Here is a 243,793-nt window from a genome sequence, read left to right on the forward strand (position 1 = left end):
GATGTCTCCAGGATTCATTAAAGTTGAATTTGTGTTTCTGTTCCCATTGTTCTTGTGGTTTAGAGGAAAGTCCTGAGAGAAAAAGTGTGAAGAATTATCTTTACTTTGCAATTTTAAATCAAAGTCAACCACTTTTTCTTCTTAAAATATTTTCCTTTCCTTGCTTCTGTGGCTCCGCAGTCCTTGGATTCTGTTCTTACTTTTTTCTTCTTTACCAGGTGTTGGATAAGACTCTTGAGAATCCCTTAGACTGCAAGGAGGTCCAACCAGTCCATCCTAAAGGAGATCAGTCCTGAGTGTTCATTGGAAGGACTGATGTTGAAGCTGAAACTCCAATACTTTGGCCACCTGATGCAAGTAGAGCTGACTCATTTGAAAAGACCCTGATGCTAGGAAAGATTGATGGCAGGAGGAGAAGGGGATGACAGAGGATGAGATGACTGGATGGCATCACCGACTCAATGGACATGGGTTTGGGTGGACTCTGGGAGTTGGTTATGGACAAGGAGGCCTGGCGTGTTGTGGTTCATGGGGTCGCAAAGAGTCAGACACGACTGAGCAACTGAACTGAACTGAACTGAACTGATACATCTAAACTGTGGAGGCCCCACACTATGGTACATGACCGTCTCTCTCTGTACTTTACCTGAGATGCTCTAATGCATTTATGAGATATTAAATCCCGCTGGATCCCAACTCCCAAATTTATATTTCTCTCCCAGATCTCTCCTTAGAATCTCAATTTTATCTATTTTTCAAGTGAATCACAAATGTAACATGTCCCAAACTCTTGACTTTCGGCCTTAAACCTGTTCCTCCACTAGCCTCTCACATCTCAGTAAACAGCAGCACTGTCAGCCAGTTGCTCAAGCCTCAAGCCTTGTTATTTCTCTCTCTTGTTGAATAAGCCCTTCCTTGCCACATTTAACCCAGTCCATTTACTCCAAAGTTCTAATTCCAAAATATAGTTGTAATTCCAAAATATAATTCCAAAATGAATCCCCTCTGCCATGATCCAAACGACTATAATTTCTCATCCGGATTCCCAACCCAGCCTCCTAACTGGTCCCCAGCTTCTACTTTGGTCTTTCTACTCCATGCTTCAGACAGCAGCCTTAGTGCATTCACAATGTCAATCGGATCATACACTTCTTTTCCTTACAGATCCTAGTAATTTATTTTAACATTTCCAAGAAAAGCCAAGCTTGTATAAGGCTGGGCATGACCTGGTTTTTACCGACCTCTTGAACTTTGTTTCCTGCAGAGTGCTGAGGGTGGAGGAGTGGCAATGACTCTGGCCTCAGGGCTTTCACATGGGCTGGGTTTTTTTTAACCTTGTTCACTCTTACACTCTTTCTTCATATAGATTGCTCATTTCCATTCTCTAAATCTCATCTTAAATGTCACTTCTCAGTGTGTGTATCAGTAAAACTGTATATTATGCAGTGTTTCACGTAGGAACATTTTAGTAAAATCTGTATTGTGACTAAAAAAGAGGTCTCTTGGATCACCCAATCTAAGGTAGGTTCTCCCAGGTTTTCTCTCATAAGACTCCTTTCTTTTTCTTTGATAATTTGTCCCAATTCATTTTGGATATTTCTTTTCTTTTTTCAAAAACAACAACTTTATTTACAGTTGAAAGCTTAAACGTGAAATCCTGGGTTCTGAATCTGTGAGGCTTCCAAGGTCTCTTGAGCAAATGGGGCAGCAGCCAGCAATGCAGCCAACAAGGGGCCAGTCCAGCTTATCCTACTGAAGAGCATCACCCCGAGCAAGGGAAGGCCTATAGTGGCAGAGGTGGAGGGTCTGATTCAGTCTCCCTCTGGTCTACATCTCCCTTCATTGTGAGATCATCACAGGCAGCTTGGGTTTACTCTTGGGGCCTTGGAGAACATTCTCAATCTTTCTCATCGCCAGAAGTCTCTCACTGATTTTTCCAAATACCACATGCTTCCCATCTAGCTAATCACATTTATAGCTGGTGATGAAAAACTGGCAGCCAATTGTACTAGGACCACTGTTTACCATGGAAAGCAGGCCTGGAGCTATGTCTAAACTGAACATTTTCATCTGCAAATTGCCCTTGGAAAATACAGGCAACTCCAGTACCATCTCCATTAACAAAATCTCCATCCTGAAATCTTTTATGACTTTGTGGAAGATGCTCCCTTTGTATCTTATTGGAACCCCATCTTTTCTGAATTCTCCATTTCCGAACTGCCTAAAATTCTCAGTCATCTTAGGTACAACATCTGCAAAGAGGTCAATCTTCATGTGGCCAACTTCCTATAGCCAGCAGGAGACAGTTAGAAGGCCCAGTCCAAGCCCATGAAGGCTTCCGTGGTGCCTCAGATGATAAAGAATCTGCCTGCAGTGCAGGAGACCTGGGTTTGATCCCTGGGTTGGAAAGATCCCCTGGAGAAGGGAATGGCTACCCACTCCAGTATTCTTACCTGGGAAATCCCATGAACAGAGGAGCCCGGAGGGCTACAGTCAGTAGGGTTGCAAAGAGCCAGACAGGACTGAGCCAGATAGGCTTTTCATTGCAAGCCAATGAAAGCCTCACCCCAGACAGGGAACCCTCCCTCCCCCATGTTGCTTGGTCCCTCCCACCTCCGCCTCTCATTTTTGATATTTACTTTCTCACCTACTTAAAGTCTGTCTTTCACACTAGAGGATGAAACTGTAAGCTAGTGCTAGTAAGTTAGGATTTTTTTTTTCTTTTCACCATTTTTCTTCCAGGGCCAAACCTGTGGAGATCTTCCACTAATGTATATATAATACATTATATATATTCCACTAATATATATATTTTCAGTTAAATGAATGGTTTCAAAAATGACTAAAGAGCAATGAAACAAAATTGAGATATGTGAAAAAATTCTGCCACATAAATTAGAGGATTACCATAGTATTTCCAAACATAGAATGAGCACACTTTAAGAAAGGCAATTAAATTTTAGGGAATATTTGCTCAGTGTTTTCAGGGTACTTAAGGAAACTGTGAATTCTTTGAATAAGCTATAAAAGATGTTATGGTGAGACAACAAGATGAAAAGAAAATGGAAATGTGAGACTGATATGTGAGGAAACAAAGAAGAGTATAAGAGAAATTATGGTGGCATAAGACACAATAAAGAGCAGAGTCAATACTGCAGAGAATTGATTCAATGAAAGACAAATAAGAAGCTCTTTAAGAACACAGGAAAAGGGCAAAGTGATTAGAGAACTAGAAGGAATATAATAGATTAAGGAGATAAATAACAATAACGTATCTTTCTACCCCAAAAGGGGTTAAATGGCAGCTGGAAGGGAGGAGGTAAGAGGGTAAATATATATATTTTGTTGTTTTACTTGCTAAGTTGTGTCTGACTCTTTGCAACTCTTTGCAACCCCATGGACTGTAGTCTGCCAGGCTCCTCCATCCATGGAATTTCCCAGGCAAAAACACTAGAGTAGATTGCCATTTCCTTCTCCAGGGGATCTTCCCCACCCAGAGATTGAACCCACATCTCCTTCATGAAGCTGGATTCTTTACCACTGAGCCACCAATATATATATATATAATATATATATATTATATATATACACACGCTGATTTCCATAACTTTTATAGGAGACACCAATGGATACCGTTCATTTGTGACCAGAGACATTTGAGAATATAGAAGAGGAGCATGGATTTAAGTAGTTTTTTAAAAAAGATAATCACTGGCAGAACTAAAATATTTCAAATTCCTAACTGGAGGAAAAATTATTAGAGCATCAGCTGAAAGTTAGAAAATGGTAATGAAATATTTAAAAACATACAAGATAACAGAAGTAGATCCAAATGTATATAACCTAAAAATAAATACAAGCGGGATAAAATCACCAATAAAGGTAAAAATTATTCAGTTCAGTTCAGTCTCTCAGTCATGTCTGACTCTTTGCGACCCCATGGACTGCAGCACCCAAGGCCTCCCTGTCCATCACCAACTCCGGGAGTTTACTCAAACTCATGTCCATTAAGTCGGTGTTGCCATCCAATCATCTCATCCTCTGTTGTCCCCTTCTCCTTCTGCCTTCAATCTTTCCCAGCATCAGGTTTTTTTCCAATGAGTCATTTCTTCCCATCAGGTGGCCAAAGTACTGGAGTTTCAGCTTCAACATCAGTCCTTCCAGTGAACATTCAGGACTGATTTCCTTTAAGATGGACTAGTTGGACCTCCTTGCAGTCCAAGGGACTCTCAAGAGTCTTCTCCAACAGCACAGTTCAAAACCGTCAGTTCTTTGGCACTCAGCTTCCTTTATAGTCCAACTCTCACGTCCATACATGACCACTGGAAAAACCATAGCCTTGACTAGACAGACCTTTGTTGGCAAAATAATGTCTCTGCTTTTTAATATGCTGTCTAGGTTGGGCATAACTTTGCTTCCAAGGAGTAAGCGTCTTTTAATTTAATGGCTGCAGTCAGTCAAAAAACAAAATCAAAATAAGATTCTGTTTACAACAGACATCTAAGATGAGGTAACAAAGGTTAATTAGCATTTATTGATTCAGTCAATCCTTGGATCAAATTACTGAATCCCTACCACATGCCAGGAGCTGTTATAAATGTTGGATTAAAAATGCAAAAACTGGCAAAAATATGCCATTCAAGAGCTTCCCAGGTGACACTAGGGTTAAAGAACCTGCCTGCCACTTCAGAAGGTTCAGGTTTGATCTGTGGCTGGGGAAGATCCCCTGGAGGAGGGCATGGCAGCCCACTCCAATATTCTTGCCTGGAGAATCCCATGGACAAGGGAGCCTGGCCGGCTACAGTCCTTAGAGTCTCAAAGAGTTGGACACGACTGAAGCAACTTTTCATGCATACCATACAAATACAAGCAAAACTAAAGCAGGACTCCCAATTTACATAGAAAGTTTTTGTATTCCTATAAAAATCAACAGATAGGACAAAGAGATTGTTTTATTGTTGACAGTTTCAAACTTCAGTAAATACTTATGCTATGCTATGCTATGCTAACTCACTTCAGTCGTGTCCGACTCTGTGTGACCCCATAGATGGCAGCCCACCAGGCTCCGCCGTCCCTGGGATTCTCCAGGCAAGAACACTGGAGTGGGTTGCCATTTCCTTCTCCAATGCATGAAAGTGAAAAGTGAAAGTGAAAGTGAAGTCGTGTCCGACTCTTAGCGATCCCATAGACTGCAGCCCACCAGGCTCCTCCATCCACGTGATTTTCCAGGCAAGAGTACTGGAGTGGGGTGCCATTGCCTTCTCCGCAGTAAATACTTAACTGCAATCAAATGATATGCATTGAAGAACACAATGACAAAATACATATTACTAAATCTACTTGTTATGTGTGAAAAAAAGGTTCAAAGCAATAGTGCAGAGAAACATTAGCATATCCCTCTGAGTCTTTACCTAACCAAATAAATAGAAGTATATATGATTATTAAAAAACTGAATAATATAAATTGATAATATACATTTAAATATGTAACAAATCTTATTTCTTACAAAACAAAACTCTTATATTTTTAATGTCCATAGAACATGAAAAGAAACTTTTTAAATTAAAACTGACTCAGGTGTATAATACAATTTTATTTTTAAAAATCTGTATATGAATATGTATATAAATATATTTAAATAGATAAAACTAAAGCAAGATGAAGACTGCTGCTGTAATAGGGTTTTTCCCTAGGTAGTGGAATTTCTACTTATTCATGTTTTCCTTTTATTTATATGTATTTTGTAGCATTTCTACAATGAGGATGTATTGCTTATTAAATGAAGTGGAGAGTGAGCTAATTAATGATAAAATGAAATACATATTATTTGAAAAGAGCTAGGCCATAATAAGAAAGAGGTCATCAATGGGAAGGAGGAAGTGTGACCAGAGGGGGAAAACTTTAGTGTGTTTTGGGAACCTTTATTAAACTACAAGAATTGAGAGAAGTCCAAGAAAAAGACATTATTATTTCACTTCATATACAGAAAAGGGAGCCAAGACAGCATAGCACTAGAATGAAAGCTCTTATCATTGGAGAACACTTTCCCAAGCAGAGTGTACCACAAAGTAAGGAACAGAGAGAGAAATAGATCCCAAAGGAGTGTAGATATTAAAATTAATGCTAATCCTGGAAGGATTGTATTACTATGCTGTTGATTTTGGAAAGTGAAGAAAATTGTAAGTCTCATGAAACGATAAGAGACACTGTGGTACAGCAAAAAGAACCATACGGAATTAGACCATTCAAATTGGAATTCAAGGTCTGCCACTCAGTTTGTTACCTGATTATTTAAAGATCTCTAACTTTGAGTTTTCTCATTAATAAAAATGGAATAATAATGTTTTCTTTGGATGATTGTTATATTGGATTGCTTAAAGAAAGGATATATACATGCATACATGTATGTATGTATGTATACAAATATACATGTGTCTGAATATATGAATATATCTACATATGCATGATACCACTCTAATGGCAGAAAGTGAAGAGGAATCAAATAGCCTCTTGATGAAGATGAAAGAAGGGAGTGAAAAAAAACTAAGATCATGGTTTCTAGTCCCATCACTTCATGGCAAATAGAAGGGGAAAAAGTGGAAGCAATGACAGATTTTATTTTCTTGGGCTCCAAAATCACTGCAGATGGTGACTGCAGCCATGAAATTAAAAGAGATTTGCTCCTGAGGGAAAATTATGACAAACATAGATAGTGTATTAAAAAGCAGAGGCATCACTTGGCCAGCAAAGTTCTGTATAGTCAAAGCTATGGTTTTTCCAGTGGTCATGTACAGATGTGAGAGTTGGACCATAAAGGACACAGGAAGAGGGGAGGAGAGGGTGAGCTGTATGGAGAGAGTAACATGGAAACTTACATTCCTATGTATAAAATAGATAGCCAGTGGGAATTTTCTGCACGTCTCAGGGAATGCAAACATGGGCTCTGTATCAACCTAGAGGGGTGGGATGGGGAAAGAGATGGGAGGGAGGTTCAAAAGGGAGGGGATATATGTACACCTATGGCTGATTCATGTTGATGTTTGACAACAAACAACAAAATTCTGTAAAGCAGTTATCCTTCAATTTAAAAATAAATAAATAAAAAGGCTGAGCACCGAAGAACTGATGCTTTCAAACTCTGGTGTTGGAGAAGATTCTTGAGAGTCCCTCAGACAGCAAGGAGATCAAGCCAGACAATCCTAAAGGAAATCAACCCTGAATATTCATTGGAAGGACTGGTGCTGAAACTGAAGCTCCAATACTTTGGCCACCTAATGTGAAGAGTTGACTCATTGGAAAAGACCCTGATGCTGGGAAAGATTGAGGGCAGGAGGAGAAGGGGTGACAGAGGATAAGATGATTAGATAGCATCACCGGCTCCGTGGACATGAATTTGCGCAAACTCCAGGAGATAATGAAGGACAGAGAAGCCTGGTGTGCTGATGTCTATGGGATTGTGAAGAGTCGGACATGATTTAGCAACTGAAGAACAACAACATATACACATATACATGTAGCATCAGGCATAAATGAAACCGGAGTTGGTTAGAAAAGCTTTCAAAAGAAATCGAGCTGAATCTAGAAGGATTAATTTGGTGTTTTTGTGTTGAGTACTAACTACATACCAGGCACACGGAGGGAAACGATAGCAACGTCCTTTCTTTCCTCAAGAAGCTTATATACCAGCCACGACTAAGTCTTCTAAGCAAAGACGGTGAATTTTAGAATAGTGGAACTTAGGTCACACTGTATGTATCAAATACTGTACAAATAATTATAAAAACCTTCTTCCAAATCTGAATTACTCACTAAAACTTTTTACAGAGACAGTTTTAACTAGGACAGCCATTTATATCCAGGGAAAATGTATTCCTTCAACAAATGCTTAATGAAAATCTATAAACCCAATACTCTTGATAGACCCTGTGAAGATAACATAGTAAGAGCACGTGTATTCTTTTCTTAAGGATCTTGCAGTGAAGTAGGGGAGTTAAGACTATAAATAATGTCTATAAATGCAGTACTAGATATTAGAACAGGGACTGCATTGGGAACAGAAAGATAATGCTGGGCAGGATAGCATCATGGAAATCTCATAGAGGAGATGTTGGCATTTGGGAATGTTACATCAAAGCTAAAATCTGCATATACTAACCTATGGATAGGAGGAAGTATGATAAAGCACACTCCTGGGGTACAAAAAAAGGGTGAAAAAAGGCCAGAGAGAAAAGATAACAACAGTGAGTATTCTGATGTGATTAGATCAACAATGATTGCAGCATGATATATTTTTTTTTTATCTGGACAGTTTCAAAGATTATTGTTTGGGACAACAATGCAGGCATATAGAACCAAATAGGTGATGATGGGAAGTTGCTAAAAATCAAATTCTCAAGTATTTACTTCTATGTGCTTGCCTCTGATGAGTATTTCTCAAGATGAATGAAGCATTAGTACCCACATGCTGAGTAAGATGTTCAAGAGAATGTCAGAGAGCTTGTTTGTCGACCTTAATTGGCAACTTATGTTTAGAAGACAATAATGTAATTTTCATGATTTACTGGGAATATGTAGCTATTTAATGCCAGAGGAGGAGGAATTAATACATGCAAAAGCCCATAGAAATGAGAAATATGGACAAAATAATCCCCTTTTTGTTTCAGGAAAATGTAAAGCAGTGTGCCCCAGGGACTGTTGGCAAATATTATCATCTCTGACAGCCACTACTTAACATAAATTCTGGGAAACCAGAGGCTTCTGGGTAGTATGAGTCAGAAGGAAAGAATGCCCCATGGTGTGGTTGAAACTTTTTAATGGAATACTGGTTGACCTTAGTGAAAAAGGCCAGGGGTCAGTGTCAGTTTGGAAAAATTTTTGTCCGTTCCTGTGTAGTGTGTGGTTGTGTGGTTTAGTTGCTAAGTTGCGCCCAACTCTTTGTGAATCCATGGACTGCAGCCCACCAGGCTATCTAATGTATTTGTCTATTTAATGTGTGTGTGTGTGTGTGTGTGTGTGTGTGTGTGTGTGTGTTGGCTGTACTTCTACAAGCTGGTGGAATTTGAAAAGGAGAAAGTTAAAACTGCCTCAGTGGTTGCCACCCTATCACTGATAGGAAGAGAACGGGTAGCACACCCACAGCTTCCCATTGGCTGGCTCACTACCTAGAGGAGAGACAGGTCCTGTAAGCACAGAATAGGGGTCACTACAAGGCGCTGAAGTGCTGAAGGCGAAGCCAGCCTCTTATTTTGCCTGGCGTGGAAGTGGAGGTGGGGAGCTGTTGAAGGCTTCCAAGAGGAAATGGCTCTTGAATTGAGGGTTGAGGGATGAGAGGGAGTCTCGTGGATGGAAAAGGGAGAAGAAACGTGTACATAACATATGTGAGAACGTGGCTAATTTGGGCAATGGCAAATGGTCCAATCTGGCTGAATACAAGCACGAGAAGGGGTGAATGATGTGAAATGAGGCTGGAAGGATACCAGAAGCAGAGAAGTATGGGCCTTGATGCAGTGGTCAGTGACAGTTTTTACCCTGCGATGGATGGAGAGCTGTTGGAGAATTTTGAGGAGAATCTTTATAGCTTCTTAATAGCTTCTTGCTTACTCACAGCCTCACTCACCCACTCAGCAAATATTACCTAGCTTTCATGTTGGAACACTCTGGTGGCAATGTGAAGGATGAATAAGTAAAAGGTATTTGGCAAAGAAGATCAGCTGTTTTCCAAAATGGGCTTCTTTGGCCCAGATACACAGCTGGACCACATTTCTCAGTCTCTGTGTGGCTGTGTGTCCTTACTCTGTGAAATGTGTGTGGAAGTGAATTGTGCTACGTGTTGGTCAGGTCCACTAAAGGCTGACTTCTCTTGGGTTTTATGGTTTTCTTCTTCCTGACTGACTGGGTTGAGACTTTGGAAACCAAGTCATGAAGATTTTGGTGCTGCCATCATTACAGGCCTCCCTAGGATCTTAAAATACACTCTTGGGCTGTCCTGTGAGCCAGAAATAAGCTTTTATGATGCTGAGTCATTGTGTCTTTGGCTCTATTACCATAACTTGGTCTATGCTAATAATACAGAGTGAGATAAAAAAAACTTGGTGTGAGAAGATGAAATTCTCAACTAAGAACACGGCATAGAAGAGGGGAAGGGGTGATATTATATAGAGATTTAGGACATGGAGCAAACTGGACTTGGCAAGTGATTGACTTAGTGGACGAGAGTAGAGACAAGGTCAGGCACAACTCCTGGGTTTGTGGCAATGGCGACATTCATGAAGATAAAGCATGCTGTAAGACGAGCAGAGTTTGGGAGAAGATACATTTGCTTTTCAAAAAAGAGATCTTTGAATTTAATCTAAAAAAAATGGTACCGATGAACCTATTTACAGGGAAAGAATAGAGGTGCAGACGCGGAAAACAGACTTGTGAACACGGAGGGGCGATGAGAGGAAGGGATAGATTGAGAGAGTACCACTGACATATGTACACTACCATGTATAAAATAGACAGCTGGCGGGAAGCTGCTGTATAGCACAGTGAGTTCAGCTGGGTGCTCTGTGATGCCCTAGAGGGATGGAATAGGGGCTGGTTCACGCTATTGTACAGCAGAAACTAACACAACACTGTAAAGCAATTATATTTCAATAAAAAAAGATATTTGACTTGTCATGAGCATTAGGAATATGAAACTGGCTTATTGTAGCAGTATGAGATTTAGATAAATATTTGGGAGACTAAGGTTATAAAGCTGTGAAATGATTCATTTACATGTAAAAATACAGTGTAGAGAAGAGGGTAGATAACTGATTTCTATGAAACACTTGCAAGTCCTGTTTGCTCCACTTCCTAAATCTCTATTATCACCCCTTTCTCCCTTTCACTAGGTCACTCAGCAAACTTGTCGGTTCATAAACCCTCTTTCTCTTATGAATCCTTAAATGTTGATGTCTCTATGAGAAATACAGAGAGCAAAAAGACATGTAAATAACACTGCAGTGATCAAAAAGCAGCCCGTGGAACAAAACAATAACCTATTTTCCTCAACAATTAAATGCAATCCTTAATTAAAAAAAAATTGAAACAGAAGAGTGAACCCACACATTGAGACTTAATTGTTGTATCAACTAATTGTAATATATATATCTTAGTAAGATCATGACTCAAATAAACAAATTATAAAATAAGTAAACATATATGTATATTACCATTTGAGTATACAAAACAGGCAAGAGAATCTGTGTGCTGATTAGATCCTGGACTCTATTAAGAACATATTGTTAACATTTTAGGTGTGAAAATGCTGAGTCCTTATTATTATTATTTTTAGAGAGCTTATTTAACTTATATGCAGAGAACATCATGAGAAACACTGGGCTGGAGGAAGCATAAGCTGGAATCAAGATTGTTGGGAGAAATATCAATAACCTCAGATGTGCAGATGACAACACCCTTATGCCAGAAAGTGAAGAAGAACTAAAGAGCCTCTTGATGAAAGTGAAAGAGGAGAGTGAAAAAGTTGGCCTAAAACTCAGCATTCAGAAAACTAAGATCATGGCATCTGGTCCCATCACTTCATGGCAAATAGATGGGGAAACAGTGGAAACAATGGCTGACTTTATTTTTCTGGGCTCCTAAATCACTGCAGATGGTGACTGCAGCCATGAAATTAAAAGACGCTTACTCCTTGGAAGAAAAGTTATGACCAACCTAGACAGCATATTAAAAAGCAGAGACATTACTCTGCCAACAAAGGTCCATCTAGTCAAGGCTACGGTTTTTCCAGTGGCCATGTATGGATGTGAGAATTGGACGATAAAGAAAGCTGAGTGCCGAAGAATTGATGCTTTTGAATTGTGGTGTTGGAGAAGACTCTTGAGAGTCCCTTGGACTGCAAGGAGATCCAATCAGTCCATCTTAAAGGAGATCAGTCCTGGGTGTTCATTGGAAGGGCTGATGTTGAAGCTGAAACTCCAATACTTCAGCCACCTGATGGAGAAGAGCTGACTCTTTTGAAAAGACCCTGATGCCAGGAGAGATTGAGGGCAGGAGGAAAAGGGGACGACAGAGGATGAGATGGTTGGATGGCATCACATCACGGACTCAATGGACATGGGTTTAGGTGGACTCTGGAAGTTGGTGATGGACAGGGAGGCCTGGCATGCTGCGGTTCATAGGGTTGCAAGAGTTGGACATGACTGAGTGACTGAACTGAACTGAACTGATTGAAATATTTCTTAATAAAATGATAAAATGTTGAAGATTTGTTTCAAAACACTCCAGGCAGAGGGAAATGGGATTAGGGTATCAGAGAAAGAGGGTTTATAAATAGACAATTTTCCTGAGTCATCTAGTGTTAAGATCAGTATTTGACCAAAACTAATGTGCTATCACCGGAGAAGGCAATGGCACCCCACTCCAGTACTCTTGCCTGGAAAATCCCATGGACGGAGGAGCCTGGCAGGCTGCAGTCCATGGGGTCACGAAGAGTCGGACACGACTGAGCAACTTCACTTTGACTTTTCACTTTCATGCATTGGAGAAGGAAATGGCAACCCACTCCAGTATTCTTGCCTGGAGAATCCCAGGGACAGGGGATCCTGGTGGGCTGCCATCTATATGGTTGCACAAAGTCGGACACGACTGAAGTGACTTAGCAGCAGCAGCAGCAAAGCACTATCACAGAATAGAATTCTGGCATATAAGAATAAATTTGGATTCTTATTTTTAAGGGTAACTGTTATTCCTATTTTTTTATTTAAAAATTGAGTAGTCAAATTTGAAAACTTCGACATCCCGGGATAGAAACCATCATTCCTTAGTGCTGTCTCTACCTGGACTTCTTTGGTCAAATATCTGTACATTCCCAGTAGTCAATCATTATTTTCTTTCAGTTGAGGTCAGTGGAGGAGCAAGATATTCGGGGTACCCCATTGTTCTGTAACATGTTTTTCTTTTCTTTATATCCTTTATATCCTTTCTTATGTTTGCTCCAAATGTAGTTACTGTTGTGTCCAGATTTTGGAGACCATCCTACTCATGAAACTTGTAGGTGACAAAGGTGATATTTTTCTTTTTATTTAGCCTCTCAAGGTATGAAAGGTTTTCCAAATAGGACTTTTCCTGGAAAGGCTCATGGCCTAATTCAATTAAATATTTGAATGTTAAATAAAGTTCTTGAAAGTGATTTTATTTTATTAATTTTCATGAATGTTACAAACCAAGAAATTCAACAAAGACTAAAAATTATGATATCTTATCTTTATTAGTTTACTTATATTATTATCAGATCAGATCAGATCAATTGCTCATTCGTGTCCAACTCTTTGTGACCCCATGAATCGCAGCATGCCAGGCCTCCCTGTCCAACACCAACTCCCGGAGTTCACCCAGACTCACATCCATCGAGTCAATGATGCCATCCAGCCATCTCATCCTGTCGTCCCCTTCTCCTCTTGCCCCCAATCCCTCCCAGCATCAGAGTCTTTTCCAATGAGTCAACTCTTCACATGAGGTGGCCAAAGTCCTGGAGTTTCAGCTTTAGCATCATTCCTTCCAAAGCAATCCCAGGGCTGATCTCCTTCAGAATGGACTGGTTGGATCTCCTTGCAGTCCAAGGGACTCTCAAGAGTCTTCTCCAACACCACAGTTCAAAAGCATCAATTCTTGGGCGCTCAGTCTTCTTCACAGTGCAACTCTCACATCCATACATGACCACAGGAAAAACCATAGCCTTGACTAGACGAACCTTTGTTGGCAAAGTAATGTCTCTGCTTGTGAATATGCTATCTAGGTTGGTCATAACTTTCCCTCCAAGGAGTAAGCGTCTTTTGATTTCATGGCTGCAGTCACCATCTGCAGTGATTTTGGAGCCCAGAAAATAAAGTCTGACACTGTTTCCACTGTTTCCCCATCTATTTGCCATGAAGTGATGGGACCGAATGCCATGATCTTCGTTTTCTGAATGTTGAGGTTTAAGCCAACTTTTTCACTCTCCACTTTCACTTTCATCAAGAGGCTCTTTAGTTCCTCTTCACTTTCTGCCATAAGGGTGGTGTCATCTGCATATCTGAGGTTATTGATATTTCTCCTGGCAATCTTGATTCCAGCTTGTGTTTCTTCCAGTCCAGCGTTTCTCATGATGTACTCTGCATATAAGTTAAATAAACAGGGTGACAATATACAGCCTTGACGAACTCCTTTTCTTATTTGGAACCAGTCTGTTGTTCCATGTCCAGTTCTAACTGTTGCTTCCTGACCTGCATACAAATTTCTCAAGAGGCAGATCAGGTGGTCTGGTATTCCCATCTCTTTCAGAATTTTCCACAGTTTATTGTGATCCACACAGTCAAAGGCTTTGGCATAGTCAATAAAGCAGAAATAGATGCTTTTCTGGAACTCTCTTGCTTTTTCCATGATCCAGCAGATGTTGGCAATTTGATCTCTGGTTCCTCTGCCTTTTCTAAAACCAGCTTGAACATCTGGAAGTTCACGGTTCACATATCGCTGAAGCCTGGCTTGGAGAATTTTGAGCATTACTTTACTAGCGTGTGAGATGAGTGCAGTTGTGCGGTAGTTTGAGCATTCTTTGGCATTGCCTTTCTTTGGGATTGGAATGCAAACTGCCCTTTTCCAGTCCTGTGGCCACTGCTGAGTTTTCCAAATTTGCTGGCATATTGAGTGCAGCACTTTCACAGCATCATCTTTCAGGATTTGGAATAGCTCAACTGGAATTCCTTGTGTTGTATTATTACATGTTTACTTGTATTTAAAATTTTGTGAACATTTTTCATTCAAAGTATGTCATATTCTTGTTTAAAGTTACTTAGGTAGCATTCTGTCTACAAATGTTTATATTAACTGGTATATTTCCTTATTGAACTATTTGAAAGGTTTTAATAATTGTTTTTGTACATGAAATAGTTTTCACAAATTATTCTAGCACTTTACTCTTAGTGATATTTATTTTTCAAGGTACTGATACTGTTTCTAGATACACAACACTTAAGGTTTTCACTGCAAGTTACATCTAGAATATTTACTCATATTTTTAAAATTTATTTTTTGTTGAAGAATAATTGCTTTACAGAATTTTGTTGTTTTCTGTCATACTTCAACATGAATCAGCCATAGGTCTACATATGTCCCCTCCCTTTTGAACCTACCTCCCATCTCCCGCCACATCCCACCCTTCTAGATTGATACAGAGCCCTTGTTTGAGTTTCCTGAGCCATATAGCAAATTCCTATTGGCTAGCTATTTTACATATGGTAATGTAAGTTTCCATGTTACTCTTTCCATACATCTCAACATTCTCCCCTCTCCCCATGTCCATAAGCCTGTTCTCTATTTCTGCTTCTCCATTGATGCCCTGTAAATAAATTCTTCAGTACCATTTTTCTAGATTCTGTATATATATAATGTGTGTTAGAATATGATATTTATTTTTCTCTTTCTGACTCACTTCACTCTGTATAATAGGTTCTAGGTTCATCCACATCATCAGAACTGACCCAAATGCATTCCTTTTTATGGCTGAGTAATATTCTTGGACTGTGAAGAAGGCTGAGCGCCGAAGAATTGATGCTTTTGAACTGTGGTGTTGGAGAAGACTCTTGAGAGTCCCTTGGACTGCAAGGAGATCCAACCAGTCCATTCTGAAGGAGATCAGCCCTGGGATTGCTTTGGAAGGAATGATGCTAAAGCTGAAACTCCAGGACTTTGGCCACCTCATGTGAAGAGTTGACTCATTGGAAAAGACTCTGATGCTGGGAGGGATTGGGGGCAGGAGGAGAAGGGGACGCCAGAGAGGATGAGATGGCTGGATGGCATCACTGACTCGATGGACGTGAGTCTCAGTGAACTCCGGGAGTTGGTGTTGGACAGGGAGGCCTGGCGTGCTGCGATTCATGGGGTCGCAAAGAGTCGGACACGACTGAGCGCCTGATCTGATCTGAATATTCCATTGTGTATATGTACCACAACGTTATCCATTTATCTGTTGATGGACATCTAGGTTGCTTCCATGTTCTAGCTATTGTTAATAGTGCTGCAATGAACAATGGAATACATGTGTCCTTTTCAATTTTGGTTTCCTCAGGGTATATACCTAGGAGTGGGATTGCTGGGTCTTATGGTAGTTTTATTCCTAGCTTTCTAAGGAATCTCCATACTGTCTTCCATAGTGGCTGTATCAATTTACATTCCCACCAACAGTGCAAGAGTGTTCCCTTTTCTCCACCCTCTCCAGCATTTATTGTTTGTAGACTTTTTGATGATGGCCATTCTGACTGGTGTGAGGTGATATTTCATTATAGTTTTCATTTGCATTTCTCTAATAATGAGTGATGTTGGGCATCTTTTCATGTGTTCATTAGCCATTTGTATGTCTTCTTTGGAGAAATGCCTGTTTAAGTCTCTTTCCCATCTTTTGACTGGGCTGTTTGTTTTTCTGGCATTGACTTGTATGAGCTCCTTGTATGTTTTGGAAACTAATCCTTTGTCAGTTGTTTCATTTGCTATTATTTTCTCCCATCCTGAGGGTTGTCTTTTCATCTTGCTTATAGTTTCCTTTGCTGTGCAAAAGCTTTTAAGTTTAATCAGGTCCCACTTGTTTACTTTTGTTTTTATTTCCGTTACTCTAGGAGGTGGGTCATAGAGGATCTTGCTTTAATTTATGTTGTTGTGTGTTCTGCCTATGTTTTCCTCTAAGAGTTTTATAGTTTCTGGTCTTATATTCAGGTCTTTAATCCATTTTGAGTTTATCTTTGTGTGTGGTGTTATAAAGTGTTCTAATTTCTTTCTTTTACATGTAGCTGTCCAGCTTTCACAGCACCATTTATTGAAGAGGTTGTCTTTGCCCCATTGTATATTCTTGCCTCCTTTGTCAAAAATAAGGTACCCATAGGTGGATGGGTTTATTTCTGGGCTTTCTATCTTGTTCCATTGGTCTATAGTTCTGTTTTTGTGCCAGTACCATACTGTCTTGATGACTGTAGCTTTGTAGTATAATCTGAAGTCAGGAAGATTGATTCCTCCAGCTCTACTTTTCTTTCTCAAGACTGCTTTGGCTATTCGGGGTCTTTTGTGTTTCCATTTGAATTGTGAAATTTTTTGTCCTAGTTCTGTGAAAAATGCCATTGGTAATTTGATACAGATCACATTAAATCTGTAGATGGGTTTTGCTAGTATAGTCATTTTCACAATATTGATTCTTCCTACCCAGGAACATACAATGCAATAGTGAATCGGATTGATTCCTTAATTTCTCTTTCTGATTTTTCATTGTTGGTATATAGAAATGCAAGTGATTTCTGTGTATTAATTTTGTATCCTACAAGTTTGCTAAATTCACTAATTAGCTCTAGTAATTTTCTGATACTGTCTTTAGGGTTTTCTATGTACAGTATCATGTCATCTGCAAACAGTGAGAGCTTCACTTCTTCTTTCCCGATATGGATTCCTATTTCTTTTTCTTCTCTGATTGCTGTAGCTAGGACTTTCAAAACTATGTTGAATAATAGTGGTGAAAGTGGACACCCTTGTATTGTTCCTGATCTTAGGGGAATGCTTTCAGTTTTTCACCATTAAGAATGTTTGCTGTAGGCTTATCATATGTAGCCTTTACTATGTTCAGGTAGGTTCCTTCTATGCCCATTTTTTGAAGAGTTTTAATCATAAATGGGTGCTGAGTTTTCTCAAAGGCTTTCTCCACATCTATTGAGATGATCATATGGTTTTTATCTTTCAATTTGTTAATATGGTGTATCACACTGATTGATTTGCATATATTGAAGTATCCTTGCATTCCTGGAATAAACCCACCTTGATCATAGTGTATGAGCTTTTTGATGTGTTGCTGAATTCTGTTTGCTAAAATTTTGTTGAGAATTTTTGCCTCTATGTTCATCAGTGATATTGGCCTGTAGTTTTCTTTTTTTGTGTGTTGTCTTTGTCTGGTTTTGGTGTCAGGGTGATGGTGGCTTCATAGAATGAGTTTGGAAGTGTTCCTTCCTCTGCAATTTTTTGAAAGAGTTTCAGAAGGATAGGCATTATCTCTTCTCTAAATGTTTGATAGAATTCTCCTGTGAAGGCATCTGGTCCTGAGCTTTTGTTTTTTGGGAGATTTTTGGTCACAGCTTCAATTTCAGTGCTTGTAATTGGGTTGTTCATAATTTCTATTTCTTCCTGGTTCAGTCTTGGAAGATTGAACTTTTCTAAGAATCTGTCCATTTGTTCCAGGTTATCCATTTTTTGCCATATAGTTATTCATAATAGTCTCTTATAATCCTTTGTATTTCTGCATTGTCTGTTGTAACCTCTCCTTTTTCATTTCTAATTTTGTTGATTTGATTCTTCTTTTTTTCTGGATGAGTCTAGCTAAAGGCTTGCCAGTTTTGTTTATCTTCCCAAAGAACCAGCTTTTAGTTTTATTAATCTTTACTGTTGTTTCTTTCATTTCTTTTTCATTTACTTCTGCTCAGATCTTTATGATTTCTTTTCTTCTATTAATTTTGTTTGGGTTGTTGTTCTGTTTCCACTTGTTTTATGTATAAAGTTAGGTTCTCTATTCGATGTTTTTCTTGTATCTTGAGGTAGGATTGTATTGCTATAAACTTCCTTTTTAGAACTGCTTTTGTTGCATCCCAAAGGTTTTGAGTGTCGTGTTTTCATTGTCATTTGTTTCTAGAAATTTTTTGATTTCCCTTTTGATTTCTTCAGTAACCTGTTGATTATTTAGAAATGTATTGTTTAATCTCCATATGTTTGTGTTTCTTACAGTTTATTTTCTTGTAATTGATATCTAGTCTCATAGCTTTGTGGTTGGAGAAGATACTTGATATGATTTCAATTTTCTTAAATTTACTGAGATTTGATCTCTGACCCAAGAAGTGGTCTATCTTGGAGAGTATTCCATGTGCACTTGAGAAGAAGGTGTATTCTTCTGCATTTGGATGGAATGTCCTGAGGATATCAACGAGATCCATCTCATCTAATGTATCATTTAAGACTTGTGTTTCCTTATTAATTTTCTGTTTTGATAATCTGTCCTTTGGTGTGAGTGGGGTGTTAAAGTCTCCTACTATTATTGTGTTACTGTCAATTTCTCCTTTTATGTCTGTTAGTGTTTGTCTTATGTATTGAGATGCTCCTATGTTGGGTGCATAGATATTTATGATTGTTATGTCTTCCTCTTGGATTGATCCCTTGATCATTATGTAGTGTCCTTCGTTATCTCTTGTAATCTTCTTTATTTTAAGGTCTATTTCGTCTGATATGAGGATTGCTACTCCAACATTCTTTTGCTTCCCATTTGCATGGAATATATTTTTCCATCCTCTCACTTTCAGTCTATATGTGTCTTTAGGTCTGAAGTGGGTTTTTTGTAGATAGTGTATATATGGGTCTTGCTTTTGTATCCATTCAGCCAGTCTCTGTCTTTTGGTTGGAGCATTTAATCCATTTATATTTAAAGTAATTATTGATATATATGTTCCTATTTTCTTAATTGTTTGGGGCTGATTTTGTAGATCTGTTTTCTTTTCTTGTATTTCTTGACTGTATCAGTTCAGTTCAGTCACTCAGTTGTGTCCAACTCTTTGCGACCCCATGAACCGCAGCACACCAGGCCTCCCTGTCCATCACCAACTCCCAGAGTCCACCCAAACCTATGTCCATTGAGTCGGTGATGCCATCCAGCCATCTCATTGTCCCTTTAAAGTTTGTTGTAAAGTTGGTTTGGTGGTACTGAATTCTCTTAACTTTTGCTTGTCTGAAAAGCTTTTTATTTCTCCATCAATTTTGAATGAGATCCTTGCCAGGGACAGTAATCTTGGTTGTAGATTTTTCCCTTTAAATATATCCTGCCATTCCCTTCTGGCCTGCAGAGTTTCTGCTGAAAGATCAGTTGTTAAGCATATGGGGTTTCCCTTGTATGTTTCTTGTTGCTTCTCCCTTGCTGCTTTTAATATTCTTTCTTTGTGTTTAGTCTTTGTTAGTTTGATTAGTATGTTTCTCCTTGGGTTTATTCTGTATGGGACTCTTTGTGCTTCTTGGGCTTGATTGACTATTTCCTTTTCCATGTTGGGGAAATTTTCAACTACAGTCTCTTCAAAATTTTTCTCATACCCTTTCTTTTTCTCTTCTTCTTCTGGGAGCCCTATAATTCAAATGTTGGTAGGTTTGATATTGTCCCAGAGGTCTCTGAGACTATCCTCAGTTCTTTTCATATTTTTACTTTATTCTGCTCTTCAGAAATTATTTCCACCATTTTATCTTCCAGCTTATTGTTTTGTTCTTCTGTTTCAGATATTCTGTTATTGATTTTTTCTGGAGTATTTTTAATTTCAGTAATTGTGTTGTTTGTCTCTGTATGTTTATTCTTTAATTCTTCTAGGTCTTTGTTAATTGATTCTTGCATTTTCTCCATTTTGTTTTCAAGGTTTTTGATCGTCTTTACTATCATTATTGTGAATTATTTTTCAGGTAGTGTGCCTATTTCCTTTTCATTTATTTGGGCTTCTGTGTTTCTAGTTTGTTCCTTCATTTGTGTAGTATTTCTCTGCCTTTTCATGATTTTTTTTAACTTATGATGTTTGAGGTCTCCTTTTCCCAGGCTTCAAGGTTGAATTCTTTCTTCCTTTTGGTTTCTTCCCTCCTAAGTTTGGCCCAGTGGTTTCTGTGAACTTCGTATAGGGTGAGATTTGTACCGAGTTTTTGTTTGTTTGTTTTTCCTCTGATGGGCAAAGCTGAGTGGGATGGTTATCCTGTCTGCTGATGATTGGGTGTATATTTGTTTTGTTTGTTGTTTAAATGAGGCATCCTGTGCAGGGTGCTCCTGGTGTTTGGGTGATGCCCGGTCTTATATTCAAGTGGTTTCCTTTGTGTGAGTTCTCACTATTTGATACTCCCTAGAGTTAGTTCTCTGGTAGTCTAGGGTCTTGGAGTCAGTGTTCCCACTCCAAAGGCTCAGGGCTTGATCTCTGACAGGATTGCTGATTACAGAAACCCTCAGATTCTAGGCAGTTAAGAAGTTTCTTATCGGAAATACCAAATCGTAATTCATGAACATATCCTTGTGAAGACAGGGTTCATTCATGTTTGCTGTTTTTCAGGTCTCCTTCATTGAGTGATGGTGATAAAACTGAGAAGGACCCTATGAGGGCCCACCTGGGCACAAATCCTTTCCAGGTCTCCAGTTTCTACTTTGTCACATCTAGAATATTTATTCATATTTGAGATGAATATTTTGATAACTAACTATAAATCTGGGTAATGAGACTCATCATGGTGAACATTTCATAATGTATAAAAATATCAAATCATTATTTTTGTTGAACACCATTATTTAGTTGTACACTTTAAAGTAAAGACACTGTTTGTATGGAGCTTGTACATTCTCATATTATGGAATCAGGGCAACTGAGGGAAGAGCTTCAAAGATCAACAATTTGTCTAGGTCAGTTAAAAAAGAAACAAAGAAATGTCCACAGGGTTCAGCAGTTCAAGAGTTAATAGAAGGAACATACCTCAACATAATAAAAGCTATATATGACAAACCCACAGCAAACATTATCCTCAATGATGAAAAATTGAAAGCATTTCCCCTAAAGTCAGGAACAAGACAAGGGTGCCCACTCTCACCACTACTATTCAACATAGTTTTGGAAGTTTTGGCCACAGCAATCAGAGCAGAAAAAGAAATAAAAGGGATACAAATTGGAAAAGAAGAAGTAAAACTCTCACTGTTTGCAGATGACATGATCCTCGACATAGAAAACCCTGAAGTCTCCACCAGAAAATTACTAGAACTAATCAATGAATATAGTAAAGTTGCAGGATATAAAATCAACACACAGAAATCCCTTGCATTCCTATGCACTAATAATGAGAAAATAGAGAAATTAAGGAAACAGTTCCATTCACCATAGCAATGGAAAGAATAAAATACTTAGGAATATATCTACCTAACGAAACTAAAGACCTATATATAGGAAACTATAAAACACTGGTGAAAGAAATCAAAGAGGACACTAATAGATGGAGAAATATACCATGTTCATGGATTGGAAGAATCCATATAGTAAAAATGAGTATACTACCCAAAGCAATTTATAGATTCAATGCAATCCCTATCAAGCTACCAACGGTATTCTTCACAGAGCTAGAACAAATAATTTCACAATTTTTATGGAAATACAAAAAACCTCAAATAGCCAAAGCAATCTTGAGAAAGAAGAATGGAACTGGAGGAATCAACCTACCTGACTTCAGGCTCTACTACAAAGCCACAGTTATCAAGACAGTATGGTACTGGCACAAAGACAGAAATATAAATCAATGGAACAAAATAGAAAGCCCAGAGATAAATCCACGCACATATGGACACCTTATCTTTGACAAAGGAGGCAAGAATATACAATGGATTAAAGACAATCTCTTTAACAAGTGGTGCTGGGAAAACTGGTCAACCACTTGTAAAAGAATGAAACTAGACCACTTTCTAACACCATACACAAAAATAAACTCAAAATGGATTAAAGATCTCAACGTAAGACCAGGAACTATAAAACTCTTAGAGGAGAACATAGGCAAAACACTCTCTGACATACATCACAGCAGGATCCTCTATGACTCACCTCCCAGAATATTGGAAATAAAAGCAAAATTAAACAAATGGGACCTAATTAAACTTAAAAGCTTCTGCACAACAAAGGGAACTATAAGCAAGGTGAAAAGACAGCCTTCAGAATGGGAAAAAATAATAGCAAATGAAGCAACTGACAAACAACTAATCTCAAAAATATACAAGCAACTCCTACAGCTCAACTCCAGAAAAATAAATGACCCAATCAAAAAATGGGCCAAAGAACTAAATAGACATTTCTCCAAAGAAGACATACAGATGGCTAACAAACACATGAAAAGATGCTCAACATCACTCATTATCAGAGAAATGCAAATCAAAACCACTATGAGGTACCATTTCACGCCAGTCAGAATGGCTGCGATCCAAAAGTCTACAAGTAATAAATGCTGGAGAGGGTGTGGAGAAAAGGGAACCCTCTTACACTGTTGGTGGGAATGCAAACTAGCACAGCCACTATGGAGAACAGTGTGGAGATTCCTTAAAAAACTGGAAATAGAACTGCCTTATGATCCAGCAATCCCACTGCTGGGCATACACACTGAGGAAACCAGAAGGGAAAGAGACATGTGTACCCCAATGTTCATCACAGCCCTGTTTATAATAGCCAGGACATGGAAGCAACCTAGATGTCCATCAGCAGATGAATGGATAAGAAAGCTGTGGTACATAATACACAATGGAGTATTACTCAGCCATTAAAAAGAATACAGTTGAATCAGTTCTAATGAGGTGGATGAAACTGGAGCCTATTATACAGAGTGAAGTAAGCCAGAAAGAAAAACACCAATACAGTATACTAACGCATATATAGGGAATTAGAAAGATGGTAACAATAACCCCGTATACGAGATAGCAAAAGAGACACTGATGTATAGAACAGTCTTATGGACTCTGTGAGAGAGGGAGAGGGTGGGAAGTTTTGGGAGAATGGCATTGAAACATGTAAAATATCATGTATGAAACGAGTCGCCAGTCCAGGTTCGATGCACAATACTGGATGCTTAGGGCTGGTGCACTGGGACGACCCAGAGGGATGGTATGGGGAGGGAGGAGGGAGGAGGGTTCAGGATGGGGAACACGTATATACCTGTGGTGGATTCATGTTGATATATGGCAAAACCAATACAATATTGTAAAGTTAAAAAATAAAATAAAATAAAGAAAAGCAAAAAAAAAAAAAAAAGGATTTAAATCCAAAAAAAAAAAAAAGAGTTAAGCTGGTAGCCTTGGTAAGAAGAGTTCTGGAGGAATTGTTGGGTTAAAGGCTAATAGTTAATGGGAGGTAGAGACTATTGCTTAGGATTCCTTTAGGAGTTCAGCTGTCAAAGAAGGAGAAAGAACAGTAGCTGGAGGATGGGCTAAGTGGAGGAAAGGATTTTTCTTTCTTTTTTGTCATTATTATTATTATTTTTTACAAAAGTTTATTCTTAAATGTACAATAGGTTCCAGAACAACACTTCATTCTAGCTATAGGTGACAACAGATACTATGGCAGGGAATCCTGTTAAATAGGGATGAAATTAAGGGGCAAGGAACTGCTTACTTTTGCCAGATTTCTCTCTTTCTTTTTTTTTTAAATTTTGGCTTCCCCAGTGGCTCAGTGGTAAAGAACCTGCCTGCAATGCAGGAGCTTCAGGAGACATAGTTTTGATCCCTGGCTCAGGAAGATACCTGGAGGAGGGCATGGCAACCCACCCCAGTATTCTTGCTTGGAGAATCCTGTGGATAGAGCCTGACAGGCTACAGTTCATGGGATCACAAAGAGTTGGACATGACTGAAGCGACTTAACATGCACACACATAGCCACTTATGTAATAGGAAATGGCAACCCATTCTTGTAATCTTGCCTGGAAAATTCTATGGACAGAGGAGCCTAGTGGGCTAGAGTCCATGGGGTCACAAAGAGTCGGACATGACTGAGCTACTGAGCACAAAGCACATAGCCAAGTAACAATTTTGTGAGTTTCATTTAAGCTAGGGGAGGCTTGTGCACATTAGGCTGATGATAAACAGGAGTGTCAACATCTGGAAGAATAAGGACAGTTAGTAAGATGTCAGTGGTCAGGGTGAAGCAAGATAGAGATGGAGAGTTTTTTGAACACACTAGAGCTGACGGGAAGGAGAACTCCTTTGACTCTAGAGAAATAGCCTTCGCAATATGTTGTCCCTTCCCACTGATGGAAACAGTGGCACACACAGCACTTCCTTTCAAGGGCCATGGCAGGAGGTGTCCTGCAGCTCCTGAGTCCTTATTAGTGTGCCCAACCTGCTTAAACACAGGGCTTCCTCCCAAACCACAGAAAAGACAACTAGAAGTGGTGGGGCCACTTCTCAAACCTGAAGCCACCAAGAAGAAGCTGAGGCCATAGGAATGAGGAAATGGCAGAATCCCTCCTGCCTCGTTCTGGTTTTAAGAAAATCAGGAGTTTCAGATAGGAACTCGAAGTGACATGCTCAGGGTGGTAGGATAAATAGATTGTTCTCTGTTCCAGTGTACCTGAGCTAGGGAGACAATGGAGACGAAACCCTCTGTTCATCAAGGCTCATTCCCAGGGCCAGGGAATGGACAGCAACCTCAAGAAGGACATTTTCCCCCCCTAATTTACACAGACTCCATATTAGTAAAAGCAGCCCTGGAAAAATTCAAAAAGATGCTTCTAATCAAAGCTCTACCAATGGCTCAGATGAGGGGTTCCTTATCTTTAAGATGTGTAATTCCACACTCTCATATATTTGGAATATAACCTAGAAACATGATTCTGTTTCCTGAGTCCAGTAAGAACTTCTTTAGTGAGTATTTTTTAAAGCAATGTCTCTGATAACCAAGAAAGAATCCACATTTGAGTGACACAAGAGTCAATGGCAATATGAAAGAAACAGATGGGAAAAACCTCCCATCTCATTAGAAAACAAAGAAAGTAGAATAGAGAAGCCTTGAGGCAACATTTTAAACCCATAAAAAAGGAATGACTATGCCTGTGTGGGGAAGTTGGTGATGAAACTTGCATTCACAGGACAGCTGACATCATTTGAGGACAGGCCATTTGGAAAACAACAGGGCAACATGTATTGAGAGCTTTAAAGTTGTTTCTATTCTTTGCTTTCCCACATGGTTATCCCATACCTGAAAATTTATCCCGTGGAATTAATCAGGAAAAAAATGCTGCATGAAGTTGTTCATTGCACTATTATTTGTAGTGTCAGATAAACAATAGGAGATCAAGAAATAATCATGTATTGATCTAGCAGTAAATGAATATATATGTTTCTGCTACAGGAACATTCTATATATGGGTAACTCTATGATAAAGGGATATGTCCAGAAATCATATGTGCAAAATACGTACCATCATTTTATACCAGATAGCTTATACAAATGATACAGGGGTTTCTTTTGTATTCACTAGTTATCTTATGCAAATTTTTATGTATTTAATTTATTTTTTGGCTGTGCTAGGTCTTCATTGGTGCATGGGCTTTTCTCTAGTCATGGAAAAGGGAGGCTACTCTCTAACTGTGATGCGAGGGTTTCTCATTGCAGTGACTTCCTTTGTTGCAGAGCGCAGGCTGAGGGTGTGTGGGCTTCAGTAGTTGCTGCACATGGGTTCAGTATTTGTGGCTCCCAAGGTCTAGAGCAGAGGCTCAGTAGTTGTGGCACATGGGGCTTAGTTGCTCATTGGCATGTGGGGTCTTCCCGGATCAGGGATAGAACCCCTGTCTCCTGATTTGACAGGCAGATTCTTTACCACTGAGCCACCAGGGAAGCCCTTGCAAAATTTTTACAAGGAAAATAATCTGGACATTGTTCAGTACTTAATGTAGAGGAATAGTTTGGTAACTTAGGTGTACATCCGAATCACTGAAAGGACCCCATCCTCAGGGATTTTGATTAAGGTCTGGAGGAGGGCCCAAGAAAATCTGCATTTCTAACACGTTTCTAGGAGAGGTTGCTGCTGCTGGTCCCAGGGCCTCACTTTGGGAAAACCTCTGGTTTTTGAGTCACTAGCTTTTGCCCAGGGAATCATAATGATAATTAGGAATCTGGAGTAGGAAACAAAAAACAGATATAAATTCCTAGAAGTTATGCATTGTGTGTTACTCATCTATATGCCCCCCCACCCCTAGCCTCATGTGACATCTAGGTAAATGCTTGTTAAACTGAGTTGACCCACAGCCAGGGATTTCACTAGGCAGTGCAGATCTTCACTTGCCAATTTCTCACCCTCCACAGCAAATAGGACTGACAAAACCACCCACCCGGTCATCGTAGTCTTTAAGTTGAAGCCAGCAGGTTGGCACAGGTTTCTGATATGACCCCTGTAATATTCAACCTGCTACCGAGTCTGGGCGATGGGGCAGGTGGTGAGGTCAGCTCTTGCTGTTTCCTATGCTTCTTAGATCCTAGACCCTTAGCAATGGAAACTGAAAAATTGACCCCCTGGCCTGGGATGAACTCCATCCATTTTTAGCCACGAGGAACAGTAAAAAAAAGTCCTGATAAAGTCAGCTGTCTTGAGTCTATTGAATTGATGCACTATAATTTAAAAAACCCTCCAATTAATATCTCTAGTCAAGCTTCTTTGTGTTTTCACCAACTGTGGAAATACTAGTCACAAGTTTCCAAATTGCTCTGCAAAAGGATTTTGTCGTGATTTTTTAAATTTTACTTCCAATAATAAGGTTTCTTCACAGTTTGGCTGATATTGGATGTTGTTGATCTTTTAAATTCTTTCTATCTGAGGGAAATAATTATATTTTTATTGTTTTATGTTTCATTGTGTGATACCTAGTGTGGTTGAGTAAATCTTATGTGTTTGTTCTTTGTTTTACTTCTCATGTGACTGCTTATTCTAATCTTTTTCTTATTTTCAAACGACTTGTCTGTCTTTTCCTTACTTATTTGTGATTGCTTTTTCTGAATTACGAGGAGTAATTCATTGTTGGTCATGTGATCTCCAGTCTTTTGAATGCCTTTTAACATTCTATGCTATTGGTATTATACATGTTTAAATTTTTATACCGTCAAATGCCATTATTTTTGGCCTCTGGGGTTTTCTCTTATAATATTATAAAAAAGATCCTTTCTTGTTTTTAAACTTAAATTTTATTTTTCATAAAATCTACCTGAAATTTGTTTTTAGCATGGCAAGAGGTAGGAATCTAATGAATATCCATTTTTTTTTTCACAATATCATGACTATCTTTACTGCACTGATCTCAAATGCTGCCTTTATAATATTTTAAATTCCCACATACACAACATTTTTGAACATTTTAGTTCAGCGAGGCATCTCTCTATTCATTAGCTAATACTAACTTATCTTAGCTTTTTAGTTTATCCCTCATTGTTATTTTAAAAATGTCTTGGCTTCTCTCATTCATTTTCCTTTACATAAAATTTGGAACCAGTTTGTCAAGTTCCAGAAAAGTTTTTGTTGGAATTTTAATTAACTTTAAAAACTATGTATTTGCATTTAAATCAATGGTGTATTTCCATTTATTTATACTTTTTTTCATCTTATTCATACAATTCTTAAATGTTTCTTGTTAGGCTTTTTGTGTGCTTCTGTTATGAATAGTGCCCCTTTTCTTTTAACTTTCTAAACTGATTATTACAGATGATTAGAGATTCTGATGAATTTTGTGTGTTGATCTTGTGCTAGCCATATCTATTTTCATATGAGTTCTGGCCATTTAGTTAATCCCCTTGGGTTTTATGTAGACAATCATATTATCTGCAAATAATGATTATATGTTTTTTCCTTTCCCATATATATGTTCCTTTAAAAATTTCTCCTATCTTGTTTAACTTGTGCTAATGAAATATTTAATAATTACAGTGATTAATATTCTGCTGTATTCAATTTTCAGATACTTTCTTTGTAACAGTTCATAAGTGAAATTTGCCTATAAATTATTAACCACATATTGGTTGATCCAAGACCCCCTTTGCAATTGTGTTTATTTGATCTGAGTTGAGGTTTATGTGTTCTGTTCTACTCTTTATAGTGTTTTATCCTGTGTTCTATTTTCAAAGAATTACAATTTCTCTATTCACTGATGAGTTATCCCAGTGCTCATCAGGTTTATCCTTGTTATATTAAAAAAGAATTTGTGGAAGGATCAATAGTCATCAATATGGGACAAGAGAGGTCTTAAGAAGCCAAGTACCAGTTAAAATAATGAGACAGGAAATAGAGGACAATGGATGGCAAAAAGAGAGACAAAGAACAGATGTGCTGAGAAAAGCAGGGAAGTCCCAAGAAATAAACCTTGGTTTATTAGACCTTGGTTCCTAATGGTTTTCAGTTCTGCTTCTTATGAGGCACCAGGTTGTGCTGTGGAGTTTCCTGTTCTTGGGTTTCTATGAGATCCCCATGTATTCTCATGATACCCACCATTTATAGGCATTAGGTATACGATTCTTGCAATCAAAAGACCTGGCCCAGACCACTGACCATGTGGGAAGTCTGTAGGCAGGCAGTAGAACCTTTAAAACTCTTTCACCCTGAAGAGTTGCTCCTAATTTGCCCACCTTGTAGGAAACATGTAGGGTTGGAGAATAAATTTCTTGGTGCAGGCTGAGACTGTCTAGACCTTGAGGATTATGGTTTACTGCCTGGGCTGAGATCTGTCCAAAGTCCTACCCACAAGGCCTATTGTTGTTCAGTTGCCCAGTCGTGTCCAACTCTTTGTGACCCCACGGAGTGCAGCACGCCCACAAGGCCTAGTGGTCTTTTATTCTCTTAAGGAGGTAGCATCTAATGCTTTCATGTCATGAATGTATTTACAAATGGAACTGGGCAGACTGGGCACCCACCTTCAGCCCAGAACTGTCCATTGTGACAGTGCCACTCAATTCTTTGGTAAGCAGAGAACAAAAAGAACAAAAGGTGGTAATTTTATGGAGTGGGCATATGTGCTGTGCTTAGTTGCTCAGTTGTGTTCAACTCTTTGTGAACCTATGGACTGATGGTAGCCCGCCTGGCCCCTCTGTCCATGGGAATTCTCCAGGCAAGAATACTGGAGTGGGTTGCCATGCCCTCCTCCAGGGGATCTTCCCAACCCAGGGATAGAACCCAGGTCTCCCGCATTGCAGACAGATTCTTTACCGTCTGAACCACCAGGGAAGCACATGAATACTGGAGTGGGTTGCCTATCCCTTCTTCAGGGGATCTTCCTAATCCAGGAATTGAACCAGGGTCTCCTGCATTGCAGGTGGATTCTTTTTCAGCAAAATTAGCAGGGAATCCCATGGACATATTCAATTCAGTTCAGTTCAGACACTCAGTTGTGTCTGACTCTTTGCAACCCCATGAACCACAGCACGCCAGGCTTTCCTGTCCATCACCAACTCCCAGAGCTTGCTCAAACTCATGTCCATTGAGCTTCTGATGCCATCCAACCATCTCATCCTCTGTCGTCCCCTTCTGCCCTCAATCTTTCCCAGCATCAGGGTCTTTTCCAATGAGTTGGCTTTTCACATCAGGTGGCCAAAGTATTGGAGCTTCAGCTTCAGCATCAGTCCTTCCAATGAATATTCAGGACTGATTTCCTTTAGGATTGACTGGTTGGATCTCCTTGCAGTCCAAGGGACTCTCAAGAGTCTTCTCCAACACCACAGTCCAAAAGCATCAATTCTTCGGTGCTCAGCTTTCTTTATGGTCCAACTCTCACATCCATACATGACCACTGGAAAAACCATAGCTTTGACTAGACAGACCTTTGTTGTTAAAGTAATGTCTCTGCTTTTGAATATGCTGCTAGGTTTGTTGTAACTTTTCTTCCAAGGAGCAAGCATCTTTTAATTTCATGGCAGCAGTCACAATTTTCAGTGATTTTGGAGCCCAAGAAAATAAAGTCTGTTACTGTTTCTGTCGTGTCCCCATCTATTTTCCATGAAGTGATGGGACTGGATGCCATGATCTTAATTTTTTGAATGTGAGTTTTAAGCCAGCTTTTTCACTCTCCTCTTTCACTTTCATCAAGAGACTCTTTAGCTCCTCCTCGCTTTCTGTCATAAGGGTGGTGTCATTTGCATATCTGAGGTTATTGATATTTCTCCCTATGATCTTGATTCCAGCTTGTGCTTCACCCAGCCCGGCATTTCACAAGATATACTCTGTGTATAAGCTAAATAAGTAAGGTGACAATATGCCTCCTTGACATACTCCTTTCCCAATTTTGAACCAGTCTGTTGTTCCATGTCTGATTCTAACTGTTGCTTCTTCACCTGTATACATATTTCTCAGGAGGCAGGTAAGGTGGTCTGGTATTCCCATCTCTTTAAGAATTTTCACCAGGTTGTTGTGATCCACATAGTTAAAGGCTTTAATAAGAAGCTAAAGACTCTAATTTCAACTTAGCAGAGAGAAAGAAGGGTTGAACATGGTAGCAGTCAGCACCAGGAATTTTCTGAACACTCTAGGATCCCTACGGGGCCTGCAGTTATCCTTTGAGGCCCAATTCATGGTATAGCTTTTCTTGAACTGGAATTCGAAGGGTGGATAGGATTTGGACATGCAGATGAATGCCATTTTGTGGAGAAAATAGTGTGATTGAAGATGTGGAGAGGGTCCAGTATGCTCTGTATATTTGAACTAAGGACAACTTTGTTCACCTGGGTGCTAAGGGTACATGAAAGGGGAAGATGCATTTGCACCAGGAGGGTAAATTGACACTAAATCCTGCAATATGCCTAAGCAGGTACAGCTACCATTAGTTTTCATTCACAGGAGAGCCATTCATCAGCTGCTCTTAGGGATATTAACTTGGAAGCACTGTGCGACTGGCATGAAGAGAAAGTGGACGTCAGGAGATCCGGTAAAAGACAGTAAGAAAATGATGCAGTTTTAATAACATGAGAATAAGAAGTGAGTGGATGAGAAAAAAAATTAGAGACCAGTGGCTCAAATGGGGCTTGAAAAGAAGCAATCTTGCTCTTGGAAGTTGCCTCTGTTTGTGGTTGGAAGGACGATGGTGCCTTTTAGGAAAGTGGGAGATGCTAGAGCAGGGGGCATTGGGGAAGAGGAGGAAATAATGGGGAGGGAGGGACATTTGTAAATCTCTTTAAGAAGCTTCAGACTCAAGAGAAAAGTTAACATCAGATTTGAACACACCCTGTCTCAGGGAAAGACTCAGAATGACACACTTATGTCATGGCTAAATTAGACTGCTTCACGTCTGCACGGGGAAAGCCCATGTTTGTAATGTACATTTCACTAAATTCTTCGGTTCGTAATATGTATAAAAATGTCAAAAGAAGTTTGTTTTTTTTTTAAGAGAGTTAAGCTATCTTATGGTCTATAGCCTTAGATTTTTATTTTACTGTGATGATTTTCAAATTACTTAAAAGGTTCTTGTGTATTTATGACTTAAAACATGAAAAATCTAAGGCTTTCTGTCTTAGCACATGATTGTATTTCATTTTTTAAAAAATATGTTTTTGATATGGACCATTTTAAAAATCTTTATTGAATATCGATTATGTTTTATGTTTTGGTTTGGGGGCTTTGAAGCATGTGGGATTGTAGCTCCCCAACCAGGGATCAAACCCACACCCCCTGCATCAGAGGGCAAAGTCTTAACCAGTGGATTGCCGGGAAAGTCCCTGATTGCATTTCTGATAAGACATTCTTTCCACAATGACATTTGAAGGATCTCTGAAGGTGACCAATGGGACAGTAATTTTAAGTGAATTTAGAGTTTTAATTGCAAGTGGGGACTGTGAGGGGAAAAGAAGCATCAACAAAGGCAATAATTGTTCCCAAGAATTACATCTGCACTGCATTCTCTGTCAAAAACTTCTCGTTAAAAATGTGTTTCTTTAAAAGTAACTCAAAGCAGCTGATGAAACACAAAAGCATGGAAAGTTTCAAATCCCAGTGCAAATTTGGATTCATCAAGAATCATTTGCCAGAGACCTGACTCAATGGCAAAAGGGCTTCTTACCACTTCTCACATCCTTTAACCGGGTTTCATACTTAAGTTCACATGCCTCCAGTTTTATTTCCAAAGCTTAGTATTTTCCATTTAAACACTTCCTTTTCATAATACTTTTGGTGTCTCTCGAGCATCGTTACTGTTTGATTTTCCCCTTTAATCATGACTCTGATGGTTGTGTTTCTTTATTTTAAAAGAGTGGATAAAAGAGAGACTAAGCCATAGGCAGCACTCCTAAACAAGAGACAGTCCTGAAAACCATCCTGGGTGCCTGAGCCATAGTCAAAGGCCAGGGTCCAAGCTTCGGCAGTTATCAAGACTATTCCCAACATCCTGTAACTTTTTAAAAAGTATTTTAATCTGTTACTTATTCATGTCTATCCCTAATACTTTTCTGAAGAATATATATTTTTTCAATGTGGTATTTTTCTAAAAATTGGAATATAATTGCTTTAAAATCTTGTGTTAGTTTCTGCTGTATAACAAGATGAGTCAGCTATATGTTACACATACATCCCCTCCTTCTTGGGGCAGGTGGGCAGGAGGGTCTTGTAACTTTATGGATATCTCAGAGATCAGGCTTGTCTGAGAGGCCATAGGGGCAAATCTTACAAAAGAATAGGAACTTAGAAAAATATGAGCATCTCCTTGAAGCTTGCTCTGTTGATGAATAGAAAGCAGTAGATGGGCAGAGAGAAGTAAAGAGGTCAAAACTCAGATTTGGGCTCATTCTCTCTAAAAAAGGAAAAGGCTCATTTTTAAATTCAATGAATATCTGTTATGCACAGGGACATTGCCAAGGGCTGTGGGAATCCCTGTCTCAAGGGGATTGACAGGCTATTGAGGAGGCAGGGCACAGGAACCACAGTGATTTAATTATCATCTCCTCAGGCAGGGTGATCTCTCTAAATGGAGTCCCTCTTGTTCGTCCCCATCAGAACATCATGATTTCCTTGTTCATGTTTAGAGCACTTTTCTGTGTAATTAGACATTCGTTTGTTTTGCTGTATTTGTTTTGCCATTGCTGTATATCTAGTAGCTGACACTGTGCCTGCCGCATGATAGGTGCTCAATCAGTGTTTCTTGAATGAATGAGTGAATGAACAGATGACAAGACTAACTGGAGAAAGCCTCAAATGCTGGTAGAGTGCACTAAACACAGACAGCTAGAGATAAAGCTTGTTGAACAGGGAGGAGTCACGTTACTTACCAGAATTGACTCCAAACTGCAGGTGGGAGTGGGTCCCTGTGGACATCATGGAAACAATAAGGGAATCAGATGAGGATGATGGAGTCATGCTATTAAGAAATATATTTTCTTAAAATACATACATTCATTTTCGTATTTGGCAAAACTAATACAATTATGTAAAGTTTAAAAATAAAATAAAATTAAAAAAATACATACATTTATATGTGTAAAAATATGGAAATTTAAAATATATTAGCAGTTATTATATATCTGAGTTAGAATTTTGATGATGATGGCCACTTCCTCCTCCCTGAAGACCTGCTGAGAACCACTGCTCAGTGGGGCTCAGGGGAGCACTTTCTGCTCTGGCTTGATCCCGATTCCTCTTCTCCCAGCTCCTGCTGACCTCCTTCTGAGTCTGACATTGGTCCTTGACCTATGACTCCTGCTCAGAATCTGTCAGTTCCTTGTTTCAGGATCTTTATTACTATTTGCAGATTATTCTCAGTCCCTGAAAATGTGATTGCTCGAATTTCACTTTAAATACAGTCTGTATCAGTTGATATTTATAGAAGTTTTACTTCCTTCTACTATAAGCTGCAAAATCCTCCTGCCAGTTAGAATTCTATATCTGCATTCTTAGCCTCAGGTCTGACAGTGACAATATCAACAGTAATAATAGCATAGTCTCTATTTACTTAGTTCTTACTGTGTGGTATGAATTGTGTTAAGTTCTTTAAGTAACAAATTTAATCTCTGCTATGCAGGAGGGTCCTGAGGAATACATCGTATGTTAAACAGAGTGGGATAGCTACTGTAACACACAAAGCCTGATGTTCTGTTCATGTTATTTCCATGCAATTTGACAATTAAGGGTGTCTACTCCACAGTTATTCAGGGATTCAGCCTCCTTCCATATGGAGGTGCTATCTTCCTCTAGGGTGTCAGAATCCTCTCTTAGGTCCCCTGAATCTGGTGGCAATTGATAAGAGAAAGGAGAGGATGTGAAGGATTGAATAGAAAAAATTTGATGCCAGGCCTAGAAGTCATATATCACTTTTGCTCAAATTCCATTTGGTGTATCAATTACATGCCCTCATCTAAATGCAAAGGAGCTGGGTTATATGCCCAGGAAGAAGAGGAAATGATTTTAGTGATTATCTAGCAATCTCTTCCACACAGAGGTTAAGTGACTTATACAATAAATAAGAGCAGATCAGAGATTTAAATCCATGTCAGTTGAATTCCAAGGCTGAAGATGTCTATGCTTCCTTTTACTCCCTTTACCCATCAGTTTACTTGTTTGTTTGTTTTGTATACTCTACTCAGCCATACCATAAAGGGAAGGTTATAATCTGCTCTTTTAAAAAAAAATTTAAACTTTTTATTTTGTTTTGGGGTACAGCCAATTAACAATGTTGTTGTAGTTTGAGGTGAACAGTAAAGGGACTCAGTCATACATATACATGTATTCATTCTCCCCCAAACTGCCCTCCCATCTAGGCTGCCACGTAACATTGAGCAGAGCTGCATGTGCTGTATAGTAGTGTGTACAGGTAACAGTAAATTTGTTCTCTAAGTCTGTGAGTCTCTCTGTTTTGTAAGTAAGTTCATTTGTATCATTTCTTTTTAGATTCCAAGTATAAGGGATATCATACAATGTTCTCCTTCTATTTCTGACTTACTTCACTCAGTATGACAATCTCTAGGTCCATCCATGTTGCTTCAAATGGCATTATGTATTCTTTTTAACGGCCGAGTAATATTTCATTGTATATATGTACTTTATCCATTCCTCTGTCAATGGACTGTTAGATTGCTTCCATGTCTTGGCTTATAATCTGCTCTTTTTCAGGAAGACTCATGGCCTAATTAAAGGCATGGCTGCAAATGTATTATCTGAAGGGACAAAAAAATGGATGCTGTGACAAAGTGTGAAACCATAAAAACTCTCTCTCCATGCCAGTAATTCAGAGGCACAGTTCCTGCTAAACCGATTCTTGCCCGTTATCATAAGGCCACATTGTATCGAGGACTTTGGACCTTGCCCTGCGGCATGCTTGAGAATTCTTAGCTGGATGCCTTGAAACTGCAAGTATAATACCCATTGCTGTGTGGGAGGGCCTTGCATCCGTGTAATGGGCAAACCTTGATTCACAAGCGTACTTCAGTAACTCTCATATACGCTTTTCATATGTTCACAACTCTGAAATCAAAATCTTACAGTTGATAATACCTTTGAATCACTATTGGTTGTGTGACAGTGCTGACCTAATCGCTGTGGCCTGGGCATGTTCGAGCTTGCTCATAGGTATTTATATTATTATCCGTTCAGTTGAATTACATACATTGTTGGTATCACTCAAGTTGAGCTTAGCTGCTCTTTGAAATGTTTCAGAAAGATCATCCAAAGCTTCAATATTGAAATAAAAAGTTACAGTTAACATAAAGGTTTGGAAATAGAGCAGTGGGGTAAAAATACAGTATTAGTAAATCGAATAGATATTTTCAAGGAGTCATTGTAAAGCAACAGCCTCATACAGGGTAACAGACGTAGGTTACTGTGAGTTTATGAAACTCTTGATATATTTTGTTCCTTAGTTGTGTAAAAAGGTGCTGTCTGTTAGTACATGCTAAGCAAGCATGTACCCACATTAGGAAGAATGGATAAATGTATATGTATGACTGAGTGCCTTTGCTGTTCGCCTGAAACTGTCACTACATTGTTAACTGGCTATACTCCAATATCGGAGCAGGCAATGGCGCCCCACTCCAGTGCTCTTGCCTGGAAAATCCCATGGATGGAGGAGCCTGGTGGGCTGCAGTCCATGGGGTCGCGAAGAGTCGGGCACGACTGAGGGACTTCACTTTCGCTTTTCACTTTCATGCATTGGAGAAGGAAATGGCAACCCACTCCAGTGTTCTTGCCTGGAGAATCCCAGGGACGGGGGAGCCTGGTGGGCTGCCGTCTATGGGGTCGCACAGAGTCAGACACGAATGAAGCGACTTAGCAGCAGCATACACCAATATAAAGTAAAAAGTTTAAAAAAAGGAAAAAAGAGACAGAATGCACCCACATTAAACATTTTAGAATGGCTGGCAACATCTTGGAAGAAAACCTGGAGCCAGTAGTGGGGGCATTTGTAAGAAATGTTTCGTCATCAACACCAGGAAAAATATGCACATTGACTCGGGAGAGTTAGACTCTGAATGTGAAGATCATTTCATGAATTTCTTAACCAATTTATTTTCTTTTTTTATATATACACTAGCATAATGCATAGTAAAAGTATATGTCCCAACAACTCTAGAGGAGCTTTTTCAGCAAGTATAAAATAAAAATTCTAAGTGATGAGAAAGCACTCTTTCATAGATTAATTGGCATCTTTCTTTCTTTGTGATACAGAAATTAATGGTACCTTTTACAATTGATGGCTTCTTGGTGTCAGTGAAATAACGACTTTCTAATTTGAGCTCTTATTCCTTTGGGTATTGGAAATTAAATTTCATTGAGTTTAGCCGTCCCCTCCCCAAGACTACGTTGCATTTCCTGGGGGCTTTCATGTGGTCACCATCTAGATGGGGGCAGTGCATGTATTGAGCACGATTTTCCATCTGTGCTCACAGCCACCAAGCTGTCCACTCTGTCTAGTCATAGTCATCAGGCTACACAGGTCATTGCTGGGTCCTTTTCATTCTCATCTCAGGGTCCTTTAAGAGCTAGGTGGCTCTTCCTGCTGGTTCAGGAGGGCTTGGACTACACCTCCTCTTGACACACAGAAACTCTCTGAGGCTGGAGGGGCCCTGGCTCTGCAGTGGGCTCTCTGAAGCAGGAAGGCTATGCTGCCCTTCATGTCCTGCTGAGTGGTGGGATTCTGGGGAGACTTTGCTCCTCCTAAGCTTCTCTTAGACATGCAGGAATCCGCCTTCTCTTCAGTATCACTTCACAGTGAGGAAAGTCAGCAGGTGCTTTGCTTACCTGCCCAGTCACGTTATGCATCCCAGCCTTTTGCAGCTTCCCCAGCTCTACCTGGGAAAAGGACACAAACACCCTCAAGCCTGTGTAGTCTTCGTGGCCTTTCCTTACCCACTCCTGCACAACTCTGGAAGATGCCGGGGCTGCGGGACCCACTGCTGGGGAACTGCCAGTGTCTCAGCTTCCTAGCTTCCACTCCAACTGCTCTTTCGTTCTGGTCTGCGCAATGCTTTCCAGTCTTGAGGGCCAACAAGCTTCTCTCACTTCATGCCCTAGACTCTTCCTGCTCCTCAGAGGCTTTGGGCTCTAGTAAACCAAGCCTAGAACAGATGTGTGGTTTTCCCTACTTTCTGAACAAGTATCTCAGAACACACAGCTGACCGAATGGAAGAAAGGTCTAGGATGGAAACATGAGAAAATAACATCAGTTAACATTTCCAAATATCATCCTAATACTGTGTCCTTTTAGGTTCATTTCTTTTCTTTTTTAAAAATTACTTATTTATTTGGCTGTGCCAGGTCTTAGTGGTGGCACATGGGAGCTTTGATCTTCGTGTTGGCAAGTGGGATATTTCATTTCCGATATGAGGGATCTTATTTCCCGACCAGGGATCAAACCTGGGCCATCTGCATTGAGAATGCAGAGTCTTAGCTGCTGGACCACCAGGGAAGTCCCTTTAGGTTCATTTCTTACCTTGCTGATTTTCTACCCTCCATCTCATTAACCTAGTGCCTGATTTTAATGATGCCTCAGAGATATTTTCCCTAATCACTTCAGAAACCAAGATGCAGGGATAACTAAGTACTCTCCCCTACCTGGTGCCCAATGGTTAAGACTTTGTGCTTCCAATGCAGGGGCACAGGTTCAATCCCTGGTTGGGGAACGAAGATTTCACATGCTGTGCAGCATGGTCAAAAATTAAATAAAATAAAATTTGGGCTTCTCTGGTGGCTCAAACAGTAAAGAATCTGCCTGGGTTCAGTCCTTGGGTTGGCAAGATCCCCTGGAGGAGGGCATGGCAACCCACAACAGTGTTTTTGCCTGGAGAATCCCCATGGACAGAATGGCCTGGTGGGACAGAGGAACCCATTGGGGTCACAAAGAGTCAGACGTGACTGAACAACCAAGCAAACTCCCACTCCCCCTTTCTTTCCATCATTATAAAGTTGATAATTTTTGTCCCATTATAGTCAGTAACATGCAGATAAGTTAGAGAAAAGAGAAAAAATCATGTATAACCTCACTATCCTAAGACTCCACTCACAAAATGATGCCATTTTGCTGTTTCTCCTTTAAGTCAGCTTTTACTGCTTATTTTGCTTGTGTAGATTTTTCATGTAGTTTATACCACATCTGACATAAAACTATATACTTGGTTTGGTCCATACTATGGCTATTTTTCCTGATTGTTATAAAATCTTCAGAAACATTGTTAAACACAGCAGTATTTCCCTAGTATTAAGGATTTAGCTTATTCCTATGGCTCGGAGGGTAAAGCATCTGCCACAATGTGGGAGACCCTGGGTTGATCCCTGGGTCGGGAAGATCCCCTGGAGAAGGAAATGGCAACCCACTCCAGTATTCTTGCCTGGAGAATCCCGTGTATAGAGGAGCCTGGTAGGCTATAGTCCACGGGATTGCAAAGAGTCGGACACGACTGAGCGACTTTACTTTCACTTTCATTGTTATTATAAATAAATAATAGTACTGTGATAACATCTCTGTGCGTGAAGATTTTCCTATATTTCTGATTATTTTCTTGAGCTAGACCCCCAGAATTGGGATCACTAGAACGACTACCACTTAAAAAACAAGCTATATTCCTAGAATTCAAGTAAGGTCTCCTCTCTAAATATGGAAAGTCTTCTGCCTGGATAGTCTGTGTTATATTGGTCTGTACCCGATGTTCCTGGCGGGAAAAAAAAAGATCTGATTCCTACTGATGCAAGAACATTGTACATGTTCCTGAAAGTAAAACTGATGCCACAAAAAATGTAAAGCCCAAAGCTTTGCCTGTTCTTTCCCTGCCTATCAGTCATAGTAACGCTTATCTGAGAGTTGTATATTGTTATTGGGCTGGAAGTTTTCCACAAGCTGCTGTCTTTCTTTCTCTCCAGTTTCTATGGACCTTGATGGTTTTTCTGGGCCTCATTACAACAGTTTGGCATTTATCCGTAGGAGGACATATATTGTATCAACAAGTACAAAGTCTGACTCAAACGCCTACCTCTAAAGTTTTATTATTATTTTTTAAACCAAGCTGTTGATAGGCACTCTGCACTATCAGAACTACAGGATTACACTGAATCTAAAAGTGACTCTACAAGTTCTGTGGAGGATTATTACCTGAAGTTGATACATTCAAAGCATTGTGCCCTCCTAGGAGCTGCTCTCGATGGCTGAGCTCTTCTTCCAAGGATGTATTATCAAGATATTTTAAGGCCTCTTCTTTTGACTGCTATAAGAGTCTCTGGGACCTTCATTTGAATATCCTCAATGAAGGGGAAAAAATCCTTTGAAGAAGAATTGCATCTTTCAAGCTTTTCAGTGGTATTCAGAACTGTCATGCGAGCGTATGTTCCTTGGTTCTTTGTCTCGTCACAACAAAGATTTGGAGTGACGGACGTTAAAGCCCCCTCGGCATGTCACAGCTCTCAGGTCTTGGATAGACCGTGTTAGAGCTCTCAGGTCTCAGGACCATGTTATAGCTCTTAGACAAATCAGTGCTACAGCTCAGTGTTACAGCTCTATTTAATTTAGAAGAGAGCAGGAAAATCCATCTTTGAGGCGTGATGGCACGTCAATCCAAAGACACGAGGAGAAGAGCGCCCCAGCGCATGGGGGAGAGAGAGAGAGCTAGCTTTGCCTCCTCTTTTTATGCTTATCTCTCCCTGGGCCTGTCCTATGTAAGTTGGGCCAGCCAGGAGTGTTGTTTGTTTTACCTGAGGTCCTCACTCCGGTCCTCTGTCCTTGGACTTTCTTTTGTTGTATTTTTGCGGGCTTTTCCCTTCTTTGTCTTTTAGCCACCGCCATTTTGGACTCCTTTTCCCTATTCTACCTACCTAACAGAACCAAATCTGAGTTGATAGTGGGGGTGAGTGAGTGGGCAGATGGACAAGAGTAATAAAAGTAAAACACCAGTGTATAAAGCAGGCAGGCTGATTCTTCTCTGTCACCAGTAAATAGCACAATATATGAAAACAGTTCTTTAACAAAAAGGAGCTACATCTGAAGCCATAGCCCACATGGCTCAGTGGTAAAGAATCTGCCTGCCAATGCTGGAGACTCAGGTTTGATCCCTGCATTGGGAAGATTCCCAGGAGTAGGAAATAGCAACCCACTCCAGTATTCTTCGGAGAAGGCAATGGCACCCCACTCCAGTAGTCTTGCCTGGAAAATCCCATGGACAGAGGATCCTGGTGGGCTACAGTCCATGGGGTTGCAAAAGAGTCAGGCATGACAGTGACTAAAGAACAACAGCAAGCGTTCCTAGGACGTATGGGCCAACCACCTTGTTGGCCAGGCTGAGGCACTATGTACTCCAAAGTATGTGCCTATGTATTTAACCTAAACTCATTACTTACAAATGATATCTTTTAAATGAAAACACCTACATATTTTTAAAAGACAAGCCAAGTCTTGAGATAAAGAGAAAAAAATAAAATCTCTGCATTGAAATTCATGGGTTTAATTAATTAACACTCCAGGGAGGAACTTGCCTCTTTTAAAACAGTGTTTTTATTCATTTAAGAGGAGTAATATGGACTCATCATAGAGAATTTGGAAAAATCCCGTAATTTCATCACTCTGAGGTATTCCTTCATAATATTTTGATGTGAAAATATCTTACACAGGGTTCTCCGGAAACAGATTCAGAAAAAAAGCTACATAAATGTTCATTGGGCAGATGTCCTCAGGAGACACCCGTATAAGAAAGTGCGGGCTTAGCCCAGGGAATTCTCCTTAATGCACTGTGGTGACCTGAAGGGGAAGGAAATCCGAAAGGGAAGGGATATCTGTATGTGTGTGGCTGATTCATTTTGCTGTACAGTAGAAACTAACACAACATTGTAAAGCAACTAGATTCCAATAGAATTAATTAAAGAAATAAAATAAATAGGCACAGTACAAAAGAGAGAAAAAAAAAAGAATTTAAAAAAATCAGTGGATCACCATATACATGAATTGGTCTTGCAGTAAATGACTGCAAGAAGTGTAATCTAGAGTAACGATTCCTGGTCAGTTTTAGCACCATTAACACACTGAAAACTTTTAGAAAAAAGAAAAAAGAGAGGGCAAACCCTGCAGAGGCAAAATCTGAGGCCAAATGCAGGTGCCGCTGAGACCCAGCTGACTATGCAGGGGAGCTGGAAGGCCCTTTCAGGGCAGTTTCGAGTGTAGGTAAGTGGGTGGGCTTTGTAGCCTGGTATCAGCAAGTCACTGGCCCCCCGTAGGGGGCTAATTTTGGATGAGTCGATTTCCCAGGGCCAAGAACAATTACCAGCGAGGGCTGCAGCTGTGAGCTATCAGCGGGGATATTTGCTGCAGCTGGTGAGGGCTACGTGCTCCAAAGAAGGGATCTGGGTGAAGGCTGCCTTATCCATGACAACATCCCATCAAAACTGGGATCAGACCGTATGTACAACTTCACAGCCCCCTTTTCCACTCAACGTTATTCGCTGAATTTTTCCCATTTCCTTAATTTTTAGGGAGAAAGCATTTTGAATAGCTGTCTATTTTATTATACGGAGATATTTATTTAAACATTCTCTTAATGCTGAACGTTTAATTTTTGATAAATTTTCACTCTAGTAAATAATATTGTGATGAACATCTTTGTGTCTTTATAATGTACAAGGTAATAAAAAGAAGAATTTATATTTAAGTTGCATGCTTTTTACTGACCAGGAGAGGCCAACTTTTTTTTTTTTTTTGCCTTCCTTGTGGTGCTTTTATGAGGAATAAATGAGAATATATGTGTAAAGGAGGCTATAATTTATACCTCATTTAATTCTTGTAAAGACTCCATAATGCAGAGACCATTATCATCTTCATTTTGCAGATGAGGAACCCAAGGCACAGAGAAGTTCTGAAGTTCCATAAGCTCATCTAAAGTTCCATAACTGGTGAGCATTCCAACAGAGGCACTGTATATCCAGAGATTAAGCAATACATTATACTATTCACTCAGCCTGCTTTTCTGGTGATTTTCCTAAATTTATTCCCTTGGAAGGAGAATCCTGCAATTAAAAGGTCCCGGTGGCTCAGATGGTAAAGAATCTGCCTGCAGTGCAAGATACTGGGATTCAATCCCTGGGTGAGGAAGATCCCCTGGAGAAGGGAATGGCAACCCACTCCTGTATTCTTGCCTGGATAATGCCATGGACAGAGGAGCCTGGTGGGCTACAGTCCACCAGGTTGCAAAGAGTTGGACACAATTGAGCAACCAAAACTTTCACTTTCACAGCTCATGATAAGAATTGCCAGGTTACTTTCCAGAAGCAGTGAGTTACTTTCCAACAGAGCAGAGGGTTTTATTTCACCATAGTCAAAAATGCAGAACCTAAATCCTTAATCAGAACCATGGTCAATAAACAAGTAACCTATTTCCTTGTCTTCCATAAGGCACTATGAACATTGATTGCTCTTAAGCAGCAGGTTTTCCTTTTGTTTTTAAGCAGACTCAATTATTTCAAGATCATCTATGTGTTGACTAAAATGTACCACCTATGTTTCAGAGAAGGATTATTCTGTTTGTTTGTGGAATGAACGGTTGAAAGAAGGCAGAGATAAGGCAATAGACCAGCACTTTTGTGCTGCATTGAGAGCTGAATAAAGCAGTGAGTGAAAACCTTGTAGAATAAAATCCTTCAAAAACAGGGAAGGAACTTTTGATAATTGAAAGGGTTTTCAGAAATAGTTTCCTAGGGTCTTCCTTAGACTCAGTTGAATTGCCTGTTTAATAAACATGGACTACTTGTTTAGTCAGATGCTATCATGTGCTGGGAAAACTGACTTTTAATGTTGGAAGGAACTTTAGGGTCACGAGATTCCACCCCTTATTTCAAGAAGGAGGACCTGCCACTACACCTTTTGGGGTCATTTCCCTTCTGGATGGGGGGCTGCAGGAGCTGGGGTTCTGTTACCCTTCATTATTAGAGAGGCCCTTCAGAAATGTACCAGAAGTCACTTGTAGTTATCTTATTTTCACATTGACTTAGACCGTTCTTACCTTCAGATAGCTCAATAAATAATTTATTTCTGAATTCTGAAGGATTCCTTTGTAAAATCAAGATTTTCACTCAGTTTTGTCCTGTGGCACTGTATTGAACCTCTCCAAGTTCAGTACCTTGCCATCTCCTCTTCCACATAGGTCATTGTAAAGCTTAAAGGAGCCAAAGTATGCAAAATTCTTAATAAAATAGTTCCATGGACGAAGCACTCTTAGTCCATGCTTATCCTCAACTACAAGACTCTACTGTATATTCACCGCATAGGGTTTTGGTGGAGATCAAATGAGGTAGTCCTTGTAGAGTAACTGGCACGCACCCAGCACAGAGCAGGTGAGTCATTTGTAGCCGTGATTACTTTAATACCTGTTGCCACGTTTAAGTCATTGTCACATTGACTGGGCTGACTAAAGGCACGGATACGAGGCACCTCATCAGCTTTCAGTCCTGTTGAATTTAAATAAAGGGTAAACTGTATATAGAGAGATAGCAACATTTAGATTTTATGGAATAATTTCAGCCTATTTATCTTCAATGTCTATAATTTTCTCAACTCTTTTACTTCTTTCCTTTTCTCAACTTTTTTTTTTTTTTTTGATGTGGACCAGTTTTTACAGTCGTTATTGAATTTCTTACAATATTGCTGCTGGTTTTATGTTTTGTTTTTTTGGGGCCCCAAGGCATGTGAGATCTTAGCTCCCCAACCAGGGATCAAACCTAAACCCCCTTGCGTTGGAAGGTGAAGGCTTAACCACTTGATCACCAGAGAAGCCCTTTTCTCTCTTGACAATAACTGACGTGTGCTCGTCTTTGTGATTCAGTCTGAAGATAATCTGGGCCAGTGATGAGTAATTGAAGTGACTGCCACGGTCCATGTGTCCTGTTAGTTGCCGAATTGGATGGATTGGTCCTTCTGGCCTTGGGCAGCATTTAACACTGCTGACTCCTCCCTTCCCTGGACCTTAGGGACACAGCTTCCCTTGTGCTTCCTGTTTTGCTTCTTCTCAAATCCTTTAGGATCTTTTTCTTCTTTTGCCTGGCACTTGAGTTCCGAAGTTCCCCTGAATTTCATGTGCAATCACTTTTCCCCGTCACGTCCCATTCTTTTTCTGAGTGATTGTCTTTCCGCCAATGATGACTTCATCTTTATCATATTGAGTTGGACTGAAATCTGTGTCTCTGACCTAAACTGTTTAGAAGTGTCCAGTGGTTGGTTTCATACCTGTGTTTTTTTTTTTTTTTTTAATGTTACTAATTCAAAGAGGCATTTATTTCTTTGAAAAATAAATTTAAACGGATGAATGGTAAACCTCCTCTTGGCAAGTCAAGCTCAATGTGTAGAGAATAGAGTCCATCACAATTTCCCCCAGACTAGCTCCAAATCCAACCCTAACCCTTAACCACAATGCAACTACCAGTGCAAAAATGATCAGTCCAGGCAGCACAGTAGACTGAATAAATTAAGTTTTTTGCCTTTTCTGAGTAAAATCTCTCTCGCATTTTAAATGTCACCTTGTTTACGAAGACTTTGAGTCCATCCATCATTTTCTTTTCTGTACAATCTGTGCCTTATTCTAGCAGTTACTTTATCCCCTTACTATTTTCATTTATGTTTCCTTTCTTCTAGACTAGGGGTCAAGAAACTTTTTGGGTAAAAAGCCAGAAAGTAAATATTTTAGGCTTTGTGGACCATATGGTCCCTGTTATAACTACTCAACTCTGTGGTTGTAGTGTGAAATCAGCTTTAGACAAAACATCAGCGAATGAGCGTGGCTGTGTTCCAATAAAACTTTATTTACCAAGATAGGCAGCAGGCTGGATTTGACCCACGAGCTGTGGTTTGCTGCCCACCGGTCTAGACTGTAGATTCTTTTTTTTTTTCTTTTAACAATTTTTATTTTTAAGAAACATTATTTTTGGCTGCTGCAGGTCTTAGTTGTGGCATGCAGGATCTTACTTTCCAGACCAGGGTTTGAACCTGCGTCCTTTCATTGGAAGGCAGATTCTTAACCACTGAACCACCAAGGAACCCCTTGTAGATTTCTGAAGTGTTACTTTTACCTGCCAGATACTGTAAGAGGCCTGAGGATCCAAAGTCAAATAGGGTACAGTCCCTGACCTCAAAGAGACCAACTGAAAACCAAGTCCACCTGCTTTGATGGAGGTGGGGATTAGTCTCCTCAGGCTGCCATACAAAGTACCATAAATTGGGCAACTTATTGCCTCACAGTCTCGGAGGCTGGTAGTCCAAAATCAAGGCATTGGCAGGGTTGGCTCCTTTAAGAGCTGCAAGGGAGAATCTGTTCCATGCCTCTCTCCCTGCTTCTGGTGGCAATCTTCGGCTGTCCTTGGCTTCTCGACGCATCACTTTAGCCCTCTGCCTTCATGTGACATCCTCCTCCCACCCCTTTCTTCACATAATCTTCCTTCTATGCAAGTCTGTCTCTGTGTTTAAATTTCCTTTTTTTATAAGGAAACCAGTCATATTGGATTAGAGCCCACTCTAAGGATCTCCCTTCAGCTTGATTACCTCTATAAAGAGCCCTATTTCAAACAAGGTCATACATCCCGAGGCACTGAAAGTTAGGACTTTGGGGGAACACAGTTCAACCCACAACAAGGTAAATGTATTTGTGCTGTGCCTGAGGTGAGAGAGAGTTAACCTGCTGAACAGTGGGAGAGAAGGAAAAGGAAGACACACAAACCCCCCACAACATTTGACCTGGAAGGATAACTAGTATCTTGCTAGACTGAACAAAAAGGGAAGAGAAATCCAGGTTGAGCAAATGCACAGGGGGAGGATTGTAAAGCATGTAGATTGAATAATTGTCCTGGTACAGCTACAAAATGGTGAGCTTAGGGGAAGGACCTCACAATGATGCTAGAAAGATAAGCTGGGGCAAGGCCAACTGCATGCAGCCTTCAAAAGATGTTTGCATAGTGTTTGTTGAGTGAATGAATCAAGGAAGTTGACAGGAGTGGCAGTGACTCATTGGCAGCCATGAATTCATTGGTCAATGTCCAAAGTCCCCTCACTCTTCCAAGCACTCATTCGCATCTGAGTTGTTATCCTGAAGCTCTTCCTTTCACCAACACTTGCTTGGGTTCACAGTTCCCTCATAATTTTTGTGCCTCTGTGTCCACTAGAAGAGTTCAAGGACAATATAACTGGAGGTCTAACACCTAAGCAAATGTTCTCGGATGTGAATATGTCACATGCTTTCCTTTCACTAATAAAAGTGCCAACTCTTGTTGAACATCTACTCAGCATCAAGCACTTTTCCAAGTTATCTTAGAAAGAATACACAGAAGGACTGTACAAAAAAGATCTTCACGACCCAGATAATCATGATGGTGTGATCACTCACCTAGAGCCAGACATCCTGGAATGTGAAGTCAAGTGGGCCTTAGGAAGCATCACTACGAACAAAGCTAGTGGAGGTGATGGAATTCCAGTTGAGCTATTCCAAATCCTGAAAGATGACACTGTCAAAGTGCTGCACTCAATATGCCAGCAAATTTGGAAAACTCAGCAGTGGCCACAGGACTGGAAAAGGTCCGTTTTCATTCCAATGCCAAAGAAAGGCAATGCCAAAGAATGTTCAAACTACCACACAATTTCACTCATCTCGCACACTAGTAAAGTAATGCTCAAAATTCTCCAAGCCAGGCTTCAGCAATACATGAGCCATGAACTTCCATGTGTTCAAGCTGGTTTTAGAAAAGGCAGAGGAACCAGAGATCAAATTGCCAACATCTTCTGGATCATCAAAAAAGCAAGAGAGTTCCAGAAAAGCATCTATTTCTGCTTTATTGACTATGCCAATGCCTTTGACTGTGTGGATCACAATAAACTGTGGAAAATTCTGAAAGACATGGGAATCCAGACCACCTGACCTACCTCTTGAGAAATCTGTATGCAGGTCAGGAAGCAACAGTTAGAACTGGACATGAAACAACAGACTGGTTCCAAATAGGAAAAGGAGTTCGTCAAGGCTGTATATTGTCACCCTGCTTATTTAACTTATATGCAGAGTACCTCATGAGAAACACTGGGCTGGAAGAAGCATAAGCTGGAATCAAGATTGCCAGGAGAAATATCAATAACCTCAGATATGCAGATGGCACCACCCTTATGCCAGAAAGCAAAGAAGAACTAAAGAGCGTCTTGATGAAAGTGAAAGAAGAGAGTGAAAAAGTTGGCTTAAAGCTCAACATTCAGAAAACTAAGATCATTACATCTGGCCCCATCACTTCATGGCAAATAGATGGGGAAACAGTGTCAGACTTTATTTTTGGGGGCTCCAAAATCACTGCAGATGGTGATTGCAGCCATGAAATTAAAAGACGCTTACTCCTTGAAAGGAAAGTAATGAGCAACCCAGACAGCATATTAAAAAGTAGAGACATTACTTTGCCAACAAAGGTTCATCTAGTCAAGGCTATGGTTTTTCCTGTGGTCATGTATGGATGTGAGAGTTGGACTATAAAGAAAGCTGAGCACAGAAGAAGTGATGCTTTTGAACTATGGTGTTGGAGAAGACTCTTGAGAGTGCCTTGGACTGCAAGGAGATCCAACCAGTCCATTCTAAAGGAGATCAGATCCTGGGTGTTTATTGGAAGGACTGATGCTGAAGCTGAAACTCCAATACATTGGCCACCTCATGCGAAGAGCTGACTCATTGGAAAAGACCCTGATGCTGGGAAAGATTGAGGGCAGGAGGATAAGGGGACGACGGAGGATGAGATGGTTGGATGGCATCACCGACTCAATGGACATGGGTTTGGGTGAACTCCAGGGGTTGGTGATGGACAGGGAGGCCTGGCGTGCTGCAGTTAATGGGGTCGCAAAGAGTTGGACACAACTGAGCGACTGAACTGAAGTTATCTTATATATTAACTCACTTAAGTCTGCATTTTATCTCCATGAGGTGCTATCATTTAAGATATGAAGTCATTGAGGCTCAGAGGGATGAACTGGCACAATGTGGTCCAGCTGGTAAGTCACTGGCCCTAACCATGAGGCCACACTGCCTCCCTTTCCTGTTTTTTTCCCATCCTCTCTGCTGTGCTTGTCTCTCCATGGTCCATCTTGGATACATTAACCTGTTACTGTTTGTCTCCACCCACTAACAGTTAATATTTGACATCCTGATTGTTCTTTGATTCCCGATTCCTCTTCTCCTCCCATTGGTTGTGGTTGTGTTGTGTTAGTTGCTCAGTTGTGTCTGACTCTTTGCAACCCCATGGGCTGTAGCCCACCAGGCTCCTCTGTCCATGGGATTTCCTAGCCAAGAATACTGGAGCGGGTTGCCATTCCCTTCTCCACGGGGTCTTACCGACTCAGGAATCGAACCCAGGTTTCTTGTATTGTAGACTGATTCTCTACCATCTATCAGGGAAGCCCCTTCTCCTCCCGTATTTTATGCTTTTCCTCTCGCCTTGGTCTCTCTTTCACTCTTGCTACATTGGTTTACTGGCTTTCCTACTTTGGGTATCAGCCATAGATTATTATTTTAAAGGACTCTTTTTTCTCCCTCAGTGGTAACCAAATGCTTACCAGCTGTATATAAAAATGTAGCCCCTGCAGATCTGATAGCTAACCTACTCCCTGTTTAGGAGGGGCCGTAGGAGTGGCTGGAAGGATACAGCAGGTTTACATGTTCAAGTATAAAAATACGAAATGTTGTTGAAGCCATGTAAATTCCATTAAAGAGGATTATAGTGATGCTGAGGATAACAAACTTTGAGGACAGCACCGTATCTTGCGCTGGTAGCATAATTTTCTGGATTACTCTTATTCTGACATTATCCACATCTGACCCTACCAGCACATTGTTCAGTGGTGAAGCTTGAGCATGTTTTCCTAAATTTACCCTTTCTGATTCTATCCCAGGAATAACTTTAGAGAGAGCTTGCAGCTGATCCTCCAACAGTGGCTGGCTAGAATAAAGGCCGTGAACTTTGTTCTGAGGCAAGCTTTGGAATTTTAGGCAAGTCAGTCTTGAGAGGAGTTCTGGGATGACGGTGGGCGGGAGGAGGAGTGGACAATGGGGCCATTTTCAACATCATTACACTGGATGAAGTAAGACTTTTCCTATAAAGCGTCCTTGACATGCCCTAGCACTCTTTTCTGGTAACTTTCTTGGATAGAAAATAAACAGAGGACTTTTGGCTCCTGACCGCCACAGCACCTACAGAAAGCAGCTTTTTAGAACTTGCGAGCTAGCAGCTTATGTGTGTCTGAGTGTGCGTGTTTGGCAGGAATTTTCTGGAGAGGCATGAAGCCCTACTTTAATTCCCATGGATGCTGCTTGTTCCTCAGAATGGAAAATGTTCTATTTTTGGCCACAAGAATATTTTTGAGGAAAAAAAAATTAAACAAAGCATGGTAACAAGTTCATGTGTGTAGTCTTTCGAGTTTGAAGATGTTTAATGCATTTTGACGGGGGTGAGGGGTGGGGGAAGAGCCGCTTCTTGGAGGCACTGGTCTCTGAGTGATATGAGGAACTATTCAATTTGGATTCCTGAGTCCGGATGGGAGGGTTCTGGGTAGCAGACTGGCTGCACAAGTGGGTCCTGGTTGAAGCTGTGAAGGCTACGGCTTGGCCTTTGCTTTTAGGCAGGCTGGCTGGTGCGGAGAAAAATGCCTCTTGTACCTGAAAAAGGAAAATACTGAAGAAAAAAAAAAAAGGTGTTCTCCTCCCATCATAAATCTATCTTGGATCATAAGGTAACACTCCCCCCAAAATGAGGCAGTCCTGTTGGCACACCTGCCTTAGTGATACGGTTGGCCCTGAGCCTTTTGGGTAAAGGACATCCAGGGGCAGGTTTCCAGCAGGGTCTGATCTCAAGGCAAATCTGAGGGGGCCAGCTCCATGGCAAACCAAATCTTTTTTGGCCCTTCCACCAGCAGATACCTGGTGGAAAAGGAAATAGCTTTTTGCTGCCATGACCTCTTTGGCTGCTGTTTAATATCCTTGATATGAAAAGTGAGACAGCGAACCAGCACGTCATCCATTAGCACATTGTAAGGAGGCTTGAAGGCTGTGTCTTCCCAGTAGCCCAGCCAGCACAGCCTAGGGGCCAATAGAAGGATCTTGAAAGAGAAGGTGCCATTTTGCAGAAGTGGTTGGAGTGCCTGGCAAGAGTGATCACAGAATTTGTAAAATCCTGGTTTACCCTGGGAATGGATCTGTGCCTTTTGGCTCCCATTAAGAAAGACAGGCTTGTTGAGAGGGAGCTCTGTAATCTGATACCCTGAAGCAAACGTGGGGTGGGGGAGTTTTGGGAGGCAGGCTGGGATTTTCTCTCCCCATCCTGCTGTTGAAATATTCTTGAATTCCAATTGGTTCTTTCATCTGCTTTAAGCCTAGCCTTTAGGTACAGATGCAGCCGTGTTTCTGGGTAACATTTAATTCTTGGTAGGAAGTGCTGTTCCCTTCCCAAGAAGAGATTTGAAACCTACTGGAGCTAAGAAATGAAGTGCTGGTGAGAAGACGTATTATTACAAGTTCCCGAAGCAAAGCATTTCTGGGGAGTGCCGTTCATGAAAGCAGCTCTGAGTCGATGCAACCCGTTGTGAGCTTGGGAGTTTTTCTTCTTGGATACAGTCTTGAAATACGTGCTCAATATTGAGGAACTTGCATTGTGCTGGTTCAGAAATGTATGCAGGCGGTGTGGGGCAGGCACTCTTTCTTGGAGCCAGCTGGATTTCTCATGCCTTTAGGCTCGTTTATTCTGCATATAAATACTGAGCACCTAGTACCTGCCAGACACGAGGGCAAACACAAAAGACTCAGTCTCTCTGATGTAGTATGTATGCTCTGGTGGGGGAGACAGAGAAGATACATAAACATAGTCATATCCTGGGATGTGCTGTGAAAATAAAGAACAGGACATTGGGAAAGAACGATGGGAGATATACTTTAGAAAGGGTGGGCAGCGGTGACGTATCTGGAAGGGTGACATAAAGTTAACATCAAAAGAAGAAGCCAGTAATGGGGAGAAAGGAAGATGGGGATGAGATTTTCCAGCAGGAGAAATGGCAAGTGCGAAGGTCCTGGGGTGAGAAAACTAAGTATGTCTGAAGAGGCAAATAACATCTGAGATGAGTGAGCACAAAGCGAGTGAGGATGAGAAAGGCCTAAGATGAATCTGCAGGGTTAGCCATTGGATCACATAATACCTTTAGGTCAAGAAAAGGAGTGTAAAATTTATTCTGAGTGTTGGAAAGCCACTGGGAAGCATGAAGCAGGGGTATGACTGGATCTTTCTGAGTTTTTTTTTTTTTTTAATATATTTATTTATTTATTTGGATACACCTGATCTTAGTTGCAGCATGTGTGATCTAGTTTCATGACCAGGGATTGAACCTGGGCCCCCTGATCTGGAAGTGTGGAGTGTTAGCCACTGGACTGCCAGGAAAGTCACCTCTCTTATAGTTTTGAAAGAGCACCAGCTGCTGTGTGGAGACTGGATGAGGATACAGGCAAGAGTCAAAAATGGGAGTTTCCAGAAGTTTCAGGGCGTTCCTAGCAGAGCCAGGTTCTTCCACTCCCAGCTCCACTTGCACAGCCCCCTTGCAACTTGTCCTGTTGACCTTTTTGTTTTACGCTGTCAGTCTGGTTTACACCCTGGGTTCAAAAATTATTTTCAAAAAGGTAAAATTTTGACTCTTGGGAAACATAAGAGGAACATAAGTCAAAGATTGTATTTAACTCATTGATTAATGAGGGGACCAGTAAGATACTATGGCCTGCTCAAAAACTGTCCAAGAAGCAAGGATACTTACAGGTGATTTAATAAAGAAATGTTAGGAGTAGTTTATTAAGTTAGATATAAACTGGTTAATGCTCCACAAGTCATTAATCTCCTGGGATTATCCACTGGACAGAAATTATTTGCATCTCCACCAGACAAAAATCTGTAAGATAACAAGTAACTTCACAAAGTCAGGGACCTTTAGTCAACAGCAAATCTTGAGATGAACTGAGCTTATTCTCCTAGAAAAGGGGCTTGGAAAAGACGTGCCACCATCCTTTTTGGGGATCTTATTTCTATTTTTATGACACTATTTCTTGGAGCAGTGATCACTAGGCCTTTATTAAGATGTTTACAGAAAACCTGGGAGAGAGAGCAAAATGAGTAACGTATGAGTCAATTAAATGCAACCTACCTCTCCCAGAATGAGCTGGAATTTAGCCATTTGTCAGATGTATATGGAGCTCTGACCATGGGTACGTAGAACCCTGTGTGGAGCTGTGGGAACACAGAGCTTCACACAAAACAATTCCTGCCCTGTGGACCTCACAGTCTAGACAGGGGGACAGACACATAAATGGATACATTCCAATCCATTGCAATTAGAGCCAAGTAGGGACCTGGGGATTGTGTGGGCGCCAGAGAAGGGAGCAGCACCCTCACCCTGGGAGAGTCACGGGGACTTCCCAGAGAAGGTGCATTTGAGCTGTGTCTCGATGGATGGGAAAGAGTTGCCAGGTTGAGAAGTGGTGGGAACAGAGAAAGCCATTCAGGCAGGATGTCAACTATCCACTTGAGAAATGCACATAAAGAGATGCGCCACTTGGCAGACTTAAACATTTCTCCTCCATTCTCACTGCTTGTGGCAGAATTCTAAGATTCTGTGGGGTGGGGTAGAAAAGGGAAGAAGAAGTGGAGTCTCTTGGGCAATCTTGCAAAATTTTCTTTAAATATTAGGTCAATTTCTCTATAAAAACCCTATTTAAAACTTTTGGAAAGACTTTGAAGTCCCAGAGAAGCAGGAAGTTAATTAGAGTGGCTTTGATATCTTAGGGTATGTTTTAACAGCTGCTTAAGACAGTTTAAACAATAAGAACTTATGTGGTTTGGGATGCATCTCTGATAGTCAGCTCTGGCCAGAGTGAAATATCACAGCATCTGAGAGCAAGAGCAGTTGGCTTTAATTTTAGAATGAGTTCAAGCCAAAAAGTTCTCTAAAACCCAAGAGAGGAACTTCTAAAGAGGAAGACTGTTCTTAGAGAACGTGTTGGGGGTAAAGGATGAATTGACTAGGGGACAAATGATCTTAACTTGGTTCTTGGAGAAGCACAGGGATTGTCCATTCCTGAATACTTCTCTTAAGGTGGATTTAACCAAGGCTATTTGTTGGCACCTGCCATTTGTAAAGGGGTCTCAATGGGGTGGATTAGCATCTCTAAGGAACACTTGAAAAACACAAAGGGAGTCCAAGTCATTTAAATTTTCTGGGGATTGTCACTGTGCTTCAATTAACACTTCATTTGTTCCCCTGTGGACACCTTCAGACTTCTTAATTATTTCCTTTCACCCTGACCCAGATTGGATCTTCTCCATGTTGAGGAGTACTAGGACAGGCAATTGAGGAGCTGCCTGTGGATCAGATTTCCAGAGATTCTGGGAAGGCCTGCTCAGGAGGCCCTACGTGGGCAGCATGCCAACTTGCTGCTGTAGCTGCTGGTGATGATGGGGCTGGTGGTGCTGCTGCTGCTGGTGGTTGTAATGTGATATTAGCTAACATTTGGAGAATAGCACTTATATGATAGGCACCCCACTGAGCATTTTACACCCATCCTCCCATGGTAGGCATTTCACTCCCATTTTACAGATGAAGAAACTGAGTCTCAGAGGCTTCAGTAATTTGCCCATTCATCCGTCCACTCATGCTCTAAGTCTTTGGCTTTCATCAAGGTCCCCACCTCTTAGCAATTTGTTCAACAGTGTATTGCATCTCTTTCCCCATATGCAAAAATTGACCAAAAGACATAGAAGTGGTTATAGAGAGCTACTTTTGGTAATGGGCCAACAGCCGCCTGGCCGATGACTGTATCATCCCAGTCAAAAGACAAATTTATCTTCCAAAAATATTGCCTTGGACATGCTATCCCAATCTTCCAAGGGCTTCCCACTCTCCACAGAATAAATACCAAATTTTTCTGCCTGGGTGATACATGCCAGGCCACTCTGCATCTCACTCTTGGGCAGGAGGGTTTGCGTCCTCGCTTGCTACTGCGGTCGGGGATTGTCTGTGAAGAATGTTGTTTCTTTAAAAAAGTGCCCCTGCTACATCTTTTCTAAAGGAATGCTTGGATTCATTAACAAAATGAAATGAAAAGAAGATTGCAGGAGCTGGCATGTTGACAGCACATACACTCAGACTGAATGGTGTGAGAAAATATTGGCATGGATCCTCACATAGAGATAACCTGATGGGTTTTATATGTTCATTTTTGGTGTAGCATCCACGTGAAGTACTTCGAAACGGTTAGCTCTGTGAGTGAGGTGCGTTTGTAAAGGAGGAAATTTGACAAAATGTCTGTGCGCAGACAATAGCTTTCTGCAATAGTGAACTTTTCTTGATAAACTGTTTTCCTCAAACTGCTTAAATTTTTTTGCAATATGTACATATTTTCATGTCTATATGTATATATGTATACATATATATACATGCATTTTTTTACCTCTATATACAAATACACAAGTGAGTGGGTGGGCTGCCCAAATCCCCTGGAGGGAAAGGTACAAATGGTGCCTAAAGAAAGTTTAGATAGCAAACATGAAGGGAGTAGTCTCTTTTCTTAAATAACAGGTATTCTCCATGCACAGGAGAGGGCATGACAAGGGGTTGTCGTGAACACGTATACCACCAATAAGAGGGAGGTACAAAAACAAGGGAGAAGAGGAGAATATCAGCTTCTCTTTTGTCCTGTACTCATTTGATTGTTCTCCAGGAGCCTTTTGTGCTCACTATCTGTGGGATGGCCTTTGGGATCTCCACCTTTGAATTTACAGCTCCTTCTCTCCTTCTTTGTGCCATCTATTGGGATAGATTTTTCTCTAGATCAGCTGCTCAAATTTGGGTGGAAATTTTTGTCTGAGTTTCACATGTTGTCTTGGGAAAATAAAGCTTGTTCATTGCTTTGGATTTAGGTTTCTTTATTTTTTTTTTTAATCAGTTGTTGAAGTGCCACCAATAATCTGGATGAATGTTAAAGACAGTATGTCCTCACTCCATCAAAAGCAGACTGAACTCTGTGCAGAGCAGTGAGCACTATGGAGTCCACAGCTGATCCCCAGTCTCTTGCTTGAGAGCTCAAGCCAACCTGACTTGTTAGCTATCAGCTAGGGGGATGATGGGAGAAGGCAATGGCACCCCACTCCAGTACTCTTGCTGGAAAAACCCCTAGACAGAGGAGCCTGGTAGTCTGCAGTCCATGGGGTCACTAAGAGTCAGACATGACTGAATGACTTCACTTTGACTTTTCACTTTCATGCATTGGAGACGGAAATGGCAACCCACTCCAGTATTCTTGCCTAGAGAATCCCAGGGATGGGGGAGCCTGGTGGGCTGCTCTCTATGGGTTGCACAGAGTCGGACACAACTGAAGCGACTTAGCACAGCAGCAGCAGCAGTGGGATGATGTGGGTAGGGGGCTGCCTCTGCTGCTTCCAGGAGCTGAAAAGAATAGACTCCTGAGCACAAAAAAGGTTATTCCATCTTTCCCACTTCAACCATCTTGTTTAAGAATTCTAATGTTTCCGAATTTTCAATAGATATTAATCTTCAAGATTCAGGGATGAGAAACTAGAGCTCCCAGGAATTCTTAGGAATTCCCCAAATCCTAAGTTAGTCTTAAAATACTTGAACATTTTTCATATTCTTTGTTGTTTTTGTTTAGTCACTAAGTTATGTCTGACTCTTTTGCGACCCATGGACTGCAGCATGCCAGGATCCTCTGTCCGTGGAATTTCCCATGCAAGAATACTGGAGTGGGTTGCCATTCCCTTCTGCAGAGGATATTCCTGACCCAGGGGCTGAACCCACATCTCCTGCATAGCACACAGATTCTTTACCTCTGAGCCACCTGGAAGCCCTTCATATTTTTTACTTCCTATCATAGATATCTAGGAAAATGTATTTAATAAATAAGAAGCATAACGTTTAGCCATATTTTCAAGGAACTATAGCCTATAGCAAATATTCAAATGCTTGAAAGTGCTGGCAGATATTATTGGGCTCAGTTCAGTTCAATTGCTCAGTCATGTCCAACTCTTTGCAACCCCATGCATTAAAGCACATCAGGCTTCCCTGTCCAGCACTAACTCCCAGAGTTTGCTCAAACTCATGTCCATTGAGTCAGTGATACCATCCAACCATCTCATCCTGTGTCATCCCGTTCTCCATCTGCCTTTACTCTTTCCCAGCATTAGGGTCTTTTCCAATGAGTTGGTTCTCGCATCAAGTGGCCAAAGTATTGGAATTTCAGCTTCAGCATCAGTCCTTCCAATGAATATTCAGAATTGATTTCCTTTAGGATGGACTGGTTTGATCTCTGTGCTGTCCAAGGGACTCTCAAGGATCTTCTCCAACACCACGGTTCAAAAGCATCAATTCTTTGGCACTCAGGTTCCTTTATCATCCAGCTTTCACATCCATACATGACTACTGGAAAAACCATAGCTTTGACTAGATGGACCTTTGTTAGCAAAGTGATATTTCTGCTTTTTAATACTCTGTCTAGGTTGGTCATAGCTTTTCTTCCAAGGAGCAAGCATCTTTTAATTTCATGGCTGCAGTCAGAATCTGCAGTGGTTTAGAGACCAAGAAAATAAAGCAAGATGACAGAGAAGCAGGACATTCACTCACCTTTTCCTGCGAGAACTCCAGAATTGCAACTCGTTGCTGAACACCCATCAACAGGAGAATGTTGGATCCCACCAAAAAAAGATATACAATGTCTAAAAGCGAAGGAGAAGCCCCAACAAGACGGTAGGAGGGGCAAAATCATGTTTAGAATCAAACCCCGTACCCGCCAGAGATGCTCGGAGGGCTCAAACAAAACCTTGTGCGCACCAGGACCCAGAAGCCCCACAGAGGCTGAGCCAGACCTGCCTTTGAGTGTTTGAGTGTCTCCTGTGGAGGCACGCGTCAGCAGTGGCCTGCCATGGGGACAGGGCTCTGGCTGAAGCAGACCTGAGACACATAGTGTGTGGCAGAAGCCCTCTTGGAGGAGGTCATCATTAGCCACACCATAAAGCTGCCGAGCACATGACCCACAAACTGCAGAACAATTATTGGATAGTATTTGAATAATGTATGGGCTTCCCAGGTGGCCCAGTGGTAAAGAATCTGCCTGTGATGCAGGAGACACAAAAGAGTTTGATCCCTGGGTCAGGAAGATTCCCATGGAGGAGGGCATGGCAACCCCCTCCAGTGTTCTTGCCTAGAGAATCCCCTGGACAGAGGAGCCTGGCAGGCTACAGTCCATGGGGTCACCAAGAGTTGGACATGACTGAAGCGACTAAGCACGCACACATGTTTGAATAATGTCATTGGGATCTCCCAGCAAGTTTAATAATACAACAGAATTTCATGTTGAAACTGCGTATTTAAGGACTTATTTTACTTGAGAAACTTTTTATTCTTTGGCATACTAATAGAATTTTAATACCATATATATGCATATAAGTTTATTAGTATTATTGCCCACCCCTCCACCAAAGTAACTCACCATTGACAGCTAACAGGACCTTGAACACACACTTATAACAGGGCAATAGCTACAAAGAAAGACCAACTGGCTGAATTGGGACAGTCTCCCTCCAATATGAAACTGCTCCCTCCAGTTTCCTAAAATGTTAGCCCTAACCTTTGGCTGCACATGTCAGCTGTTCTGCTCAGGCTTTCCATTTGATGTCAGTGGATTCCCTCAAATCATTAATGTCTCTTAGAAAATGAACTTATGATTACCAGGGGCGAGGGTAGAGGGAAAGATATAGAGTTTGAGATGGACATGTACACACTTGTCTATCATGTACATGCTATCAATCATTGTTAGATAACTAACAATGACCTACGGATATACCTACCTGTATATTACAGAGAACTCTGCTCAATATTATGAGATGGGACGGGAGTTTGGTGGAGAACGGATACATTTGCATGTATGGCTGAGTCCCGTTGTTGTTCTGAAACTATTACAACATTGTTAATCGGCTATACTCCAAAAAAAAAAAAAAAAAAAAAAGCCAGTAAGGCCTCTTACTTCATTGCGAGGTTTTAGTTTTCTCAATCTAATTATAACATTTTCTCAATTTCTTGATCAACTTTTTTTGGGGTTTGGAATTCAGAAAAAACAGCAATTTCTAAACATATGCTGGGAAGGAATTCCTTCATGGAAACACTGAAGATTTCCAATGTTAGTTTCTCTCTTCTGTCTGCTTCCGTTTTATATGTCCAGTCTTGGAAAGGATCACTGTTTCTGGAAGTAATCTAGGACATCACCATCCTTCAAAATGGGGACCAAAGAACTGTCAGTTCTAAAAATCTCCAGGGGTTGATCTTGGATACCCACCACTGCCATTACTCAGTGGTGTTCATGGGGTCTTCCTGCAGCAAAAATGTTAAAGCTGAACCACAACAGGCAGGGGAAATTCATAACTGGAATGGGTTGGTGTATAACATCCATGTGGGTCTTTGATGCAAATGGCTGTATTCAGGCCATGTTGAAAAACCTTGATGTTGGTTAACTCATTTTCTCATGGGGTATGGAATAAAGATATGGTGAAGAGTAAGAGCGTCAGATCACCTGAGATGAAATCCTGGCGCCAACTCGTGAGAGACTGAGCAAGTTGCCTAACTTCTCTAGACTTTAGTTTCCTGTCTGTATCAACCTCACAGATCTTTGGGTGTATAAAGATTTAATGAGATAATCCTTACAGTGGGTGTAAGGATGAAATGAGACAATGCATGTTACAATGCCCTGGCACATGCTAACTATGAACTCAGAAGAACCTGTTGTTATACTTTTTTTTTTTTTTCAGAAAAGAGTACATGGGGTTACTGAGAGTGCATCTTACCAGCACTTTCATTTATTATTCAGAGGTCTAGGTGCCTGCAGCAAGGTAACAGGCAGGGCTGGTTATAGTTCAGAGCCCCATGGTCTGTCTTGGCTCTGTACATTTCTCCAACGGTGTTGCTATGCTCAGGTTGAAGTCCTCAAACCAAGTCCAAAAAAGGGTGTCAGGAAAGGATCTTATGCTTGATAACTTTTCATCTTTACACATTAGCAGGTGTCCCCAACCTCTGGGCCATGGACTGGTACCTCCTGTCAGATCAGAGGAGGCATTAGATTAGAAATAAAGTACACAATAAGTGCAATGTGCTTGAATCATCCTGAAACCATCCCCTCCTACCCCAGCCCATGGAAAAATTGTCTCTCACAAAACCGGTCCCTGGTGCTAAAATGCTTTGGGACTGCTGCAGTATAGGACTTCAGGGTGCAGTGTTGGACTTAAGCATCGTTATGAAAGCAACAGCAGGGGATGGGCTGATGAAGTAAAATCCTGGGCAACCTTGAAGCCAACTACAGAGCAGTGCAGACCCACACACTCAGGGCAGATCACTGGGGTCTTCTGCTTATGCTGTTCCTGTACATTTTAGGCTGTTGGTATGGGTTTTATAAGAGAAAGGGCCACTTGGGAAGAGTTTGTCTTTCTGAATTTATCTTAAAAGATACAGGCCTCTCAGATATGGTCACATAATCTGACATCAGAGCCCTGCGAGTAGCTTTGTTACAGGGCAGTCAGTAAACAGTTTGCACTGGAGTATAGTAGAAGGTTCTAAGTTAACAGTGTTAATATAGAGATTTAGCATTTTTCAGTTTAAAAAGCACTTCATTTACTGCCTGAGTTACTTATTATCTCTCAGGTTCTGTTTCCTTTGTAATAAAACAGGGATAATAATTGTACCCACCTCATGAGGTTATTTTGAGGATTATATAAAATACCTTAAAAGCTCTCAACACAGATCCTGGAACACAGTAAACAGTCAAGGAATATTAGCTCTTTAAAATTATTACAGTTGAGTCAAGGAGGTATATGAATGCTCCTTGATGTACTCAAATGTTGCATTCTTGAATGGAATTTTATTAAAAAAATATGGTTAAGCAGGAAGTGAGATATCCCTTGGGGACAAAGTTTTCTATTGTCCTGGCCTATGTTCATTCATACATCATGGTGTCCTGGATGTGGGCAGCAGGAGGGGAGACTGAACGAGAAGATGGGAGGATCAGAAGGACCCTCTGTGCAGGATGTAGGTGAGTGGGCCCTAGGTGGTGGGACTCCTCCCAGCAGCCCCAGAAGCTGCCAGTTGGGTGATCTTCTTTTCCCAACAGTTCTTTAACTTATTCCAACCTGTTTAACTTATTCCAGTCCTGATTTAGTTAAGGTTTTCAGAAGAGACACTTGAGTAGTTGTTTACAAGTAAGGTTTTTAAACAGACCCCAATTCATCACCTGCAGTGCCTTGTTAGCAGTTTTGCAAAGACACAGTTTATCAGCAGTTGATCAAATAAATCCCAGTGAGGAGATTTCAGGGGATGCAAACATTGACTTTCTCAAGGGCAAGATGGAGCATTCTTCTTCAAGGATGTTCTGACCAGATTCTGGAAGAGATGGAGAGTCCCTAAAGACCTCATTTTCTGATCCATTAGCTTTTAAAATGAAATAAAAAAGGATGTGACACTGGAAGCTTCCAGAGCCTTTTTCTCAGATTACATCACGGATACCGCTGAGCTGTTCCCACCACTCTTGAAGAACATGCAATCAACACTCTCTGGCTGTAAACAACTCTGAGGATGTCTTCACAGATCACAATGGACCCGCACCCCCAGAGAAAGGGGTGGATTCCCAGCACCCATGTATATGGTGTAGGGCTTTCTTGGTGGCTCAGACAGTAAAGAATCTGCCTGCAATTCAGGAGACCTGGATTTGATCCCTCAGTCAGGAAGATCCCCTGGAGAAGGGAATGGCAATCCACTCCAGTATTCTTGCCTGGAGAATCCAGTGGACAGAAGAGTCTAGTGGGCTATAGTCCGTGGAATTGCAAAGAGTTGGACACGACAAGCAACTAACACACACACACAAACCCACACATACACACATGTATATTGTGTGACCTCCCCCTTCCTGGAATGATTTCCTTTCTTTCTTTTTGGCTGTGCACGATGTGCAATCTTAGTTCCCCTACAAGGGATTGAACCCATGCTCCTGCAGTGGCAGTGTGAAGTCTTAACCACCTGACCGCCAGGAAAGCCCCTCTCGAATGATTTCTGATTTGGTGCTTGCATAATAATAGTAAAGATCACCAAAATAGTAGCTGCTATTTTGAGTGCCTTCTCTGTGTCAGGCACATCACTAGATACTTAACATTATTTCCTTTAAACCTCAAAACCAGTTAGGTCTAATATCTCTAGTTCACAGAGGAGAATAGCAGCTTGGAGAAGGTTATTCACTTGCTGCTAAAAATTGATGTAATTGAGATTGCAACCTTGGGCTGTTTGACTTCAAGGCCTTTCCTTTTAACGGCTCAACAGCGGCTTAAATGGATGTGGCCACAGCATCAACTTGTTTTCGGGAATGGGAACTACATATAGGTGTGTAGGCCAGGTGACCCCCTTCTTGACACCAGCCATGCCCTGATAGCTTATGCTGATTATAAATCTCTCTTGGTTCTCTTTCTAAGACAGATATTACGCCCTTGTTTTTGCCTCCTGTATGCAGCACTGGCAGCTCTTGCCTTGAGTTTATGATAGATGCTTTTGGTTGGCTTTATAACCTTGTCATTACTGGTTAAGAATTGACCCTAGAATCAGGTTGAAACCACTTGCCTACTACATTCTAGGTCCATGACCCTAGGAAATGGCTTAATTTCTCTCAGCTCTTGCTTCTATAACGTGGGGACAGTAATGACATCTAATTCATAAGACTATCCTGAAAATGAAATGAGACACAGTGCTTTGGAGTCCAAATGGTTCATAGACTTATGGTTGCCAAAGGAAAGAGGGGTGGGGGATAGATTGAGAGTTTGGGATTAGCAGATGCAAACTGTTATATATAGAATGCATAAACAACAAGGTCCTATTGCATAGCACAGGAAACTATATTCAATATCCCGTGACAAACAATAATGGAAAAGAATATGAAAAAGAATGTATTTATATGCATAGTTGAATCACTTTGCTATACAGCAGAAATTAACACAACATTGTAAATCAACTAGACTTTAATAAAATAAATTTAAAAACCTTTATCAAATAAAAAATGAAGAAAGCAAATGGCTCACATTAGCTACTTGGTAGAATTATTCAAACTTAGGAGCATTTACTGAGTATTAATTATAAAAAAATGCTAACAAAATGTTACAAGGTTACACATGGCCCATTACAATGTCTCATTCCCTGACTTTGGTTTGATTTTTAAATAAATATTTATTTCATGTTTACCATATGCATAGGCTGTACTGAGGGTCATGGACACAGAGAGGAATAAAAGATTGCTGCGGCTGCCTTCAGGAAATGGGTGGTGTGGTGGGGCAAGCGGACTGTAAACAGATACCTGCAACTTCATGTGCTGAGAATACAGGATTCACTAGGAGCCTAGCAGAGAGGAGTGTGTATTAACCTGGCTCTACAGAAAAACCAAGAATTAGTTACATGCAGAGAGAACATGTAAAAAGACAGAAAGGTGGGAAATGACAATATGAGTGATTTTTGCTATTAGAATAAATATTTTAGGCTAGGAAATGAGGCTAGAGACCAATGTGAAGGAATGGACTTTATATTCTGTAGGTCACGGAGAAGCCATTTAATGGGGAAATTGCAGTATGGAGGGTGGGTTTAAGAGGAATAGGAAAGAGGTCAGGGTTGGAGCAAGGGAATTAGGAGGCTATTAAGAGACAAATGGCTCAGATTAAAGCAGTAGGATGGAAGAGAAGGGAGGAATTAAAGACATATTCAGGAGGTAAGATTGCAGGACCCACAATCGGATGGTGATGGAGGGTGGGAGGGAAAAGGGTCTTGGATAATTGCTCTTCGCTGTGGTAAATCCCAAGTGAATGCACCCCCTCTGCTGGGAGTTCTCATTTTAGAGGATAATTCTTATCCCATGCTTTCAGAAGGATCAATTAGACAATTGTATATGCTTCTGATGTCTAGAAGAGAAACTACCTGAGGAATTGAAAAGCCGGTTCTAAACAATCAACTTAAAAAAGTCAGTAGAGAGATAGTAGCACTTCTGGCCTCTGCCCGTCAGTCCCTCAGTCTGTAAAAGCAGGGTTTGCTTTATTGGATTGATCTGAGGATTAAATGAGTCAAAGTTTTAATATCAGTGGCTACCATTAAGCCAGCACTCAAACTCTGAGTTGTGGTTAATATTGTTGTTGTGCAGTGATTCCTTTAATAACACAGCCTCGTGAATCTCACTACCTATGTTCAAACCCAAGTTCTGTGCAAAATTGATAAAAGAATTACTTAACGTCATTAAGTCTCAGTTTCTATTGTGGGGGCAATAATAGACAATAAAAAAGTGCCTACCTCATAGGCCTGTGTGCAAATTGAACAATGATCTGTATCCTTGATATATATAACAATGATCTGGCATATAGAAAGAAGTCAGGAAATATATGTAAGCTACTGTTATATTTCTTGGTATGTGGTAGGCATTTTTGTGTAAGTGCTATAATTTCATTTTCCATGTATCCAATACAATCGGTAGGTGACATGATCCCTATCTTATAGGTGAGGTGATTGACACATGGGGAGGTTAAATACTTTGTCCAAATTCATTTACTGCTGTAGCTGAGCTGGTATACGCTATTCCTTGAGGAAGGAAGTTCCTTGAGGCCCATAGCAAAAGGAGTTTTCAGTTGCACCCAGTTCACGCCTGTATTGATTTCTACCAGAAGGGAATTAGAATCACCATGAAAAGTTAGAGCTGGAAGTAACTTATCTAGAAAAGTGAATTGCAACCTTGTATTAGTCCCCCCTCTCTCATGTTAAAAGTAAAACAAAATAAACAATGTGTGCTTAGTCAATCAGTTGTGCCTGACTCTTTTCAACCCCACAGACTATAGCCTGCCAGGCTCCTCTGTCCATGGGGATTATCCAGGCAACAAGACTGGAGTGAGTTGCCATGCTCTCCTCCAGGGTATCTTCCCAACCCAGGGATCAAACCCAGGTCTCCCGCATTGCAAGCAGACTCTTTACCGTCTGAGCTACCAGGGAAGCCTGATACAATAGCAACAAAAATCCAATATATAAAACGTACTCCAAAATCCAAATATGAGAACTAGATAATTGTGGATTTCTGCTGCTGGAAGGAGAAGTAGAGGAGCTCAAATCTTTGTCCCCACCTTTTCTAAAGAGCTCCACAAAACTCCAAGAAACACACTTTGAAAACCACTGAGTAGCTAATGTGAGAGTCAGAAAACTTTGATTGATGAAGAAACCAAAGATATGGGATAAAGTGACTTTTCAATGTCAGGCACCAGGACTCACTGAATCCAAAGTTAGCAGTTCCTTCTGTGATTGTTTCAGCTGCAACACCCCCAGACCCAATCCAAAGTCACAGCAACAAATCTCTCAGAGAAATCAAAGACAAGAAAAGCCCACAAGCTTGGCATTACCCCACGGCTGGCATACAAATTGCCTCTTACCCTTTTAACCAACTTAATGTTTTAGAATTATTGTTTTCTGATTATGAAAGCAATACATGTTTATTATAGAAAATTTGGAAAGCACAGAAAATTATAAAAGTGAAATGAAGCATTAATATAGGCTTTCACCAACAAAAAAGTTATGAGGAGACTCTATTATGGTTCTGCAGAGTATACTGGGGGAGGGGACAGTGGCTGGGGGTGGGGCATGCAAGTTAAATATTATTTATACATTACTAAATTTTTAATAAATTACTAAATTTCTAACTGATTCAGTTTGGATGTAGGGGAAGCATGAAAGGAAAATAAAGACAATTTTAATTATTTTGTTTTCCTGAACAGCTATTTAAATGGAAAACTAGGTGAAGAATAGAATTTAATTGAGGCTGATATTCATCAGTATGTGTGTGTGAGAGAGAGAGAGAGCTGGAATCCAAGACTTCAGTTTTGATATGTTAAACTCGAGATATTGGTAAAACATCAATGTGGTTCTATTAAGCAAATAGTTGATTGTACAACCCAGTTGTTCAAAGAAGAGTCTGGGATAGAGATAGAAATCTGGCAGTTGGCAGTATAGAGATAGTACTTAAAGTCATGTAAGCGGCTGAGATTTCCCAGAGCAGGAAAGTATAAAGATGGAACAGAAAAGGCCCATAGCTAAACCCAGAGCATTTCAACATTGAGAGGCAAGGAAGGCAAGACTTGCTGTAAAACGGCTGAGAAGGCATGGTCAGTGGGAAGAACCAGGAGGGCAAAGCAGTGTCCACAAAGCGGGCTTGCAGGGCCCATCTCCCTTCTGCAAGGCACACTGGTGTCCTGTACCGCCCATCTGGCACTTTATACATGTTGCATTGGGATGCTGCTTCTCTTTGTGTGTGTAGGCTGCCTTCCTCTGTGATGAGATGAGATCTATGGTCTCCAGGGACTGAAGTCATGTCTGCCTCTGGAATTCCCCATACCAGACCTGGCTCTTGACCTTAAGGGGATGCTCCAAAATGCTGTGCCCACTGGAGTCAGGAAGAAAAATGAGGGGGTTGAGAGAAAGGAATCTAGTTTGAAAAAATGAAAATTTAGAAAGTTTGCTCAATCTTTCATTGAAAGTCTCCTTGAGCAGCAGAATGAGATTCATTATCTGACCACAGGGAAGTTTTTTAAAGAGTACCATCAGAGCACAGGCTGGTTGTCAGTCCAGGACCTTGGAAAAGCCAGACAGGTTAAAGCAAAGACAGTGTAGAATCCAAGAATTCCACTGAAGCAGGGTTCAGATGGGGCGGGTAGCTTTGACTAGAAACAACAAAGTCTTTTATTGGAAGCTGAGTGAGAAAGGACATCATGTTCTTAGAGCTGGGATGAGCTCATGGTGGATGCTGGGGTAAAACAAAGAGGAAGGAACCATGAAACGCTGGCTACACGCTGACCCACAGTGGTGGCACTGGTTGAGCTTCAAGATTTCCTACAGTGGCGTTTGGCATGAAGTACTGATGTCCTGCTTTAATAGAAGCCTAGGGTGTGGGAGGGGCTTCCCAGGTGGTACTAGTGGTAAGGAACCTGCCTGCCAATGCAGGAGACTTAAGAGACGCAAGTTTTATCCCTGGGTCAGGAAGATCCCCTGGAGGAGGGCATGGCAACCTACTCCAGTATTCTTGCTTGGAGAATCCCATGGACAGAGGAGTCTGGCGGACTATGGTCCACAGGGTTGCAAAGAGTTGTACTTGACTGAAGCAACTTAGCAGCAGCAGCAGCAGGGTGTTGGAGAGGTGTAGCCCTGAGCTAGAAGGCCATACTCCTGGTCATTCATTCATTCATTCATATTTGATATGCTATTACTATATGCCAAGTCCTAGAGGTACGGTAGTACAAAGACAAAAACATACCTAATTTCATGAAACTCATATTCCAGTGGGGATGGTTTGTGTGTTTGTGAAAACACTAGAAACAATTAACAAGATAGTTTCATATTGTGATAAGCACTATGGAGGAAATCAGGAAATCATGACATGAAGGAATCAGACACGTTGACATGCTCGAGCTACCAGTATGGTCCCTGGATTGCCAGCATGTCACCGACAACCTTATTAAAATGCAGAAGCCCAGGAAGCACCCCAGACCTACTGTATCTGAATCTGCATCTTAATAAGACCTCTCTCCTCAATCTTTCTAGGATTTCTACACATGTTAATGTTTGAGAAGCACTGTGCTAGTATGTTTGCCAATGATTCTTTAGGTTGAGTGGTTTTAGAAGACTTCTCTGTAGGGTGACATTGGACCTGAGACCTAGGTAAAGAGAATGCTCTATGGACAGAGCATTCCAGGCAGTGGGAAAGGAAAGTTCAAGGACCTCGATGGTAATCGGCTTCTTATGTTCACAAAGCAAAAAATCATGGACTTTGTCCTAGTCCTGGACTCTTCTCTTCTTACCTTACCCAGTCTAAACATTACTTCCTCTTGGAGGATTCCTTAACCTCCAAATACCTTTCCCATAGAATCCTATCCTGCCCTATCCCAATCCTGTGTGAGAGTGGCCTGGTTATTTATCTCCCCAACATCCCTGCCATCTTGGTTCTGAACAGGTGCTGTGTAATTTTGTTTACAGATTGTTAGAATGGAAACAAGAAATCCAGAAGATAGAAGAGGCAGGTTGTAAAAACTGTCAGACCACAGTTTTGCTTAGGGGCAAGGTCAGTAACTCTTGAAACCCTCTGGCGTTTGCTTGGGGAGGTGGACCCCACCTCAGAGTTTGTGCCACCAGTCCTTGTACATTTCCTTCCTCTTGACCCTCATTGCTCTGAGATCTGTGTTCGGACTCTCCCTAAATGTTTCCTTTGAGTCAGGGATCTAGGGCCCAACAGAGGGTATGAGCTATTAGAAAGGACATGCCAATGAAGAGACCACAAGGCAACGTGCTTGATGGCAATTAGATAGTTGAGAAAAAGTGACAATCGGAGTTCAGAGAGGGACTTGGCCCTAAATTCAGGAGGGATTTAGGAAGTTCCATTTGAGCTGGCTCTTAAGAGAGGAAGAAGACTTTTTTTTCAAGTTTAAAGAGGTAGTGGTCACTGGATGGTAGTGGTGGGGGAGGGGCAGTGATGGTGGTGGAGGGAGGTTGGTTTTGAATGGAAATGGTGGTGAGTGGTGGTGGGTGGTGGTGAACAAGATGTTGGTACTGGTGGTTGAGGTCACTGTGGTAATGCTAGTGGCCATGGTTAGTACAGTACATTCTAGATGGAGACCACAGCATGCCCGGGTCACGGAAGACCTCATTAAGTTTCCAAACCTGGACATGCTCACTTTGGTAGGGAGGCTGAAGGTAAAATGGATTAGCAGATGGAAGCCAGAGATAAGGGAGAGATCAAGACAGGTCCATGATGGATCCTTGTGTTAAAAGCTGAAGTAGATGATGGATTTGGTCTGTGGCAAGAGACCTGGCAGCATCCGTAGTGAGGGTAAGATCTCCTGTCATAACTGCCTCTCATTTTTATGATCATCTAAGCCAAGAGAAAAACTTCAAAGGAGGCATAGAACATGTACAAATCCACTTCTTAAGCCCAGCATCCTAGAGAAGGAAGGAATGTCCCCTTTCAAGAAGAATATTGGAATCACTTGAGAAAGTTGCTTAGGGATCTCATTCATGTATTCGTGCTTATCTACTCAATCAGTCACTAGTTCTTTACTTATTCAAAAAACTTTTATCAAGTGCCTGCAGAGTTCAATGCCTAGGATTTGATGGTCCAAAAGAACAGTAAGCTACCTCCCCAGCCCACCAGGACATTACAATCTAGTGGACACACAGGAGGTGGGGTTGTGGGGAACACACAAGTCTGAAAGTCAGAAGTCCTGTGTGCTGTCTCTGACTTTGCAGACCAGCACTTGTTCATTCACCACTTTCTTCCTGTCCAAGGTTCATAGATTGCTGATGGAGAATGCACAGATATGTGGAATAGCTCTTGCTCTAAGGAGCAAGAAGTTTACAACCCAGGGAAGAAGCTTCCCCAGACCACTTCCCTCTTCATCTGTATTATTTATGTCTGTGCATGGGTGAATGTGGAAGCGTTGACCCGATGAATTTGAAGGTCTTTACAAATTTAATATTTTATGACACAAAGACCCAAGATTTATAGAGAGCACTTGGATTATAAATAAACCCGAGGTTTATGCTAACTTTGCTAGCTGCTCTAAAAATTAATTTCAGATGCTTCCGCTCACCCCTCACATACAGAGTCAGTAATCTAGGGTCCTTGTAAAAGGCTTATGATGGATTTGTGAGGGGCTGTTGGTGGGTGTTCAAACCCAAGTGCAGGTCGTGGGACCGTCCAAAGGAATTTCGGGACCCTGGAGGGCGTGGCTGGGGACTTAGTCATCTAATGAAAGACCCAGTTGTTCTCTCTTCATGCTGGGGACTGTGGTCTGAGTGACTGTGGGAACTTAAACTTTCTGTCTTTCTGTGTAACCGAAATTTCAGCCCCCAAGTGTGTCCAAAGTGACATTCCTGACAGCACATGTAGCCTGGCTCTCTCCTAATGTCTGTTTTTCTTCCTCTCAGAAGAAGAAACGGCCTAAACGATCCTCACGGGCCAACAGTTGAAAAAAATATTTGTTTTGGTTTGCTGAGCACTTTCCCTATTAAAGCATGGACATTTTGAGGGGAAGGGAGATCCCCATTGTGTGGGCTTGATTCATTTACGCCTAACAGATCAATTGTTTTGAGGGGAGACTTTATGTCCCAGAGGCTATAGAAAGCTTTACTGCCCCTTTTCCTTTCAAACAGGAAGTTGCATTTTGCTAAAAGTAAACAAATGTGAACCCGGGAAGGTTTGTTTAGTTTCTGACGCTGACTTCAGAACCTGAGAATGGAGTCTGTGCTTGGCAAAAATGTCTTCTCTGAGATCTCTCTGGGCCAAAATGTTCTCTGCTCGGGACCTGGCCTTTGCGCTCTGATAAACATCCTCCTCTCACCAGCCCCCAGAAATTCACTGCCAAAGTCCCTTGGGAGCTTTGCTAACTTATCAGGGACATGTTAAAGCTGATGGCAACTTGGAAACCAGTTTTCAGCGGGATGTAGCTTTCTGAAGAGGGGCCACTTTCCGGAAATGGCCTGAGGTTTGGAAATCTCAAAGGATGTGAATGCAGTCAATATCCTAGGTATTTACATCATGGGCTAGCCTTTCTGGGTGAAGAAGCTTCTGGAAGAGTGACTGTTTCCACTCAGCTAACATGGCAGTGCTAGCCCCTGGATGAAAAAGTGAAAGTGTCAGTCATTCAGTCCTGTCTGACTCTTTGCGACGCCATAGACTGTAACCCGCCAGGCTCCTCTGTCCATGCAATTCTCCAGGCAAGAATACTGGAATGTGTAGCCATTCCCTTCTCTAGGGGATCTTCACCACTGAGGGATCAAACCCAGGTCTCCTGTACCGCAAGCAGACTCTTTACCGTCTGAGCCCCCAGAGAAGCCCTGTACAGGAGTGAGTTAATAAACTCTTCACATAAGCCCCAGGAGAAAGGCACTGTGATTATTTGCAGTTCACAGAAGAGAGAAGTAAGGCTTAGAAAAGGTAAGAGGAAACACAGGTAGTCAAATCAGGGAGCCCTTGGGTCTTTCTGCCTTCTGGTTTGGAGATGTTAAATAGTTTATGATCAATATCTGAACTCCAGAAAGTTACAAAAGATTTTGGGGAGAGCAATGTGATTCAGGTAAAGAGTCCTGTGAGACACTTTGCTATTGCAGGCCAAAGAGCTGAGTAAGTAGCATTTACAGTTTTTAATGAGTATGTTTGACATTGAACCTATCTTGTTCTGGGAGGGGTTTAAATCAGCTGATAAAAGCAAAGGCAATGTCAAAAATAGGGCAATAGGTTAGATAGTGAGTCTGTGATGATTCTCAGAGGAGGTGTATGGTTCACCCTCGAAGAATGAGTGGGAATTAGATAAGGAAGGAAGCTTTCAAATTTGGGGACTCAGAAGTGACTCTTTTTTAGGGGACTTAGAGTAGAAGCTACTTAATGAAAACATTTTTAGTGTACATGACGGCCTTCCTTGGGTCTTGATATTATACTCTCTGAACGCTTATATGTTTGAGAGATATTTTATCCACCTAAACATACAAAGAAACATTTGGTCTGTGAAGTGATCTGTCACTGAGAGGCAGCGGCAAAGCTAGATGACCAGAGATTCCCCCTCTCCCACCTCCACATTCCATCAGGAACCAATTCTCTTACATCCTAATAGCATCAGGTTTGTCAGGGCTCTGAAAACAGGTTATTGCTTAACTGTGTTTCTTTATGGTACTTTACAGACATCAGCATTAATGCTCACTACTGTTCTCAGATGCTAAGTCAGATTTGGCCCATTTCACACCTGAGAAAACTGAGACTGAAACAGAAAGAACTTTGCCCAAGGTCATACAAGTTTTTGATGGTGGAATCAGCTAACTGATGGAAAAAACAGGTCTGATGCCAAAAAAGCCCATGTTCTTTGCATTATACCACATAGCCATCTTAGAACAGAACGAAGACTCCCCTGGTGGTTTTTAGCTAGTATTCTGGATTTGCTTAAAATCCTTATGAGATGTTAACAGCGTTAAGTCCTGTGGTGTATGGGACACCTGAGCACTTCTGCACTTTCTTTTATTCAAGCTAATAGGGACACAGACCTCTGGCTTCCCCTGTAGAAACCCCCTTTTGAAGTATCTCTGCTTTCTTCATTCAGAAGAACAGATCAGCATCTCTCATGCAAGGCCTGGCTCCATGCCCATCTCACTTTTGCAATGAGTTTAGCAACATCTGCTTTGCCCATTAAAGTGATTTTTCTCTTCCTGGCCCTGAGCCTGTGTGCTTGCTGCAATTGATTACCAGCAATTTCCTTCCCAAACCAGAGGGTTCAGTGAACTCTAAATTGAATTGTTGCTCATGGGTCTCCTTTGGACCAATGCATAAGGCTTACGTGCAAAATGATCAAGCCACTTAGTTCCCGAATCTATAGGCTGACGATTCTGGTTTGACACGGGGGAGGACCTGATAAGTGACATTTCCCATTTTTGCACACAGTGGCCTGAGGCTGTGGTCATCTCTGGGTTTCTCAATTTCAAACCTAAGGTGGTGGAGGGGGGAGGGGGGAGGTCACCTTGCTCACAGCAAAGCTATTGCTGTGTTCACACCCTCCTTTCTTCTTGTCTAGTTGTAGCATCAATGGCCCCGGAAGTAGCTGCCTGGGATGCTCAGCCAAGAGACATCTGAGAAAAATTCTCTCTAGCTATAGCAGCAAAAATAATGACCTTAGGACAAGATGCATCATTGTATCCTTCTGAAGGCAACTGTGGGTCTCTTTATTTGATTCAAGCAGCTTTCTCCGTTAAGCAAAGCCCCGAAGGAAGTAGAGCCTGTGTATCTGCTCCACCGCTCCGTTGTGTCTTGGTTCAGTAGATTCCTGATCATCCTTTAAGATGCATTCTGACTCCCCCAACCTCATCACTTTTCATATGCTTTGGTTACCACCCATGATGTTTCATTGCATTTATCTTCGTACCTAGAGGCCTTTTACAGGGCTGGAGCCCCATTCTTCAGTCACCCTGTATTCCCAATAGCTAACACAGGGAGTTGCATATAGTAGGGCCTCGGTCGAAGGCTGAAGTGGGTGATGAATGCTGCTTGCTTTGTGAGAAGTTTTTCAATTGGTACTTTGCTCTGAGGCATTCCTGAAACGTCTCTCCTCCCCCACAGCTGTGGTGGCTTTACAGAAGGATGCTGAGAAATAGTTGGTTGTTTAGAGAAGTGGAACTCAGGAGTCTTCTCCACCTCATAGTCTTGCAAAAATCAGAAGAACCTATTCAGTTCAGTTCAGTCACTCAATCGTGTCTGACTCTTGACCCCATGGACTGCAGCATGCCAGGCCTCCCTGTCCATCACCAACTCCCGGAGTCCACCCAAACCCATGTCCGTTGAGTCGGTGATGCCATCCAACCATCTCATCCTCTGTCATCCCGTTCTCTTCCCGCCGTCAATCTTTCCCAGCATCAGGGTCTTTTCCAATGAGTAAGTTCTTTGCATCAGGTGGCCAAAGTATTGCAGTTTCAGCTTCAACATTAGTCCTTCCAGTGAATATTCAGGACTGATTTCCTTTAGGATGGACTGGTTGGATCTCCTTACTGTCCAAGGGACTCTCAGGAGTCTTCTCCCACACCATAGTTCAAAAGCATCAGTTCTTCAGTGCTCAGGTTGTTAACCCTTGCTAATCAAATTGCTGCTGTTTATTAGAGCAGTTAAAGCTAGATGTCTAAAGTAAGGAAAAGGTAACATAAATGGCTAAAGCCACTAATACCAACTGTTACTTGAAATCATTGTCATTGCGTTTTCTGTTTCTTTGAGAAAACATTCCCCATTTCTACCGCAGGAAACCCACCTGTATCATCAAGTACTTCTGAAATGATTGTTCCTATCTTATTCCTGTGGATCTCTTTCACAAATATCTTTGGCATCAAGATATTTTTGATGCCAAACTATCTAGAGGCTCTTTGTTTTTATTTCTGGAAGAGATCTCATTTATATTATCACCATAATGAGAAGTATTAGTAAGAGCATAGTTTTTCAGAAAGTAAGGCTCAGCTTGAAGCTCTGAGACCCATTCTTGGTTACCAAGGAGATTCTGAGCTGAACCTCCAAAGCTTTGAAGGAATCCAAGGGTTCTTAGCTTCTAGAAGGACCTTTGGTCTTTATTAAACCCCTGCACATTGGCAGATGGCCCTGTAGACCTACTGAGGAAATGGACTACTGAACTTCAAGGGACACTTAGCTGGGCTGCATGTGAAGACTGGTTGTTAGGGAAAGGACATTTAGCATTTTATTTCCTTTTTGTTTTTTGGCTTTGAGAATCTAACCGAGGAATGGCTGGGAAAATGTTCCAGCTGCCTCCTCTTGCTCTTTGCAATCCACTGATCAGGTGCGGTTCTACCTAGTGCCCCTCCCCGCTCAAGTCCCACAGCAGAGAGGGCGGGTCCTCGGCCCCCCATGTGGGCTGTGCTGAGTCATGCTCTTTCAGTTCTGCTGCCAGTCGCCCCACCAGCTGGGATGTAACACACGTTCTTCCCCTTTCCAGAGTTTCTGGCTCAATTTGAACAAGACTTTTCTAACAGAAACGGATCACCTTAATCCAACTACTCAAGCCCTTGCTTAGTCCAGGGTTTGAGACTGAACAAATCCTTAGGGATAGGAATGTGCTATGATTTACCCAGTGCTAACTAAACCTCCTCAACAATCGGATCACCACCTTTGCCACCCAAATGGCAGTTCATCATATGAATGCTTATCATGGGTCTAGCACTGTGTAAGCCCTTAACATGCTTGATGTGTTATCCTCATGTAGTTGCATGAAGTGGGGTTTATGCTCCCAGTTTACAAATGAGGAAATGAAGGCTCTGAGAGTTCAATTTTTTAAAGCAGTAAGTATTTGTTAAGAATATTGGGCGCTATGCTAGGTGCTGGGGATAGAGTGGTAAATGAAATAAACACAGCCCTTCCTTTAGGAAGTTCACATTTAGCTAGTAAGGGCAACATAGCGAAGGCTGGAGTCTTCATAGGCCTGATTCGAAAGCTTGCCTTAAAACCTATGTACAACTCCTCACAGTCTAAGGCATCCCTTGGGGACACTTCTGAAAACTCAGCATGGCTACTGGGAAGGTAGATCCTGAACTGAGTTTATCCTCCTAACATTGCACCACCATGAAGTGTGAGCTCACTTGGACAAGGATCATATCTGTCTTCCTGTGGGCACACAGTTGTCCTGGAATAAGTTTGTGTTGGATGAATGAGGATCAGCACTCACACTTGGGATTTTGGTTTTCTGCCTGAGGACGGCCCCCCAGGCTCAGTGAAAGCACATTAAAGCTCATGTGCTGTAACAGGTGACAGAGGAAGTCTTTGAGCCCTTTACGTGTAGTGGGTTTAATTCTTCTTTTCTGTACATTTTCACACGCCCCCACACTTCCTGCTCTTTCCTAGGCCTGGAAGCGGAAGTATTGAAATACTGAAACAAACCGTTCTTATGGTTTTTAGAGACTGGTTGAAACCAGGAAGGATGGGAAGTCAGAAGGCCGGCTCTCTCTGGGTTCTCTCTGTCCAGGAGACAAGCTGGGTCTTCGGCCCTTGACCACATTTCTATTCCTCCTGTGAGCTAGTTGGACTCAGCAAGATTAGTCAACAACTTGATCTTAGCTGCAGCTTCACTGTTCAATGACAGGTCTATTACCATTCTTTCGATTTCATTTTTTCATCCGTAAGTGAAAGGAGAGGTCTTTAGCTGGAGACAATGCTGATATTGATTTCTTGATTATAGATTTATGAACACAGTGACTTATTTATCCAACAAATGTTTACCATGTACCTCTTATACGTCTCCCATGAGGAGCCCTCATAGAGCTTACTTTCCAATGGAATGTGTTTTGTTGTAAACGAAGCAAACAAAATATGTGTTATGTGAAAAGACAAAGTGCTGTGGAGGAAACTAAAAGAGAGGAGGGGGTTGAGGAGTGTATGGTTGGGAGTCCTGCAGTGTTAAGTCGGGTTATTAGGGGAAAAAAGTAATATTTGAATGAAGATCTGAAGCAGTTGAGGGAGAAAGCCACATGGCTATGGGAAAAGCGGATTCTAGAAAGAGAAAACAAGTGCAAATGTCCTGAGGCTGGATGCTGCCTGGTGTGCCCCACAAACAGCAAGGTGGCCAGTATGACTGGAGCAAAGTTGGCAAGGAGAAGAGTAGAAAGAGAGACAGTCAGAGTGGAAATGGGGTCAGATTGTGATGAAAACTTGAAGAACAGGGCAAGTCTTTAGGATGGCTTATGAGTAAGAAGAGCCTCCAAAAGGTTTTGAACAGAGAAGGAACATGATCTGATCAAGTGATGTTGAATTAGCAATTTTTGCAGAAGCCCTGGCACTTCCTACTGTCTGGCCTGTGCATGGGTAGCAAGGGACAAAAAATTTGAGATTTGGCTGAGTCTCCTGACCCTCTGTGACAAGGTATCACCCCCATTTTAGCTGAGGCCAAGGAGACTCAGAGAGTTTGAGTGACTTCCTCACCTGTTAGCCTCCTAGTAGTGGAGGAAGCAGGCCAGGCAGGCAGCAGCATTTCTGCATGCCCTACGGCTGCATCCTTCTGGAGGCTCTAGGGTTGAACTTGTGTCCTTGCCTTTTCCAGTATCTATAGGCTGCCCAAGTTCCTCCATCTCCAAAACCAGCCACATCACATCTCCATGACCTTGTCTCTGTCCTCAGTCTCTCTCTCTCTGATCCCAGTTGGGAAAAAGAAGTGGTTTTCCTCCATGGCTCAGAGGATAAAGAATCTGCCTGCAGTGCAGGAGATGTGGGTTCTATGCCTGGGTCAGGAAGATCTCTTGGGGGAGGAAATAGCAACCCACTCCAGTATTCTTGGCTGGGAAATCCCATGGACAGAGGAGCCTGGCTGGCTACAGTCCATAGATTTGCAGAGTCAGACACAACTGAGCACTGAGCGGCAGTCCACTTTTTAGGACTCAAGTGTAAGGTTGGGCCCACGTGGCTGATCCAAGATATTCTTCCCTACTCAGAGTCTGCAACTTTAATCCTATCTGCAAAATTTGTTTCAAATATATATGTGTGTTATAATACATATATATATAAGTATTATATATATTGAAGTTGTAGGCCAAAGCAAACACCTGTAAGTGATATAACAGACAGATAAATGCCTTTGGGGACCACATTAGCATCAAGAGAGAAGGGTGTTCAGGAGAAAAGACAAGGGGTGGTGGTGAAAAGAATAGAAGACCAAGAAGATGATCCTTATTTTGGAAAAGAAAAATAGGTGGTTTGCTATCTGCACATTCACGCACGCAAATCCAAACACAGCAAAAAATCAAGATTAAACAGATGAAATGGCAATGGTTCATTATAGGTAATATATGTATTATTTATAGAACATGTTTTATATATTATAGATATATAGTCATATATTTATACATACATAATGTGTAAGATAGTATTATATAATATTAATATATTTATTATAATATAATTAGTGAATTATTAATATATATCAGAAGAATAGGAGGGGTCCAGTTACCTAGTTAGATCTTCCCTATTCAGCTCTCTACCTATAATCAATTTCCAGGCCCTAGACAGTTTTTCTGAAAAGTCATTATTTTGGCCCTCCAAACTTACATTTTATTACATGTCTACTAGTCAATCACAGTAACTAGGGCTGGGGTGACAACAGCTTCTTCTTCCAGTCCCTTTACAGGTCTAGTTTCCTCTAGTGCAGATCTGGTCATGTTTTAAACTCTCCCATTATCCCCGATACTATTTCCACTAAACAAAGTACAATGTCTGCTCTTCAAGACCTGTTTTACCCTAACCCCATCTCATCCTAAAAGATGTCCTTTTCATTATAGGGGACTGAAATGCAAAAGTAGGAAATCAAGAAATACCTGGAGTAACAGGCATATTTGGTCTTGGAGTACAAAATGAAACAGGGCAAAGTCTAACAGAGTTTTGCCAAGAGAACACACTGGTCATAGCAAACACCCTCTTCCAATAACACAAGAGAAGACTCTACACACGGACATTACCAGACAGTCAATATCAAAATCAGACTGATTATATTCTTTGCAGCCAAAGATGGAGAAGCTCTATACTGTCAGCAAAAACAAGACCGGGAGCTGATGGTGGCTCAGGTCATGAACTCCTTATTGCTAAATTCAGACTTAAATAGAAAAAAGTAGGGAAAACTATTATACCATTCAGATATGACCTAAATCAAATCCCTTACAGTAGAAGTGAGAAGTAGATTCAAGGGATTAGATCTGATAGAGTGCCTGAAGAACTATGGACGGAGGTTCGAGACATTGTACAGGAGGCAGTGATCAAGACCATCCTCAAGAAAAAGAAATGCAAAAAGGTAAAATGGTTGTCTGAGGAGGCCTTACAAATAGCTATGAAAAGAAGAGAAGCAAAAGGCAAAGGAGAAAAGGAAAGATATACCTATTTGAATGCAGAGTTCCAAAGAATAGCAAGGAGAGATAAGAAAGCCTTCCTCAGTGATCAATGCAAAGAAATAGGGGAAAACAATAGAATGGGAAAGACTAGAGATCTCATCAAGAAAATCAGAAATACCGAGGGAACTTTTCATGCAAAGATGGGCACAATAAAGGACAGAAATAGTATGGACCTAACAGAAGCAGAAGATATTAAGAAGAGGTGTCAAGAATACAGAGAAGAACTGTACAAAAAGGATCTTCACGACCCATATAATCAAGATGGTGTGATCACTCACCTAGAGCCAGACATCCTGGAATGTGAAGTCAAATGGGCCTTAGGAAGCATCACTACGAACAAAGCTAGTGGAGGTGATGGAATTCAGTGGAGCTATTTCAAATCCTGGAAGATGATGCTGTGAAAGTGCTGCATTCAATATGCCAGCAAATTTGGAAAACTCAGCAGTGACCACAGGACTGGAAAAGGTCAGTTTTCGTTCCAATCCCAAAGAAAGGCAATACCAAAGAATGCTCAAACTTAAGCACAATTGCACTCGTCTCACACACTAGTAAAGTAATGCTCAAAATTCTCCAAGTCAGGCTTCAGCAACACGTGAACTGTGAACTTCCAGATGTTCAAGCTGGATTTGGAAAAGGCAGAAGAAACAGAGATTAAATTTCCAACATCCATTGGATGTTTCAATGATCCGTCCATCATTGAAAGGCAAAAGAGTTCCGGAAAAACATCTACTTCTGCTTTATTGACTATGCCAGAGCCTTTGTGTGGATCACAATAAACTGTGGAAAATTCTGAAAGAGACCAGAATGACGTGCCTCCTGAGAAATCTGTATGCAGGTCAAGAAGCACAAGTTCAAACTGGACGTGGAACAACAGACTGGTTCCAAATCGGGAAAGAAGTACATCAAGGCCGTATATTGTCACCCTGATTACTTAACTTATATGCGTAGTACATCATGAGAAATCCTGGGCTGGATGAAGCACAAGCTGGAATCAAGATTGCTGGAAGGAATATAAATAACCTCAGATATGCAGATGATACCACCCTTATGGCAGAAAGTGAAGAGGAACTAAAAAGCCTCTTGATGAAAGTGAAAGAGGAGAGTGAAAAAGTTGGCTTAAAGCTCAGCATTCAGAAAACTAAGATCATGGCATCTGTTCTCATCACTTCATGGGAAATAGATGGGGAAACAGTAGAAACAGTGGCTGACTTTATTTTTGGTGGCTCCAAAATCACTGCAGATGGTGACTGCAGCTGTGCAATTAAAAGACGCTTGCTCCTTGGAAGAAAAGTCATGACCAACCTAGGCAGCGTAATAAAAAGCAGAGACATTACTTTGTCAACAAAGGTCCATCTAGTCAAAGCTTTTGTTTTTTCCGTAGTCGTGTATGGATGTGAGAATTGGACTATAAAGAGAGCTGAGCACCAAAGAATTGATGCTTCTGAACTATGGTGTTGGAGAAGATTCTTGAGAGTCCCTTGGACTGCAAGGAGATCCAACCAGTCCATTCTAAAGGAAATCAGTCCTGAATATTCATCTGAAGGACTGATGCTGATGCTGAAACTCCAATAGTTTTCCCACCTGATGCCAAGAACTTACTCATTGGAAAAGACCCTGATGATGGGGAAGATTAAAGGTGGGAGGAGAAGGGGATGACAGAGGATGAGATGGCTGGATGGCATCACCAACTCAATGGATATGAGTTTGAGTAAACTCTGTGAATTGGTAATGGACAGGGAAGTCTGGTGTGTTGTAGTCCCTGGGGTCTCAAAGAGTTGGACATGACTGAGCGACTGAACTGAACATCTCATCCTCTGCCTAGTTTGTATTTGACATCTCAGCTAAATAGAAGGGACTTATCATCCTGATACACTTACTAGTCTTCATACCATTGCTCAAGTGTTTCTCCTTCTCTGGAATGTCTCCCCTATCCACCACCCTCTCTTTTTTGGGTCATTGAAATCCTACCCATCTTTTCAGGCTTATCTCAAATTTCCATGAAGTTTTTCTTGACCTTGTCCAACAGGCGTGACTTATCCATCCTTTGAGTACCTCCTATGGGGACTTTGTACCTCCTCTTTGGAGCTTATCCCATTTTACAGTTATTTGTGTGCTCGTCTTTTCTTTCCTACTAAATTATACTCTTTTTAGGCCAGGGACTAGGTCTAACTCTTTGTCAGCTTCCCATGGCGTCAGCACATATGTAGTGCCTTCTGAATGATGGCTAAGCTGTCTGCAAGGGCGTATGCAGCCAGAGCAGTACTCTTTACTAGATCCTTGCTTGCTTCATTGTTGCCTGAATGCATGAGGGAGCCAGTGCTCACTGAGGGATAATTCTGACCTCTTCTATTTCTATGGGCCCCATGCATTTTAATTTTCACACACATTATCTCAGGGATTTGAAAAACTCAGTTCTTTGAATTGTTTTTTCACAATCTCTGCTTTTTCTTTGTACCACCTCCACTATGATTTGCTTAATTAAAAAAGTGATTCACTATTTTTACTTAGCCTTGCTTAAGCCATAAAATCCCTGAAAACACTGTCTCTAGTAGGGGGTGTGTGTGTGTGTGCACGCACGTGTGTGTACTCAGTTGCTAAGTTGTGTCTGACACTTTGTAACCCCATGGACTGTAGCCTGACAGGCTCCTCTGCCCATGAAATTTTCCAGGCAAGAATACGGAGCAGGTTGCCATTTCCTACTCCCGGGGATCTTTCCAACCCAAGGTTGAACCAATGTCTGCTGCATCCTGTGTACTGGCAGGCTGACTTTACCACTGTGCCACCTGGGAAGCCGGAATACAGTGGGATACTCACAGATTAGTTACAAAACAATTAAAGCAAAATATCTTCACCGCATGATACTACAAGGACTGTACTTTGGAAAATCCTACCTGAGATCCTAATAGGTGTGAAAGAGCTTGAACATGCTTGCTGAGCCATTCTGTCTCTTTCCCCTAGGCCACATTGCCTCAAAACCTTGAGTCAAGGAAGTGAGCTTAGAGAGTCCCTGACACTGTACATTCCATCAGGACGGGGGCCAAGCCTGTGGCAGGCAAGCTAGAATGATGAGTAGAAACAGTAGAAGAGGAACATGGGAGCACCTGCACACACACGAACTTGCACACTCACAGCTGAACTTCAACTTGGTGGCTGGCAGTTTATTTTATGGGGTGATGCTAGTTTCCCATCACCCCCAACCTTGGCCTCACCTGTGAACCTCTGCAAGCGGCCACTACAGTCGTCCCTGGCTAGTTGCTCCCTTGGCCACCTCCTCTGGGGCTGGTCCCCAGCAGCTCTGCCCACTCATATCTGCCACGCAGCTGTGAAGCATTTCCCAGTCCACGGGGCATGAGAAATGCTTCGTCATTCTCCCCAGACTTTCTGCTACGCACTAGGTCCAGTCACAAGAGCATCTGTCTCCCAGAACCTTTGAAGTGTCTTCACAGAAGAAAACAATTGCTCTGAAGTGATAGCCCAGGCAGGAAATGGGGCCGTAGCAGAGTCACTCTAAGGCGATAGAGCTGCTCCAAGGCCCCTTTCTCCTTTCTCTCTCTCAGCTCTTGTCTTTCCCTCAAAAGGAAAGAGAACATTGAAATTATTTAATAACTTGGTTCACCATTCAGTGTCATTTCACATTAGATCTGGACTGTGTCCAAAGCAGACACTTGTAAACTGGAGGTTGTAATGGAATTTCTTCAGCGGGGTGCTCTGTCTCTACCCTTCTTTGAAGAAGTGTGTGCTTCAGGAATTGACAGATTGTGGGAGAGGTTGCCTGGCATAAGCTTGTCTGGTGAGAGCTATCTTGACAGTGTTTGATTTCCCACCACAAGTACCAACTAGAGGCAGGAAATGGGGAGGTGGGCCAAGTGGGAGGCCACGGACACTGCTAGGAGCAACATGCAGGGCCTTCCTTCGAGGTCAGAAAGTGTGCTCTGCTTAGTTGCTCAGTCATGTCCGACTCTTTGCGACCCCGTGGACTGTAGCCCGCCAGGCTTCTCTGTCCATGGGAATTCTCCAGGCAAGAATACTGGAGTGGGTTGTCATGCCCTCCTCCACGGGATCTTCCCAACCCAGGGATCAAACACAGGTCTCCTGCATTGCAGGCAGATTCTTCACCATCTGAGTCACAGAGTAGAGTTCAAATCCCAGTCTTGCTGATGGATGTTAGCTTGTAGACTCTTTCTTAAAAAAAATATTTGTATATTTGGCTGTGCTGGGTCTTACTTGTAGCAATGGGATCTTTTATGCTATATGCAGGATTTTTAGCTGTGGCATATGGGATCTGGTTCCCTCAACAGGGATTGAACCTGGGCACCCTGCATTGGGAGCACAGAGTCATAACCACTGTATCACCAGGAGGTCCCTAGCTTGTGGAATCTTGACCAATTTACTTATAAGAGGGGAACTAATCCCTGTTTCTCAATCTTGTACTCAACATGAATCTACTGGAGACAAAAATGTCTTACCACAATGTACTACACACTAACTCTATGAGCTTCTGAGACAAAAAAGACACATATGAAGTGACTTCAAAATCTTTATGAAGCTGTGAGTCCACATGGGCTGCTTAATAGAGCTTGAAGTCTGTTGTGTTTAAAAGGGGATTCCAAGCACTGGAAGGGATGTTGAGCTTAAAGGTCTTTGGCATGCCTTTCTGTTTAGGGATTCTGTAGTTTTGTGGTCTTTGATCTCACATCAAAGATAGTGTATTCATGTAATAACTGCCCAAAGTAGGCAACTTTTGAGAGTGAAAGAGGCTGCTATTAAAAATTACAACAGGACAAGAGGTGTAAATTAGAAATGTTTCAGGCAAGTGGGGTTTATTTTTACTGTAATTAGAGTGCAAACTTTTAGCCCTAAACTTTTTGTATTATAAGCCTTCATACTGACCTAGCTGCCATGCATTTTGAATCACATCCATTCTTCCCATCTTCAGCCAAGGACTCCTGTTATGTAGGTAAAGATCTCCTGGAAGGCTAAATATGCATGACACAGTATACATGTAAATAACACATCAGATATACATAAAGGTGTTGCTAGTGGTAAAGAACTCCCTGCTAATGCACGAGACAAAAGAGATGCCAGTTCGATCCCTGAGTCAGGAAGGTCTCCGGAGAAGGAAATGGCAACCCACTACAGTATTCTTGCCTGGAGAATCCCCACTGATAGAGGAGCCTGGCAGGCTATAATCCTTGGGGTTGCAAAAGACTTGGACATGACCGAAACAACTTAGCCTGCATATACATAAAGAGACAAATGAAAGCCAGAGGGTGAGCTAATCCAGGATCCAGATAATCCTTCAGTTCTCTCACCACCCGCCCCCGCCCAACACCCGCACGGGTTGGTGGTCCCACAACCCCCATGATGACCAGCTGTGGAGGGAAGGAACAGGCTGGGGTGAGGCCAACCAGATGTGACCTCCAGAAAACCCAGGCCAAAGCTGACATCTGTTCATGGTCTCAGAGGCTGGCTCTGATGGTCCAGACACATGGGGATGAGACTTAAAGGGAGAACTTTCATTACTGCAGACTTTAGGTACCAAGTGAGTTTCTTACACGTCTCTGGAGTTAGGTTGCTGCAGGAACTAGCTTCAGCTTACAAAGAGGGCTGCTCTAGTGAGGGCCAGGGGCTTAGGAGGCGGGTGCAGAAACACAGACTGTGAACTTGAAAGGACCCTTAGGGATGCTGAAGGGTGAAAAGGAAGGCCCCCTGAGCTTCTAATCAGTGGATCTGGGTTTTCTTTTCTACTACAGAGAAACCTCAGTATCCTCACCTGGAAAACTGATGGTAATCTACCTCTTGTGTCTACTGTCTAGGGTCATTAAGGGACAGAATGAGATAATGGATGTGGAAGTAGCTTACAAACTGCAACTCCCTCCACAAATGCCAGGTGGCATTCTAATTGGAGAGCCTCAGTTCAAACTCCTGAATTTACAGATGAAAATCTGGGGTCTAGGGAGGTCAGCTGTCTGGCTCGGTGTGGGGAGTCCCTTTACAGAGCAGGATGTGGCTGGCTTGTGTGTATGTGGGTGGGTGGCAGGGAGGAGTGGGCTGAGAAGGTAACTCTAAGAAAGATAGAAAACCAGGGGCCAATTGAGGAAGCAAAAATATTTCCAAGGAACTTAAGTTTGTGCTGGATGAGATGAAAAAAATGATTCTGGGGTGATCATTTTTCTCAGGCAGCAGGATCCGTCACATCTTTTATTTCTCACCGTCATAGACACTGATGGGAGTTGATTTCATCTGCAGCTTTTCATCCGCGGCTTTGAGGCTAGAGCTGATTACGCTAGTAATCCGGCTAGGCCATTCTCTTATTAAAAATGCTTGTTGGCCTAACTGCCCTGCTCTGACACAGGCGATGGGGGCCTGGCCAGGTTGGAAAAGAATTTGAGCACCAGAGAGGATTGATCTTAAGTAGAAGGTTTAGACAGCTTAGCAGAGAAATTAAGAGCATAGACTCTGGAGCCAGGCTGCCAGGGGAAGAATCCCAGTTTTGCCACTAGTTAGCTGTGCCAGCTTAGGCGAGTTACCTAACTTTTCTGTGCTTCAGCTTTCTCATCTGTGGCATGAGAATATGAACCCACATCACAGAGTTGATGTGAGGCTTAAGTAAGTTAATACATTTAAAATGCTTTAAGTATTTGGCACACATTCAACTTGATTTACCTGTTTATTAAATAAAAATAAAATAGATAAGGGTGTAAAAGAAGGATGTAGGGGAGAGGCTGTGAGGAGTGGTGGAAAGTGGGCTTTGACATCATTTGCATTTTAATCCTAATTCCGGAACCTTTTTCTATCAATGTTTATATTTTTCTAATTATAAAAGACATGTATTTACAGTAGAAAATTTAAAAAATACAGAAATCCAGCAGGAACTAAATAAGAACCAACCTTAATTCCACCACATGGAGATGGTCATCACGCAAGCATCGTTGGCAGTGATATTTGCATTGGTTTGGTTCTGGTACCAGTGGCTTGCTGGTTTTTAATCATTTCTCCTGAGTTTGCATATTCTTCAGCAAAGCATCCAAGGGAACCGCTTGAGGGCAAGGGACCATATATGCCTAGAAAATAAAATATTTTTTGACAACGATGAGACCCTTGATATGTAACTCAGAGCCTTTAATCTATACACTTTTTACAGTTCTCGGTTCCTGATTTTTAGAAGCTCAGTTTTTCTAGTGATACAGCATGCCAAGCATTTAGATTGAAACTCATAAATTTCTTCTTCCAACTTCCCTGCTATAATTACTTGGCCGCCCACATTATTGTTGCCAATTGCCAAGTGTAGCTGGTGAGTGACAGGTAGATTATTTGTGCCTGATGTGGGTCACACTTTTGCTTGGTCTGAGCATTTTTGTTTAATGCTCCAAGAGAAGGCCGTCAATGGGGAGCAGAGCAGGAGTAATAGGAGAAGTCTACTGGGCAGTGATTTGGCAGCTCAGAGAAAGTTGTAAATTAGGCTGTCAGAAGGGAACTTTCTGGCAAAGTCAGTGAACAAACACAAGGTGTGAGGTGGCCAGCACTTGTAATAAGCTAGCTTTCTCTCTCACTGGTGGTTTCCTCTTGTTGGTCTTTCGGTGAAGTGGTTAGACGTGTTAACTATCACCCAAACAGAACCCGAACGACTCTGGGGTTGGGCATACAGTGGTAGCCAGCAGTGGTAATAGAGGAGGGGTACGAACGCACACATCTGTAATCAGAGCAGTGATTGTGGGCTTTGGAGACTGGTTAATGGCATAACCAAATCTACTCCTGGGAACTGTCCATGAGCAAAGGCATACCAACTAACTTTTCTTGTCATTTTAGTGACTTCAGTTTGACAGTCCCCCAAAATCTGCTCTGTCTGCTTTCATGGCCAGGGGAGGGGTGGGTCTGTAATATAAAATTATGACATTAATATTAAAGAAACTTTAAGGAGGTTTCCTCTTTCTACTCCAATTTAGTGAAGGGGGAAAATAAAAGCCTTGGTAGGCATGCTCAATCCAATTGTATAAATTAATTTCTTTATTGGAACCATTTTCTTTAGTCAATGTGCCAGCAATTCACCCTGATGAAAGACTTAGAAATGGGTCTGTCTTTCTCACCAAAACCTGTCAACATGGCCAGTACCTGCTTTAATTAGGGTGACCAAATAGTCGGGTTTGCCCAGGGCTGTCTTGGGGGATTATGCCTCTTGTCTCAACCAGTAAATTTTCATAGACCCCCCCATTTCCTTCTCAAAAGTGTCCCAGTTAGGACAATACATTATATGGGTTTTCCCAACATGAATGAAATCAAGGAGGAGCCGTCCAACAGACAGGTCTGCTTCCCTTTTCATAGTGTTGCTTTGCTTAGAAAAATTCCCAATGCCTCAGCCTAAAAGCCTCTTGGTCCTGGGATCACAGTTTGACTTCTTTCATTCTCCAGTAATATTCCTTCCCAAGCTTTTTTTTTCTGCAGCAGAATCTACTTTTTCAGATGAAAAGTTAGACAGAGGCTCCAGTGTTTAATACAGAAAAAGTAGGGCCTTTGCTGATTGCAGTAAGGGTAGCAAGCTCAGATACCCCCATACTTGGCCCCTCTCTCTTTCCTTCTGGCGTGGGTCTCTGATGAATCTCAAGGCTTGTGAAGCATAGATTAAATCTCCTGCCAGAGCAAAATGTTACCATCAATTTAAAGTGCTGTCCCTGCATGGATTGAATACTGTGCTCTGGTTCCCGAGTCAAGTTACATTAGCAATACTGTATGTGTTTAAAGCTTGGCACAAGTTGATGATCATCAGGCTCTTTAAAAATATTATCTTAGGGTTCAGCCTCAATTCTAGGTTAGGCTACTCCTGTGGCCTTAATTCTTCTTACCAATCAAATTTTGACTGCCAATTTTGTTGTTCTGTCATGGATCATGGCTGAGGAACGACCACACCAACCATTGATCCTGGTAATTCTCTGTCTCACCTGTCCCCTTTTGGGGCCCTTTAACTTAACTCTGGCTTTATGGCTCTTCCCCTGTAACCTCATCCTTTTTTTGTGATTTGAAATGCTATTCTAGTAGACTAATTTTCTCTTCATCCTTGCAAATCTTAAGCAGACCATCCTGGGTCTTTTCTTTGATTGAGTTCCCAGTTTATTATAAAGCTCCCTGTAGCTTAAAAAATACACAAAACCTATCAAACACATCCATGGATTAAAAACCTTCAGTCACTAACCTCATGAGTCTCTCTCAGCTTTACCAGCTTCATTATTTTAGACACCCTAGCCAAATACAGACTTTCATCAGATATATGTACTATTGCACACCTATATTTCAACCACAGTTGACTCACCAGCCTGACGACCCCCATCAATTCTCAATGATTCTGAGGAGCGGGTTATTTTTCTTGGCACGGACCCAAACATTGAGGCTAGGATTCAATATTAAGCTGGTCTCCCTAGGATGTCATTAAGAGGGTTTAGTTACTGAAACACTAAAAGATATTGTCATAATATAGTAATTTCACTCAAAATGGCCTCGTGTCCCAGCTGTTGTGACTGGAACATTTTAAAACTCTAGCGCCCTTGGAGGGTTGGGGTGAAGGGCCCAATCAGGAATGGATACTTTGCTTATTTGTTTATTCAAAAATATTTGGAATACAGTGGCATTTTCTTGACTGCTAAATTGAGGTACTACTAATTATTTCTGGATGATCAGCAATATGCAAAAGAAAGTTTTGTTCAATCAGTTATTATTTGCTCAGGACATTTATGGAAAAGAGTCATTTATACTTTGAAGAAAGTTTGCATTTATATATGGTGCACATTGTATACAAAAAGTTGGCTTGAATTTTTAAAAAGGATAATTTTTACATATTTAATATAATTTTACCATACAGTTCCTCAGACTCAAACTTATTTACTCTTATAAGGGGAAATATCAAATAATGTTAGCTTAAACCATAAAACGGAGTAGCTCAACCTTGGCACTGTTGACATATTGGTTCAGATGATTCTTTGTTGTGGGGTCGCCCTGTAATGCCGTGCGGCTTAACAGAAGCTCTGCCTTTGACCCACTAGATGCGAGTATCACCATCTCCTCCACCCAGTTGTGACAAGCCAAAATGTTTTTAGATGTTGTCAAGATGTCCTTTGTGGAGCAAAATCACCCCTTGCTGAAAACCGCTGCTGTAGAAGGATATCAAAACCAAGAGGAAGAGTTGGAAATGGAATGAATGGTCCATGGTTCTACAGTGGACTTCAGATCCTGTCCTCTCCCATGAGCAACAATGAAGATGAAGTGTTGGCTGGCTTGCTGAATAGGGCTACATGGAACTATGAGGGACTTCAGCCAACCTGGGACATCTCCCAAGTTTCTCCTTTTACAAATTGACCCTTATGGAAAGTAGGCAGCATTAAAGATATTAGGTAACTGGTATTATTTTTCCTTTAATAATTTAGAAATGTGCTCATAACAGTTGGCTTTTGTTGTTTGATTGCTCAGTCGTGTCCAATTCTTTGTGACCCCACGGACTGCAGCATGCAAGGCTTCCCTGTCCTTCACTGTCTCCTGGAACTTGCTCAAACTCATGTCCATTGAATGGATGATGCCATCCAATTATCTCATCTTCTGTTGCCCCCTTTTCCTCCTGCCCTCAATCTTTCCCAGCAGCAGGGTCTTTTCCAATGAGTCAGCTTTTTGCATCAGGTGGCTAAAGGATTGGAGCTTCAGCTTCAGTCTTTCCAATGAGTATTTAGGGTTGATTTCCTTTAGGAGTGATTGGTTTGATCTTGCAGTCTAAGGGACTCTCAAGAGTCTTCTCCAGCACCACAGTTCAAAAACATCAATTCTTCAGTGCTCAGCCTTCTTTATGGTCTAACTCCTAGTTCTGTACATTACTATTGGAAAAACCATAGCTTTGACTATATGGACCCTTGTTGACAAAGTAATGTCTCTGCCTTTTAATATGCTGTCTAGGTCTGTCATAGCTTTTCTTCCAAGGAGAAAGCGTCTTTTAATTTCATGGCTGCTGTCAGCATCTGCAGTGATTCTGGAGCCCAAGAAAATAAAGTCTCTCACTGTTTCCATTTTTTCCCATCTATTTTCCATGAACTGATGGGACCAGATGCTACTTAATAAACCAGTCTAGAGCTCAGTGGCTGAAAAGACATTTATGGCTCACAGATCAGATTGGTGGGTGTATATAGCTTTCAGCTTATGTAGGCTGGACTTGACAGACAGTTCTGCTTCTCCATGTAGGTCTGTGGATCACCTGGAGCTGCAGCAGCTGACCGAGCTGCTCCATGCCTCTCTCATTGTCTTCCTGGTGCCAGTAGGCTGCTTGGGACATGCTTATCTCGTAGTGATAGCAGAGGTACAAGGAGATTAGCAGAAACACATGAGGCCTCTGAAAGCTTCTTCTCAGCACACCATCACTTCTGATCCATTCTATGAGCCAAAGACCATCACATGGCTGAAGCCAAAGACTGTCACATGACTGAACCCAAGTCCATGGGAGGCAAGCTAGGCTTTGCCCCTTTGTGGGAAGACATGACAAAAGGCATATGGATACAGTGAGGGATGAAGAATTGGGGTTAATGACACAATCTAGCAAATCCTTATTTTTAGAATAATAGTTTTGCTTTTATATAATTTCTGAACTGAGTTCCTTTATTTTGTTGGACACTTCTGTAATGAGAGAATAGAATCACAGGACCATTTCAAAAATGGAATCATTTGGTAAGGAAGAGTGGGCCAAACAAACTATCTGAAAATTTACTTTCACTCCAGTTAACTTGATCTTGCATGAATTAAGCAACATTATATTTCTGTGGTTTTAAAAAAATGGAAAAAATTGAATTTGTCCTACATGGAGGCCAAGAGGAAAGGTATTTTCAAAGATATTTGTGAGATTAAGATGCAAAAACACTGATTTTTTTTTTCTTTTTTCAGGATTGGCAGATTGCTGATATGTTGGCCAGAGGAATGCGGAGTGAAAATCTCTGGAATGTTCTAGCAACCTTTAAAATTTATTGCTAGGAAATGGGTGCTGCTTGTCTTCTCTGCATCTTTTCAAAAGATCTCTTGTGAATCCAGTCAACTCCTGTCCAGGTAGGGAGGTTTGGAAACTGTGATAAGTGAAAAGTGTTTTCTACAGCTATGCCTCAGCCCCGCCTGACCAAACACCATTAATATGTAACCTGAATCTGACCACTTCTTTTCTGTTTACATTTGGTTGCAGTATTATTTTAAGTGGTGAAAGAGCAGTTCAAAGTCATCTTTTCTTTTTGGCACTTCTGCATAATCTCTCGAGGTTCAGTAGCAGAATGACCATAAGTTGTGTCAGTAGGATTTAAGTCTGGAGGAATTAAAAATCCCTTACCTTATTACACATGTGAATGTACTAAAGATGGATGGGTTGGTCTGTGCCAGGATAAGATACGATATCAGAAATAATTTTTAATTGTTTATGCTGAGACCATAGATTTAGAGGACGATCTTCTGCATGCTTGGCACAATCCATCAAAGATGGGTATGTGCTGCACACCTATGAGAAGGGCTGAGACAAAGCAAAATAAGACCAAAACAAAATGCTGACGGTGACAAGAGCTGGAGAGCATACAGAACCATGAGAACTCTCAAACATTGCTGTTGAGAACACCAAATGGTTCAGCCACTTTGGAAAACAGTTTTTTAATTTCTTATTTAGTTAAGCATATCCTTACCATTGGGCTTCCCAGGTGGTGCTAGTGGTGAGGAAGCCACCTGCCAATGCTGGTAGACGTAAGAAAGGCAGATTTGATCCCTGGGTCTGGAAGATCCCTTGGAGGAGGACACAGCAACTCACTCTAGTCTTTTTGCCTGGAGAATCCCATGGACAGAAGACCCTGGTCCTTAGGGTCTGCTGTCCATAGGGTCTCACAGAGTTGAACATGACTGAAGCAACTTAGCACGCATGCTTACCATAAGACCTAGAAATCCCACTCCAAGGTAGTTACCCAAAAGAAATTAAAACTATATTCACACTGACACCTCCATGTGAATGTTTATAGTGGTTTTATTTGCAATCACCAAATATTTTAATTGGTGAGTGAGTAAACAAATTGTGGGTCATCTGTACAATGGAGAGTTACTCTGCAATAGAGATGAGCTGCTGATAAACGTAACATCATGGTTAAATCTCTAATGCATTACATTGAGTGAAAGAAGCCAGACTCAAAAGGCCATAAGCTGTATGATTCTGTTTATATGATATTCTGGAAAAAGGCAGACCTAAAGGGACAGAGAACAGATTAGTGGTTGCCAGGGGCTAGAGGTAGGGGCTCTCCACAAAGGGGCGCATGGGAAATTTAAGGGTGATGGAACATTTCTATATCTTGACTGTGGTCATGATTATAAGGGTGTGTATATATGTCAAAATGCATAGAAACATGCTTTAAAAAGGGTGAATTTATACCCCGCTATTCCTGTGCCATGTGCTCAGTTGTGTCCAACTCCCGGCAACCTTATGGACTGTAGCTTGCTGGGCTCTTCTGTCCATGGAAATCTCCAGGCAAGAATACTGGAGTGGGCTGCCATTTACTTCTCCAGGGGATCTTGCTGACCCAGGGATCGAACCTCGTCTCCTGCTTGGCAGGCGGATTCTTTACTGCAGAGCCATGAGGCAACCAGCCCTAGTATGCCTGATTTTAATAAAGTGTCTGGATGACTGTCACTCTGAATCTCTTATTTATATATTTATCAACCTAACATAGGAGAAGGCAGTGGCACCCCACTCCAGTACTCTTGCCTGGAAAATCCCATGGACGGAGGAGCCTGGTAGGCTGCAGTCCATGGGGTCGCTAAGAGTCGGATACGACTGAGAGTCTTCACTTTCACTTTTCACTTTCATGCATTGGAGAAGGAAATGGCAGCCCACTCCAGTGTTCTTGCCTGGAGAATCCCAGGGATGGGGGAGCCTGGTGGGCTGCCGTCTATGGGGTCACACAGAGTCGGACATGACTGAAGTGACTTAGCAGAAGCAGCAGCAACCTAACATATATGTTGGGGTAACCACCCAACTCACATCTGCTTCTTGGGAACTGGCCTCCAGGCCCCAGTCCCTGTTGAAGGGTGGGCTTAGCCTATGCTTCTTCTAGTTGATTCCACACTCTGACCCTGCTGGATAGGACCATGAGTGGACATCTACCCCCAACTAAAACAGTAACATGCTCTTTTTTGAGACTTTGCTCTAAGAGACATGGAAACCACAGTCCAGAGAGTGTAGATTTTGGCTTGCAGATGTTTTGTTTGGCCTGCATAGTGTTTAAAGAAATTGAATTAATTGCCAACATTAAAAAATGGGAAATTTCACATAAAAATCCAGATTTCCGGCTTCTCTTTCAGAAATGGGAGGATCCGGTAAAATGGCCTCAAATTCCCGCCTGGAGACAATGGCTGGAGCCGTGGTGGCTTCAGCCCACTGTCTGGAAGGGCTTTACCCCTTCCCACCCGCTGCCTCTCCGTCCGCACAGGGCCTTCCACTCCTGGGGAAAGGGGGCAGAAGCAATGAAGCTGTGTTGGTCGGGACAGTTGGCTGGTATAGTGGTGCTCAGGGAAATATGAACTATTTCTTTTACTTTCTCTTTCTATCAAAAATGGAGAGCAAAAGGTAAGACCATGTTTTACAAAAAATGATCATGAACACATTACTTTGTGATGGTAATGATGACCCTAAGTGGTTTATAGTAAAGAAACCAAATATGTCTGAACTAGAAGAATACAAGTCAGGATTCCTTTCTGAAGACAAGCTTATTGTTACCAAAGGGGATAGCGGCAGGGCCAGGAGAAATAAATGAGGAGCTTGGGAGTAACAGATACACACTTCTTTGTATAAAATAAACAAAAAGGACCTCCTGTATAGTTCAGGGAACTATATTCAGTATCTTGTAATAACATATAATAGAAAATAATCCGAAAAAGAACATATATACATGTATAACTGAATCACTTTGCTGTACACCTGAAACTAACATAACATTGTAGATCAACTATACTTTAAAAAATGGTTAAAAAATTAAAAGTTAGATTATTTTACATTGCACACACATGCATACACACACAAGAATCCTTTCTGAAACGAACATCGCTCTTGACACTCATCCGCGTTACTCGGCTGGCCTCTGTAGGCATTCAAGTTTGCACAACCCTCCCAGTCCAATGGTTGAGGACTGGAGTGCTAAGGTTGCCCAAAGTTGAAGGCACCTTGAGTTGTACATTGATGTGCAAACAGGTGTCACTGGAGAGGAGAAACTGAGAGCCTTACAAAGGGGAAATTCTGCAGAAATGTGCTTGTGGTTGTGTGTGAGGGAGAGAGAGAGAGAGAGAGAAATAATGAGACTGAGAAAGGGACAGATGTTTAGAGAAGTGTGCAGGTGAAGTGCCTTCAATCTATTGTGCCCATGCATCTTGGCGGAGCTTGTGAAAATGCCCATTCTAGGAGTTCTGGAGTGAGGCCCGAGATTCTGCATTTCTAACAAGAGGGCAACTCTACTGATCAGTGGACCACGTTTTGAGCTGAAAGGCCCCAAATCACCCCCTCTACAAAGAAGCAGTAAAAAAATTACCTGCCTAAACTTTGTTTTCTAACATTTCTTCTCCATCGAATAAGTGCGTGATAAAATCAGTTTCTTTGTCACACATCTAAGACTATTCCTCCTTTTTAAATGAGGAAGGGGCTGTTTCAAAGGTTGTGGAGGCTGGCACTCCAGGAAGCAAGAACACTTTTTGTGACTAACTGGCTGGCCTCTCCGGAGCAGTGAGCTGGTGAGCGGCCCGGCTCAGTGACTGTGCGTCTGGCCTCCTCAGTCTTGACGACTTTGTTCTGTGGCTGTAGGCAAATCACCAAGGTCTGCTTTCTCACCAGTCATAAAAAAAAAAACAACAAGGTGAGATTTTGACCTTGTAGACTATCGTGAAAGATTTAATTAGCATTTGTGAAAGCCTGTGAGATCTATGGAGGAAATGTTCTTCAGATGAACAAAGTAATTTATAGTCACTATCATCATTTCATTACCAGTTCAGCTGATATGCCAGGCAGCTCAGTCTCAAAGAAGCTGTCTCCACAATCTACAACTCCCTCATGGTCAAAACTATTGCAGTGAGGAGCATTACAGCTCTCTGTGGAAGAGGATAAATCCTGCTGCTTTTTCACAGTGTCTGATGTAACACAGGTGTCTACCATTTCACAATTTAATATGATAATTTTTTTCACTTAAAGAAGGGAGACTCTCCTCTCAGTTGTGTCCTCCTTTCAAATATGGGCCACGGTGATTTCTGTTTAGTACTTATGGTCTCTGGTTTGAAAGGAATATGTCTTCTCATTTTTCTTTCTCTAAATCAGCAGTCTAGAGAAACAGTGTCCAAACGAAATAGAATACAGGCTGCATATGTGATTTAAACATTTCTAAACAGCCCCTTTTGGGGGTATTGTCTTTGAAATTTGGTATACGTTACACTTCACATGGGATGTTAAATTTTCATTAAGACATACCTAATCTGTTTAGACAGCCTAAAATTTACAGTTAAAAGAGTAGTTTTACCTACCCAAGTTGTTCCAAATATACTGAAATTTTTTCTAATATCAGTTTTGTATTTAAATGTCAGTTATGGTGTCCGACTCTTTGCGACCCCATGGACTGTAGCCCACCAAGCTCCTCTGTCCATGGGATTCTCCAGACAAGAATACTGGAGTGGGTTGCCATTTCCTTCTCCAATAGAATAAAATAGCACTTAAAAATCAGTTCCTTGGTCCCCTGGGCCACATTTCAAGGGCTTGCTAGTCACATATGGCCAGTGGCAGGGCTCCTCTGGTGACGGAAGCTCTTGCCCTGGGATTTTTTTGTTGTTGTTTAGTTGCTAAGTCATGTCCAATTCTTTTATGATTCCATGAGCTGTAGCCCGCCAGACTCCTTTGTCCACAGGATTTCCCAGGCCAGAATATTGGAGTGAGTTGCCATTTCCTTCTCCAGAGGATCTTCCCAACCCAGAGATCGAACTCACGTCTCCTGCATTGGCAGGTGGATTCCTTACTGCTGAGCCGCCTAGGAAGTGTGACAGAGGTCCTATTCCCACACTCACCACTGGCAGTGCATGTCTGTCCTCTGTTGATGGAGTTGCTTCATGGCTGACAAGCCCTGTGGATGTAGCGAGAAGGCCTTCCTTCCGTCAGTACACATTATTTGGCTTCCACTTTTCAGAGGATTGCTGTTTACAGCCCATCTGTCTCTCAGAATGACCCACATTCCCCAGAGGGACTTTACAGAGATCCCAACTGGGCGCCACTGGACTAAAACAGCATCTATCCACCCATGCATGACTCCACTCATCCATTCAACAAATATTTATGAAGCATGTTTCTATGACCAGCCCTGATAAGCTCTGGGGACTGCTTCAGCCATGAGAAAGGACGACAGGGTTACTGCCCTCAAGAACCTTAGTGTCTAGGCGTGGTAGACATTCAGTGGAATCCCACAAATAATGAGTTCATAGCAATATGACATCTATGAAGGAAACCAGAGGTCTCCATGAGCCCCTGAGGGAGTCTAATCTAGTCTGGAGGTTCAGGAAATCTTCCTTTTAAAAAATGACATTTCCGTTGGAACCCGAAGGGGTCAGGCCATGAAGAGATGGGAGCAAGGCCTGTTCTTGGCAGAGGAGACAAGAGAGAGGCAGAAGGTCAGGGTGGCTGGAGAGAGGTTAGCCAGGAAGGGTGGAGAGATGAAGAAGGGCCAGATCGGAAAGGCCCGGAGGTCCTGGAGAAGGACCCTAGTCTTTGTCCAAGGAGCAACTGGAAGATCGCCTGAGCATTTTAAGAAGAACGACTTGATCAGATTCAGGTCCTGCCCCCTTTTTTTTCCATGAGGCTAAATGAGTTATTTATTTATTCTACTAGAATGACTAACATTTATTACAGGTTACATAATTTTTAAAAATCTGTTTTAACACTTATTCTTATTTAAAATTAAAAAAAATTTTATATGATTTTAAAAGATGACTTTCCATTTACAGTTAATGTAGAATATCAGCTGTATCCCCATGTTGTAACAATGCCTCCTTGCAACCTGTCTTACACCCAGCAGCTTGTACCTTCCACTCCCCAACCACTACCTTGCTCCTTCCTGTTCCCCCACATAACCACTAGTTTGTTCTCTATATCCATGAGTCTCTTTGTTTTATATCATCTTTACCAGTTTGTTGTATTTTTTAGATTCCACATATAAGCATTAGGATTCCCTGTCTGATAGGCTTAGTAAAGAATTTGCTTGCCATGCAGGAGACCCAGGTTCAAACCCTGCTTGGGAGGATCCTCTGGAGAAGGAAATGACAACCCATTCTAGTATTCTTGCTTGGATAATTCTGTGAACAGAGGAGCCTGGTGGGCTACAGTCCATGAGTCTGAAAGAGTCGAACACGATTGAAGGACTAACACTTTATAAGTGATCTCAAACAGTATTTTTATCCATCTCACTTATTTCTCTTCAGGTCCTCCTTTGAGTTTTACAAGATGGCACATGGCTGAAGATCCTCCCTGGGATTTCACCTTTAATTCAGCCTCAGTCAAAAATGACCATGGAAGCCAAAGAGAAAATGTTAGTTGCTCAGTTGTGTCTGACTCTTTGCCACCCCATGGACTGTAGCCCTCCGGGTTCTTCTGTCCATGGGATTCTCCAGGCAAGAATACTGGAGTGGGTTGCCATTTCTTTCTCTGGGGGATCTTCCCAATCCAGGTATTGAACCTGGGTCTCCAGCATTGCAGGCAGATTCTTTACCATCTGAGCCACCAGGAAGTGACTTCCTAATTTCATTGTCCTGCTCACTGGCCATGGACACTTGGATTCTTTGAGGAAGAACTAGACCTTAAGTGTAGTGAGGACAAAGGCAGTCTGATAGCTCCTGAGGAATAAAATAACAAAACAAAAGGAAGCAAAACATAGCAAACAAAATCCTGGATACTCCAGGTTAAATTTAAATTGTATGTGCAAGGGCTAAGATTTATTATTAACATATCACTAGTGGTACTACTAACAATTAGGATAGACCACTGCTACTAGTTATTGAAGGGCCACCATTTGCCAGGTGTACATAAATAAATAAGTAAATATATACATAAATAATTATGTATATATAAATGTTATGTGTATGTATACAAATACGTGCATAAATAAAAAATATATATAAGTTCTAATCCACAAAAAATCCTGCCTGCAAGATAGATACATTATTCCCATTTCCTTCTGATATTCAAGGGAAGGGAGTTTCACAAAGTTTAAGCAACTTGTCCCAAGTGAGGTCATTAGCAAGTGTAGAGGCAGAGACTTCCCTGGTAGTCCAGTGGGTTAAGAATCTGCCTGCCGCTGCAGGGCACATGGGTTTGATCCCTGGTCTGGGAAGATTCCACATGCAGTGGACAACAAAGTCTGTGAGCAGCTACTGGAGCCTGTATGCGCAGAGCCTGTGCACAACGAGAGAAGCCACCGCAATGAAAAGACCTTGCACAGCAACTAGCGGGTAGCCCCCTCTTGCCACAACTAGAGAAAACCGGAATTCACTCACAAAGACCCAGAGCAACCAAAACTAAAAGGAATAAACAAAGATTGCCTTAAAAAAGGGATAGAGACCGGGTTGGAGCAAGTGTATGTCTGAACTCAGGCCCCCCACATGTCCACGTCATCACGCTGCCTCAGGTAAGTAGACCCCACGTGAGTCCTGAGTGGGAGCGTCTGAGAAACAACATGCCTGGGCTTAGATAGACACACCGCTGCTCACTTTGGTGACAAGCAGAGGACAAGTAGTGGTTTTAGGATATTTGATACTTTCTGATACTTTGGACACACCCTCAAGATGTTCTTTCTAGCAGGTGTCTTTTCTAAATGTTGTGTATACAGTGGCTTTTATTATCCTTCTCTCTTTCTAATATTTTTTAAACCATTTCTGTTTTCTTCTTGCTGCTCCACAAGCAGACTGGAGCTGGGCTTTCTTTCTGTAGTGTGTGAAACAGTTCGGCCAGCTCTGTACCTGGGCATGGCCTCTTTCCTCTGCTAGGGTGGTGGGTGCGGGCAGCAGCTCCTGACACCGTGAATTTGTGTTCCAGGCTCTGAGGCCCAACAGGCAGAGCCGACAGAGGGAAGGGCCTCCAGCACAGGAGATGTTGTGGTCATCTGTATGACACCTTCCTGACAAGTGTGCAGAAAGCTCAGGCTTTTTGAGGCATTAATCTTTTAACATTATTCACAGAGAGAGGGAAAATGTCCACCATATCTACATGAGAAGAAACTGGCTTGAATCTCCAATTAAGGAGGCAAATCAAGAGGCTTGTTCAAACTTTATTCATTCCTCAAAACATCAGTGAACACCTAGTAAGGGCCACAAATGGATCTGGATGCTGGGATACATACAGCAATGAGCTAAACTGATGAAAAAGAAGCAAGTAAATAAAAAGAGTAGATTTTAAATGTTCTTACCACAAAGAAGAAATGGTAATTATATGACAGAGTGGAGGTGTTCACTAATGCTATGCTGGTAATCGCTTGCTGTATATAAGTATCAAATCAACACCTTAAATGTATGCAATGCTTACATTTAAATATACACCTTAAATGTACAAATGTAAATGAATGTCAATTACATCTCAATAAAGCTGGGAAAAAAAGCCAATCAAGCAAATAAAGCACCACCACTATCAAAAAAACTCCATCTAAAAGGAGATTTTCTTCTTTTAAAAGGAGAGACAGACAATAAACAAGTAAGACATAAAATATGCAGTTTGTTTGATGATAGCAAAAAATAAAACAGGAAAATGAGCTGGGAGTATTCAGGACAGTCTGGGAGCGCCTTGAGGATGGAATTTGAGCAGAGACTTGAAGGAAGTGAAGGGATAGATGATGGGGAAATCTGAGGAGAGAGCATTTTAGGTGAAGGAAATAGTAAGTGCAAAGGCCCAAAGGCAGGAGAGTACCTAGAGTGTTCAGTAAAAAGCAAAGAGGCCAGTGTGGTAGGAGATGGGGTTGGAGACAGAGCCAGAGGCTCAAAGGGCTTTGCCCTCACAATTAGACCTTAGGCTTTTCCCCTGAGTAACATGAAAAGCCTTTAATGTCTTAGAGGACAAAGAGTATGGAAAACACACTGTACAAGCCCAGGGACAGAAGAACAGTCAGGAGGCCATTGGCATCATGCATGTGACTGACGATGAAGCTTAGACAAGGGGAGCAGGGGAGGTGATGGGCAGCACTTGAATACAACATGTATTTTGTGGAAAAGTCAAATGGACTTGCTAGTGGATTGGATAAATAAGGTAAATTATTTGAAGTCATTTTTTTTTCTCCCCACCTAAGAGTTATTTTAGTCATTTTCAGGCCTAGATAGAAAGTTACCTAGATCATTTATTATCCTTGATTAGATACCTATATTCTTTTAAATAATATCTTAATTTTTCAAATTATGCATATCCATTATTCTATCCTTCTTATAAAAAGTCATGTAGTGCAAAATGAATACCCACTTACCATGCCACAGTTGACCTTTTCCAAGAAAGAGATAATCTCTATTATGTTTGACTTTTTCTCTGTGTTTGTATATCAGAAATATAGTTTTATTCTTTTAACAAAAATGGGATCATAATGTTCACATTGATTTCTGCTTAATATGCCTTGAAGATCTTTCCAAATTAGTAACCTAGAGGTTCACTTCATTCTTTTAAATTTCTTAGGACTCCTCTAGAAATGTATCTGACTCATTTCTTTCCTCTCCTCTAATCACTGTCTAAATTAGGGTATCAAAACAGGCAGGCATCCACACACATGCCCTAGGCAGAGTGTCTCCTTCCAGAAAGCATCCACAGATGACATTTTAAGGTTGAAAGGATGAGCCCAGCATGCAGAGCCAAGCTGTTCGACATGTCTTGGAGGGGATCACAGTTGCCTTGAGTCACTTGAGTTTGAAAGTACTTTTGCTGGGGGAATGCTTGGGATATTTTGTGCACCTGATTTCCCAACACCTCATTCCCTAGCATTCATGGTTAGAGAAAGTTCAAGGGCCCACGGCAACGGGTTGGCCTGGCCTTACAGGGTCGGCAGACTTCCCAAACCAAAATGGAGCATCTGACTCAACAAGGGTAACTGATGTTAATGGCTGGAGATATTTCTCTATATATGTATGCTTCTTTTCCAATTAAAAAGTTGCATTTTATTATTTATTGTAATTGCATAGGTAATGCATGAACATTGTAGGAAAATTTTTAAAAAATACAGAAAAAGATTAGATAGTGATAACCAGAAAGCTTTTACCTACAGTCACTCTTTTGCTATTTACAAGAGGATTAGAAATGGGGTTGGCTGTGACATACCTGTTTTATGTGGTTGCCGCAGTACAAACCACTGACTTTGCTTGGTTCTTTTGCCCCTGTGTAAGGGTTTGTCAAGGGGCTTCCCTGGTGGCTCAGATGGTAAAGACTCTGCCTGCAATGCAGGAGACCTGGGTTTGATCCCTGGGTTGGGAAGATCCTCTGAAGAAGGAAATGGCAACTCACTCCAGTGTTCTTGCCTGGAGGATCCCATGGACAGAGGAGCCTAGTTATAGGCTGGCTGGTTACAGAGGAGGACTGGCTACAGTCCATGGGGTTGCAAAGGTACAAAGGGTTAGACACGACTGAGCAACTAACATGTGTACGTGTGCGTGCGCACGCGCGCACACACACACACACACACACACAGGGGTATGTCATGAGGAGGTGGGAGGGAGCACAGACATATCCTGTTGCTAAACCAACTCCTGCTTTCCATCACCAGATCCTATTCATAAGGAAGCGATGTTATAGTGCTAGAGGCAGTTGGACCTGTTGACCATGGTTTCCATCTGTTGGGACAATGCTTAAAATTCAGCAGCGACTGTTCATTCTTTCTGATCCTCTGTAGAGGCACCTGGAACACAATCATGCCTTCCTCTGGGCTGTGTTCACCTGTTTTAAATTAATGACTGGGACCTAGTCCTTCAGCTCTGCACTGGTGAAGAACAGCAGAGAATGGAAATGAGAAGAAGGGTTTGCCCAGCTGGGTGGGTCCTTCCAGGACAGCAGACTAAGCCAGGTGAGAAGGAGGAGCTGGGCCATAAGAGATGTTAGGATTCATCGCTTCCCAGCACAGCCAGGATGGGTGTTTGTCTCGATGCCAGGTGCCTTTCTGCTGAGTTGGGACATAAGGCTGGACACACCAGCCTGGAATAAAGAGAGAAGTACTCACATGTATTGTGCCAACAGGGCGGTTCAGTCCTTTAGCCTTTCACCTTTCATGCTTATTCTTGCTCGAGGCAGCAAAAGTTTTTTGTTTCTATTATTATGGTTAGTAATATTTATAAAACATAGGAATAGTACTATAAGATGGGGTTTTAAGAGATAATAAGGCAGAGTCTTTGCCATCCGCAAACTCTCATTATCCAGTGGTAGAAACAAAATATGAGCAAGAAATAGTATCACTGGGTAGCAAGTAATGAGTGCTACCTGAACAGAATGGAAGATAAATGTTAATGGTGATCAGAGGAGAGAGACATGGCCATGTACTAGAGTGGACATGACATAAAAGCTTCAGGAAAGGGGTGGCGTTGAGTTTGGGGCCTAAAGGACATCTAGGGGTGAGAGACATGGAGACGAGAGGTGGGTGGGGATATCAGGCAGAGGAGATGGCTCAGGTAAAGGATTAGGGCTGGAGGACAGATGTGCAAGAAGTAAAAATGGTGCATATCACAAAGGAAGAGTCAAAAAGCATGAGTGTGTGGGAACAAGGCACAGAAAAGTGAGAGATATGGTAAAGTTGTGAAGACAGATAATTGGAGGAATGATGATGTTGACCAAAGCATGGATTTCTGGAAGGATGATTGGGAGGAAAATGGTGACTTTGAGACTGGCTCAGATGAAGGATGAAAATACAGATGAAGGTGACTATCTAGCTCAAGAGTGCAATCACTTGAGCAGGAGAATGTATGTGGAAGTTAGTTTCAAGGGTCATTAAAGTGACTGGACTGTGAGGTCTCCCATATGGAGCAGCAGGAAGCCATCCTCTCAGCCTTGCTTATGCTCACATGTTGGGTGGAAGGAGGAAGTGGATGCAGTGAAAGACGCGGGGTACTGGGCCCCATGATAAGAGTGCCACTAGAAGGTTCTTGCCTGGAAAATCCCACGGACGGAGGAGCCTGGTGGGTTGCAGTCCATGAGGTCGCTAAGAGTCGGACATGGCTGAGCGACTTCACTTTCACTTTTCACTTTCATGCATTTGAGAAGGCAATGGCAACCCACTCCAGTGTTCTTGCCTGGAGAATCCCAGGGACGGGGGAGTCTGGTGGGCTGCTGTCTATGGGGTCACACAGAGTCTGAAATGACTGAAGCAACTTAGCAGCAGCAGAAGGTTCACAACAGAAAAAGGAGAAAAATATTTCAGGAAAGTGGAGCCTTGTTCCCACCTTGACTGCCACAGAAGAGCCAGGATCGAGCCCTGAAAACAGTGAGTTCCTATTACTGGATAACTGCTCAGGGCAGTTAGAAGTTAGCAGTGACTCGAGAGACCAGTTGTGATCAAGTCGGCTTGGTGGGTGTTTGGAGTGGGTGGTGATGAAATAAATACAGTGAGGATAAACCAGTGGTTTAAAAATTTGGCTGAACATCCTCATCACTTGGAGGGAACCTGAAAAATAAAATTCCTAGGCCCCACATCAGACCCTGTGAGTCATATTTGTAGGGGTTGTACCTGGGAAACTGGTACAGATAGCTCAACTGCAGCCAGTCCACAGAGCATCATTTGTGAACCACTGGTAGGTGATAAGAGTTGAGAAATTGGATGCACTTGAGAGGAGAGGAGGGCTGAGGAAGTTTTCTTGGTAGTTTTGTTTCCCTTTAATTTTATTTTTAGAATAGAGGCGATCTGAGCTCTTTTTCGAGGTCATAGGGGAGATAATCTGATTGAAGATACAAGAGAGATGGAAGATAAGAGATAGCTAAGGGTCCCCAGCTGTAGAAAATAAGCTAGGGTCCTCTGAGGCAGGTGGGTGCAGGGCAGCCTGGAGTGGGGAAGGTGGAGGAGATGGAGAGTCAAGGGAAAATTTGAGGATGTGAAAGGAAAACCCTGAATTCTGAAACTTATCCCAAATCAAGCTCTGTGTATTCTTCAAAGATGGATTCAATTCACCTAAGAATCTTGTTGAGTCCTTCCTAGCACCGTGTTGAGCAAATCACATGGGGCTTTCGTCATGCCAGTTACACCCAGGAAAGGCAGGTTATGAAAGTTTAGAATTATGAAACGAGACAAATTGTGCAGTTCAACATGAGCTTATCTTTTGAAAGTTTCTATTTCACAGCTTCTGAGGGAGGGCACTTTACATGACGTGTAATACCGAGTATTTAAGAGACCAGTGCTAAGAGGAAGAATTGACCAAGGACCTCTTACGGCCTCAGGCAGCATCTGCGAGTCTAGTTTTGGTGTCAGAAGGGGACTTTGTGGATGCTATGCCCACAGAGTCTGTTGAAAATGGGTTCTCAGTGTTGTGGCAGGAAGCATTGTGTTGTGAATCATACCTCACACCTTTCTCTTGTTGGCTGCCTAGGCTCAGTGTGAAATCTGGGTCTGTAATCTACTCTTTCTATCGTTTTTCTACACTCTACCAAGAGTCAGCACAGTCCAGCCGTCATTTGCACGTTTTCTTTTCATCCTGTGAGGCACATCTCTAGTATTCTTATAATAGAAATGAACTTAGTGGCTTAGGTAGTAAATGAGAACCACTACACTCTTTTGAACTCATCATGTACATTTTATCTAGTACCTCCCTTTTAAATGCATCTTGGGAAAATTTCTATTTTAACATCCTATCACAATGAAATAATTATTTCTTATTGTGAAAGACAACACAAATATTATGGCCTGTACACTTGATACTGTTTTAAATATCTTAGGTATCTCTGTGCACTTCAACCTCACAAGAGCACTGTGATATGGTTATTCAGATTCCCATTTTACAGATGAAAGAATTGAGGCTCAGAGGGGCAAGACATATTGCTCCAAAATCACATAGCTAATGAGTGGTGAGAAAGGGAATCCAACCTGTCTGTCTGACACCAATGCCAGAGCTCTTCAATCGTAAGTGATGAAATAGATGGAAGCATAGTTAATTAGAAGGGGAAGGCATCCTTGGGAGTTCCTGATTTTTTCAGCACAGTCATGGCTGGGCATTATTCAAAGAATCTCAGCTGAAGTGCCTGCTTCAGGGGCACAGGTCATTTGTCTTCATCTTCAATGTGCTGCTCAGATTTAGAAAAGCCAGTTGGATGAACCACTGGAAGCCTGTGGTACCTTCTGTGAGTTCATAGAACATGAGAGTGAGGCAGAGACTGACTCTAACTTATCTCAGAGTGGATGGACAGGGAGCTTGTTCATTCACTCAAGAAATTGTCCTCATAGAGTGAAACTCTGTGTGCCACGCCTGTGTTTGTGTAGTGGAAACAAAAGTGTGAAGCATCGAGTCCTGGGAAGGGACACTGATAAGAAACAAGGACTGGGACGGGAGTGATCACCTGTGACAGATGGAGGTACAGAGCAGGGCTCTAACCCAGACAGCGAGGTGAGTGGGAGGTGTTAGTTCCTGTGAGCTGGAGTTAACCCCTTGATTGATGTACGGTGAAACCCACAGAAGGCAGCCTTTCAGGATTCAAGGTAGGAGGGAAGTGCATTCCAGTGATGCTCAGATATAGAATGCTAGTGACTTTAACTTCTCTCTTGCCTTAGACAAAAGTGTGATGGGGGCAGTTTCCCCATCTGCAGCCTTGTAAAGGCCTGGTTATCTAGCAGCTTAGAAAGAGGTGGGGACTGACCATCAGGCTGCCCTTGATTGGAGCTCCTCCGCATGATTAGATGGCTGAGTGATTTAGGCAAGTGTCCATCCCTCTGGGCCCTTATAAAGCTGGAGATGATACCTAACTTCACTGGGTTTTTGGGAGAATTATGGAGTCAGTGGACATTTCATCAAATATTAACATCACTTTGAGCAAATGCTCAGGAGATAGTACAGTTCTATGTCAGTGGTGGTTCTTAACCTAGGGTGATTTTTCCTTCTAGAGAACTTTTGGCAATATCTGGGGACATTTTTGATTGTCACTAGTGAGAAGGGGATCCATTGGCATCTACTGGGTGGAGATCCAGGAGGCTGCGAAATGTCCTGCATGCACAGGTCAGCCCCACAGCAAAGAATTATCCCACCCACTGTCACAGTGAGAAAAGTGGAAAAACAGTTCTATGTTATGTTAATGCCCATAATCCTCATAGGAACCCAATAAGGTGGTACAATTATTATTCCTCTATTTTAGAGTGGGGACTATTGGAGACATTCAATGCCTTGGAAATGAAATGGCTTGCCCAAGCAAAGGCAGTTAGTAAGAGCTGGATTTGGACCGAGCCAGTCCAAATCCAGGGTTATCACACGTAACCACTTACCCTAGGTTGCCTTCTGCTGGACTGAGTCAAAACCAGTGAAGGTAGGCTATCTAGAAGCTTCCCTTTCCCCTGTGTTAGTGGTTCTGAGACTTCAGCAAGTATCAGAATGATCTGAGGGGCAAATTAGAATGCAGATCCTGGGACCCCTTGCCCAGGCCATCCTGATGCAGCTGTTTTTGAAGCACAAGGCTCTACACCAGCCCATGTGAATGCTTTTACACAGAGGAGCAGCGTGATATCAGCTGTAAAGTCTTGTTTTCAGAATCTCAGTTTTTCATGAAATACTGTATGAAGAGCTTAGCATAATTTTAGGATGTTAGTCCAAGGAAAAAGAATTCAACACAATGTCTCCTTAAGGAGGACCTCGGCTCTGTTAGCTCGTTTCTAGACTTGCATCTCCAGATGAGGACAAGACAAGGGCACTTGGTCATCCTCGCATCACCTTAAATACTCAAAACTGGACTTCTTGCACCTTGCCCTGCTCAGCCTTACCCTTGTTTCTTATGATATTGGATATCTGGCCATTTTAGCCAGTGACTACGGCTCCAAACCTCAAGCACTCCAAACCTCAATTCATCTTCCTTCCACTATGCAGCCAATCTCCAGGTCCTTGAAATTCTTCTTTCATCACGTTTCTCCTGTTGATCCCTAACTCTTCTTTGTGGCCACTGTCTTCTCGTTCAGTACTCTATCACCTCAGGTTCTGATCTGCAGTAACTTCCTCCTTAATCTGCAAGGCTCAACTTTTTCCTCTAATGTATTCAGCCAAGTAAATCTTCTCAAAATGCCATTTTATTTCATATACGCATCCACTGACTCACTCAGGTATTTATTGGGCACTACTCTCTGCCAGGCACTCTTCTGTGACACAGAGATGAATATGACCCTATCAGGTCCCTTTCGTATTCTGTGATCCTCAGTTCTTTATATCAGCACAAGCTGGTCTCCTGCTCCATCCCTACATTTCTCTACACAGCCCCTCAGCTCTGGTCATTGCCCTCTGTTCCTACCTGCTCATTGCTACCTCTGTAACTTTGTCATGCTCTACTCTACTCAAGGTCACCTCTCTTTCTACTCCACATATCTAACTCCTACTCACCCTTCAAAACCCAGATCAAATCTCATTTTCTTAATGAAGTCTTTCCTAACCATCCTACTTCAGGACCATTTCCTCTCTCCTATAATCCCACAGTATTTAAAGCCACCATTATTTTTGGAACTGCTACTTCACATACACATATGGATTCATTTTTATGCATGTCTAGTGGAGGGAAGAAAGGTTGCAATCTGGAACAGTTTATTGTAAAGGATTTAGTCACTCTGGGCGGCATGGTAGATGGAGACGCAAAATAGGCATCCGTTTGCCAAATGTAGTTTAAAATTCCTGTGGGTGGATCTTAGAGCCCAGATCTGCAGGCTGTGTGCCTGGCTTACCCACTTGGACCAAGTGCTGCTGCTCAGAATGGCCAAAACCCACAGAGGCCCAGTTCGTCTCTGCATCTGGCAATAATTCCAAGAATTTCTGGATTTGTCCTTCAGTGATTCTTCCCAGAGTTTTCTGTCAGCTAAAGAGGAATACTTTAGCAATATCTAATGTTTGTTGAGGGCTTACTATGCACTGGGCATTGTGTTAAGTGCTTTATCCACATCTTCTTCTTCAGCCCTCAGAGTAACCATTAAGGTAGGGCTATCACTTTCATTTTACAAGTGAAGAAGTGGAGGCTGAGAGAGATTTAATAACTTGCCCAATTTTACACAGCTGGTAGCAGTGGTAGTCAGAGGAATTCTGGCTTTTCTGTTTTTATTCTTGAATTTTAACCCTTCTATGCAATCCAGGGATGGGTATAAAAACTAGTAAGGATACGTAAAGCTTTCCAATTTTCAGGTGAACGCTGGGACTCATAATCTTTGTGGTCTAAGAAGCTTTGCATTGAAATGAGGATTATTTTAGAAACAACGTGGTTTTCCCACTGACAAGATGATTTGTCATATTCAGATTTAGAATAACTGCTGCCTTGTCATACTCCCATTCTATCCTGAAAGCCCAGCGCTGGACTGCTGGGAAGATAGGGTGTGAAAGGGCAACTCATGAGAATGTTTTCTAGGAAAGCTGATGGGTGAAAGACTTTCTGAGAAATTTCACACTGGGAAGGAATACTCCGCTCTGCTGTATTTCATGGCAGATCGTGAAATCTTGTCTCCCGGGCACGTGTTCCTTGCCCTGTGTTTATAGCTGTCACTAGTTCAGGTGGCCTGAAATGCCTGATGTTGGAAGAACTTGCCATTTCAGATTCCCCATCGACCATGAAGGGTGAAAAGAGTCTCCTGATCTGTTTAAAACTTTATTTATTTATTCACTTATTTTTGGCTGTGCTGGGTTTTCTTTGCTTCCTGGGCTTTTCTCTGGTTATGGTGAGTGGGGGATACTCTCTAGTTGCAATTCATAGGCTTCTCACTGTGGAGCACAGACTCTGGGAGTGCAGGGTTCCGTAGTTGCAGCTCCCTGGTTCTAGAGCATAAACTCAAGGGTTGTTGCCCATGGCTTTAGTTGCCCTGCAGCATGTGGAATCTTCCAGGACTAGGGATCAAACCCATGTCTCCTTCACTGGCAGGCAGATTCTTTACCACTGAGCCATGAGAGAAGCCCTCTCCTAGTCTTATAAAAAGCAGAATCATATAACTTAGAAAGATGGAGTTTGTATCCATTAACAGAGGGACAGATTTTTATGTTGCCTTTTTTTTTAGTGTCAATTTGAATATGCAGACTTGATGGAGATATTGGCTGCATCTTTTTTTTTTAATTGTTTTTGTTTTATAGAAGTCCAGATTTTGAGAAACATATGTATCTGAGATGAAGTGAGCCAACGTTTTGGTCCAGGAAGAAAAGCAGAAAAGAAGAAGCTCTTGGTGATTCTGAATATTAAGTCTTTTCTTTGGAGTCAATAGTAATTTTTATGTCAGTTCTTGTTACAGTAATAGCGGGCACATACATACTAAAGCTTTATTAAAGGTGGACGAGTCCCTGAGAAAATCACCAGTGGTAAGAAGAATAGAAAATGCTTCACCAAAACAGCTTTGAAAATCTCCAACATTTAAATTCTTCTACTCTCTCAAAATTCAGCTTCCCTTAGAAGAATGCCTCCTATTTAAATTTTTTCTTAATAATGTGAAATATCAAATCACTTTTACTTTAATTTTTCTTTTATTTTAAAATGAACTAAACCTCATCCTTCACATGTTTTCACAGTTAAGAGACTTACGATTATGTTGGGAAAATGTAATTTTGGTTATGCTTCCTTCAGAATTTGCTAATGTGAAAAAAGTATCTTTTAAAAAGATGTGATTTAATGAAAGGTCATTTTTTTTTTTTTTTCAGTTCCTCAGAAGATCAAAGCAAAATCGAATAGAATACCATTCTTCCCCAACTTGGGTTAGGTGTTAAGTAGTGCTCTTTGCTACCTTCTTTCTTACTTTTCAGTACAAGGGTACTATTAATAGTTTAGAATATGTGACATAAGGGCTGTACCAATTAAGAGTTACATTTGTTTGCTAGTAACAAAAATTTAGCTACAGTGCTTAAGAACATAAGGGTTTAATTTTCTCTTTTTTAAAAAAAAATTTTATTTATTTTTGGCTATGCTGGGTCTTCATTGCTGTGAGGGCTTTTATCTAGTTGTGGCAAGTGGGGGATACTCATGGTTGCTGTATGCAGGCTTCTCATTCTGGTGGCTTCTCTTAGTGGAGCATGGGTTTTAGGCACAGACTTGGGCAGTTGTGGCATATGGGCTCAGTGGTTATGTCTCCTGGGTTCTAGACCGTAGGCTCAGTGGGCTTCGTTGCTCCACTGTATGTGGGACCTTCCCCGACCAGAGATGGAACCCATGTCTCCTGCGTTGGCAGGTGGATTCTTCACCATTGAGTCACCAGGGAAGCCTAAGGGTTCAATTCTCTCAAATAAGAACACAGAGGTAAGGCAGTCATTGCTTAATACTGTAACTCCACAGTGCCATCAGGAATCCAGGCTCATTCTGTCTTTCTGCCCCACCACCCTCAGTTTGTGACTTTTACTGTCAAGGACTCCTCATGATTTAAGAAGGCTGCTGAAGCTCCAGTCATTACATATGAATTCTTATCAGGAAATAAAGGGGAAGACTTCTTGAAAAACATATTAATAGCTTTTACTTATATCCTGTTTGGAGAAGGAAATGGCAACCCACTCCAGTATTCTTGACTGGAAAATTCCACATAGAGAAGCCTGACGGGCTATAGTCCATAGGACTGCAAAGAGTTGGCCACGCCTAAGTGACTGAGCACATACCCTGTTGGCCACTAAGTAGCTAGTATGTAACATAATGCACTGTAAAGTAATAGAATGTAATTTTTCAGTTTAGGCATATTACCCAAGATTCTGTTAGTAAGGAATAAATAAATAATGAATTACCATCAAAAATCCCTGTCACAAGATCTGTGTTTTAGTCTGGCTATTATCTAGTATCAGCTGGACTATGCAACAACAAGAAAGTAACCCTGGGATCTTGGTGACTTGTAACAAAGACATCTTTCTTCCTCACAAAGCCGGATCTAAATAAGCCCCAGTGACTCTGAAGTGTAGCTCCCCTCCATGTGATGATTGCTTCCTTTTATGGCCCCTTCTTCTTAGCATGTGGCTTCTGGGATGCTGAGATAAGGGGACATATAACTGAAGGATCTCCCAAGGGTTATTCACTGTGCCAGCATGGGAGTGACACGCGTCACTTCTGCTTACTGTCTTCTGGACAAAACTAGTCATATCAGTTCAGTTCAGTCACTCAGTCGTGTCCAACTCTTTGCAACCCCATGAATCGCAGCATGCCAGGCCTCCCTGTCCATCACCAACTCCCGGAGTTCACCCAGACTCACGTCCATCGAGTCAGTGATGCCATCCAGCCATCTCATCCTCTGTCGTCCCCTTCTCCTCCTGCCCCCAATCCCTTCCAGCATCAGAGTCTTTTCCAATGAGTCAACTCTTCCCATCAGGTGGCCAAAATACTGGAGTTTCAGCTTTAGCATCATTCCTTCCAAAGAAATCCCAGGGCTGATCTTCAGAATGGACTGGTTGGATCTCCTTGCAGTCCAAGGGACTCTCAAGAGTCTTCTCCAACACCACAGTTCAAAAGCATCAATTCTTCGGCGCTCAGCCTTCTTCAGAGTCCAACTCTCACATCCATACATGACCACAGGAAAAACCATAGCCTTGACTAATCATATAGTCCCTTCCAATTGCAGTGGGGCTAGGAAGTACCATCGTTCTACTAGTCAGGAAGGATCCTATGGTGATGAGTTTGTCTATGCAATTTAGTCCTATTTCCAAACTAAGCCAATTGGATTCAACAGGTCCTAGGCAATAGGATAGCCTGTTTTTCATTAGTAACCATCTATCAAGTGGTTACTATGCACCAAAGCATGGTGTCACATGCTGAAGGCACAGATGTGAAAAAGATGCAACTCCTCTTTCCAGGAATTTATTGACTAATAAAGAAGATACACACATCTGTGGAATAATAATGACAGTAAAAGTAAAAAAAATCAGGTGCTCTGGGAATTGAAAGTTGGGAGAATACCTTCTAGTTGATGCCCAGGGAAAGGTTTTTGGAGGAAATGATATTTAAACAAGTCCTTAAAAGATTAGCAGAATTAGCCTAGGTGATGTGGTCCGATCAATAGTGTCTCTCTCAAGGAGTTTTCTGAATCAGTAGGAATGTTAGGCTGTAATTTCAATGGTGCCAGTGTCTAGCTATTTGATCGTCAACAAGTTTTTCCCTTGTGTAAGATGAAAGAATCGGATAAAACAGTCTCTATTGTTTGTTTCACGTCTAATACTCTGTGATTTTCCAATTCTTAAACCAACATTCTAAAAGCCTAATGATGTGATTGAGGAATATGTGGACAGTGAAACCTTCAAAGCAGAAGTACAGTCAATGTTCTTTGACATACATTTGGAAAATAGAGAAATGTAGAAGAAAAGTCTAAATATCAGGTGATATCTATCTCATTCTCATGTTTTATTGCAGCTTCTTCCAGGATTTCTGATGCACAGGTTTAAAGATTTCGTTTTGCTTTTTTATTTTAGATATAGTTACCAAATAGAGCATGGACTATATTATAGCAGACTTTAGTCAGTCTCTTAGTATGTTACTGCAAGAATTTTTTCCCATGTTATTTAAAACTCTTTAGAAATAAGAGAAAATATGATAAAAATGATGTTTATGTCCGTTTCTATGCTTCCTTGTGATAAGCTATTTAAAAGTCAGGTTTCTCTCATGTACTAGTGAAGCTTGTGTGCTGTGCCAAGTCATCAGTCGTATCCGACTCTTTGTGACCCCGTGGACTGTAGCCCTCCAGGCTCCTCTGTCCATGGGATTTTCCAGGCAAAAATACTGGAGTGGGTGACCATGTCTTTCTCCAGTTCATCTTCCCGACCCAGAGATCAAACTAATGTCTCTTGTGGCTCCAGAATTGGCAGGCCGGTTTTTTACCGCTACTGCCACCTGGGAAGCTTAGTGAAAATGAAATAATATTGTAGTAGCTTTAATCTTGTAATAGCAGACATTGGGTGGCTTTTATTATAGTTTGTTTGTTAAAAATTGTAACTCACATTTGTTGTACATGAATTACATGTCAGTAACTCTAACAAGTGCTTTGGAGAGACTATTGACTCACTGATCCCAGAATCAGATAGTGTAGATAAGAAACCTGCAATTTAGAGAGATTACATAACTTGCTTAAGGTCTCATAACTAGAAAGTGACTGAACCGAGATCCACACTTTCATTTCTGCATTTCGAGAGCCTGCATCGTACTACTGCATGGTACTGTCTGTCTCTGCTGCAAATGGCAAACCAAACTTGCTAGGGATAAGCAAAAAGGTGATGTGACTAAAGCTCAGAGGTAGCTCTCACTTCAGGAAGTCAGGAAACAGGTTTCCCTCTTGTCCGTCTTGTTCTTGATCATTGTATCTTGGCTCTCTGCTCAGCTCTGTTTCCTTCACTTACCATTATGTATTCGATGTGGTCACCTCCTGTACTTCTCACAGTTGGTGATTTAAGTGGCACGTTGTTGTACAGTCCCTCAACGTGTCCAATGACCCCACGGACTGCAAGTGTGCCAGGCTTCCCTGTCCTTCACCATCTCCTAGAGTTTGCTCAAACTCATGTCCACTGCGTCAGTGATGCCATCCAACCATCTCATCTTCTGTCATCCCATTCTCCTCCTGCCTTCAATCTTTCCCAGCATCAGGGTCTTTTCCAATGAGTCAGTTCTTTGCATCAGGTGGCCAAAGTATTGGAGCTTCAGCATCAGTCCTTCTAGTGAATATTCAGGATTGATTTCCTGAATAAGGGGCAAGAGAGCCTTCTTTTCCAAAGTGTTGTTAAAAATTCAGTAGTCAAGACTCATTGGGCCTCCCAGGAGGTGCCAGTGGTAAAGAACTTGCAGGAGACCTAAGAGATGCTATTTCATCCCTGGGTCAGTAAGATCTCCTGGAGAAGGGAATGGCAATGCACTCCAATATTCTTGCCTGGAGAATCCCCATGGACAGAGGAGCCTGGCAAACTAGAGTCTATGGGGGTCACAAAAGAGTCAGTCGGACATGACTGAAGCTACTTAGTCTGCCGCAGAGTCCCATTGACTTGGCTTTTCCATGTGGCCATCCCTGACTGAATCACAATTATAGAGTATAGAATATTCTGACATCCTGAGTATCAATCGCAGGACCATCCTTTGAGTTGATTAGGACTGTCAGGGGCAAATTTTAGCTCTGTCCAAGAGGGACAAGAGGGGTGGATAGTCTTCAGAGCTCAACTAGGGCATTTTTGTCAAAAGAAGGCCAAATGGGTGCTGGGCAGGCAAAACCAACCACTGCCCTCCATGTTGGCTTCCACAGTTTCTCCTCATGAAATTGTGTGTGTGTGTGTGTGTTTTAAGTTCCCCTGCCTCCAAAAGAGCTTATACTTTGCCATGTGGTGTTACCTCCCAAGAACACTTCACTTATGTCTTAGAAAAATAAATACACAGCCAATTTGCAGATTATACCTTCCTTAGTTCTGCTATAAATTATATGACTTGTTCTTGGCAAAGCCTGAAGTCAAAGCTGGCTTTTTCCCACCCCCTCACCAACTTGAAGAATGAGCGGCATTCACTGAAGCTGTGTGCCCGGGATGAATTTGCCCACCTGAAGGGGATACCTACATATATGGGAAGAATGGCAACTTTTTAAATAGTTCCAAGCATCCATTCCACTGTGAGAAGCTTACAGGCAAGTAGGAAATATTTTTTTCTTTTAAACCTGGGCCAAACCTTCACTTACAGTATTTATAAAATTTGTGAATCTGGAGGAAACCCATTATGGTCACCTTCACCGCATTAAAATTCCAAAATTTTCTCAGTGTGTTCCATGTGGTTTAAGAACAACATGATGTATAGAATTCCAGCAGTAGGAAAAGACAAAATCAGAAGTAGAAAAGTCTGGGTTCTAGGTTTAACTCAGATCCTAACCAGCAGGGTGGTCTCAGATTGGTCCCATTGTGTCTCTGGTTCTTGGTTTCTTCTTTTTTAAATGAAGAATTCAGTTTGTATGTGTTATGAAGTCCCAGCTCAGCTATCCATTAGAAATACAATTCACTGGGCCATTGGAACTATTCATGGGGGTTCAGCCAGCCTCAGCTGATTGAGTCTTTTCAATATCGTTTTGCCAAATCCTTTTGGTTTCTATTCCTGGCTAGAATTAACCTGCTCTGTACTATTCTCTTCTTTACCTAAATATGTTATATAGAGAATAACTATGTAAGGAAGTCTAGTAAATTTTATTTGGGGAGCTTTATTTTAAGATTTTTCTTGTTGTAACTGAAATGCATCTAAAAATTTGGGAATTCCTGATCAAGCTTCATTCATTGAGTAAAACTTCCTTGGTCTTCTTTAGTCTCAAGACGGAGAACGCAATGACAACCCACTCCAGTACTCTTGTCTGGACAATCCCATGGACGGAGGAGCCTGGTAGGCTGTGGTCCATGGAGTCACAAAGAGTCAGACACGACTTCACTTTCACTTTTCACTTTCATGCATTGGAGAAGGAAATGGCAACCCACTCCAGTGTTCTTGCCTGGAGAATCCCAGAGACGGGTAGCCTGGCGGGCTGCCGTCTATGGGGTTGCACAGAGTCAGACACGACTGAAGCGACTTAGCAATAGCAGCTGTCTCAAGAACACTGTGGTCAAGGATTCTGTTGCTTGTTTGGTGCTAAGCTGGGCACTAAACTAATTCCTTCTGATCTGGGGAACAAAGTCTGCCAGGATTTCCTGCTATGTCCCACCATTTACATATTTTAAAAAATCTTGTCTATTAGGAAATGTGAGGAATGAGGGGTTCTCATATATGTTCATCTATCCACCATTTATTGAGTGCCTATTATCTACCAGCTGCTGTGAGAGGAACACATTTACTGACACAAATTCAAATAAATAGCCCTGGCAGATGAGGGCTTTCTTTAAAGCACAGGAAACATAACTGAAACCTAATTTCTTTAAGTCTGATTTGAGAAAATATAATTCCACTCATTGCTCCTAATTTTCCCGTTTCCTGTAGCCTTTTATACTTGTATTTTTTTTTTACATTGAGATATAATTCATATAACATAAAAGTCAACTGTTTTAAATTGTGCACTTTGGTGGTTTTTAGTATAGTCATTATGTTGTATAATTATCAAAACTATCTAATTCTAGAATATTTTCATCACCCTAAAAGGAAACCCCATACATACTAGCAGATTTGAACCCTACCCCTTCATCCCCTGTCAACCACCGATCTATTTTTTGTCTTTATGGATTAGCCCATTCTGAACGTTTCATATTATGAAGTCATACTGTGTGTGGTCTGTTGTGTCTAGCTTTTTTCACTTAGCATAATGTTTTCAAGGTTCATCCATATTGCAGCACTTCATTTTTCATTGCCAAATGACATTTCATTATATGTTATATGGATATGCCATATTATCTTCATCCATTAACCATCTGATGGACTTTGGGGTCATTTATACTTTTTGGTGGGACTTCCCTGGTGGCTCAGAGGTTAAAGCATCTGCCTGGAATGCGGGAGACCCGGGTTTGATCCCTGTGTTGGGAAGATCCCCTGGGGAAGGAAATGGCAACCCACTCCAGTACTCTTGCCTGGAGAATCCCATGGAAGGAGGAGCCTGGTAGGCTACAGTCCATGGGGTCACAAAGAGTCGGACACAACTGAGCAACTTCACTCACTCACTCATACTTTTTGGTTATTATGAATAATGTTGATATGGACATTTATTTATAACTTGTATGAATGAATATTTTCACTTCTTTTGGGTATATATCTAGGAGTGGACCTATTGGGTTATATGGTAATTCTACTTTTTAATTTTGCAAGAACCTACCAAGCTGTTTTTCCAAAGTGGCTATACCATTTTACATTCCCATCAGTAATATATATATATATTTTTTTTTTTTTTGGTTGTCTTTAATAGAAAATATTTGTAACCACCCCAGGAGTTAGGTTAGTAGTTTTCTTCCCAGTTTATTGGTGAGGGCACTAGAGCAATAACCTGAAAAATGCCTTCCTGGGGCCCAGATCCTTGTTTCTTCATTTATTCAGCATCCACCGATTCACTGTTCTGTTCCCGGCATTGTTCCCAGTTCTGTGGATGCAGAGATGAGTAAAATATGCTGTCTGTGAAGTGTTGAATCGAGTCTGTGAAACTTCTGTTGAAATATTTAAAATGGTAAAAGCTCCCATTCATGTGACTTGGTTTAGATGGAATCTGCTCAGAGTCTTAAGGATGGACCTAAACAAATATCCCTTGATTGGATGATTTTTGGACGATGTTCCTAGTATCCATGGTAAGCTATCAGTTCATGTTTTCTTTTCTTAGTGGAGAAAATGTGTTAGCGTCTGGCATTTGCTGTGTCTCTGAAATGGACAATTTTATAGTGGAATCATCTAATCCCAGGAATTTGGGAATAAGTATATAACTTATGTTGAAAAGAGTAACAATCCTGAACATGTGTATAGTTTTTCACCATTGCCAAGGCTGCTTTGTATGTGTTACCGTGTCTTCTTTGATCGCAGTCCTGTGAAGTAGGCCAGGCAAACACAGGTTATTTCCATTTCATGGGTCACTGAACCTCAGGGAAGCAGAGTACTTTGCCCTGGCTCACACGAATAAGCCAGAAGAAGACCCTTAGCTAGAGAAGTCATTCCCAAATACCATTTCTTGGACTGGTGCCAGGAAGGGATAGAGTTCACTGATTCATGAGCAAGTGAGAAAGTAAGGCAAAGTCGTGAGGTTTTCACATCACTAAATGTATTTGATTTTAAGAACTGTCTTTTAGTCTAAAATTAAGTATTGGCTTACAGAAAAACCCAAATGAACCTTTTGGCCAACCCAATACCTCTTATTTCTACATTAGTTAGTAAAATGTCTGTTTTATTTATTGAATGTGGTGATGGTAGATAGCAACATTTCTGTAATTTTTATTTGAAAAGAAAATGTTGGTAATTTTCATTAACAAAACTTTTTTTTTTGTTTTTAAACTGTTTCATGAAATCTCCAGAGCAGAGTCAGGCCTGGTACAATGATTCCTGATTAATCACTTTTTTACTTTCTCCTGGGCACCTTCTTCTAGTTAAAGTAGAAAATATGTCCTTTTAGAGATGTAGTCATTTTTCCTATGTACTTATGTCACATGCAACTTTAGTACGTAGTCTCCTGGTTTTCAGCTAAACCCTTGTAGGCAATTATATATCGGAGATTCAAAGGCTGGTGGGACACCCTTGCAGGCAGAATGACCTACTCAGTCTTCTGTTCTTGATTGTAGGTAAGTATGTCTTGTTGTTCAGTTTGTTAATTATTCTTGCTTTTTTTTTTTTTTTTTGGCAGTGGGGAGAGGAGGTTGGACAAGACATTTTTAGTAAAATGCAATTGACTGTATTTGAAAAGATGTAGCAATTATTCATTTGATGAATGGTTCTCCATCTGGTAGAAAGCAAGACTCAACCCGAACAGTATGTGTGACTTGCCTACATCACATACCAATGAGAGGAACTAGAAGTGGAAAGCCTTCTATTTCTAAATATTACTCATCTACTTCAAAATGTAATCGTGGGAACGACATGCAAATTACCAATGGAAAAAAAATCCTCTTGACTCTTTAAAACACTGAGCAAAAAGATGTAGCAGGATTAAATCATCCTCAAGTCCCCTTGCTTGTTGCACTGGGTTTGTGGGAGGGAAGGGATTTCTGTGCCAGATACCCGCTCTCCTAAAGGAGACTTCCCCAAAGCCAGAAGACTTGCTCCAGCTTTAGGGTTACTACACTCAAATACACCTGGAGAAAGAGTACTATGAAAAGTAAATCCTGGTTCTGTAAGGTGGAACTTTGGATTTATAAATATCCATGAGTGGCAGAGCTTCCACACTCCTCAAACTTCTGGACTAGAACCTACCTGTTCCTCTTGTTGCCCTTTCTAGGGTAGTGTTTATGTGTATTATAACTTCCTTCTCACTCAGTTCTCATAAAGACTTCATAGGTAGGGATATTCTCATTCCCATTTTATAGATAAAGAGCCCAAGGCACAGAGAAGTTAAGAAACTTGCCCAAGGTCACACAGTGGCAAGGTCTGTTTTTGAACCTGACAATTGAGCATCAGAGGTCATCTGTGAATCCCTGTGTGGTGCTGCTTTCTATGGCTAAGTGGCATTTTTTCACTTTCCCCTAAATACAGCATGTTTTCTTACATGAATAGTCAGTAATCTAAACTAGAAAATAGATTGAAAGTTTTCAGGGCACTTGGCTGGCTGGTGAGATCATTGCAAATGTAATAGAAAGACTGGTGACTTTGAGGTTAAACAGTTGAACTCATTTTTATTTCCCCAAACTTTAAACTTTTATTTTGTATTTGGGTATAGCTGATAAAAAATGTTGTGGTAATTTCAGGTGAATAGCAAAGGGACTCAGCCATGCATGTATATGTATCCTTTCTCCCCTAAAACCCTCTCCCATTCAGGCTGGCACATAACATTGTGAACTCACCTATTTTTTGCAGCCATTTTCTAACAGTGTTAACTTGTCTAGTTGGTTAACTTTAAAAGCTTCAACTTTCTCCTTTGTACACTAGTGATAATAATTCAATGACATGTCCCATGAAGAAGTCATGGTAGGATGAAGGATGTAGGTAAAGTTTCAGGAAGAGGATGGCATGCAGCACACTCTACATGGAACACAAGTGTACACCCGTTTTCCCCTCACCCTCACTCCTTCCCACTTCACCCTTTCTGCCACTCAAATGCTTAGATAAGCTTGGTTAGTCCTCCATTGAAATGAATGGCCCCACATCATCTGCAGCTTAATATGAAGGAGGGCAAGGGTAAATCCCACGAGAAGCTGCATAATATAGAAGAAAGAACTCAGAAAGGAAACAAGTGTCAAGTGTAACATTCTCTGAGGAGACCAGAAATACCATCAAGATGAGAAAGTGGGTCTACAGAACCCTGAACTGTCCCCATTGAGGATTCATACCAAAAGGAAGTGAAAAATTGAGATTAAAGGACAGACATTAGAAACTAGTCCCATCTCCCACATGCTCTTGAATGAAGAAGTAGAAGTGTGGGCTGGCAAGGTCACTCCTGTGTGATGTGATCCCACCAAAGGCCTCAAGACTCTACCCATTCACCCTGGGGCCTTCTTCAGATAACCTTCAAAATGTACCAAGTTCAAGGAGATGCCCTTCATTCTCTAGTTTTGTTTTAAAAATGTGAATATGGATTATAATTCTTCCCATTCCTAAAATATGTATCATCATAGGGAAGGATGGCCTCATATACTCAGAAGTTATATTTTCTTACCTCTCCTGGGCAAAAATAAATTTGTTTAGTAGTAACTAAATAGCAGAGGTGATATTTTAGAGAATCTAGTAATTAAAAAAAATCTTTTCATGCTCTATTTAAAAGGATAAGGCAACAATATTAAGGATAATTTTGAAAATAGGATTTAAAAAACCAACCAGGATTCTGCCAACTTAAATTTCTATTTTAATTTCCATATACTAGGAAGTTTATATCATATATTTATTTCAGGTATTAAATTTTAGTCTTTTCATATATAGACATTTTGCATGATTTCAATCATAGGTTATATGCCATTAGGTATATCACAGGTTTAGAAATCTGCATCTATATTCCCTACAATTGTCATTTTAATGGCATAAGTGGGAAAGGATAGTATATGTTCCTCTTAGGAATGCGAAGAGAGTGACTCCCAGGCACAATCATAATGATGTGACATCATTTGGTGATTGATACTAGTTTTGCCCAGTTATAGATAAAGCTGAGGCACCAAAGAATGGTTACAGCTGCTAGAAACAGAGACCCAACTATAGTATTTTAAACACATGACAAAGAAAAAAAAAAAAGCCAATGGAAGGCTGTTCAGTTCTGATGTTTGCAAGATGTCAGTGGCCAAGGCTATTTCTGTTTTTCTGCTTTGCCATTCTTTTTGCATGGCTTTCAAGTTCAAAGTTACAATATGGCTGCTTGAATTATAGCTTTCATGTCTGAATTCCAGGCAAGAATCAGGATGAAGAGAAAGGCAAAGGTGTCCCTTCCCCACCTTCACCATCTACTTCTTTTTAAAGAGCTTCCCCAAAGTTCCCTGTCAAAGAACCTCATGAATTGTGTGATTTTGGGTAAATCACATAAACTCTTGGAGGTTTCACTTCTTCACTGATAAACCAACAGGAGTCATTTCTACCTCTCAAACATATGTGTGTGTTTGCTCAGTTGTGTCAGACTCTTTGTGAGTCTTTGGACCGTAGCCCTCCAGGATCCTCTGTCCATAGGATTTTCCTGGCAAGAATACTGGAGTGGGTTGCCATTTTCTCCTCCAGGGGATCTTCCTGCCCCAGGGATCAAATCCATGTCTCCTATGGCTTCCGCATTGCAGGCAGATTCTTTACCCACTGAGTGATTGGGGCTTCCCCCTACTTTGCAAGGTGTATGTGAAAGAATACTGCAAATCCAAAAATGCTGTCTAAATGCAAGGACTAAATTAAAACAGTGCTTGTGCTCCAATGCAGATTGCAATAGCTGCAATAGTTCATATTTCTGTGTTCTTGTTGCAGAAGAGCACATTGTGTTTATTTATAATCACTCCCTTTCCCCATCCTGAAGTGTTTTTGAGACAGAGAGAAAGCAGAACTGGACTGTGTTTGGTTCATGTGAGTGGGAAGTCTGAGGACTATGAGACTCCAGCCAGTGGTAGAAGTGATCAGAGTTCAAAGCTGCTTCCTCATGCCTCCATGTCTTTGTCGTCTGGGAGATGGAATAGAACGTTGGAAAAATCCTAAACTCAGAGGCTGAAAAAGTCCTAATGTAGTTCCTTGAGAACTAGCAGATCTCCAGGCCAAGTCTGCTGTGTGTGGCCCTGATCTTTGTGATTAAAATGGTAAGCTCCCTGAGGGCAGGAATTCTATCTCTGTGTTCCTTTGTATTCCAATTCTTTGAACCTAGAAGGACCTGGGTAAAAAATCTATTTATTAATTCTAGCCCCACCTTGAAGACAGAGTCATTCTTACATGTGACTTATTTAAGCTCTTGTGCCACTTAACCTGTTATGATTAACTGGAGCCACAAAGGACTAGGTGGGTTGAAGCATATTTTTGAATAAAAATAATTATAAGATAAATAAGCACTAGGGATAGACCATACATGATTAACATAATTAACAGTGCTGTATGTCATATATGAAAGTTGCTAAGAGAGTAAATCCTGAGTTCTTGTCACAAGAAAAAAAATTTCTGTTTCTTTAATTTTGTGTCTACATGAGATGATAATGTTCACTAAACTTTACTGTGATACTTGTTTCATGATGTATGTGAATCAAACCACTATGCTATACACTGTGATCTTAGCACAGTGCTGTATGTCAATTATATCTCAGTAAAACTGGAGGAAAAAAAAAGAGAAAGAAACAAGCAAGGCCAGAGACATATTGCAACAACCAGGCAGAGTACTGATAGCCGCTCAGAATGAAAGCTGTACAAACCTGGACACTGACTGGACGGTGGAGGCGGGCTGGTGAAGGGAACAAGAAGCGAAGATGACTTTGAGATTTGAGCCTGGGTGATGGGAAGAATGGTTCTGTGACCAGAAAAAGGGAAGCTGGGGCTATGAGCTGGGCTGGGGGAGGGAAGATGAAGATGATGAGTTGCAAGTGCTGAATTTGAGACGCTTAGGGATGTGGTGCACATATCAAGGAGTTAGGTGGAAATGTGTATTTCAAAGGAGAGAGTAGGATACACATCAACAAATAAAAGCATAGTGAGTCAGCTGCTTTGTGGAGTGTTGGCCGGAGTTCTCAGCAGTAGATGAACTTTGTGGGAAGGAGAGTGGAGCAGAGATTCCTTGCTTAGGGTCTGTGGGGAGGCTTGTGGGCTGTGAACTCCTTCACATTTTAAGCAGAATGTTGTGTATTTGCAAAAGCCCACAATTATATTGGCTTATTTATCCTAAACAAGGTTACAAACCATTACTACATATAGAAAGAGGTGGACTTAGATGGTGCTTATAGAATTTATACATAGTTATTTCTGCCTAAAATAACCCAATCAACCTCTGCATTCCTGACTATCATCCCTCAGAGTACAGTGGTTGTTGTCTTTACCACGGCAGACTCTTAGATTAGGATTATTTTAAAATGTTTCTTCTTGCCAAGACAATTCAGTATGGAAAGAACAGTCTTTTAAAGAAAATGGTTCTGAGATAACTAGATATCCACATGTGAAAGAATTAATCTGGACCCTCTTACACCATGTATAAAAGTTAACTCAAAATTGATCAAAAACCTAAATATAAGAGCTAGAGTATCAGACTCTTAAAAGAAAAACACCTTGTAAGGTGTAAATCTTAAAACCTTGGTGTAAATCTTAGATAGGTACCTTAAGCACAAGAAACCAAAGAATAAGTTGGGCTTTTGTAAAATTCAACCTTTGTGCTTCAAAGACTCTGTCAAGGAAGTGAAAAGACAACCCACAGAATGGTAGATATTTGCAAGTCATATTGCAAAGATCTGATAAGGATCTTACACATCCAGAACATATAAAGAATTCTTACAACTCAACAATAAAAAGAAAAATAACCCACTTAACAATAGCAAAGGACTTGAATAAATACATCTCCAAATAAAACAATTAACCAATAAGCACATGAAAAAATACTCAATATCATTAGTTATCAGAGAAATGCAAATCAAAAACACGCGAGATACTACTCCATATTCACTGGTTTGGGTGATAATAATAATCAACAACAACAGATAACATGTTGGCAAGTATGTAGAGAAGTTGGAATCTTCATACACTGCAGATGAGTGTAAAAAAGGTACAGCCACTTTGGAAAAACAGTTTGGCAGTTCCTTACAAAGTTAAACAGAGTTACCATCAGTCAGTCAGTTCAGTTGCTCAGTCGTGTTCGACTCTTTGCGACCCCATGAATTGCAGCACGCCAGGCCTCCCTGTCCATCACCAACTCCCGGAGTTCACTCAAACTCACGTCCATCGAGTCAGTGATGCCATCCAGCATCTCATCCTCTCTCGTCCCCTTCTCCTCCTGCCCCCAATCCCTCCCAGCATCAGGGTCTTTTCCAATGAGTCAACTCTCCAACAATTCCATTCCTAGATATAAACCCAAGATAATTAAAAACATATTTTCACAAGCTTGCACACAAATATTCACAGCAGCATTATTCATAATAGCTCCAAAGTGTAAACAACCCAAATGTTCATCAGTTGATGAATGAATAGATAAAACATAATGTAGTCATACAATGGAATATATACTATTCAGCCATAAGGAGGAATGAAGTACTGATCTATGCTATGATATGCATGAACCTTGAAAATAATATAAGTGAAAGAAACTGTACGTATTGTATGATTTCATTTAAATGAAATATCTAGGATAGACAAATCTGTTGAGACAAAACGTGGATTAGTGATTGACAGAAGCTGGGGGAGGAGAAGAATAGGGAGTGATGACCAATGGGTATCAGGCTTCTTTTTGGGGTGATGGCAATGTTCTGGAATTGGTGATGGTGGCTGGGAATACAATAAAAATCATCAGTTGATTTTGTGGTATGTGAAACTGTATCTCAGTAAAAAGTATTCTTAAGTCTTTTTTGATTCTGATTGTCTGATTGCTTTTTAAATGGGATGGAAAATAATATTCATTATCCAAAAAGAAGGAATTGCATGACCAAAGTCATAGGGATAGGAAAGTAAAGAGAGATTTTTAAGGAATAGTGTATTTAGATGGAACATTGGTGTGTATCTGGAGGAGTCAGGAGATGAAACCCAAATGGTAAATTGGGGCCAGAGTAATCAAGTCAGCCAGTCTCTGAATGAGTCATAAATACTCATGAGGACTTACTTGGTGCCTGCCACTACTTTGAGTGCTTGAACAAAAAGATCTGCTCCCTACACACAGAGGGCTCAGCCGTCTTGCTCTGGTGATATTAGGCAAATATTTAATTCAAATTCAATTAAGCAATTATAAGGGTGAGAAGGGCTGGAAGTTCAGAGGACTATGGAAACGTGATGGTGGGAATCCAGGGAAGTTATCGCAAGAAAGGGGAAGTTTCAGCTGAAGAGGATCTGACCTTCAGGCTAGCAGATTTTGACCAAACAAGTTGGAAACTGGTAGCCATTTAAAGGGGTCAATGCCCCCAGGGGAGATAGGCGATTAGAGCAATGACAGAGGAAGATGCAGCCAGCGGTGACATACTTACCATGCAAGGCTCTTTGGGGTGCCAGTCTGGCCCCAAACACCCTGTACTGCCAGTGAAGCAGGGGCAGGAAGAACATGTTTTCAACAGTGACAGTCTGCTGAAAGTAATTCATCACGAGCCCTTCCTGGCTTTTTCTTTTTTTGGGTCAGGCAGATAGAAAAGTCATCATACAGCTTCATGTTCCAGGGTCACTTCTTTATCTTGAATTTGCTCCAATGGGAGTTGTGAAAATGAGCTGCTAGACCATGATGCATATATCCTTTAAGTGTGTGTGTGTGTGTGTGTGTGTATGTACCATGTCAGGGAAAGGTGGAGAGCAGGGTTTTGAGAACAATACTGTGAAACAAATTCTCCCTCTGTCTTTGTATCTATAAATTATCACTACCTATATATATTTGTCTCTCAGTCTTGTGTGGGAGGTGCCGGGGGACACAGATGTGGATGACATGTGGGCTGGACAAGGGACTTCCTATCTATTGAGAGACATAGGTCAAACACAACTATAATGTGACGATTGGAAATAGAGGGTGAGAGAGGCTAGTTCCAACAGATAGGGAGGAAAAAAAAAATTTCATTGAGTGAGAATTCCCATGCCAACTTTAGACTGTAAGCTTCTTAAAGACAGAGGCTGACTTTTTTTTTTTTTTTTTTTCCCATTCACACTCCTGGGAGGCCCCTGAGCCCTGGATGGATTCAGCTGACTCACTGATAAGTCCTGCAGACTTTTGCTTCCTGGTTCCAGACCTGCGTGCTGGTCACTGACACCCTTTGTTTCATATTGAATAACTCTGTTTCTAGGTCTGGTGCTTGTTAGGAGGTCTGGAGCAATTCTTGTGTTTATTGAAAAAAAAGATACTATTGAGAGGAAATTTGGTAATAATATAGCAAACATCCTGCCTGACCTTTACATTCTGCTCCTCTTCCCCCTCCAGCCCCAGGTTCTCGTACAAACCATCACTGGAGGTCCTAAAGTCCTAGAACCATTACTTCTTGGGCAAATCTGTTTCTTGGACAGTTGGAGCTTGGCCTGTGGCCTGGCTACCGGCATTTCTCTTTTTCTAGGATTGTGTATCTGGAAAGGAGAGCGACCTAGCCAGTTGGGGTGGGCACAGTGTTTTGAAAAGTGGGAGCTTGGGAATGAATCATCGAGGGGTCCCCCTGGCGAGTAGGAGCTTCCTCTTTCAGCCAGTAGGAAGCAAAGATGTTAAGTCACCAGGACCACTCTGTTGTGCTGGTTGCTATTGGTTTCTTTTGTTTAAAAAAAAAAAGCAAAGTGGCAGTTTGCTAAAGAAGCTTTTGTTTGGTGGGAAAAGTGCTTCTACCTTAGACAGGAAAGGCGTCAGCAGTGGCAGGAGGCGGCCCTGGGCAGTCTTCCCATGGAGCCATCTGGTGGTTCTTTGCTGTAAGTGCGGCTCCTGGAGCTGCCTCCCCGTGGGCTGAGCTCCCTTGCTCAGTGTTTCTCTCCCTGGAGAAATAGCCTCCCCAGCTCAGGGAAGAGACCCCTCTCCATGACACTATACCCGACGGCTGCCCACTTTGATTTTTCTTCATTGTGGCTCTCAAGGGCCCACACGACTTGTCCTGGGGCTTCCACCCTTCTCCTCCTATATCCAGACAGACTCCTCAAGCTCCAGGTCCCCTCGGCCCTTCTGCTGTCCCTGGGGCCCTTTGCATTCCCTTCTCTCTGCTGAGGTTGCCTTTCTCTAGCAGCTTCTCAAGTCTGGCTTCTTCTCTGTGCTCATATATTACCTCCAAGCTTTCCCTGGTTAGGTCTAGTTTACTTCTCTCTCTAAAGCAGTCCTTGCACCAAGTCTTTCTCTATCAAAGATTCTTTGCCTTTTTCACTCATAGGCTATTTAGTATCATCTAAAACGATCTCCTTCATTCATGTGCTTTCCCTTTGTTTATTGTCTGACTTAAGTCTGTTTGAGCAGACCCTTGTCTGTTTCATCTGTTTTGAGAAAAATTCCTGACTTGTGTCGGGTGTTCAGTAAATACATGTGGGAAGAAAAAAAAAAAAAAGAATGAGAATGAAGTCACAAAACATGGAAAGGTAGAAGCCAGAGAGCCTAGAGGGGTTGTCTGAAGTTATTTATGCTGGACCCCTCCTCATTTGCTGCTTCTTTCCAAGTCACAGTCTACTGGAGGGTCTATTTGCATGGCTAGCCTCCATTTTTCTATGTGATTATACTTGGCTGCCAGGAATTTGGTTCTTTCTCACCATCCAACCCTGCTCTCTCCTTATCTTGGTGCAGTTTCTCCTAGTATATATCCGCAAACTCTAATAGCTTTAACAGGGGTTGTATTTATAAGGGAAAGTTGTCTTCCATCTTTGAGGCACCATGGTTTTTAGATGTTTCCAAGTATTCAATGTAAAAGCATTGAACCATCAAGAGAAACTCATACCTCATCTGATCAAACCCTGCTGGTCAGTTTCTCTCACTGTCGAGAGCACTTGGCGTGCATATCCATGCTCCCTTGGCGGCCAGCAGCTGCCTCTTCTCCTGATGATGACTTTTCATTTCCCAGCCAGCAGCCAAGACTCGACTTGCTCAGCTTCTTCAAGGAAGAGCCCTCAGATTCTGGTGGGGAGGGTGTCAGGTCATTGTTAGCCAGGCTTCCTGTGTCTGAGCCCAGACCTGATCAAATGTCCCTGCTCACTCTTTCGTTTTTCTCCATTTTTCATGTTCCTGCTCAGTCTTTTCATTTTTCTCCAACCTTAGGTACCCTAGCATCCACAGGACAGCTGAGAGCCACAGGGGCTTGTTTGCCCTTTGACTGGGGGAGTAACTAGCAGTTTTCATGCGCTTTTCTCAGACTGGAACTTAATAAAATGTCTTTCTACCTTTTATCCTGGCAATGGAAGAGCTGAGAGGGTAGCAGAGGACTTGCTGGGGCTGGAGTTGTTTTCTGAACAGGTTGTGCTGGGGAGGCAGCCCAGGAGGGAGAAGGAAATTAGAATCAGAAAACGCGTGTGCTCAGGGGTCCCTGGAGAACCTGCAGAGAAGCGGTCCCTCACTTTGTAGCCGCAGACTCCTGAGCCCAGAGCAGTGAGATGACTTACTGGGTCAAGGTCACACAGCAAGGCTGTGCGATTTATGGTACTCAGTTCAGTTTGGTTAGGGAAGTAGGAATCCCCTTGGACTTCCCTGGCTTCAGGAACTGGCGCACATGAAGGGTGTCAGGGCTGCTCTAGAGAACCCACATAGTTCTTTGAATCAAGGAGAAATGAGTCAATTGCTAGTTCTTCTTAACTCTTGAACTTTAAAAGTCTAAGTTGTGGTTCAGTATTTGAGGTGGAATGTGCGTTTGCTGAGGAGGTGGAAGGTGACGGAGGATTCAGAAGATTCAGGTGATTAGGTTCTTTGAACTGTCTGTGGGAGGTGGGCGAGCAGGACAGGGAGGTAGGCTTCTCCCCAGTGGTGGTAGAATAAAGCAGTGTTAGTGTGTCAACTGGATGTCAGCTCTTTCCCTCCTGGACTGCGGTGCAAAGAGTATCCAGTCGAGGTTTTCTTTGGCAGAATGACTGCTGTGTAAACTGGAATCAGAGAAAAAAGAATTGCTGCATAGTATTGTCTGTGACAGAAAATCTGTTGTGACCAATTTAATTCAGCTCAATGAGTCATTCTCAAGTATATACCCAGTAGAAAGCCAGATGTATTGTGGGGAATAGGAAGAAAGGCTTGTCAGTACTATGACATCTGAGACTGGTCCATCTTATTAAGAAATCAAGACCCACCTACATGGAGTAGACAGAAAATGAGACTGAAAAGCCTGAATGACAAAAATCATGGTATAAACATTGTATGTTCTGGAAAATGATGAGGAAAAGGAGTCAGGAGAATGGGTTGTGAGGAGGTGAACGTGTGGGAGAGGGCAAGCCACTTATCTGGGGGGGGCTGGGTCTTCTCGGGGGTGTATCCCCCAGTGTGAGGCTTTGCTCATGGTAGATGCTCAATAAAGACCTTCTCAGTGATGGAGGGAGGGCAGGGTGGACAAGAGCAGAGTGTGTGGAAGTTAGCAGAGGTCTGTGAGGACCAGACCAACCTATCTGAGCAGAGAGAGCAGGAGGGCTGGAATGTTCCAGATACACAGTTTGGACTTGCTCTGAGGCCCAGGAGAAGCACAGGAGAGGCAGGGTGAGGTGCCTTGGAAGGCACACTCGCCAAAGATTAGGAAGATGTGATGCTGGAGTGGGCTTGCTTTCATTCTGTTTGTCTTAGCTGTTCAACACACCAACTCAGGGTTGTCCCATGATTCTCTTTTGGGTCTATATTCTAGAGAATGCATCTCAGGGTCTGTGCGGGGAGGATACTTGGAGGCAGAGAGGCCTTTTGGCTCCAGGAATTCAGGGGCAGGAGACATGATGAAGGTGGTGGTGATGGGAGCAGCAAGGGAGGGGAGAATTGGGGAGATTTGGAAGTGACTCGGGACGCTTTTAGGTAACTTCAGTAGAGGGGGATCAGCACAGTTGGTTTTAGGGGAAGAGAGATTTTTGGAGAGGTGACATTTGGGGTACCAGGTGACTGTGAGATGTCTTAGAAGCAGTCAGAAATGAAAGATTGGCTGGATGAAGCAGGGTAGGTAAAAGTGGAGCCTTGACATCAGACCAGGGGTACTTTGAATCCCACTGTAATATTTAGTAGCTGTGTGACCTCAAGCACATGACTTGGGTCAGGTGTCCAGGTCATCCAATTTGCATGAGACTTTCCCATTTTGGCATGTCCTGGGAAACTCCGCAGCCCCAAGCAAACTGGGACAGCTTGCCCTGGACTGTCCTAGTAGGAAAACTGCAAGCCCCTGGTCGTGGAACCCCCGTGGAGGTGGGCAAACCGGGATGGTCAGTAAACCTACTTGAACAGCTTCAGCCTCAGTTTTCTCATCTGAAAAGCAGAAAGAAAAGCTGTTCCTTCTTTGGAGTGTGGTATGGATTCATTGAGCTGGTATGTGTAAAGCACACAGCATAAAAGTTGGCAAAACAAAAAGCTATGAAAAGTTTGTTGAAAGGGTGAGTTAGATCAATCAAGCGGATGAACCAGGTGGGTGCAGAGGGGATGGAAAAGTAACCTGGTGTTGTCATGGGATGAGTGCAGAGTCCTAGGCTTTATGTACAGAACTTGCAGATTGGGATTCTATGTGTATTTATAAAAAAGGGTCTGCCAAGAAAATTAGTAAACAAGAGAAATGTTAGACCGTGGAAGAGGGCAAACCTTAGCAGCAGCATTTAGATTTTAATGTTTATGCTAATTATTAGTGAATATGTTTCCTCATTAGAGGTCTTCCAAGAGTCTCTAAAGATGGGCATGTCAGTTCTCTGGTTCACTTGACACTAGCTGTACATGCTCAAACGAAATGAAACCACATTTTGTTTCAGCATTTGTTCTTTCAACTCATTCGTTAACTTATTCCACCAATATTTACTTAGTATTCTTCATGTGTTAGGCACAATTCTAGACTCCAGGGAGGCTACAAAGAAATAGGAGAAGAAATCTGTATTTTTAAAAAGTTCATTAATAAATAAAATTGTTTTATCATGACACTCATTTTCCTTATTTAAACTTGAACCACCACGGTCCTCTCCCTTATTCTTTCTCCACCAGCATCAAGGCCTTTTGACAGCTCCGTATGTAAGATTACACTATGATTCAAGTCCCTAGAAGCCAGAAACAGAGAAGTCAGAAAGTCCCCATCAGGGCATTTCAAAGAGATGGGCTGGAGACAGGAAAGATAGACTAGAAGAGCTGGAGAGAGAATGGGGGTACTGAGAGAGAAGGGAGGCAGAGAGCGAGGGATTTCCAGGGAAAGGGTCTGAGACAGGAAAAAGAGAGTGCAGCAGGAGGCCAGAGGCCAGAAAGCGGAATGGCAGCATACAGGGCACAGGTGGGGAGGAGAGGGCCCGGAGGAGAGAACCCTGAGGCACGAGCCAAGAGGGAAGGAGGAGCCTCAGGGGCCGGACATGCTTAGCTATAATCCCCTCATCCCCCCACGTTGAATAAAAATATTGATATTACACATGTGAGGTGAGGGTTTTTGTTTTGTTTTGTGTGGTTTTGTTTCTTTAGCCACAGCTAAGAGGAAACCGAGGTGGGGACCAGAGAGGGGTGAAGAGGCTGGGCCTACAGCGCCACCGTGGCGCGGCCTGTCTCCCTCAGCCTGCGCCTGCGTCTCCTGCTCCAGGGGTCCCCGCCTGCAGCCCCTTGGTGACACCAAAGGAGCAGGACTCCGCCGTTTCCGTGGCCTGTTGAGGCCGAGCATCCCCAGGCGGATGAGGCTGCCTCCTGCAGGAGTTGGCAGCTGCCTTGAGCTTTGCCAGCGACCGCTTCCCCAAACTGCTTCCTCCTCAGAACCGCTCTGGTGCAACCTTGACGCCACCCTTCCTCTTCCTTCACCTGAAGAGGCAAAGCAGGGTCAGGCCAGAGAGGCGGCCCCCTCCTTTCTTTCATTTTCTTCAAAGCTCTTTCCCCCTTTCCATGGTCCTGTGTTGTACCTCCTCAGTGCTTTCCTGAAGTAAGAGATTCAGGATAAAAAATGCATAACACACCCCAGGCCTCAGAGGCCAAGAAGAAAGAGTTGTGTGTAAATAATCAGTTCACTTTGCCTTGGAGAATGACCAGGCTGGAAGGGCCTGCAGAGAGCGTCATTGTTAGCCAAGAGCTGCGGACCAGAAGGTTGAAAAATTCCACAGCCTGAGCCAAGTGGTCAGATCGCCGGCTGCCTCTATCAGTAAAACTCGGAGGCCAGGCCTGGCCAGCCCGGGCACGGCAGCCACTGTGCTGCGTCACAGTGGCCCCACACTGGTTTATCTCTTGGGCTCTGGTTTCAAGAGACAACATCATTATAGACTGTAGACTTGACAGGAAGCCATATGACTGCATATCAATTTGGGGGCTTTTTAAAAACATTATTCTTTCAAATATATCTATTTGAAAGATGCTAAGCTATTACTCCAGTACTCTTGCCTGGAAAATCCCATGGACGGAGGGGCCTGGTGGGCTGCGGTCCATGGGGTCGCTAAGAGTCGGACACGACTGAGCGACTTCACTTTCACTTTTCACTTTCATGAATTGGAGAAGGAAATGGCAAGCCACTCCAGTGTTCTTGCCTGGAGAATCCCAGGGACGGGGGAGCCTGGTGGGCTGCTGTCTATGGGGTCACACAGAGTCGGACACGACTGAAGCGACTTAACAGCAGCAGCAGCAGCAAGCTATTAAGTGGGAAGATTCCCTGGAGGAGGGTATGGCAACCCACTCCAGTAGTCTTGCCTGGAGAATCCCATGGACAGAGGAGCCTGGTGGGCTAGAGTCCATGGGGTCTCAAAGGGTCAGACACGACGGAAGGGACAGCACGCAGGCAGGCACAAGCTATCAAGTACAAAAAGTCAGACAATGCCTTTCTGATTCTGGCTCTGCTGTGTATCTCCCAACCCTTCTGAGCTCAGGCTTCCACGTTTCTGTGACTCATTTTTGCTTTGCATTGCTAGACTCAGGATGCTTTTAGGTATTACTCAACTGCCTGGACAGTGCATTCTGAACAAACTCGTGTAGATGGCATCTGCCCAGTGTTTCCAGAGGCTCAGGGCTAACTTGGAGATGATTACATTAAATTCTGCTTGCATATCACGTAATAGTTTGTAAGCACTTTCCCCATGCAGTATTTCACTGAAGCCTGAAGCAACTCTGCCAGATGGGTATGATGACTTCCCATTTGCTGATGAGGAAATGGAGGTCCAGAGAGGTGAACTGACTGCCCCCAAAGTCTTAGAGCTTGTGGCAGGTCCAGATTTCCTGACTTAAACTGTAAACCTTTCCACCTCATCTGCTGCCTGTCAATAACAGAAAACTAAACGTGATAACTAATACAGGTTGAGTATTTACTGCTTGCCAGACACCATGCTCAGTACTTTAACATGCATTATCTCATTTAGTTTACTAAACAGATACAGGAGGGAACTGATGCTATTATCCCCATTTTTAGATAAGAGAACTGAGGCTTAAAAGGATTAAATTCCTCATTGTCACCTGAAGTAGTAAAGGGACTGAAATCCAGTGTGTTGGCTCCCAGAGCTGGTGTCCCTAACCTCTGACCACTCATGCAGGCAAGATACTAATGGGGCTTCCCTGGTGGCTTAGTGGTAAAGAATCGGCCTACTAATGCAGGAAATGCAAGAGATGTGAGTTTGATCCCTGGATTAGGAAGATGCCCTGAAGAAGTAAATGGCAACCCACCCCAGTGTTCTTGCCTACAAAATCTCATGTACAGAGGAGCCTGGTGGGTAATAGTCCATGGGCTCACAAAAGGGTTGGACATGGCTTGGTGACTAAACAACAACTCCACACACAGCCACAGAGGAAGATACCAAAGCCCTGTTCACCAAGTCCTCTGCAGACAGCAGAGTTAAACTGGTTGCCTGGTGACCTGGTTTGGGGTGACGGAAGAGAATAGGAGGTTTGGGGACACAGAGGAGAGGATGAGGCTGGCATGGAGAAGGGGGGTTCCCATTCTGATGTGGCCACAGTGACGAGGACTGAAGGGCAGGATGATGTTGATGTCACCACTTCTTTTCAGCCATATTTGCTGTTGCAGTCTTTTTTTATGGAGCCACATATGGCACTTTCTTAATTGAATTTTTCATAATAATTGATCTGACCTGTATCATTCTGTTAGCTTTAGCAAAACAAATTCTGACACATTTTGATATTAGAACTAAAAATATGCTTCCAACCAGCTGAGGAGCCATAAAGCAGGCTGAAATCATACTAATGATAATGTACAATCTGCTTGCTACCATAAAGTTCTTATTATTTACATGGAGCAAACCATCCAGAGATAATGTGAGCTTTGAGTCTCTTCCAGTTTTCACTGATCTTCTCTCATTTACCAAATGAGTGTAGGAGAGGGCTGAGAAATCTCCCCGGGTCACCTTACTGTGCCCTTCCCAATGCCTTAGTGTTTCACGTGGATCTTCCTGGTGCCTCTGCTCAGCAGTCTATGGGATGGTCATCCTCGGTGGGTCTGGAGGGCTGTTTCAGTTGAAAAGCCCACATTTCAGGGAGGGAACATGTATGCTCATGTTCTTGGTGTTTTCTTCTTCTTCTTTTTTTAAGATGCTTTAAACATGCTTTATTTTATTTTTTTAAACAATGTGTTGGCCACACCACATGGCTTAGTTCCACAATCAGAGATTGAACCTGCACTCCTGAATTGGAAGTGTGGAACCTTAGCCACTGGACCACCGGAGAAATTGCATCAGGGGTTTCTTTCTGGGCATCTTCTCTGAAAAAGTCCTGGTGACATTCAGAAGGGACTGCACTCACCTGGGCTCTGTCTGTGCTGGCCTCCTTCCACTGTGCCCTCTCCACACAGGGCAAGGATTCTGCAGGGCTGAGGGACTATGTTCCATTCAGAGCCCATGCCCCTATGTGCTTCAGGTGCCAAGACCCCGAATTCCTGCCCACACAGCCCCGCACCCACTTCTGCACCCAAGCTTATTCTCTAGGCCTGACTTCCCAAGAGTCTGCCATGATGTTGGTACACACTCTGAGTTCTGAGGGGCGTGAAGAGGCAGTTATGGCAGGGGCTGTGTGTACAGCTTGGACATACGGTCCAAGGGGTCTGTATATGTGTGAACAAGGCCCCTCACAATGTGGGAGAGAGCCAGGGGTTGGAGAAGATGGAGTATGGCCTTGGGTTAGGCACCCCCTTCTCTTGTTCACTGAGGAACTCTGAGGGGTTTGAGATTTGAACTTGGTCTTCCAGGTCATTATGAAGGTCTGTTAGCTGAGACAAGGGAATAAAACATATTTCCTCAGCTTGTTAGCTTGTTTTTTACACCTGTTATGTGCTTAGATGTGTGATTCGTGGATCTGGTTGAGCCCCTTTACATGCCAGGCACTGTGGTAGGATTGAGCTGGGAGTAAAGGAGACAAGACCTCAGTTCTAGAAGTGAGCTCTCTGTCCTCTTGGGGTGACTGAAGAGTGCACAGCAATCACAGTGCAGTGTGAAAATGCTGAGAAGGGGAGTCTTCTAGTAAGGAAGGTCATGAAACCCTCTTGAGGAAGTAATGATTCAGCTCATTGCTGAAGAATGACATGTTTGGGCAATTTCAATGGTTTCTAAATAGAACTAGAGCTTTTAGAGAATGGGGCGACCAAACAAAATAGGACCTAATAGCCATTTTTAAGGAGGCTACGGCTCAGCTGTAAAGCACCTGCTTGCCAATGCGGGAGATGAGGGTTCAATCCCTGCGTTGGGAAGATCCTCTGGAGAAGGGAATGGCTATCTACTCTAATATTCTTGCCTGGGAAATCCCGTGGACAGAGGAGCTTGGCTGGCTACAGTCCATGGAGTTGCAAAAGAGCTGGACATGACATGTGCTAAAACTTGGTGGCAGTAGGGAACCAGTGATGAAGGCTTACAGGCAGGGCAATGGCATTTTTTCAAATTATTGCAATTGAAATATACATACTTGCTATGGTCTGAATGTCAGTGCCTCCTTAAAATTCATATGTTGAAATCCTAATGCCTGATGTGATGGGCCTGTGGGAAGTCCTTAAGCCATAAAGGTAGAGCCCCCATGAATGACCTTATAAAAGAGGCTCCAGAGAGGGGACTTTCCTGGTGGTCTAGTGGTTAAGAATTCGTCTTTCAATGCAGGAGTCTCGAGTTCAATCCCTGGTTGAGAAACTATATCCCACTTGAGGCAACAAAAAATCCCAGTGCCATAATGAAGAGTGAAGATCCCCCTGTGGCAACAAGCTTGGTGTAGCCGAATAAATAATTAAATTTATAAAAAGGCTCCAGAGAGATTCCTAAGCCCTTCACCATGTTACACCAATGAATGGAAAAGAGTGCTCTCACCAGAGCATGGCTATGCTGGCACCTGGATCTTGGGCTTCTCAGACTACTGTGCGAAATAAATTTCTGTTGCTAAAAGCTACCCAGTCTATAGTACTTTGTTCTAGCAGCCCAAATGGACAAAGATGATAACTATTTTGTATTCTCTAGTATTTCATTCAAAATATTTTTCTAGGTTTCTACACAGGTTTCATAATTATTGTTTATAATTATTAATCAAATAGGCACTGTTTTACTGCATTGTATCTCTATTGTTGGGCATGGAGTTTTTTCCCCCCTCCTGCTTCAGTCAGCATGGTAATGGACATCTTCATTTTCTCATGTGTATAACCACCCCTCTGCCACCTTATCCCCCATTCTGGCTACCATTGGAATGAACATCTTACTAATGCTATTTTTCTAGGTGTTATTTCTGGAATTGACTGTTAAAGGGATGGAAAGTCTTTTGGCTCTGACTTGGTTTCACCACTGTACTTTCTAAACAAGCTGTGCTGAATCATACTCTCTTTACCAGCATAACATAAGCAGGAACATTTCTTTAGTTTCTCTTTTTGGTGAAAGAACTGTCTTTCTGGGCATACCGTTTGTCTAAATTCACCTGCTGAACTGTGTAAAGCCTGGACTATTCATCACATACTAGGCCTGACATTCCAGAGAGTAAGAAAACCACATAGAATTTGAGGTTATTAGTCAAGGATGGAGATTTTTTTGAGATGGAAAGTGTCAGAACCATGAGTTAGAGTTAAAACCAAGTTTAAACCGCTAGTGTTATTGATACAATTTTGCCAAGTTCCTTACCTTACAGTTTTTTGTTAGAATTTGAGTTTTTCCCTTGAGATTGCACCCAATCTCAAGCACACCATTTTTTAAAACCCATTTTGGTTGCACTATTTTTTAAAAACCATTTTGGAGCCTTTTGTCCATCAAGAGAAAACAACAGGGAAAGGCACTGGTCTTTGGTATCATAAAAACCTATTTAGGTAGAATGTGGCATTAATGCCTCCCCCTGAAATAGGTCAAAATAAAGATGACATTTAAACATCCTTGTTACTACAGCACATTAAAAAAAAGAATTGCCTCTTATTCTGTGGAGTCCTACAAGTAATAATATATTTTTATAACAGCAGTAGCAGTTACTTTAGCTAGATTCATGTTTGCCTTTAGCAGGAAAAGTTGGTTCCAGGAAGGTTCCAGGAGATTGTCTTGGCTAATGTTAGACATGTAGGAGGGGGTAATATATAGCATCTTGGCTTTAGAATGATAGGTTTGAATCTCAAATGTGGAAGTGCATCATTTCCTCTTTGAGATCACTCTGAAGGAACATTGGGATATGGGAGATTTCAAAGGAGGGGAAATTATCCTCTACAGAGTCAGAAGAAGTGGGATCCAGTCTCTACTCTGTCCCTAATTACTTTATTTAGTATCTGTATGGTTCTAGATAAAAACTTTTTGAGTATCCTGATAAAGCCCACATGTATGTATTGGTAGGAAAGAAACATGAGAAGGGCTGCCTTAGTGGCTCAGTGGTAAAGAACTTGCCTGCCAATGCAAGAGACGTGGGTTCGATCCCTGGGTTGGGAAGATCCCCTGGAGAAGGGAATGGCAACCCACTCTAGTATTCTTGCCTGGGAAATCAGAGGCAAGAGGAGCCTGGACAGAGGAGCCCGGTGGGCTCCAGTCCATGGGGTTGTAAAAGACTTGGACACAACAGGAGACAAGGGATGATTTAGTACTTGCAAGGAAAAGAACATCGAACTCTTCCTGGAGATTGTCTCTTTTCTGTTGATTAAAACACATTGGTAATGCTTGGGACTACCAGTGCCAGGCCAGCTTATTTGGGAAACTGAGGGATTCAGTAACGGGAAGACTCAATGACAGGTACTGTGGAGCATAGGGTGGGTGTCAGGAAACTTGAGTCCTGACATGGCTCATCTTCTCTATTGTTGGGACTTGAGCATCTCAAATGTCTTCCCTGACTTTTAAGAAAGTATCTTCAACCATCAAGTGAGCTAACTAATTTTGTGGTATCTGGAAATTTCTTCCAGCTTAGGCATTTGGTAGTTCTGTGATTTTTTTCCTGAGTAAATTTCAGTCCTTGCACTTATTTCCATATGGAACTTTCATGGTCTTGAATTGACTAGCTCCTGGAAACGGATCATAAATAATACCTGTTGAATTAAGGGGACTCTTCTGTGCTACTTAGATTATACTGCAGAAGTATAGTTGGGATAGTGTATGTTATCATGTATGGTCAAGTAGAAACAGAGGAAGGAAAAACAACATTTATATTTCATTCGAGTTTCTGTAAGAGGTCAGAGAGGGTCCGATGATTGAAAGACTTGGAGAACTGGGGGCATTAGGTAGTGGTAGAATACTACTTTTTTGAAATAAACAAGATGTCAATAGGATATTCAAAGGTTAGAAAGTTGGAACTAAAGTTGAAGATGGTCCAGGTAGAAGACTTGTGTCTCCTACGTCACTGAAAATAAATTTTGGTTGATTCTTAGCTCAGCAAGAGAAACGTCAATTATCTTACTGACAGGATTCAGGAGATTTCTTGTCATGTCAATGTCTATCATTTTTTAGAGATGGTATTCAGCATTTGACTTTGTCTTGGTACACCTTATAAATATTATCTTCAGGGACAGAGAAGCCCCTCTTAGTGTATGAGATGGTTACATAAGTAGACACTTTTGCTTGCATGGTTGAATCAGTATTATGAAAACTGTCCTCTAATGTTCTTCATTGCCATTATGATTTTTTCTTCATACAATTAGATTTTATTCAAGTCTCAGGGCTGTTTTGGAAAGGAAATGCCTGGAGCATTCAATAAGTTTTATTTTGGGAAGGTGAGGGTGGAAGATTGCAATAGGGAGGTGAGGGGAAGGGGTCACTTTGTCCCAGCTAGAGCCTTCTCTCTAGAGAGGATAATTGGGCCTTTGGAGCAGACCCAGTACATCTTCTTCTGTCCTTGTTTTCTACCTTCTGTTTCCATGAAACCAGCTCACTAGTCCTAACCACAAACTCTGGTGTGGAATTTGTAAGAATCCCATCTTGGAGATGTTCTTCTAGGCTGCAAGGGCTCAGTTCAGTGAAGAGCACACCTTCAAAATAGCTTTCCTGGGTTCTTATGACAGTCCCCACTTGCTTGTACAGTGTGGGAGGAGTGTGTTCGTACACTGAGCCTTCTCAGGCTTGGGTGGCAGGTCACATTCTTCCTTGGCCAAGGCAGTGGTTTCTTCCTATTATTAGTATAGCTGAAGTGTAACTCTAAGAGGCTTAGATATTTGTGGTTCATGTACCTATGGTTTGTCTTTCTGGTGAGCAGTCAGGGAATCCCTGGGATTTATTGAAAATTCTTTCTATGGAGAAATTAGTTGCTGATTTAAGGGAATGAAGATTACATACTGTGATGGTTACTTTTATGTGTCAACTGAGCTAAGAGATGCTCAGATGGTTGATAAAATACTATTTCTGAGCGTGTCTGTGAGGATGATTGGGAAGGAGATACGTGTTTGAATCAGTAGACTGAGTAAAGAAGATCTCTCCCATCAATGTCAGTGGGCCACATGCAATCATTTGAAGGCCTTACTAGAACCAAATGGTGGAGGAAAGAATTTTCTCTCTGAACTAGTATATCCATCTTCTCCTGCCTTCAGATATCAGCATTCTTGGTTCTCAAGCCTTCCAACTCAGAGGGGGATTTACTCTGGTTCTCAGGCCTTTGGGTTTGGACTTGAATTACGCCACCAGCTTTTCTGGGTCTCCAGCTTGCAGACGGCAGATGGTGGGACTTCTCAGCCTCTATAATCATGTGAGCCAATCCCTCAGAATAAATCTCTTTCTATACGTCTATATATATCCTATTGGTTCTGCTTCTCTGGAGAATCCTGGTTAATTCACATACTAAAGCCTCTTTAGACTATTAATACAGAGAACAATCAAATCCTTTGATTAATGCACACACATTTATTTTCTCAGCACGTGAAATGTATCAGACATTGGGTATACCTCCAAATCCAAGACATGGCCCTGAATTTCAAGGTACTCTCTCTGATGGGTCAGATTAAGAAGCAACCCCCATAAGACAATAGCGTAATGGGAGGAGAGAAGGGCTATCTTGACTCAAAAAGATCAGGGAGACCCTCCTCCTCCCCACCCTGAGGAAGTCAGAGTTGAACAGCCCCAAGAAGAACCTGAAGGTGTCTATAGGGAGAAACCCAAAAGAGATCCCTAGTTGAGAGCAGCACAGATGTAAAAAGAACATACCCTTCTAGGAATCACAGATAGTATGGGACACCTAATGAACAATGCACTTGTGTATTTTGGGGTAAAGTAGAATGGGTAAGTGGTGAGGAGTGAAGGTGGGGAGGGAAGCAGAGACCAAGTCATGAAGACCCTGCCTTGTACACCATTTCAAAGAGTTTGATCTTTGTCTTTTACGGATAACACGGCATCCAAAGATTGTAAGCACGAGAATGATATTCATTAAGTAATTCAGTGGGTATTACTGGGTACCCACCATGTGCCAAGTGGTTTAGGTCCTGATGGTACAGCAGTAGAGACGGCTGGGCTCATGGAAGACTTGAACTGATGTGCATTTTAGAAGAAGCTGTGTGGCAGCATTGTGGCGGGTAGATTGGGCTCAGGGCCAAGTGAGAAGTGACAATCCTACACTCATTGTTTTACCTGCACTGAGACTGTCTGGGGTGTGTTGATCATTATTTTCAGCAGTCTCCAGAGCAGGACAGTAGCTTATTTGCAGTATTAAATTTTTTTTTTTTTTAAATACTGTGACCTGAGTAAATACTCATGAGAAGTCCAATGAATTAACAAGGCAGAGCATTTACAGAAATAAAAGTCACAGTGTTTATATATTAATTACTGGAATATAGAAACACATGCAAGATGGGAGAAGTTGTGCAAAGAGTTTGGGAAGTGACCCTAAGAAGTACTGTGGGAGAGCAAGAAAGTGAAGGCAGAGAAGAGATGTGTTATGGAGCCAGCTGCCACCCTGGCCGTGGAGTCTGAGCCCACTGGGGAATTTAGAACACAATTCTCTCAGCTAAAGGACTAGGAGGCTAGAGTGTTTATCTCACCAGCTCCTTGCCTGTCCGTAGTGAAGGGCTGCCCTGTTTACTGGCTAATCATATTCCCAAGGCCAGGGAGTCCAGGGGATCATGAGAAGCAGCCATCAGTGTGTGGAGGTGGATGCTGAGGAGATGTGGGAGGGGCAGTGATGGCATCTGTTATGGGAATTAGTAATTCTCGGGTGCTTTTCATTCATTCATTCTTAGGTGTCATACTCTGTGGGCTTCCCTGCGGGCTCAGTGGGGTAAAGAATCCACCTGCCAGCGCAGGGGACTCAGGTTTGATCCCTGGTTCGGGAAGATCCCCTGGAGATGGAAATGGCAACCCACCCCAGGATTCTTGCCTGGAAAATCTCATGGAGGGAGGAGCCTGGTGGGCTACAGTCCATGGTTTGCAAAAGAGTCAGACACAACTTAGAGACTAAACAACAACAATCATACTTTATATTTTCAATAATATGTATACAAACAGCAATCGTAAGGATGAGATGAGGTGAGTGGTTCTTAACCGGGCAATTTAGCCCTACATTAGCCAAAGTCTAGAATCATTTTTGGTTCTCACAGTCAGAAGGGGGAGAGTGGCTAGTAACTAATAGTCAGGGATGCTGTTAAACATTCTATAATGCACAGGACAGACCCCCATCCCCCACCCCCTGCCCCAACCCACAAAAATGTATCCAGTCTAAAATGTCAACAGTGCTGAGTTTGAGAAACTCTGGGTTAGATTAATGGTATTTCAGAAATAAGAATGCCAAGATTCAGAGAAATCAAATAATTTGGGGGGGGGTTGTAAACCTAGTGCATGTCCCAGCCAGGATTTGAATCAAGGTTTATCCGCTTCCAAAGCCTGTGTTTTTTGATTTACATTGGTCTGCCTTCCAGACACAGAGACAGACAGAGAGAGAAAGAGAACTCTAATACCAGAGGCTCATGGAAAAAACCTCAGCATCAGTACTGGCCATGTCTTCTGGCCCAGGACTTCAAAGGAGCCTGGAGCTGGCTGGAACTGGAGGGGGCTGGGGAGAGAACACCTTTCGTATCGTTCCCTGGCCTCTCTCTCTCCTGGGCAAGTTGGGGCAGGCTTGGTGGGCACAGGTCCCAGAACTGCATACCAGGGCTGGCGAGGTGCCCTTAGCTGGAAGCCCTGACTCCTTCCCAATGCACAAGGACGCCTTTCTCTGCCAAAGCTGGCTGGTGGTTCTTTATGGAATGGCAACTCTCCCCATCCCCCTAGACTTGGGACGATCTTCTGGCAAGCATATGTAGTGAAGAGTTACAGGTGGTGCAGACATGGTTTGGAAGAAATCCCAGCTGGGCCTCCTCCCAGGAGCCTTCTGATCACTCACCAGATAACTCGAGCTTGCTTGCAGAATCCCAGGAATCTTCGCTGCTCCAGGAAACCAACTTCAAGGGCAGCAAGGGCTTCTGAGAAGATAGAATAATTCTGGAAGCTGAAACCACTTTGTCCTTTTGCTTCCTTAGTTTAGAGCTATTTTCGCAATACCGTTGAATTCTCCATGTTTTCTTGTGGTGGGAATGAATACAAAACTTAAGAGGAAAAATAAATTAAGGAATGGGGAATATCAAGGAAGGAAGGAAGACTCAGAATCTAGTGACTTGATCTAGATACTTCTGGGTCTCTGAACTTGACCTGTTTCTTCTTTGGAAGATGTAGCATACATTGTTTTTCTTTAGGCATAGGACATAGGCTCTTTCAAGAACTTTCAGCTCTGTAGAGTCAAGTCTTCTGGTTTCCAGACCTACATCTCGCCCTAGAGGGAATTCACATCTATCACACATGTTGCTCCTGATCTGTTTAATCAAACTTTCATTTGATGTTGGTTGGAATTTCACATGTGGATCAAGTACAGAAAAATTAAATGATTCCAGCAGCTTAAGTCTAAAGAGGATCATTAACCTTTGGCATCAAATAAAATTTTAAAACCTAGTACATCTCAGTAATATGCTTCAGGAGGCATTGGGTAGTAGCTAGTTTACTTGCTTATTTCATCTCTTTCACTTATTCGATAAGCAGTTATTGAGTACTTAGCATGTTGAAGGTTCCTTTGTAGAGGCGGCAGGGATGTTAAAGTACTTATGCTCAAGTTCTCTCTTCTCCTTGAGATCTTCAAATCTAATGGGAAAGGAGAGATAAAAAGCTATCTCGCACTGCAGGATATAAATAGCATAAGAAACGTATGAAAAAGTGCAGTGATTCTTTTCTGTTCTTTTTTATGAAACAGCTCTGGCTTGGTGATGAGGCAGCAAATATGGGCTACTTTTTTTAAGAAAATAGGTCCTGGAAAAGAAGAGAAAAAAACTTTTGTCTGAGGGGTAAAGTTTGGGGAAAATACACTGAGTGGGTTTGATTCCCAAGTAATTTAAATTGCCTTAAAAACTCATTTTATTCTTGCATCATTGTCTCCATTAAAGCAACTAACTTACTGTATACTTGTTAATGCTACTCAAAATGTGGCCTGTGGACCACTGCTGTGCACAAACTGTTACCATTCCATGAGGAGCTAAGTACAGAAATTGATGGTAATTGTTTAGAAACAGTTACAGCATTTTGATAAGTATCAACACTCAGAGTATTGATTAAGGGTGCTGACTCAAATACAAAAAATTGGGGCTTGTATTTTATATGTCCTTAAAAAACTTTTTCTAGTAGTTTATTTTTATTGTACTTTTCTAAAGTAGCAACCAATAACACATTTGAAATAAAATAATAAAAAAGCTATTCTTTACCATCAGTGATTTGAGAAGGGCTGTGTGATTGCTTACATCTCTTTTCCTACTAGACTATAGGCTTTCTTTGGGCAGAAGCTGTATTCTTCATCTCTGTCTTATTTCTTTCATCTCTGATATTTATTATATCCTTCCTTCTGCTAACTTTAGGTTTTGTTTGTTCTTTTCCTAGTTCTGTCAGGAACTAGGTTAGGTTATTTGAGATTTCCCTTATTGTTTTTAGGAAGGCCTGTATCACTATGAACTCCCCTCTAAAAACTGATTTTGCTGTGTCCCATAGATTTTGTACAGTTGTGTTCTAGAAGCTGAATTTGTCATGTTTGTCCTTCATCTCATGCCTCTGAGTAGGTGTTTCTTAATTATCAGTCAAATGAAATGGAAATATAAAAGGTGTTAGGGTCAATCATCAGTGAATTCTTTTCAGCCTTTAGAGAACCTATTTGCATTTTCAGCTTGAATTAGCTTGTGGATTCATACATTCATTCTCTGTGAAAACGGTGCTCAATTTTATTGTACTAGTGAGATTTTAAAGTTTGCCTCTTGGAGTTTTAGCATTCTGTTACTCTGTGCTTGCTCACCATATCCATGTCCTCCAGGGCATACAGACCGAGTCCTTACCAATCCTATTCTCCCTCCCTCAGCCTCCAAACCTAGTATATTGATTGGTTGGACCTTTTCTAGTTTTATATTTTTCTTAAAATACAGAAACAAGGACCTTATACATATCGCCATTTTTATAATGACCATTGTTTGACTTTCATTCATTCCATCGATCCATTCTTTTAACCACTTAGCCTCCCAACATTTATTAAACACCTATTATGTGCTTGACTCTGTGCTAAACATTTAGGGTGCAAAGAATAATAAACACTCTTCCCATTCTTAAGGATTTATAGTCTAGGAAGGGATCAGTTCAGTTCAGTCGCTCAGTCGTGTCCGACTCTTTTTGACCCCATGAATTGCAGCACGCCAGGCCTCCCTGTCCATCACCAACTCCCGAAGTTCACTCAGACTCACGTTGTCTGAGTGTCATCTCATCCTCTGTTGTCCCCTTCTCCTCCTGCCCCCAATCCCTCCCAGCATCAGAGTCTTTTCCAATGAGTCAACTCTTCACATGAGGTGGCCAAAGTACTAGAGTTTCAGCTTTAGCATCATTCCTTCCAAAGAAATCCCAGGCTGATCTCTTCAGAATGGACTGGTTGGATCTCCTTGCAGTCCAAGGGACTCTAGGAAGGGATAGGGGCGTGTAAATATCAATACAACAGCACACTAGGGAATGACAGATACTAGGATGGACAACTATACAAGCCACAGAAGAGTCACAATATCAGGAGAGGTCTGTTCTGAGTTGGGATCCAGAAGAAGGGTCACATAAGAGGTGTTCCTTGAGTTGAGGTGTGACGGTGAGGTGTTAGTCAAATGCTGCTTGTAGAGAGCACTCAAGGAAGACGGATGGTGTAAGAGCACAGATCCTGTAGCCTGGTTCAGATCTCGACTATACAACAAGCTGTGTGACCTGGGCAAGTTAGCTACCTGACCTAGTTCCCCTGGTTCCTACTTTGTTTTTTTGGCTTGTGAGGATCTTTGTTCCCTGACCAAGGATTGAATCCAGGACCCTGGCAGTGAAGGCAGAGTGCAGAATTCTGACCAGGGACCCAGTTTCTTCTTCTGTTTTTGTTTTTTGTTTTTTTTTTCCTTTTCTTTTGTCCTGGTTCTTTATAAGTAAAGAGGGACTAGTAAGAATTTATAAAAATAATAAGCTTCAAAGAGTTCTTATGAGGAAATTCCCTGGCGGTTCAGTGGTGAGGACTGTGTGCTCTCACAACTCAATCCCTGGTCTGGGAACTAAGATCCTGCAAGCTGCCAGGCCAAAAAAAAAAAAAAAGGAAAAAAAAAGTTTTTTGAGTTTTAAAGGAGGACTTATATATATGTGCTTTTAACATGTGTTTAGGGAATTCTACACATTTTGAAAAGAAGGTTTTTGAGGGGAAAACAAACAAACAAATCAGAAGAGTTTCACCAGAGTTTGTATCATATGGAGCTTCCTATACATGCTAAAGAGTTTCCACTTTATCCTGCATATTATATGGGATTACTAAAGACTCTTAGCATGAAGTAACATGATTTGTGTTTTAGAGGGCTACTCTGGCTTAGAATATGGAATGGACTGTATAATACCAGAGTGAGCAAAGTCACCTGGGAGACTACAGCCAACTTCTGTACAAGACATGATGGAGGCGTGGAAAGGGAGAGAAGATGGTCCGTATCACTGAGGTCAAACCAAAAGGACTGAGTGGTGAATTGCATGATGTGAGAGGATAAAGCATGGTCTAAAACATCCCTCCTATCACCTGGCATGGTGGAGAGTTGAGAGGTGGTAAGTGGTAGCTTTTATAGCGATATGGCTACCAAAATGCCAGCTTTGATGGAAAGGTGGTGTATTACAGTTTGTATCAGTTATGCCTTATTCACAAATTTATATAAAATATTAAAGTTTACTAGTGATAGAAATGAGAATAATGTCCTTCAGTTCAGTTCATTTCAGTCTCTCAGTCGTGTCAGACTCTTTGTGACCCCATGGACTGCAGCATGCCAGGCCTCCCTGTCCATCACCAACTCCCAGAGTCCACTCAAACCCATATCCATTGAGTCAGTGATGACATCCAAACATCTCATCCTCTGTTGTCCCCTTCTCCTCCTGACCTCAATCTTTCCCAGCATCAGGGTCTTTTCAAATGAGTCAGCTCTTCGCATGAGGTGGCCAAAGTATTGGAGCTTCAGCTTCAACATCAGTCCTTCCAATGAACACCCAGGACTTCCTTTAGGATGGACTGGTTGGATCTCCTTGCAGTCCAAGGGACTCTCAAGAGTCTTCTCCAACACTACAGTTCAAAAGCACCAATTCTACACTCAGCTTTCTTTATAGTCCAACTCTCACATCCATACATGACTATTGGAAAAACCATAGCCTTGACTAGATGGACCTTTGTTGACAAAGTAATGTCTCTGCTTTTTAATATGCTGTCTAGGTTGGTCATAACTTTCCTTCCAAGGAGTAAGTGTCTTAATTTTATGGCTGCAATCACCACCTGCAGTGATTTTGGAGCCCAGAAAAATAAAGTCAGCCACTGTTTCCACTGTTTCCTCATCTATTTGCCGTGAAGTGATGGGACCGGATGCCATGATCTTAATTTTCTGTATGCCCTTCAGTGCTTCATAATTATCAAGAATTATGCCAAGCATTTACTATATATTATCTTATTTAATTTTCTCAACCCATATCCCCATTTTTTCAGATGAAATTACTGAGGCTTAGATTGGTAAAGTAACTTTCTATAGGTCCTACAGCTAATAAGTAGAGGAGCAGGGATTTGGTCACTCCTCTGAGTGCCTACAGAGCCTACATTTTATGTCATTACTTAGAAATTGGAGTAAAAATTAGGAGAGAAGGGATTTAGGAAAAATGTCTATTTCCCAAATGGCTCTCTCTTCCTGAAGTACTTATTGTATTTGGTCCTAGCTTTCAAAAGCCTGTAGAGACAAGGCAGAGAAAACACCCAGAAACATTCCCTGTGCCCGAGAGTCTCTGAGCTACTTGGAGTGGTGCTGGCTCTCATCCCTGTGGTTTTATAATGCATTTTCCTCTCCCAGGCCACATTCAGACACTGCTCCAAACAAATGGCAGTTCTGTTATCCTTCTGCTAATGGGTAAAATTGTCAACTTACTCTATCTTGAGAGTTGCTCTTTTGCAAGAAACATAAAAATTTAATCATTGGGAATGCTTAGTCACCGAATGGACTTTCAAAGGGAGTTTAAAAACAGACAAAAAAGCCTGCCTTACCTGCTCAGTAAGGTGTAGTGGGGGGTCCAAAGAGATCACATGTTAATTTTGGAAAATAACATGATTTTATTCAAATAAAGAGAGGATACTTTCTTAGATCTTGACTCTTACACCTTATAAACAAGGGCATCTTGACGCAGTCATTCAGAAGGAAGGAAGGCCAAAAAATAAAGCCTGGGCAGAGATGCTGCATAGGAGGGATGTGTAGTGGATGTATTGTTGATCAGACATAGCAATATTCTAGTTCTGTGACCTTGGCTAATTTTGTAATATCTCGAAGCCTCAGTTTCTTTATTTGAAAGATGGGGATACTCATCGAAGCTCTTTCTAAGGTTACTGGGACTATTAAATTAGCTAATACAGTGCTCAGTAAAGGAACTGCCACTGAGTTACAGTAGCAAAAATAATAGCAATTCTATTATTTTTCTTAATCACCATCTTGTTCTACCTGGTGGTCTCAGCAAACCAGCTGGGTAAGCCCGTAGTTGCTGACAAGTCTTTGGCACAACTGTTCTGATAGAAGACTAGGAGGAGTCTGGTTGTTGACCAGGGATTTTATTTTGCCCATTAAAATGCTATCATAATCTTTATGCAAACCAGCCACACACTTGCAGGAAGGAGGCCCTCTCCCATGAGGTTGTCATGAGTCTGTCTTCCTGCAGGAGTGGCTCAAGAGATAAAGTGGTTTCACCTGAAAATTGTGACGTGTTAGTCGCTCAGTCATGTCCGACTCTTTGTGACCCTGTGGACTGTAGCCCACCAGGCTCCTCTGTCCATGGAATTCTCCAGGCAAGAATACTGGAGTGGGTTGTCATTCCTTTGTCCAAGGGATCTTCCCAACCCAGGGATCGAACCCAGGTCTCCTGTGTTGTGGGCAGATTCTTTACCATCTGAGCCACCAGGGAAGCCGGGTTACACCTTACTTAGGGAGAAAAGATTCTGCTGATTTTTCTAAGTTGGGAATTCCTCACATCGGTCAGAGTGCTATCCCGTCCATCACCATGTTCCCAGGTCCTTTTGAGAAAAAAGAAAAATAAGCACTAAAAGAGGGAATTTCTCTCTTGTCCCAGATTACTTCTTTAATTGGTTGATTTGAATGTGGCTCCAGAGAACCCAGAGCCTGTGTTAGGTCTTAATGACTAGATCAGCTGTTTGCACGAGCACTTGTCCTAGTTATTTGATACTTTTTGCTGTAGGTCAAAGTGACTAGACATTCTGGTTTTGCAGGAACTGTCCCTAGTGACACGACTCCCAGTGTTTCCTTTTAGCCACTGTATGATGTCATGTGGCCCCTTCGTATTCCCCAACCCTACCCAGACTGAAGACATGAAGTGATTGCTCTCGCAAAATGTTAATTGGAAGGATTAAATATCATCCTTTTTTTTTTTTCTTCTTTCTTTTTCTTTAAATGGAGGCTGGAATTGAAATGGAGAAGGTCCAGGGTAGCTGGTAATTGCAATCTGAAAAAGCTGGAGATTCTGAAAAACTGAACTGCAATGTAATATCTATAGAAGGAGGAGGCACAGATTTGGTTCAACTAGTTTGGAGAGGCAGGCTCAGAGAAGCTCATTAGAGCAAAGTGAAAATTAAGAATCAAACCCCCTCAGGAAAGTGAGTCCAAGTCAGTGTTGGAAGAAAATAAATCAGAGGAAAGCCCTCCAATCAAGGCAAAGTAAGTGGCTTGTGAAATAGAGACTTCCAGTGTTGACACTCACTATGAAGGTTTTTTTTAATGTGGACCATTTTAAAAGTCTTTATTGAATTTGTTACAATATTGCTTCTGTTTTATGTTTGGTTTTTTGACTGCAAGGCACGTGGGATCTTACCTCCCCAACCAGGGATTGAACCCATATCCGCTGCATTGGATGGTGAAGTCTTAACCCTGGATTGCTGGAGTAGGCCCTACAAAGTTTTGAGTAAACACTCTAATTGGATCTTTGTTGATTATTTTCAGTTTCACTTACTGCGTTTAAAATGTGTTATTGGCAATGGAATTCTGACATTCTAGGATTAGGAGGGATGTTGGCATTCACCTAGTCTGACACGCCAATGAGTATATTTTGAAGGCAGGTGTATAAGCCACATTGTGGTTATATCTCCATCCATGGTCATTATAAATGAGACCTCAAGCATTATACTGGAAACTTTGTCCATTTGCAAAATGTAAATTGTTCTTTATTAGGTTGCTTCCCAAAGCATTTTTATATTAGAATATGACAAACTGCGGTAGGGAAAGTTGCTTGCAGCTTTCTCCTTGGTTTGCCTGTCTGCCTTTGAAATGTTGCAGTTTCAATGGTTCCGTTGTGGACAAAGTGAGAACCTACCTTTTTAGAAAATGGGTGTTAGGGGTCAGGGGCCTCTGACTTAGCCTGGATATTCACAGTCATCAGAAGCTCACAAAATGTTGAATTAACTGGTAATCACTGAGTAATTTCTGATACACTTTTTTTGGGCTGCATTTTTGATTCTGATATCATAGGAGAAAAGAATCCCAGTCTAATAATAACAATAATGCAAATTATTATTAAGACAGCTAATTTTACTGAGTGCTTATGAAGTACCAAATACTGTTCTAAGCATGTGTGTATATATATGAAATATATATATATATATACACACACCCCCTTTGTATATATGCATGTAATTATTCATTTAATACTCATTATGGGTATTGCTTTTCACATATTGTTCAAGAAATTGTTCTCTACCCCAAGGTCACAAAGATCTCTTTTTATTTTCTTCTGAAAGCTTACAGTTTTGTCTTTCACATTTAGCTCTATAATCCTCTGGGAGTTGATTTTTACATCTGGCGTGAGTTAGGGGTCCATTGGCAGTTTTCTCTACAAATACCCAATTGTTGTTCCTTTACAACTTGTTAAAAGACCACCCTTTTCCCACTAGTCTGCAGTACCACCTTTCATACATTAGATCTATATATGCATGTGTCTGTCCCTGAATTCTACTGTTTGTAGTTTTATTTAATGTATCCTAGGACCAATATTACACTCTCTTAGTTACTATAGTTTTTATAGTTACTACACAGTCTTTAAAATAAGGCTTGGGAACTGGTAGAGTTAATTCTCTCACCTTGTTTTTCTTCCCTAAGAAAAACTAGTTTGGAGAGTTTTTCCTCTTCTAGTTTTTCCTCTAAAAAGTTCTAACTAGTTCTAAAAGTTCTAAAGTTGTAAACTTCCTCTAAAAGTTCTAACTAGTTTTTCCTCTTCTTTTTCCTTTGCATTTCCATATAAACTTCAGAACAAGCTAGTCAAAAAGGACAAGAATAGCTTGTTCAACTTTTGATTGGAATCACGATGACTTTGAAAACAATGTGGGAACTGACATTTTTGCAATAAGTTTTCCCGTTTAAGAACATGGACCGTATCTCTTTTCTTTAATGACTCTCAGTAAAGATTTCTAGTTTTTCCCATAGTAGTCTCAGACTTTTTCTAGATTTATTCCTAGGAAACTGATGCTTAATTGTGCTTAGTTTTTGATGTTGTCATACAGGGTGTCTTTAAATAACTTTATTTTCTAGTTTTTATTGGTGGAGTATAAACTACAATTTTTTGTGTGTGTTGATTTCATATCCTACTATTCTTATGATTTAAATGCAGTTTCTTTTAAGTTTTCTATGTTCATAATAATATCATAAATTGTTTCCAAATTGTGGCTATTGAGAATAATGCTGCAGTGAACATGGGATTGCAAGTATCTCATTGAGATAGCGATTTCACTTATTTTGGATGTATTTACAGAAGAGAAATTACTGGGTCAAATGGCAGTTCTATTTTTATTTTTTTGAGAACCACCCCCCATACTGTTTTCCATAATGGCTACATGAATATACATCCTCACAGACTGTACAAGGAAAGCTCTGCACTTTGACTTGTAGTTACCTTACCCGCAAATCCACAACTCCAGTGTGGATCTATAGCTTTTACTTTAAATTTGGCAAATGCCCTTAGGATTAAGCAGCTTTGAATGTTAAGCTTATCTTTTTGGGTTCTGCCTTATCCTAGATGTTGTCCCAAGAATTCTGTACTGTTTTTGTTTGTTCTTTAATACTTTTAATGGAATGTTTTATTTTAGTATTCTATCCAGTTTTAAAAATTATTCTCAAGAAGAAGATTGTTCTTTTGTAATGATGTTCATCTAGTATTTTTGGACTTTATTTCTTTTCAGCAGTGGAAACATTTATTCAAATCAAGTCTTCAGTCAGTTCAGTTGCTCAGTCACATCCAACTCTTTGCAAGCTGATGGACTGTAACATGCCAGGTTTCCCTGTCCATCAGTGACTCCCGGAGCTTACTCAAACTCATGTCCATCGAGTCACTGTTACTCAAACTTATGTCCATAAAGTTGGTGATGCCATTCTACCATCTCATCCTCTGTCGTCCCCTTCTCCTCCTGCCTTCAATCCTTCCCAGCATCAGAGTCTTTTCCAATGAGTCAGTTCTTCACATTAGGTGGCCAAAGTATCAGAGTTTCAGCCTCAGCATCAATCTTTCCAATGAATATTCAGGACTGATTTCCTTTAGGATGGACTGGTTGGATCTCCTTGCTGTCAAGGGACTCTCAAGAGTCTTCTCCAACACCATGGTTCAAAACCATCAATTCTTTGGCGCTCAGCTTTCTTTATAGTCCAACTCTCACATCCATACATGACCACTGGAAAACCCATAGCTTTAAATAGACAGACTTTTGTTGACAAAGTAATGTCTCTGCTTTATGATATGCTGTCTAGGTGGTCATAACTTTTCTTCCAAGGGGCAAGCATCTTTTACTTTCATGGCTGCAATCACCATCTGCAGTGATTTTGGAGCCCCCCAAAATAAAGCCTGACACTGTTTTCCATTGTTTCCCATCTATTTGCCATGAAGTGATGGGCCCAGATGCCATGATCTTAGTTTTCTGAATGTTGAGGTTTAAGCCAAATTTTTCACTCTCCTCTTTCATTTTTATCAAGAGGCTCTTTAGTACTTTTTCAATTTCTCCCTTAAGGGTGGTATCATCTGTATATCTGAGGTTATTGATATTTCTCCCGGTAGTCTTGATTCCAGCTGTACTTCATTCAGCCCGGCTTTTCACATGATGTACTCTGCATATAAGTTAAATAAGCAGGGTGACAGTATACAGCCTTGATGTACTTCTTTTCCTATTTGGAACCAGTCTGTTGTTCATGTCCAGTTCTAACTGCTGCTTCCTGACCTGCATATAGGTTTCTCAGGAGGCAGGTCAGGTGGTTGGGTATTCCCATCTCTTTCAGAATTTTCCAGAGTTTGTTGTGATCCACACAGTCAAAGGTTTGGCATAGTTAATGAAGCAGAAGTAGATGTTTTTCTGGAACTCTCTTGCTTTTTTGATGATCCCACAGATGTTGGCAATTTGATCTCTGGTTCCTCTGCCTTTTCTAAATCCAGCTTGAGCATCTGAATGTTCACAGTTCACATGTTGTTGAGGCCTGGCTTGGAGAATTTTGAGCATTACTTTGTTAGCGTATTAGATGAGGGCAGTTGTGCGGTAGTTTGAGCATTCTTTGGCATTGCCTTTCTTTGGGATTAGAATGAAAACTGACCTTTTCTAGTCTTGTGGCCATTGCTGAGTTTTCCAAATTTTCTGGCATATTGAGTGCAGCACTTTCACAGCATCATCTTTTAGGATTTGAAAGAGCTCCACTGGAATTCCATCACCTCCACTAGTTTGTTTGTGGTGGTGCTTCCTAAGGCCCACTTGACTTCACATTCCAGGATGTCTGGCTCTAGGTGAGTGATTGCACTATCTTGATTATCTGGGTCATGAAGATCTTTTTTGTATAGTTCTTCTGTGTATTCTTGATACCTCTTCTTAATATCTTCTGCTTCTGTTAGGTCCATATAATTTCTGTCCTTAATTGTGCCCATCTTTGTATGAAATATTCCCTCGTATCTCTAATTTTCTTGAAGAGATCTCTAGTCTTTCCCAGTCTATTGTTTTCCTCTATTTCTTTGCATTGATCACCGAGGAAGGCTTTCTTATTTCTACTTGCTATTCTCTGGAACTCTGCATTCAAATGGGTATATCTTTCCTTTCATTTTTTCTTTTCTCCTTTGCCTTTAGCTTCTCTTCTTTTCTCAGCTATCTGTAAGGCCTCCTCAGACAACCATTTTGCCTTTTCGCATTTCTTTTTCTTGGGGATGGTCTTGATCCCTCCCTCCTGTACATGTCATGAACCTCTGTCCATAGTTCTTCAAGCACTTTGTCTATCAGATCTAATCTCTTGAATCTATTTGTCACTCCCAATGTATAATCATAAGGGATTTGATTTAGGTCATACCTGAATGGTCTAGTGGTTTTTCCTTTTTTTGTTCAATTTAAGTCTGAATTCGGCAATAAGGAGTTCATGATCTGAGCCACTGTCAGCGTCCAGTCTTGTTTTTGCTGCCTGTATAGAGCTTCTCAGTCTCTGGGTGCAAAGAATGTAATCAATCTGATTTTGGTATTGATCATCTGGTGATGTCCATGTGTAGAGTCTTCTCTTGTACTGTTGGAAGAGGATGTTTGCTATGACCAGTGCATTCTCTTGGCAAAACTCTGTTAGCCTTTGACCTGCTTTGTCTTGTACTCCAAGGCCAAATTTGCCTGTTACTCCAGGTATCTCTTGGCTTCCTACTTTTGCATTCCAGTCCCTACAGTGAAAAGGATATCTTTTTGGGGTGTTAGTTCTAGAAGGTCTTGTAGATCTTCACAGGACCATTCAACTTCAGCTTCTTCAGCATTACTGGTCAGGGCATAGACTTGGATTACTGTGATATTGAATGGTTTGCCTTGGAAATGAACAGAGATCATTCTGTCTTTTTTGAGATTGCATCCAAGTACTGCATTTTGGACTCTTTTGTTGACTATGAGGGCTACTCCATTTCTTCTAAGGGATTCTTACCCACAGTAGTAGAGGTAATGGTCATCTGAGTTAAATTCACCCATTCCATTCCATTATCGTTCACTGATTCCTAAAATGTCAATGTTCACTCTTGCCATCTCCTGTTTGACCACTTCCAATTTGCCTTGATTCAGGGACTTGACATTCCAGGTTCCTATGCAATATTGTTCTTTACAGTATCGGACTTTACTTCCATCACCAGTCATATCCACAACTGAGTGTTGTTTTTGCTTTGGCTCCATCTCTTCATTCTTTCTGGAGTTACTTCTCCACTGATCTCCAGTAGCATATTGGGCACCTACTGACCTGGGGAGTTCATCTTTCAGTGTCCCATCTTTTTGCCTTTTCATACTGTTAATGGGGTTCTCAAGGCAAGAATACTGAAGTGGTTTGCCATTCCCTTCTCCAGTGGACCATGTTTTGTCAGACCTCTCCACCATGACCTGTCCGTCTTGGGGGGAAAGTTAATCTAAGAGAGTTAAATTAAGTCTTAGGAAATCATAAAACACATAAAACAACCATGGTTGGGACGTCCCTGGTGGTTCAGTGGTTGGGAATCCACCTGCCAATTTTGGGGATGTGGGTTTGATCCCTTATCTGGGAGGATCCCATATGCTGTGGGGTGGCTGGGACATGCACCACAATTACTGAGCTCGAATTCTAGAGCTCATGCTCTGCAACAAGAGCCTGCAATGAGAAGCCTGCACACCACAACTAGAGAGGAGCCCCCACTTGCTGCAACTAGAGAAAGCCTGGGCACTGAAGACCCAACACAGTCAAAAATAAAAATAAGTAAATAAAAATTTAAAAAGTGCCATGCTTAAAATCGCACAGGCATCAGGGGCCATCCATCTCTTCCAAGAGTCATTTTCCTTCTGGGATTTGGAGTTGCTTCCTGCTTCCTATTTGGATCTCGAGTCGTCTATACCTCTTTGTTACAATTATACCTCCGCCCTTTCCACATTAATGGCCCTAAACAACGCCCCTTGTTAATATTAAAATATTAATAAGAAACTGCTAAAGGGAATCAAAAATACTATGACTTATTGAAATTGCCTATTGAATAAATCAATACTGGTGACAATGCCAAATGTTTTCTGTTCCTCAATACAAAGCCCGAGTCTAATGCTCTTCAGTTACTTTGCTATATCTTAGCTTTTGGTCACTTCATATCCTTTTGCTGCTCTGGATCTGATTCATTGCCCTTTGCCATCAGAAAGCTGGATTTACACCCCTTGCCAACTGTGTGGTCCTTGTCCTCTCTCCTTCTCTTCCTCCCTTTGCCTCTTTTTTTCCTTCTTTTCTTCCCCTCCATCCTTCCTTTTAGTATAGTATTGATTTTTGCCAGTAGTCTAACAAACTAGTTGTAGACTATGATAGTATCTTAAAAGTCCCCTGAGGCTCTGCTCTTAACAGAGCTGGTGAATAAGAATCTTTAGAAAATGGTGAGTTGGCCAAGTGAAACCCTTCCAAGTGGTGGAGGCAGAAAGTGGCAGGGAGAAAGCAGCGCACACGGGCCCAGTGTCGCTGGCGGCCAGGGCCTGTTTTCAGTTACATGAAGTCAGAAGTTGGTTTACCAGATGTTGTTTCTTTATGAAGTGGGTATACCCTATGCTTTTGCTTTGAAAGTTGGGTGGAATTCAAGTGGACGTGTAGGAATCGTCAATAATCCATTAGAACATAATTTATACATATTTTCTCCTTCTCAGGTCATTTAGGGAAAAGAGAGCTGTGCTTTATTTCTCCTTTAAGTGCGGAAGGTAAAATGAAACCAACAAAGCCAAACAAGCATCTACAGTTGAGTCACTAAAATGACAACTTAAGAGTTTAACAAATGGAACAAGTCTTTGCAATGGATTTGAGAAGTTGGCTATGGAATGAAGACTGAAGTGTAACTTCACTGTTCACCTGAAATTATCACAACATTGTTAATTGGCTATATACCCCGATATAAAATGTTTTTTAGTGTTAAAAAAATAAAATTAAAAATTAAAAAAAATTTTTTTTAATTTACACACATTTAAGAAAGAACTAACAAGCATTATGCCTGATATTAATGAATTCATTTATTTATAGGGTACCAGGCACACATTATGTTAAGTGAAAACACAATTAATGAAAAGCATTCCTTGCAAAAAAAAAAAAAAAAAAGACTGAAGGGTAAGCTGAAGAGTTCCTCTATATATGGAGCAACATTTCTCAGGCTAACTTTTTCATGCCTATACCCCACTAGCAAAGAAGTTATTGGCAAGCTTTATTTTCAAAGTTTGTATTATGAAAGCAATATATTTCACTTTCTAAATAGAACATTTTATTAAATATTGAATGTGCTTTTTCAAAATACTATTCCTTGCCCCCACTCCCATATTGTCCCCTCTACCCATTACTCTGTGCCTGAGGGTCACTGAACAGCACAATTCAACTGCCCTGCTCACGATGCTGTGAATCTACTGTCAGTCCTAGTAAAATGTCTCAGGGTATTCTTCTTAGGAAGTTTAACAGCAAACTTTGCAATATTAAATAAAGTAGGGGAAGGTTTGGTAATTCTTTAAAAATAATGCAAATGCAGTGGTTTAAGTTTCTAGACAAGATACTTCTTAAAAATTGTTACTTTGACACAAATTATGTTATTTGAGATCCATGAGATTCAAATGGGCCATTGATATTATGATTTTGACTAAACAAAATCTTTCATTTACCTCTCCCAAGCCATAGAAAGAAGCTTCTAATTTTCTGTATTATGTCTAGTGGCTAGAAAAACAGAGCATAGGAAAATAAGGGAACAGGATACAGAGGAAAATTTTTCCTTAGTCAAGAAATATGCTGAAACAGGAATTCTTCTCAATTCCTGAGTGCCTCATATAGAGCTGGGTGTGTAGGTAATAATTAGTAAATATGTTTAGACCAGCAATTGAAATTTCCTGTATAGCCATACATATTTAAAACTAGACTTGCTATTTTGTGGAGAAGATGTCAGATAAAGTAGCAGAGACACAGAGAAAACTGGAGTAAGCAGATCTTGCCATTAAATGTCATCTTCTGCCTCTTATTATGTGACTTTGGAAAAATTGCCTACCTCCTGAGCCTCAGTTCTGTCATCTGTAAAACAGAAATTATAATACCTTGCGACATTATTATTTATAAGGATTAGAAAGCGTGTATGTATAGACAACAAGGATTTGCTGTATGGGACAGGGAACTGTGTTCAACATCTTGTAATAACTCATGATGGAAAAGAATATAAAAGGATATCTATATCTATGTGAATCTCTTTGCTGTATATCTGAAACTACCATAATAGTATAGATCAGCTATACTTCAATAAAAATAATAAATAAAATTAAAAAAAAAATAGTGTATATAAAGTGCTCACACATACTTGTTCCTCATTCAGTGGCAGGCACTATTATTATTGGTTAAAAAAAAAGAACAACACATTAACTTCAAAATTCTTTTATCAGGGAAAATCTTCCTTAAGCTAACTCTCCTCTAAATCCCTGTAGCTGAGCCTGGCCTCACCCCAAGTTTCAGAAACATGTAGCCTTGGCGTGAACTCTGCACCCAGTCCCTTTTCTGTAATCCCCATAGACCCCAAGTTCATCTGACCCCAAAGTGCCTTAGTCAAAGGGGAATTAATGGGACATTTTGCCAAAAACTCTGAATGGAGATCTTCCAAGGACAGAACATTCTGGAACCCACAGTGCTTTATATCCTCTTCTCACATTCTCACAGTGGCTGGGTTCAAAGCAAAGCTGGAGGGAAAGCTGTCTGAGATCTGGACCCAAAAAAAGCCAAGAGTGGTTTTTTTTTTTTTTTTTTTAATCTGTGTGTTGTAAACAGTATGTACCGGCATCATATTTAGATTCATTTTGGCAAATTAGCTGGTCTCATTAGCAATAAAGTTAATTTTTAAAAAATGAAACAACTTTTAGCAGCTGAAAAGTAATTCTTTGAAAAAAATTCACTGTAATGATTTTAATATTACTTTTTAATGTTATTATATTAATTTTACATGCTGTGGCTCAAGTGAAAGCAGTTGTACCATTGAAAAGTTGATCATCTTATTTGCAAATACAATTTTTAAAAACATTGAGAGTCATATAATTGCTGAAAGTATTTTCTTGTAAATTCCCTGGCTGTGTTGGGGGGATGTTTTCTTAAATTGTGTTAGAAGCCAAGTGCTTTCTTTTATTCATCTTTGAATCAGCAGAACCTATTTAGCATAGTGACTGATACATAAAAGGTCATAAATAAAATTTTGTTGATTAAGTGGAGAAATAGACGAATAAAGTTTGTTTCTAGCATGAAGTGGTGGAAAGAGCACTTCACAGAAACCCAGAAAACCTCCATTTGGCCTTGGCTTTATCACTGATTCACTGTGTAACTTAGACAAGTGACTTAATTTCTCTGAGGCAGACTCTTCTAATGATGAGGACAAAGCAGTATAATACTACTGATCTTGTAGGGATGTTTGGCTGGCCTCATAAGACTGGCAAGCCTTATATGCAGATGAAATAATGAATACGCTTTATAAACAGGAATGCATGATACAAATGACTTTTAAATATATGTATATATATAAAACTCTGCCACTTCTTAAGTTCTTAATCAAATTACCACTAGTTTCTGAGAAGCCAATCAAGTTGGGAATAGCTGATGTTCTCACTTAGGCTGTGCTGTATAATGACATAAATAATAGTAATAATGACAATGATTGTCACTAACTTAGCAGTTATTATAAGCTAGGTCTTGTGCTAAACATGGCACGTTATTTGTAATCTTCACAACAGCTCTATAAGACAGAAGTTACTATTACTTTTATTTTACAGACAAGAAAATGGGAACTCAAGTCATATCCTTTACTTGATCTGTTTGACACCAATGTTCATACCCTTTCCACTAGACCATGATGCCCTTTACAAAAAGTTTTACAAGGTTTTCAGCTCCACTGTGATAACAGGTTCCTTAAGGTATCAGATTTCATTGAATCCTCACCACAACCAACAAGGTGTGATATTATTATATTGTATCCATTCTAGAGATGACACAACTGAGTCCTAGAAAGGCTAGGGAACCAGATCTGCCTGATTCCAAAGCATGGCTCTAGACTTTGTAATATTTTGTGTGTGTGATTATGTAGAAACAATGGGATACACCTAATTTTCTATTGTCTGAAAGGCAAGAATGCAGTCCTAATATGTAATAGTCCTTCCGTACCAGGTGACCTTTGCCTTTGGAGAAAAAAGTTGAAGATCGCCTGGGCTCAGGGGTAACCTTTATGTATAAGGCAGAAAAGGACCTAAAAGTAATCTCAGTGGAGTTCATGGAAATTTTTGTCTGCCAAATTTTGTGCAGTCATTCCGATTGGGGGAAATGCTCCTGCTATGAGTCTTATTACCCCAGGAGCCTCAGAGTTCACACCCAGACTCCAGCGCTGCTAGGAGGCAGGGTGGGACCCAAATCCTGTAGATCCCAAGCTCCCAGTAGAGTCATTCATTCGGAGAACAGAGATCACGGGAACAAATGGGCTTGTGTGAGTGTGGCCCTTTCTTTTTGGCACTGGTGTCTGGCATTCCTTGGATGCAGGAGCAGAAGTGACAGCTCCCTAGGGCGCTTCAATTCCTGGTGCGTGAGAGGCTTTGGTGCTGGTGGAAGGGCCCTGCGATGGGGACTGAGTGGGGACTTTGCCTTTGAGAGCTTGGGTTTTCTCATGCTGGTCTTGGGCGTTGCTATTGGACGCCTAAACTGCTTTTCATAAAATAAAATTCAAAATATCCTCCTCCTAATTAAATGAGCCAGGGTGGATTCTGTTTCTGGCAAATAAAACTCGTGCCAGATTCAGTAGTCAGGAAATTTAATGAGTAGGAGGCCTTGGCCATCTCAGAAGACTTTGCTTGCTGCTGTGCTCTGAGTGGAAGGTCAGGTCTGTCCTTTCCACTGTCCAGTGGCGCCGAGTAAGGGGGGGCTCAAGCCCTGGATTTCTCAATGCTTCTAATGCTGTGGTGTGCTGGAGCCTGCTTGTACTGGCTTCTGAAAGTTGAGTGTTACATTTTCAGGAATTTTATGAGTCTGTTGACAACTCTGATAGCTTGAAATCAACTATGTTGGGAGTATTTATATTGCAGAAACTTGCAAATGCTACAAATCAGGCCTCCCCCACTTCCCAGTCGGTTAAACGTTTGCCAGCCTATCACTGCCCTGATACCGGATAATTCTGTACTCTTTGCTGCAAGATAGTTTATGAAATGTTCTGCTAAGCCTCATTTAATGTCGATAACTTTCTAAGACTTTTACTAGGAATCCATCTCAAATCACAACACAAGACTTGCAAGAACTTTGCCAGCGTTGTTTCCTAAACCTAGAGAACTCTTCCATTGCTCTTCTGCCCAGCAAACTTCAAGATCTAGAACCAATTAATCACCTTCCTTAGGTCTTAACTGGCTCCTCCAACAGAATCAATTATTCCTTCTTCTGAGTGCCTCTCCCACCTTTAGCATTTGGCTCATGAATGCACTCACTTCATTATTGTTCTTCTTAAAACATTACACAGTGCTCACACATGTCACACTCTTTTCTAAGGCATTGTAGTGCCTAAGATATATTTGCTTACTATGTTCGTATTTACTGCCCAACAAGGGAGGTACAATTATTGCACCTATTTTATAGGTGAAAAGACAGAGGCACAGAGAGTTAGGTACCTTGTCCAGGGCCACACGTGTTAGCATTTACACAGCCTGGCTTAGGATCTGTGTTCTTGTTTTTATGTAGCTGCCTCCCTAGAGATTGTAAAACTTCATTGTTTGCCTTTTTGTTTCTGTGTGTTTCGAGGGCAAGATCTGGGCCTTACCCATTTGGGGAACCACACCTCCCAGCATACCAAGTGTCAGCATGTGCACTCAACTTACATGCCTTCGTAGCTTCTCAGCCCCTTCCTCATTTTGGAGATTCTTACACAGAAGCACAATTCAAAAGAGGGATAGGGATAGAGCTGCTCATGGTAAAGTCCTCATGGCCTTTACCGTGCTTCTTGAGGCAGCCCCTCTGGCATCTCCGTGGACCTTTAGGCTCTGGCCACATCGTTTTGTGTATTACTGAATTGGACCACTGATCCTAAGTTTCCATTTAGAAAGTAAGATCTCAGTTTCTCTGATGATAGTGCTAAGTTTTAGTGCTGTTACTGCTAGTATTAGGGCTGTGATCTAGGGAGGGGTGGGACCAGCAAAAACAGAGGGAATCACAGGAGGGATATGGATTTCCCTCAGAACAGAGAGGGAAATCCATTGAATAACAAAGAGATGCTCACTTCAAGGATAACCAGTCACTTTCGATAGTGGAAGATACCTTCAGGAACATTAGGGTGGGAGAAGGGGAGACTGAGCTAAGATTTGGAAGGATGGAACTCGGCTCGCTAGGAACATTGTATTTGCTGGGCTGCAGGCGAGCACCTCCCTCCCCTGCTACCCCAGCAATGGGCTATCTCCAGTTAGGCCTTTTCAGTTGCCGTTTTCTCCACCTGAACTACTCCTCTGGCCGGGACACTCTGCTCATCATTCCTGATCCCATGCAAATGTCATTGCCTTGGGGAAGTCTTCTCTTTCTCCCTATGCCTCATCTACTGTGTAGATTATCTGGAGCTTTGTGGAATTCATCAAAGCATCTGGGACTAAGGCTGATACAGTCAGCACTCAGTAATTGCTTGCTGAATACAAGACTTAAGAAAAAGATTGAGGAGGCTCTTCCTGTGATGGCCTCAAAGAAACCATTCCGTTCTTTACTTGAGTAATTGCCTCAAATCTTCACCTGGTTATGGCCTTCGGTATAAGGGCACATGTGTTGCTTTCAGAACTTGCTTTTACCTCCCATCACTTTTTTTTTTGCCCTTCTGGCAGAAGATTATTAGGATTGTGAAAGTTGAAGTCCAGCTTGACTCCGGTGGTGGCTGTGTGAAGTGTGGTCCTGTGTGGGGGGTGGTGGTATTAACTGTCTTCCCTCGGTGTCCTACCTTTCCAGGCACAGCTCTGTATATCCCATGGTGGTTTCTTTGTTTCTAGTATAGGGTGGTGTTTGTCATCCAGGAAGCTGTGGAGAAGAGCCTATACCCTAGAATGCACCAAACCCAAGTGAAGCATGCCAAGGGACAACCAGTGATAGCCCCAGGAGCTAAGTTCGGGTCAATTTGGTCTGTAATTAGGCCAAGTTATTTCCTAATTCCACCTCTAGGGTCTAGGGAACAGGATTTGCCTCCCATGGCTGGGACGGGCAGTCTCTATTCTTCCTGGACAGCCCTGGAGTGAAGACTCTGAAGGAGAGAAGGATGGACGCAGCCTCTACAAGCGCTTGGCTCACTGTTTAGACTCAGTAATAGCAACCACATGGTGCTGCCAAGGCCCTGCCGTGCCTGGAGGGCTTGGTTCCTGTTCTTATCCGGCTAGATCTCTGACTGTAGCCAGGCTGAAAGTGACATGGCTTGCTCAGTAACACTCAATATCCTCTTACGGGATTCTCTGACTCAGAACTCACAGACAGGATGTGAGCTCAGCTTCTCGCATACCTTCACACACATGGGCACGGTCCTGTGCTTCCTCCAGTGTTAATTGGGGTGGGAAGAAATGCTAAACATGTGTGTGGGGGAGATGGGAAGGAATTTCTTGGGGAGACTCTTTGAAGAGACACTTGGCGGGCTACAGAGGAGGATGGCTTTTCCTTCCTGAATTTTTGCCCTATAGTCCAGCTCTCAGCATTAAACCCAGGAGTGACTACCCAGTAGGCACAAAGCTGATCTCCTTTTCTTCAGTCTCTCAACTTCTTGTCCAGACAGAGAGGCCAGAGTCACTGTACTTAAGCAATGCCCCATCATATCCAGCTGTTTCTATCAAACCAAGTCTTCCCTGTCCATTCTGGTCAACACAGTGGTCCATCGACTTAACCCAGTATTCCCGTCTTCCCTACCTCTTATCATTCTTTCCTTTAGCTTCTATGCTGCCAGCTGGTCAGTTTCCTTCTAGTTTATCCCATATTTCCTGTTAGTTCTTCCAACTTAGTGTTGACGTTTATCCTTACTGGAAAGCCCAACTGCTTCAAAACAACCTCAAAATACCACCATCATCACCATCAGCATGACCCTTATCATGTATTAGCCCATCCTTTACACCAGGCTCTGTGCTAGGGCTTTCCATGAATTAATCCATTTAATTCTCATGATAATCCTATGAGGTGAGTACTATTTTACCCCCACTTTACAAAGGAGAAAACTGAGGATCAAAGAGATTGAGTGACTTGTGAAGGGCCTCAAGGGTATTAAGCTTATACCAGATCAAGGATTTGATCCTAGATCTATCTGATATCAAAGCCAGAACTTAAAAAAATTTTTTTAATTATTTTGTCTGTGCTGGGTCTTGGTTGCTGTGCTGGGGCTACTCCCTAGTTGTGGTGCATGGGCTTCTCATTGTGATGGCTTCTCTTTTGTGGAGCACAGGCTCTAGGGCATGGGCTCAATAGCTGTGGCACCTGGGCTTAGCTCCACCAAGGCATATGGAATCTTCCCGGGCCAGGGATCGAACCTGTGTCCCCTGAATTAGCAGGTGGATTCTTAAGCACTGGACCACCAGGGATGTTCAAAGTCAGAGTTCTTAATCATGATAACATATAGCCTCCTGTTGACCCCAGGCTTTCTTACCTTGAATTCAATCAGAGTTCACATATGTAGTTTAGGGTCCATCCTTGGGCATTTGGGTATTGAATACAAGTGAGAATTCTTATTAGATCAGATGATTCAACACCTTTTTAGTAACTGAGAAAACTGAGTACAAGAGGGGCAGAAAAACTTGCCGAAGACTCTGAAGTAGGTCAATGGAGGAACCAGAACCTGGTCCCAGGTCTTCTGACTGAGGCCCACCCAGTGCCATTTCCAGCACAGGACACGGCATCCATTTGTGTTCTTGAAAGTTTGTTCTCCATAAGCTTCAAAATTATTAATCTTGTCCACTCAGTTCAAGTACTAGTTCATTAAGGATCTAAGTCATATTTCACACTTTAAAAATATATTCCCAGTCTTACGTAAGATGTGGAAACAAAGTGGTTTACATCGTGGTCACTGAATGGAAAATTCAGAAGATGCTGGCAGTGGCTGGCACATAGTCCACCCAGTAAGTGCTTTTCAAGTGAATGAGTGGATGAATGAAATGGTGTCAGGAAGACTAGAGTTGAATTTGAGCTGGGGGGTGTTTCCAGGAATATGGATGAAGTTTTGCAACAAAGGAAAAACACCCAGCTTTGAATGCTGCTGACAAGCTGGTCTTTAAAGAAAATTACAACACATATGTATGGAGAGATGAGTCACTGGAAAAGAGTTATTGAACCTGACAGGCATGGTGAAGAGAACAGAAGTGGTCTCTGACTGCCCAAGAAATATGCTGAACATCTGCTCGGCATCAACCAGACCATCTCTGCCTTCTGGCTGATGGGATGTGCCCCTGTGTCAAGCCACGGCCTCTCGCGTTTGGCATGTCATTCGGAGCTCTGAAAAATGTGGTTTCTGCAGAGGGTGAAGTGCCAGGTGTTCCAGGCATGCTCCTGTACAGTGTTCCCTAGCTCAGTGCTCTTCAAACTTTAATGAGCATATGAGTCACTTGAGCATCTTTTCCAAGGGCTGATTCTAATTTAATAGGTCTTGGGTGGAGTTTAAGATTGTGCATTTCTTACACACTACCAGGTGACGCTGATGCTGCTGATCTGAACGATACTTTGAGTAACAGAGTTCTAGGTGTTGCTCCATGGAAAAATACTAGAGAAGGCAACAGTTCAAAGTAGTTCTCCAGAGTTGTAAACACAGTGGGGGAAGGAGAGGGTGGGACAAATTGAGAAAGTAGCATGGAAACATATACATTACCATATATCCACTAGATAGTCAGTGAGAATTTACTGTATGATGCAGACTCAAACCCAGGGCCCTGTGACTACCTGGAGGGGTGGGATGGGTGGGAGGTGGCAGGGAGGGTCAAGAGGCAGGGGACGTATATATACCTTTGGCTGATTCATGTGGATGTATGGCAGAAATCAACACGATATTCTAAAGCAATTATCCTTCAATTAAAAATAAATACATAAATAATGTAAACTGTAAAACAAGCAAACAGAAATACTGTACTGTATATGTGAAATGTGTTAAGGGAGTGTTAAAAGTTCTCATCTCCAAAAGAAAGAAAGAAAGTAGTTCTTGTTCGCTTCCTTAGCATTCTCTTCTGATCTAGGACACCCACTCAGGACCAGATTTCCAGCAGTGGGCTGGCCTCCCAGGTGGTAGTTATGATGCTTTCCTGGGGGCTGAATGGATTTGAGAGTCAAGGAGATGTTATGAGATTGCAAATCAAAGAGATCAAAACTCATACTTCCTACTGATTTACACCTAAAGTCCACACGAAGAAAATCTGAGTCACTTAGAGATTTATCTTCATTTCTAGGGCCTAGCACATAGTAGCAGAGAAGGCAATGGCACCCCACTCCAGTACTCTTGCCTGGAAAATCCCATGGACGGAGGAGCCTGGTAGGCTGCAGTCCATGGGGTCGCTAAGAGTCAGGCACGACTGAGCGACTTCACTTTCACTTTTCACTTTCATGCATTGGAGAAGGAAATGGCAACCCACTCCAGTGTTCTGGCCTGGAGAATGCCAGGACGGGGGAGCCTGGTGGGCTGCCGTCTATGGGGTCACACAGAGTCGGACACGACTGAAGCGACTTAGCAGCAGCAGCAGCAGCACATAGTAGGCCATTCTATTAAAAATGCCAGATGAATGAACAAGGGAAAAGAGGAGAGACTGTAATAATAAAAAAATCTAGATACTACATCTCTCTAAAATAAGCTTTACTTACAGGATTAAGAACTATGCCCCAAAATCAAGTAAACAAAAATAGATGTGTGAAGGACCATACCTTAACACTCAGACATGTTACTTATGGAAAAATTCTAAGCCCTCACTTGGAGCCTATTTGCACTTTTTTTAACGTTTAAATAAAAGAGTGAAATGGTTTATTATCAATATAAACAGAATGATGTGATATCTCACCTTTTGTAAGATTTTACAATCTGCAATTCACTTTAAAAATAGGTTTACTGAGATATAATTCACATATCATAAAATTTACCCTTTAAAGGTGTTATTTGTGCTTACTTTACAACCTATTTTATAGAGCTTGGCTGTCTTAGTAGATGAGAAAAGGCAAGTTAAAGCGGTTTGAAGAGGACAAGAGACAGATAAAAGCAGGCAAAAGAAAAGATGGTGCTAAGAGACAAGGCAAAAATAATATTAAAAGAAGCACAGAGAAGTACCAAGAAAGTACAGTAATCTGGAATTATTTAGCTTGGTGGAAACCCATTTCTACTACACTTCAAAATATCCCAAGAAGATGGCTATATACAACCTGGGATAATAATGGATGTTCAGGTAAAGAGTCTGCCTGAAAAGCGGGAGGCCCAGGTTTGATCCTAGGGTCAGGAAGAACCCCTGGAGAAGGAAATGGGAACCCACTCCAGTATTCTTGCCTGGAAAATCCCATGGATGGAGGATCCTGGTGGGCTACAGTCCATGGGGTTGCTAAGAGTTGGACATGACTTCATTTTCATGGTGATGTCTTTGAATTGTCAAAGAGAGGTTGAGTTGTATTCAATGTACTCTGCTTAGGAAGCCAAGATAACTGTGATCTATTAACACATTTTCTTTACAAGGGTAATAAGAAATATATTTTTAAAGAAGTTTTGGGTGCTTTAAGGAGTACTCAGCTCTCTCCACAATGAGTCAGTCCACAGGGATTCCAGAAAGCACCGATGTTTTACAGTATGACCTGAGAGATGGGACCAAACTCAGCCACATGCACTTGGCCCTGCTGGCTCGTGGCAAGAAGTCCCCCTCAGCCCCACATGTGTGATCAAGGGTGTCCAGGCTTCGATCGCGGCACATCTTCCTCCCGTGGGTACCATCCTCCCCTTTCCTTTTGGCACCTATCTCCTGAGATCCTCCTGATTCTATAACTTAAAAGTTCCTCAGTGGGAATAAGAGTGGTCCTGAATCTGAGAGGCAAAGAAAATGCTGGAAGACTTTCTGTCAAATTTTCCTTTGGTTTAAAAATCTGAAATTCATTTTCTCCTCTGACCCGTCCCCAGCTGCCTGGGGAAGGAAAACACCTGGATACACAATGCCAGGAACCACTGTCTGAGCACTCTTACTTTTATACAGTTACACAATTTTTTTATTGTATTTATTTTTGCCTGTGCTGAGTCTTCGTTGCTGTGTGGACTTTCCTCTAGTTGAGGAGAATATGGGCTACTCTTCAGTTGGGATGCGCGGGCTTCTCATTGTGGTGGCTTCTCTCATTGTGGAGCATGGGCTCCAGGGCATCCGGGCTTCAGGGGTTGTGGCTCCTGGACTCTAGAGCACAGGCTCAGGAGTTGTGGCGCATGGGCTTAGCTGCTCCAAGGCATGTGGAATCTTCCAGGATCAGGGATTGAACCTGTGTCTCCTGCATTGGCAGGTGGATTCTTTACCACTGAGCCACCAGGAAAGCCCTGAGCACTCTGATTCTTGATTGTGCAACTTGCTTCCTAGTCTCTTGCTTTGAGGGGCTACATGATTATAGTGTTAGGCAAGTAATTTTCTGCACCTATGTTTCCTCCTTGTAACATGAGGATGGTAATACCTGCCCTGCCTTCTCACAGTGTTAGTGTGAGGTTTAATAATAACCTTAAAAAGTAGGTCAAATATATTGAGAACTTACTATTTTTTTTTCAGGTATCATCTGCATATTATCTCGCTTAATCCTTATATTAATGTTGGAAGTCAATAGCCTTATCATCCCTGTTTTGCAGATAAGAACACTAATTAATAGAGGTGATGGACCAAGATCACCATGGCTTAGAACTGGTGGGGCCTGATCTTGAAGACAGGACCTCTGAGTTCAGAAATTATATGGGATAATGCCTACAAAAGCATTTTTTGCAAGCTGAAGAGGTCTCAGAAATACATGAGGTTAATACTCTGTCTAGGATTAATTTATAGGACCACATTGGAGTCCACCTCCTACCTTTGTCTCCCTAATGTGGCTTTCCTGGCTGGGCCCTTCCTAAGTGCACTTAGGAAACTTCACAGCTTTTCCTGTGAAGCTTTTCCAACAAAAACTTCTTATGTTGCTTTTCCTGATGGTTCTGGATCACTGGCATCTTTAGCTATAGGATCTTGGAGATCACTGCTGAAATTTGAGTCTTCGACATCACGATAATTGACTTGTAATGGCCTGACTCCTTACTGGGGAGAAATGCTTCCCCTGATCTTTGGAAAGGAAGCAGCCAAACTATTTTCTTCGTTATTATTGGGAAAATCAGCCACTGTACTTCTAGAATCGAAATGACCAGGATGACACCTTGCACAGATCCCCAGTGGCTGCTATTTTTCTTTTCCCTTCCCTGTGCACCATCTCAGATGGAAAACTGCTGCCTGGTCTGCTAAGGTAAGAAGTACTGCTGATAAGGGCTTCTCAGGGTTGTTGGAATAGTTTCAGGATTTGTGAATATTTCATTTTATCTCTGGACTTCCCCTTTACTGCAAAATATCTGTTTCCTTGGGTGTGCTTGCCCTACACAAGGAAAAATTCCACAGTCTCAGATTTCTTCCAGGCTACTTCCTGTTTCTTTCCTATGGTCATTTCTAGTCATCTTTGCCACGGTGTGTGACTCAGTCTGGGAGCATTTCAGATTTATCCAACTTTATCCCACTCATAAACATATATTACTTTTTTTTCCCCCTACAATATCTGACACAGACTATCCCAACTCTTGGTATGATTTTCTATTTAGAAGAGCCAGAGTCAAATTTACAGTCAAGGGCTGTTCTTTTGGTTACTCTTCTAGCCCTTTCTCACTTCCATGCTTCAAAACCTCTGATGCTGTCAATACTTTGCCAGCCATCACCTACGGAAGCCCCTGATTCTAGCGGATCTTTCTGACTGACACAGCCAATTCCTCTTATATCACCGCCTTGACAGGATGCCATCAGCCTATACCTTCACCATTTCCCTTCCAAACCCACCATTTCACACTCTGCTCCTTCCTTCCTTTAACTTAATATGTTTGCTTTTCAGAAAACGATTAGGAAGAACTGATGGTAAGCACGCAACTGGAACCAAGGAAGATTGCCAGGCACCCAGATGATAGCATTCCTTTTTCTCAAATCAAGAATTCATTTGGAACTAGGATGTTTGAGGAAAAGGAGACTCAGCCTGACATAGCCCTTCACAAACAAAAGAGAATGAGCAGGAGTTGAAAACAAAATACAGTTTGGGACATGGACCAAACAACATGAAAACATCTTGCAGCGTGATAAAGACTGTGTAAACTTCTTTATGTTTCAATGGGATTGCTTTTGCAAAATGCAAGGGCATTGCTTATATTTTCTTTGAAATGTATCTGTGTTGAGTAAATACAGCAATTGTGGCTTTTGACTTGTCCTTCTACCCCAAAGTCTTACATAATTTTAATGCTGCAGTTTGATGGAGGCACAGACTTATATCATATCACATATGATATCATCAGATCACAGCAAATAAAATGCCCAGCAAAGGAGATTATTACCCTTACAGATGAGGACAGGTCCTGTCTTCCTCTGGAGAAGTCCACAGGATCAGAAATTTCAGGAATCATTTGTTGTTGTTCAGTCACTCAGTTGTGTCCGACTCTTTGTGACCCCATGGACTGCAGCCAGGCTTCAGTGTCCTTCACCACCTCCTGGAGCTTGCTCAAACTCACTTTCATTGAGTCGCTGATGTCATCCAACTATCTCGTCCTCTGTCATCCCCTTCTCTCCTCCTTCCTTCAATCTTTCCCAGCAACAGTGTCTTTTCTAATGAGTCAGAAATGACTAACTGACTTCAAATGTCCAGGATGCCCATACATGAGAACACTTGGGTCCCTTCTCTGTAAATGCTCTCTTTGTTCCCATCAGGTTTATTCCCTGCTTTTTCTGCTCTTTCCCATGCCCTAATTTTAGTCTTATTATGCTTGTGGGGCTTTGTGTTTAGTTGCTAAACCTGGGCCCTTTTCACATTCCTCTCAAGACAGGTGAACATATCAAGTGTCTGCATGAGTCACCCCAGTGAGGCCACCAGTTTCCCCAGAGAACAGTCCATGGCTGGGTCCCATTTTCCCATCTTTGCTCCTGGACCCTGAGCCATCATGGCCAAAGCTTGGTCTGCTCTCTGCAGTCTCAGCGCCCCAGTTCGAGATCTCAGCGACTTGTGGGAAGTTCCTCCTCCTCAACCCATCCAGCTGGATCTCCAACACTCCTCTGCCCATCTTTGCTGTGGAGGTTCATTTCCTTCCTGTTTTTTTTTTTTTTTTTGGCGGCCGGGGGGTGGGGGGGGAGGGGGGAGTAAAACCGCATTTATTCACAGGGAACATAGTATGTTGCCCTTGAGGAAATTGTTTTTAAAACATTTTACAAAATTTAACTGTATTTTATTAACACTATTCTATTAGTTTCTGGTGTACAGCTTCAGATTCTTTCCCTTTATAGATTATTATAAGATATTGGATATTGTTCTCTGTGCTATACAGAAAATCCTTGTTGTTCATCTATTTTATATACAGTGGCATGTGTCTGTTACTCCTGTACTCCTAATCTGTCCCTCTCTTCCCTTTCCCCCGTGGTAACCTTAGGTTTGTTTTCTATATCTGTGAGTCTGTTTCCGTTTTGTAAATAAACTGATTTATATTATTTTTTTAGATTCGCACGTAAGTGATATTATCAGCACATGGTGTTTGTCTTTCTCTGTCTGACTTACTTCACTTAGTGTGATAATCTCTAGGTCCATCAGTGTTGCTGTAAATGACATTATTTCATTCTTTTATATAGCTGAGTAATATCCCACTGTGGGTGTATACACACATACCACATCTTGTTTATTCATTCCTCTGTTGATGGACACTTCAGTTCAGTTCAATTCAGTTACTCAGTCGTGTCTGACTCTTTGCAACCCCATGAATTGGAGCATGCCAGGCCTCCCTGTCCATCACCAACTCCCGGAGTTCACTCAGACTCACGTCCATCAAGTCGGTGATGCCATCCAGCCATCTCATCCTCTGTCGTCCCCTTCTCCTCCTGCCCCCAATCCCTCCCAGCATCAGAGTCTTTTCCAATGAGTCAACTCTTCGAGTGAGGAGGCCAAAGTATTGGAGTTTCAGCCTCAGCATCAGTCCTTCCAATGACACGTAGGTAACTACTATTTCTTAGCTATTTTGAATAGTGCTAATATAAGCATTGTGGTGTGTGTATCTTTTGGAATTAGAATTTTCATCTTTTTCCAGATCTATTCTCCAGAGTGGGATTGCAGGATCATGTAGTAAGTCTATTTTTCACTTTCTTAAGGAATCTCCATACTGTTCTCCATAATGACTGTATCAGCTTACATTCCCACCAATAGGGTAACAGGGTTGCCTTTTCTCCACACCCTCTGCAGCGTTTATGGTTTGTAGGTTTTTTGAGGGGTACCTCATTGTTGTTTTGATTTGCATTTCTGTAATAATTCCCCATGTGGAATACAGTCTCTGGGTTGCAAAGAGTCAAAACTGAGCACGCTCACACACAATGTTCTTTCGTGTGCCTGTTGGCCATATGTGTGTCTTCATTACCCTTGATTTTTTTTTTAATTTAGAAGGTTTTGCCTATGGGCAGGTTTTCTCACACTGCCTCCTCTCTCTTTGTCCTGTTTTCCTGTGTGTCTGACTCTCAGTTCTACATGTGTATCTTATCTTGTATGAAATACCTGCTATGAAGTAGTATTGTCACTTCCTAGTAAATTAAAAAAAAAAAAATCTTTTTTTTTTCTATGAATGCAAGAAAGGACCAGAGCTTGAAATTCAGGAAACACCTAGAACCCAAGAATGTAGCGAGGAATGAATGGGGAAGAATGAATGGGGAAGAATGAACGGGGAAGTGGGTGTAGAAGAATGGGGAACTTAGCTGGACTTGGCCCTCCCCCTCCTCCCAGAGACCCGGTCCCACCTTGCTTGTTTCCTCTTCCCAGCTCTCCTCCCTTACGGCTCCTTTTGCAGCCTATAATTTCTATAGAGCCACCACTTCCACTCCTCTATGCAGTGCAGATTCTGCCCCCGCCCCAGGCAAAATCAAAGCTCTTTCTAAAATGCAAATGCAGATTAATTTTCACAGCAGGGGAGACAAAAATTAAGAAATTAATTAATTATGTTCTATTGATGTTTCTATTTTCAAGGATAAATATTTCTTTGATGATGTTGTCTTGAGAAAGCACTTGCTAAGACAGGCTCCTGTTTATGAAACAGAGGGCTTGTAGACCACGAGGGCCAATTTTCTCTTCCTGATGACCATGAGAACGGCACGATGTGTTACTTAAAGAACATAAGACAAAAATTTTTAAAAACGAGTGTGAAGCTAGAGGCGTATGTTACAATAGTTTGCTACTTGTTCTCCCGACTGCAGATGTGCCAGAGTTTAATCTAAATTGTACACAATCAATAATTACACCTCTTTGTGGCTACTGAAGTCACTGGCCTTGATTTCTCTCTGTAGGACCACTAGCTGACCGTTTAGTCTAGGGGTGGGCACTGTGGTATTTTCTTGCAGAAGAAAAGGATCTCGTATCAAAGGCTGCATATTCTAAGTTTTCAATTGCCTTCACTAGAAGTGACATGCATCTGATGGTTTGGATGGCTTAAGAACTTCAGCAAGACTGCTCTACGTACATTTTTAGTCACATTCAAAATGAATATTCCCGTACCTAGAGGTAGGTTTGAAACAAAGAAAAGTATTTTGTCATTCATGGGCTCAGTGACACTCATTCTTTACTCTCTTGACCAAGTTTGTGTATATGTATTATTTCTTTAATCTGCCTATGAAGCAGGAGATGCGGCAGGAGCCTCGGGTTCGATCCCTGGGTTGGGAAGACCCTCTGGAGCAGGAAATGGCAACCCACTCCAGGATTCTTGCCTGGGAAATCCCATAGAGAGAGGAGCCTGGAGGGCTATAGTCCATGGGGTCACAAAGAGTTGGACATGACTAAATGACTAAACAACAGCAACAATTATTTCTTTGGCTTTGACTTTTATTGGTATCTAGATTTAGCTACTGGCTCTGCAGCTCCTGATAATAATTTAGATAAAATTTTAGTTTATTTCTTTATTATACATTTGGGAACTGCTAAGAAAATAGCCTATGTATAGCAAGATCCACATACAAGATTGTATATTTATATACAATCTTTAGTTTGCCTCCTGAGTGCATGCATGGCAAGTTGCTTTAGCTGTGTCCCACTTTTTGCAAGTCCATGGCCTATAACCTTGCCAGGCTCCTCTGTCCATGAAATTCTTCAGGCAAGAATACTGGAGTGGGTTGCCATGCCCTGCTCCAGGGGATCTTCCCAACCTAAGGATCAAACCTGTGTCTTCCGAGGCTCATGCATTGCAGGTGGATTCTTTACCGCTGTGCCACTGGGGAAGCCCTGCCACCTACTTCTCTTCCAAGTGATATCTAAAGGCACCTGCTTTATCCCAGACACAGATGCCTTTTGAAACTCCAATTTGACAAAGGAACTTTTTTTTTTTAATATAAAAGCAGCCCCAAATCAATAGCTTGTACTTTCTTGCAGCGCTGTCATTTAGAAGTGATTGACCAGATACTGTTCAGATTGAGGTGGTTTGATTTGTTTCCTGTCGAGGCTCCTCTATCAGGCATTACTGATTTTCTTCCTGGCTTTATTTGGCACCATGCCATAGTCCATCAAAAGAGAAGCTTGTGATCAAAAGAAGGCTGGAGTTTTAAGGAAGATATTTCATTATCTCTTACAGTGCAGAAAAAAGAATTTTTGAATCACAGATGATGAAGCAAGAAAATTAGCAACATGAAAATAAACAGACATGTGGTTCTCAAATAGCAGATTACTGTTCAGGAACATTCCTGAGTAGAATATCTAACTATCTTAAGAAAGACTTGGTACAGGACTGAGGGCAACAGCCATGGACACCTTAGGCTGCACCTCTGCTGCAAATAAATTAAGGGTTTTGCCTAAGGCCATGGCCTTCTATCCTAACATTATCCAAATTATATCTATCCATCATTAGTCCTACAAGGTATGGAAAGTTTCATTGGTTGAAGCTATTTGAGATACAAATTCACAAACACATTAGCAATCAGAAATCATTTAAAATGTTGTTCAACCCCATCTTTCTCAGCTACTCTTCCCTCCTCTTCTCCCACATCAGACCTGTTTCTGTCCCATGGAGGTAGAGCCCACTGACCACATTTTGGGAACACGCTATAATTCATTATTCCTCAGTTCTCTTGTGTGGGTCCTGCAAACTGCATTGACCACCTGGTTGCTTTTATGAAGAGGAGTGTTCTTAAGACCAGACACTTTCTTACAATTTGATTCTTAACATGTCTATTCTTCTACTCTTGGCCACCTGACATTTATCATTTCTCACTGAAAAAAGGGGAAAGAAAATTGGAAGATGCCTTGATGCTACTAAAGAATTGTGGAAGACTCATCGTATCACTTTGCATTCCATTTGTTCTTTCTTCAACAGTGAATTTAGATGGCTGAACACCAGGTTCTCTCCCTTCCCCAAGGATTGTCCCAGCTCAGAGCTTCTGATTCCACTGTTTCAGGTTTCTGCCCCTCCGCACCAACAACCTCACATCCTCATACCCAAGAAGCATCTCTCTAGGGGTTTACAGTCTTTTTTTCTTGGAATCTTCAATAACTGGTTAGAGGAGATCAGTGGGCCCTCTTCATGTCTTTGGAGAGCATCAGTGAACATAGTTTTGCTGGATGTCTAGTCTTTAGCCTGCAATTTTCTGAACAATCTTTCTTCCCTGCACCTGAGGCTTAAAGTTCATTTCCATGATAAGAGTGGGCCACCAATGCAGACGCAATGTCATCAGTTGTCAAGGTCTGTGTTTCTTTTAGACAGTAGCTGAGTTAATTATTCAAGATTATATTTCAAATAAAATCAAGAAAAGAGAAAGAAAATTTCATGGTCATCTCAGTTACTGTCTGGAAGTGAGATTTTCTTTCTTTTTCTTTCCTTCATTTTATTTGAACTATAACCTTGAATGATTCCTTTTCTTTTCCAATTTTATTTATTTTTCTTTTCCAATTTTTCAAACAAATTGCATATATACATATGCACACACATTTTCATACACACACACACACACATACACACACACACACAGAATGCATTCATGGAGGAAACTAAAAATCATAATTTCATGACCTGGGAATCAAAACAGTTGACCTAGAGTTTTTAGATTTCCTATAACTCTATATTTCTGTTGTCGGGGGAAATTTATTTCCTATTATTGGCATTGCTTTACATGGTGAGGAACAGCTCCCCACCCTGCCCCCACCTCTGGCTATAACACTCCTAGACTCTCATTCCTATCCCCAGCTTGACTCCTGGGGAGAGGGGATGTCTCTGGACTGGCAAGTTTGGGAGAGGAATTAGGTATGAAGCGCCCAGCTCCTCCTTCTGTTGGAGTGTGCCCCTGCCAGGAACGTGTGGGCCCACTTGCTCTCAGTCATGCTGCAAGCTCAGGGGTAAGTCTACGGGAGCTCGCTGGGGAAGCTGGGTGGTTAAATCATGCTGGTTAGGAGTCCACGATTAGGAAATTTGTTTACCAGCTGATGTAAACCACAATATACGAGAATTAGCTTTTGCTCAGCCTTGCATCAAGAAAAGTGAAAGTCGAGTCTTCATTCGCCTTTGTCTTTTAGGTTGAGCAGGAAAAGAAGACTGTTGTTTATGAGCCCTCGGAACTCTGCTGTCCCTAACTCTCCATTCCACCTTGAGTTTTGTTGGACTGGCTGAGCTGAGGACCAGATGCAGTAAGTGCTAAAAATGTGGCCCCATCTCTCCCTTTCCTTGGAGTCTATTTGCACATTATAATGCAAGGGGAGTTTTGTTTTATCACGGTAGAGATGGGAGGAGTTTGGACCAATGAGGAAAGCAGAAAGGCTGGGATGAACAATATAGTATTTTATCCCTGCCTAAGTCTTTTATTGGATTTGAACATTTATGGTTAGAAGAATGAGGGCCCCAAATCAGAAAATCACAGAAGTCAAGAGAGACAGTCAGTCTCTGGCCCAAACAGAGCTCCTCTGGGCCCTAGTGACAAAGGAAGGTCCAGAATTGGAGAGGGGGACATTTTTTCAACCTCTGACTTAAACCTGGTAGTAGTTTGGCTGTTTAACTATTGGAAGTCAATCCAGGGCATAGGTGATGAGGTTTTGACTGAACGCAATGGTGACAGCTGAAGTTTCGTGGTCAGAGGACATTGACAAGGGGACCAGCATGCTGAATGCTGGGAGATGCTGATGGTGGGATACATAAGACAATCCTTGGAAAACTTTCTAAAATTATGGAGGAATATTTTGAAAGGGCCTAATTTCTAGGAATTATCCTGATAAGAATCTGTGTTGTGACAGCCATCAATTACCTGATAAATATTTACCAAGTGCGTACTATAAGCCAGATATTCTTCTAAGTGCAATGGTATCAAGGTGAACAAGACAGATAAAGATTTCTTTCCCCAAGGAAATTAGACTCTAAAAGGGGAGTTAGATAAATTTGAAGATGATGATGGTGATGATGATTACTTTTATTTGCCTGAGACATCTGTATGCATTTCTGTGTGTACTGTATTAATATCATATACATATATGCATTAAATTTTTTATAAATGTAATATATCAGAATACTTTTCTGTACATAGTATACTTGAGTACCATTTTTAATGCCTACATAACATTTCTGCAGATAACCATGTTCTCCCTTCTATAACCCACATTTTACATTGGACATTTGCTATGCTGTATCATGAATGATGTTTAATCCCAATTTTGTGATTCCAGCCACACCCCTCAAAGTCCCCAGGATATTCCTTGCATCCCTGGAAGCTGATTGGCTGTGCTCAGTCTCTTCTGTAGTCCAGTTGCCTTGGAACTTAGGGTGGCCCCTCTACATGGCTTAGGCACAACTTCAGCCTCTCCTGCTGCTCCAGGCAGAGTATTTCTTGGCCAGTGACTGCTTTGTGGTGGCAAAGCTGTGCAGGGTCTTGTGATTGAATAGGCAGGACAACTCTTTCATCCACATGACTTGCCTTCTTCCCAAAGGTTTCCAGGGTGGTGTTCCCTGGGCCCCAGAGTATTGCAGAGTTTAGTGAAATTACTCTCTCAGTTTTGCCTTCTTGCCTAGCCTCTTCCTGGGTCTCAAATATGCCTCTATAACTGGGTGGGGGTAGAGGAAAGGTAATAACTTTCATTCTGCCTAGCATCTCTATATCCCTTGAAGGTGCAAGCCTTTATTCCTCAGCTAACCTTGACCTGCCTGCTTTCTTCCTTCTGGCTGACCTGCTTCCAAGAATGCTTTTCAGTCTCTCACTCACCTCTTTCACTTCCCTCAATCTGGACTTCTGTACCACTTGACCAGTGCCCCATACAAGCTTTGCTTGCTTGCTTTTATTAATTTTTATTGGCATATGGTTGCTTTACAATCTTGTGTTAGTTTCTGCTGTGAAGCAAAGTGAATCAGTTATACATATAGATATACATATATGTATTTGTGCTCAGTTGCTAGGTCATGTCTGACTCTGTGACTTCATGGACTGTAGCCCTCCAGGCTCCTCTGTTTATGGCATTTTCCAGGCAAGAATACTGGAGTGGGTTGCCATTTTCTCCTCCAGGGGATTTTTCCCAACCCAGGGATTGAATCTATATCTCCTGCATTGTCAGGCACGTTCTTTACCACTGAGCCACCAGGGAAGCCCACAATACGTATACATATACATGCTGCTGCTGTTGCCAAGTCACTTCAGTAGTGTCTGACTCTGTGCAACCCCAGAGACGGCAGCCCACCAGGCTCCCCCGTCCCTGGGATTCTTCAGGCAAGAACACTGGAGTGGGTTGTCATTTCCTTCTCCAATGCATGAAAGTGAAAAGTGAAAGTGAAGTCGCTTAGTCGTGTCTGACTCTTAGCCGACGACCCCATGGACTGCAGCCTACCTATACATATACATAAGCATATACATATACATACGCATATACATATACATATGCATATGCATATACATGTACACAATCCTTGTGTTTTTGAATTTGCTTCCCATTTAGGTCACCACAGAGCACTGAATAGACTTTCCTTCTCTATACAAGATGTTCTCATTAGTTATCTATTTTGTACATAGTATCAGTAGTGTGAATGTGTCAATCCCAATCTCCCAATTACTGGCTATTTCTGATCCCCAACAGGAAACACAGCTCAGGTTCTCTTGCAGCCAGCCCTATTGGTGCTCCAAACATACTCAGACCTTCCTGAACCCTCAGCAGCAAATGTAGCATGGCAAGAGGATTTTCCTGCTCTGATGATCTTAATAATATGCATATTAATTTACATGTCCCTGATTGTTTTCTTAAGCTAAAATTCTTTGAAGCATGTTTAAGGGATTTTGATACCCATTGTCACACTTGGCTTGACATCAGGCTAGCTTTAGCATCAAAAGCCTAGAGCACAGAGGGCTTGTTCTGTTTTGAGTACAGATGTTACACAAAAATGTTAGCATCAGTCCTCTCTTTGGTAGAGTAACTCAGCTACCAGATGCTCAGGGTCATTGGGGGGGAAACTCACAAATGTATGTCTTATTATTTTTTATTTTTTCACTTCCTACTCAATCTGCCCAGTGGTCATACATTGTCCCAGGGCTTCAGTCCAGCCAGGTGGGAGGGAAGTTCTCTGACAGCACAGAAAAAATGGGTTCAGCGTTATTTGTGATGGACACACTCTGAGGAGCCGAGTCACTGCTCTGTGAATAGTCTGGCATTGGTGCTTTCAGAGGACAGGGCTGCTGAAGGATTCCTGTATGTTTTTTCAAAAGCCCGGGCCCTTTGGATTTCTCCATCCTCTGGAAGCATGTGCTGGAGGCATCCCCAGGGAAGAAGCACACTTGGTCTGAGAATGGCATCTGCTCATCGGTGGCTATTATGAGCCCCACTTGGGCTGGAGGTCCTGCCTGTGGTGAGAACCAACTGTCCTGGTTTGTTCAGGACAGTCCTGCTTTTAGCACTGAGACTCCAGGCAAACTGGGACAGCCGGGTGCCCTGTTCCCAAATAAACGGCCCTCTCTGGGACACTACCGAGTTAGACAATTGGAAGGTAGAGATAGTGACTCTGGGAGGGGTGTCTGTTTAAAATGTGGTGAAAATAGTTGGGAGCAGGAAAACAGAAGCCCTGGGCTGAGTTCATCTCTTTCTCTTGTGAGTTCTCATATCCTGGGGGGTTAACATGCTTCCCTGTGTGTTCTGTTTCTCACCTGGAACACCTGAGTAGTAAGTTTGCCCTGCCTGCCTCAGAGAACGCCCACGAGGATCAAGCATGAGGTTGCCTAAAAAGCACTCTGTAAACTGTACGAACTTGGTCAGTGTAATGTAGTTTTATTGTTCTAAGGAATTTATGGTTAATGATAGTCCCAGTGGTGATTGATCCCATTTATTCTGAATTTCATCTCTCAGCTCACATTTAGTTCAGGGTAAATGAATACACATGTCAAAAGTCATAGACTGGCTGTGGTGGCATCTGAGATGGTGGTAAGGGGCTGGGTTTCTAGCAGAGCTGGATGAGCCTTGTGGAGCTGCTTCGAGGCCATCTTGAGGAAAGGCAGGGTGGTTACTCCTGGTGCCTCCAGGCACCTCCACCATCTGTGGGTTTTCTTCCCCCTGCTGTCTCAAAGCAGGAAGGATGAGATGGGGGTGAAGGTGGATTGAAGATTGATTCAATTCTGTCAGTTATGGAACCAGCTTATCCAAAGGTCCATCAGTAAATGACTCAAGAATGTAAAAAATGAGAACGAATGCTTTTTTCCTTTCTTTATTTTTTCCATTTTGTAAGAGCCCAGTTTTGTGAAATGGGCCTTTGGTGAGTTGTGTTTTAAAGGAGACACTCTGTGGAACACAAAACACGATGGGCCGTGTGAATCGCTTTTTGTGTTCTGGGTTTTGGGTGCCCGCAGTTGCCTGACTGCTGCTCACTGCTCGAGAGAGAGAGGCACAGAATGGAAAAATGCTGTAGGCATGACAGAGGACCCATTATCTCAAAATAATTCTTCCCTTTTAGAAAGTCACCGCAGCCAGGCTGGGGGCAGAGAACAGATGTGGCTCCTAGTCAAGAATACTTAGAACCCAAAGGAGAAATCCAACCACAGAAAAAGCTGACACCCGGGATGAAAGGCCATGGGGGGCACGGTCCTTACTGAGCTGTGATGTCTAGCCCCTCAAAATGCAAATGCTGTTGTCTGCAGCACAAAAGCACTGATTTTCCCTTCAACAGAGCTGGTACTATTAAAATAGCATGTCTTGCGTGTAGTTGCCGCACATTCTTTCCATTTTTTTTTTCCTGTGTGAGTCAGAATGCAGATTCTCGACAAGGCCGAAAAGAAAGCCAGCCATCTCATTTACATGGGCATGGAGTATCCACATCTGGATAGAATTAGAGCAAGCAGGAATTATTTGCAGCATTTAAATATAGGCGTGCAGAACTGCTTTCTCTTGACCATATGAGGTATTCACATATAATTCCATGAAAGCAAAATGTGAAAAGTCTACTTCTTATTAAAAGAGGATGTTACCAGTGTGATTCAGCCATTACAGGAACTGACCCAAATCTGGAGATTGACAATGAATGGCTTGAGGCCGCCACATTCTCACCACCTCTCGGATGCCCAGTGTTACACATCACTGTTGGAAGCTGCTAGAACCCCCTATGTCTGTGCTCATAGGCTGGCAGGATCTGAGTTCTGTCCTACTTGGAATTCCCAAGCCTGGTAGTGTGAGCTACAGATGCTGGGAAAGCTGGATGGAAAGCATTGATGGTATCAGGTCCCACACTGGATGAATCTTGTGCATATTAATCCCAGCATCAACAGACATGTTTTCAGTTCAAATAAAATGGAGGGAAAGAGAACATGAATAACAGATACCCAGGCACCAGGAAAGAGACTATAAATAGCTGGCATGTGTGTAAGTTCGTTGCTCACTTGTGTCTGACTCTGCAATCGTATGGACTGTAGCCCTCTGGGTTCCTTTGTCTATGAAATTCTTCAGGCAAGAATACTAGAGTGGGTTGCCTTTCCTTTCTCCAGGGGAACTTCCTGACCCAGGGATCGAACCCGGATCTCCCACATTGCAGGCAGATTCTTTACCTTCTGAGCCACCAGGGAAGTCAGGCACTAGAAAGACCAGGGGAAGGATAAATGGCAGCCTTCTGGAGCTGGGGCACATCAATTCCTCATTACTGGCATCTAAGGAAGAACTGTATGGCTTTTACAGCTGAGCAGATACCCTCGTCAATGTGTGGATGGTGGTGATACTGCTAAAAAGCTCAGTGAGGAAACTGGCAAACAAATAAAGAACATGATATTGTTAGAGGGCTAACAAGGCAGAAAATAAATATCATTGTGTGGACTTGTTCTCAAAATGACACACAACGTTTTAGGAGAATGCTCAGTTCTGTGGATTTCCTGAATCCCACTTTTTCCATGTTAGATTTGTGTCAGGTGACATCTGGTAGAATTTCAAGCATCTGGCCTTGACTTTGATATCCTTCCCTGGGTTCCCAACAGGCTTTTTGAAGCACTATGGTAGTGTTATTGTCTTTACAGGTGACTCCATCGGAATTCTTTTGGGGAAAGGTGTCTATTTAGGAAAAATCCTTGATGCTGTTAGTGATAAAAGGGAGGCTCAGAAGGCATAGGTTTAAAGGGCTGAAGGGAAGGGAGGGGAGAGCAGACTTGCCTTACACTGGACATGGACTGACATATGAGAGAGTGGTGTCAGAAGAGAGCACAGAGGGTGAGGAGAGAGGAGACGATCAGACTGGAAAAGGTACCAGCCTGCAGTCGGTTGGGTTGCAGGAAGACAAGAGGGATGTCTACTATCTAGCTTGAAGTTGCTGTCATTGTTGTGATGGAAATCTTGCCTCCCCAAAGCCATGGCTTCATAAAATCAACCTCTCAAATACAAAGTGCCTGGGGGAGGGAATTTGGGGGATCAAGGTACTGATTGGGGTTGATAAATAATGAGTTGGGAGATAAACTGCGGAAACAGGAATTTGGAAGCAGAGGTATGGGAAAGGCAGTTAGTTCATTCCTAACATCCATTCTTTCTCTTTCCTATCATTAAAAAACCAATTGAGTTTTAGCTGGGCGCATTCTTGTCCAGATAGAGACTACTTTCTAAGACTTTTTTTTTTGGAGTTATGACTGAACATATGATTAATGGATGGCTAATGGCTGGGGTAGAAATAATATGTAGTATTCCTAAGTTGTGTCTTTAAAAGAAATGAACATGCACTTCCCTAAGTCCTTCCTCATTTTTGTTGGCCAGTAAGTGATGGAAGAATTGGAGTAGCCACCTTGAACCTAAATAGGGGAGTCTCACATTAAGGATCATTAGAACTGCTCTATTCATCTTGGATTGTCAATGTTTGGACTGTTCTGTGAAAGAGAGAGATCCAATCTGAGATGCCATCAGTTGCAAGAACCCTATTATTTCATATAGCCTCAAGAGGAAAAACACACATAGCCAATCAAGCTATGACACAACCTGAAGATACAATTAATGATAAGGCACATTCCCATTTCAGAATTGCTTAAAAGTGAAAACAATATTTTAAAATTGTTAAAATATGATAAATGTGTCCTGTTTAGGTCACTGCATTTTGGGTTTTATTGTGATAGCAGCTTGTGTTATATCCTACCTGACACAGAATTTGCAATCAGAAGTGGGGTGCTACCGTAACAAAGCCAAAAATAAGTGGCTTGGTGACCTGGTAGTGGGAAGCAAGGAAAAACATTGCAAACTAGAAATCTGGGGATTCTGGCTATGTGATGGCAAACTATTCAGGAAAATTGTCTACAGTGAAGTCTTGGGAAGATAAACTGGATGGTATGAAATCCAGAAATTTTAGTGAAACTGGTTGGGAAAACGCAGAATGTTGATGTAATCAACAAACATTTTGCTACTTATACGCTGATGACCTCAGGCGAATGAATTACAAAAGGTGACTCATGTTTTAAGGGGCAGCCTTAGCAGGTGATAATATTATAGCCCTCAGACCTCCCAACTGTGTCCCAGTAAGACTTCTTGTCCAGATATGGGAGCTGATTCAGAAGCCAAAATCTGATGAAGGGTTTTGCTATTCCACTGAAACCTATTGTTGCAGATCATTTCAAGGGAGCCAAAATTAGAAAGAGAGAGTGGGGAGGGGAGCACAAAGATGAGTAAATATAAGATCAGTTTAAAAAAACACAAGTCTGAATGAGCTCTTTGGCCATAGTTACATATACATGGAATCAGCTAGAACCAAGTAGCCAGAAGCCTGTAATTCTTTCCTTCCCCAGAACAACCCTAATCCCCTAGATATGTCCCAAGCAGGAAGTGAGTTACTAAAGCTGTACAGCTCCCAAGGAAGGTCTGCTCTTTGCCACTCATTTCAATTTAAGAAAGAAGGAAGATCTTCACAGTGGGCAGGAGCAGGATCACACCAAGGATATTTATTTAGTCCGGGGAGGGGAACTTGGGTCATTGCTGTGGACAAGTGGCTGCTGTGTTTTCCCATATTCCCTTTTCCTCATGGGAGTTTTAAATTGCCATCTGTTAGTTTCTCCTCTGCCACTGTCCATAGGGTATGTGTGTGTGTGTGTGTGTGTGTCTGTGTGAAAGAGGCAGACAGGACTTTAGTAGTGAGCCCCAAGGAGCTGCATCTAGACCACAGGAAAGATCTCTCCTTGTTGGACAGAGCCCAAACTTGAAGCTAGAAACAGCAACCAGATGGAACATTAGACTGAATCCCTCGGGGTGGGGCAATATGTCCCATGATATTTATGGGATAAAGGGTGTGAGTGAATGTTGGAGTGGTTGGAGATGGGGACCGTGGCAGAGACTACTGGTTGTCCTCCACCAACCATTCTCTCCTCACTTGACTAACAGAATGTCCTGTCTGGAGTGAGACCTATGACAGCCTAGGTAACAAATGCAATTCTGAGCCTGTTTTGCATTTGAAGCCAGTTGTGCAATGCAGTAATTTCTAGGTAATGAGATATGAACAGATATGAAGAGCACCACTTCTGCATCATGCCTTTGTAGGGCACGAGTGTGAACTCTGCACGTCGTTTCCCTCTTCCTGCTGCCTGGGATGCAGATGTGGTAGCAAGATCTGGACCAGTCCCCTTGAGCTCAAGCGCACGCATTGAAAATGGCAGAGTGTCTTTACCTCCCTTACTCTGGCAACCCCTGGATCACTGCTTGAGAGAGAATAAACTTCTACTTTGTTTAAGCCACTGCTGTTCTGAATCTTTTTATTATAGCAGCTGAGACTGAACCCTAAGAAATAAAAGTAACCGTAGGCATGCCCAACCCAAGAATTCACAGAAATCTGAAGAGCTTCTGCACCAGAGATTCAAGCCAAATCTTATCTCTATCTCAAGGGGCAGATGAGGAGAGAAGATAAAATCTAGATCTCCTGTGGGCCTTCCATTTCCCAGAACAGACCAGAAAACCCAGACAGGAAGTGGAAACGCTAGTATTGCCTCAGCAGTTGAAAGCTGGAGGCAACATGACCTTCTCTCTCTGCCCAGAGAATTTTTATATGCTAAGTGTCATCAGGTCCCTTTCTGCCACTATTGCTTATAAACTAATACTTTGCTTCTGTCAGGGAAAGGAAGAGAGGCCATTTTTCTTTTCTCATAGAAAATTTTATCCAATTGTTTTTAAACGAAGAGAAATGCAAAGGATATTTTATTTCTAAATTTGTCAGTCACTGAATCAAACTGAAAAAGTTCTGTTATGGTTTTCCTGAGAGAGCTTACACAAAACAATAATTAACATCTCTTGGGATTCTTGGAGCAGTCTCTCTACATACATCACCCGGACGCTGTAGCCACAAGTGAAATGGAAAATGTAGCTGGCATTGCTGACTCCAGTCAGGCTTTGATAAGGGCGACTGAAGTAGTCTGAGCACATGGCCATTAAATAAATGCGGATCCAATCACCTCTACTCACAGAAACACGGCCGTTTTACATCCAAATGAGCCTTGACCGATCACTTGGTTCTCGTTTTAGATTCGAGGGAAACTGGAGTGACTTGATGGTGTGGGGCCTCAATGGGACTGGAGTGTGGTCCCCTGACATCCAGCTCATGGTTCTACTTCACTTGGTCCCTTTTAGAACCTCCATCAGGGCCTTTATGACAGGAGAGACCCCCAAGGTGTAGGACTCCCCCTGTGATTTTCCACAGATTGCTTGGGAACCCTGAGTTGAAGTTTACCATATCCACTCCTCCTTTTTATCGTTTTCTTCTTTGTTTTCAGATATGAAAGTATGATAACACACTTACAGGAGAATTGGAAAATACAGAACAAAGTTACATATAATTACACTATGTATTACAACTACTTTTAAAGTAGATACATTAAGAGTTTTAGTTGTAGTTTCAATATCAAACTCTCAAAAATTAATGGAATGAATATACAGAGAAGTAGAAGGATCTAGTAGACCTGAAGACCACCATGAACCAATTCAACATAATTAAGATTTATACAATTTTCATACAACAGTAGGATTACAAGTTCTATTCAAGTTCCCATAGACTACAAACTAGGAGACACTGGGACATATCCAAAGACATCAAACAAGGTACAAGCATTTCATGGTCTAAAGGTTTTGAAATCATACAGAGTCTGTTCTCTTGCTGCTGCTGCTGCTAAGTCACTTCAGTCATGTCCGACTCTGTGAGACCCCATAGATGGCAGCCCACCAGGCTCCCCCATCCCTGGGATTCTCCAGGCAAGAACACTGGAGTAGGTTGCCATTTCTTTCTCCAGTGCATAAAAGTGAGAAGTGAAAGTGAAGTCGCTCAGTCGTGTCTGACTCTTAGCAACCCCATGGACTGTGGCCCACCAGGGTCCTCCATCCATGGGATTTTCCAGGCAAGAGTACTGGAGTGGGGTGCCATTGCCTTCTCCGTCTGTTCTCTTATTACCCTCCTTTTTAGAAGAAGTTTCCTCTCTTTAAGGTAGGTGGTCTTCTCGGCACTAAACAAATATTTATAGAGCATCAACTATGAGTCAGGTACTATGTAGATGCTGAAGACACAGCAGCAAGAAACAGACAAAAATCTCTGCCCTCTTGGAACTTAACAGAAGAGTAAACACAATAAAATATTGATATGTAGAATGTTAAACATGCAGTAGAGAAAAGAAAACAGAGGGATGGAGAGTGTCGGACTCGGGGTGGGGGCCTAATTTTAAAATGGGTGACCAGGGTGGGCTTCGCTGAGAAGTTATTATTCCCACAAAGTCCTGGAGGAAGTCAGGGAATGGACCGTGCAGCTATTTCAAAGAGGAGGCAGCTGGTCAAGGGGAAAAGCCAACTCAAAGGGCCAGAGGCAGAAGGGTGCTTGGCTCGTTAACAGAACTTTTAACTTCTTGAACACTTTGTAAATGGTCATGATTCTATTAAGCAAGCTTTCTTTCCTTTCCTTTTTTCTCTTTTGTTTCCCTTCTTTTTCTCTCTTCTCTCCTCTCTTTCTCCTTCCTTCCCTCCTTCCCTCCCTTATTCCCTCTGCCTTCCTTCTTTCCTTCCTTCTTTTCCCTCTCTCCTTCCCTTCCTCCCTCTCTCTTTCTTTCACTGATAATATCCTAAACAGTGCTTAGAAATGCTGTCTCCTTTACATGGTTCTCTTACAAGTCCTATTACTAGCACACACCAAATGTATGTGTTCTAAATGCTTGTATGGTTCATTCACTGAAACCTCACAACAGTTCTAAGAAGCAGGTAATACTATTAGACTCATTTTACAAACTGGGACACATTGAGCTTACATATGGCCCATGGTTAAACCTGGTAAAGCAGATAGTAAAGATGAGACAACATTGGAACCCAGGGATTGTGGTACCCTAGATTTTGGTAGGAAAGCATGTACTTTTTCACCATGATGTTATAAGACAACCCACCAGTCTGCTACTGATGGGACATAGTCTGAGTTGGGGTCAAAGGCTTTGCTAGGTCTTCTAAGAATAAAGCCTACATTTGCTAACTGATTCTAAGTATGATCCCCAGGGTGGAAGTGGATCTTCCATAAACAGGAATAGTTGCCGAAGGGAAAGAAACCCTCTGTTTTCTTTAGAACAAAAACATCCAAGTTACATGGGAATGCACCACATGATTTTTGTGAATTGAAGTCAATTTGGCACCAAGAGAAATAACCTTAGGAACAAAGTTTGTATACAGTGTGTTCTTACGGAAACCACAGTTAGAACGTAGAGTAAACTGTTAAAGACAGACCCTTCTTTCTGGAGTTGCATTAGCTGTCTTTGGGTGGGGATAGCAAATTGTTTCGTTTATAAGCTTTGTACATCAAAAGCTAGATCTGCTTACACTTTAAAACCAAAAGGAGGAGAAAGACTTATTTTTAGCTATCTGAAATTTAAACCAAACCCAACATTGACATATGGAAGTCTCAGGCTGCACCATGTCAAAAAATTTCTCAGAGATGACATTGAGTAACAATTTATTATTGCTTATTGTAGAAAGTCAGTGAAGTTCCTCTCTTGTAACTTGGTTTAATGGCTACTGGGCCTCTGTGCTAAAGATATTGGATTTCTCAGAATTAGGGCAGGCTGCGTGGGATTGGTGTTGTCATGCGGGAACTGAGTTGAGTCCCAAGAGAATGAGAATATCTTTTGATCTAGAAGAAACAGTTTCTTGTGTTTTGGGTAGGTCAACCAGCTGGCCAAAAAGCTATCTGATTCAGCTTGTAAGAGAATGGTTTAATTTTTAAGTTATGTATGTGTTTGGTATAGTATATACTTAGTCATTTCAGATACATTAAAATCTATGTATTAATCTAAAAAAATTCACCAGTAATCTTCAACCTCAAATAATTGCTCAAAATTTTGGGTAGACTTTTCCACCTAGGCAAATATATAAATATTGAATAGCTATAGAGATAGGTACAGATATACAGACATATCAAACTATAGATTAATTTCATTCTATAAAAATGAATGAAACCATCTGTATGGGGTAGCTTTTTTTTTTTTTGCTTAAGTGTTTTTCTTTATTTCACTTACCATCTTTCCATGACATTAGATATTTTTCAACACCATTGCTTTTATTTATATTCCATTTAAGTTTATGCATGTCCCATGCTTTTCTCAGGGTTTCCCTGGTGGCTAAGTAATAAAGAATCTGCCTGCAATGCAATAGAGGTGGGTTCAATCCCTGGGTTGGGAAGATCCCCTGCAGAAGAGCATGGCAACCCACTCCAGAATTCTTGCCTGGAGAATTTCATGGACAGAGGAACCTGGTGGGTTAGAGTACATAGGACTGCGAAGAGTCGGACACAACTGAAGCAACTTAGCACCCACGCATGCATGGAGCAAAGGTGGGCTTCCCTCTTGGCTCAGTCTTCTGCCTGCCAATACAGAAGACCTGGATTTGACCCCAGGGTAGGGAAGATGCCCTGGAGAAGGAAATGGCAACCCGCTCCAGTATTCTTACCTGGAGAATCCCATGGACAGAGGAGCCTGGCAGGCTACAGTCTATGGGGTCACAAAGAATCAGACATGACTGAGCAACTAACATGTGCATGGGTGTGCACACACACACACACACACACACACACACAGCAAAGGGAAAAAGGAAGCCACTGCTCTTTTAAGCTGTTGGTTCCAGCTATTGGTTTCCAGCTCATACAGTATAACTCTTTGCTCCTCTTAGCTGACCTCAGCAACCTTTGTGCTTTCTGTGCAGATTGAAATACCTGCTGCCTTAGTGGAATAATGGCCAACTCAAGAGCTTCTGGGGATGATCTCTATGGTAAAGCTGCTCCCTAAAATTTGGAACATTAGTCAAAAGGTATAAGACCAAACGTTGGAATCAAAATGGAATGTGCTTTGCTCTTCAAATACCACTTATGCTGGCATTAGAGAAGGCTGGGGGTAAGTCAAATATCCATTACTGGGCAAACAGCTTTAAGTATGTTTATTTTCTGGGGTTCTCCCCATATGTATTAGTCAGAGTTGGTCAGAGGCTAACTGCCTCTTTTATGAGCCTCAAGGGTAGCTGCCCTCAAATACATTCAATCACATCAGAACTCAGAAATGTCATTTGGGAGGTTGTTCATCTGGATGAAGAATTTAGAAAACAAAAATCCTACCCCCTGCCAGGTTACTGGATGCACCTCAGTCATATTCCCAGGTCTAAGCCAGTGTTCATCCTTCACGTTTGGATTGGCTTAAAGTTTAAAACAACATTTAGTTTCAGATACCATATTTAAAAATTTGGCTGTGTATTCTTTTCTGGAGCCACAACTGATCACACTTGCTTTTTTGGATACTGAATGCATAGGGATAAAGCTTTAGGACTACTCAGCTATATCCGTATCTGAAATAATGAACAGTAAATAATAAAATGGCTACATTAAAACTTTTCATTTTATAAAAGGACCCATTTCAGTATTCTTTTAAACAGTACTGAAAGTCTCTGGGGAATCTAGCATTACATTTAACTTACAAAAATCAGAACTATATATAAGCTGCTGCTGCTGCTGCTAAATCGCTTCAGTCGTGTCCAACTCTGTGAGACCCCATAGACGGCAGCCCAAGAGGCTCCCCCGTCCCTGGGATTCTCCAGGCAAGAACACTGGAGTGGGTTGCCATTTCCTTCTCCAATGCATGAAAGTGAAAAGTGAAAGTGAAGTCGCTCAGTCGTGCCTGACTCTTAGCGACCCAATGGACTGCAGCCTACCAGGCTCCTCCGTCCATGGGATTTTCCAGGCAAGAGTACTGGAGTGGGGTGCCATTGCCTTCTCCATATATAAGCAGTGTATAGCAGAGTCAGACACGACTGAGCAACTAACTTTCTTTCACTTTCATAGAGGGGGTACATGTCTCTCTTTTTCCCTGTCACTCACTGTCCATTTGTGTGTGTGTGTGTGTGTGTGTGTGTGTGTGTGACTTAAAGTTCTCATGATGTAGAACAGCTATTACTTTTGGCACACCATAAACTCATTTCTGAAAAGTGACTTTATCAATAGCAGATCTTTTTTTAAAATTGGAACTCTAGTCAGTTAGTGCCCTTGAAAATGATACCATTAGCAAGTTCAGCTATGGAAAGGCAGCCCAGAACACAGACTTGGATTTGGACTGGCTAGCTTTGAATTTTGCATCCCTGAAGATTTCTCCAATACTAGTTGAGGGTAAACTGTAAAGTTCTTATTATTTATAAATGTCATGTCAAGCTAACCTAGTGATATATGGATTCAAATAGCAATCAATAACGTATCTAAGTTTACCTGTAAAGCTCAGCATTCTGGAAGGCTCTTTTGCAACCATACATCTGCCTGAGAAGTCTCCGTTTATGGTTCTGAGGTTCTGCAGGTCTCCACCAGTATACCAATGCTCAGAGGCTGTGGAGAAAAGGCAGAGTGTTTTCAGTGACTCCATGTTCTTTGTACAGTGGTGCCCTGTCCTTGTTCAGCCTTGAGGCAATGAAGATAAGGGAAGAACTAGGGTTTTCAAAACCTCCTGTGGCTCTGTCTTTCCCTTCAGCATCAGCTGATCAGCAGTATAGTCACGGAGGCCAAAGTTATATGATAAATGAAAAAGGCAGAGATTGTCAAAGATCCCATAAATTCAGACTGAATGTGCCATCAAAAAGTATTGGCGAGAGAGGGGACCTCGAAGTACTGGTTTTTCCATTAATACCACTCACATGCATTAATTGATCATTTGTCTCTATCATTTTCACCATTTAAATCCCTATTATCTCCACTTGGTTGGTCACTAAGATATGATCATTTTACCTTTGAAATATCTCTAGTCTCTCCCTTTCTCTTCATTCTCTGGGTCACTGGACTAGCTTTGATCTCATTTAAAATATGGCTCCTTAATGGTCTTCTTTCCTCCTTTATATTATTCTTTCAATCCATTCTTAATACTGGCAAGGTTATTTTGCAGATGAGACAATATAGTCTGTCTTCCTCAAGGCTTCTAAAGGATCTCCTTCTACATAACACATTCCAAACTCATCACCCTGGTCCTCAATATTTCCCATGATGTGGTTCCAACTCACTTCTCACATCTCATTTGCTCAATTTTGTTACATAAGGATGCAGTGTAAATTGAGTGTTGTTTTCTTTACTCATTGGTCACATTCTTTGACTAATCCCTATGACTCAATCAAATATTTTGATGTTGGTGCTATCCTAGATATTTTGAGACCTGTTATATGATGGAAATGTCAGGCTTAAGCTAACAAAGAGAGGTCATTTAAAAAATACAGTACTAAGTCTGCATCTTTGGGCTACAAAAACCAGTAAAATTTAATCAATATGCTTGGAAATAAAACATTACCCAGTGCACTGAAAAACAGAGCCAAAAATATCTCCTGGTCTTGATTTTACTAATCAGTTTTAGTGGAAAAGTCTTTCTTTACCAAGGATCTGTTAATATTTCCAGGAAACAAGTCCCTAAGCTCTTCTTTCCTGGGATGTATTGCTCAACTGTGAATTTCTAATGTAATGAGTCCAGAGATTTTAAGTAAAGACCAGAAGAGATAAGGAAAATAGCAGCTTGAGGAATCCATAAGTAAGTAAATAATATTAGATCAGCTGTTGAAATACGAGCATTCTGAAGCTTGGTTGGCAAACACAAAGGCAGAAGGTTTAAGCGAACTTGAAAAAAAACCCCATTACTTTTTAATAAATGAGCATATGCTAGGAAGTTAAATGCAGAGTTCGGGGGGCTGCAGGCAATGGGAGCCGTTATGTTAGAAGATCGTGTATTTTAGCAAAAGAGTCAGAGTAAAATCTGCTAATCTCATTTTTTAAAACCATCAGGATGGAGTTAACATCTCCCATAAATGATATACAGCATATAAATGCAAAGCCAAGTATTCACACCTCACTATTAAGTTCATATAACACCCTCCCTTTCCTCAAAGAACATGTATTTTACACATGTCATCTCTGTTCATCTCTCGCCTCATTATGAAAGCCCAGAGGAAAAATGATGAGTGACTCAGTCAAGGTCACAGCATGATGAAAGTGCTTGAGAGCTGGAAGAGAACCCAAGACACTCCATCCAGTGCCATGAGCATGAATTTACATTGCTGGGTACGGCAATCACATGCATGTTTAAGTGATATCAGCGCTAAATGGTAACAAATGTAATGCTTCCCACTTAGGATGTGTTCTTGGCTAACTCTGTTGGAAAATATATGGAGATTTTGCCATAGTAAAAAAAAAAATTTTTTTGAGCAGTTCATTTAAACAAAAACGAACAAGATCTGAAGCCAAGAATATTCCCACGCCCGTTTTTCTAAGGGTGGCAATAGCTCCAGCAACCTTGCTTTACGGTTCTTGTGACGTGCGAAAGCAGAATGGCACAGCTCAGGTATTCTTTCTAGAGAGAGCCATCGAATTCCCGTAAGCAAAACCATGTCTGCAACAGAAAGTAATGCCACATCACAAACTGTCCAGTAAAGATCAAAACTTGTCTACACCGTGGTGCACTCAAATCTCATAGCTGCCTAAGCAGGGTGTCCCTGGGGCTGGGAAATGTGTAGGCACCATCAGAGTTGACAGCTGACCAGCACGTTGGAGCCTGGTTCCTTTACAGGTGGAGAAACACTGAACTCCGCTAGGAACGCTCCTCAGAAAGAAAGACTTGAGCATTCCGTGCACTTAGAGACTCCTGAGGAGTCTGTTCTCTGTGTCTGTGAGTCTGGTTAAATCCCTGAGATTAGGCAAGTGTCTGTTATCACAGCACATTCAGTCTAATAGATGGGCCTGAGATAACTTACTTGTCATAAGGGAACTTGAATATTTATCATGAATATATTCACTTTTTTTTTTTCTGATTCATTTCTCACCTTCTCACTCTTAGAACACAGGGATAAGATTGTAAAACCTTAGTCAGTTCTTTCACATGGACCATAAGATCATACGTTTGGTATTCCAGTTGCATAAAAGTAAACATGCACCCTTTCCATAGTGGCCCTGTAATATTTGTGTGCCTCTATTGGTCATGAAATACATTTCATGCAAAGATGGGCTTGAGAAAGGACAGAAATGGTATGGACCTAACAGAAGCAGAAGATATTAAGAAGAGGTGACAAGAATACACAGAAGAACTGTACAAAAAAGATCTTCATGACCAAGATATTCATGATGGTGTGATCACTCACCTAGAGCCAGACATCCTGGAATGTGAAGTCAAGTGGGCCTTAGAAAACATCACTACGAACAAAGCTAGTGGAGGTGATGGAATTTCAAATCCTGAAAGATGATGCTGTGAAAGTGCTGCACTCAATATGCCAGCAAATTTGGAAAACTCAGCAGTGGCCACAGGACTGGAAAAGGTCAGTTTTCATTCCAATCCCTAAGAAAGGCAATGCCAAAGAATGCTCAAACTACCGCACAATGGCACTCATCTCACACACTAGTAAAGTAATGCTCAAAATTCTCCAAGCCAGGCTTCAGCAATACGTGAAGTGTGAACTTCCTGATGTTCAAGCTGGTTTTAAAAAGGCAGAAGAACCAGAGATCAAATTGCCAACATCCACTGGATCATCGAAAAAGCAGGAGAGTTCCAGAAAAACCTCTATTTCTGCTTTATTGACTATGCCAAAGCCTTTGACTGTGTGGATCACAATAAACTGTGGAAAATTCTGAAAGTGATGGGAATAACAGACCACCTGACCTGCCTCTTGAGAAACCTGTATGCAGGTCAGGAAGCAACAGTTAGAACTGGACATGGAACAACAGACTGGTTCCAAATAGGAAAAGGAGTACATCAAGGCTGTATATTGTCACCCTGCTTATTTAACTTTTATGCAGAGTACATCATGAGAAACGCTGGGCTGGAAAAAGCACATGCTGGAATCAAGATTGCCTGGAGAAATATCAATAACCTCAGATATTCAGATGATACCACCCTTATGGCAGAAAGTGAAGAACTAAAAAGCCTCTTGATGAAATGAAAGAGGAGAGTCAAAAAGTTGGCTTAAAGCTCAATATTCAGAAAATGAAGATCATGGCATCTGGTCCCATCACTTCGTGGGAAATAGATGGGAAAACAGTGGAAACAGTGTCAGACTTTATTTTTTGGGGCTCCCAAATCACTGCAGATGGTGACTGCAGCCATGAAATTAAAAGACGCTTACTCCTTGGAAGGAAAGTTATGACCAACCTAGATAGCATCTTCAAAAGCAGATACATTACTTTGCTAACAAAGGTCCATCTAGTCAAGGCTATGGTTTTTCCAGTGGTCATATATGGATGTGAGAGTTGGACTGTGAAGAAAGCTGAGCACCGAAAAATTGATGCTTTTGAGCTGTGGTGTTGGAGAAGACTCTTGAGAGTCCCTTGGACTGCAAGGAGATCAACCAGTCCATCCTAAAGGAGACCAGTCCTGGGTGTTCATTGGAAGGACTGATGCTGAAGCTGAAACTCCAGTACTTTGGCCACCTCATGCAAAGAGTAGACTCATTGGAAAAGACTCTGATGCTGGGAGGGATTGGGGCAGGAGGAGAAGGGGACGACAGAGGATGAGATGGCTGGATGGCATCACCAACTCGATGGACATGAGTTTGAGTGAACTCCGGGAGTTGGTGATGGACAGGGGGGCCTGGTGTGCTACAATTCATGGGGTCGCAAAGAGTTGGACACAACTGAGCGACTGAACTGAACTGATTGGTCATGTGCCTTGTTCTTTACTTGAAAATAACCCCCCAGATGTTTCTCTACCTTAAAGTCTTTCATAATGTGCTTCATGGTCTTCGGTGGTGGCTCTGTGGTAAAGAATTCCCCTGCAAACGCAGGAGACATGGGTTTGATCCCTGGTCCAGATAGATTCCCCCGTGCTGAGGAGCAGCTAAACCTGTGTGCCGCAACTACTGAAGCCCACTGGCCCAGAGCCCATGCTGCACACAAGAGAAGCCCCTGCAACGAGAAGCCCACACACTGTAACAAGGAGTAGCCCCTACTCTCCACAACTAGAGAAAAGCCTGAACAACACAGCCAAAAAATAGATAAATACATGAAATTTTAAAAATGCACTGAGATTTATTTGACATTCCATGGATTTCATCCTTTATTTTTGATAAATTAATCATCCATGACATCTGTGGAAACATTCCTTCTCACCATCAGGAAATTTTTTTTTTTTTAACTGAACTGTTAATATGACATTTCTGATGTCAGATGTATTCTATTACAATATGTATTTTATTTTAAAATCAGGCTTTCAAGCAGAGTACTATACCAAAGGTGACTGTCTTGCAGAGATTGTGGTTACATGACTTTCCCTTCTGGATGAAACCCTAAAGGCACTGGAGCTACAAGGATAAACTGTGTAAAAGGTCCAGACAATACAAGTGGCTGAAGTCTCACATAATTGAAAAGTCCCAACACTAATTTGTACTGCTTTGGGGATTTATTTAAAAATGAATTATTTAGCTTTTTAGAAAGCCAACTGCAGTTTCTAAGAAATGCACGAAAGAGGCAATTATGGCTACAGTCACCAGTGGAACAACATAAGCATAAGAAATATAAAAATAACTTAGAATTCATTGTTCATTTGACCTTTATTTTGCTAGTTAAAATGATCACACTTTGGGAGTCTCTTCTTAATTGCTTTGTGAGAGCCAAACTGCCTTTTCCATGTGCGAGAGTCTTACTTTTAGATTTGTGTAACCCCCTAAAATAATGTTGATGGAAGCATTTCATTGCCAGTAGTCAATAGACACAAGTCCTAGTTCTCAAACACAGTGTTCGATGATAACTGAAATTCAGGTTAATCATCGCCCACATTTTCTTAGTTCTAACATTCTCAGCTTTCATGGTAGTGATGTGCATTCCAAGGACACAAAAAGAACCATTTGTATGTATGTTCCTATCTATCTATCTATCTAAATGAATGTGTGTGGAGAGACAGAGAGAGAGAGAAGAAAGAATATACATTTTTTAAAATATTTCAGATATGACTTTAAAAGCTCTTAAGGGAGGTTAACATTTGAATACCATTTCCTTCAGTTTATAATTAGTTACATTTTTTTCACTTGTGATTTTTGAAGTGCCGATAACTTATCCTTTCATTCTATGTACTTTAGGTTGAGCACCAAAGAGAAGTAACAGTTTGGATCTCTAAGGGGATGTAGTAATAATTTTGCTATAGAGAAAATCTGTGATGAGATTTAACCTTTGACTATGAACATTACTCTTCCAAGACAATGAAAATATACCGAAGGAAGGAAGGGAAAAAGGAAAAGTTTCCATTAGGCTGTGTGGGAAGCTTCCTAATGCCAGGGACTGATTTCTGGTCTTATTCCCCCACATTCACTGTGGGGGATTCACTTGCACTGTGCTTGGTGCATTGTGGATGTCAATAAATATTTGTTGACCAAATGACAATTTCATAGTGACTGACTGGAACAAAAGTTTTGTCACTGAAACAATGACTGATTTTTTTTTAAAGGTTTATTATTATTTTATTATTCTGTTTTTGGCCACACCATGTGGCATGTGAGATCTTAGTTCTCAGGCCAGGGAGAAAACCCACACCTCCTGCAGCGGAAGCACCGTGTCTTAACCTCTGGACCACCAAGGAAGTCTTGAATGACTGATTGCTCATCTCTTTGACTGGGCATACAGTGCAGTGAAGAACCGGGGGATAGAAGTTTATGACATCGTTGTTGTTCTTAGGGTATAAGCAATGATTTTCTGTGCATTCTTTGCACCTTTACAGGTGTCCCAGTTGAGTGTGGTGGGCATATTTAAAATACTGACTGCCTACGCTTTTAATACCACCCTACCCCCTGCTTGCCAACTTTCAAAATACTATAACCATTCCCGTGTCTGTCTCCCTCTGTGGGTCAGGGATGAACAAATGATAGCAGGGAGCAAGATCTCACACAAGGACAGAAGGATAAGGGCCTCCACCCTGAGACCAGCCCTAAGTTTAAGGTTCCCATTCTTTGGGACTCTTTGTTCAACTTCTCTGACCTTTTGAGCTCTGGGCCTTTCCTGCCTTCATCTTAGATACCTCCCTGAGATGGATTTGTCTCCCTAGATTTTCCACCCAATCTCTGCTCTGACTTAGAGGAAGCACCTCATTCTCTCTCTCTCTCTCGACCTGGGCTTTTCACTCACCATCTGTTCTGATCTTGGCCACCTGACTGAGACTCGAGCCCCATCTCCTGCTGCCTACACCCCAGCTGACCCAAGCCGATAAGACAAACATCAGCAGAGCCATTAGAGACCCAGGCACAGAAAAGGGAGGTCTGTGTGGATTATAGAGATTAGGGAAGATTTTTCAAGGGAAGTAGAATTTCAAGGGTGGATTAACTCTGCTTTTCCTCTTGCTGTTGGTACAAATGTTGCATGAGCCCACGTGTAGTAAAATGGGACTTTTGTAAGCTAGAATATTGAGGCTCTTCATTAATTCACATCAGCCTTTCTAGTTTCCATATATTATAAGGTTTTTTGGTTTCCCTTGTAAGCTATAAACATTCTGTGACTTGAATTGGTTGGGCATAGGATTCTAGGTATACTCCACCTCCCTCCTCCTTCCTTGCTCATGCACACCTGTGCTTACTTATTTTCTGCCTTCTTGGATCAGAGTTGGGAAGCTCAGCTCCATGTTGGGGTTCCTTCTGGGGAGCCATTGAGTGAGCTGTGTCTGCCATATTGTTTGTGGCCATCCACACCACTTACAGAACCGAACTCTCTGAGCACCCGAGTCAGGGGGAGCCTGGACCAGGGTGGGAAAAAAGTTCCCAGGGCCAAGTGGCAGGCCTGCTTCAGCTCTGCCCGGCCTGATTCATGGCTCGGAAGTAGAGCCACAGAACTGGGCCAGGAACTTTCTCCATGGGCCCCTGCCGTTAGGCCTGGTAGGCATGGCTCAGTGACAGTGATGTGTGTCGGGGCAGGATGTGTGCTCTGTTAGCAGAGACTTTTGGCAGCTCCTGCAGTTGTGGAGTGGCTCCCTAGTCTTCCCACCCACACCGTCCCTCAAAGGGGGCTCATCTCTGACCTCCCATAAACTCTCCACTCCCTTTTCTGGTGCACCTTGTAGAGCGTGGTCTGCCTGCCATGGTAAGTAGGAATATCATGAAGTTTCGAGACTGTGGTCTACTGTGGTCTGCGATCTCAATCCTAGGGGATTTTGTAGCGTGAACTGTACTCTGTGTTTAAGAAAAGTATACCAGACCTTTGGACTTTTCATTTTCTCACTTGGAAACCAAATGCAGAGGTTGGGGGCCAAGGAAATAAGTCAGCGGGGCCGTGATCTTGGGCAGAGGCATCCCGTGATGACTCCATGTTCACTGATTTTTGGTCGCTTCTGTCAGCAGAGTGGCTCAGCCTAAGCTACTCTCCATCTTTTACATTAACAGTGGTGAAGTTACTTGGAGGAGAAAGTCCCAGAGCAGGAAGCAGGTACCCAGTGGGAACTGTGAGTCCTCGGGCAAGGCACATACTCTGTCAGATCCATTTTTCTCACTTGTGTGTAACGTATGAGGCATGGCTGATGCTTCTGAAAGTCCCCTCCACAGGACCAGTCCTGGATTTGCAATATTGACTCGGGCTTCAACATTCCTTCAACATGTTGTCCCTTGATTTTTCCATGCCGCTGGCAGTGTCCACTGTGGCACTTTCAGTCTGGATTGGATAATGTGTCTTCTTCCCTACCTCTGCCTGTGGCTCATTATTAATTTACTTATTTTTGGCTGCGCTGGGTCTTCATTGCTTTGTGTGGGCTTTCTCTAGTCGCGGCCAGCGGGGGTTGCTCTGTCGCGGTGCACGGGCTTCTCATTATGGCGGGCTCTCTTGTTGCTGAGCACTGGCTCTAGGCACGTGGGCTTCCGTCGTTGCAGCACAAGAGCTCAGTAGCTGTAGCGCACAGGCTCTAGAGCTCAGGCTCAGTAGTGGGTGGCACACGGGCTTAGTTGCTCCTTGGCATGTGGGATCTTCCTACACCAGGGCTGGAATCCATGTCCCTTGCATTGGCAGGCGGATTCTTAACCACTGGGCCACCAGGGAAGTCCCTACCTATGGCCCATTATGATGGAGAACATTTGTTAAACCAGAACACAGATACCAAAGGCGTATCAAGAAGTGGTACAAACAGATGAGGGAGCTTCTCGATGAGAAATCAAATGCTTCCACGTTCTATCCCAGGACAGCCCCTCCTGGGGCTGGAAGACTATGTTCCACGTGCTGGTTTGAAAATTTGCACTGAGGGATCTTGTTGCCTGGATGGCACAGGCAAATTGCCCTCCCTGCTCCCCCACTGTGCATCTCATCTGGGAAAATAAATCCATCCTATCTTCCTCTTAGGGATGTTTCAAGGGTGACATGGACTAATATTTTGTAAAGGGTTTAGAACAGTCCCTGGTACATAGTAAGTGCTTGTTTAATACCTCAGTACCTTGAAATGTTAGTAGGTGTGCTATTACAAAAGACATAAAGAGATCTCCAAGTAAAATAAGTTTGTTTGGAAAATCTGTGTTGATCAAATTAGAACACATTTTTTTCCCCTTTAGTATAATACTTAAAACATGTAGCGTGCTACTCTGTGGGAGAATTTTGAAACTTCCTTGGAGATTGTGGAGGGTAAAGATATTATGTGGAATTTCCCAAGCTTACTTGACTATAGATTTGTTTTCACGAAACACTGTGGTCTCAAGGGACTCAAGCGTGTCTTTTAGTTGTTCAGTTGCTCAGTTGTGTCAGACTCTTTGCGACCCCATGGGATGTAGTCTGCCAGGCTCCTCTGTCCATGGGATTTCCCAGGCAAGAGTACTCCAGTGGGTTGCCATTTCCTCTGCAAGAGAATCTTCCTCACCTAGGGATTGAACCCTCATCTCCTGCATTGGCAGAAGGATTCTTTACCACTGAGCCCAAGTGCATCTCATGGAACACAATTAGAAATGTGGTTTCAGGCTCATGGAGGCAGTTCCCCAACTGTTCAACATTCATCAGAGGTTTTCTTCTACTGATTTGGTCTTCATACTCTCCTCCAGGCGTATATCTGCCACTTGCTATGCTGTCCTCTATTTCTTTTCATATTTGTATAAAATCTGCCTTTTGTATTATTTAAGAGACCCCTGGTGGCTCAACGGTAAAGAAGCTTCCTGCCAATGATGGAGACTTTATATTTATATTTTTGCTTGAGCAATTACTTGCTTATTTTAAAGATTGAAATAGCTTAGTTGGAGGCACTCTGTTGAAGGAAGCAACCAACCCTCAGTCTCTACTGAGTTAGCTGAGGTAATGCAGACTGCCTCAGCCTATGGCAGGACCCAGCGAATTTATCTCTAACTATCCCCAACCCGATAGCAAAACGCTGGCTTTGTTAACAAGAGGTGGCCTGTGAGTTCCTGGGATTAATGAGAGCCAGAAATCTGGCTCCATGATGCTTAGGATGGTAGTGTTTCTGTGTAAGCTAGAAATTCTTCTCCCCAAACTCCTGCTAAGACCTTCTAATGACCAAATGTTCTTACCTGTTACCTAGCTCCAATATTCAACAGGCCTTCCAGAAAGCCAAGTAGGCAGCTATAAAACAGATGAAGGTGTAGGGCTAGACCTTGCCAAAGTCACATGCTTATTGACTTTGCACAAGATCTGTTTAGAGTGAAAAGAATTAGATTAGGGATTAGAACCTCCTGGGACCTAGGACTTCTTGCTCTCAGAGAAAAGCCCCATACATTAGCCAAGCAGTCAAAACTTTCCCTTGGGACTTCCCTGGTGGTGTAGTGGCTTAGAGTCCATCTGCCAGTGCAGGGGACATGGGTTCAATCCCTGGTCGGGGGAGATTGCACATGTCGTGGAACAGCTAAGCCTGTGTGCCACAACTCCTGAATCTTTGAGCCGCAACTACTGAAGCCTAAGAGCCTAGAGCCTCTGCAGGCAATGAGAGACACCACTGCAATGAGCATGTAATGAGAAGTAATGAGAAGTCTGCATCACAACTAGAGAGGAGCCCCCACTCTCTGCAACTAGAAAAGCCCACACGCAGCAATGAAGGCACACTGCAACCCAAAATAAACATATAGATAAAAACAACGAACCTGAAAACATAAAAGAGCCGTAAGCTTTGTTAAAAAAAAAAAAAAGAAAGAAAAGAAGAGAAAAAAACTTTCCCAAAGCAGGCCAACCTCTCTTCTCTCCCTCACATGTCAATATCAATCTTCATCTCCACTCTTCTGGAATCACCATCCTCAGGTGACTCAGGACTTTTTTGCCTCTGAATCGTTGCTTAAATAACCTTTCCATGTGTTTGGTTAATCTCATACTTATTTTTAAGACCAAGCCAAAAATGATCACGCTTGCTTTCCCAACTATGCCCACCTACTCCTTGCCTGTCAGAAGATATGGGATTCCCTTTTCTATTTCATTTCTCTCTGCGTAATAGCTCTTGGTGTAAACATGATCTCCACCCATAGAAAATAATTTATTTGAGGGCAGGGACTGCATCGTTTTACTCATGTCTCTGGCCACATCTGAACAAGTTTGCGCTAAGAAATATCTGCCAAAATCAATCAGTTAGAGTCACTGCTCCGCTATGATGTGGTTTCTTTAGTGTCAAAATTCAACATACGTACATCTGCGGGGAGCTATTTATTTTGCTTTGACTTATCATGACTTCGTCCCCTCTGGGCTAATTGTTCTGCAGACTCAGGTGATTTTCTTATTTTTCTAAGCTCGCTGAATATGGAAGAGTGTCTATATGCTTAAGAATGGCATTCAGGGCCCTCCACCATCTGGGCTCGCCATACTTTTGAGCACATGGAGAAAGGCTGTAATCTCTCCACGTTCCCTTTGGTGAGCAGCTGACTCTACAGCAGAATTTATTCATTTCAGCGTAGTAGCTACCATTGTGTGCAGGGTCACTTTGTTGTTGATGACTGTCTTGTGCACAGCAGGGTGTTTAGCAGCATCTCTGCTTCTACTCACCAAGTGCAGCAGCATCCTCCCTAACTGGCCCTTCCTTCTGAGACTGGGATAACCAGGCATACTGTATCTCCAGACAGTGCCACTACTGATTAAGGACCACTGATCTAGAGGTCTCCAATGTTCTGCTCTGAATCTTGGGATAAAATGGCTCATGCCAGTCTCTCTAACACTCAGGTGATATCTTGCTGGTCTGGAACCAACTGGGAAGGACTGTCACCAGGGTTAGGCAAATGCTCTCTGAAAAGAGGGAATAGGCAATGTACTGTCACTCGCTCGTACAGTCAGAAATAGGCCACGATCCAAGTGACATAAACCAAAGAAAAGCAGAGGTAGTTACATCAGTGGTTTTCAGAGTCCTGTTCATCATGAACCACATCTTTTGAAGAAAGGATTAAAATAGAGACTCCTGGGCTATTCGCTGGATGTACTTATTGAAATTTGGATGTTTTCACGACGCCCAAGGAGATCATTATGCATCCAACACTGTGTTGGACAACAGTGCTTACTTATTTGTTTTAAAAATATTTATTTTTTAAATAACTAGGTACAGTGTGGGCTTCCCTGGTGGCCCAGATGGTAAAGAATCTGCCTGCAATGTGGGAGACCTGGGTTTGATCCCTGGGTTGGGAAGATCCCCTGGAGGAGACACGGCAACCCACTCCAGTATTCTTGACTGGAGAATCCCATGGACAGAGGAGCCTGGTGAGCTATAGTCCATGGGGTTGCAAAGAGTTGGACACAACCGGGCGACTAACACATACACATACAGGGACAGTGTATTAATGGCACACACAGAACGTGGCTTCAATGTAAGAAAAAGTACTCCACCTTAATTTTGTTTTCTTTCTTGTTTGTTTGTTTTCTCTCTCTATTTTAACTTAACTGTCTCCTAATATAATCCATATATCCTAGAAAAAAACCAAATCCCCACTAGCATGTGAGGTTCTTTGGGCACACTTGGGTGAGTCTATCCACCCTGGTACCTGGTGGGTGTTGGATCCAACTTTCTTTCTGCATGATGTGGGCACCCAGTGCCGTCGCCATTCCCTTTGCCAGTCTGCATGGTCTGCACTTCTTTTTTCTGACCCAGGAAGAGATATTTTTGAGACTTAGAAGGAAAAGTAAAAAGAAAGGAAAGCTCAGATAAAGTACTCTTTGGCCAAAGAAGAGGATAAAAATGCATTCTAATTGCTTGTTAAATGAGTTATCTTATCGGATTTGGGTCTGTGTTTCTATACGCGAAGCCCCAAATTCTTAACCCCCAGTTCCCCAGAGGGAGTGCAACACAGCAGCTCAGAACTTAATAGATGGACAGATTGTAATTTCTTTCTGTTCTGAGAATATGTATTTCTGCATCATTTGCTATCTTCTCTTATCTGGCCTCACTGCCAGGCCCACTGTTGTTCAGTCGCTAAGTCATGTCCAACTCTTTGAGACCCCATGGACTGTAGCACGCCAGGCTTCTCAGTCCTTCACTGTCTCCCAGAGTTTTCTCAAATCCATGTCCATTGAGTTGGTGATGCCATCTAACCATCTCCTCCTCTGTAGGAGATCTGTAACTCCTTGATGATTGGAATTCAGTACTGTACAACCCATAGGCCCACTAGTTTAGGGCAAAAAGATATCTGGATGTTGACCTGTGCACTAAACTCTGTGGAGAATTTCCCTACAGTCCATAAGAGATGGGGGATTGGGGGTACCCAGACACTGTGTGAACCTCTAGAAAGCGCTCTCCTAGCACCCCTCTTCCTGGGAACTGAAATAACTGGCACTGCAGAGCTTGGGTGAAAAAGACAGAACACAGAAAATGATGCCAGAGGCGATCTCTATTGAAAAGACAAGCAATCCAGATTCTGTTGGAACTGTATCTCCCCAGTTTAAAAACAACCCCATCATTAGAACCACAAAGCCAACACTAGGAAATGTAAATAAAGCTATATCCAGTAATGGGATACCTCCAGAGGCCTATCCTGACCTCTGCAATAAAATCTGGCCCCAGTCCTTTCAGATTTGTGTTTCTAGGGTCTTTCGTTTTTGTTTTATTAACACGCTTGTTCCTATTTGTCAAGCAGTTAGACTGGTGTCTGGGTGTTTACAGATTTTAGGGGTGTGGGTAAGACACCAAATGGGGATCTGAGACCCCAGTGCAGGAGAATACATTTTTCACAGCTGTTTGGTTGAAACTTGGGACTGGAGGGAATCTCTCTTTTTAGCCAACCTTGCCTAATACTCTGGCATCCTACAATTTTGTATACTTTTTAAGGAAAAGGAAAAGGAAAGTGGGAGGGTGGGAGGGTTTGTCTTTCATTATCTCTGCTGGAGAAGTGAGGAAATGTGGTGTTTTATTCATAGGCAAATTTTTCTGGCAAATCTTTGGAAAGTTAGTGGGATTTTATAGATCCTCTCTGCCCACACCACCCCCTCTATGTTAGCTGCTCTCCATCAGAAACTCCTTGGTAGATAGACTTATTGGCCTCGATTCTTTGTCCACACCCTTTACTGCATGTCTCTGTAGCCCCTCCAAGGAAAGGCAGAGTGCATTTTTCTACTGCTGATGACTTGCTTTGGTCAATAGGGTGTGGGTGGCAGGGACCACGTGCCAGCTCTGTACTTGGGCTTTAAGAGGCATCACTGCTCCCATTTCTATGCAAAAAGTTTCCCCCAGGGAGCTGCCACCCCCTTTCCCAGGCCTGGATAAATGCACTGGGAACCTGCAGCCTGGAGCCAAGTGCAGCTGGATCTAGAGCCACTTAGTGAGCACAACCAAGATGGGCCAATACCCAGTTGACCTGCAGACCTCTGAGCAAGAATAAATGATTATTGCTTTAATCCACTGAATTTTGGAGTGAATTACTTGTTAGGCAATGCTCTTAATCCACTTATCTCCCCAATTCACATTTTAATTCTCAGCTCAGTATGTTTAAGGATGAATGGATAATTTTTTCTGGACCCTTCAAAATGCTATAAAGGCTGGTTCTATATGTTGGCTTCACTGACAACATGTTAGCCACCAGCTCCTGTTTTAATGAAGAATGGCTCAGGGGAAAAGTCTACAGCTTCTGATCTCTACATCCGTCACACTGAGCTTTTGTATGAGACAGTCCAGCCCTAGAGTGAAGTCAAGCTTATGCCACTTAATCACTGTGTAACTTTGGGGAGCTCATGAGCCTCTCTGAATCTCCATTTCACCATCTGTTGAGTTTTCTGGGAGAAAGTAGAGATAATGTACATAAAGTGCTCTGCCCATCATAATTGTTATATAAATGGCAACTGTTATATTTGTGAAATAAATCAATGAATGGTAGTTTTTGTTAGTAGCAAACGTCTGGTACTTTTTATAAGGTATTAATACCTACCTCTTTCTTTCTTCAAATATGGCAGCTTCTTTGAGCTCCAGCTGGTGTCTGTCTGAGTCTGATATTGAATGTCATCACTCTGTCTTCCTTCCCTAGTCCCTATCCAGTAAACTCCTTCAGAGTGGTTATCAAGCAGTAGACCTAGATGTCTTGGTCAGCAGGTGCTGGTCAGCAGCAGTCACAATGATAATAATAGACGTTGAGTGCTTACTAAACTTTGCCAGACAAGGCACTCCCCACTACAGAGACAAGCAGGAACGAAAGTAAGATCATGGGTCCCAGACCCTCACATTTCCCTTTAGATTGAATCTATTTTTGGTGAGAATAAGTGGGAAAGGAAGACATTCTTAAAGACCTAAACAAGATTGTATCATCCAAAAAGAATTCAAACTGGAAGAGACTGAGACAGCATTCACTGATGTGCTTAAAATTTTCTCTTCCCAACTACCCAGTGCAGTGATCAGGGATGAAAAAATTAAGAAACTACATCTCCTTTGCACATCTGAAGAGCAATGTGAGTGTGTGCGAATCTGTGATGTGGTAATAATAACAGTACTGCTGCTGCTGCTGCTAAGTCACTTCAGTCGTGTCCGACTCTGTGCGACCCCACAGACGGCAGCCCACCAGGCTCCCCCATCCCTGGGATTCTCCAGGCAAGAACACTGGAGTGGGTTGCCATTTCCTTCTCCAATGCATGAAAGTGAAAAGGGAAAGTGAAGTCGCTCAGTCGTGTCTGACTCTTAGCGACCCCATGGACTGCAGCCTTCCAGGCTCCTCCATCCATGGGATTTTCCAGGCAAGAGTACTGGAGTGGGGTGCCATTGCCTTCTACAAACACATATAAATTACATGCTGAATATCCTGCAGGCATCATCTTATTTAACCCTCAGCAAGCTGGGCTGCCGTCTATGGGGTCGCACAGAGTCGGACACGACTGAAGCGACTTAGCAGCAGCAGCAGCAGCAAGCAGCCCTATGAGGTAGACCTTTCGACTGTGGTCTTTTCCTTACTTGTGTAGACACTGACTTGCAGCTAAGCTCAATTATTGGCCCCAGGTGTTTTGACTGGGAAGTGATGAGGTTCCCAGACAAGGTGATTCCGGAGCCCAGATGACCCAGACTCCAACACGCTGCCTTGTTATTGCTCTGGCATTTTGTGTCTATGTCCCAAATTCATCCATTCATTCCCCGTACCATATTCATAGGTCAAATGGTGCCATTCCATTTCTCACCCTAGCAATGCTTAAAGAGAGCATTTCTAGCATCTAATTCCTATTGAGCGCTGATTTTTTTTCCTCTTGGGAGCTCCAATACTCTCAAGACTGAGAAGAAACTAAAGGGAGCATTTGTTATCATAGATTATTCATAGTAAAGAATTTGCTGCACACAGAGCAACAAAGATCTGTTAGTGTGTAGACTGCAAGGGTAGCAACAGTGTCACGCTGAGCACCATAAGCAGAGCACTGAGAAATGAGCTTCTCCTTGTGCCCATGGAGTGGTCCTCAGTAACAATGTCTCATAGGTAGAGTTTCTGGATCCTTCTTAGCCCTTCCTCTGCTGCTCTTTCTGAAACAGCCAAGGATTCAGCATTATCAAAGATAAAAGTCAGTTATGCTAAAATGAATCCTTAAAACACTTTTTAAAAGACAGATATCAGTATCTATTTTAGTACAACTTTTTGGTCTGGAAACAGTGTCTTCAAGAACCTGAACTTCCACACACTTGGCTTCTTGACTGGGTATAAAGAGGCCAAAGGACAATCAATGGATGTCCAAAACAGCCCTCTTCTTTTAAGAAATCTGAATCTTAGCAGTTTTGTGAAAGAACAAACTTTTCTTTTTGGGGGGAGTCATTGCCATGGGGTAGATTTAATCATGTTGGGAATCGATTTCTATTTAATGCTGACTGTGGAAGATTGAAGATAGTTTGGTATTTTCTGATTCTTCTCCCATAGAGCAGAGGGTTCTAGCTTTCCATTTAAATCTGAGTTGGCTTGTGATGTTTTGACCAACAGAGTGTGTGGAGGTGATGCTGGGCTGGCTCTGGGCCTTGTGTTTAAGAGGATCAGCAGCTTCTGATTTGGTCTTTTGGAAGATCAAGGCCTCATATGGGAAGTCCGCCCTCGCTGCGGTTGCCAGGCTGTGGGAAGCAGGAGGCGTGTGAGGGTCCTGGGAGGTGAGTTGCCACAAAAGGAATGAGAGGGAGATGAGAGAGATGGAGGGAAGGAAGGAAAGAGACAGAAAGAGAGAGTGAGAAAGCACTGTGGCATCTATTAGCTGAGTGAGAAGCACTTCTAGAATCTCAGAAATAGATCCTCCAGCCCCAGCTGGGATCAGAGATAAACCACCAGAGTGAACACTTCCTAAATTCCCAACGAAATTGGGAACAAAATAAAACAGTTGCTTTAAGCCACAACATTTTGGAGTTGTTTGTGACATGGTAATAGATAACATTTTCAACTACTAAAGATCATTGTAGCCTAATACAGTTCTCCGGCTCTCAACTTGGATAAAGCGATAATTCTTCAGATGTTAGGACTGGAGGGTCAAAGACATCATTGGTTCTAATACGTTTATTTCACAGAAGAAATTGAAATCCATAGATGTGAAAACAGCAGGTAGAGCGAGGGGGTTAACTGCTGTTCTAAAAACCTTGGGACAACTTTCCCAGGTAAGAGCATTTCTTGGTCTTCGAGTTTCTTGTGAGGGTATTTACTTCTGCCACTAAATTCAGAATCTCTCGTTTTCCTCACTCTGTTCCACAGCAGGCAGGGCTCCCTCTGAGGGACCATGTCTAGTCCAGGTTCCAGGAAACCTTCCTTCCTTCTTCTTCCACCTCATCCAGGAGCAGAGTTCATTCAACTTCAAATGCAGACACAAAAGACATTGTGATTCATGCTATCAAGTTTCCTTCCTTTACAATAGGCACCTGGGCTGTCCCCTGGGAACCCAAGAAAAGGCGAGCCCCAGGACAGGATGGGGTCAGGCTCCTGCATTATCTGCCTGGGTCCTGGGTCCCTTGGGTTCATCCCACGGCTGCTCACATGTAGCAGGTCAAAGCCCTGGGTTCCACCTCCCCCCTCCCCCCGCAGCCCCCCACCCCTGCCTCACCGGCTCATGTAGGTGTGTTTCTGTGGCCCATGTGCTCTGTGCATAAGTTAACCACCTCACTTTTAAGTTCACAAGGGAAGGGTAGCTTGCAGGAGACCCAGTTTAGCTGACTTCCCTTAGATTAAACTGCTCTTGGTGGAAAACTTCTGAAGAAATAACCTTTCTGATATTCTCTGTCTTTGTCTAACTGAGATCCAGAGTAAAGTCGTCTCTATTACACTTGCCCCAGCCTTATTCCAGAGAAGGCAATGGCACCCCACTCCAGTGCTCTTGCCTAGAAAATCCCATGGACGGAGGAGCCTGGTAGGCTGCAGTCCATGGGGTCGCGAAGAGTCGGACACGACTAAGAGACTTCACTTTCACTTTTCACTTTCATGCCTTGGAGAAGGAAATGGCAACCCACTCCAGTGTTCTTGCCTGGAAAATCCCAGGGACGGGAGAGCCTGGTGGGCTGCCGTCTACGGGGTCGCACAGAGTTGGACAAGACTGAAGTGACTTAGTAGTAGCAGCCTTATTGAACACAAAGGGACTTTAGATTTCAGAGACTAAATAGTTTCCAAAAATGAAGGGGAAAATCCCCAGTCGTGGCAATGATGGGACTCAGGCTTAGTGGGAAAATTGGGGAAAATAGTTAAAAGTTACTCCCCCGTCCACGAATATGATAAAAAATATATATATAAAAAGAGAAAAATATAAACCCTAGACTAGCATTTTGCAGAGTGGTTCAAGGACCATTTGCACTGAAATGACATGGGACGCTTGTTAAAAATAAAGATTCCAGAGCTCTAGTCTGGACCTCCTAAACCAGGTTCTCTGGGGGGTGGAAATGTAAATTTTCGTTGTTTCTCCCAGTGGTTCTTCTGCTCATTGAAGTTTGAGAATGGCTGCCTTAGATTTATTTTACACACACACATCATGAAATATTTTCTGGGAAGTCCGTGCAAATTTGAGTTCTGATTTATGGCTCCCTTCCTAATTCTTGCATGTGCACATGTGTATAAGCACACCCACATGCACATGCGCACACACAAACACACATACACACACATACACACTTGTTTCATAAACCTCTAATGGGAATGGGGAAAGGGGGTGGAGGCAGACTAGTTTAAATCTTTCTGTGTGGTTTTTGGACCTCAGGACTCACCCACCCCTCCATTTTGCCTTATCTGCTCCCTTGAACATTTCTTTTTTGCATGAAACATTCCCCGTTTAGGGTTTCCTGCCACAAGGGAAATTCCCAGGTGCAAGAACTTTCAGTTAGCCTCAGGAAAGACTCTGATGTGGATCTTTGAAGATGGAGGAACTTAAATATTAAAGGATCCACCAGGTGCCAATAGAGTTGAATGGGAATCCCAAAGGGGAATTCGTTTTCAACATAAATACTAATAATATAGTAATTGTGAAGCGAATGTTTATAATGTGTGGAGTGCTCTGATCAGCGCTGCCCTGGCTGTCTTGTGGGATGTCAGGGTGGGTGAGGCAAGGTAGGAAAAAATGGGAAAGCAGTGACCTGGGGAATTTGTGTTGAACAGGCATTGTTTTCTGTTCTTCACCCCTGACAGTTTTTGGTTCCAGGCCTCATACTCATTGCTGCTGCTGCTGCTGCTGCTGCTAAGTCCTTCAGTCATGTCCGACTCTGTGCGACCCCATAGACAGCAGCCCACCAGGAGGCTCCTCCATCCCTGGGATTCTCCAGGCAAGAAACTTCTGCAAGTGGTCCTTCACATCACAGTAGAGAAAACCTAGAACCCATTAGAAACGGAAAGGCATCAGGTAAGAACACCTTTCATTACTTAGATGTAATGAAACAGCCAAGTATTGCTTAAATATATCCATTTTTCAAGACTGAGCTGAATGACAGAGTCTCCATGAAGCACTTACCACATTACAAATACTATTATTATATTGTTACTTTTTTTTATAGTTTATGTAGTTATACCATTATACATACAATATGTATGTATATATATATATAGAGAGAGAGCTTAGTTGCTCAGTCGTGTCCAGCTCTGTGATGCTATCTATGAACTGTAGCCCACCAGGCTCCTCTGTTTATGGGGTTTTCCAGGCAAGAATACTGGAGTGTGTAGCCATTCCTTTCTCCAGGGGATCTTCCTGACCCAAGGATGGAACCCAAGTCTCCTGCATTGGCAGGCAGATTCTTTACCATCTGAGCCCCCATATACAGCTTGAAGTAATATCATGCTGATTAACATTATAATAATATTAGCTACTGTTTTATAAAGATGAGGCTTCCCAGTTGGCACTAGTGGTAAAGAATCTGCCTGCCAATGTAGGTTAGACATAAGAGATGGGTTCGATCCCTTAGTTGGGAACATCCCCTGGAGGAGGGCATGACAACCCACTTCAGTATCCTTGCCTGGAGAATCCCTTGGACAGAGGAACCTGATGAGCTATAGTCCATCGGGTCACAAAGAGTCAGACACGACTGAAGAGACTTAGCACACATGCATTCCTGCTAGTTTTAATATGCTAGTAGTGTTATTATTGGAGAAGGCAACGGCACCCCACTCCAGTACTCTTGCCTGGAAAATCCCACGGATGGACGAGCCTGGTAGGCTGCAGTCCATGGGGTCGCTAAGAGTCAGACACAACTGAGCGACTTCACTTTCACTTTTCACTTTCATGCATTGGAGAAGGAAATGGCAACCCACTCCAGTGTTCTTGCCTGGAGAATCCCAGGGACAGGGGAGCCTGGTGGGCCACCGTCTATGGGGTCGCACAGAGTCGGACACGACTGAAGCGACTTAGCAGCAGCAGTGTTATTATCTTGTGCATTAATACCTATAACAATATTATTATTATCCAATTAAAATAATACTAGCTAGGTAATAAAACCAGCCACAACAATAATAATGGCTACCATTTATTGAGCACTGACCAGATGTTATGTCCAGCTGCAAGCATGATCTCATCTAATGTTCCCACCATTCCATAAAGTGGTTGGTTACTCCAAGCGCTCTCACTTTGCATATGAGTAGATAAAGTTTTTCCCAGCCAGAAAACAGTGAGACAGCGATTTGAACCCAGAACCCATTTTCCCCCAATTAGCAGGTCACCTCTCCTCACCCTTTGGGTCCAGACTGTGGTCTGCCCAAGGACTGGAACACTTGATCACCGTCTGCTTTTTCTTAGAGTGATTTATGAGTTACCAGCTCCTGGAGGGCAGAGTGCAATTTATATATGAAAGCTTCAGAACCCTCAGCCCTGTGCCTTGAACTTACAGATAAGCACTGTTCAAATGTTCAGAACACTGCACAAGCGCTGTTCAGATAAACACTGTCTGAACTGGTTAAAATTCCACACTGCCAACAGGGTCAGGCTTGTTGGTGACGGTGGCAGCCCATCTTCTCTGGTGTGCAGTTCCAGGAGAGCATTGATTGTTTACAACTTGTTTCTAGTGATCATAGGATTCCCATGCCTGTTTTCAGCAAGGACCAACGCAACTGTTACCCAATCATTTGCAAAGCGTCTATCAGATTTAAGAGAAGTTCCAGTAAACTGCATAATAATAATGAGAGTAACAGTCACCGAGTGCTTCCCACATGTTGAAAACTATGCTAAACTCTCTGCAAAATTAATCTTGTAACCCTTATCACAGCTCTTTGAGGTAGATATTGTTATCTTCTTTCTACAGATGAAAGTTGAATAACCTGCCCCAAAATCAGGCAGCTGGTGAGTTGCAGTGTTCAGATTTGAAATCCAATTTGACTCCAGAGTAAATGCTTTTAATCATTTAATCACTCTTCTAAGTAACTCATTCTTCCCTTCCTTCTTTCTTTCCTTCCTTCCAAAAATATTTAATGAATGCTTCTTCTTCACTGGGCCTCTGTAAGATGAATGATGCAAAGATGAGCTGATAAGACACTTTCCTTTCCCTGAAGAGTATTGTGGGAAATCAGAGGTGAAATATGCAGTCATAAAATATAAAAAACAGCTCCGATAGAATTGACAGTGTTTTGAGAGCAGAAGCATAACAGCCATAATGCCTGGGTACCTGCTTGGCTCTTGAAGATCCCTGAGTCCTCATACCAACCATCTGGGCTGGATGCCAGTAGTCCTCTTTGTATGTGACGATGCTGAGTCTCAGAGAAGTCAGAACAATTGCTCAAGGCCACACAGACATCCAGTGGCAAACTTGCCATAAATCCCAAAGTTTGTGCTTTCCTTACCAGGCCAAGTCACCCGGGACTAACATAAAGAAAACTAACATAAAACGGCCACCTTTGTCCATCGAGGGCAATATGTTTTCTAATAAATAAAATAGTTAAATTTCCTCCTAGACAAACTATAATCTCTCCACACACTTCAGAAAAACAACATCCAAAACTCTTGCTTTTGACCATCCTTTCTGTGAGGATATGGAGGAAACCCTTAAGATAACAGATCTTATAATTTCTTCAAGTTCTGTTGTAATGGAGTTTGCTAGGAAAGTTGTTCCTCAGTTCATATTTATTTAAACCTTCCATACCTTGGATTAAAGCTTCATTCTGGGCTGTAACGGACTGATTGAGGACAAGTACTAAATACTGAAAAAAAAAAAAAAAAAAAAACAAAGAAATATGGAGGTACTTGAAATACAGGGTACATGGTAGCTGGGGCAAAATTGAGGATGTGAGGTTCCACAGGGTGTTTGAGTCTGAATTGTTAACACACTGGAAGTTCCAAGACATTTAACCTCTTGCTGGTCCTCTGAATTTTCTTTCTTTCTTTTTTTAAATAAGCACAGTAGCATGGAATGGCTTCAGAGGGAGCATAAACTGGCCTACCACTTTGAGAATACTGCAAACGCCCTGGAAGAGGAGATGAAAAGGGTTCAGAGGCAATATTCTCCTGTAAGGGCAATGGAAAACTTTCACACCTCTGAAAGTGCTCTTTACAGGAGTTCAGGACTGCTTTTGAACCATTATCGAAATGATCAACAGAGTAGCAGAGTCACCAAAGTAAGTTTTCTGAATTTTACAGTCTTTGGTCCAAATCAGCCTCTCAGCTTTAATAGAAGAGAAATTTTATGCACGTACAGAGCACTGGTGGAGAAGGAAATGGCAACCCACTCCAGTGTTCTTGCCTGGAGAACCCCAGGGACGGGGGAGCCTGGTGCGCTGCCGTCTATGGGGTCGCACAGAGTCGGACACGACTGAAGCGACTTAGCAGCAGCATAGAGCACTGGGGCTCAATAGTTGTCTTTGCTCTTTTTGATTTCCTGACGTTTAATGCTGTCATCGTTTCAGAGGGTCCAGCAAGGCTTTTTCCCAATAGAAGGCTCTGCTAGCTTCCTGCTCTCCCTCGCCTGTGGTCTGCCCATCCACACAGTGACATTCTTAAGCTCCAGCCTCACAAGACACATCACACATTCTAAACTGCACCCTGCATCTTTGTGGTGTCTGAACACATTAAAAAAAAAACTGTTCTCGTGAACAGTCTTTGGACATGAGACAACTAATTTCCTGCATCACGTGTGGATTTCAGAACAATGCCAGAGGGGCTAAGAACACACTTTCTCTGTTGACTACACAAAAACGTTTTCAGCATCTGCCCAGGGCCAGAAGTTTATCTTCTCCAGTATATTAAAAACACTAAGCTGGAGCGCCCATGTTAAAGAAAGGACATTTATTTAGTCAAGTGCTTTTGAAATCATTTTTTTGGGGGGGTTCTGAGATAGCACTGAAGAATAAGGTGCCTCAACTAGCACTGAGCCTGATCACCCGAAAGCAAAATTTAAACAGAAAAGTCTGGTTTCGCTTTGCCCTTTCCCTTTTAACCCTTCTCACCAGTTTTCTTATTAGTTAAAGGTCAGTAATAGTTGGCTGATGTGGTAGATTGTTAATGCACTGTGTTAGTGAAGGTCATTTTCATCCGACCAGAAGTCCAAGCAAATTTAAATTCAGAAGAAGTAAGTCATAATTTACTCTTTTTCTCATTACTCAATAAAAGAATTCAGACTTCCAGCACTTTTTTTTTTTTTAAACTTCTCTCCATGTGGTTTTTTATTTATTTATTTTTGACCGCACCGCAGAGCATGATGTGGGATCTTAGTTTTCTGACCAGGGATGGAACCTGCAACCCCTGCATTGCAAGTGTGGAGTCTTAACCACTGGACTGCCAGGGAAGTCCCACATTCAAAACTTTTTAAAAAGAAAGCATTGATCTTCTGTGTAAGGAAAAGATGAGCCCGAGTGAGACTTCTCACAGTTACTTTTAAGAGATGATGTGTCGTGAAAATTTTCAGCAAGGGACTCATTAGCGTCACATGATATAAAATTTGGGATTTCAGGACTTAAAAATATATTTATTTGAGATAAAAATTGGGATCTGAGGGATCATGTTATAAATAACATTATAAACAGGTGATTCACACATTACATGGAGTCCATAGATGTGTTTGTTTGGCCTAAAGAAAATTTTCATAGAATTTAAAATTATTCCCAGCATTCTAAAATGGGAGAAAGAAAATATAGGAGAACATCTCTATGATCTTGGGTTAGGCAAAAATTTCCTAGCTAAAACACCAAAATCATGATCACATGAAAAAAAAAATAAGCTGGGCTCTAGAAAAATTAAAAACTTGTGTTTTTTGGAAGATACTGTTAGGAGAATAAAAGACGAGTCATGGATTGGGGGAAAAGAGTTGAAACTCACATATCTGATAAAGGACAGGTATAGAGTTTATAGAAAGAACTCTGAAAACTCAATAATATGAAAATAAATAACCCAATAAAATTGGGCAGAAGATTTAAATGTACACTTAAGCAAATGAGATTTATAGATAGCAAATAAACATATAAAATGATATTCAACTGAAGTAAGGAATATATTTAAGGGAATGTTAATTAATGCAAATTAAAACCACAATGAGATATCACTAGTGAAGTGATAGTGAAGTCCTTCAATCATGTCTGACTCTTTGTGACCCCATGGACTGTAGCCTACCAGGCTCCTCTGTCTATTGGATTTTCCAGGCAAGAGTACCAGAGTGGGCTGCCATTACCTTCTCCAGGGGATCTTCCCAACCCAGGGATTGAACCCAGGTCTTCTGTATTGCAGACAGAAGCTTTACCATTTGAGCCACCAGGAAGATATCACTATACAACTATTAAAATGGCTAAAATTAAAAAGACTGGCCATATTGAGTGTTAGCAAGCATGCAGAGAAATGGAACTCTTGTACACTGCTGGTAGGAATGTAAAGTGGTAACTGCCATTCTGGAACCGGTTTGGTAGTTTCGTAAAAGGTTAAATATTTAGCATATATATATATGTGCTTATAAATTGCACATTTTATTTTTATTTAATTTATATTTTTAGGAAGTATAGTTGATTTATAATATTATGTCAGGTATTCAACATGAATATTGGATGAATTCAATATTGGGAAAGGAGTATGTCAAAGTTATATATTGTCACCCTGCTTATTTAAGTTATATGCAGAGTACACCATGTGAAATGCCAGGCTGGATGAATCATAAGCTGGAATCAAAATTGCTGGGAGAAATATCAACAACCTCAGATATGCAGATGGTACCACCCTAATGGTAGAAAGCCTACCACCCTAATGGTAGGGTGATACCACCCTAATGGTAGAGAGCCTCTTGATGAGGATGAAAGAGGAGAGTGAAAAAGCTGGCTTAAATCTCAACATTCAAAAAACTAAGATCATGGCATCCAGTCCCATCACTTCATGGCAAGTAGATGGGGAAAAATGGAAATAGTGGAAGATTTTATTTTCTTGGGCTCCAAAATCACTGCAGACAGTGATTGCCGCAATGAAATTAAAAGATGCTTATTCTTTGGAAGAAAAGCTATGACAAACCTAGACAGCATATTAAAAAGCAGAGATATCACTTTGCCAACAAAGGTCCATCTGGTTAAAACTATGGCTTTTCTAGTAATCATGTAAGGATGTGTGAGTTGGACCATAAAGAAGGCTGAGTGCCAAATAATTGATGATTTCAAAATGTGGTGCTGAAGACTCTTGAGAATCCCTTGGACTGCAGGGAGATCAAAACAGTAAATTCTAAAGGAAATCAACCCTAAATATTCATTGGAAGGACTATGCTGAAGCTCCAATACTTTGGCCACCTGATGTGAGGAGCCAACTCATTGGAAAAGACCCTGATGCTGGGAGAGACTGGGGGCAGGAGGAGGAAGGGCAACAGAGAATGAGATGGTTGGATGGCATCACCAACTCAATGGATGTGAGTCTGAGCAAACTCTGGGAGATGGTAAAAGATAGGGAGACCAGGCGTGCTGCAGTCCATGGAGTTGCAAACAGTCGGACACCACTTATCGACTTAATAATACTCCATTTAAAGTTATTGCAAAATAATGGCTCTATTTCCCTGTGCTGTACAACAATATACCTTGTTGCTTATCTATTTTACACAGAGTATTTTGTATCTCTTAATCCCTAGCTTCTCTCCTCCCGCCACCCCCGCCCCACCACCATAACAACTAGTCTGTTCTCTATAGTTATGTGAGTCTGTTTCTATTTTATTATAGGCATTCATTTGTTTTATTTTTTAGATTCCACATATAAGAGAAAATCTAGTGTATTTGTCTTTCTCTGTCTGACTTAGTTCACTTAAAGCATAATACTCTCCAGGTCCATCCACATTGTTGCAAATGGCAGTATTTCATTCTTTTTTTCTATGCCTGGAGTAATGTTCCATTGCATGTACATGCCTTGCTTTTTTTATCCATTCATCTGACATTTCTTAAGTTGTACTTTTTAAATATGTGCAATTTATTATTTGGCAATTATATTGCAATATCCTAATTAAAAACTGGTATACTATATCTAAATCTTTTGTATATTGGGTTTCTCTTACAAATGAAGCAGGACACCAACGGGCTGGAGCAGGGAAACCACTGATTACCTTCAACAGGATGTCTCCCGTGTGTTCACTGTGAACTGAATTAGTTTTGCTTCACTTGTGGAGCCTGTCTGCTTGGCCTTTGCAGGTTGTTGACTTTAGAGCCCTAGGCTGCCATGCTTCTTGTAGGCATCTGAGTTTTCAAAATGTATGCCTTGCTTCCCAGGTTAAGTTCCCTTTAGATCAGTTTTTCAGGTGTAAGCCTGGTGTCAAAGTTCACTAATACAGAATGGAAGATGCCAGGTGATGATGAACACAGAGATTGGAGAGCTATGTCTACAAACCAAGAGCCATTAGAATTATTAGTGACCATCAGAGTGAGAAAGAGGCAAGGAAGGATTCTCTCCAAGAGCCCTGCAGTAAACTTGGTTTTCTTTAGGCATCTGTCTCCATCAAAAATCTGCCTTTTTTTATTAAGAAATTCCATCTGAGACTGGAGTATATCCTTAATTCTCTGTTTGTGTCAAAAGATGTATAAAGGCTGCCTATCTAGAGAAGTATATGATATTTCTACAAATGCAGAAGGTGTAACACAGAGCTTGGAGGTAGGAAGGGGAAAGAGAGTAACTCAGCCTGGATATGTTTCTGGCCAGGACAAATTTAGAAGACACCTCTTTTATTATTATTTTATTCTTTTTGAGTGAATAACTCTCAGTTCAGTTCAGTTCATTTCAGCCACTCAGTCGTCTCCGACTCTTTGTGACCCCATGAATCACAGCACGCCAGGCCTCCCTGTCCATCACCAACTCCCGGAGTTCACCCAGACTCATGTCCATGGAGTCAGTGATGGCATCCAGCCATCTCATCCTCTGTCGTCCCCTTCTCCTCCTGCCTCCAATCCCTCCCAGCATCAGAGTCTTTTCCAATGAGTCAACTCTTTGCATGAGGTGGCCAAAGTACTGGAGTTTCAGCTTTAGCATCATTCCTTCCAAAGAAATCCCAGGGCTGATCTCCTTCAGAATGGACTGGTTGGATCTCCTTGCAGTCCAAGGGACTCTCAAGAGTCTTCTCCAACACCACAGTTCAAAAGCATCAATTCTTCAGCACTCAGCTTTCTTCACAGTCCAACTCTCACATCCATACATGACCACAGTAAAAACCATAGCCTTGACCAGACGGACCTTTGTTGGCAAAGTAATGTCTCTGCTTTTGAAAATGCTATCTAGGTTGGTCATAACTTTCCTTCCAAGGAGTAAGCGTCTTTTAATTTCATGGCTGCAGTCACCATCTGCAGTGATTTGGGAGCCCCAAAAAATAAAGTCTGACACTGTTTCCACTGTTTCCCCATCTATTTCCCATGAAGTGATGGGACCAGATGCCATGATCTTCGTTTTCTGAGTGTTGAGTTTTAAGCCCTTTTGAAATGAATGTCAGTTGGTAAGCATAGACAAGCATGAGTACACTCTCCATTCCACATTCATGAAGGGACAAAAGAGTGGTCTAACTAAAGTTTATATCATGACATATATACTCAGAGTCAGACATGATGGCCTTAAATTAATCACAATGGTGGCCATGCCATGTTTTTCAATAAAGTTGCCAGCTTCCACTGTCTGAAACATCTCTGGAACTCTTTTTCTTTGCTAACTTTTGTAAAACCTTGCACTGGATTGTTTTGAAAGTCCTCAAGAATGTTAAACTCTGACTTTTTTTTTTTTTAAAGTTTGATTTTGGGCACAGAATGGGCTTCCCTGGTGGCTCAGATGGTAAAGAATCAGCCCGCAATGCAGGGGATTCAGGTTTGATCCCTGGGTTGGGACGATTCCCTGGAGAAGGGAATGGCTACTTACTACAGAATTCTTGCCTGAAGAATTCCATGGATAGAGGAGCCTGGCAGACTACAGTCCATGGGGTTGCCAAGAGTTGGACATGACTGAGTGACTAACACTTTCACTTTCACTGTGGGTTGAATAGTTCAGTTCCGTTCAGTCACTCAGTTGTGTCTGACACTTTGTGACCCCATGAACCACAGTAGGCCAGACCTCCCTCTCCATCACCAACTTCCACAGTTCACCCAAACCCATGTCCATTGAGTTGGTGATGCCATCCAGCCATCTCATCCTCTGTTGTCCCCTTCTCCTCCTGCTGTCAATTCTTGCCCAGCATCAGGGTCTTTTCAAATGAGTCAGCTCTTCACATCAGGTGGCCAAAGTATTAGAGTTTCAGCTTCAACATCAGTCCTACCAATGAACACCCAGGACTGATTTCCTTTAGGATGGACTGGTTGGATCTCCTTGCTGCCCAAGGGACTCTCAAGAGTCTTCTCTGACACCACAGTTCAAAAGCATCAATTCTTCGGTGCTCAGCTTTCTTTATAGTCCAACTCTCACATCCGTACATGACCACTGGAAAAACCATAGCCTTGACTAGACAGACCTTTGTAAACTCTTTAAAATTGACATATACATGGAATCTCAGAATGTGATCTTTCGTGGAAATAGGGTATTTGCAATTATAATTAAAGAGGTCATAGTGAATTAGGGTGGGCCCTAAGTTCTGTCTGCCCTGGTGGCTCAAAGGGTAAAGAATCTGCCTGGAAATGATAACCCATTCCAGTACTCATGCCTGAAGAATTCCATAGACAGAAGAGCCTGGTTAGCTATAGTCCATGGAACTGTGAAGAGTTGGACACAACTGAATGACTAACTTTAGGTCCTAACAGAAGTTTGTATAAGGAAAGGAGACGAGGCACACAAACAAATAAACACAGGGAAGATGCCAAGTCATGATGAACACAGAGATTGGAGAGCTACATCTACAAGCCAAAGGGCATCAGGATGTAATGGGGACCATCAGAGAGAGGAGGAGGCAAGGAAGGTCCTGTTCAAGAGCCTTTAGAGAGAGAGAGCATGGCCCTGCTGAAACCTTGGGTTTGGACTTAGCCTCCAGAACTGTGAGAGGATTTCTGTTGTTTAAGCCACCCAGTGTATGGTACTTGGTGACATCAGCCCTAGGAAACTAATATGGGAACTAAGTTGAATGTCTGTAAAAATAATCAAGCTGAGTAATTGTGCTGCTAGTCAAAAAATTCCATGATTACCTAACAAGATTGATTTTATTGCAAACTGAACTTAGATGACATGGGAATGGCTGCCTTTGATGGCCAGCAGGCTAAGACTGGTGCTTATAGCATTATTTCATTGATCCTCTTAAAACTGTAGTATAGGAGCTCATCTCCATTTCACAGGAGAAAAAAAAATCTAAGGAGTTGATAGTTTAGGAAACTTGACTACACTCATGCAGCTGATAATGGTCAGAATTCAACATTTACGCTTCTTTCATTAGACCACACCGAGTCGCAATGTCTGAAGATGCCTTCCAAAAATGTTTGAGCAATAGACATACCTCTGAACTAATTGTACTATACCCCAAAGTAAGGGATTTGCAGAATGGCTCTCTTGAACAGTAAGTTCTGATATTTTTGTTGAAAAGATTCCCTGTCATAACTTTACAGCCACACCTTGTCTATATTATGTTAGATTCTTTGCCTGCTTAACTTATCACTCCCAGAGGAGGCACTGGGACTTCTTTTCCATTTTGTACCGAACTGAAAAAGCTGTCAACGGTTAGTAAATAGTCAGTATTTAAGTGCTCCCTACAAATTATGACTCTCAGGCTAGAAGACTAAAAAAAAAAAATTCTGTTATGCAATTTTCCACTCTTTAAGTAATCTTAACAGTGTGGGTCATGTTAGTCCTAGTTTAATATTATAATCCAAACAACATTTGACTCCAAACAGAATGAGGTTCAGGAATCACCCTGGCTGTGTATTCTAAGACCATTCATGAGCTGGTCGGGCTGTTGTGACCTTTCTAGTATTTGCAAACTGGCTGGTCTTTTTGTCCCTCCTCTGCCTACATGGCACTTACCACCCACAGAATAATAGAACAATGGTAACATTTTAATTTTCTTCTTTTTTTCCTTCTTTTTTAATCTTTGAAGAAGGACCAGCTCAGCCCTATTGGTTGGGTAAGTTGAGGACCAGCTTGCGTATTTGCTGGCGCTCCAACCTGAGAGAAGTCAGGCTTGAGTGTGTCCATATCCTCTGCTCAGCTGTGAATCTTTGTCATTCTCTGTCCCCAGTCAGAGAAACTGGCTCATCCCTGTGGAAGGGGTTATTAACAAACTGTTTTCAAGACTTCACCTTTCCTTTTTTCTATGTGTGTGTGTGCCTGGGTAAGGCATGTGCTGGTGTTTATAATGTGGCATGGAGGGAGAATGATCTTTGGTTCTGAGGATCAACTTTGGGTTGAGCTCAATCTTAAAAGTCCCCAAATATTAGTACCTCCTCTAAGAAGCATTTCAACTATACCCTTGATTTCATGCTGCCTTCTCTTAAACCCTTTCTTCTTGTAAAATGAAATCATTGACTTCTTTTCCTTTATTCTCAAAGCTCCCCTTCCTGTATAATCAATTGTACCTATATTTTTCTTGTGAATATCAATTTCATCAGCTCTTGCTTTGTCACAGTTTGTACTCAAAATTATTTGATAATTAGTTGCTTTCAAGGTAAAACTCAGAAGCTTATTGTTAAAGGTCCACCATATCCTCAATCCCCTTCTAACTTGTTTGTAAAAAAAATTCATTCACCCATCCATCTCTCCATGTATCCATTCAGCAAAACTTTATGGAATACCTGTGCTGTGCTGTGCTTAGTTGCTCAGTTGTGTCTGACTCTTTGCGCCCCCATGGACTGTAGCCTGCCAGGCTCCTCTGTCCATGGGGATTCTCCAGGCAATAGTACTGGAGTGGGTGGCCATGCCTTCCTCCAGGGAATCTTCCCAACCCAGGGATCAAACCCAGGTCTCCCCCATTACAGGTGGATTCTTTACCATCTGAGCCACCAGGAAAGCCCAAGAATACTGGAGTGGGTAGCCTATCCCCTCTCCAGAGGATCTTCCTGACCCAGGAATAGAACTAGGGTCTCCTACATTGCAGGCAGATTCTTTACCACCTCAGCTACCAGGGAAGCCCATTGAATACCTAACAAGTGTCAAACACTATCATTTGCATTGATAACAAAGTGCAACATGGACAGGCCTTGTCCCTCTTCTCATAGAGCGTATAATTTGGTGGCAAAATGGAACAATAAATGTGATCATGCAGTGTGACAAGCTCTATGAGAGAAAGCTCAGGGGGCTGTGAGAAAAGAGAAGAGACAGTCTGGGGCCAAGGGACTCCTTCCCGAGGAAGTGTTATCTAGGCTGAAATCCTGTGAATAGGAGTCAGCCAGGTGAAAGCCAGGGAAAAGGTTTCTTGGTGAGTGAAAAATCGTGTCTAAAGCCCAGAGGTGAGACACCATAGCACACTTGGGAAGTGAAAGAGGTTCAGTGTAGCTGGAGGGCAGAGTGGGGACTTTGTTTTAAGGTCAGTGAGGAACTACTGTAGGGTTTAAATAGATGAGAAAACAGATAAGATTTATCTTTTAAAAGGATGATTCTTGCTTTCTGAGGCTCAGAAGAATGCAAAGTAATGGGACTGGAAACAGAACCAGAGGCCGAAATCTAGATAAGAGAATTGTAGGAACCAGGAGCAGAGAGACCAAGAGATATATAGACAGAGATATTTAGATGTCATGCGGGTTCCAAGTATGTCACATGATTGTATTCACGTTGTACATTGACCGCCAGGCCAGCTTTGCTCCTTCTCTGCACAGATTCAAGTTCTACCCACACTGATGTTCTATGTGATGTCTTCTCTGACTTTCAACCCCGGAACCTGTATGAATGTTTGTAAGATATTTTCTCTCTGCACCCCTTATTTCACAAAAAGAATTAATTTGCAATGTCATTTGTTCCCTTAGCATATTTATTTTCTCAAGTGGATGACAAGCAGTAGGAGCAGAAATCATGTAAGTACACCTTTTAATCTCATTCGCCTTCGGTGTTTCCCTCCTCATCTTGTGCTAAGTGGATGAGCCATGAATATGTGTCCTTTTGACCAACTGTGATGCTGCTGCAGTTCCCAAAATCCTCCAGGTGGTTCTCTCCCACGTTTCATTTTCAACGGCACACCAACCAGTCTAGTAGTTCAGTTATTCATTTATTCATTAGCTTGTGCCTTTATTCATTCACTTAGTTTGTGCTTTACTCATTCACTCATATTTTTTAAGTCCTTGCTATGCCTTAGGCACTATTCTAGAGTTGATCTATTGCCTTTTTCTCAACTATCTGTTTAATTTTGGGTACTGAGTTTTTTTTATCACAGAGCCAGACCACTTCTCCTATTTGCCATATAAAACAAGGATTGAGTGTACTGGAAATGTTATTCTGCTATAAGTATAGCTTAGCACATGGTACCCAGATGAGCTGTCTTACGGTATGAGAAGGGGCTAAGGTGTGGACTGATTCCTTTGGCTTCCTAGATGGAGCGCTAGATTTCTGTAGTTGGCAAATGTCTTGCCCAAGGGACTTAGACCTTGGTATTTGAATGTGTACTGGACTGAGTTAATTCTGTCTTGCTTTTTAAATAGCTTCTAATGTTTACTCAGTAGAAGCAGAGTTAAATGGTCCCAAATACTCCAAAACTCATGAATCAGAAGAATGTTAGAGCCCTAATGTAAAATTCCTGATGTAAAGAAAACTTTGATCTTTTGCCCCTGCTGCCTGATCAGCCCTGAGTCGGCCATTCCTGCCAGAAACAGGCACTGGACGAACTGTGGTTTGGGAGGGAAGTTTCTGAGTTCCAAAATTCTTCTGAGCTGTACTTGCCATGATTTTTATGCTAGCATTGCATCAAAGCTCTTCTTTGGTGAAGAAGTTGCCATATATGATTAAAAATAATTTGGGGGGCAGGATTTCTACCAGGAATTGAACAAACAATGTACTGTCTTATCCTGGTTCCAAATTCCTAATGCATCTGCTTTGTACAGTCCCCATTTCATAAAACTACAATTCCTCATTTGTCTGAGTTCCTTCTGCTTGTGTGCTAGCAGTCACACCCCTTTATTTTTGGCCCTAAAGGCACCTTCCCAAGTTTGGGAAAGCCTCTGATTTGAAGTCACAGAAGCCCTAAATAATGCAGTTGTTGCAAGCGTCCTTGCTCAACATTTAGCAAGCTACCCCATTGCTTTTCCCCAGCAGAGCAGATATTGTAAAATGGCTGACTCCTCAACTAGTTTCCTGAAGAGAACTCCCGATCTCTGCTCCACTTTCCTTCCAGAGCCACCATCTTGGATTCTGATAGTTTTCCAGTTTCTCTCTCTTGAAACTCCCTAGTCAAACATATGCGGCCACACAGAAGAAATCAGATGTTTTGTTTGCTTAATTATTTTTACCTGAAGGTGCACCCTGAGTCTGTGAGTCAACTTGTAGAAATTTCTAGGTTCCACCAGCTTTTGTGCTGGGCCTCAGTCTCTCAGCTGTGATCCTAGAACTTTTCCTCATACGCCCGATGCCTCCTTTAGACTTAGATATTTTTTTATTTTGTTTGTTTTTGATACAAATCTCTATCTATATCATTGTGTGTGTGTGCTCCGTCGCTCAGTTGTATCTGACTCTTTGCAACCCCATGGACTCTAACCCGCTAGAGTCCTCTGTCCATGGAATTTTCCAGGCAAGAATACTGGAGTGGGTTGCCATTCCCTTCTCCAGGCTCTATATCATTCAGATCAGATCAGTCGCTCAGTCGTGTCTGACTCTTTTCGACCTCATGAATCACAGCACGCCAGGCCTCCCTGTCCATCACCAACTCCCGGAGTTCACTCAGACTCACGTCCATCAAGTCAGTGATGCCATCCAGCCATCTCATCCTCTGTTGTCCCCTTCTCCTCCTGCCCCCAATCCCTCCCAGCATCAGAGTCTTTTCCAATGAGTCAACTCTTCACATGAGGTGGCCAAAGTACTGGAGTTTCAGCTTTAGCATCATTCCTTCCAAAGAAATCCCAGGGCTGATAAGTTAGGTCACCTTAATTGGCATGTAACAAAATCCTAGCCTAAACTGGCTTAAACAAAAAGGCAATTCATTGGCTTACCTAACCTTGGAAGTTCAGGAAGCAAGGTAAGGCACAGCTGAGTTTAGAGCTCACAGGGGATTCTTAGGAGTCAGTTTCTCTCTACTCCTTGGTTCTTCCTTCTGCTGTGGTCGGCTTTTGTCCCATGTTTCATGCACAGAAGTGGTAGCACTTGGCAATAATAGATACATCCTCTAATTTCCAGGTCTTGTGGAAAAAAGTGACCCAAGATGTTCAATAAAATTCTTAACCTATCATTAACTGGAGTTTTTTTTCATGTACTCATCCCTGAAGCAGTCACTGTGGCTAGGCTTATGAGGAGTAGCAAAGAACATCCCTGATGTGGGAGTCCTGGTAAAGAGCCTGAAACACAACAAATCAGAAGAGCTATTCCCCCTCCGCTCCCAACTTGGGTGGGGAATCCCCTTTTCTCTTTCCTTCACTCACAAAGGATCCAAGTTGCTGTTGTTTCAATAAGGAAAACTATTTATTTGTACCTTACACAATTTTTGAAAGCTGTTATTGCTATTCAATTTTTGGCATTTACTACAGTGCTGGGAGCAAAGTTAACAAAAGAAAAGCTTATTGAATAAATGAATTACAGGTAGAATGAAGTGGTAGTAATTTCTTGACAGCTCCAGTTCCATTACAGGGACCCTTTCAGGCAGCCCCACGGGGTTCAGACTACAGAAGAGTTCAGTGCCTGCCACAGACATGTTTGATCTGCTGAAAGTACATCCATTTTCAAGAATGTAATGCTTATGTGAGGTAAAACTTGAAGGTTACCACCCCCAAATTAGCATTGCCAGCCTGTGCGTGTGTGCTCAGGAGCTCAGTCATGTCTGACTCTTTGTGACCCCATGGACTGTTGGCCACCAGGTTCCTCAGTCCATGGAGTTTTCCAGGCAAAAATACTGGAGTGGGTTGCCATTTTGTACTCCAAGGCCAGGCTGGCTTTAAAGGATACACGACCCTGTAAAACCATTTAAAACCCAGTTGTCAGAGTCTGAATGAACCATCATTATAAACATGTGTATATTCTTTTTACATTCATTAACATTACTTTTTCTATTTCATAATTGTGGTTGTATTTGTTTTTGAGTTTTTATTTTCAGTTTTATCTTTTGTTTTATTCCTATTAGGTTACATTTTCAAAGTGGAGTAATCTAGACTACATTTTCAAAATTCTCTTTTTAAAAAGTTCATATATCATTTTAGGAGCTTCCCTGCTGGTTCAGCAGTAAAAGAAAATCCACCTGCAATGAAGGAGCTTCAGGAAATGCAGTTTCAATCCCTGGGTTGGGAAGAGCCCCTGGAGAAGGGAAAGGCAACCCACTCCAGCGTTCTTGCCTGGAGAATCCCATGGACAAAAGAGCCTGGGGTCTATAGTCCATAGGGTAGCAAAGAGTCAGACACGACTGAAGTGACTTAGCACTCAAACATGTCATTTTAAATGCCGTTTGTAGAGGTCCAACAAATGAGTGGAATGTATTAGCTTTTATCTTTTAATAAAGGTTATAAAATTCAACTGTTAAAGATATCTGCTAGCATTATTTTAAATGTGATGTTTTGTCTGAATTGAGAATAGGCAAAGGTTAGCTCACCAAAATTCTATAAAAGTGTTTGAGAAATTTGGCTTAGTCAAGGTATTTTATATTGGCCTCAACAAAATTGACCAAAACCTTCTTTCTGTTCCCCTTATCCCTATATGACAGGTTAAGAGGACATCAGAGCCTATCCCTGGTAATTATTCTTAATGTTGTTTTATAGGCCTAAAATTTCAATTATAGCACACACATGAAATTTAAATAGAAATTTAAGAGTGAGAAAACTCCTACCTCCTTTATTATTACTATTACTAATAATTATACTGAGGATGGCTACCAGTTATTGATTGTTGACTGTGTGCCAGTGACCAGACAATTTACTTGAATTTCCTCAACAACTACAGGTAGTATTTATTCCCATTTCTGAGTGAGGAAACCAAATTAAGAAAACTTCTCTGAGATTTCACACAACCAGTAAATCACAAACCTTGAGAGTTAAATACAAGTCTGCCTAATTTCAAAGCTCACAGTTTCCATTTAGGTCCTGTTAACTGAAAGATTTAGTCTTTACGACTACAAAACAGAAAGAGCATTGTCTCATGAAGTCTTTCTACCTGGCTCTGACTGGCCCATTCTGGAGAGGCGCTTCACTTGGGTGGCAGATAATGTGTCCACAGTCTTTGGGGCCTGGGCTCCGGTTTCGTGTATCAGATGGGTCCCATGTGCCTGCTCCTGACATTTGCACCTTTTATTATTAGTCCTCACACTGGCAAATCATCTATAAAATTTGTTACTTGATCATTACTTTGTCATGTTTGGGAAAGAAGAGTTTAAAGATCTTGATTAAGATGAGTTGGACGTGGTTATAGTGTTCATAAAAGCTACCTATTTCTATCTTGTGTCTTAATTAGTGGATAAACAAGGATGTATCAATCCATTCCCAGACTTTAGCACCTTTTTATGACCAGGAAGCCTTCCATTAACAGTAGGCTCAAAGTACCAAGGCATCAGGTGGGAAAGACTCTTCAAGGAGAGTAGCTTTGCTCAAACTGCTTTAAGCAAGAAAAGGAGTTCTTGTAGCTAACGTCGTTGACAAGTTCAGGCAGTGTCAGCTTCAGGCACAGCTTGGTCCAGGGTCTCAAACAAATGCCATTAGACATCTGAGTCTATGTATCTTTCATCTCTGCTTTCCTCTCTGAGCTTAGTACTCCCGATAACAGGAGGGTCCTCACAAGCCTCATGCTTAAAACCTATCGGTTTTCACATCCAGAACAAAGGCAGTTATTTCTCTCCTAAGAGTACTAGCCCAAATCCTAAGAATGACACTTTGGCTTAGCTTGGCTTGGCGCATACACCCACTTTTTAAATCAATTACTGAAACGAAGGAAGAAAACTAGCCAGGCCTAGGTTGCATACTGTCTTCTGGAACTTTTTTTTTTTTTTTTTAATGCTTCTATTTTTTTTTTTTAATTTTATTTTATTTATAAACTTTACATAACTGTATTAGTTTTGCCAAAGTGGGATTAGCCCCTTCAGAAACATAAATTCTGGAAATGTATAGAAAAATGTTTTTCCAAACAGGAAGAAGGAGGACCAAAGGAATCAACCAACCAATTAACCACCATCACCAACAAATACATAGGTGTCCACCATATATTTTCTAGAACTCAGTTCCTCTATCTAGAATCAAATCTCACTCCAGAATACTGGGCTCCTGTGTACCCACTTGTGTGGGGGAAGCAGGCAGAGAAAGATGTGGTATATAGGCTAGCATTAGTCAGGGTAACAAAAATGAGCTCTGGGCATTCTAGTGACCCAGTGAGCCTGCAGGCTACAGTAACTATTGCTACAATAAGAATGTGTTCCAGCTGGGAATGTTTCCCAGTTGGGGAATGGGTGAGGGAGAGCAAGATCCATCTTGAGGAAAAACAGATTTATTTTCAAACATCCATTTGGGATGATTGTTAAACAAGCCTTTTAGAACACTTCCAAGCCTCTGCTGGGCTGCTCTCTTAAGATGTGACATTTGGGAGAAACACCCACTGTTACTAGTGACTAGAAAATAAGGATGAAGTAGGAAGCTACATCAAATGATATAGGACCATCAGAAACAGGAGTGATGTGGGTGGCACTGAGTTAAATAGAGGTCTTTTTGGAAGGGTGTGGATTCATATAGTTTATGGAAATCACTTTCTTATCAGTTGGGTAAAATTTTTAAAAGGATTTGGGTTTATGGTTCAACATTTTCAGTAAGAAAGAAAGATAACAGCACCCGCCCCCCTGAAAAAAAATCTTGTCTTATCATTGATAGAAAGTGATGCTCACTCTGTGAGTTGTATTTAATATAGAAAGCCAAGGAACCTTTGGTTCAGAGCAGAGGATCCTGGGAACACATTACTAGATAATAGAATAAATTACAGGCCATCCAGGAAAATAAAATCAAGGGCCTCAGCTATAAAGAGATACCCAAGTTCAGAAGATGCTCTTGGAGTAGAGTACTTATAGATCAAATAAAAATTCTTATGAATTTTCTAAACGCAGAAATTTAATTCAATGGGTGTTAGAGAAAAACTCTTGATGCTTCCAAATTTTAAAAAAGGGGAAGAAGAAAAGATACCCTGTTTTCTGGTTTTTCCTCTCCTGTGAAAAGTGCCAGAGAGCTGGGCTCCAGGGCTAATAGATGCCACCTGGAATGGGTGTCCTGGCCACTTGAGGAACCAAAGTCAGTACCTCCTCCATCCTCAAGTGGATATTGGCTAAAGCAATTAGCTGTGCCTGTCAAAATATAAGCTTAGGATGGCATATGGGATTAGAGAGGGAGCATAGGCCCTCAGGGGCTTTCCTAGTAGCTCAGGTGGTAAAGAATCCGCCTGCAAAGCGTGAGACCTGGGTTCGATCCCTGGGTTGGGAAGATTCCCTGGAGAAGGGAACAGCTAATTCCAGTTAAGCTATTTCAAAAGGATGCTGTTAAAGTGCTGCACTCAATACACCAGCAAATTTGGAAAACTCAGCAATGGCCACAGGACTGGAAAAGGTCAGTTTTCATTCCAATCCCAAAGAAAGGCAATGCCAAAGAATGTTCAAACTACCACACAATTGTACTAATCTTATACGCTAGCAAAGTAATGCTCAAAATTCTCCAAGTCAGGCTTCAACAGAACGAGAACTGTGAACTTCCATATATTCAAGCTGGATTTAGAAAAGGCAGAGGAACCAGAGATCAAATTGTTAACATCCTTTGGATCATCAAAAAAGCAAGAGTTCCAGAAAAGCATCTACTTCTGCTTTATTGACTATACCAAAACCTTTGACTGTGTGAATCACAAGAGAACAGTTCTTCTAGAGATAGGAATACCAGACCACCTGACATGCCTCCTGAGAAATCTGTATGCAGGTCAAGAAGCAACAGTTAGAACTGGACATGGAACAACAGACTGGTTCCAAATAGGAAAAGGAGTACGTCAAGGCTGTATATTGTCACCCTGCTTATTTAACTTATATGCAGAGTACATCATGAGAAACGCTGGGCTGGATGAAGCACAAGCTAGAATCGAGATTGCCAGGAGAAATATCAATAACCTCAGATATGCAGATGACACCACCCTTATGGCAGAAAGTGAAGAAGAACTAAAGAGCCTCTTGATAAAAGTGAAAGAAGAGAGTGAAAAAGTTGGCTTAAAACTCAGCATTCAGAAAACTAAGATCATGGCATCTGGGCCCATCACTTCATGGCAAATAGATGGGGAAACAGTGGATACAGTAACAGAATTTATTTTTGGGGGCTCCAAAATCACTGCAGATGGTGATTGCAGCCATGAAATTAAAAGATGCTTGCTCCTTGGAAGAAAAGTTATGACCAGCCTAGACAGCCTATTAAAAAGCAGAGACATTACTTTGCCAACAAAGGTCCATCTAGTCAAAGCTACGGTTTTTCCAATAGTTATGTATGGATGTGAGAGTTGGACTATAAAGAAAGATGAGCACTGAAGAATAGATGCTTTTGAACTATGGTGTTGGAGAAGACCCTTAACAGTCCCTTGGACGGCAAGGCGATCCAACCAGTCCATCCTAAAGGAAATCAGTCCTGAGTGTTCATTGGAAGGACTGATGCTGAAGCTGAAACTCCAATACTTTGGCCACCTGATGCAAAGAACTGACTCATTGGAAAAGACCCTGATGATGGGAAAGGTTGAAGGCAGGAGGAGAAGGAGATGACAGAGGATAAGATGGTTGGATGGCATCACTGACTCAATGGGCATGAGTTTGAGTAAACTCTGGGAGTTGGTGATGGACAGGGAGGCCTGGTGTGCTATATATAGTCTATGGGGTCGAAAAGAGTTGAACATGACGGAGCAACTGAACTGAACTGAATGCACTCTGGTATTCTTGTCTGGAGAATCCCCAAGGACAGAGGAGACTGGTGGGCTACAGTGCATGGGGTTGCAAAGAGTTGGACATGACTGAGCAACTAAGCACAGCACAGCACAGCGCATGGAACCTCAGACATTCCCAAGAAAAATGAATTGTATAAGGTCTGGCCTTAGATGGTCTGCAGCTCATTATTCCCCCTTTCCACAGTGGTGGGCTGGTTGCTGGAGATGTGGGCTGCAGATGGGATGCACACTTTCCTGGGGTTTTGTTCTATTATCCAGGCCCCTGTTAGGCACCAAAAGTATTCATTTCCTGGCATGCCTGTGGATTCAAAGCATGGATGTCCAATTTGCTCTTTGGATAGCTTGGACAGCTGGCTGGGCCCCGGAATATATGAAAGGGCCAATGGGAACCCACTATTACGCTAGGTTGTGTCTGACCCAGGCATCTCTTCTTTCTGCCTTTGCAACACCAGCATGACCCACAGTTGACCTCTTTTTCCTCGATTCTCTTACTTCTGACCATTCCATACATTGCTGCCAGGTATGCCTTCTCAAATCACCATTTAAAGTGGCGAATCCTTGTCTCAAAGGTCAGCAGGGACTCTTCTTTGTTTCCAGAAGGATTTTGAACACCTCCATCTCAGATAGGCCAATGTCACATCCCCATAGGCCTTCAAACACCTTGCTCATGCCTCTTTCCCAATCTTTGCCCATCTCTTCCCTTGGACTAGAATTTCTCTTGTACCCCTCACCACCCAGTATTTACTGACCCTCTCCAGACCACTCCAGCTCTCAGGGTTTTCTTCAACAAATTGCTTATATTGTACAGCATCTAAACTGCTCCTTGGACAAATAATTGTGCCATTTTTCTCTTTAGCACATTTTTATGTACTTATGTTGATGAGGCTATAAATTTCTTCCTCTCTTGTATCTCCCAGAGAGATGATCACATAGGAGACATTTAATAATTATTGAGTAGATGAATACATAACTCAGGGGCATTGGTAGCACTGAAAGCATTCTTGTGATTCGAGTAAAACAGGTTAGAAAAATGACAACCTACTCCCAACCTTGTGATTTCAAAATCTGAATTTGATCTACACGTAGGTTAGGGTGCCCTTTGTACCACTTGTTTTAATTTTCAGCAAGAAAAGATACTAGAAACATCTTTCATCAGAGGAATATTTCTACTGTCCATCCTCTGCTTAGAAACCTCTAGTGATTTTCTTTCGGTACAACATCAATAACAAGCCAGCCCCTGGAATTCTCTCCTCTCTTGCCTCCTTGCTTTGATTGGTTCCCACAGACTCCTGTTCCTGGTTCCTACCTCAGTCCACTTCCTGGTTCCAACCTCTTTTTCAGGGAGCTCGAGCAGCCTGCCTTTGCCCCCTTCCTCTCCCAGTCAGATGGGCTGCTTTCCTTGCCTCCTGGGCAAAAAGCTAGAGCTTTCTGAAGTTTTATCTTTAAAGCTGTGTAAAAGCGCCTCTAAAGCTGGAGGGCCAAAGCGGGGGAGGTGCAGAGATCTGATTTACCATTCAGTGTCTGCGACTTGTTGAGATTAAAAAAATAAACAAAAGCAGGCATATTTGAAACATTAAAGACACATCAATTACTTCCAGCTTGTGCTGTTTCCTTTTGAACTCCTCATCTTGTGAATGTTATTGTCTCCCTGCTCCTGAAAGCCTTTGTCCTCTTCTGGGGTCTGAGGCCCACCCTTCAAGGGAGTCTTGGCCAGGGAAAAGGAAGCCAGGGGAAGTGCGGTTGTCCCCGAGCCAAGCTGGCGCCCTGATGGCTTAGCAAGCCTTGCCTGCCATTCACTTCCCGCTTACCAAGCTGGCTCTCCACCTGAGTGCTGGCAATGAGGGACATGGGTGGATGGAGTGTCCTAACTTTTATGGCGGCCGAGCAGCCTAAGCCCTCTACTTGCAGATCCCTGATTCACAGGCAAAGGGGCTAAAAGCCCAGAAGGAGAACAGTGCTGGTGACAGCAAATAATATGAACAAACAGAGGCTGGAATGCCTCCCCAGGTCTCATTTTCACACTCGGTTATCCCTTGTTTGGAAATCTGCTTTCATTTGCTTGGAGTCAACTCCAGGAAGAATAGGAGCCTTACAGGATCCCCAGGTGGTCAGAGTCAAATCTTCAGGGGTGACTTAGCCCAGGGCCTGCTGAGGTCAAGTCCTGTATTTTGTGATCTTCCCTGGGACTTCCATCTCATGGCCAGGACTGTACTCAACTCCTAGTGGACTTGAGCATCTGTGAGAAATACAAAGGTTGGAAGAACATTATTGTTAAAAGGGATCTGAGCAGTCAGTCTTCTTTCCATAGATGAGAAAACTGGGCCCAACAAGTATGTGAAATTCTCCTTGGATTTTCGTCTTCATTCTTTTATTTATTCTGCAGATATTTGTTTAGTCCTTAGGGCTTCCCAGGTGGCTCAGTGGTAAAGCATCCGTCTGCCAGTGCAGGAGACCCTGGTTCCATCCCTGTCAGGAAGATCCCCTAAAGAAGGAAATGGCAACCCATTCCAGTATTCTTGCCTGTGAAATCACAAGTACAGGGGAGCCTGGCAAGCTACAGTCCATGGGGGCCACAAGGAGTTGCACACAATTTAGCGAATAAACGACCAGAAATGTGCAAGGCAGAGTGTTCAGGGTCCCAGTGCTGGTTTGTACTGGGACCAGATCCCAGGGCTCCTCATTCCTGGTCCAGTATTGCTGTATGTATTGTTTTCCCTACAAAATATTATAAGTCAGCATGTTGATTAGTCACTTGACCGTTCATCAAGCCCCTACTATATACCAGGCACTGCTGTGTGACACAAAGATTTCAATCAATTTTATACCATCTTGAAAGATGTATGCTGAGGGAATCGAGGCTCTGAGAGGTTGCACACTGCGTTTGCCAGTAAGGGGTAGAATTGGGATTGAGTTGGGAGTCCATTTGACTGCAAAGTCCAAGCTCCATTTTCATCATGCATCAGCATTAGCAGCTCAATTTCTCCCAAAACGTCACAGTCTAATGAGGTTGATCTCATTCCCCACCAAGGGACTCCTCTCCTTTTTACCAGAAAACCTTTGGAAATGGAGTTCCCCTGCTTGCCTACCCTTCTTTCCTTCTCTCTACCTTAGTCCTACATCTCCCTTGGGGAATCACACCTTAATTGGCTCATACTTCAGGAATGTTTAGAAATGATGAAATCCAGCCACTGGGTTTTAACTTCGCTGAGCTTACTATTTAGAGAGCCATCATTCCTTCAAATCTGTTTTATTTTGTCAGATTTTACTGACAAGCCCGGGTCAGATGAGCAAACAGTATCTCTACATAAACCTTTGTTGCTGGCCCTTTAGAGAACCGAGGAAGACCTTGACCTGACTTTTTTCTTTTTGTCGGGAACAAATTGCTCCTTGCCCAGGGGAGGGTTATTTGCTATTGTTCAGCCAAGTCAGGGAATGCTCTGGATTATCAGATATTCTGATGGACAGAGTTACATTACATGGATCATCAGCTTTTAAGGAATTAGAATGAAATACATTTAACACACAAATACTGTACTAAGCGCAACGTAACTTGCTTGCTGGGTTCTGGTGCTGATCCTATGAGTGCCAATTGTCACTTGACAGGACATCTTATGAAAAGAGCACAAGAAACCAGGTAACTAACCTGCTGAGGGGTTCTGAGTCATCCCACTTTTCCTTCCTGAGTCCTATTTCCTCCTCTGTAACACAAACATGTTGGATTTGATTCATTTTGGTATACATGTTGCACGCATGCCTTAGTACTCTGCTCCTGGGCCCATATCAGACATCACGAATCAATTGAGGCAGTTTATCCTTTAATCCCTGACAGCCTCAGGATTTCTTTACATTTGATGTTCCAGCACCAACCCTCAGTGCACTGGAGCTGGCACATGAAATCTATTTGCTATTGTTGAACTAGATGATCTCTAGGGTCTTGGCTTTTGTGAGCTGCCTGGAGTAAGTGCATGGCGGATGCAAAGCTATGCAAAGCTGAATAGTTGGTGGTATGATCAAGCATTGAGTATGTGACCACTCAACTATGATTGTTTTTCTCCTTCAATGTACTAAGACCTAGGCTAATGTGGCTACTGAAAACTATGGTGGAATTTCATCTAAAATCTGGGGTGGATGGTGACAAGAGGGATTGATCAGCTTAGCTCAAGACCTAAGATTCAAGTCCCCCTCATAGAAACAGGCATAAGTCAGTAAGCCCACATCTGAGTTCCCTCTGCCCACAGCACTAGACTGGGATATGTCATTTATGTTATGGTTAGTGGGATGTGAAATACAAATCTCCTAGTGAATTAGAAGGCCCTCAGAGTCAGGGAGGAGGTTCTAGTTATCTTTTGGATGCACAGCCTGATTCCATAACAAAGTGTTTAACCTTTGAAAAATTACTTAACCTCTCTCTGCCTCAGTTCTTAATTTAATAAACAGGGAAATAATAATAGTATATACTTCTGGGGTCCGTGGTGCCTATCAGAAGAGGTTATTGATGAAAGTGCTTAGAAGACCACCTTCTTGCTTTTGTTTTGTTATAAAATCACAGCCTATCTCAATGCATGATGAACACTTGGGCTGATGTATGTTGACTGACTTTTTAAATGACCATCAGAGGTGAATATGCACCTTTGGAGAGACTCATCCAAGAACCAGCAGGAAGCCACATAAGACAGGATGTTGCCACAAGCTAGTGGGGAACTGAACAGGGAAGAGTTAGTGCTAAGGGTCTGGATCCATCTGCTTTTAAGACCCTGAGAACTGCTGAAGGGAGACACAGGACGAGGGGAAAAGCTCTGCTCAGTTTTCTGGGCTCAGGCAATTCTTGTTCTTTAAATTAGAAGCTTCCATTTTTTGAAGCATATTCAAATCATGAAAGTACTTTCATGAGAATATATCATTTTTATCTCATTGTGTCCTCAAACTTATAAACTCAAGTTCAAGGCGGTATCACTTCTATATGACTGATGAAGGGAAGCTGAGGCCCAGAAAGGTTAATTTGCCTAAGGACACACAGCTCGTGTGGGAGAGGCAGAGCCTGCACTCAGACTCCTGTCTCCACAATCTCCTCTATTCTCTCTACTTCCCGTTCTCCACAAGCATAGTTCAGTTTTAGGTTTCCCAGCAGTTTTTTTCCAAATAGCATCAAGAAAAAGCAATTTTATTAATTTATTAATATAAATAATGAGTTGATGAGTGACTTTTATCTTCCTCAAATCCCACGACCAAAATATTCCTACAAAAGGAGTCTGTAAAACACGCTTGGGTACGCCTGGAAAGAGACGACAGGATCAGCATATAGTGCCTAATGAAACGTATAAGGGACAGAACTGGGCTTTTATTCGAAACATGATCTTCATTTTGCTGCCAAATAAAATAAAACAAGTATGAAACAGGAACAAACCACTGTTGGACATGTTTGCCTAAAGACTTGGACACATTGTGAAACCAGGACTTTATATGTTGCCCTTTAAAAAAAAAATTAAAGGAACGTGTACCTTTTGAGTAGACATGACTTTTAGTTTTCTTTTCCATAGTGGGAATACTTTTGCAAGAGATCAAAATCAATTCATCCCCCTTCTTCCTTGAGACCGGGGCATGCAGTAAATCCATTTTCCAAAATGCTACTCCACCATGACCTGAAATGAGTGGGGCTGGGTCCCCACGTTTGCACACTTGAGAGTCCCCATTCTCATAGTCCTACGGCTTCAGCTGATTAAAATGATCTGACCCCAAGGGGAGCCATAGTCTGGGTAAGCCAGCGAGATCCTTTTCTTTAGCTGTTTTCAACCACAGAGAGGAGGATTCTAGTTGGTGTAAATACTTGAGTGGGGAAAACATGGAGATCAGGCCTCAGATAGCCACATTGGGCCATGTCCAAAATGAGCACACAGAGAAACCACACAGGGAGAGAAACTGGGAAAAGTGGAGCAGATACAAAAAAAGAAGTGAAGGCATGAGAAGATATGAGAAAGACTGTGTAGGTCTTGAAAAACTAGAAGGACTATTTTTCAAAGCCCAGATTCCAACTCCAGTCCAGGAGGCCTGGCTGGACTTCTTGACCTGATTACATGAAATTCCATAAGATGCCCTCATGTCTTAACAGAGTGTGACACTCTATTGTTCAGTAAATTGTCCATTAAATAACCCTCCTTCCTTGTGCTACTTTGAGTAGATTTTTATCCCTTGCAACCAAAAAGTCTTTGATTGGTATGTTACAGCTTTCTCCAACTGACATACAAGTTGGTGGGGCTCATTCCAATGATTAGGTGATTTCTTTCTTTCTTTAATGTAATAATTTATTATGCATTTTACACATTCCAGAATCTGTGCAAAATATTTCACTGCGTGATCTCATTTAAGCCACACAACAATTTAGGTTTATACATATGATTTAGTACACACAATAGTCAGCAATAAATATTACTGTATAGTACTTAAAGTCTTACTAGCTTTATTAGTAAAGTGAATGGTATCTTTACTACCAATCTTATAGAGTAGGAAAATAAGGATAAAAGTAAGAACAACTGATCTGACCTAAGTTCATACAGGCCTACGTGGCAGGGCTACTATTAAAATCTACAACTGGGCAGGTCATTTAACATTTCTTTGTTTCAGTTTCCTTATTGTAAGATGGACACAATAGTATCTAAAAGGAAGGAATATTTTGAGATCTAAAGACTCGATGGACGTGAGTCTGGGTGAACTCCGAGAGCTGGTGATGTACAGGGAGGCCTGGCGTGCTGCGATTCATGGGGTCGCAGAGTCGGACACGACTGAGCGACTGAACTGAACTGAAAGACAAGACATGAAGACATAAAAGTGTCTAACACGGTGCCTCACAATCAGTGCTCAATGAATATTTGTTTAAAATAACAGTAAGTCAAAGATTCTTAACTGAGGTCCATTGATGGGCTCCAGCTCTGTTTACTCCTGTAAGTTACATGCAACATTTTATATTGATGTCAATGTCCACTCTTCTTCTTCTTTTTTTTTTTCTGCTGGGGAGAATATGTGCTTTCAACAGTTTTCACCCAAGTGCTCTCCCAACCCTATCTCCAAAATGAAAAATATGTACTTTAAAAGGAAACTTAAGATCCTCTTTGCCTCTACTCATTGCTCGCTCATCTCCAAGAAAAAAGAGTTTTGCAGTCATGGTGAGCTAGGTGGGGTTCTTGTGTGACAAGGAAAAGAGACAACTGCTTGACATCCAGTGGGAGTCCTGGCCCTTTAGTCATATTCTGCATTTCTCTCACTTGTGAAGTGTGGCTAAAACTATTAACAGTGGGTTTTCTCATATTTGGGAGATATTTGAGGAAAGCTGGGTCTATTAGGCAAATAAACCAGGCAAAATAAATCCTCACAAGTACATAGGTCTGAGCCCATAGGTCGTGGGGTTGGGGCTAAAACCTCAGGGGGTAATTAATTCTTCCTTTGTTAGCTCTCCTTATCATTTGTGGTGGCTTTCAAGAGGAGAGAATTTGAGCTCAAGATCCCATCTGATATGTCTCTGCCTCCCAATAAGAGTTTGGCGATTTTTTAAAATAATACTTTGTGATTGCACACACATATACACAAAGTATATGTGTAAAGTCTTAAGAGGACAATTTCCAAACATTTTATTGGCTTTAGTTGATAAAGATTGAGGGAACTTTACTTGTATTTTAGCTTCAAAATTTGTGAAAGTGATTCCATGAATGAAATGAGCCATTTTGTCTCTTTTTAACATATAATCCAAATAATAGCACAAACTCTTATTGAGTGCTTATTTTATGCCAGTAACTAGTGTGTTGGGTGATAGCCTACCAGCTCAGATGGTAAAGAATCTGCCTGCAATGCGGGAGACCTGGGTTCTATCCCTAGATCAGGAAGATCCCCTGGAGAAAGGAATGGTTACCCACTCCAGTATTCTTGCCTGGAGAATTCCATGGACAGAGGAGCCTGGCAGGCTGTAGTCCATGGTCACAAAGAGTCGGACACAACTGAGCGACTAACACCTCAAAATAGTGTGTTAGTTGCATTATCTCTAATTCCCAACCACCTTATGAGATTATATATATCATTGTTTCCACTTGTAGGTTAAGAAGCCAAGCCTTGGCAAAGAAAAAGAACATACCCAAAGTCACCTGGTGTGTATCTGACTAGAAACTTCAGTTACCAAAATATCATTGATTCGCTTCCTGGTATAGTAGAAAGTGTGCAGTGTGTGAGTGGAATCCCATCTGTGAGGACATTTGGGTTTAATTCTCATGTCTCTCACAGCTGGAAAAATCAGTTCTCAGTTTCTTCACCCAACAAATCGGGTACCCTTATTCCTGCCTCCTCTTCCATCAACGGAGAGACTTCTGTCTGATTGTGCACATATGCTCCCCAAAGACAGAAAGTTATTCGGCTTAGTTTTAATGATCTAGATTCTCAGAGTTCAGCCAACAATGACATGGTCTCTGAACTTTGTAGGGAAGAATATCCGAATTTGTTATTCTTTGTGAAGCCAGCAAGTGTTAGAAATTAAAATTTTACTAACACCCTTCTATATTCTTAGTTTTCTACTCATTAAATTGTAGTATTGTTATATCCATTGACTGGAGGCACCATAGCAAAATATTGTAGACTAGGTGGCTTAGACAATGGACATTTCTCACAATTTCAGAGGCTGGAAAGTTCAAGATCAAGGTACCAGCCAAATCGGTGCCTGGAGAGGGCCTTCTTTCAGGTTTGTAGACGGCCAGCTTCTTGCTATATCTTCACATGGCATAAAGAGAGAAATCTCTCTCTCTTCCTCTTTTTCTAAACCTATCATGGATCCCATCATGAATGCCCTACACTCATGACCTCATTTAACCCTAAGTATCTCCCAAAGAATTCCCAAATAATATCTCAAAATTGGGAGTTAGGCATGAAATTTTTGCACCTGGTTTTATGTCCCTGGATATAGTTTATTGTCCATAGGAACTTGAAGATAATTTGTATCTACTGTTGTGTGAAAATTATATAAATCTCAATTAAGTTGAATTGATTCATAGTGCTTTTCAGGACTTCCCTGGTGGCTCAGACAGTAAAGCATCTGCCTACAATGTGGGAAACCCGGGTTCGATCTCTGGGTCGGGAAGATCCTCTGGAGAAGGAAATGGCAACCCACTCCAGTACTCTTGCCTGGAAAATCCCAGGGATGGAGGAGCATGGTAGGCTACCGTCCATGGCCTCGCAAAGAGTCTGACTGAGCGGCTTCACTTTCACTTTCTATATCCTTCTACTTTTCTGTACATTCATTCTACTAATTTTTGAGAGTTTGATATTGAAACTCCAACTAAAAATCTTAATTTATCTACTGAAAAAATAATTATAATATATAGTGGAACTATATGTAACTTTGTTCTGTATTTTCCAAGTTTCCTGTAAATGTATTATCATATTTTCATAATTTAAAAAAAATTTAAAGTAAGCAAAAATAAAATAAAAGATAAATAAATTGGGGGTTAGGGTCTCAACATATGAATTTTGGAGGGCCACAACTCTGAACATAGCAATTGTAATTGAAACAACTGGGGACCAACAGAGAGTTGATAACACTATTTCGTGAAATAACTAATTATTTAAAATTAGTTAAATTATACTATTTAACATATAAATAGACTAAAGGAAGGTCCTTTAGTATATAAAATACTTACACCATTGTCCTAAATTTTTCTATGTGGTGACAAAACTTTGTCATAAAATGAATTTTGTAAACCATTGCTATTGAAATGTTTGGTATGAATTTACAGTGGAAGAGATAGAAACTTTGCTTTATTAAAAAAAATGTTTTGAAGCTCAACTAATTTGTGCACAAAGTTTTCCTAATTTTTGAATTTTTGCAATTCTGCTCTGAGACACTGCTTGGAGGCAAAGAAGTTGAGAACACTCAGTCACTGATAGTTTAATTTAAGACATGTTTATCCAGCCCAATGTCAAGGACATCAAAGTGGATAATTTTAGCTCTTTATCTATGCATTGTTCATACAACCCTTGGTTATCCAGTGTAAAATGTTAATTTTAATCTTCAACAAATAATACTAGGTAGGTAGGATATCAATCTTTGATAAGTAAAACTAGACTCAATGTTATTAACCACTGAAATTAACATCTACTCCAATCAACCATATGTCTCTGGATGGAGTTGGAGAAGAATTTCAGCTATCTAAGACTCATAAGTTCCCAGCTCTAAGTGGGACTTCAAATCATGTTTCCAGAACACAAAGAACACTTGATAAAGTTAGAGAGAAATATTTTTCAAAAATATGTCACCAGGCGGCTTGGGAGTGATTTAGCAGAACCATCCTACAGGGAATGAATTTAACCTTTGATCCCTGCAAAGAAGGTCAGCAAATTTGTTTTTACTCTACATCTCATAATCAACTCAATGTCTAGATAAATCAGTTTCTAAAGAGGAGTCTGTGTTTGCAGATAAATGATACTTTCACCCTCCAATTTTTAACCATTTAACCCTCTCTTCTCTGAATTAAATTCTACTGCTATTCTCAACTTTTCTGGGGAGAGGAATCTAAAAACTTAAGATGCCATACAGTATGTTTTTGACGTGAATGAATTTCAAGTATTTATTGAATTTTGTAAAATATTGTTTCTGTTTTATGTTTTGGTTTTTTGGCCTCAAGGCATGTGGGATCTTAGCTTCCCCACCAGGAATTGAACCCACACTCCCTGCTTTGGAAGATGAAGTTGTAACCGCTGGACTACCAGGGAAGTTCCAGGATGCCATATATTAGAAAGACATGCCACTCTGCTGCCTGCAAAAGAAATTAAATGTCCAACAGAATGTTTTGGTGATTTTTTTGTTCCTTCTCAGAGATGAACACATGAAAAGATATTGGTTTTTATCTATCAGTTCACCTGAAGTCTTCCTGCTAATCCAGGGTTGGCAAAGTACAGCCCATGGGATAAATCCAACCCACTGCTTGTTTTTGTAAAGTTTTATTGGAACACAAACATGCTCATTCATTTAGGTATTACCTCTGGCTGCTTTTGTGTTACAATGACAGAACTGATTCCCTGCAACAGAGATCATATGTCTCATAAAGCCTAAAATATTTACTCTCTGGGTCTTTACACAACATGTTTGCCAACTACTGCTTTAAATCAAAGAAAGACGCGTGGGGTGGTGACATCATGAAAATACATCCTTAGCCCAGATACACCAGTGGCTTGGGGGTAACTGAGGATGGACATTGGTTTTCATCCAAACAGTCACTTTGCAGAAACAGAGTCTGAGAATGACATTAAACTGATGAAAAGAACAATAGTTGGGGATGCATCATAATGAGGTATAGACACAGTAACTAAATTTATTCCTCTGATTCTCCAGCAGCCTATCTAATAAAACTATGCTATGGTGGAGATGAACCCAGAATCTTCAGCTAATGTCAGCCATTTGGGAATAAGAGTTCCTTCTCTGCAGCAGATGTGTGGCTCAAAGTTCATCTCGAGTGCACTCACAGAGGGAGCACAGCATGTGTTGTTCTGCGAAGGGACCAGCACTAGCCTGTCAATGGAATAACTAATTTTGTTAAAGGACTTGGGGAAACAGTGGGGGTTGGGAGCTAGGCTAGAACTTGGGAAAAACAATTTTAACCCTTCCTGGGCAGGACTAATTTACTTTTTAAATAATGATGATTTTATTCAAGAAATGCCTGTGGCATTTAGACCAAAAGAACGCAATAGGTTCTGCTGGCCGTTCTCGCCAGTCACCCCATGTGGACAGCTGCCAGGAGGCTGATACACAAAGGCGATCGTTGCGTGCGCAGTTATTTAAGGCGTAGACACTCCTCATCCTTTGAAACTGCTCCACTCTCAGGATTCTAAATTCCAGCTAGCTCTTGCCCCGGCTCAAAAGTCAAGTGCATGGGCTAATGAGGGTGAGCTCCCTCAGTTTTCTTCTCCAGTGCCAACTGCCAGGTAATCTTCCTGAGTCTGATTTTCACTCCTCTCTTGGAAGAAGAAGGGCAGAGACCCACCTCTGGGGTTGAGCATTGCCATGTTTTCTGCTCTCTTTAGGACACTGTTTCGTCATCTGTCAGTTCGTTATTTCTATTGACTCTTTCTGTTTCCCTAACTAACGTGCTTGGGGCTCATTTGCCCCCAAAATATGAAAAATCAAAACCCAAAACATTTTTTCTTGAACTTCAGTTCAGTTCAGTTCAGTTC

The 243,793-nt window shown here is 41.9% G+C and overlaps 1 long non-coding RNA gene across 7 annotated transcripts; it reads left to right on the forward strand.

Annotated features, from left to right (window-relative positions):
* Positions 1–42,257: 42,257 nt before the first annotated feature.
* LOC129636776 (uncharacterized) lies at positions 42,258–242,383 on the forward strand. 7 transcript variants are annotated; one of them, XR_008707111.1, is made up of 7 exons: positions 42,258–42,387; positions 42,815–42,878; positions 90,412–90,570; positions 116,780–116,865; positions 210,373–210,583; positions 223,507–223,554; positions 242,248–242,383. It is a non-coding gene; the product is annotated as an uncharacterized LOC129636776 (long non-coding RNA). The 7 variants fall into 7 exon arrangements; XR_008707110.1 differs by lacking the exon at positions 242,248–242,383 and adding an exon at positions 226,873–227,150; XR_008707109.1 differs by lacking the exons at positions 210,373–210,583; positions 223,507–223,554; positions 242,248–242,383 and adding exons at positions 176,050–176,160; positions 184,468–184,605.
* Positions 242,384–243,793: the final 1,410 nt, after the last annotated feature.

The sequence above is a fragment of the Bubalus kerabau genome, chromosome 22 (genome assembly GCF_029407905.1).
Source record: "Bubalus kerabau isolate K-KA32 ecotype Philippines breed swamp buffalo chromosome 22, PCC_UOA_SB_1v2, whole genome shotgun sequence".
Lineage (NCBI taxonomy): Eukaryota > Metazoa > Chordata > Mammalia > Artiodactyla > Bovidae > Bubalus > Bubalus kerabau.